Here is a 288,358-nt window from a genome sequence, read left to right on the forward strand (position 1 = left end):
ACTTCAGATTTCAAACCCTACACAAATATCTGCAATACAGTGACAAGGTGTGTGAAATTACCTGTGAAATTACCTTTACCTATGGCAGTGGGGCTAATGGAAGGCAGAAAATAATTATGATGGCACACGAGATCAATGATGGCAAATAGTCATATTGATCTTAGAATTGGGGACAAATGAACCATAGAAGCATATAATTACCCAGCTCTCTTGTGAAAATGCTTATGTTTCTCTGGCCAACCATGATACAAAACTGTGATGCTGAGTAAGTGGGATTAGGAAGGAACTGAGTTAGAAAACAGGGTACTGTGGAGTTGGGCAGAAGGGGAAGGGTAGATTTAATGAGCATGTTTTTCCACTCTGCTTTGATGTCTCTGCTTTCATCAAACTAGGCTAACATGATGAACTAGTTACCATGTTACCTTTCAGTCTCCATTCCTCAGTTACTTCCCTACCAAGCACACAAATTAGGCCTGACAACACATGATAAATCTGCAGCCAGAGCAGGAGAGAGGGAGATGGAGAGAACATTTTCATCTGTTGTTTATAACATGCTGATGAGCTATTTCATGTTTCTTCTTGACACATTTTTGCTTTTTTCGTTGTTTGTTTGTTGTTTGTAATGCCATCAGCAGTTATGAAAAGATATGATTGTTTTGATTATTTTCTTAAAAAAAAAAAAAAAAAAAGAAAGAAAAAAGTTGCCAAACTTGTAAAGGCCTTCTAGGAATTGATTTTTCATTCCATAAACAAAAAAATACAATTATTAACGATCTTCTTTACAAGGGCAAATTGAAAAAATCACGAGCTTCAAATTTAGGATACTGTTATGAGGTTTATTGCCAGCTCTATTATTTTTTGCTAACTCTCATTAAAAGGCTAAATAACCTAAAGTAATACAAATTCAAACTATCCATCCAACCATTAACTACACTCTTCCACTGCCTGGGTGAAAAATTACAAGCATTTTGCACTGGTGGGGTCTGTAACCCTAACCCTCCAATCTGTTCTTAAGATCTTAAGTAATGTCTTAAGATCTAAATTAAAAAGTTCATAAGAAAGTTCTTAAGTGCAATTCCTCAATATTTTCTTAAGAACAGTCTCAAATCTTACAATTTCTTTTTCCTACTTAAAATATGTCACAAAGTAATATGTTGCAGTGTACGAGCCAATAAACATATAAAAGGACGTTGTAATATAATTGAGGAAATTAATGTAAGAAACAAATTGCTACTTGGGAAAATAGACAATATGGGAATAACAGCTGAAATAAGTCTAGAGGGTGGGCAAAAGAGACAGAGGCTGTCTCAGTGGTGGAAGGGACTCTGAGAGACAGTGCAGGTGTCAAGAAAAAGTGGGCAGATTTCAAGTCGGAAGGGAGCTGAGAGGAAATGACTGAAGAATGAGACCGGTGGCTCTGAAAGTATTGTAGCATCACAGGGTAACTAGGTGGATGGATGAGGGACGAGGAGGCTATGTTGCAGTTTGCTAGTTTAACAGAGCCCAGATTTATTTCCTTGCTGCTGCACATCCAACCCAAGGTTTGAGGTGTGCCCGGGAAAAAAACGAATCTTTGTGGTGCAAAGAAATTATTTTCTGACCCTTGTGGCATTTCTCTTCCATGTGGTGGCATTGCTGACAAAATGAAATGGGAAGGGGTTTTCTCGCAGTAAGACCCTTTTATAACTCCCTTTTGCATACTAATATGAGTAAAACTTGAAATGTTGTTCTCTAAGTTATATTATTAACATTACTTTCATGTTACAGTTAAACAGATGTTATATAAAACTTATTCCTTCCAACATTTTGGAAATTGTTTTTGTGTTCATTGAGATATTGCTTAAAATATTACTTTTCAAAGGGGGTGTACTCATTCACACTATTGGGCCTGAGATGGACTGGCGACCTGTCCATAGTGTCCCCTGCCCTCGCCCAGAGAGAGCTGGGATTGGCTCCAGCATCCCCTCATGATCTAGAAATGGAAAAGCCGTAGGAGATGGATGGCTCACTGCGGACTCACCAGAAACAGTACCGAATCAGGTGATTTGTCTGAATTGGCTCATTGACAAAGGTCAGTGGACTCACCAGAAACACAGAGGACTCATATGATTTGAGTCACTAATTTCACTCAGTAAATCTCACTCACTCACTCACCTTCAGCTGCTTTATCCGTATCTGGGTCGCAAGGCTGCTGGAGCCAATCCCAGCTCACATTGGGCGAGGGGCGGGTTACACCCTGGACAGGTCATCAGTCCATCACAGGGCCAACACACAAGGACAAACAGAGACAAACAACCACTCACACTCGCATTCACACCTATCGTGAAGTTATAACGTCGCCAGTTAACCTATACGTGCATGTCTTTGGGAGGTGCGAGGAAACCCACGCAGACACAGGGAGAACATGCAACTCCGCACAGAAAGGCCTCAGGCCTCAACCTGCAACCCTCTTATTGTGGGGTGACAGCACTAACCACTACGCCGCCGTGCTGCTCCTCAGTAAATCTAGTAAAATAAATATTGCATAAACAAATGATGAAACACACTCATGATTGTTTTTTGATTTATATGATTGATTTTATGCATATGATGATGATTATTATTATTATCGTCATCAACAGTAGTGGTACAGACTAGTAATGCAGCATATTTTAAGCAAAACAACAACATACAAACTGTGAGGTGGGGGGGTGGGTTGCCAACAACTCTCACTCCAGAGTACCCGGACGATGGTGCTGCCACTATGATAACTAATGCTGGTGAATTTGCCTGATCCTAGGCAGGTTAACTGTTGGCTTAGTTTAGCTGTGCATCGAAGAATGTCCGATGGGCAGAAAAACTCTGAAACAAAGGTTCTGATCGCTGAGTCACTTCAATTGCATCGAAAATATATAATTGAGACAGATTCATCCACCAATACCACAGCTTTTCCTTATTCCAGTTTTGTGGAATATGCCTCAGCAGTTGCAATAAAAACATCCACAACAATAAAAGAAATATAAAATATTCAATTGATGAAACCTTGATGTCACAGTGAAGCTGCCGCAAGGAGTGCCGATTTCAAACAAAAAACAGAACATTCATCCCAAAAATCTAATTCAAATTAAAAATAATAATAATTAATTTTATTTTTCAGGGCTGTATGTATACATGCTGTGTACTCTTGCTTTCTAAACCTCATGAAAACACAGATAGACAAAAGACATGATCATCTGCAACATCAAGGAAGAATACAAAACAAAAAGCAGTGTTGGTCCAATGGTCTACTTCTGGGCGCTCACACTCAAGCCAGAATATTTGGTTCAAGTGTGACACATTTCTGCTGTGTGTTTCTTTGTAATGACATTTGTGTTTTATAGATATAATTACAATATTGATTCAGAAAACCACAGAAAATAAAACAGAAGTTTATATTTGAAGTGATTATTAACTGGCCTCACTAATAAAGAACAAGCTTGGCCGTCATGGAAAATATCCCTACTAATGTAGCCTATGGACTTTTTCAGCATGGGCATTCCATTATGACAAAACTACAACTAGGGGCAGGCGACAGATTAAAATAGTTGGGACTTTGAGGGTGTAACCCTCTTGTTAAAGCTCAGTCTGTGCTTAGGTTGTCAATTCCTCTGCATTTCTGCAACACCATCCAGGAGCAGTTGACGTAGTTCCTGGGGGTCAGTCACAGGGAGAGAACAAGCAAAGTCCCGACAGACATAGGCTGTGGCAACACCATCCTCCTGTGACATGGATGACAGGACTGGAAGACGCTGGCAAAGGTAGCTCTCGTTTCTGTCAACAAGCATCAAAACCTGCAAGTAAAAGGGGGACAGCTTAATTTTTTTTTTATTATAATTCCTATTATGTAAAGCAAAAATGTATCAAATAGAAAATGTAACTCACTACATTACTAAATATTTCATGGCTTCAAAAAATAAACTTTAGTTACTACAGTTAACATTGACAGTCTTACAAGTGAAATGGAAATGTAATGCAATTTGCAAGTTGAATTAAATGTTTCTATGTTGGCAGAGATGGTGAGTTTGTCTCAGTTTATTGGTCTTACAGCAGTATATAGCTTTAAGACCAACAGCAGTAAGGACAGTAGCCAGATCACTTTTTTATTCATAGCGTTTGGTCATAACAGTTATGGTTAGGGTAGGGGCTAATGACTGTGTTATCCTCACTACCCCAGAAAGACCACTGTGCATAGATTTGTTGATATGTTTTTGTCATCTTGGAGCAGTAAAGTTGATGAGGGAAGCTATGTCCACCCCTAAGCAGGCTTTGTGCCAAACATATGTCATTTCTCCGAGGCCCCACGGCACCTCTGGTTCACAGAGGACCAAGGAAATGCATGTGCAAGTTATATATAATATGTTTGCCAGGATGTAATGATACTGACAGGTCACTTGAACACTTTTATTCAAAGGAAATATACTGTGGTTAAAACATTACTCCTGAACTTGGCATTATAACAGGCAGACATAAAAAGAATGGGAATGTTAGAATATAAATGTTCAAAGTACAGGGTTAGGCAAATACACAAATTCATATACATATCAGAATTTTTCATCCCTTACTAAACCAAGTAAATTCAGGAGAGGAATTTATCTATTTGTAGATATATAATATTGCATTCAGAATTCAGAAAAAATATTGTAATTATAAAAAAAAATACCTTTAAGGTTAAAAGAGATAGCAGCTTCCAAAAAGTAATTTCATTCAATTTCATTATACTTCAGACTCAAATATGAAAGGAGTTAGGAAAATGAATAATGAATGTTTATTGAAATTAGTGAAAATAGGATTTCTGTCTTTTTGGAACCACTAAGAAAAAAAATAAGGCCTCATTTCTGTTGTTCTGGAGAATCTTTTAAGGTAAAAATGAATAGATTTTCTAAGGAGTTAAGGGGACTTGTCCTGATCGATATAAATTGATAGATGATGGATGGATGGATGGATGGACGAATGGATGGCTGGACAAAATAAGAAACCCAGTATGACTGCACCCAACCAACTTTTAGCTCATGTAAACACAGCAAGAGATCTTAGGTACATCTTATTCTGCATATTCCTTCAAAGATGATGAGGCGACACCAAGTAACACAAAAGTTGGCTAATGACTAACTTTTTCCTATTCACAGAAAGTAATAATATAAAATATTAAATATAAAGTAACTAGAAATATCTATGTCAAATTTTGGAACCTGCTTATTTGTGGATGCATATAGGTAGCACCACCCCATCACAATGGTCACCTAGGATGCATGTGGAGACATAAGTGTGAACTGACATTCATCAATTATGACTGGATAACATAAGATACATTTTAGTGCCTGCAGTTAGGAAGACAGCTACATGAGGATTCCCTGCTAAGCTGAATGTTCTGTCTGTCTTGATTCTTCTTTTTTCTTGTGAGCATCATACAGTCCCTCCTGGGAGCTAATCCATTTTCCAGTCTTCTACATCATTTTATTACTGTGCAAGAGCCCACCTGTTTTTAACTAATTAATTTTTATAATTTTTTATTGTATATTTTTTGACAGCATGCAGAGGAAAGTCTGGATCCCGGCACAGTGGTTCTTTGATTTGGCTACATTTGACTATACTGCACAGGTAAATGACAAATGAAAAGAAAAACTGAATAAATAGAGAAACTCAACAAATGTTTCTATAGTGTACTTATTGCAGCACAAAAGCTGAGTTTGTTCAAAATAATGCAGCACTTTAGCTGCATCTCTAGGCGCTCACACACCTCTTTCTACCAGGTTAAAGTAAGTTAGGTTGAACATCATAATTTGCATCAAATTGGAAGCTCTAGCAAACAGGATATGGAAGTTAAATTTTACAGTTTAGTAAACTTGAAGACATTAGGTACATCTACTGGGCAGCCTCTGTAGGACTCATAGTAAAATCAGATGATAACGGTCTTAACCTTAGAGGTTGCTGGACAGATTGGTAAGAAATGCTTTACATTGTTAAGCAGTCAATGTATGCTGAATGGGGAAAAAATAACAAAAATGACTATGCAAACTTGGATTTTATATTTATTTCAAATCTAAACATTTTTGTTTCTTCAAACCTATTACATTTCTTTAAACAATATTAAATTATTACAGTGTTAAACAATATAACAATATTTTAATTCCGCTTTAGCCGTTAACTACTTTTGATTTGTCTAATGAGCTGTTTTGGAGTTGTTTGGAGTACTAAATATTTATTTTTACCATAACATAGTGTATTATTCAGAAATACATACTATAAATGTAGTAAATGTTTTTATTGTTTTTATTTTTTCAAACCCAATGAATTAAGTACATGATAAAATTAAACAAGTTCATGCAAAAACCCTAGGAAAGTCACCAGTTCACCACTCTACTGAACTCTCATTCACACCAAAAGGCAATTCAGAGTCTAATCTACATGTTCTTGCATTGCAGGAGGAAGATGGAGGGAACCCGTGTAGGTACAGGGATCAACTAAGCCATTTAGACAAACCCAGAACCTTTTTGCTGAAAGGTGACAATGCTATCCATTTATGTCTTTAATTAATTTTCCGTTTAAAGATAATGGCTGATGATGCACTTCATCAGCTCCTGTTATGTTGACGATGAAAGGGAAGTCACAATCGGTAGTTAAAAATGTCAAAGATGTCAAATCAGGCATACAAGTGTTGCCAGGAAAAAACGGTCCCAGGTATTCTGACATAAGCATCTGTGGGTATGGTTTGTCAGTGTTTTCATAAAGTAAAGAATATTAATCAGGTCACCCAGAAACCAGCTGACTTGTCGTAATGCAGTCATAACAGTACGATTTCACATGCTTGATTAGTGCTTTGCAATGTATCACTTGATCAGAAAATCCTTAGTTCAGGTTAAACACAGTATATCATACAGTTTTTTTAATCTCTTAATCTACTCAACGTGGATGCATCATTAAGTGGTGTAAAGTGAGCAACTAGCAATTATTGCTCACCTTTATCATTATAATAGCACTGCAACAGACTAAAGAATAAAGTGCCACAAGTCTAAGTAATATATATATATATATATATACACTTTGGTTTTGACCAACATAAAAAAATTTTAATTCACCGAGATTTTAGAATTATCTCAGATGACCAACACAAATAACGTGCTTGTACATTAGTGTTTACTATTAAAACATTAGTGTTTTGGCATTCTTATCATGTCTGCAAAATTTTGGGCAGATTTGACAGGAAATGCTGAAGTTGTTAAGAATTTCCTCTTTTATAGCGACTTATTGAAATTGAAGCCATTGCCAGGGCCAACAGGTGTAGTGGATAAAAAAAGATTTTGATTACTTTTAATTTTCAGTGTCTTAAAATAAAAGTGAGTGCATGTGAACTCATTTGGCTAAATGCTGCAGGAGTTGTTTTAGTTGTGTTACTTGCTGACTTCTTGTGTCCAGTAGATGGTGTTCTACGTGTCACTCAGTAATACTAGATATATGTGTTCAGGGTGCATCCCAGATTATGTGTGGTGAATGTGGGGCCAATTGGATATTGTATGTTGGATTTATAAGCACTTTGTCTCTTATGGCAAAATACTGAAATTGGCACAATGCCACACCCTGCGGAAATAATGGACAAAAAACATTTTGATAGTTCTTCATCTTCTAGGTCTAGTGGCGGTCCTTGAAAGTAACCTCCTGTGTCCAGTAGACGACGCTTTAAGTCTGACTCAATATTGATACATATACGTGTTCAGGGCGGGATTCTAATTTTGTGTGGTGAATTGAACCTCACTTGCCTCAGGTGTCTATTTCCTGAATGTGCAAGTAGTTGCAGGCTGCCTCTTTCACTGGGTTTATAATGATCTGCAGATGAACCAGGTTGAGATTTCACCTGCCTATTGGAAGTATATGCAGTAGCTTTGTAGGCTTCTTTGACAATGACAAAAAGCAACTAAAATTTTTATTTTCTCTGGTAGGACAGTTAACAACTTTGAAAATTCAGTTTGGTGGGAAGTAAGGGAAACATGATTTAAAGCTCCAGATGAGTATTTCAGGATGTTTGTTTTGTATCTTGGTGACAGCTTCATTGATGACGTCACATGGAACATCAGCATTTGGCTTGGGTTGGATTTAAACCAGGATTGTTATGATATGACTAAATTCCTGTTTAAAGTAGTCTGGTCTCAGCCCAACTGCCAATATTGAATTGTCTGGACAGCGTATCTTGTACTTGACAGAAATACAAGCAGGGTTACACTATTTTAAGTTCACAATTAAAGCCAGACCTTTTATATTGATGCTAGCTTGAGCCTCTCTGTCTGAACAAATCAGAGTGATTTTGAGTAATCCCACACAGTAGTCTGAGATATTTTAATTCAACAAGGTTTCAGAAAAGCACATTAAACTCTCATGAATAGATGTGCAAAGTGGATATCATGTCCTTATATAGAGGTATATACATTTTTTTTCCTTTTCAATGGTAGTGGTTGTAGAATGTAGGGGATGAGAGGAAGTCAGTGGATGGGTTTGGTTGTTTTATGAACACCAATCGAATGAGGCATGTGGGCATTTTCTACACTGTGTGTGTGTGTGTGTGTGTGTGCGTGTAAATGCATGCGCACATACTGATCTGTTCAGTGTGGCTTTATTAATTGTGGCATTATATATAAATGTGGCATTTACTAAGCTGAGAAATTATTAAGTATGCAGTGTCTAACATGACTGCAGCAGATATAGACAGGACACAGCTCCTGTAAGAGAATTCCATTTACGAGAATACCATTTAAACTGTGAACGCTGCTCGATCCTGATTGTACAATGCAACTGGGAAGTACAAAATGGAAGAATAGTGTAAAAAATAATAAAGATATATATATATAACAATCAATAGCACTCTCACGCAAAATGCAAAATCATCTGGTTCCTTCCAGGGTTATCTATCTACTTCTGCTTGCTGTCTGGTTATAAGGCTTACAGCAGTAGCAGCATAATCAATACTTCTTGTGACTACTTGTGACAGAGGGAGAAAGTAGCTGAGGGGTTAAAACATGTTGAAACTGTGTTTATGTCATCACTTTCACTGAATTTTGTTTCTTCCATTTACTCCAGGATCAAATCAGATTTATTTAAATTACATCAAGGCACTTTACATATAGAGCAGGTCTACACCAAATGCTTTATAAATTATTTAAAGAGATCCAAAAGATCCCCCCATGAGCAAGCACTTGGCGGCAGTGGCAAGGAAAAACTTCCTTTAAGAGGCAGAAATCTTGGGCAGAACCAGGCTCAGGGAGGTGGCCATCTGTCTTGACTGGTTGGGGGGAGAGAGAGAGACGGGGAGGGGGTGTGGCAAAGTTGGGCAGAGTAGGGAGAGAATGAGAGCAGGAGGATATGGAGTCAGAACAGTCTCATAATGAATTAATTCTTGCAGGGCTTTTCACAAATGCACATGCTTTGCTTCGTAGTTGTATTTCGGACTTCACAGATGTAATTTTGAGGCACACATGTTATATAAATTCACAGACCATACGAATTACTGAATGTGCATTTACAAAATCTGTACGTTGAATTTTGAGAATGACCTGATGTCACAGATCAACATCACCACTGGCTGATAAAGCTGTCAATCAAATGTATGTTTCTGATTGACAGATTCATCAGCCAATCGGGTGTGTTTGCTTTCAGTTAATCACTGTATTGGCCCTTTTGGAAAAAGCAGCAGCTCTGGCTTGTTGTCCACTTTTTCCCTCCCCACTAGGAGCTGCCAGGCGTACACCGACACCGTACTCACATCAAGAACTGCGTCGACACTGTCACCATTGACAAAAGGGTCAGGGTTTTTCCAAACCAGAAACCCTGGATGAACAGCGAAGTCAAGTCCCTGTTAAAAAGCTGCAACATCGCCTTTAAGACAGGGGACAGGGCCCTGTACAGTGCAGCCAGGTCCGACCTGAATTAGGGAGGCAAAGGCGGCCTATGGACCAATTCGCTGTGAATGATCCCAGAAAGATGTGGCATGGGAAAAATTATATCGCAAATTACAGAAGCAACAACCTGGAAAACACCATGACTGATGCCTCGCTGGCAGGCTTCATTGCCTGCTTTGAGGCACAGACCAGCAGCCACTCAACACACACAACCCTCCAGCACTAGCACACTAACACTTCAGGAGCACGAAGTGAGACGTGTGCTAAAGTTGGTGAACCCCAGAACCCAATGGAGTACCTGGTAAGGTATTCAGAGCGTGTGCCAACCAACTGGCTGGAGTTTTCACCAGCATCTACAGCCTGTCCCTGTCGCAGGCTTTCATCCCACCCTGCCTCAAAGCTTCCACCATCATCCCCGTCCCCAAGAATTCAGCAGTGGAAAGCGTCAATGACTGCAGGCCTGTTGCACTTATGCCTGTGGTCATGAAGTGCTTTGAAAGACTGGTCTCTCAACACATCAGAGCCTGTCTGCCTCCCATTCTGGACCCCCACCATTCCATGGAAGACACTATAACCATAGCATAGCGCTCCACACCGCGCTGAGCCACCTGGAGCATTTGGGGAGCTACGTGAGGTTGCTCTTCTTAGACTTCAGCTCAGCCTTCAACCACATCATCCCGGAGATCATGGTCCAGAAACTGTCCCACCTGGGCATCTCCACCCACAACTGCCAGTGGATCAAGGACTTCATCACAGAATGCCCACAGTCTGTGAAACTTGGCCCCCACCTCTCCTCCACCATCACACTCAGCACTGGTTCACCCCAAGGATGTGTATTGAGCCCCCTCCTGTTCACGCTCTCTCTCATCTCTCATCTCTCCAACACCATCATCAAGTTTGCAGATGACACCACCGTGGTCGGGCTCATCTCAGGGGGGAATGAGTCTGACTACAGAGATGAGGTCAACCGACTGACAAAGTGGTGTTCAGCCAACAACCTGCCGTTGAACACCACAAAAACAAAATAAATTATACTGGACTTCAGGAAGGGCAGGGCTGACCCAGCTCCACTGTACATCCATAGGGGCAGCATGGAACGAGTCAGCTCCATCAGATTCCTGGGAGTGCAGCTGTCTGGCAACCTCTCCAGGACTGCTAACACCACAGGGGTGGTGAAGAAAGCCCAGCAGCGACTCCACTTCCTGAGGGTGCACAGGAGGAACAATCTAGAGGAGAAGGTGCTGGTGATGTTCTACAGAGCCACGATCAAGAGTATCCTGGTGTACTGTATCACAGCATGGTACGCGGGGTGCTCAGCAGCAGACTGGAGAGCGCTGCAGAGGGTGATCAACATGGCCCAGAAGATCACTGGTTGCTCTCTGCCCAGCCTGAAGGGCAGCTGTCGCTACGTCAGCAGAGCTGCCAGCATAATTAAGGACACTTACCGCCCCAGCAGCCACCACTACCCTCGGGCCAACGGTATAGGTCTCACATAACTCTGACAAACAGGCTCAGGGACAGCTTTGTCCCCGTAGCCATCACTGCACTGAATAATAATAAATGTTAACACTCTGCGCTTTTAACACGGCTCATGCAATATCCAGTGCAATATTTTCCTCGTGAAATACTCCTGTGCAATATCAGCCGATGGCACATTCCACAGCTATGAATATAATTCTGGCTTACATCTATGTTTCTTTTCTTTATTTTTGCACATTTTTTATAGTTCTTCCTACAGTACTTAGTTGTTGATTTTTGATTATTTATCTTTTACATATATTTCTTATTTCTCATTTCTCATTTCTACCTTGTAAAAGCACCTTTGGAGCTGCACTCATCTCGTTGTAATGTAAATTACAATGGAAATTCCTAAGGAAATTCTGATACTGATTCTGATTCTGAGTTACAAATTTCTCTAAAGCCTTCTTCTGGTTCTGGAAGCCTTCAGTCACAAAAGCAGCATCCACCTTTTTGCCAAAAGAGTACCTGTTGTCAGTAATCACTTAGTTACAATAAAAGCACAAGACCCCCTTTGACCTGCAGATTGCATTGTAGCCAGGTGTACTCTTGAAACCATTTTTCTAGAAAAGATAAGTGATTTTATGTGTTTTGGGTGTGCAGCTCCCTGGGTCTGCAGCTTGAACCTGAACTCTGAGTCTGACACTCCACCATGCCCCTCTCCCCAATGTTCTCTTCTGCCTCTCCCCCTGACTGACAAGATTCTGTCCAAAGAAATAAAATAAATACCAACTTCATTTCTAGAGGAAATCTACTCCTTTTCCCTCTTCAAATTTTTTTTTACTCAAAAAGACAGGGCTTCTCTTACTGTAACTGTGAAAGCTTACCTGAGACTCCCTCTCTACATCCTCTCGACTGCTGCAGCTGGAACCTGAACTCTGTGCTTGACAATCCACCACGCCGCTCTCCCTTATTCTCAATTCTAAGTAAATAATCATCATACTATGAAGCCTTACCTGAGAATCCCTTTCCCTATCATTTTATCTGGTAATGTTATTTAAGCTGCTCACCACCTCTTCAGCTGTCTTCCTAGGGAACAGTGACCTGGACCACATGTACAAACAGGACAGACGCTGGTTAATTACGGAATGAACTTAACTTCACAGTAATATAGCTAACTAATATAAACACCTGATCAATATGCACTAGCAAGCAGGCAAGCCACCTAGCATGTAGAAGTATTAGGGCTAGTGCTAACACGCAACCAACGTCATCTAGCTAGCTAGATAGCTATTGCTGCTAAACCACCACGAGTGGTGGCAACCAGAGTCTGATTAAGTTTTTTTAAATCATTTATGGGCATACTACTGTTCTAGTAGTAATATTCTACTTTTGATCAAAATAACTCACAGAAAGACATCTGCCTCTGCTGCAAATTACCAGAGCCCCAGCCTGGAGCTACTTTCCAGAGCTGAGAGAAAGATTGAGGGGGTTGTTTTCTTCAAGCCTGCTGATGTCATCAGCGTCTGTATAAGAAACTGCCAGTTCAATTGTATTGTAGTAGAGGAGCACAAGTCAGAAATATATTTGCCAGACATTATTTGTTTCACCATTTCCATCATTTCTTTTTAGATGTGAATAATGTGAAGTCTAAAAATAAATTTCTTAAATTTGTAATAATTTAGGGTATTTTTACTGGGGGGGATAATTCATGTTTGTCCTCCCCGTCCCCCCCTGGGATCTGCTCTGTAATTCAGGTATATTCACAAAGTTGTTGATTTCTCTGTGGATTTTTTCATTCGAATAAATCCCTAAACTTTGCTGTTTCAGAGTCACCACATTCATGTTGTTTTGGTTCCTGAATGTTATTAAGTAAATACTTTGTAGACAAACTGCTAATGAAAATGATTATTCCTCATAACACAATTAATACTGGTCATACAGCACTGGCTATTTTCACTGCAGATATTTGTATTTGCCAAAGTAAACCCACAGACATTATAGTGAGAGAAAGTGACATTGACATATGTAAAAACGATGGTCAAATCACTGGTTTCAGAAATACAGCAGATAAATCAATCCTGCAATCTTGCCCCATGTTAGCTGCTCTCCAATCATACCCCTGTTTTCATAAGCTACAAATAGCCCTCCCAGATTGGCTGCCACAGCATCACTGGGTGACGCAAGCAGGTATTAGACCTGTTATATCTTTGACAAATTTTTCAATATTAATTTTGACTAAAGGAACAAACATTCAGAGTTGGAGTTACATAATTAATATTTTTAGAATTAATATAGACCTAAAGACAATTTAGAGTCACAAATCAACCGAAACATGCACGTTTTTGAACTGTGGGATGAAACTGGGGTACCCGGAGCAAAGCCATGCAGGCTTGGGGAACCAAACCCTCAACCAACAGGGCTATATATTACGCAAGACTGCTTTTAGGGCTTTATACCAAAGCGGGCAAACCTTTTTGGTATAAAAGCCAAAGCAGTTGCCAGTTTCCCCCGACAGGACAAGGGGGGACAGGAGAGGAGAGCAGACTGACCTTTAAGAACCACACTTAAACAAGCCAACACCCCAGGCACTGTTCTAGGTTGACCCCACAGTACATCTGTGTGTGAATGTTTGTGTGTAAACTTTTCAAAGGTTACGATGAATCTGCTCCCGCTATGGTAGTGCTTCAGTTGAAGTAAATTGATGGATATCTATGTGGAAGTTCACCTTCATTGTCTTCAGGTTTGCATTAAGGACCAATGAAATGTTTGTAATGAGGGAAAATTTAAGAAATTGGTGTATCATTCTTTCAAGCAAACACACCAACACAGAATCTTGTAACACTTACCTTATGTGGTAGGAAGATAGAGTTGACTGCTGCTAAAAGACTTGTGGTATCTGGAGCATCCTGCTGGCCACAAATCACAATCTAAAGAGAGTAAAAGCAAAGAAAAAAGCATCTTAAGGAAAGTCAATAAAGAAGAGAGAGATAACAAGACAGAGGCGTATGAATAGAGTGTAATAACAGGGGAAAGGTGATACATAAAGGCATGGAAGAGGGGGAGGAAAAGATCAAGGTTAGCAAAGTATTTGTAGCACTAACAAGGGAGGCAGGTGTCTCATCTTGTGACTGCCTTGTCCCTGAGCTTGTTACCCGCGCCACACTACCTCAACTCATCTTCAGGTCATTGATGACAAACAGAAAAAGGAACACTCTGTTTCTATGCTTGTTTTCTTCTTTATTCTTTGATTATATAGCACATGATTTTCAGTAGAAGTATAGACTGCATACTGGTACACAAACTGCAGTAAATGCTCGCATTAAGGTTAACACAGCCGACTAGGGGATGTCTGCATAATTAGCTGCATGGTTTTAATGGACACAAAAAACTAACAAAAAAATGTGTAATAAGTAAATAGGGGCATGAGGTGTTGACAAAGTAAGTTGCTGTGGTACTTGAATTTGCATATAGAGTTCCACATCAATTCATGTGTTCTTGTTGGTGAATGTGAGAATAACCTGTTGAAGTGCGTAGTGGTGGGCCATAAGAGCCCGGACCATTTCAGGCAGAGCTATGGGAATTTTGGTCAGACGATCAGAAAAGGCTGTCAATAGTTGTTGGGATCTCTGACGCCATTCCTCTCTTCCAGTGTAATGAGACAGACGGATGAGATTGGATGCCGACACTGAGTTAGCACTGGGCTCTGCTCCATCCTGATCTGAGACAGAAAGATACACAACACTTTGATCAAGTTTCAACAGTTTGCACGGTTGGATACTCAAAGTTACACTTTTTGTACTGAACCTAGTCACAGGGCTGGTACTTGTCGTGCTTCGTGCTTCTCTGCTCAGTGTTTCCTGTTTATTGCACGAGTATGTCAGCTTATTAGTATTCCTTTTTCAGTCTCCGTTTTTGTGTTGGTAGTGCCAGCAGGTAATGCATGTGCATCTGAAGCAGTTTTCTGATAACCGTTGCTTTTAGCAACTGGACATAGAAAATGCAACCAAAACAAAACAAAGCAACAAAAAAAAAAAAAAAAAAAAAAAAAAAAAAAACTATTTGCAACACATTTTGGCATGACAGAAAATCAGAATGCATTGTTAAATCAAATCAGATTTATTTGTATCACAACAAATTATAATAAAATTACATCAAGCCACTTTAGAGCAGGTCTAGACCAGGATTAGGGTTAAAAGACCTGCTTGACAGTACATACCATACTGTGAGAGAAATATTAAGATTAAATTGAGATGACAATATGACAATGATAATAATGAAAATGGTTTGTTTCTCACAAGAGAGAGAAATAAGCCATGAAAAGGGATGTCACTATCAACTAGAAACTTAAGTGTAAAAACAAAGAAACACACAATGAAGTCTTCCTTCTTCATTCTTCAATGAAGAAGAAACATACAATGCCTTGTGCACCTCAGGAACATGTTGTGCTGTTCGCAGTTGTACTAGCAAATAGACAAAGTTGAATCTGTGGCTAAAAGAGTAATGTTTTGAACATGCACCCCGGACTAAGAGAGAATGTTGTTGCAAGACCACCGCCTATCCACGGATGAGGAACCCAGAAGGATGTGGCTGAAAAACCTGAAGTTGAAAAAACCACCTAAAACGTTATATGTGTGCTCTTTTAACTTTGTTGGAAGAAAAAAAAAAAAAAAAAAAGCCCATGGAGGAACGCCCGCACCCTACTTTGTGGTTGGGATATGACAGACCATTGAAGAAGAGACACAGGGTGCTAAAGAGGATTGACAGCAATGTCACAAGAGCACCAGGTACAATTTCATGTGTATGGAGGACGCAGCACTGTAGTGTTAGTCAGGCAATATAATCAGTAATACATCACATGTATTACCCTTTCTGAACAGTTAAAATATAGCATGCGTTTGGACTGCTGGTCATTATTAATTTAAAAATACCATAATTTCAGTACAGACATTACAAAAATGTTCAACGATGCAGTAGCCTATTTTAATCCTAATTTGAATATAATATTGTAGCTGTTATTATGTAACACTTTTTCCCTTGGTTTCTGGAGTGCATAGGTAATGTAATAACAGTATTAGTGGAATTCACAGAAGTTTAATGGGGTGGGGTGGGTGTAATTAAAAAAAAACAAAACAAAACAAATGCATCATGTATTGCTAATCTCAGGTGAACAAAATGAGATGGACCAGGCCGAGGAGCTGTGCACAGAGCAAAGGTCATCCTGTAATGTCCTAACACAGTGATCACACAGTGACCAGGAGGCAGAGCCGCAGTTTAACACGCTCCTCTGCACCTCAGTCAGAGTTGTCACCTGCCGAGAATAGAATAGAGTCTCTGTCTATGTTTAGGTCTATAGAAACTGTGTCTGTCCCCCGACCACCCACATTTAGAAAAGTTAATAAACCCAAATTAAACAGAAGAGGAGCTAAAAAAAAAAAACCTAACTGAAATTAAAACAGCCACAAATTCAGTTTCAAATAACACTCCGATCAAATGTGGACTGTTGAACATTCGATCATTATCATCAAAATCTCTACTAGTCTTTAACGATCTCTTTGCTGATCACCATACTTCTTCTACATACTTTATGACTTCCACAATCATATACTTGATCTTGCTCTAACATATGGCATTGAAATTGACAAGCGAACAATTCTTCCCCAAAATTCTCTCCTGTCTGATCATTACCTTATTACAGGGTTAGGGTTAGTATTAGTATTAGTTAGTATTCAATCTGAGGAGGCTGGCTCCCTGGTATAATTCCCAAAATTAGAAAGAAATTGGCATTCCAGTAAGTCAGAAGAGTCTCACAGAGACTGGAAAGATAGCCTAAAAACAAGCTCGCCGCAGTGCTAGAAGTTCATATTACTCAGCACTCATAGAAAAAAACAAGAACAACCCCAGGTTTCTCTTCAGCACTGCAGCCAGGCTGACAGAGAGCCATAGCTCAGTTGAACCAGTGATCCCCTTAGCTCTAAGCAGTGATGATTTTATTAACTTTTTTAAAATTCTCCCGATCAGAGAAAGAGTTTATCAGCTCTTGCCTACGTTAGATAAAATCTCCTACTGAATACAGCAACTCCTGAATCAGCTGCGACGCCTCTTTTACATCTAGAATCATTCTCACCTCTGAATCTCTCAGAGCTAGCTTCTATAGTTTCATCATCCAGACCATCAACCTGTCTATTAGACCCAGTACCAACTAGCCTCTTTAAAGAGATCTTTTATTTAATTGAGCCGTTCATTCTAGATTTGATTAATCTGACTTTATTTCTGGGTTATGTACTTCAGGCACTTAAGACCGCGGTCATCAAACCCCATCTTAAAAAGCCTAATCTTGATCCAGATGTTTTGGCAAACTATAGACCCATATCGAACCTTCCATTTATTTCTAAAATCATTGAGAAAGCTGTAGCAAAACAACTACACGACCATCTGGATGGGAACAGTTTGTTTGAAGAGTTTCAGTCAGGATTTAGAGCCCATCATAGCACAGAAACAGCGCTGGTTAAAGTCTCCAATGACATTCTAATGGCCTCAGACAATGGATCAGCCTCCATACTTCTCCTTCTAGATCTTAGTGCTGCATTCGACACCATAGATCATAATATTTTACTACAGAGACTGGAACATGAAATTGGAATTAAAGGAACTGCACTAAGGTGGTTCAAATCCTACTTATCAGACAGACATCAGTTTGTTCATGTTAACAACAGCTGCTCCTCACGTACTATAGTCAGTCATGGAGTCCTGCAGGGTTCGGCAGTTGGACCAATCCTCTTTACGCTTCATCTGCTTCCTCTAGGCAACATTATCAGGAAACACAGCATCAACTTCCACTGCTACGCAGACGATACTCAGCTGTACCTATCAATGAAGCCAAATGAAGTCAGTCAGATAGTCAGACTGCAGGCATGTCTTGAAGACATAAAAGTCTGGATGACTGGAAATGTTTTACTTCTCAACTCTGACAAAACAGAAGTTATTGTACTCAGCACCTCAGAAAAATACTATCTAATCATCTCATCAGTCTGGACAGCATTACTTTGGCTTCCAGCTCCACTGTAAGAAACCTTGGAGTAATTTTTGATGAGGACATGTCCTTTGTCCCTCACATAAAACAAGTTAGTCGGGCAGCTTTCTTCCACCTGAGAAACATTAGGAAAATCAGAAACATCCTTTCTCAGGATGATGCCGAAAAACTAGTCCATGCATTTGTAACTTCTAGGCTGGACTACTGTAACTCATTACTATCTGGATGTCCAAACAAATCTCTAAAAGGCCTTCAGTTCATTCAGAACGCTGCTGCACGAATATTAACAGGAACTAGGAAAAGAGATCATATCTCTCCTGTGTTAGTTGCTCTTCATTGACTGCCAGTAAAATATAGAGTAGAATTCAAAATCCTTCTTTTAACATATAAAGCTCTTAATGGCCAAGCTCCATCATATCTCAGAGAGCTCATAGTTCCTTACGGTCCTAGTAGGCCACTCCGCTCTCTAGATGGAGGTTTACTTGTGGTTCCTAGAGTCTCCAAGAGTAAATCTGGAGGCAGATTGTTCAGTTATCAGGCTCCTCTTCTATGGAACCAACTTCCAGTATCAGTCCGGGGGTCGGACTTTTTAGCAATTTTCAAGACCAGGCTTAAAACCTTCCTGTATGACAAAGCTTATAGTTAAAAAGTTAAAGTCCTCTACTCTTTAGCTATGCTGCTGTAGGCCTAGGCTGCTGGGGGAAGGACTGAGCTTCTCTCTCTCTGTCTCTCTCCCTGTCACCCTCTCTCCCCCTCTCCCTCTTTCTCTCTCCCTCCGTCTCGCTCGCTCTCCTTTCCTCCCCCCTTGCATGCGTTGATAAGAACCATCCTTCTTAAAAAACACAGTTTCATCCAGTTCTAAGCATTTATACTGCATTTACTAACCATGTTCTGCCAAAGTCTCTGTCTCTCCCAGTTCCTCTCCTCTCTCTCCCTGTCCTCATCCTGCAGGTGGTGACTCATCGCCATCCCATGTTCCTGCAACACCTGCTGGTCCCATATTTCATGAATTCTGTATTACAGCTCATGTTCCTGCCTACACCCCCCCTCCCCCCAATACCTATCTCACTCTCTCTCTCTCCCACTCTCAACCCAACCAGTCGAGGCAGATGGCCGCCCCCCCCCCCGAGCCTGGTTCTGCTCGAGGTTTCTGCCTCTTAAAGGAAGATTTTCCTTGCCACTGTTGCCAAGTGCTTGCTCATCGGGGGATCTGTTGGGTCTCTTTAAATAAATTTATAAAGAGTTTGGTCTAGACCTGCTCTATATGTAAAGTGCCTTGATGTAACTTTGTTATGATTTGGCGCTATACAAATAAATCTGATTTGATTTGATTTGATATTGATCAGACCCAGGGATAGAGGATTACACCTATTCAAAAGGGCCTACCATAGCACTGTTGAAAGGGGCCATTAGTCTACCGCTGATATAGTGGGGCCTCCAATACCTATCTCACTCTCTCTCTCCCCCACTCTCAACCCAACCAGTCGAGGCAGATGGCCGCCCCCCCCCCCCGAGCCTGGTTCTGCTCGAGGTTTCTGCCTCTTAAAGGAAGATTTTCCTTGCCACTGTTGCCAAGTGCTTGCTCATCGGGGGATCTGTTGGGTCTCTTTAAATAAATTTATAAAGAGTTTGGTCTAGACCTGCTCTATATGTAAAGTGCCTTGATGTAACTTTGTTATGATTTGGCGCTATATGAATAAATCTGATTTGATTTTGATCAGACCCAGGGATAGAGGATTACACCTATTCAAAAGGGTCTACCATAGCACTGTTGAAAGGGGCCATTAGTCTACCGCTGATATAGTGGGGCCATCACAGAAGAACTTATATAAGTTTTAAATTCTTTGTGATCCTTGAAAGGTTTGGGGCACACTCTGCTGATGATTTGATGTTGATGCTGATGAGCCTTCATGAATGTGGTGTGCTTTATGGCGTTTTAAATGTATGTGCTTCACCCTTTTCAACTCAGCATTCTTTCTTGTGCCTGCATTTCACTTTCTCTGTACATCAGTGCATGATGTCCCTGTCTTTCCCTGTCTGATCGCATTCTCAACCTGAATTGAAAATAAAATGAAGATATATATAAAATACATACTTTTTTTTGTTATAGCTCTTTTGGAATCCTTACCCTCAGTGTCTCTCACTCAAAATGGAAAATTTAAAAAACTGTTCTGCTAGTAACAGTATACTGTCCACCTGGTCCTTACTAAGAGTTTCTGTCAGAGTTCTCTGAGTTCCTATCAGAATTAATACTTAAAACAAATAAAATCATGATAGTATGTGATTTCAATATTCATGTAGATGCTGTCAGCGGCAGCCTTAGTTCTGCATTCATGTCATTAATTGACTCAATTGGAATTTTCTAGTGTGTAAATGAACCTACTCACGGTTTCAGTCAGACCCTTGAGCTGGTGTTAACATAAGCCATTGAATCTGACCAATTAATATTTCCTGCAAACCCTCTTCTCTCTGAACACTACTTAATAATTTGAGTTTTCAATAAATGGCTGCAAAACATCTGGGAATAAATTCAGCTATAGCAGATGTTTATCTGGAAATGCTGTGGGCAAATTTAAGGAGAATATGTAGACATAATTTGCGAAATTGTCATGTCTAAAGTCAACAGAGGCAGATGCAGATGGCACTCAATAAATTAAACTAATCAGCCAATCAGACATAAAGAACCTTATGACCAGCACTCAGACAAAACCAATGTCATTGTTCTTGGTCCTAAAGTACTTAGAGAAGCAATATCTGGTCATGTAACCACTCTAGATGGCATTACTTTGACCATATTAAGATCAGGTCATTCACCCCAAAGAAAGGACGAAATATGTTATGCTATGCTAAAACATGGTGCAGTCGCAAGCAGAAAACTACTTGGATTGTACAACAAAGTATGGGATAAAGGGATATTACCATCTGGGTGGAAAGAAGCAGTTATTATTCCTATTAAGAAACCTGGTAAAGATGGATCTATCCCAGGGAATGATAGGCCGATAGCCTTGACTTTGTCATGCCCTCTGCCTCCTAGTCTTCTCCCACTCCCTGCAGGTTGCAGCTAATTACTGATGCCGGTCTGCTGTGCTGAAGTTCCCAGGTGTCACTGATTGGTGATCAGCGCCAGCCTACTTAACCTCCTTGCTCCAGTCAGTCAGTGCTGGATTGTTGACTCTGCAACAGTTAGTTCTGTCTCCAGCTCTTGAAAACATTGTTATAGTTCTGTTCAGTCTACCAAGTTGCCTGTTGTTCCTAACCTGTTTCTCCACTGCCCAGGATCACCTGCAACCTTCACCCAGACTCCAGCCATCTGCACTCCAGCTCGGTTCTGCCCTACTGCCTGCCACACTCCTCCACTCAAGCAGAGTGCTTTTGGAGTGCATTTGGAACACCACGACAAAGCCCTCCAGGAGGTGACAGACTCAGTCACCGCTGCCCTGACTACACTCAGCATCGACTCAACACTGCCTCTGCCCCCACTGAGCCAATACCTGCTGCACAACAAGCCCCTCCAGCGGCCCCGTCCGGACCAATTAACCTCATATTCCCCCTCCAGCAAAATACTCAGGTAAACCCAACACATGTTGACAATTCCTCACACAATGCCAGTTAACATTCAACGCCCAGCCTAGTCGTTATGCCAGTGAAGCAGCTAAATTAGCTTATCTTGTTAACTTGTCGCCTGTTAACCTGTCTTAACTTCTATAATTCCCTCTTTGAGCAACATTCTCCCTTCGCCATGTCCGTGGATGCCTTTTGTCACGGAGCTAAGACATGTATGACCATCCCATACAGGGCCAGCAGCTGTCCAGGATCCTCCAAGGACGGGTTAGAGTTATGAGAGCCTTATTGACAGTGCTGTTTGCCTGCAGCTGAGCATCAAGACTATGCCCCTTGATGTCCCACTGGAAACCAAAACCCTTAATAGTATGCTCCTGGCCACCATCTACCAAAGAACCACTCCTGTAACTGTGCACCTGTCCAAAAATCACCTGGAAGTAATATGGTTCTATGTGCTTGACAGCCCTCATGTTCATCTGATCCTGGGGTTGCCACTTCATAACCCTCATATTGATTGGTCCTTAGGAGAAGTCCTGTCCTGGAGTTCATATTGTCATTCCTACTGTCTCCGCTCTGCTCTAACCTCCACATTAGTCCCTGTGCCTGCTACAGAACCCCTTGATCTGTCTTCCGTTCCAGAGGTGTATCATGACCTAGCCCTGGTCTCTAGCAAGGAGCAGGCTCTTTCTCTCCCCCCCACCGGCCATATGACTATGCTATTGAGCTCCTGCTCGGGCCCCGCTTCCCACTAGCAAGCTGTACAACCTCTCCCATCCTGAGCGGCAAACCATGGAAAAGTATATACAGGAGTCTCTAGCAGTTGGCATCATCTGTCCTTCATCCTATCCGGTAGGGGCTGGATTCTAGTGTGTGGAAGAAAGACTTTGAGGCCGTGCATAGACAGCAGTCTTCCAGGCCCTGGTGAATGATTGTGGAGGTGGACGCATCTGACACCAGGGTAGGTGCTATCCTCTCACAACGCTCACCCTGTGATAATAAGCTGCATCCCTGGGCCTTTTTCTCCCATAAACTGGAACCCCCTGAGCAGAACTATGACGTTGGTAACCGGGAGCTGCTGGCTGTGGTTCTGGCGTTTGAGGAATGGCTGGAGGGCACGGAGCATCCCTTCATAGTGTGGACAGACCATTAAAAACCTCTCGTACATCCAGACGGCCAAGCGTCTCAATGCTCGGCAAGCAAGGTGGGCCCTCTACTTAGGGAGATTTAATTTCACCATTACCTACCATCCAGGTTCTCGTAATGGGAAGCCAGATGCCCTGTCTCGCCAGTTTTCAGCAGAGGAGGCCCCTGCTGATCCAGCAGGGACCTAATTGTCGCTTTGTCCCAGACTCTGTTCATTCTCAGGTCCTGCATGGGCCCATCAGACCATCTCATATCTCAACCGATGCTTCTGGTCTATACCGGGTCTATAAAAGCGCACCTGATATCCTAAAGTTCTTGTGGAGGCAATTAAGAATAGTTTGGAAGAAACAGTCTATTCCAAGAGAATGGCGTATGGCAGGAGGTGTTCTAACTAAGGAGAAGGAGTCTTCAGAGCTGAGTCAGTTCCGTATGATCTCTCACCTGAATGTAGAGGGGAAGATTTTCTTTAGTGTAGTTGCACGGAGACTAGCTAGTTATTTAGAAAGGAATAGCTTAATAGATACTTCAGTACAGAAGGCAGGAATACCAGGTTTCGCAGGGTGTTTACAGCACACTAGCATGATTTGGACACCAAATTCAGGCAGCCAAGAGTGAGAAAAGAGATTTGCATGTGATATTCTTGGACTTAGCAAATGCATTTGGGTCAGTGCCACATAGTCGAAAGTTTGTAATAGATGAAGAGGCAACTCCAATAATTAGGGAAAAACCAGTAAAGAGCTTAGGTAGGTGGTACAAGGCAGATTTGCATGACAGAACAGGTAGTGCAGTTTAGGAAGGATGCTGCTGAGGGACTGGATAGAATAGATAAATCAGGACTTCCAGGAAAGTTGAAGCTGTGGTGTTTGCAGTTTGGATTATTTCCTAGGTTGATGTGGCCACTGTCAGTATATGAGATTCCAATATCAGCTGCAGAGAAAATGGAAAGACTAGTAAGCTTTTACATTAGGAAGTGGCTTGGGGTTCCGAGATGTTTAAGCACTGTGTCACTGTATGGGAAAGGCATACTTCAGCTCCCAGTGTCTAGTTTAGTGGAGGAGTTTAAATGTACTAAGGTTAGGACAGAGCTCTAACCTCGAAGCTCTAACAGCTCTTAGGCATACACAGATTGTGGGTAAGGTACAGATAGGCCAGGGAGGCTTGGGGCTTGGCTCAGGCAAACCGGTGTGGAGTAGAGCAGATCCCAAAGAGAAGAGGAAGCTAATTGTAGAGCAGGTTTGTAGACAGGAGGAAATATTAAGAGGTGCAAGGGCAGTGGCTCAGGCTAAGCAGGGACAGTGGTTGAACTGGGAAGGTGTAGAGAAGAAAAAGTTTAGTTGGAAAGAGCTGTGGAGTATGGAGGAAAGTAGTATTAGATTTTTGCAACATATGATGTCTTGCCAACTCCCCAGAACCTAAAACTCTGGGTAAAGGGAGACCCGTTATGTTCGTTGTGTTCAGGTGCTGCAAGTCTAAAGCACATCTTGTCCGGTTATAAAATTAGTCTCTCACAAGGCCGATATACGTGGTGACATAACCAGGTTTTAAAAAGCTTAGCTGCAGGCATTGAAGATATACGGAGGCAGGCAGTTTTAGGAGGGTCTAAGACAAAGACAGTTGCAATACAGTTTGTGCAAGAAGGAGGGAAAGTTAATAAGATAAGGAAGCAAGGCAGCTTAGAGGATGCTAGTGACTGGGAGATGCAGGTAGATTTAGGAGGAAAGCTTGTTGTTCCCCAGGAAATGGCCTGCACAAAGCTAAGGCCTGATATAGTTTTGTGGTCTAGGAGTAGAAAGAAAGTATATTTCATAGAGCTGACTGTGCCTTGGGAGGATTTAGTTGAAGAAGCATATGAAAGGAAAAAGCTCAGGTATGCAGCTCTAGGTAAGGATGCTGAACCTGCTGATGCTGCAGCGAGGATGGAAGGTTAGGATTTGTCCAGTAGAAGTAGGATGTAGAGGGTTTGTAGCAAGATCTGCTGTTGCTTTGTTGAAGGAGTTAGGAGGAAGCGGACAGAGGGTCAGGAAAATAGCAAAGGAAATGTCAGATGAGGCAGTGAGATCCAGTCAGTGGATTTGGGTTAGAAGAAGTAATAGTAGCTGGGGGCCCAGCAGGGGGAGCTCTTAAGATAGACAGACGCTAGGGAGAAGCAGAGGAAGAAATCCAGGAAGGGGAAGTGTATTTAAGTGGAGGGTGTGGCCTGTTTGAGCCTCTTTGCCACCATGCGGTTAGTCCAGGTGAGTTGGCCTGTGTTGGTGTGTTGATTTTATTTGAATATAGGATTGTTCAGGTGAGTTTAGTTGCTGAATCTGCTAGTCTAGCTTGTATTGCCTCCACCTCCTGCACCCTCTATACTTTCATGCCTACCCAACTACCCAAACCAGGGTCTGTATCCCCACCCCGCTTTCACTGGTACAATTGGTGAGAGGTTAGATTAGTTGACAGTGGTGCTGCTTGAAATAGTTCTTTGTTTGTGCCTCTTTGACACCATGCGGTTAGCCCAGGGGAATTGGCCTGTGTTGGTTTTGGCCGTTCAGGTGAATTTGGTTGCTGAAATCTGCTAGTGTAGCTTGTATTGCCTCCACCTCCTGCACGCTCTATACTTTCATGCCCCCTACCCAAACCAGGGTCTGTATCCCATCCCTACTTTTCTCTCCACCTCTTCTATTTCTGGTGATGGCTGGCATTAGGGGGTGACTCTGGGACGCCAGTGTTCACGGTCTAGCCTTCTGGAGGTGTTGTGGGCCTAACTAGACGAAACACCAGTGAAAGGAGGTTCCCACCTGATGACCCCAAAGACATGGTAGCTATCACCGCTCACTGGCCTAGTTGGATATTATCTGTAGGGAACATAGAGCAGGGTGAAGGTTTGTTGCTAGGAAGGTGATCACTGAGTCTGCTTTTTTTTTTTTTTTTTCCTTTCTTCTTTGGGGGTCGCACAAGTTTCATGTTTTTTTTCTAAATAGCAGTGGTCAGGTCAGTGATAGACTATGGATGTCTTGCTTATGGATCACCAGCAAAAACAACACTGGGGAAATTAGATGTAGTGCAAAGTCAGGCTTTAAGATTGTGCTGTGGTGCTTTTAAAACAACTCCATTGGCTGCATTACAGGTAGAAGTGGGAGTGATGCTGCTGTCTCAAAGATGTAAGCAGTTGAATTTGAATTACTGGGTTAACCTCCAAGGGCAGTCTGAGCAGCACCCGACCACTAAGGTACTCCTTCCATGGTGGGAAAAGGAGAGAATGAAATGATAGAGAGATAGATAGATAGATATGTTTTTGTTTTTTGCTTGCATGGAGTAGTGAAAGGCCAGCAAGAGAAATTGGGCTAAACCAAATTATGTATTCTGTAAGTTGTAGATCATTTGTCAGTGTTTACAGTGAAGATGCTAGCTATTTTTACAGCAATGCAAAAGATAGAAGATTGTTGTATTAAAAAGGCTCTTATTTGTACAGACTTTAGTCTTGTTAGCACTACAGTCATTTTAATCAAAGTGTAGACAAGACATTATTCAGATTTAAGAACATAGGTATAGACCTAAGACTGATGTGGATACCAGCTCATAGAGGCATTAAGGACAATGAAATGGCTGACTCACTTGCAAAGCAGGCTCTGAAGCATGATGAAGTATTGATAAGATAAGATAAGATAAGATAGACTTTATTAATCCCTTGGGAGGTCTCCGTCAGGGAAATTGTTGTTCCAGCAGGTACAGCACCGACAATATATAATATTGAATATCCCGATCAGTAAAAATATACATACAGGTTTAAACAAGACACTCCACTTGATTAATAAACATCCAACAGGACGTTGAACATTGTAGCATCAAGGAGTCAGTCGAACATTATTCATTATTCCATTGTCACAATTATGAAGATAAACAACTAGTACTGAAAAGGGAAATTAGGAAATTGGGGGCTGAGATGACACTGAAAGATGTGGTCAAGGTTGGACAAAAATGGTTATTCAAATACCTTGCTGAGACAGGTTTAATCCAAAGAATCTAGGTTTATTGTTGAATTTATAAGTGTATTTTCAGGTATAAGGGATAATGCGGGTAATTACTCTGGTCCACACTCCAACACAGTAGGTGGCAGTAATGCACCTTAAAGCTGGTGCCACCCGGCATAAAACAAAACTGAAGAAGAAAAAAGAAGGAGATGGACTGGTTGCGGTAAGTGTGTTCTGTCATTTCCAGTCACTGGTAGTTGTGCTCTGTCACCTCATGTGTTGTCTCTGCTATTCTTTCCTATTCACCCAATTAATCCAACAGCAAAATGTTATCACACTTACACTGGTATAGAACTCAATCTCTCTCCCCTTTCCTAAGCTTATAAAAGTCTGTCGCTCTGCTAATCAAACTTCACGATTAGCAATGGCCTGTGGCTCTCTCCACTCTCTCTCCTTCCTTCTCCACCTCTCCTGTGTGCCTCAAGTCTAGCTATTCTTCTGCTTCCTTTTATCATAGCACCTCTTGTCATTGATACACGATGATGGTAGAAATGGAGGTGAAAATTAACGAGTTAGTCGCTGCGCCGCACCTTAGGTAGTGTAGCTAGCCGCCCCCTGTAGACCCTAGCCAATCTAGACCAGCTTCTGTGGCACCCAAGAAGGTTACACCCCCCCCAGTGGCTCCCGAGCAGATGGGTGACTGTCCAAGACAAAAGGCATCGTCATAGGCAGCAGCCCTTGGTTCACCACCAACCAGCTCATGTTTCCAACAGGTTCTCCCCACTCGACACACCTGACTGAAATGTCTTTTCTGAGGAGCATGAAGTTAGCGTGTATCCAGGGGGGGCAGAGCAGGGGACATTCAGTCTTATCTGAAACTGCTGGCTAAGGCGAACGTAAATATAGTGAAATTGTTATTCACGTCAACAGTAATGACACCTGAATCACCAGTCGGAAGTCACAAAAATTTATCTGGAATTGTTGTGCTACTTTGCCAAAACAATGTTGAGGGGAAAAAAAGTAATCCAACAGAGGAGATTGGCTCCATGGTATAATTCCCACATTCGTGCCTTAAACCAGAAGTCAAGGAAATTAGAAAGATGTCAGCATTCCTGTAACTCGGAAGAGGCTCACTGAGCCTGGAAAGATAGCTTAAAAATATAAAAAAGATCTCCACAGTGCTAGAAGTTCATATTATTCAGTACTAATAGAAAAAAAACAAACAACCCCATAACTATAGCCAGGCTGACAGAGAGCCATAGCTCAGTTGAACCAGTGAACCCCTTAGCTCAAAGCAGCAGTAACGATTTTATGGAATTTTTTTTACAGATAAAATTCTGACAATCAGAGAAAGAATTCATCAGCTTTTACCTACATTAGACAATCTTGCCTATTGTACATCTGGAATCATTCTCACCTCTGAATTTCTGAGCTAGCTTCTAGACCCAGTACCAACTAGCCTCTTTAAAGAGATTTCTTACTTAATTGAGCTGTTCATTTTATATCTGATGAATTTGACCTTATCGTTGGGTTATGTAACTCAGACTCTTAAAACCGCAGTCATCAAACCCCAGCTGAAAAAGCTGAATCTTGATCCAGATGTTTTGGCCCCCTGTAGACCCATATCAAACCTTCCATTTATTTCTAAAATCATTGAGAAAGCAAAAGCAAACCAATTATGGGAACAGTTTGCTTGAAGAGATTCAGTCAGGATTTAGAGCCTATCATAGCACAGAAACAGCGCTGGTTAAAGTCTCCAATGATATTCTAATGGCTTCAGACAATGGATCAGCCTCCATACTTCTCCTTCTAGATCTTAGTGCTGCATTCGACACCATAGATCATAACATTTTACTACAGAGACTGGAACATGAAATTGACATTAAAGGAACTGCATTAAGTTGGTTCAAATCCTACTTATCAGATAGACATCAGTTTGTTCACATTAACAACAGTTCCTTCTCATGCACTGTAGTCAGTCATGGAGTCCCACAGGGTTTGGTACTTGGACCAATCCTCTTCACTCTTTCTCTGCTTCCTCTAGGCAACATTATCAGGAAACACAGCATCAACTTTCACTGTTATGCAGACGACACTCAGCTGTACTTATCACTGCAGCCAAATGAAGTTAGCCAGATAGTCAAACTGTAGACATATCTTGAAGACATAAAAGTCTGGATGACCCAAACTTTTTACTCCTTAACTCTGACAAAACTGAAGTTATTGTACTCGGCCCTAAGCACCCCCAGAGAAACGCTATATAATCATCTAATCAGTCTGGATGGCATTACTTTGTCTTCCAGCTCCATTGTAAGAAACCTTGGAGTAACTTTTGACCAGGACCCGTAAAACAAGTTAGTAAGGCAGTTTTCTTCCACCTGAGAAACATTAGGAAAATCAGAAACATCCTCTGTCAAGATGATGCTGAAAAACTAGTCCATGCATTCGTAACTTCTGGGCTGGACTGCTGCAATTCATTGCTATCTGAATGTCCAAACAAATCTCTGAAAGACCTTCAGTTGATTCAGAAGGCTGCTTCACGAATATTAACAGGAACTAGGAAAAGAGATCACATCTCTTCCGTGTTAGCTGCTCTTCATTGGCTGCTGCTAAAATGCAGAAATAAAATTCTTTTGCTCCTCTTCTATGGAACTAACTTTCAGTATCAGTCTTGGGGGCAGACTCCTTAGCAATTTTAAGACCAGGCTTAAAACTTCTCTGTATGACACAGCTAATAGTTAAAAAGTTAGTCTATCTACTCTTTAGCTATGCAATAGGCTGCTGGGGAAGGATGGAGCGCCTCTCTCTCTCTCTCTCTCTCCCTCCCCCGACAATAACCATGCTTGTGCTGCTCCCTTATCCTCATGAATTCCATAGTACGGCATCATCTCTATGAACTTAATGCAGCATCATATTCCTGCCTACACTTATTTGGAATATCCCCCTTTCCTGCTCTCATTCTTTCTCTACGCTAGCCCCCAAATGTGTCTCTCTTCACATTTCAAGGCACAGGGCTGTTTGTCACAACTGGTGGAGGAAACACTACTTTTCCCAGTAAGGTTGAATGAAGCTTTAATGAAGCTGATCCCCTCAATTGGAATGTAAGGATGCAAATCCACCAGCACAAGCCCTGTAACCAAACTGCACTTCAAATACACAGTATGCCTTGTTCAGCCACACCATTTGTGATTTTTGTACGAAGTTCCTTTTTTCTTACATTGCCCTGAACACCAATACCATAATGGTCTGCTACAGAGCAAAGATCTTTCTTTGTAAAGCCTGGCGATTAGGAGTTGGCTAATAGTTGCTGAGTATCAGGATCTTTAACAAACCTAACCAACTCAAATGCCATAATAGCTAACAACAAAAATGAACACGACTCTATGAGCAACCAGATAGTAGCATACACTGAAGTTGAATACACTAGCCTGCTAACCCACACAGTTTCAGTTAGTGCAACAATATTTCATCCACTACAAACAACAAATGTCCACTGAGACTCCAAGCTTGCAAAAATGGGTTACAAAAGCTGTATAATTGGTAGCTATAAGCCAAAAACAAATCACAGCTCACAAGCAGAAATTAGCATTCAAGGAACTATCACTTCAACTAAAGTACCCTCAGTACAAAATATCCCTTGAAGTACCGCAATGTGCATACTGCAAAAACAGAGTTACACAGTGTGGCTTGGTTCTGCTGAAGTAGTATGGAGGGAGCTGAAAAAAAGAGGACCTGCCTATATAGACTCAGCCCACTAATCAGCACAGGTGCCTGCCAAACAGATGATCAACCAAAAGGGATCAACAGGAAACACCAAAATAAATCAGGAATTAACACCTTCCATGACCTGATGGAGCAATAGTAAGACAATAGTAATAGCAATAGAAGACAAACAAGATAAACATTTGCAATCATGATTGCAACTCAAATACAAGCCTAACACATATTGAATTACCGTTTCTAAGAACTAATAGAGGCTACTTGATTAAAAGTGTGTTTAAGTATGTTCAAATTGTTTAAGCTACTTAATAGTATATCATAATACATTCATTACACATTAATAGATGAATGAGGCAAAATAGCCTTACCTTCATAATAAAATAATTAATCTCATCAGCACTTGTTTTAAGAGTGACAGTGTGATCACTGATGATAGAGTCACTCTATTCTCCCTCACCCTCTTTCAGTTGCAGCACCACAGCGCTGTCGCCGGGATCACTGCAGAAATAGCCTCCTCCATCATCATCCCAGAAGAGCATGTCCTGCCGCAACTGCAGCTCTTCGGCCCATTGCAACCACTCTGTCTGAAATGTGGCCTCATACAGGTCCAACAAGCCACAAATGATGAAGGCATAATCATCCAAGAAGCCAGATATAGGTGGTGCTCTGGAGAACAGTGTGATAATGGAAATGAGAGTAAGGGAAGTGAGAAAAGCAAGCATGAAGACATTTTTCATTAAGAATTGACTCACTGATAGGTGAATGTTCAAACTACTGAGATTGGACATTGTTTAGTTTAATTTGTTATGTATTCATCATTTATCATATGCTTGTACCAGAGAAGGTTGATATAGACAGTATAAAGATGCTTAAGGAATAATAGGGCTTTCATTTGGCACACAAGTTTTATCTCTGCCAAGTCCCACCATGAACATGTCTATGAATCAATACTGAGTAAGACTGCATGAGCTAAGATTGTGCTCCAATTTTTTCCCTTGTCAGCTCGTCAGCTGACTCTTACTGGCTCAGTTCTGCTCACATGAAGACAGGGGCAGAACTTTATTTCTATTGGCATGCCATGCTGCCAATCACACTTGAGGTTATATGATCATACGATTATGTGAAAGCAGTGAGGAGGACAGCAGGGTGGAGCATCTCACTCATGTGACAGCAGACAATAGACCTCTGCTAAGTGTCATCCTGAACTCTTATCTGACTCTGGCATCGAAAGACCCTGCTATCTAAGACAATAAATTGGAATTCATGCCACAAATCAGCAAAACTTACCTAACCCTCCCCAGAGTGGTACCATTTTGCGACATTACCCCAGGGTGGACCTGGCAACACCACAGAGAACAGCTGTAAATTGCTGCTATGGAATGCATCCAGGCCGACAAGGACACAAGGACTGATATAATAAAAAATTGACTATTCCGATCAAATAAGAGACTGCAAACATGCCGAACTGATTCCCTTGCAAAAAGAATGTTTCACAAATGTTCGAACCAACAAACAGAACAAGTTTGGTTGCCCGTCACTCAGCCTGCAGTTTCTCAAGTTGTGCAGTCTGTTGTCCAGTCTGTTTTGATCAGGAAAGAGAAGAATCATTTGGACTTACTAACTTAATAACCAAGCCAATCGCCCGAAGGACAACAGTGCCGGTGAAGAGGGACGAGACAGGCCCGGGAACCAGTCTTGCTTGGAAGGTCATGACAAGGATCTTCATGCTGCCGTCTGTGGGACATCTCCATACTTTTTCTTGGCCAGTGTTCAATGGTACAAGGATCGATGAACCGGGGAACGAGTTTTCTGGTGTCCACTTGGAGGGAGAGATCTAGTGAAGGCAACCAGACTTTTTGACCAACCTTATATTCATTGGCAGGATTCCGATGACGGTTGGTGGTAAACTGATTTCGAGCTGCAGTTCTGGAGAGGTGGCACGGCCAAGATGGGCTTGTACTGAAGGTACGAGATTTCCTTCTCCTGGCTGATGAATAGGGGAGGCTGGAACTCTTGGGCGGCCATGAATGGGGACATACCTGTGGCAGAGCTGACCAGGGAGTTGTGAGCGTACTCCACCCAGGGCAGGTAGGTGGACCAGGAGGCTAGGGAGACAAATTGCAACACACTGCAGGGAGGACCCCAAGTCCTGAGTGGCACGTTCCAACTGGCTGTTGGACTGACGGTGCTATCCAGAAGACAAGCTTGCTGAGGCCTCCAGTGCCCAGCAGAACGCCTTCCACACCTGGGAGGAGAACTGGGGTTCCCGGTCTGAAACAATGTCCTGAGGAATACCATGGAGACAGAAAAACATGTACAAGGAGATTGGCCGTTTCTACTGCAGAGGGAAGTTTTACCAGGGGGATGAAGTGAACTACTTTCGAGAAACAATCAATAATGGTAAGGATTATATTGTTACCATCTGATGGGGGTAGCTGACAAAATCCACTGAGATATGAGACCAAAGGAGATGAGGTATGAGCAAAGGGTGAAGGAGGCCAGCAGGGGCTTGATGCGAGGACTTGCTGCGGGCGCAGATGGAGCAGGAGGCGATAAACTTTCTGGTGTTAGCAGCCATAGATGGCCACCAAGAGCGCTGCTGGTAGAGAGAAGGTTCGATGGATGCCTGGATGGCAGGCCACCTTGGAGGAATGCCAACCACTAGAGCACTGAGGACCTCGTCGGATGATGAACAAAGAGATGACCCCGAGGAAACAAAGCGGAGATGAGCAGGATGAGCTTGCTGGGCCTCCTGAGACCAACTGTTCAACCTCCCACTGGGCTGCCCCAACCACGCAGGAGGACGGTAGGATGGTCTCCACAGGGATGTCTTCCACCGATTGTGCAAACTGGCGAGAAAGGGCATCCGATTTGGTGTTCTGGGAGCCAGGTAGGTAGGTAGCCAGTAGGTGAGGGTGAAGTAGATCCTTCCAAGGAACAAGGCCCACTGAGCCTGGTGAGAATGGAGCCTGCATGCTGACAGAGGTAAGAGAGGTTTTTATGGTCCAAACAATAAAAGGGTCTACAGTTCCTTCAAGCCAGTGTCTCCACTCTTGGAGGGCGAGAATGACCGCAAGGCATTCCCTGTTCCCCACATCGTAATTTCTCTCTGTAGTGGTGAGGTACCAGGAGAAGAAGGCACAGGGATGGAGCTTCTGGTCTACCGGTGAGCATTGCGAGAGGACACCCCCAACCCCAGAATCTGAATTATCTACGGCAACCAAAAACTTGATCTGCTGGGTCTCTTTAAATAATTTTATAAAGAGTTTGGTCTAGACCTGCTCTATATGTAAAGTGCATTGATGCAACTTTGTTATGATTTGGCAATCTGATTTGATTTGATAAGGAGCTGGCCAAAATGACTGGCACTGAATTCCAGCCTTTTCCATTGTGGAGGACAAAGGTTTTGATATTTGTCATTTGCCACTTCATTGGAAACAACAAGAAGCAACAGATAATACTCGCCGTGGGGAGTGAACCATAATTTCACCAGTTAGGTGACGTGCGCTTGCTCACTGAGTCTGCATCTAGTGCGGCATGGTGAAATGGAGCGGGTCCATATCTCCAAGTGCTGCCAAGGGTCTCGATTCCACTGGGGCCATGTTCCTTTTGTTTCCATCTTCTTTACTGCTCTCCCCTTTTTACTTCACTAATTATCCAAAGGTCCCTACATACGCACACACATCTACATACATTTGCATTCATTGCCACTTGCTTCTTTAATTTAAATTATGATCAAAGTGTACCAGAAGCAGACTTCAGAATTCTTCTAACAAAATCACTTGAGCAGACCAGTTGGATTTTATTCCACGAAAACAGCTCTGCTTGTCCGTCTTCTTATCTTATTGGACCGATCAGCAGTTTTTGATAATGTAATTTTCCAAAGTTCACAACCTGCTGTCCCTCACACTTTATGACCAAATCATCTATATAAAAATAACCAAGATAGGTGTCTTGGGCAAATGCTGAACGCTGTATGAAAAAAACAAAAAACAAAACAAAACAAAAAAAAAAAAAAACACCAACCTGTTGACAAATCAATAGATCAACATGCAAAAATTACTCAATTACCTGTGTTTCTTCTGCTGACCAGACTCACACAGGCCAGGAGATGGCTGCAGACAGTCTATGAAATCAGGCCCTCAACAATTCAAGACCTTATTAACCCAGATAGTCTGTGCACCATACATTACTCCTTGGAAATTAGCTCACAGCCCAGATGTATCCAGCATGAGTGATTGCTATGTATAACCATGTATAGAAATTAAACAGGACTCGGGAAATGAGGAGTTAGTTAGCTTCCTCTGTGCTGATAACATACTGAATTGGACAGTTACGAATGAGGCAGAAGCTGTGTAAAGAGGCCAATGTTTCAGTATAAGTGTACTTATGTTCCTGCACATTGTTGAGATTGTGCATCTGTCATTATGAATAATGTCCGACCACTTTCATAGTTTTCTGTAGATCCTGTGAATTTTCACCCTCACTCATTCACAGTAAACAAGGGCACGGGGCTAGCCAACTGAACAAGAACACCAAGACAGTAAACATAAGACTATATGTGCTTAAGTCTCTATGTTGTGATGCACATTCTCAGTCTGACATATGGTTTCTGACAATAGTTGGTCAGTAAATGTACATACACAAAGAGTTACTTGGTTATTAACTGGAGCAGTGACTGACGGAGTGATGGACAGACTGAGAAACTGGGTCAGTGACTGAGTTAAAGCCTTCCCATCAGCTATTGCTCTTTCAAAATGAATTTGTGCAGTTTCTATGAGGAAGGCAGTGTTGCCAAAATTAGCTAGTCTATTGCACCAACTCTAGTGACATTTCGCTTACTTAGAAGCCTCTCTGAAGGATAATTTATAAATTTAGTACAACTGAAACACTATAGGACAGAGAGAAGGAGAGAAGCAAATTCATGAAGGGCTGACACAAGGCAGAATACCAAAAAAAAAAAAATCTGCGAAATCACAAGATCAGTGTTGTTTCTCCATCTTGTGTTTTTGTGTGTCTAATGTAAATTTGATACTTTTCATTTTGGCTGACTAAACAAATTAAATGTTTTGTTGAGGCAGTTAAATATAGTATCTACTGTAGAAACCTTATTTCTTGATCATCTTAAGTTTGGCCAAGATTTAAAGTAAATTAGATGAATGTGTCCAAATAAGAAATTTAGCTCAAAAGCTTTAGCCAGTAAACAAAAAACTATTCAGCATTATGTCAGTCAACAGGCATCTATAATATACTTAATATATAATTACAGTTCAAATATGTGCTAATGGGTAGAGGAAATCTGATTACTGAAATGCAGCTTTACTGTAAACAAGTTACTGCAATGCATGTCTACATATTTGGATTGCCTACTGTAACCTAATTTAATCCAATATCAATTTCATGATTACATATAGTCAATTTAGCACAGCACAGCAGCCCTTACTGGTCCTGTACTTTAAGTCACAGTCTTCATAGTAGAATTTGTCACATTAATAAATCCCAAGTTAAGCAGATATTTAAGCTTTACTCTCACAAAAGGAGAGAAAATTGACTGGTTTGTCTGATTTTAAAAGGGATTTGACATGACATATTAAAGGGATCCTGCTAAGTTTTCATTCTTATTGCCACAACAGATGCATTCATGAGTGATTTCACCCTCCAGAAAAGCCATTGCTCTGGGTTAAATTGTAATAGGAAGCCAAATCTAGATGGCAACTATGAACAGGGGACACAATAATAGGAAGTTCTGCCACAGAGTCGGGTAGAACTTTCTGAAAAATATTTGATTTCCGTTGTAGAAAGAATATCACGAGTGCGTTCAGCTGTTATACCTACCAACGATGGCTACTTTAATGAGTCAAAAGTTATAATGCATTTTGGTCTTTAACTGATTCAATAATTTCTCTTTTTTAACTCCAATTGTTAAGATTTCATTTCAGATTAAAATTACATATTAAATTGTATAATTTAAAATTAATGACTGGAAAAATTGGGTGGCTTTTAAACTGTAGTGAACACGAGGAAAAGTATTATAAATTAATGGTGAGACACAACCATACAATGTTTCCAACAAATGTAAAACACTGAACTAACTCAACTCAACAAAAAAGGACCCAGAATACAAAGTGCACCATACAGCATGACACAGATGTAAAATCTGATCACAGGGCCAACATGCAGAGACAGACAAACAGCCAATCGCACACACACACATACCTTCAAACAATTTAGAGTCAGCAATTAACCCAAAAATGCACGTCTTTGGATGGTGGGAGGAAATCGGAGTACCTGGAGGAAACCCACACAGGCATCGGGAGAACATGTAAACTCTGCACAGAAATGCCCCAGGCCTGGGACCTAAACCAGCAACCTTCTTGTTGTGGGCCAACAGTGCTAAATAATGGTTGAATAATATAAATAAGTGACAGTGCCAATCGGAGGTCATTCTCACCATATTTATCTTCCCTATATACTGTTCAAATACACAGTAGCCATAAAACCTAATTAGTTCTACCTCTGCTGTACTTCCATCTGTTCTCCACAGTAAGAGGATCGGAAGAGGGTCTGTTGTTCCACATCCCAAAGGTGCTCCTTCAAGAAGTTGCCAGCCTGCACAGCTCTCTCTAGGAGGGCCTTGTCCCTCAGTACAGCTCCAACCCGAGCATATGCCGAAAGCATCAGACCTGAAGAGGAAGTAGTAGAGATGTTGGTGGTTGTGGTGGGGAGATTATGTAAACCTAAAAAACTCAGTCCTACCTTAGTTTTGTTTTTTTTTTTTACTCTCAACTTTCCTTGTTCTTGGCTGTTCCTTTTCTCCTCTGAATGCAAACCTACATTCCTCTTTTTCTCTTATTTCATGCATTGTATCAAAGCCTTATGACTGCAGTCGGTTCTTCAAAGGTTTGCACCCAATGACAGGTGATTAATCTGGGTGTTTCTTCTCTAGAGATAAGAAGAGAACTATGTTTAATTGGAAAGTCCTTGAACCAGATTATCTTACCAACATCAACTTGAGAGTGAAACTTTTGAGTACATGGGCATGTTTACACATGATAATGTGTTTTCTGTATTTGGGGGACAAACAATGCTGATGAGTGTTCGAAGTGGTATCAAACTAATGCAAAGTGAGAGCCAGTGTGTTTATAATAAACGTACACATGTAGTCCCTGCTGATAATATATGTTTGCATCAATGTTTGTTAGTCAAAAATATGATTTTACCATAGATTAAAGTATCCCTGCGTAGGGCTGGGCAATATTGAACAAAATCCTTTCGTTTCATATCAGTTGATATCGATTGTTGATGTATCACGATATAAATCAAATAACTATATATGTCAAGTTTAAAGGTTCCTTTTTACACCTATGTGAGATGTAAAGATACCACATTAATATTGGTTTAAACATTATTTATTTTCTGTCAGATGTCTGTCTGCCTAGATTTGTGTATAGTATTGCCTCTTATCAAGTCTCAACCTGGAAGGGATGTCCTTTACTATGTATTGACTTTAGAACAATTACTGAAGGAAGGAGTGTAACAATGGCCTAATTTATGGGGTTTTATATTAATTAAAACGGGGTAAATAAAAACGTGCTCATTATATACAGGTGCAAATCAAAGCATAAACTAGGTGAAACAGGTGAGCTTGGATATGTAAATGGAGTGGCATGATATGACAGTGGTAATTAAGCAGATGGTGATTCTTGAGGATTTGGGCGAATGAATGGCAGTGTTTATCAAAATACAAAGAGTCGTCTGTCTGAGGAAGGAGAGCTCTAAAACTAAAACACAGTGCCCGTTGGGGTGTCTTCTTCAGGAACGCTGTCGCTCGTGTTCACATTTTCCGCAATTTTCACATATTTTGCTCCCACTCCTAACATACTGGTGGCCAAAACATAAGCATGTGTGCTTACATTTAAGCGTGAGTGAGTGTGGACACACTTTCTTTTAAATTTGAATGATAAAGTGTGTCCAAACTTGACTGGTAGTGTGTGTTTTTAGAAGTCACGTTTTTATGTTGGCTTCCGAATTGTAGCTAGGGTTAGCTAACACCAACACCAGTCAACACCAACCCTAACACCATGGCCAAGACTAGCTTCCCTGCAAGCAGAGTGCTAGCAAGCTCTTCACTGTCTCTAGATTGAGAAATTAGAGCACATAATTTAGGTAAATAACAGATATAAAACATAGTAGTCTTTACTTACCTAGTTGGCTGAGCTCCAAATGAAGAACAGTGCTTATCTGGTATAACTAATGATTTTAATATGGCTGTATGAGATATTATTCAGCCTAAAAATCAAAAAGATCTTCCACATCTCTAGAAAACCAGGACACATACAAAGAGACCCTGGTCTTTTAAAATTGACACAGAACTAAAGGCACCAAAGTGTTTTGAGTGCATGAAAGTCAAAGAATGTAAACACATTTAATCACTCTTTTGTATTCAAGCAACCTGGAGTCCACACAGTGAACTGGAATAATATACACCTATCAGGCATGAAATAATAACCCCCTCGCTAATTATTGTGTTGGGCCTCCTTTTGTTACCAAAACAGCCCTCACCTGGTAAGGCATGGACTCAACTAGACCTCTGAAGGTGTACAGTATCTGGTACCAAAAGGTTAGCAGCAGATCCTTTCAAGTCCTTCAAGTTGTGAGCATGTGCCTTCGTGGATCAGAATTATTTATTAATTATTACTGCAGACAACGAACATCCAACAAGAGCTGCAGTTTTAGGGATGCTCTGACCCAGTCGTCTAGCCATAACTATTTTGCTCATCAAACTCGCTCAAATCCTTAAGTTTGCCCATTTATTCTGCTTTATCACATCAAATTTCAGGACAAAAAAGTTTCACATGCTGCTTAATATATCCAACCTACTAACAGGTGCCATGAAGAGGAGAGAATCACCTGTCAATGGTCATTAAGTTATGCCTGAGCGGTGTAGATAACGCATTTATAATCAATGGTAGGCATTAGCAAGATGGGCACTGATGTTTTCTTAAATGCAGTCTGAACTGGACAGCCCACCATTTATCTCAACAGTTTTGCTTCTGTCTCAGGTTATACTGCCTCCACCTACTTGCCCTCAGCCAATAATGCATCCTAGTGCCATTTTTTCCACTGGTAAGAAGCACAGGCACCCACATGATGTTACTGAAATTTAAAGTCATCAGACCTGTGGCAAAATTAACTAAACTTTGTGTAATTGTGTGTAGAAATCTGTGTACACATGAAAGAGCAAAAATGCACATGCAAAGTATCCAACAGATTTGTAAATCCCCCTACGTCTGTTCCCATGTGTTTTTTCCCTCTACGCATTGGTCACTCAAACGAACAGGGTTGTTGCCTGTTCACCTGTTTTTACTCCTTAGACCACTTATGGCAGGTTCTGACCACTGCATATTGAGGACTAGACATTTAAATCAAATCAAAATCAGATTTATTTATAGAGCACCAAATCATAACAAAGTAACATCATTAACACATAGAGCAGGTCTAGACCAAACTCTTTATTAAATTATTTAAAGAGACAAAACAGATCCCCATGATGAGCATTTACCATTCCAGGAGGCTAACATCTTGGTGTCCAAATGTGGGCGTGGTCGACTCTTCCTCACTTCTGCCGCTTTGGCTCTGGCAAAAACCAGGAGCTCATTGACTTTGTCAACACTAATGCCAAAGCGAGCAGCCGTTAACGCCACAGAATAACGCACAATCAGTACATTCTGGCCATGCAGCTCCCCATGGGGGTCCTGACAACATACAATGTGGGAAATTAAAGAAATTAACTGACTGCAAAAGCTCTTATTTTATTGCCTTTAATATCTCAAAAAGCCTTTTGAATAAAACAAGAGCAAGCATTTTTCTAAGACAAAACATTTTAATTCATCTGATCATGTAAAAACATATCTTGATGAGCAATAATAATAATAATGTACCTGTTCTGGGGCAACATTGCCCTGCTCCTTGACCCCATAGTAGTGACTGAAGATATCTGCCAGAGTGGATGTTCCAGTGGTTCCCTCTACCACATCTGGCAAAAGCTCCCGAACATCACCGGCTGTCCAGACATAGAAAGCCCCCTCTCGCTTTTCTCGTCCCCCCAGTGCTGGAAGAGAGTCTGCATCTTCGGCACTGAAGAAGCCTCCAGACTATTTCAGGCAACAGATTGAAAAGGAAAGGGTGTAAAGACAATGACTACCAAAATAACCCCTTCCATTTCAAGCAGCTAAAGCAAGTTAAAATGTAAATACATGGGGCCTTTTACAAATTAAATCAGAAAAGTAAAAAAATAATGCAGGTGTTGTGGACCACACATAATTACGAGTGCTCTTGCAAAACTTTTTAATTAAAGATACACAATGATTGGGTGCTTGGAAGAGAAAGGTTATAACAGTGGGCTTAATGAGTGTAGCAGATGCCAAAATATATTAACTTTTAGTCCACAGAATCGGAAAAGTTCCAAAGATACAAGATTTTCTATCACAACCTGCCTCCATAAGAAACACATGCATTGTTTCGACTTCACACATTGAAAAATGCACTAAAAATAATTCAGCATTTTTCTAGTTCTAATTATGTACTAACATATTATTTGTTCATTCATGTTATGAAAGGGAAGTTTAGCATTTTTCATATTTTGATTACACAATCCCTATTTTTCCTCTTCCTGTTAAAAGTCAAAACATGCAGATTAAATTTGAATTTGTGTAAAGTTACATAAATCAATATTGGATGAACCTGTCTTTTACATAAAGCTGAACATTAGTGGCTTTAATTAGCTTAATTACAGGGTAGCTCTCAGAGCAATTTCATATCAAAGTGTCTTCTTTGATTTCAGCAGGTAAAACTGCAAAAGCAAAGGATGTTGTGTGAATTATTAACTATAACTTGTCATTCTTCATTTGTCTCACTAACTGCTCCACTGAATTAATTAACTCTTTGACACTGAAGATTCCCGTTCTCCACCTGGACTTTTTGTTTATTTTAACCATAAAAGATTAAAATAAACCTAACCAACCAGTAGGTGTAGTCAGGTTGTCTATTGGGAACACCTGGGCCTGGTGTTCCTGGTAGTGTAAGAGCCTTCCTCCACCTGTGCTGATATTGGAGAGGGACAAGGGGAAACACTGTTTCCTACTCTTCCCCAGCTTTCCTTCTTTTGTTTTTCCATCTTCCATGCAACGCCACACACGCTACTCCATCACTCACCCATACATGCCGACATTACTGACTTGTCAGCACCTCAGTTTTTTTCCTTTGTGATGTTCGAAAATAAATTGATGCTTTTGCTTTAACTTCTTGTGTCACCTCCCGTTAGTTGTCATGGCTTTTGAACCAGTCATGACATAACTATTTGAAATATTTCAATGTTCTTACTTTCACGATGCAAACTAGATGACTTCCTCCCTGAGAGGTGATACCAGCTGTAGCACAAGAAAATGTGGAGTCTAATGTGAATGTCATTTGCAGCATTTAGTTTATAATTACATAATAATTCTTAAGGAATATAATGATTAGAACTATTTAAATTTCACCTGTGTACACTGTTTGATGGTATCGATTCAAAAGGGGAAAAGGCTTAGGGGAAAACCCTAGAGCAGAGCAAGGGTTTAAGAGTCCCAAACATTCCCTTGATGGATCAATGAACAATGCACACAAACACATTGTGGTGACTATTCAAAAAACAAAACTTGTCACCTGCGGTGGTTTGGGATGGTTGTTCTTGACTCGACTCCAGAGAAAAAAAAAAAAAAAAAAGGAAAAGGGAAAAAGTTGCAAAAGTAATATCTTTGGGTGAGATTCGCGTTTATTTGAACCAAAAAAGGATAAGGTAAATTGACAGAACAAAAAGGGATTCTACTGTTTCTCTGGCTGCCGTGTAAAAACTGTGTGTGTCCCACCACCACTCAACTCAAACTAATCAACACTTCTGATCAACAGCAGCTGGGGCATGGCTTGAGGTAAAAGAAAATAACTGAAATATACTGCACCCTAGTGGAAAAGCAAATACCTGCACAACACAAAAAAAATGGCTACTACACACCGGCCCCATAATTGTGTTGGTGTGCACTTACAATTATATAAACATATTTTCAAAAGGAGCCAAAAAGGATGTGTATGTGAAGTCAATCCATATTTCAGTCTTTAATAACAATCTTTATGTCTCCAACAGCATGCAGAGCTTTGTGACAGGTCTCTCCAGAAAGCCTGTCTTGGTATTCAGCTGAACTGACTGAACACCTCTCCTGTCTGGAAAGGTTTTGGTCACTTTACCCATTAGCCATGAATTTCTTGGAGCAGAAGGGTCCATGATAATAACAATGTCATCCACAGAAAAATTCCTTTGTGGCTTTGTCCACTTTTGTCTTTCTTGGAGCAGTGGAAGGTATTCTCTTACCCACCGTTTCCAAAATAAATCTGACAGGTACTGTACCTGTCTCCATCTTCATTTGATGTATACATCACTATCATCAAACAGTCCAGGAGGAAGAAGAGGTTTGGCCTTCAGCAGATGAATGTGGTTGGGTGTAAGTGTTTCCAGGTCATTAGGGTCATCGGATAGTTTGGTTATTGGGCGACTGTTGAGAATGGCTTCAATTTCACAAAGGATAGTGCAAAAGCTTTCATCATCCATAGTTTGCTGTTTGACAATGGAATACAGCACCTTTCTTATGAGGCGAATAATCTGCTCCCATGTTCCGCCATAGTGAGATCCAGCAGGAGGGTTGAATATCCATGCTATTCCTCCTTTTGCCAAGGCACTTTGAATTTTGTTGTGATCCAGGGCTTTAAGAGCTTCCCTTAACTCTCTTTCAGCTCCAACAAAATTGGTGCCATTGTCTGACCTGAGGTTGGAGACTTGCCCACGTCGACACATGAACTGTCGGATGGCATTTATGCATGAATCTGTTGTTAGTGAGTGGGCTACTTCAAGGTGTACTGCCCGACTAGTCATGCATGTGAAGATTACACCATACCTTTTGACCATGCTGCGACCTCTTTTGATGTCAATAGGGCCGAAATAATCCACACCTGCATTAGTAAATGGTGGTAAATCTGGCAGGAGTCTTTCAGCTGGAAGGTCAGACATTTTTTGTTCTCCAACTCTCCCTTGAAGATGACGACAGGTAACACAATCAGCAATGATTTTTCTGCAGGCTGAGTTTGCATTTGTTATCCAGTAGGTTTTTCAAAGTGTAGATATCATGTGATTGCGTCCAGCGTGACCCACTTGCTTGTGAATGTGTTGTAAGATAAGTTTGGATATGTGTTGATCTTTAGACAGAATTATTGGATGTTTTACTGTCTCAGGCATGGATGCTTTTCTCAGACGACCTCCTACTCTCAACAGCCCATCTTGGAGTATGGGATCCAACCTGTAGATGTCACTGTTGGTTGGCACAGATGATGCTCCTTTCTCCAAGAGAGAGATTTCCCTGTGAAATCTTTGCTGTTGGCAGAGGCGTGCAATTTCCAGTTCTGTAGTATGTAAGTCATCCCGTGTCAATGATTGAACATTCATTTTTGCTTTGTGTTGCTGATGTCCTTTATTGCATGTTTTACCTTTTTTCCTTAGCTGTTGAAGCAGATCTTTAAACTTCAAAAACCAGGCGACTGAAGTTTTGAGTTTTTCCCAGTCTGAAAAGTTGGTCAAGAGCTTGTTCATCGTATTGGATGCATCATCAACAACACAAGCATTAACTGTGAGGTCTTGTTTAACCTCAGGGTCATCCAAGGTGACGGTGGGTTTGTTTACCTCCTGCTTTGGCCATGTTCTTTCCTCAGTCAGCAGAAACTCTGGTCCTTTGAGCCATCGTTCACATTTCAGAAAATCATCAGCTGACAGTCCTCTTGAAGCCTCATCAGCGGGGTTCTGCTTAGAGCCAACGTACCTCCACTGGGCCACCTCTGTGGCTTCTCTTATGACAGCCACTCTGTTCGCCACAAATGTGTGGAATCTCTTTGTTTCACTTGAAATGTAATTAAGCACAGTCGTGCTATCGGTCCAGAACACTGACTGGTCCAATTCCAGTTGAAGCTCCTTTATAATCATCTTGTCCAGTCTGACAGCTAATACAGCAGCAGTGAGTTCAAGCCTTGGTATTGTGGTTTGTTTCATGGGAGTGACTCTGGCTTTTCCAATCATGAAAGCAATGTTAACTTCATCAGAGATGTCTTTCAATCTCAGATAAGAAACAGCACCATATCCATGTTCACTAGCATCTGAGAAGTGATGCAGCTGTGCATTGTTTACCTTTCCAAAGTTCTTTGGCTTGATGCACCGTTCCACCTTTAACAGTGACAATTTATACATATTTGTCAGCCACTGTGTCCACTTCTGCAGAAAGTTTGTGGTATTGTGTCATCCCAACCAATTTTTCTTTTGCACAGCTCTTGCAGCATCAGCTTGGGAGGCAGTGTGAACGGTGACAAGAAACCAAGAGGGTCATAGATAGAATTAACCACTGACAAGATTCCACGGCGGGTACATGGACGACTTTCCAGTGCAATCTTGAACATGAACATTTCTGATTCCGCACACCAGTGCAATCCAAGAGCTCTTTCAACAGGTAAGTTGTCTTTATCCAAATTGAGCTCTTTGGTTGCTTTGGAACGATTTTCTTCAGGGATGCTTGCAATAACTGCTCGACTGTTGCTCATCCACTTTGAGAGCCGAAAGCCTCCTTTGGCACATGCAGCAGTGAGATCCTGTACCATTTGCAAAGCTTCCTCTTCTGATGACACAGATTTTAAACAATCGTCCACGTAAAAGTTTTGCTTGATGGTCTTTAACACTTCGTCACTGTACTGAGCCATGTTGTCGTCAGCAACTCTTTTCAAGGCATAATTGGCGCAGCTCGGTGATGAAGTTGCTCCAAAAATGTGAACCTTCATTCTGAAGTCCACCACAGGTTGTGTCACATCTCCATTATGCCACCACAAAAATCGAAGGAAATCAACGTGTTTCTGAGAAACATGAACCTGGTGAAACATAGCCTGCACATCGGTCATGATGGCAACTGCTTCTTGTCTAAATCTCAGAAGAACGCCAAAAAGGGAATTTGTGAGATCAGGACCTTGCAACAGCTGGCTGTTCAAAGATGTGCCCTTGAAACTTGCTCCACAGTCAAATACAACTCTCAAGGTTTTCTTTTTGGGATGATAGACCCCATGATGTGGTATGTACCAAATTTTACCTTCAGTTCCATTCAGTTGCTGTTGAGGCACCTGCTCCGCATAACCATTTTTGATGACATCATTTAGGAAGTGCACATACTCTTGATGATACTGTCTTCCTCTGAAACTTCCTTTTCAAACTCATAACACGTTGTTCAGCAATGCAACAATTGTTTGGCATTATGACGTATCAACTTTAAAGGGTAAATCAACACAGCAGTGGTTGTTTTCAAGACGAATAGTTTCCATTATGTGAAGAAATCTCATGTCTTCTCTTGACATTAAAGTGTCATCACATGACCTTTCATTGAAGTCCTGGTTGTATTGCGTGATTAACAACTGTTCCACTTTGTCAATGGAGATCCTATTGACAGTGACAGTAGGGCAGCCCTTCTTCCCTGCATCACTTCCACTTCCTTTAAGTGGGCCGTTCACTACCCACCCCAATAGGGTCCGAACAGCATAGGGTCCATCGTTACAGCTGTTAATAATTTCCCACGGTTCCAAAAGCTTTGAGGCATTTGTGCCAATCAACAAATCCACTCCAACCTCAAACTCGGGAACTTTAATCTTTTCCAGGTAAGGCCATTGTCTCAGATCCTTTTCTGTTACAATATTGTGTCTTGTAACCGGCATGGTTTGCTGAGTGTAAACCTCAGGTAGGTCTAGAAACCTGTTCTCATCATAACCAGCTACTTCCAGTCCAGTCAGAACATGAGTCTTTACAGTATGTGCTTGTCCCATTGTTCGCAGGAAGATGTGTGTTTGGATGCTATCCATGTGCAGCTGTCTCATCAGGCGTTCTGTACAAAAGGTAGCTGAGCTTCCTGGGTCAAGAAAAGCATAAGTGGTCAAAATTTTGTTTCCATTCTTAGCCTTTACTTGTACAGGTACAATTGAGAGAACACATTTCTGCGTACCAGCCCCAGTGTGAGCACAGGTCTGCTGAGGGACAACAGTGTTGCTTTATTGCTCAAATGTTCTGAATTTAGCTGGGTTGTGAAGCATTGTGGGATGTCTGAAGTTACATACATCACACGTTAGACGTTTCTTGCAGTTTTTGCTGATATGACCTGGTTTTAGACAACCAAAACAAACACCACTTTGTCTTAAAAGATCAAGTTTCTCACGATGCACTTTGTTCTTAAGATGTACACAATCTTCTATTGCGTGATCCTCTTTACATATGCAACATGATGTGGTCTTGCTTTTTGATAGAGACAAGGCATTGAAGAACGGTGTTTGTGCAGACTTTATACCTGCTGAAGTGCTTACAGCTGCCACACTTGCTGGATTTTTATTCCTGAGTGAAAATCTTGTGGGAGCTTTTCCTTTAAATGTAGCAGTTTGCGTGTCTTGCAATTTACCAAAGACAGGATCAGAGAGAATTTTGATCTGATGTTCCAGAAAGTTGACCAAATCAGAGAACAAAACTCTACTTCCATGTCTCTCCTGTAGGTCACAAACAGCTGCTCTCCATCTTTCTCTTAATTTGTAGGGCAGTTTCATCACAAGCTGTTTCAGGTTTGATGGTACATTCATTTCTGCCATATACTGTAGACTTTCCATCATGTTACAACATCCTCTCAAAAACATGTATGTTTGAAGAGAACCAACATCTTCAGCTTTTATTGGTGGCCAACTTAAAGCTTTTTCCATGTAAGCAGCCCCAATCTTCATTTCATTGCCAAAGTGTTCCTTTAACAAGTATTTGGCTCTATGATAGCAGCTTCTGATCAGTTCTCTAGGTTGCCCCCTGGTGTGTTGTTCTAGGTAGTACAAGCAGTCCTGGAGATTGACCTTTCTTTCAACTCCCTGTTCAAATGCCATGATAAAAGATCCATACTGTAGAGGGTCACCATCAAATATGGGTATTACTCGAGGTGGAAGAGATACTGTATGTTGTTGAACCAGTTGAGCAGTGATTTCTGTTTGTCGCTGCATAATGTTGCCAATGTCCTGTATTTTATTTTCATTTGTGGTGTGGTACAAACATTGCTTGACCTGTGACCTTGCAGTGAGTTGAAGACAGTTGTGTTGCCTCCTGGTGGTCTTAGTAGGGATTGCATGGGTTGTATTGAAGTGAAGGTTTCTGTAGGCTGTGTTTGTACATACTTTCTTTCTTTAGGGCGTGCATCCTGAAGGTGTGAAGGTGGTTGCTAAGAGAGTGGTTGTTGCACTGTTTCAAACTTTGACCTATGTGACATTTCCATTTTTGATTTTGTGGCTTTATCGAAATATGAATTCATTCCATCAGATGGTGTAGAGCCACTTCCCACCATACTGCTTTCCAGTATGGCTATTTTAGCTGTAGCAGCAGCTAGTTGGGTTTCCATTTCCAGTTGTTCCTTTTGTCTTTTTAATCGTTCCTGTTCTGCATGCAGTTTCTCCTCCTGACCCTCCAGTGCATGTTTTTTCTCCAAAGCAGCAATGTGTTGGATCAATGCTGCCTTTTCAGCCTTTGCTCGTAAGCATGCAGAACTTGTGATGGAAGATTTGGAAGAAGATTTAGACTTTGATGAGACCCGTGTTTTTCCAGGGGGGAGAACATTTGAAACACTGTCATTGGGTTGAATCTCATTCTCCTGGTCAGCATTTAGTTGAATCTCATCGTCCTGCATTACAGACTGTTTGTCACAATATTCTGTTGCATCCTTCAACCATTTATGCACATCACACGAGAATTTTTCATTTGCTTTAAACTTTTATTCAAACCACATTTGCTGCCTTTTGTATTCTTCTTCAGGCAGCGGCATTTCCATCAATGCACCATGTGTTTCAGCAGCAGCTTCACACAATTTGTTAAACTCATTTAAAAGGGTTTCAACACTGCACAAGGTATCACTTATTTTGTCACGTAAAAGATTATCGATCTGCAACTTGATTTTGGATGCTTGATTCAAGGTTAACTTCCGGTTCCTTTGCAGGTTTTCAATGAGAAGTGAAACACCTTTTGCAGTTAATTTTCTTTCTCTTTTTTCAATATCACTTTTTACAGCACGCTCCTCAATTTTTGCAACATCACCTTTAGCAGTTGGAATATCACTTTTTGCAACACGCTCCTCAAGAACATTTTCCACATCAGCATTTTCATCCATTTCCACACTGTAAATATGTCAACTTGTGACGTCAGCAGCAGAACAATTGCAGTCACTCACAGGTGCTGATTATTTCCTCCTTTTTCCAATTAACTTTCGTTTCATCAACATCCATGACATCCAGTTCCACAATCCAATGCATCAAAACTGTCCAGTTCCATTAAATCACTCTAACAGGCTCAGTTTCTTCAATCATGCAGTTTTATTGTCTGCTGCGTCCTTTACCTCTCTCATCTGGCTCTGTCTGATGAACAGGGGGGAGGGATTGCAGGCTCCATGGCCTCCTCTTGATCCAAGAAGCCTCTTTCCAACAATGCTGTTTCCTCCACCCAGGGCAAAGCTCACTTGTCCTCCATCCAGGAAACACAGTTTTTACTTGTGTGGTGACTATTCAAAAAACAAAACTTGTCACCTGCGGTGGTTTGGGATGGTTGTTCTTGACTCGACTCCAGAGAGAAAAAAAAGGGGGGAAAAGTTGCAAAAGTAATATCTTTGGGTGAGATTCCCGTTTATTTGAACCAAAAAAGGATAAGGTAAATTGACAGAACAAAAAGGGATTCTACTGTTTCTCTGGCTGCCGTGTAAAAACTGTGTGTGTCCCACCACCACTCAACTCAAACTAATCAACACTTCTGATCAACAGCAGCTGGGGCACGGCTTGAGGTAAAAGAAAATAACTGAAATATACTGCACCCTAGTGGAAAAGCAAATACCTGCACAACACAAAAAAATGGCTCCTACACACATAATATACACACTGACCATTTCCTTATGGTAACATTCTTTCAAAAATGTGCAAAACATTAGCCATCAGGGACCCCCGCTTTAGATTATTTCCATTAACTTGGTGAAAGAAAACATAATGAAATATATAAATAAATATTTAAATAATTACTTAAATGTTTCATGAATTCATTAAAATACCAGTTCATATATATATATATATATATATATATATATATACACACATATATACACTATTTATTTCATGATCCTGATGCAGTGCTTCATGAATTAATTTTATCTGTCAAACTCACCCATCAAAGTCAGTGGGCAGGGCTAACACGAATCGAGTCTAATCGATTGCTTTAGATTGAAGCCTGGAAGACATTGTGGCTACGCATAATGTGTTTCTCGGGAGTTGGTGATAGACATTTTAGACCTCTTAGAGTATGTGGAAGCAGGCTGCTGCCACAGAGCATGTAGCATGTAAAGCAGAGGACTTTATTGAGGTTGTGGCGTTACTTCCGCACCTTCCAACCAAGATATTGAGCACAAATTTTGTAGTTCTCCACCAAGTCGCTGGTACTAGGACTCAAGAGACACAGCAACAGACACATGCACAGGGACGTTTGGCGTTTAACATATCGACTACAGTTCTGAAGCACTGACTTTTTTTCTGGTAAACCAGCTTGTTCAGAGTGTCAACGAAGACTATCAGGAGGCGCATGCGATAAAGTGGTCTAAGGTATTTACTCTAAATTTGTGAGTTTTCCGTTTATGAATTGCTGGTCTTGTACGGATATTGGGTGTAGTCTAACATAACTCGTAAAAAAATTCCACACACACATTAAAGTTGCCGTCAGGTATCGTAGCATGATCTCTAGTCCGTTACACAGAGGTTACCTTGGTAAAACATACACTCAAGGCCCCCCCCCCCCCCGTTCACGCACACCACATCTCGCAACAGGTCCCCAATTTTGGCTGCTAGAGTCACATCACCCACCCAACCCTACCGCTATTTTCTCTCTCTCTTTCCCACTAACTGCTCCCTGCACACTCACCCAACCCTACCGCTATTTTCTCTCTCTCTTTCCCACTAATTGCTCCCTGCACACTCACCCACATCACATTTGTGACTGTTGTTGCTATCGCTAGTGATGTAGCTACTACTGCTGCTACCGCTAATGCCATTACATCTGTATTGCCTGTCCAAGTTGGTAACTAGTGTTAAGCTTCTTATAACTGAATTATAATAGCCTTTATCCCAAGTAATGTTATGTGTAATAATTATTCCTGTGAATAAATCATATTATAATTTAATTGGTTGTTGTTTGCGATTGTTGTGTTTATACAATTGTGACAGTTGCTGGATTCAGCAACTGTCACAATTCAGCAGTTCACCCTTTACCAACCTTATGAGAATGTATTCCAGTATTGTACATTTGGTTACTGGTCTCTGATGGGTGGTGCCCTGAGACTGACGATTTGTAGTAGATATTTCTGATTATTAATAATTATTCCCCTAAATTATGAATATTAATTGCCAATAACCAAATTTCCCCAACTAGGGCACACCATATGTAATGAAAACAGCCACATTGTAGATGACTAACCTTATCACTCAAGTCCCTGGAGACATAGCGTAGTATGTCCTCAGCCACCTCTGCAAAATGCTTCTCACCAGATACCTGGAAAGGTAAAAATAAATTTTAAACCCTGTTAAACCTGAAAATAACCCTAAAGATACAGCCACATGATTTATATGCAGCACATACAGTGCTCTGCGTACATGAGTACAGCCCCTTTGAAAAGTAAACATTTAAAAAAATATCTCAATGAACACAAAAACTATTTCCAAATTGTTGACAAGAAGTTTTCTAAAATATCTGTTTAACTTATAAGGTTAACAAATATAACTTAAGAGGACAAAAATTTCAGTTTTACTCAACTTTCACCCCACTGAAAGTCTCTGGAACAAAGCTAAACTTTAGACTGCAAATGTCTTAACAAGAATCAACCACAGGTGAGTCTAATCATTCATCAAAAAGTTGACTATAAAAGGGTGTTACTTAAAGAAAACCCCTCCCCATTTCATGTTGTCAGCAATGGCACCACATTAACGAGAAATTCCACAAGACCTGCGAAAGAAAATAATTTCTTTATACTGTAGCAAAAGTGGTACAAACATAAAAAAGATGGAACTGCAACCATCTCGCACAGACGCCCAGGTCATCCATGGAAGTTAACACCTCGACAGGAGTGTCTTCTGATAAGCGGGTTGAAGAAAATTGGCATGCAAGTTCACTGCAGTTATCTAAAGTAGAAAGCCAAACTGGGGTGACTATTTCCCGCGACAAAGTATGGTATACATTGCAGAGGAATTGCATGACACAAAAAAAGTTTGCTAAGGCCCATGCTGACAAAGATGAAGACTACTGGGACTCTATACTCCTGAGTGATGAATCAAATCAAATCAGATTTATTTGTATAGCGCCAAATCATAACAAAGTTACATCAAGGCACTTTACATATAGAGCAGGTCTAGACCAAACTCTTTTCAATTTATTTAAAGAGACCCAACAGATCCCCCGATGAGCAAGCACTTGGCAACAGTGGCAAGGAAAAACTTCCTTTAAGAGGCAGAAACCTTGAGCAGAACCAGGCTCAGGGGGGGGCGGCCATCTGCCTCGACCGGTTGGGTTGAGAGTGGGAGAGAGAGAGAGAGAGAGAGAGACAGGCATTGGAGGAGGGGGGGGGGGGTGTAGGCAGGAACATGTTGTTGCATGAAGTTCATGGAGTTGAGCTGTAGTACAGAATTCATGAAATATGGGACCAGCAGGTGTTGCAGGAACATGGGATGGAGATGAGTCCCCACCTGCAGGATGAGGACAGGGAGAGAGAGGAGAGGAACTGGGAGAGACAGAGACTTTGGCAGAACATGGTTAGTAAATGCAGTATAAATGCTTAGAACTGGGTGAAACTGTTGTTTTTTGTTTTTTTTTAAGAAAGATGGTTTTTATCAGCGCATGCAAGGAGGGAGTTAGAGAGAAAGAGGGAGAGGGGGAGAGAGGGTGACAGGGAGAGACAGAGACAGAGAGAGAGAGAGAAGCTCAGTCCTTCCCCCAGCAGCCTAGGCCTATAGCAGCATACCTAAAGAGTAGAGGACTTTTTAACTGTACGCTCTGTCATACAGGACATTTTTAAGCCTGGTCTTGAAAGTTACTAAAGAGTCCGCCCCCCGGACCGATGCTGGGAGTTGGTTCCATAGAAGAGGAGCCTGATAACTGAACGATCTGCCTCCAGATTTACTCTTGGAGACTCTAGGAACCACAAGTAAACCTCCATCTAGAGAGTGGAGTGGCCTGCTAGGACAGTAAGGAACTATGAGCTCTCTGAGATACGATGGAGCTTGGCCATTAAGAGCTTTATACGTTTTTCAAGGATTTTGAATTCTACTCTATATTTTTCTGGCAGCCAATGAAGAGCAGCTAACACGGGAGAGATGTGATCTCTTTTCCTAGTTCCTGTTAATATTCGTGCAGCAGCGTTCTGAATTAACTGAAGGCCTTTTAGAGATTTGTTTGGACATCCACATAGTAATGAGTTACAGTAGTCCAGCCTAGAAGTTACAAATGCATGGACTAGTTTTTCTGCATCATCCTGAGAAAGGATATTTCTGATTTTCCTAATGTTTCTCAGGTGGAAGAAAGCTGCCCAACTAACTTGTTTTATGTGAGGGACAAAGGACATGTCCTGGTCAAAAATTACTCCAAGGTTTCTTACAGTGGAGCTGGAAGCCAAAGTAATGCCGTCCAAACTGATGAGATGATTAGATAGTATTTTTCTGAGGTGCTTAGGACCAAGTACAATAACTTCTGTTTTGTCAGAGTTGAGAAGTAAAAAATTTCCAGTCATCCAGACTTTTATGTCTTCAAGACATGCCTGCAGTCTGACTATCTGACTGACTTCATTTGGCTTCATTGATAGGTACAGCTGAGTATCGTCCGCGTAGCAGTGGAAATTGATGCTGTGTTTCCTGATAATGTTGCCTAGAGGAAGCAGATAAAGCGTAAAGAGGATTGGTCCAAGTACCGAACCCTGCGGGACTCCATGACTGACTACAGTACATGAGGAGGAGCTGTTGTTTACATGAACAAACTGATGTCTATCTGATAAGTAGGATTTGAACCACTTTTGTGCAGTTCCTTTAATTCCAATTTCATGTTCCAGTCTCTGTAGTAAAATATTATGATCTATGGTGTCGAATTCAGCACTAAGATCTAGAAGGAGAAGTATGGAGGCTGATCCATTGTCTGAGGCCATTAGAATTTCATTGGAGACTTTAACCAGCGCTGTTTCTGTGCTATGATGGGCTCTAAATCCTGACTGAAACTCTTCAAACAAACTGTTCCCATCCAGATGCTCGTGTAGTTGTTTTGCTACAGCTTTCTCAATGATTTTAGAAATAAATGGAAGGTTCGATATGGGTCTATAGTTTGCCAAAACATCTGGATCAAGATTAGGCTTTTTAAGCTGGGGTTTGATGACCGCAGTCTTAAGTGCCTGTGGTACATAACCCAGAAATAAAGTCAGATTAAGGGGGGGGGGGCTAGCTACACTAGCATAGGTTGGGCTAGCTAAAGTGCGGAGCCGGGATTCTAACTCATTAATCTTCGCCTCCATTTCTACCATCATCCTACATCTATGACAAGAGGTGCTATCATAAAAGGAGGCAGAAGAATAACTACACATGAGGCACAGAGAACAGGAGAGGAGAGGAGGAGGAGAAGGAGGAACAGAGAGTGGAGACAGAGAGCTAGAGGACATTGGTAATCGCGTAGTTTGATTAGCAGAGGAGCAGAAACGGTTATAACCTTTGGAGAAAGGGGAGATATTGACTTCTAAAACCTAGTGTTGGTGTGAAAATAATTTTCTGCCTGATTACTCGAGTGAATTAGAAAATAATAGCAGAAGAACAGTGGAAACAACACAGAGATGACAAAGCACAAGAGAGAGCACAACCGTCAGTGACCGGAAATGACGCTGCCACCATGAGAGTGATGTTTTCGGAACAGATGGCTTTAAAACTGTATTGTCGAAAAAGTGAGGAATACAGAGAAAAATGCATGGTGCCTACAGTGAAACATGGTGGTGGCCGTGTCCTTATGTGGGGTTGCGTGAGTGCTGCTGGTGTTGGGGAGCTGTATGTCATTGATGGCATCATAAAGTCACTGATTTTTTGTGCTATACTGAAAGAAAAGATGCTACCATCACTCCGTGCCCTTGGTTGTGTTGCACTTTTCCAACATTACAATGATCCTAAACATACATCTAAAGCCACTGTTAGATTTCTGAAGAAAAGGGTGAAAGTGATTCAGTGGCCAAGTAAGTCTCCTCATCTGAACCCAATCAAACACCTATGGGGAATTCTGAAGAGACAAGTTGATCATCGCTCTCCATCCAGCATTCAGTCTCTAAGAGGTCATTCTTGAAGAATGGAAAAAGATTGATGGTGCAAATTGTCACCAGCTTGCTCATTACATGCCGAGAAGACCCTAACTTGAGTAAAACTGGAAAAATGTGTCAACATTTTGGAAATAGTTTTTGTGTTGAGATATTGTTTAAAATTCTACTTTTAGAAGGGGGTCTACTCTATTTACGCTGAGCACTGTAAGCTACATTATTCAATGAGAATGACAAGATAGCCTCAATACCCTCATTAAACAAGAATATACAACATGACAGCATAGCGCTTCACACTAAGAAAATAGTGGGTTCAATTTGTGGGTTGTCTACATGGATTGGTGACTCTAAATTGCTTCTAGGTACAAATGTAATTGTGAGTAGCTGTTCGTCCCTGTCTCCATGTGTTGGCCATATGACGGACTAGTGACTTGTCCAGGGTGTACCCCACCCTCACACAATGTGAGCTGGGATTGCCTCCAGCACCCCCTGCAACCTAGTAACAGATAAGCAATAGAAGATGAATAAATGAACAGCATGCATGTCTGTGTATCTGAACTTTTTTTCATGCCTATTTCCTGTTGTATCTCAGTCGTTGTCCAGTCTGAAAAAGGGGCCTAGCAAGCCTACACTTCTAACAAAGCAAAAACCAAAAAAAAAAAAAAGAAAGAAAAAGAAAATGGCATTGGGATGATTGCTTATTGCCGCATCTTCATTCATGTCCAATGACATACAACATTATTCAAGTGACAGATTTTAAGATTGTCAGAATTTTTTGATGAAGTTTTGGTAGAAATGGAAATCAAAGGCCCACAAATTACTGAACTCTATTTGAGCAGCCAATACAAGAGTGTCATTCAGAGAAATTGGATTTCAAAACCTTTATGTAATACAACTAAAAAACAGCTTAAGAGAGGCAGAAGAATAATTCGTTTGTCAGCTATGTTGAAAATCACTCAGGCTGCAACTATCGAATATTTTAGTAATCAAGTATTCTAATGAAAATTCCATCAATTACTCAAGTAATTGGATAAAACATAATTTTGTTTGGTTAAAGAACAATTATAAATATACATGAGAAACTAAGACATTTCACTTAGTAATAAACAACTGGTTTCCCTTTTATAGACAATCAACATTTGTCTTTATCTTCGCTTTCATCGTTGTCAAGTCTTTCCTCCATCTTCCCGCTGCTACAACCAAACACGTCTGCCCCATCCTTCTTCCTTTGCATGCTTGATGTCATTGGGTTGTTCCACATAGAGACAGAGCGCATCACGTCATGCTCCTAAAGCCACACCCACAGAGGGCAAAACAATCAAGAGCTCTCCATTGACTTTGTATTGTGTGAAGGTGTTGCTTGTCACTCTCCATGTGCCAGTGCAAACACAAACAAATGCCCAAAAGCGGCTGTGTGGTAGAGTGCACTACTAACAGGGTAAAGAACCCTGATCTAAGTTTTTGTAAGCTGCCGAACAGAAAAAATTTGACTTTAGGACGAGAGAAGTGGATACAGGCAGTAAGACGAGAGGTGCCATCGTCATCGTATATATCAGCCTTGAAGACTGGGCAGTCAATTCCTCGAATTATTCGAGGAATCGTTTCAGCCTTAAAGAGGGAAAAAAAAAAAAAAAGCAACAAAAAAACCACATACATACACACCTGGGAGGCAGTTATGTAAGCTACAGCCAGCTGAGCTTGATCATACAACATCTTTTCAAAGTGTGGTACGTGCCAGGAGGAATCTGTAGAGTAACGATGAAAACCCTGAGAGAGAGAGAGAGAGAGAGAGAGAGAGAGAATGAGAGAGTGAGGGACATTGTGTGAGTGAGAGGAAAAAACGAGAACCAATGTTTATCTTCTATTAGTTGTGTTTAGCAAGCAAGTACAATGTTGCTCCAAAACTAATTTCTTTGGTGTTATCTATTTCCAATTCCAAGTTATGTTTGTTATATGTTTATATCATATTTTATGCCAAAAATGACAATGTAATCAGTGAAATTGATGAAAATTACTTTTTTTTTTTTTATTAGAGAAAACCTAGCATGTGGCATGCCCTATAGTTGATTCCAGACATCTGACTGTCTGTTCAAGATATAAATTTTAGACAAAGACTGTACTGTGCTTTCAGCCATATCTGCTATGAAATTATCAGTAATAGTGAATATTTGAAGCAATAGAATGTCTCTCGTTTGTCTCACAACATCTGTCTGAATTCACACATCGACTCCAGAATCATCCTGTGATAGGTTTACTTCATTATACAAACACTTAGCTTCGATGGATCTGTTGTCACCTGACTGAGACTCCATCACCAGAGGCCAAACTCTTTGTAAAATTATTTAAAGAGACCCAACAGACCCCGATGAGCAAGCACTTGGCAACAGTGGCAAGGAAAAACTTCCTTTAAGAGGCAGAACCCTCTTAAAGGAAGAGAGAGAGAGAGAGAGAGAGAGAGAGAGAGAGAGAGAGAGAGAGAGAGGAAGGGAGAGCGAGAGAGGCATGGGAGGGGGAGTAGTGTAGGGTGAGAATGAGAGCAGGAGACGGGGACATTCAAAACAGGTGTAGGTAGGAACATGATGGTGCATGAAGTTCATAGAGATGAGCTGTAGTATGGAATTCATGGAGATATGGGAGCAGCAGGCGTTGCAGGAACATAGAATGGCAATGAGTCACCACCTGCAGGATGTGGACAGGGAGAGAGAGGAGAGGAGCTGGGAGAGACAGAGAGTTCAGGAAAACATGGTTAGTAAATGCAGTACACATGCCTGAAACTGGGAGGAACAGTAATTTTTAAGAAGCATGGTTATTGTCAGCGCAAGGGGGAGGGAGGGAGAACGGGAGGGGGAGAGAGAGAAAGAGAGAGAGATGCTCAGCCCTTCATCCAGTAGCCTAGGCCTACAGCAGCATAGCTAAAGAGTAGAGGACTTTAACTTTTTAACTATAAGCTGTGTCATACAAAAATGTTTTAAGCCTGGTCTTAAATTGCTAAAGAGTCCGCCCCCAGGAACAACACTAGAAGTTGGTTCCATAGAAAAGGAGCCTGATAACTGAAAGATCTGCCTCCAGATTTACTCTTGGACATTCTAGCAACCACAAGTAAACCACCATCTAGAGAGCAGACTGGCCTACTAGGTGAGTAAGGGAATATGAGCTCTCTGAGATATGATGGAGCTTGGCCATTAAGAGCTTTATATGTTAACACAAGGATTTTAAAGTCTACTCTGTATTTTACTGGAAGCCAAAGAAGAGCAACTAACACAGGAGAGACATGATCTCTTTTCCTAGTTCCTGTTAATATTCGTGCAGCAGCGTTCTGAATCAACTGAAGGCCTTTCAGAGATTTGTTCGGACATCCAGATAATGAGTTACAGTAGTCCAGCCTAGAAGTTACAAATGCATGGACTAGTTTTTCTGCATCATCCTGAGAGAGAATGTTTCTGATTTTCCTAATGTTTCTCAGGTGGAAGAAAGCTGCCCTATTGACTTGTTTTATGTGAGGGACAAAGGACATGTCCTGGTCAAAGGTTACTCCAAGGTTTCTTACAGTGGAGCTAGAAGCCAAAGTAATGCCGTCCAGACTGATTAGATGATTATATAGTGTTTCTCTGAGGTGCTTAGGGCCAAATACAATAACTTCAGTTTTGTCAAGAGTTAAGGAGTAAAAAAATTTGGGTCATCCAGATTTTTGTGTCTTCAAGACATGTCTGCAGTTTGACTATCTGGCTGACTTCATTTGGCTTCACTGATAGCGTGAACAAACTGATGTCTATCTGATAAATGGGATTTGAACCACCTTAATGCAGTTCCTTTTATCCCAATTTCACGTTCCAGTCTCTGTAGTGAAACATTGTGATATATGGTGTTGAATGCAGCACTAAGATCTAGAAGGAGAAGTATGGAGGCTGATCCATTGTCTGAAGCCATTAGAATATCATTAGAGACAACCAGCCCTGTTTCTGTGCGATGATGGACTCTAAATCCTGACTGAAACTCTTCAAGCAAAACGTTCCCATCCAGGTGGTCATGTAATTGGTTTGCTTATTTATTTTAGAAATGAAGGGAAAGTTCGATATGGGTCTATAGTTTGCCAAAACATCTCGATCAGGCTTAGCTTTTTAAGATTGGGTTTGATTACCGCGGTCTTAAGAGTCTGAGGTACATAACCCAAAGATGAGGTCAAAATAAATCAGATCTAGAATGAACGGCTCAATTAAGTAAGAAATCTCTTTAATGAGGCTAGTTGGTAATAGACAGGGTGATCTGGATGATGAAACTCTTGAAGCTAGCTCTGTGAGATTCAGAGGTGAGAATGATTCCAGATGTACAATGGGTGTTGCAGTTGATTCAGAAGTTGCTGTATTCAATAGAAGATTATTGTCTAATGTAGGGCTTAGAGCTAAGGGGATCACTGGTTCAACTGAGCTATAGCTCTCTGTCAGCCTGGCTACAGTGCTGAAGAGATACCTGGGGTTGTTCTTGTTTTCTTCCATGAGTGCTGAGTAATATGATCTTCTAGCACTGCGGTGAACTTTTTTTTATATGTTTTTAAGCTATCTTTCCAGGCATGTAAATGCCCGAAAGCGATATTTTACACTACAATCACTCAATTGCTTTCACCAAATCAAACTACCAATCTGGCTTGTCATTTCTAATGAAGGAAACGCCAACACTGATCTTGCTCCTCAACAAAATCTTCCAGCCACTAATTTCCTGACCCACCACCTGCACTCAACTGAGACATGTGAATCTTGAGAAAATTTTAAAATTCTGAGAAAATGCACAATATTCACAAGGATTAAGTTCAAACTCACTGCTTCTCTCCCAATCTGAATCTCTCCCACATTGCCAGCCATTTACCAATTTTCAACTCCCTGATGCCTCCTACATGACCTGACCTTGAACTTCCATAAATCCAAGCCCTCTGCATGTCAGCTTGATGCCCTCACCACAACGTTGGTCAAATATTTCCTCTCCTCTGTGCTTTCCAAATATCTGCATATCTTTAAAATATAGTCACCACTCAACTACACTCACATTTACCTCAAACAGCCTCTTTAAGCATTTCTACCTCAGTTTCTGCCCCCGTCACGGCACAGAAACTGCCATGATAAAACTCACCGATGATCTCCTCCCTGCAACTGACTCCAGCTTACTCTCCATCCTCATCTTCTTTGACATGCAGTGTGGCCTTCGACACCATCTTACATTCCACCCTTCTCCGCTGACTCTTCTCCTTTGGCATTCACACCCCCAAGATTGGTTTCTTTGATAATGGAAGCACTCCACTGCTTGCCCAAGCAGCAAAGAAACGAGAATCTCTAATCAAACTGCGTGCAACAAGAGGTGTAACTTTGTGTCTGGACACGCACAAATTTTTATTTTTATTTTTTTATTTTTTTTTTTTTTTTGGGGGGGGGGGGGGTTGGGGGCTTTTTCTTCCATCGTTCCTTCCCAACCAATCAGTCAGAGGCAATTCAAATTTAGAGGCTGGGTCAATATTTGCAGTCCAGTCAAGAAATTATGTATCTATTCACATAATTGAATAGATACAGAATTTTTGAAAGAGTTTTGAAACATTAGCCATTTATCCTGAGTGTCCAATCAGTTAACCAACTATTGGTCTGAACTCTAGAGTAAGCAATTATAAACCTGAGCCACATGGTCACGGATGCCTCCCAGTGCCATCATACGGAGTGTGTGCAAGGCCATCTGAAGAGCTTTGACTCCCTCAGAGGTGGAGCGATTCACAGACCAGTAAGACATGAGGAACAACAGATTTACTACAGCATTAGAAAGAGAAAAAAAAGACAAATAAAACAAGATCAACCAATGGTGGGGTGGGACATGTTGAACATTTAGGTTTTGTTGTTTCTACCTGGTGTAGGGAACTTGGGGGCATGTCTGAAGCCTCCATACTCCTCTACATAAGAATGGGCCAACTGCTGGAAGCAACGATTAGCAACATCTGTTGCTAAAGGAGGACTCTCTCCTGTGTCTGCAGTGACAGTTATGCCTTTCTTCAGAGTTTCAAGCATCCTTTCCCCACTGGATTCCAAGGCAGGGCGATTATTCTGCCACTGAAGAATATTAATGTAATGTAATATTTAATATACAGCTTATTGCTTGTTTAAAAATAAATTTAAAAAACACCAAAAAAAGTGCAAAGATGGTATAATCTTAGTATGAATTACTACACATTCTGGGACATTTTGTGCTGGTTGAAAGGCAGCCTCAAAACTGGTTTGGCTGAGATAGCCACACCTAAAACAATTTTTTCACCTGGTCCATAATTCTGGTGAGGACTGTCTTGAGTCCAAGTCTTCCTCCATGATCTCTAGGAGGGAAATAGGTACCACCAATGAAAGGTCTAAGGTCAGGGGTCAACCAAACACTCATGGGCCATCCTCCACCCCCACTTGTTGCCTATGAACATGCGCAATCAAAAGTCAGAGACCTGCATAAGAAAAGGTAAATCTAAACACATATCTACACACACCTGTACAAAGGTCATGTAGACCTTGTCCACATCAGGTCTCTCCTCTCTGTCTACTTTGATGCAGACAAAGTTTTTGCTCAGGATACTGCCAATTTCTTCATCCTCAAAAGACTCCCTTTCCATAACATGGCACCAATGACATGTTGAATAGCCCACTAGTGGGCAGGGAGAAACAGAGGAAATACATGATTCACTTCCAATACAAACACAATTTGAGTACATCAGTATGCAATCATCAGAAAACTAAGTGTCATTTCATACCAGATGCATGTCTAGGTATGATTTACATGGAATAAATTCTATTTTCTGATACTGAAACACAATTAGGTTTGAGTGAAGTTGGCCAAAATGAAATTCATGTTCCAACCAGGTATTAAAAAAAATCTTTTTTGCCTGACAAAAAGATTGGTTTGTCTTCATTCTTGGCTTTGTCAAAAGCATCTTGTCCCCATGGATACCTAGTAAAAGAGATTGCATTAGTCTGTGTAATATTTGCTTTCAAAGTGTGTGCATATCTGTGGTTATTTCACTAACCAGTCAACGGGGTTGTGAGCATGTTGCAACAGGTAGGGAGACTTCTCCTTGCTTAACCTGTTGGTGTAACTGTGAGCAGTGGAAGATGGGCCTTCATTCCCTGATGCCATACTCATGAAGACAGCTAAACTGGGTACACAAACATATTCACAATTTCTGTTAATGTTAACAAAGTAACCCTTTATTTAAAGGAAGTTTTTCCTGCCACTGTCACCAGGTGCTTGCTCATTAATGAATGAGTGAGTGAATCAAGTTGCGCAGACATGCTTATAGTGAACGGCACAAGGAGCAACATACAATAAAATAATTGCATTGCCCTTGTGTGTCCCTCAGCTTTAATGGTCGCCATGCAAATATTCACTGGTGGCTATACTATTGACCTATATTGACTGTAACACTGATGCACTACTGATATGTATGTAAAAACACAAGCACAATGACTAACCTTATCAATTTTGCACATCCATTATGTTATGAATGTTTGCGTACTGGAATGTCACTGCCATTAAATGTGATGCAGATTTTGGTTCAAACTGTACCTCGGTTATCTTAATGATACCACGATGACAGGCGTATTAAGCAAATCTGTTGTAAATCTAGTCGAAAAGTAGAGAAAATACCTTTTAAGTTATCTATTATAATACATTAATGCACAGACCTCGGTAAATGTTTTAATTGACAACGTTCACAGCACTGAGGGAGAAACATTATGCTAAACGTGTCCTGGCTCTTGTTGCCTAACTATGCTAAACTACACATCTTACAGTAGTTTTCTAAGTGACACGCGGTTATCGATTTGTTAAACAATCCTCTCCACAAAAGGTTTTTCCTTGCCTGGCAGGCCGACTGGACACGGCGCAGCAGTGGTTTGTCGCTTGGAATTTGGCAGGAACACTCTTTTGCTCTACGACTTCTGTTGCTTACTGTCGACTCCCGAAACAGCTCCAGTTACACGGCGCACAAATTCTGTCTGTTTATTTTTGGGCACCGAGCAGCGCTATGCTAGCCTAAGCATCCTAATCCAGCAAGTGTAGTGATTACAGTAGCTAGGCTAGCAAGCGGAAGCGCCGCGGAACGGCTGCGCCTGGATCACCGGTGCAAATAGCCGCCATTACAATCAATGATACAGTTTCCACCGAGAGCGCCGCGGACCGGATCAGCAATGTTCCAGTCGCAACACTGTGAATCCGCACCAAGTAAATTTTTCACATAGCCCGCTTCTAAATCGCGTCAATCTTTGTTCATCGGATGGCACCAAACAAGAAGGAAGATACAGTTTCAACATAGAACTTCCGTCACCTTTCAAAATAAAACAGCCTACTTACCTACCTAAAAGCTGTCATAACTAAAGAGGGTAATACACAGTTGGTTATGCAGGCAGCTGGCTTGCATATCAACATATTGAAATGAAAACACAACTCATTCTAGCAGACATCAAATGAAGTATGTTATTATAAATCCTTTTTTTTTTTTGAGAACAGATTGAAACACTAATCAGTTTTCAACAAAAACAATGTTTATGTGGGTGTCCACAGCACGATCACTACTGTATAGAGAACTTGAACCACTGTCATAGAACCCATGTTATCATTAAAATGTTTCAACATAATCCCAAACATTCACACTAAGTCAAGCATGTCAGTATGATATGGATTAGGCCACCTACTGTCAGTCCATCCAGAGGTCACTCTAGGGTTCTGTGTGGGTCTCAAGTTGTAGGGCCCTGTAGGGCCAGCGGACAGGTGAATCAGACCCGTCAATGTCATGAGACTCTCCATCAGCTTCCCTGACAGCGGTCTGGGAAGGGTGGCTGGAATCAGAGTCAGTGTAAAGGTCATCTATAGGGACAGGATTGTTTTCGGGCAAGTCAGGGGTGAGAGTATTTTTTTCGGACGAAGCCGTGGCCCATGTGTGGAACAGCTCCAGGTTCGCCACATGAAAAACTCTTTCCCAGTGTCGACTCTAGCTGGGCTATAGTTTACATCAGATAGTCTCCGGGAGATGTGATAAGGGCCAGTGAATAGTGGAGCCAGCTTAGCTGTGAAGTTGGTTAGAGCATCTGACCGTGTGTGAGTCTTTACCCTGACGAGAGCTCCAATCCTGTAGAAGACTTGATGCCATCGTAGGTCATAACGTTTCTGGTGATCATGACTCTCAGAAAGCACTGCAGGAGCATGGCCATGTGCTTCCTGAAGTGAAGCTTTCAAGCACTCGAGATAGGGGATTCCTGGCTCTGTATTTTTGAAGCGCGGTGATGTGAGATGGCCAAACCCACTCCATGCGGCGTCTATGGGCACTACCTTCCTACCTACAGTGGCCTCAGGTGCTGATTGGCTAATGAGCTGGAGAGCAAGGCGGCACACTCACTTGCCAAAAGAGCAGGAATGATGCTTCTCATCCTGCTACGCTTAAACAAAATCTTTGGAGTATTGCCTACGTACAGTTACAAAGTTTGTTGTGGTGTGAGGTGGCTCCACCAGGCAAACAGTGTTTGAACCTGTTTGAACAACGTTTTTACATTTTGTCTTTTGCAGCTGCAGTGGTGTTGCACTTCTTTCTAAAAACATGTTCAAACGTATGATGCATTAAGATGTCCAATTCTATCAAAGTGAAAAACTCTGCCTTCCTCTTCCCGTTGCCATGGTGACTCGTCGAATCGGGGCTCCATTCATGCTGTCTTTTTTAAATTGTGGTGCACGTCCTTAACTCTAGATGAAACTACTCCGAGTTGATCAAACTAACTTAAATCTGCTGCTCTGGAACCGAGAACTCAGAGTTTCCTATCTCAGAGTAGATCACCTCAGAGTTCAGGGTCAGACTCAGAGTCAGGGTTATAAATTAACACCCGCCAGCCCGCCAAACGCGGGTTAAAATTCATTTTGGTTGGTGTTGATAAAAACCTACTGGCCAGTTTGGCCGGTGATGCATGAGGCAATAGTGTCGGTCAGATATACTGTACGCTGTTTTGTTCTCAGTCATTTGTACCCCTGGCAGTGATTCCTAAATTTCCAATAAATACTGAGCCGTAATGCTACGTAATGGCGTTTAATACGCCCATTGACTGCGCGAATGCCGGTATTTCCCACTGCAGTCTAGAGTGCAACCAGCCCGAGAAACGAACAGAGATAGATAGTGTGAGGGAGGTAGATAAAACAGCAGAGCTAAAGTTGAATGTAAGACGAAGTTTAACATCTAAAGTAAAACTAAATTAAACGCGGCGGTGGTTGAACATGGGACAGACGAGGTTGGGCGATAATAGAAAGAATCGAGGGGATACGGATATCGGCGACAGAGCGACAGAGCAAACGAAAAAAAGAAAGTTTAATGTCAAATGGCTAGTGGAAATTCTGACTGGCTGGTAACTTTAGAGAGTCGCCAGCCACATTGACTGGTGATCAAAAAAGTTAATTTAGAACCCTGCTCAGAGTTTGTTGAACCTGCTTTGTGAAACGGTTTCTGCCTCTTAAAGGAAGGTTTTCCTCGTCACTGTCGGCAAGTGGGGGATCGATCTGTTGCGTCTCTTTAAATAATTAAATAATGAGTTTGGTCTAGACCTGCTATTGAGTTCCCAAAATGAACTCGTGCATTCGTTTGATGAAGGATGCAGGAGAAGTCCAAATCAATTTCATATATTTTAGTATCACTTCTAACAGCAAAATATACTATAGAAAAGGAGATTGTTTACAGAGCTCTGGACCAGACTATGTTTCCCTGACCAGCATACTACTCCAGCATCAGTTCATGAAGTCTGATGCTCTGTCTTTCCCCGGTCCTGCTTATGTTATGGTTACACAAAGGAAATGAGGTATGTGGGTGTTGTCTTCTCCGGGTCACACACTTCCTCCTCGTGATATCTGGCTCCATTCTCGCGATCAGCCCATAGCGGCTGTTGGTGGTTCCTGTTTTCTGTGGAAGAGAAAAAAATAGTAGATACAAACCACAAAGTCCACAACTCAAGTGTATCTCCTTCATTAAGTAATTAGAATTATGATTTTTATGATTATATAACATAACGTATATAGATATTTCATAAACGTGTTTTTCAGTCATGTCTATACGCTATCCTTTTTACATTGAGCCGTAGCTACTTCATTCGTGTGGGTGTCACTCTCTACTCTATCATAAGTAGTTCATTAAATCCAAACAATAAAAGTATAAAAACATGTAATAGGTATAAAATCAGATATTAAAACAATAAGTGGTCCATTAGGTTAAAACAGCATGATTAGCCGTACAAAAGTGTGTGAGTAGCATAAGGTCAGACATCCCAACACTGCTCTATATGTAAAGTGCCTTGATGTAACTTTGTTATGATTTGGCACCATATAAATACATATGATGTGATTTGAATGGATAATAATACCAAAATTATTATTATTGTTATTATTATTGTTATTATTATTATCATCATCATTACCTTTGAGGGGAATAATAGTCATGTCTGAATTCTGGTCCACATTCCATACCTATTGGTGGCGGTAATGTATCAATTCGATGTATGCCAACCGCCTGTAACCATTACAAGAAGAAGAAGAAGAAGAAGAGGAAGAAGAAGAAGAAGAAGAAGAAGAAGAAGAAGTAGAAGAAAAAGAAGAAGAAAAAGAAAAAGAGGGGGACTGAGGAGGAGGAGGAGGAGGAGGAGGAGGAGGAAGAATGAGCAGAAAACAAAAAGATAAGGGCAACCGCTATTAGAGAGACGTCGTTAAGTAAGGTAACTTTAAATGAAGAATATTTTGTTTTTAGTTTCAAGACGAACACCCGATTAGCATTTTAGCATGCAGGTAGCTGCTGAATATGATCCAAACCCTCCGTGTTGTTTAAATTGGATGTCAATACATCACGTCATACAGTCAGCGCTGTTCTGTCACCAGACCAAAACAACACAGTTGTACAATTATTCTTTGTATTTGATGTTTATTTCCTCTGCCTTTACTTGCATGTTTCAGCAGGTTCTGCTCCGATGCTCCGTTTAAGGACCAAAGAGGAAGAAGAAGACAGTCGTGAAATTTCTCATCTGAGACAAACAGTGTTACAGAACAATGTCAAACTCCTTGATGAAATGCTCTGTCAAGAAATCTATAAGAAGGTCATTAACTGCAGAGGTGGTTGGGGGATTGCAGGCACCCCCGTGCATGCTGCAGTATCTAAAGGCCATCTCAGCTGTCTACAGGTCCTGGTAGCACATGGAGCCCTGGTAGATTGTGTGGATGTCAAAGCTCAGACACCTCTTTTTGCGGCTGTTTGTGGGAAATACCTGGACTGTGTCTTAACACTCCTAGAGGCAGGTGCCAACCCCAATGGGAACGTCTCCAACAACTGCTCCCCTATACTTACAGCTGCTCGGGAGGGTGATGTGGCGATATTAAAGGAACTTCTTAAACATGGTGCAGAGGTGAACTCTCGCTCCAAAGTCTCACTGTGGACTTCCAGTGCCAAGGTGTCAAGCGGACCACTGTACTTAGCTGCTGTGTATGGACACATGGAGTGTTTCAAGCTGCTTCTTCTGTATGGAGCAGACCCAGATTACAACTCAGCGGATGCAAAGATGCTGAGTTCAATCAAGCAGCCCAAAACTGTGCTGGAGATGTGCCTCAGACATGGCTGTGGCGTGGAGTATATCCAGCTTCTGATTGACTTTGGTGCAAATGTCTACCTTCCTACACTGATCATTGAGAAGTCTACAAAGCAGAACAAGGCCGTAGAGCTGCTTCTCCAGGAAAGAGGTGTTGAATGAAAAGAAGATTTATCCATGCTTCTTTTCTGTACTATATTCTATATTCTGTACTGTATTCTCAGTGAATGGTACCCTGCTTGCAAGTTGAAAGATAACAAAGAAAGAAACTAAAGGCTATAGCATACAGTTGAGTAGTCGCATATAATCTTGGATTTAGAAATTGTTGACTGTTTTGGTACCACTTCATGCTAAGGTTCTATCTCTTTTTGGATATCTTAATTAGGGAGCTGTAATGTATTCAATATTAATCAGATAAACTGCTTGTGTAACCTAATGTACTTGTCTAACAATAAGAAAATTCCGCATTCTACAAAAAGAATGTTTGAGTTTTAAATCAAAGTTTTCTTCTGGGAAAAGTGCTGCTTTTTCTAATTTTTTTTTTTTTTTTTTGGGGGGGGCATCACAAACAGCAAAATATAGTATCCATTACAAGACTAACAAGGCCTTGTTAAGTAAAGTGTAATAACCTTTTTTCTGCTTTACTTTTCTGTCTAGGCAATCCAAAAGCCTTGAGCTCACAGTGCCGCCTCACTGTCAGAAGATACCTCAAAAAGATCAACAAGATCCACTGTATTGACCAGCTGGAGATACCAGCAAGTCTCGTCAACTTCTTGCAATACAAATCTGTCCCAGACAGTTTCTTAGCTAAGTGAGTAAGAAGCATTTTGTGTTAATTCATTTTCGCTAATTAGCTAATGCTTTTGGCAAGTTATTGGCAACTTTGTCCTTTAAAAAAATTATTAAAATTACTGCTGTCAAGACTGATTAGTCAAATTAATAAATGTGTGAACAAATGGTGATATCTACTGTTTCATTATTTGTAAATTGCCCACAGCCACTGGTTGCTACTGAAGTTCTGAAGTAAGTTGTTTTTTGGAGTTGCATTTTTTGTCACATGTTCATCACATGGGAGAAAGTGTTTTGGAGGAGCTATCCTCTGTTATGAAAACAAAATGCTATGCCCAGCCCAGATTTCTTCTAGTGCTTGAACTAGATCGCATTCATTATGTATAATGCCATTGAAATGTTGGTCTTCATTGTGACAAATTACGAGAAACGCAATTTTGCCATTATTTTTGTAAATAAGAGAAGTATAAATGTGGAAATTTTTTACTTCTCAACTCTGACAAAACGTTATTGTACTCGGTCCTAAGCACCTCAGAAAAATACTATCTAATCATCTCATCAGCATTACTTTGGCTTCCAACTCCAGTGTAAGAAACCTTGGAGTAATTTTTGACCAGGACATGTCCTTTGTCCCTCACAAAAAACAAGTTAGTCGGGCAGCTTTCTTCCACCTGAGAAACATTAGGAAAATCAGAAACATCCTTTCTCAGGATGATGCAGAAAAACGAATCCATGCATTTGTAACTTCTAGGCTGGACTACTGTAACTCATTACTATCTGGATGTCCAAACAAATCTCTGAAAGGCCTTCAGTTCATTCAGAACACTGCTGCACGAATATTAACAGGAACTAGGAAAAGAGATCATATCTCTCCTGTGTTAGCTGCTCTTCATTGGCTGCCAGTAAAATATAGAGTAGAATTCAAAATCCTTCTTTTAACATATAAAGCTCTTAATGGCCAAGCTCCATCGTATCTCAGAGAGCTCATAGTTCCTTACTGTCCTAGCAGGCCACTCCGCTCTCTAGATGGAGGTTTACTTGTGGTTCCTAGAGTCTCCAAGAGTAAATCTGGAGGCAGATCGTTCAGTTATCAGGCTCCTCTTCTCTGGAACCAACTTCCAGCATCGGTCCGGAGGGTGGACTCTTTAGTAATTTTCAAGACCAGGCTTAAAACTTTCCTGTATGACAGAGCTTATAGTTAAAAAGTTAAAGTCCTCTACTCTTTAGCTATGCTACTGAAGGCCTAGGCTGCTGGGGGAAGGACTGAGCCTCTCTCTCTCTCTCTCTCTCTCTGTCTGTCTGTCTCTCCCTATCACCTTCTCTCCCCCTCTCCCTCTTTCTCTCTCCCTCTGTCTCGCTCACTCTCCTTTCCTCCCCCCTTGCATGCGTTGATAAGAAACACAGTTTCACCCAGTTCTAAGCATTTATACTGCATTTACTAACCATGTTCTGCCAAAGTCTCTGTCTCTCCCAATTCCTCTCCTCTCTCTCCCTGTCCTCATCCTGCAGCTGGTGACTCATCTCCATCCCATGTTCCTGCAACACCTGCTGGTCCCATACCATGAATTCTGTACTACAGCTCAACTCCATGAACTTCATGCAGCAACATGTTCCTGCCTATACCCCCCCCCCCCAATGCCTATGTCACTCTCTCTCTCTCTCCCTCCCTCCCTCCCTCCCTCTCTCCCTCTCTCTCTCTCTCTCTCCCTCCCTCCCTCCCTCTCTCCCTCTCTCTCTCTCTCTCTCTCTCTCTCTCAACCCAACCGGTCGAGGCAGATGGCCGCCCCCCCTGAGCCTGGTTCTGCTTGAGGTTTCTGCCTCTTAAAGGAAGTTTTTCCTTGCCACTGTTGCCAAGTGCTTGCTCATCGGGGGATCTGTTGGGTCTCTTTAAATAAATCTATAAAGAGTTTGGTCTAGACCTGCTCTATATGTAAAGTGCCTTGATGTAACTTTGTTATGATTTGGCGCTATATGAATAAATCTGATTTGATTTGATTTGATTTGATAAAAACCTTCTCTCACCTCCTCACAAGCAGGAAGGCAGCAGCTATGCACTTTACATAACGGCGTGTTTGTACACTTTATGTTAATGTATCATAAGATATTATATAGAAAACAAGTCTCCCAACTAGTTAAAGCAGGAACCTCTTATTACAGTAGAGTGAGTGAGTCTCTCTGTGTGTGTATATCTTTAATATATTCTGTTATTGACACAACTACAAACAAGTTTTTCTTTGTTGTTGTTTTTTTGCATTTGAACAGAAAGTGGCATATCCAAAATTATTCATACACATTGCAAACAGTCACAGTCTATGGGAAAATGCAAGGCTCTGTACCAGGGGTATTCAACTAAAATTTAAAGAGGTCCAGTTAAACAAAATATTTTGAAGCAAACCAGAAGATCATAATGACTAGCTATTTAGTGTGATATATATTTAAGTAGCCTAATAGTGGTATTATTAACATCCGCATTTAATCAATACCTGACTATCCATTAAATTCAGTACAATTCAAAAACCTTTTGACAGTATTTATTGTCACGTAACAAAGAACTGAACATATACATATGACTGCAGAAATGGATGTTTTTCTCTCATTTACTACATAAAAGTAGGGCCCCATTTAAAATACCTATAGTGTCTCAAGGCAAACAGTCCAACTGACTGCACACTGCTTGGTTCCATGCAGATCTAGGAGGACACCACCTCTCCAGATAAGGTACACAAAAGCCTGCTTGGCCTTTGCAAAAGATCATCTTTACAAAGAAGAAACTTTTGGTCTTCTGTTTAATGGTCAGATGAAACAAAAATTTAATTGTTTGGCCACGATTATGTAGCTTCCATTGGGCATAAAACAGGAGAAGCCTTTAACCCCAAGAACATTGGGCGGTCTGCAGGGAAACTTGGCCTTAGAGAACAACCCAAACCATACAGCAAAAGTTATGAAGAGTTAGTGGACAAAAACATTAATATTTTGGAGTGGGCCAGCCAGAGTCCTGACTTCAGTCCCATTGAAAATCTGTGGAGGGAGCTAAAGATCAGGGTGATGGCAAGGAGACCATCCTGCCTGAAAGAGTTGGAGCGCATTGCAAAACGGGTTAAAAAAGGTAAAATACCAGTGGAGACATGCAAAAAGCTGGTCAGCTATTATAAGAAGCGTTTGATTGTTCTAATAGCCAATAAAGGCTTTTCTATTTATTATTGAGAAGGGTATGAATAATTTTGAACATGCCGCTTTTTTTTTTTTTTTCAAATGTAAATTGAAGCTGAGAATTAATTTTTTCCACAGTGAGGGTATATGTGTACAATACAGGCCAAAAGTTTCCTATTCATTTGAATGAGAAGATATATATATATATATATATATATATAAAGCCTATTTATTTCTCTTTTAAATGGTGCCTGTACAAAAGGTTCCATTGGTGTGTGTTATTTCCAACCTGGTTTTTGTATCTTAAATACCTTGTTACCATGTAGTCCTGATTTGACCTACACTTGTTGGGAACCTTGAACGCCTCACTTGCCCGCAGATCCATACATTGAGAGATGCAGATGAGTGATCACAAGCAGTGTGTGCTTCTATGAGACAAAACCACACACGCACACACAGAAAGTTGTTATGCAGTGAAGAGATGATAAACATCCTGAAACGAAAAGCCAGACTCTGCCTCTTTATCCTGCATGGACAAACATTATTACTGCCCCGACCCAACACCCTGAAGCGATTGCTATTATCCAAGATTCATCCATACAGGCTTTCATACAATTTTTGGTTCTTCGAGCCAGATACCGCAACTGCTTAAGTCTAATATGTTTGACCAACAAGAAAAAGAGCTGAACCATGAGGTGGACTGCCCACACAGACGTAGCCAACTACCATCATATCTCCGTGACTATGAAGTGGACTACCCTATGAAACACCGCCTCACACCTGATCAGCAGGCTCAACAGGCTACTTCTCCTGAAGTTCTTCACTTCAGGAGATGTTCAACACCTTACAGAGGTGATCTCCAGCCCTCAGGTTCTAGCCTCAGAGCACACCATGTCACAGTTTAGACTGCGTGAGGGCAAGATGTCATCCTCACCTGCTCCATCTTCTATGCTGATGCCATTGAGAGGTCACAAGGACCCACACCAGTATGATAGTGCCCCACAGGTGACAGCCAGTGATGAATCTCCATATCCTACTGAGAACAGGCATGGTTATGGTTATGGATATGCACAAACACCTGGAGCTACCCTTACTAACCACTTCAGGTGAGTCATCTCTATCCCACGATCTCCTCCCTCTAATAACAGGAAGTGAGAAGTCCCTTCCACCTCGAGGCCCAATCGCAGGAGAGCAGTTAGTGCCGCAGCTCTACAATGAACAGCTCGTCCGCCACTCTGTACTGCCTATGATCAACCTGAAGAAAGTAACTGCCCCCGTCATAGTGCAACAATCTGCCAATCTGCTAGCAGATATCGTTCTCGGCAGATATTGCTCTCTTGATGATGCTTACTATCCCCAAGACAGCAGTTACACTCAGCCTGCACCTCGTCACAGACTACCTAGTCCGAGAGCCCACTGCCACCAGCCCAGCCACCTGACCACTTGCATCCAGATGAGCGGCTGCGGGTCCTGCGCTACCCAAGTAGACCTCCACCAGCAGAGGTTTACCATGGACCTCAGCCGTCTATTGCCGATTTTGTACATGAGGATCCACGTGAGTTTTCCAGATTGAAGCTTGCTTTGGCCAACATCAGCTGCTACGGAACACTTCAAGTTTCAGATACTGACGGATCACCTGAAGTGTGAGGAGGCACTGCTCATTCCTGACTTGTGCATCAACAGTCCATTCCCATTCAGTGACACCATGAGAGTACTTAATGAGATGTATGGTCAAGCCCAACATCTGGCCCTGAAGACGATCACCAAATTGATGGACAGACCTACCATCAGGAGTGGCGACATTAGAGCCTTCAAGTCACTTGCACTCCAGATCCGTGCACTCGTCAGCATGCTACACCAGTTGGGAGAGCAGGATCGGACAGAGTTGAAGTGTGGCTCACATGTATCTTGCCTCTTAGCTAAGTTGCCATCCAACCTGAGAGCCAACTTTCAGAGATTTATGAACCCTATTTACACTCCTATACCAACACTGCTTGATTTATCTCATTGGCTTGAATATGAGATCCGTGTACAGGAGATTGGGGACCAATACTGGGACAATTCCGCCCGAGAGAAGCAAGGCCCACGGAGAGAGATGTGCCAAGAGTACAACTACAGAAGACCACTACTATTCTCCATGGCAGTGAATGGAAGGGAAGGTCTGAGAAATCCACGACTGTAGCGCAGACTAAGCCAAAGAAGTACTGTCCATTCTGTGACTCTGTGAAGCATTACATGAATCAATGCAGTAACTTTGAAATCTTGACAAAGGCACAGAAGACAGAGTGGATCAAAGCAAATAAGAAGTGCTGGAGATGCGGCCATGAGCATCAAAGTGTGACCTCAAGGCCAAGTGCAAACAGTGTGAAAAACAGCACCTTGACATTCTTCACAAAGTCAATACCAGTCAAACTGCTACCGCATCTGGCAAGTCTAGCACACCTGAAGAAAGCACCTGCTTGGTAAATTCCACCTTGGAGACACTTTATATATATTGACCAACCAGCAACAGCCAGGTGTTACTGAAATCGGGTTGTCCTCCAGAGTGGTAACAAAATGATTGTGTTGGACGATGGTTCAGAGTGCACCATACCCCTTCATGAGGCAGTGGCTAGCCTGAGGCAACAAGGAGAACCTGAAGACCTAGCACTCCTTACTGTTCAGCAAGAAGTTTGCACTATCCATGGTGCCTCTGTGTCATTTTCGGTGGCTCCAGTTTCACAGTCTGGAAGGTCTTTCCAGATCCACAGGGCTTTTACTGCAAAGGAACTTGGCCTGGCCTGTCACACATACACAATCAAAGCCCTACAGAAGAGGTTCAGACACCTGAAGGACCTGATGTTAAGAACACACAGCCCTTGCTGCTTATTGGGTCGGATAATCCACATCTCATCACTCCAGTGAAACCAGTACGTCTTGGCCCCCCTGGCGGACCTGCAGCTGTGTTCACCAGACAGTTTCACTGGACTCTACAAGATCCCTCAAGATTCCTGCGTCATCGGCTGAGTCCACAGCAGTGCCTGTTCACTTCTAGTGTCAATCCAGAAGCCAAGCTCTTCAGCCATGTTCAGAAATTGTGACAGATGGATACCTTACCATATCACAGTAAACAGCTTTTTACCAGGTCCAGGCAAGATGCCACTGCTATCAGACAGCTGGAAGAGGAGACAATAAGAGTTCCAGTGGATGGAGTGAGACAGTATGGCACCCCACTATTGCGGAAGGAACATCTTCCTCCGCTCCATGCCACTCCGGAGACCGTCATGGCTCAGTTACACAGGACAGAAAGATGGCTGGCCAGACAACCAGACAGAGCAGAAGCCTATTCTAAAGAGAGAGAATAGAGAGAAACTTCTCAATGCTGGCTATGTCACACCTGCGCCGCTGAAAGAGGTGGCGAAGAGCAGTAATTTGTGGTTCATCCCACACCACATGGTACAACACATTGGTAAAGACAGGATTGTCTTCAACTGCTCCTTCACCTTCAAAGGACAGAGCCTGAATGACACCTACTGCCGGGGCCCAGTCTGGGAGCCAGCTTGTTGGGAATCCTTCTCAGGTTCAGGGAACACCCAGTCGCCATCAGTAGTGATGTCAAAGGGATGTTCCACCACGTCCACCTACGGGAAGAAGACAAACCCTTCTTGTGTTTCTTATGGCGCGACATAAAGGTCGATGCTCGTCTGTCCATAGAACGGAATTTCTATGTTGACAACTGGTTGCAGAGCCTTCCCTCTGAAGCTGAAGTTGGTGGACCAGTTGCAGTCCCTCCTCAAGGATGGGGGTTTTGAATTGCGGCAATGGACAATTAATGCTCCTGCAGTAATTGACCACCTGCCACTCGAGTCTTGATCAAAAAGCAGTGTGATCTGGTTCACACGGGAGGCCACTGATCCTCAAAGAACGCACCCTAGGACTCACGAAGCATTGTAAGTCTGATACATTGCAGTACAAGCATCACCAGTTTAAGTTAGAGTTTAAGTCCAGAGCCAACCATCCGCAACATCTACTGACTCCTAGCTCAGCAATATGATCCCCTTGGATTCATTATCTCATATACTACCAGAGCCAAAGTCATTGTGCAACAACTCTGGGACAAGAGGAGAGAATGGGACAGTCCCAACTTACCAGAAGATCTGCTCAAAGCCTGGCACTCGTGGGAAAGTGAACTGCCCCATCTGTCATTAATGCTGCTGCGATGCTAGACCGAACAAAATTCAGATTGATGCAACAGCACCAGAAGTATTCATGTGTTCTGTGATGCCTCTGATCAGGCCTATGGGTCTGTAGTAGTGATGGGAATTCCAGCTCTGTATAGAAAGCTGGTTCTTGTGGCACGGCTCAGAACCCTTGGCCACACATTCTGCCTTTGCTTGATCAATAAAACTGAAATGCAGGCAAAATTTTGCTTCTTTTCCTGCCATTCATTTTCAATTCCCACCTGTTTCCAGCGTTACTGTGTGGGTGTGCTAGTGACCGTTCTCTCTCTGTACTGTTTAGCAACCGCCCCTCCCCCTTATGATCAGTGCTCATGTAGCTGACCAATCACGTGCGGCTTGAACAGAAGAAAAAAAAAAAAAGAAAAAAGGAGCGAGTCCGAGCCAGGATTGATTCAGTTACCGTCATTCATTTGAAAGAGCCGCATTGTTTGCGACCGACACATCACTAGTCTGTAGCATACCTGCGCACTGACAACGGGTAAGAACAAGTTAATGTGGCTTTTTTGGCATCAATTCTGAGACTCTTTCGACCCATCTTCTACTCCACTGAGATGGACGGCTTTGGCCCAATGCTGATCAAGGTGGGGCGACGCAGTGAGAAGAGGTGCGGCATTTTTAGTGTCTCACCACTCGAGCAGTCCATCTCGATCTCGTGGCGAGCATGGATGCTGATTCCTTCTTGATGTCACTCCAAGGATTCATAGCTCGGAGAGAAAAGCCCGTTGAGCTCCTCTCAGATCAAGGCACCAACGTCAAGGGCAGGAGTAAAGAACTGCATGAAGCATTCACTGCTCTGGTACCAGATCTTTAAGAACAACTGGCGAAGGAACAAATCCGGTTCCGATTTATCCCACCTAGTGCTTCGCACTTCGGGGAGTCTTGGGAGAGAGAGGTGCGATCCGTAAAGGCAGCCCTCTTCACAACGTTGGGATCCCAGGTCGCGTCAGAGTGTTGGGTGTTGAGGACAGTTTTGCTTGAAGTGGAGAGCATCCTCAATGCCTGACCTCTGGGTTACGTCTCCACAGATGACGCCGACCCACATCCCATCACACCTAAGGAGACCTGGAGACATTCCCAAGTCTTAGCTGACCACTTCTGGAAGAACTTCATCCGGCACTTCCTGCCCACCTTTCAAGCCCAGCAGAAGTGGCAAACCGAGAGAGAAGATATCGTCGTTGGAACTGTGTTCCTCATCGCTGATCAACAGACTCCAAGATCTCTTTGGCAAGTACGTACAGTGACGGCTGTCATACCAGGAGTTGATGGACGGGTCAGGACTGCAGTAGTTCAAGTCAAGGATCGGGTCTATACTCGCCCGGTGGTATGACTAATCAAACTCCCGGCACTGCCCCCTGAACCTACCAAGCAGTAGTGGAACTCTGCTTGATGTCTGTTTGTTATTGCTAACCCGGTTTTTGTACCTTAAATACCTCGTTGCCATGTATTTCTGATTTTACCTACACTTGTTGGGAACCTTGAACGCCTCACTTGCCCCGCAGATCCATCCATTGAGAAACGCAGATGAGCGATCACAAGCAGTGTGTGCGTCTATGAGACAAAACCACGCACACGCAGAAAGTTGTTATGCCGTGAAGAGATGATAAACATCCTGAAACCAGCAACCTGACTTTCCCTCTATATCCTGCATGGATGAACATCATTACTGCCCTGACCCGACACGCTGAAGCGATTGCTGTCCAAGATTCATCCATTAAGTCTTTCATACAGTAAACATTTGCATTTGCCGCATTTGTAAGGAACATGCATTTGTGGGATGAGCAGCAGAGCTGAGTATGTGGGCTGCGCCCATGAAAACTTTTCCAAATCTTCTCTGCCAATGACAGCTTATTCTGCCATTGACTCTTGTTTGGTGTTTGGTGGATTGGATGAGTGAAGTTTGAAGAAACAAGACATATTGGCAATTTAACAGTTGAGTGTGGAATATACAGATCACTGGTCATATAATTACAATATCATGAAAAAGCTGATTTATTTCAGTGATTTAATTCAAAAGGTGAAACTTGTATAATGTATACATTCATTCCACACAGACTTATGTATTAAGTGTTTATTTTTCTGAGATACTGAATTTGGGGTTTTCATTAGTTGTCAGTTATGATCATCAAAATTAAAAGAAATAAACACTAGAAATATATAAGTCTGTGTGTAATGAATGAATACAATATAAAAGTTTCACTTTTTGAATGGAATTAATTAAATAAATCAACTTTTTGATGATATTCTAACTATATGACCAGCACCTGTATATGTGTGTGTGTATACATACAAATGCATACCTATATAAAGAACTGAATGAAACTGAATCAATTTCAGGCAATGTTTAAATTCTTAGGTGAAGAAAAGTGTGAACAGCTTTAGATTGACCTGATGAGAGGAGACTAATTGTAATCCCCCATTTACTGCATTGTGTTGGTAACATTACACATTGGTGTAAACACCAATGTGTAATGTTTAAATGTTTAAATTCTTAGGTGAAGAAAAGTGTGAACAGCTTTAGATTGACCTGATGAGAGGAGACTAATTGTGAAAGACTAATTGTAATCCCCCATTTACTGCATTGTGTTGGTAACATTACACATTGGTGTAAACACCAATGTGTAAACACCAATGTGTAATGTTTAAAAGTTTAAATTCTTAGGTGAAGAAAAGTGTGAACAGCTTTAGATTGACCTGATGAGAGGAGACTAATTGTGAAAGACTAATTGTAATCCCCCATTTACTGCATTGTGTTGGTAACATTACACATTGGTGTAAACACCAGTGTAAACACCAATGTGTAATGTTGAAAGAAAATATTTTCTTTCCATTACATTCACTCCACAGACACTCCACTCTTTCTTCCTGACTAATTCAAAAGACTAAATAAAAAAACTGGATTGTGATTTGAGTTGAAACCTTGTTTCAAGCTTTACTTTTGTATTGTGTTTGTATAAACATTCTGATTAGTGAACAGCATCAAGGCGACTGTGAATGACTGGAAGAGGGACATGAAATGTTTCAATTCCTTACAGAAGTGCATAAAATTAAGAATTACATATTATTCAGTCAAAGACATACTAATTCAATGTAATTTAGACAGTGCCATTTTTAATTTCAAAATTCATTCCAATGTAATCTTACTGTGCCTTTCAGAATTAAATGAAGTAGTCTTTCATTGCATGGTCCACTTTATGAACAAATTAAGCAACATACTTCAAGTATTGTCATTTCAAAAACTGGAAGAATTTAATTAAAAAAACTACATTCATTTAACTTGTCAGTTGACAGTTTTTATTTTTAAACAATGTTTCTGAAAAAGCAAAACTCAAAAGCTTCATCTTCTCAACATTCAAAACATTCACAAGTTCTGCAACCAAGATAATGGTCATTAAAAATTCAAAAGAAAAACCTCTGCCACACATAATTGTTCAGAAAAAAACACATAAAAGTACAACCATCCTTATGTTTTACAAAAAAAGTTCTGTTTCCTTTATTGATTCAATATATTTCAAGTAGCAACAATTCATAAACAGTGTTTCAGAAGAAAACTCTTCATGTCGTCCCCTCAAATAGCATTGCTGTCATGACACCATGACCACCCAGGGTTTTGTTAACATGATACTAATTGTTCTATTGTCCTCAGCCTAGACCCACATCTAGTGACATCATCACTACAAAGCCCAAAATGGAGGTCCAGGACGCCAGCTTCCCATTTCCACTGATGACACAAAGAAAAAAAAAAAAAAAAAAGGAAAAAATTTTGGGATGTTGAATTGGTAGAGAAAATGTATTTTCCCTTATCTCTCTTTCTTTACCCATCTTCCTTCTTACCTGACTTGAGCCTCTGGTATGATGTCATCTACTACCACGTAAACCATTGCCCCAGCAGCAAATGCCAGTGCATATGGCAACACAGGTTCTGCCAGAACCACAGCGATGGCACCCAGTAACCCAGCAAAAGGCTCTACCATGCCACTTAACTGCCCATACCTGAGTAGGAGACAAGAACAAACAACTTAAAGTATTGGAAGTGAAATGATTTATGGCAGTATCTGAACTAAAAGGACAAGTGTCTTTCCCTACCAGAAGGCTGTCCACGTTGAGACCCCTGAACCTCGAAGTGGTAGACTCACTGCCAAACCTTCTGGAAAATTCTGGATGCCAATGCCAATAGCCAGATTTCTAAGGAAATTCACAAATAATGAATACTTCATTTCTGTTTACAAGAAACAGCAACCTTAAAGATATTTTTACTGATGAAAAGACAACCAAGAAAGGGTTTTATTTAGATTTTTTGCTACATTGTCTTGAATATCCAACACAAGCGCAGTAGGCAGAAACTTTGTAAAGAATTCATGTTTCGAAAGTGGACAATTCTGTGGCATTGTGATACATGTGTCCCTGATGATGGCCACAGGCCAAACACATTATATCAGATTTGATTAGATTTTTTGTCAAGCATAGAAAAATATCACTATCCCTATTAAGTTTACAATACAAGCTCCCAACAGTCAACATTTTCGTGTGCGACAAAAAATGGACCAGACCAGGCTCTGTCCTTTGAAGGTGAAGGACCAGACCCAACTAGGCCAGTGAGCGGTGATAACTATCATGTCTTTGGGATTATCAGGTGGGAACCTACTTTCATCTGTGTTTCGTCTAGTAAGGCCCACGACACCTCCAGGAGGCTAGACCGTGAACACTGGCGTCCCAGAGTCACCCCCTAATGCCAGCCATTACCACTCCTCACACAAAGACGCAACAGCAGATCTTGCTACAAACCCTCTACATCCTCCTTCCACTGGACAAATCCTAACCTTAAAATTTAGTTATGTTGCCACGTATATCGGCCTTGTGAGAGACTAATTTTATAACCGGACAAGATGTGCTTTAGACTTGCAGCACCTGAACACAACGAACATAACGGGTCTCCCTTTACCCAGAGTTTTAGGTTCTGGGGAGTTGGCAAGACATCATATGTTGCCCCTATCAAAAATCTAATACTACTTTCCTCCATACTCCACAGCTCTTTCCAACTAAGCTTTTTCTTCTCTACACCTTCCCAGTTCAACCACTGTCCCTGCTTAGCCTGAGCCACTGCCTTTGCACTCCTTAATATTTCCTCCTGTCTACAAACCTACTCTACAACTAGCTTCCTCTTCTCTTTGGGACCTGCTCTACTCCACACCGGTTTGCCTGGGCCAAGCCCCAAGCCTCCCTGGCCTATCTGTACATTACCCACAATCTGTGTATGCCTAATATGCTTTTGCTTCCTGCACTGCCATTCTTGGATTCCATTTTCTTCCCTTGGTTGGGCTTGGAACTTCTCACAGTACTATTTTTTCTAAAATGAATAACCTGAGTTTTACTCAGTTTTATTGATAAACTCCATTTGGGATGGGCAATGATTTCCGATTAATCTATATCTTTTAGAAAATTGTTAATGTATTAATGTAACAATAATTTTGTCTTTTCAAAGAGGTATGTTATTTCCCTTATTCTCAGCAGCACTGAGAAATATCATGTGTGGGATGTCATGAAATATCACTTCATATGAGAAATTAAGCTCTTATTTCCATACTTATGCTTCGGCACACTTTTTTTTTCCTTCGTGAAGCTTCAAGTCAGAGCCAAGTAGTGTTAATAGGAATTGTTCATGGATCATCCTATAGAAGAGAATTAACCCATATCTGTACACAGTGTTGTTTTTTTTTTTTTTTTGGATACAATGCTAAGTAGACTACTACCCTCATTTAAAAAAACAACTGAACCGCCTCCTGCTTTCTCTATATGTTTGGTGTTCAGTGTGTGTTGAGAGGGTGGTCGAATAGCTGGAGTACTGGAAATGCACATATTTAAACTCCATCCGCAACACAAAATCTTTATATATTTAACATATTTTGTCAATAATCTCAGATTCAGTGAGCAAAGTATCATAATTTATGTAAAACATCAGCAAATCAACACATTAACAAATTTAATTATTGAAGTAAAGTCAGATTATTTATATATCCTCCTAAATAACAAACTCTTGCATGGCATGCATTTTTAATTTCTCTTTCGTGTGTTGTTGGTCATCTTGAATCTAACCTGTACTGTTTTATACTCTTCTGCCACCACAAAGTGGAAGTATAATGGGCCCAGGGCCTTGGAGAGAAAAATTTAGTATTGTGGTCTAGATGACCCAAAATGTGATGGCCAGGTCCTCGATGATTAAAGAGAAAACAAGGTTAGGGACAGGACATCACTTTGTTTAACAGTGTTGCCCCACAATAAGAAGGTTGCAGCTTCAATTCCTGGGTCGGGGCGCCTTTCTGTGCTGTTCCTCCTGCTTGCATGGACTTCCTCCCACCATCCAAAGATATGCATTTTTAGGTTGATTAGGTAAATTGTCAGTAGTTCTGAGTGTGAGTGTGAGTGGTTGTTCATCTCTGTCTGTCTCTGTGTGTTAGCCCTGTGATGGACTGGCGATCTGTCCAGGGTGTACCCCACTCTCGCTCAGTGTGAGCTGGGATTGGCTCCAGCAGCCCCGACAACCCCAAAATAGATAAGTGGTAGAAGATGAATGAATGAATGAACTACAAATATTACAATGTACTATACACTGATTTCAGAGCATCACAGACATTATCACCCACACCTCCTGTTAAAGATTTGAAAGAAAGAAAATTTTAAACAAATCCAAAAAAATGTACAAAAGTAGATTTATTTTTTACAATTCTTGCGTGGGCAGTCTCCAAATACTGGATCAGCCTATCATTCAAAATACTAGAATAGAATTAATTATGCTAAGAAGGCAGTTTTCTCTATAATAAAGTGGTATTCTTTTTTTGATGATTTTTGAATAGGTTTAATAATAGATGTATACCACTCAGAGGGAAGAAGGGTATGGCGAAGAGAGTGTGACTGTAATGATACCAATAAATCTGAGGTGTGTTACAATCATTTTAAATATCTTTACAACAGATAAGTTGGTCATTATACTGTAAGGCTTGCAAACACATTTTTTTACATACAGAACAAATTCATCCCACACTGGCCGCTGCATTTTGTATTCTACAATTTAATATAAGTAACTAAAAGCAGGAATGAATCTCCTACTTCATTAATTTGATAAAATATTCATACAGCTCGTCTTTTAGCTTGTTCATACGCAAAAACACAGATACATGCACATGTGCCCACACAGGCACAAAGGCATGCACAAGCAGGAAAAGTTATTTATAGTAGATGTTGGGCATCTGTCATCTATCTCAAATCCTAGAAAAAACATTAAAATGCTTTTATGGTTTTCACTTAGTTATGTAGTCACTGATGATAACCCTAACCCTAACCCTAACCCACCACCAACACATGCCAGCTTAACAACAGCAGCTTCTCCTTCAAATTCAAATAGGTGTGCCTGAGTACCCCTCAAGAGGGACTAGATTTGCCTGTGGCCTGAATATAAATTCATAAAGTAAAGTCCTGCTTCCGCTTTTTTAAGTGCACACTCTCTTCTGCATTCCTAACCCTAACCCTAACCCTATCCATCAGATGTCAGATGCACACCACAAAGCTTCACTAAAACAGTTTTTCTCAGTCATACCTATTAGCATGTTACATGGATGAATCCTGATGATGTTGTTGACTATCAACCAACATAAAATGTGTTTTGGCATGGACCCCAGCAATAGGTGTTATCCATGTTAACAGGATTGTAAGAATTTCTGTGTCATGGTCTGGGTTTTTGTGTTTGTATTTTAATTTCCTGTGCTCCATCTTCCCCCTCTGTATTAGTTTTGAAGGGTGTGTGGCAGAAGGTGTGGCTGGCCAAACACCACCTTCCCGGGCTTCCACGAGGCACACCTGTTTCCCTTCTCACCTTCATCAGGCTCTCCATAAAAGACTGGTTAAGCACTGACTATGCTGCCAGATAGTTCTGTCTTGTTGGGACAGTCAACTCGTGTACTCTTCGTCTCGCAGTGAAATTTGTCAGTGCCCAGGTGCCTGTGTGATTTTCATTACCTTTTGGAATTTCTAATTTTGGTTTTCTCTTTTTGTTTTTCTCTTCTCTAGTGTGGTGTGCCTCGAGCCCGAGTTTTTTCCGTTCTTCATTGTTCCTGTGGCCAGCCTGCCTTCTGGCGCTGCCCCCTGGATTTATATTTTCCTTTTTTAGAGTGGCTAATGTTTTTGTGTTTTTTACTATTGTGAATGGATTACCATTAAATACCGGAATGTTTCCTTTTTAAGTTCTACTCTCAATGTCTCTTTTATACAATCAGTATAAAAAGAGTAACCTGAGAGACTAAATCAAAATGTATAGATACAAAGGTTACTATGTGCTGCAGAATACATAAATTTTGAGCAGTAAAAACAGATCAGTCAAAACGCCTGGGGCACGTGCACATGAGAATGGCCAGGGTTGATCATTGTAAAAAAGTATTTTTTGCTGACTTGAGGAACATTATGCAGAAGCTTCAAATGATTTCATAAAGAACCTCTCATAATATTGGCAAGTATAAAATGAGATGAGGACAGAGAATATGAGAATAAGAATTTCCCTGCTTGGGATCAAGAGAGTAAATCAATCATTCAATCAATTAATAAATTATCAAACCAACCAAACACATTGTCACATTTTAACTGTAGATGTCAGGAGCACAAAGTAAAACTCCAATTCTGGCCATTTGCTTAAGGTTTCCAAAATTAAACCAGAGCATGTTTTTCAGGGTCTATATCATATGGCATGATAAATTATTCCCCAGGATAACTAATCTAGTTTAGTAGTAGTAATAGTGGTATTTATGGATAAATAGAGATGCGTAATGAGTGTAATGTGTAATTGATACTTGTCTTACCGGGCACTTTCAAAGGTAGCAGATGAAGTCTTTCCAACGGCTCCAAATGCAACTCCCACAGCTAAGCCCTCTGCAGATAAAAAAAATACAGGGACAAACACACGTCTCAGAAGTCTATGACTCTTTTGAAGGAGGAGAAATTAATAAAGTTGGGGATGAGTTTTTGTACAAATGGACAAAAATGTATCAAAATGTTTATAGATGATTTGTTGTTGGGAGAGAACTGTGATTTCCTTTTTCTTTTACTTCCAATGATAGAATGGAAAAACAAAATAAGGTTAAGTTGCAAAATGAATAATGAGAGGAAAAACATTTCAAAGTACATAAAACCAAGTCAACTCAATTGAGCTTTCCATGGATAAATATGAAGTGGATAACAGAAAACCATATAGGCATGTGAACACGCACTGGTTTCCTCACCCTCTTCTGAAATCTTATGATCTCATACATGAAATTGCAACATTGAAAGTACTTTGTCCATCAAAGAAAGGTTTTTGTTCACTGTGGTGGCCTTTTTGTTCATGCTATCTTGCTAGCATGTGAACAGAAGATATAAAATGTTATCTCTGTCTCTGGTGACATTATCTTATGGTGCAACTTTCAGACCACACACAGAGTGGCTCCAGCTGTTACTAATGTCACATGGCAAGCTGAAAAAGCTGAAAACAAATTAAATCATACATACTTCATGTATACATTAATTGTCAAACATTTGTTTAAATGTCTTGCTGATTTATTATTTTTTTTAATTTTTTTTTTATTATTAGCTGAAAGAAACAAGGATCTATGAGCAATCATCAAAAATGCTTCTCTTCTGTCTCAGAGGGCTAGCTGAACATGTTGGAAAGAGAATCATATGCTGTGACCTTTGCAACCACCAGATCTTCAACCAATACAGTAGAACACAGATGGTAGACTTCTGACTTTTTGAGATGTTGGAAAGCACTGTTTATAATCATCAAAAGACTAAATTGAGTCATTTTTTAACAAGACATTTCCCTAGTCCCTCGTACAAAACAAGTCTCTAAAACACAACCTTCTTTCACCTACACAATATTGCAAAGATCAGAAACATCCTTTCTCAAGTGGATGCATAAAAAAAAAAGATCACATTTCTCCTGTGCTGGCTTCTCTTCATTGGCTCCCAGTAAAAATGAGAATAGTATTCAAAGTCCTTATCCTAATGTACAAAGCTCTTAATGACAAAGTTCCATCATATCACAGAGAGCTCATAGTTCCTAATTGTTCCAGTAGGCCACTTCGCTCTCTGGATGTAGGTTTACTTGTGGTTCCTCTTTGCTCCTATAGCCCTAGACTAGTGGGGCATTGACTAGTGGTTGCATTGAGCACCTCTCTCTTTTTCTTTTTCCCTCCTTGTCTTCCTCTTTCTGTCTCTCTGTGACTCTCACTGTCTCTCCACCTTGCATATATATTGCAATATTACATTTAATATAATGTAACTTTAGATGATATAACTGCAGATGTTATTTAACTTTGTTTCTTCCCATGGTATGTGTTTTGTCCCTCCTGTCCCTGTTTGTACAGGTGCTGAATCATCTCTGTCCAATTTTCCCGCTCAGTACCTGCTGATGCAATAGTTACATTTAGTTATCATTAAACTATTGTATTCCTACTATTCACTTCCCAATAAACTTCTTTTTGTCCCATATTGCGCATTTAGTGTTACCAGTTTGCAATCACTGCATGTTTTCTTTGTATTTTCCAGGGCATCTTCTCTCCTGTTCTCTCTGTCGTTCTACATCAGCACAACAAAATTGTGTTTCATACCCATTGCCTTCATACAACTACATGGCACACATCAGAATTATACAACAGCACATATACATTTGATTGTGTATGTACATTAAAACTTTAAACAGTCCACTGTCTGAATAGAGGCATTGTGGGTGTGGGGTCGCACCACCGAGCTTGAGGAGGTTGGCTGCAGCCTCTGTCAGGTGCTGCCACCCAGTGGTGAGGGCAGAGGCAGGATGGGGGTGGTGGGGGGAGAGAATGGATGCAGGCCTCTCCAACATGGATGGAATTCTCTGGGAGGATAAACTATGGGGCAGATGTCCTTCAGAACTGATAAAATTGCTGTGTTTGGGTTTAGCAGAAGAGCATAGATTCCAATACGTCTCCTCTTACAGTACATTCCAAATTGATATAACATTTCATGTTTCCTGCTCCTCAGCATCAACTTCTTCACAAAGCAGACAACTTCTTCGAGATGGTTTCCGTTTCAGTTTAAGAATCAAAACAGTCTGTTGTGGTGGCAGCCGGCATCTTACCATTTTTGCAGTATGCGAGGGCACCCTCTATTCCGAGAAGAAGGAGTCCTCCAACCATGAATCCAAATCAGTAGAGGTCCTCAATATCCTCTATGGAGAGTGGCGCCAAGCACGTTACATGCCAGTTTCCCCAGGAACTGAAGATATAGCCCGCTGGATGGGTTCCATCTGGGCAAGCAGGCTACCCCGATCCTGATTTTCTTGTCGAAATAATGGTGTCAATAGCGCTGAGAGACCAGCTGATCAATTCCATGTTTGGAGTTTGGAGAATTCACAGATGAGTTGAGATAGGGCTCGTCGAAGCTGAGACTGAGACAGAGACAAGACAAGAGGAGAGAGGAGTGCGACTGCTCTCGCCAAGTCCCACAAGCTCCTTCCTTCAGTAATTTTTTTTAAGTCAATACACGGTAAAGTACATCCCTTCCAGACCTAGATTTGATATGAGGTAATAAATTACACAATCCTATCCACAACATGTCAGTGCTCTCCAAATTCTTCGTCAGCCACCCTCCAGCAGCTGCTGCCAGTTACAGGTTCCAGTGTTTCTGTGTTTTTGGTGTCTACAGAAAGATGTGCTGTGGTATCTGGTTCCAAGGCATTCATAGCAGATCCTTTAAGGGCTGTAAATTGCGAGATTATTCTCAGTCTCTCACACTAGAAAATTCAAAAACCAGTTCTACAACTAACAGTATATCTTCCACCTCATAGGAAGTTAGTCATCACTACAGACAAAATCATTATATTGATTGGGTGATTTAAATGTTCATTTTGATGTTGCTAGTGGCAGCCTTAATTATACATTCAATTCATTAGTAGGCTGAATTAGCTTTTTCCAGCATGTGAATGAACCTACTATGCTTCATACCCTTGAGCTTGTCTTAACATATGGCATTGAAATTGACCAGATTATAATAGTTCCTTGATATCTTCTTATCTCCGACCATTACCTGTTAGGATCCTGTGTGTTCTCTGTTTGTTTGTTTGTTTTTTTGTTTCCTGTCTATGTCTAGCTGGGCGTGGCTGACATACTTCTCTGCTGCATCTACTCCTTCACCACCTCAACTGTATCATAACCACTGTCCAGTGCCACGCTCTGCAAGCCTCCTGTTTACCTCCTTGTAAGTTCCCCAGCCCTGTTGTTCACTCCTCTCCTCTCCCCCTCTTTGTTACTAAATTCACTTTTGTTAAAATCTGGATTGTGGATTCAGCTTTGTTATTAAGCCTTGGTTTAACAGAAAGCACTGGCCACACTCATAGATCCTGCATATTAAGTTTGTCAGGCTGTGTCCGCTCAAGGAGCCTTGTTAAGACAGCGCAATGAGTTTCTCCAGGCCCTGTATGGAAACAGCCAGCGCCATGTCTCAAGTCTCAGAGCTAACCTATCAAGTCTCTGCGCTTGCAACCGCCGTTCCCACCACTTCTCTCACTGGCTTCAGGTTGCTGAAAGGCAGTGCATTGGCGTGGACTGAGGCTCCTAGTTCCTGTGTGAGGTTGAGTATGCAAACTTATCCCGATTTTGAGACCAGGTTTAAGTTTTTGACCAGCCCAGCTACCATGGTAATGCTGCTACTTGTTTGCTCAACCTACATAAAGTCACGAGGACTGTAGCAGACTACTCCATTGACTTTTGCACACTGGCCACTGATTCTCAGTCGAACAAAGCTGTTCTCCACCAGGTTTTTATTAAGGGGCTAAATGAGCAACTTAAGGGTGAGCTAGCCGCTTGGGATGACCCTAAAGACCTGCAGGACGTGGTTTATCTTGCCACCAAGATGTCCAATCGCCTATGTGAGCGACGCAGGGAGAAGGCATCTGTTTACCTCTTCGCCTTTTCCAGAAGCCGTCCCAGTTCCCCTCTGACAGTGCCATCAGCACAGCACTCGGCCCCCAAGCTCACCCAGCGGAGGAAGAGGTGACGCAGCTGGGCAGAGTTAAGCTAACAACTGAAGAGCGCTGTTAAGTTACTTCAGGGTTTTCTGTGCTATTTCTCCACTTGAAAGAGATGGGGTTCTTCTATCCAGAGCTGGACGCCTCTCAATGAACCAAATCGACTTTTTCCTTTTCTTCCTTTTATATTTATCCAGTTGAAGTGCAGAAACAATGGTATGGAATTTCATAAGATGAAAAACCAGCTGCTTCTCTGGTTTTGGTAGATGTCCCCGCTTTGCACGGATCCCTCAACAGTGCGATTGATCACTTCTATGAAAGTATTTTTTTGTTTCTTCTTTTTTATGTTTCCATCCCGGACTGCTCTTACCGGAACATGGTGTCTGTAAAGGCCTGTACAGCGCGGTGGGATTTATTGGTTCCGGTGCCTTAATTGTTCCAGCGCAAACTCAGCAGTTTGACTTCACAAGCATCTTCACAGGCATTGAGTGTGAGTGAGTGTCTATACCGTGCTCAAGGAGGTCATTTTCTGGCCAGTTGCCCTTTTTGCCCCAAAAGACAAGGCTCATCAACAAGGATGGGGGCACTGGCGAGCCACCATTCTGGACTATAAGCCTAACCCTAACCCTAACCCACTATTTTTTTCACACGCTTTGAACCCTCCGGCTTAAACAACGCAACTAATTTATGTTTTTTTTCCGGTAACAAGCTTCATGCTGCCAATACATGTCACATCAGACCGATGAAAATAACCAAACAGGTCCCAGTGGACCAAGGAAATAGTTTGAATTAAATCAAATGGACCCACACTGGATTTTTCAGATCAGTAATTCATTTTGCGCTTAATGCACACACCCTTATCATGGAAAACACACGAAGCAATGCATATGATGCAGTTTTCAAGTTAAAGTTGATCAATCTGGGAAAAAGGCAAAATCTTTCTGTGTAACATATTTCCTGCCGTTTCCTCCCATATTTCACACCTGCGGCTAAACAAGTGTGGCCTACATATGTACAAAACTGTTTTTCTCTTTAAATTTAGCAGGTGCGGCTTATATTCAGGTGCTCTCTGTATTCCGGAAATTAAGGTAATAACATTTGAGTTTACAATGACTGACTGCATAGCATCAAAGAAAAGATTCAGATGTAGCAGGTGATTATCTGAAAAGACTGTGGCTACATTTAGGGAGAATATTCAGTCATCATTTGCTACAATGCCACGTGTAAAAAAAAAAAAAAAAAAAATTCATCCCTACATAGGTTGATAATCTTGTGAATAACACTATGGCCTTCCTGTGTTAAAATCTTGATACTGCTGCCCCTTTGAAAAATAAAGTAATGAAACAGAAGAGGCTAGCACTTTGGTATAACTTTCAAATTTGTGCCTTAAAGCAGACGTCACAGAAACTTGTAAAGAAAATGGTGGTCCAGTGATGTAGGTGAATCCTACCTAGCCTGGAAAGAAAGTTTAAAACCATATAAAACACTCTTTGCAATGCCAGAAGTTTGTACTATTTAGTGTTAATAAATAATTAATAATAAATTGACAGAGAACAACCCGAGGTTAGGTTCTCTTCATTACTGTAGCCAAGCTGACAGAAAGTTCCAGCTCAATCACTGAAACACTGATTCCTATAGCTCTCAGCAGTAATGATTTAATAGGCTTTTTTACAAATAAAATTGTAAGTTACGTTCTGACCTACATTTGGGAATGATCTACTATCAAAAGTGTCTTTCAACTTGTTTTATTTGGCCCTAAGAATCTCAGAGAAGCATTATCTCATCATCTAACCACTCTGGACAGCTCTACCTTGGCTTCCAGCTACATTGTAAGGAACCTCTGAGTCATTTTGGACCACTTGTATAGGAAAAATACATCTATTCCTTACAACAGCTGCTTGAGAGTCATAAAGTTCTATTTAGGATGCTGACTGTCGACACTGAGGAGGCTCTGTGGCCATTTCTGCTTAATACTTTACTTGGCTGATCTCCCAGTAAGGTAACTGCTAAAAGATAGGATGATGTATGAGCCACGGGTACATGGTATTATTGTAACTGTATAAAGTAGCAGTTCAGAGACTGTTCGATGCTATTTTCTGTTTGTAGTATATTCTGTGTTACTTGGTGAAAATCGCCCTCTTTGAAGAGTACCTGAATAAACTGGGAAGACCATCTTTTGCATGCGTTCTCTGTTTCCAGAAGAGTTCCCACAACACACACAAACACACTTTCTTTCACGGTTGCAAAATTGTGAAAATCAGAAACATCCTGTCTCATGCGAATGCAGGAAACCTAGTGCGTGCATTTGTTGCATCTAGACTCGACTACTGTAATTCATTACTATCCAAATGATGTCCGAATGATTCTCTGATCCTGTTGACCCTTCAGTTGATCCAGGAAGCTGCTGCATGAGCATTGACAGGAAATAGACAACAAAATCACATTTCTCCTGTCGTAGCTTCTCTTCATTGGCTTCTGGTAAAATTCACAATAGTATTTAAAATCCTTCTCCTACCATGCAAAGCTCTTAATGACCAATCCATAATTTCTCAAAGAGCTCATACTTTCCTGTTGTCACAATAGGTGACTTTGCTCTCTCAATAGAGCTTTACTTGTATTCCTAGAGTCTTCAAGAGTAAATCAAGAGGCAGATCTTTCAGCTATCAGGCTCCTCTTCAATGGAACCAACTCCCAGCATCGGTGGACTTGCTTGCTTGAAACTTTCAAACTCAGGTTTAAAACCTTCTTCTATGACAAAGCCCAGAATTAAAAAGTTAAAATGTTATTATTCTTACTTTATTTAAACTGCTATAGGCCTGACCGGTCTGCAGTTATTCAGCCCAATACGCAACAAACTGTAATGCACTGTGTATTCTGACAACTTTCTATTAGGACCAACATGAACTTTTTTAGATATTCTGCAACAGTAGCCTGTCTGTTGGATCAGGTCAAAGGGTTCAACCTTTGTTCCCCATGAACATCAATGAGCATTGGCCACCCATGAATCTGTTGCCAATTCCAGTTATTTAGTTAAGTTACAGTTATCACCATTATTAAGTTTCAGAACTGATATAGCATTTTTATTCTCAAGATCAGTCCAAAAATGGATACAACTTAAAATAACCCTCATATGATTTAAACAGATATTTGTTTAAATCTGTTAATTTCTGTACACTACAGGATACAGGTTTGGAAGCAAGATCAAATTTCTACAAAATAAGAGCACAAAGCCATTGGTATAATTTGCAACATTATTATTATATAAAGAGTCACAGAGGTTACTTTGAAGACTTTACTTTCTTCAAAGTAACCTCCACTGGACAAAGTATATGCTCCAAGTTTTTTATGGTATTTCATCAGGAATTGCATTCCTAACTTCATCAATGCAAGAATGCTAATTTGTGGGATGCAAATTTCGGACTGATTGGTCTGATTCGCTTCACACAATCTTAGCTGGACAGATCTGTTTACTGACCATCTTTTGAACCACCTTCCTCTTCTTTTCTGTCTAGGTAACTGCAACAGATCTTTTGACCCACAAGTCCAAATAGAACTGCACAATGCTGGAGTATGAAGTGGTACTGTTCCTTCTTTATTATGCCCTTTACGACAAACAAATCTCCTCCTCAATCACCCGCAGAACATTCCTATACCATGGCACTACAAACTCCAGGCCTTATTGTGGGTGTTATGCATGGTGCTTTAAGATGTTCACCAGTTTGTCTGCGGACACTGTCCTGAATCTTCCTATAGAGTGTTCCTATAACTTAGCGTACAGAAAATTGCACAGAAAATCTATATCAGCATGCACCCAATCATCATCAATGAACATGCACCAGTGTAATTAGATTATAATTCTCAAATTCGTGCCTTAGAGCAGACGTCAAGGAAATTAGAAAGAAATTGGCGTTCCAGTAACTTGGAAGAGTCTCACCAAGCCCTGAAAGAAAGCTTAAAAATGTATAAAAAGCACTTTGCAGTGCTAGAAGCTTATTACTCAGCACTAATAGAAGAAAACAAGAACACCCCCAGGTTTCTCTTCAGCACTGTAGCCAGACTGACAGAGCTGACATAGTCAGTTGAACCAGCGACCCCCTTAGCTCTCAGCAGGGATGATTTTATGGGCTTTTTTACAGATAAAATTCTAACAATCAGAGAAAGAATTCATCAGCACTTACATAGACAGTAATCTTCTACTGAATAGAGCAACTCCTGAATCAAACATCATGCAAACATCAACCTGTCTTTTAGACCCAGTACCAACGAGCCTCTTCAAAGAGATTTTTTATTTAATTGAACCATTCATCTTATATCTGATTAATTTGACCTTATCTTTGTGTTATGTACCTCAGACTCTTAGGACCACAGTTGACAAACCCAGGCTTAAAAAGCCAAATCTTGAGCCAGATGTTTTGGCCACCTACAGACCCATATTGAACCTTCCATTCATGTCTAAAATCATTGAAAAAGCAGTAGCAAACCAATTAAACAACCATCTGCATAGGAATGGTTTGCTGAAGTTTCATAAACGGTTTCATTAAGGATTTAGAGCTTATCACAGCACAGAAACAGCGCTGATTAAAGTCTCCAATGATATTCTAATGGCTTCAGACAATGGATCAGTCTCCATATTTCTCCTCTTAGATCTCAGTGCTTTATTCAATACCATAGATCATAACATTTAACTACAGAGACTGGAACATGAAATTGGGATTAAAGGAACTGCACTAAGGTGGTTCAAATCCTATTTATCAGATAGACATGTATTCATGTTGACAATATCTCCTCCTCAAGCACTATTGCCAATTATGTCCCACAGGGTTTGGTACTTGGACCAATCCTCATTTTATATCTGCTTCCTTTAGGCAACATTATCAGGAAACACAGCATCAATTTTCACTGTTATGCAGATAACACTCAGTTGTATTTATCAATCAAGCCAAATGAAGTTAGTCAGATCGCCAGACTGCAGACTTGTTTCTCCCAGTTCTAAGCATGTGTACTGCATTCACTAACTATGTTTTCCCAAAGTCTCTATCTCTCTGGTCCTCTCCTCTCCCTCCCTGTCCTCATCCTGCAGGTGGTAACTCATTGCCTACCCCCTGTGCCTCTCTTGCTCTCTCTCTCAACCCAATCGGTCGAGGCAGATGGCTGCCCCCCTGAGCCTGGTTCTGCCCGAGATTTCTGCCTCTTCAAGGAAGTTTTTCCTTGCCACTGACGCCAAGTGCTTGCTCATAGGGGTATCTGTTGGTTTTTTTTTAATTATTTTATAAAGAGTTTGGTCTAGACCTGCTGTATATGTAAAGTGCCTTGATGTAACTTGTAATTTGTCGCTATACAAATAAATCTGATTTGATTTGATTTGTCCCTTGACCTTCAACAGAATCCACTGTGAAACTAATCCCACTTGGTGCTTTAATGCCTCATTACCTAAGATTCCCCCAAATTTACAACTGGACAATATCCTATTAAAAAAAAAAAAAAAAAAAAGAGTTTATACAACAGCTCAGATACCAAAATGCTCAGTGCTCATGTAGCTGACCGATCGTGCGGCTTGAACATATGCACACAGAGCTTCACAGTCACTATGGTTGAAGTTCAAGATAAGGGTGAAGGCTATCCACAGAACACACGCATGTAACCTGTCTTAGGTATAAGAAGCAGGTTGGTTCTGTCTCTGACTACATCGTTTGTAGGGCTGATGTGAACAAAGAGATTCCTCACCTGACACCTGTGTCCGGACAAACTGATTTCCTCTTTTCCACCTCTTTCAGCCACAAAATTACCTCTATATTGGGCGACTTTATATCAATGAAATCTAGTTATTAATCTCAGGGATATAAAATATGTGATTTTTTTATTTACATTTTTCTATTATCAGAAGTGATAACTTTCAAAAGTTGATACTATACACACACATTATATCTGTTCTAACCTGGAATGTTGTGGATGGTGATGGCAAGGATGAGGAGTAGAATTCGTCTCCAGCTGCTTGCAGTCTTCCCAACCCCTTCCTGTTGTGTACTTTCTTTTTCCTGTCCATCTGAGGTGCCTGAATGAAGTCCTCTCTTTCTCTGGTGAACATCCCCATTTTCTATTTTATCTGTGAGACAGAGAAGAATAAAATTTAAATCACTACAAATAATGCAACAGCCCCACAGCTTTACAGCACATTTGATGTTGTTGATTATGATGTTGTTTAAAGCAGTTCTTTTTGAGTATAGTCCAGCTTTAAGTGAACTGCCTAACAATTCTGAAAACCCCATTCACAGTAATGCTGTAACAACTGGATCAAATAGTAGGTGGTGAAGTGTACCACCATTTGTAGGTTGGAAGGGTTTCAGCCTCCCCCTTGGTCTTCAGATTCTCATTTTTAATTTTTGTCCATTCACCGTGGTAGGATGGCCCACGCTGTCTTCCATTCACTGGAAACTTTAAATGGATGTATGTCTGTCCTGAATAGAATTAGAATTAGAATGGGTATTAAAACCTTTGTATGTAGATACAGACATGGTAGTGGCAGACAGAAGACAAGTGACGTCTTTCAGAAAGGACAATTTTTTTTGTCACTTCAAGCAATGACTGATATTCTCCTGGAAAAACCTGATTAGATTTTTTATCAGACCCAAGGTCAAGAGTAAATGTCTGAATGTAAATTTACCATGTTGGAGAGAATGTGAAATATTAAACACAGATCATGTGCATATATTTTGGAAATGCCCTAAGATACAGATGTTTTGGAAGACTGTACATAACTCTGCAAGAGATACTAAGGTATGACATTCCGATGAACTGTATGGTACTCTATCTATGTAATTTCACGGAACACAATATACATGCTGGGGATAGGTACCTTGATAAAATATTGTTAAAAGCTGGGAAAAAGGCTATAAACAAGCAAATGGTGTACAGTAGATCCTAGATCCTCTGACCAGGGAAAAATGGATAGAGATAAAAGAAGAAATTTATATAATGGAAAAACTAACACATAGCTTGAAAATACAAGAATCACAGCTACAAGATAAGTGGCTAATATGGACAATTTTCAGCACCTTGAATGGAGACAGACAATTGAAAGACTGCAGAACAAAAAATAAAGTAATGTCGTGTTGGGAGCTACAAATTTTTTTTCTTTTTTCATGGTTTCATGGTTTCATGGGTGTTGTTTGTATTGATGTAAGTGAGTAAAATCAATAAAAACTACAGTGGAAAAAAAAAAAAACAATGACTGATGACAGATGCTAACTTGCTAACCACTGGTGCTCTTTGTATAGTAATAAATTTGTTTGACAGGTGAAAAATGTTTCAAAGCAGAACTTAAACTGATACTAGTTCTTTTTATTTCTTTTTTTTTTTTTTTTTGAAAAATACAATAAGATAGTTCCAATTACAGGGATACAATTAACCTTTTCTCTTTTTTTATACATATATGTAAACAGTCACATATACACATATATAACGAAAATGAAACTGATACTAGTTCTATTTCCTTTGTGCACGCTGTCTCAAGTCGTTTCTCTAGACTGGCATATCTGAATCTGCTACCTTCAACACATTGACTAATAATCAATACTGATAATAACCTGATACAAGCCTATGTCAAGTAACACAAACTTTCACTTTAATATCCCGTTAAAGTATTAACTGAGAATAATTTCCAGTTGAATGTATCAAAAAGGAGCTTCAAAAACAAATCAGTTTCTTACATATGAAATAATATATCTCTGCCAGTTTCTTCAAGTTCGATTAACGCATCTGTTCTTATCTTTACAGCCTGTATGACATAGACACAGCGGGTAAAATAGGTATTGAACACGTCATCACTTTTCTCAATAAATATATTTCTAAACATGCTACGGACATGACATTTTTACCAGATATTGGTAACAACCCATGCAATTGTTGTTTTAGAGTATAAGCCAGTCAGTCAGTGTGTTCATGGTAAGTTGAGATGGTATATTCAAACGAGTTTCATTTCCGGTCATTCGTTAAACGAGCATGGTCACGCCATTTTCCTAAAAGGTTAAGTGCAAGTGCAAATGAGTGTTATACTAATGTTGCAGAGAGGTTCTGTGTATATTAAATCAGTGTAAGTTAAGTGTAACTGTGGTGTAGGTGTTAAAATAGGAGTGATTGTAGTAATATGAGTTAAGTCAATGTGTTTTGTGTAATATAATTTTTGTATTGTTGTGTTGAATTCAATATTAAATGAGCATCAGTTTGAGCAAGACACTAATTTTGGCTCTCTCTTATTAATTCACAGACAATGTTTTTATTGGCTACGCAGTGCACCCTTGCCTGTATAACCTTTGCTGCCAATCCAGATTTCACCGGTACCAGTAACAGGAGCATATACGAATCGAACAGAAGGGATCCAAGAACTGACCTCTGTGGGATCCCACAAGTCATAGCCACTTGTTCCGATTCATAGTTGCTAATCATAACAAAGTAACTCTAGCCCTAGCTTCTAAATAAGATCTGAACCAATCAAGGACCACTTCAGAAAGTCCAACCAAATTTTCCAACCTGTGCAGAAAGTTTCTGTGATCTGTGAGTGACAAATGTAGTGCTGAGATCTAGTAGGACAGATGTGTGACCAGAATCAGTATTCAAAAATACAAGAAAAGAACAAGGAATAGTACAACAAATTCAAATGAAAAAAAGAAATAGTGCAGAGTGCAGATTTTATTGCTGCAATAAAGTAGTGTTGTACAGTCTGACAGCTGCGGTAGTGCTCCTTCTTGCATTGCAGATTCAGCAGTCTGTTGCTTTGTTCTCCCACTGTGTCATGGGATGGGAGGGGTTGTCCATGATTATTACAGTTTGGTCAACATCCTCCTCTAACCCACCTCTTCAATGGAGTCCAGAAAGCTGTCCAGGATAGATCTGGTTATTCTGGCCATCTTGTTGAGTCTTTTCCTGTCCCTCTCTTAACTACCACTGCTCCAGAAGACCACTGCATAAAAGATGGCAGAGGCCACCACAGAATCGTAGAAAGTCTTTAGCAGAGGCCTGCACACTCCAAAGGACCTCAGTCTTCTCAGTAGGTGGAGACGACTGGCCCTTTTTGTACAGTGCATCAGTGCTTAGTGACCCATCCAGTTTATTGTTTAGGTGAACACCCGGGTATTTGTACTCCTCCACGATCTCTATGTCCAGACCCCAGATGTTCACTGGCATAGTACGGATTGGCTTCCTGCTGATTTCAATCACCATCTCCTTTGTCTTACTGGCACTGATGTGCAGGTGGTTCCATTTACACAGTCGACAAAGTTGGTGATGACCCCCCTGTACTAAGCCACCAATTGAATCGAAAGCATCTGGACTTAAGAGTTGTCTAAGAAGATGTTTAAAGGGGCCTCATCAGTTCTCGATGCAAGCGAACTCAACTGCATTGAGAACTGATGAAGACCGTTGGCTTGATACACAGACGTACTGTAGATCGCTCCCCTGAGATACACGCCCAACAATGGCTGTATCATCAGACAGTTCTAGAGGTTGCAGATGTCAGTGTTGTGTCTGAGGTGTATAGGGTGAAGAGGAAGGGCAATAGCACTGTCCCCTGGGGAGCCCCCGTGCTGCAGACTAGCGCATCAGACACACAGTCACAAAGCCTCACATAGTGTGATCTGTTAGTGGGGGAGTTGGTGGTTCATGCAGCCAGGTTACAGCCCACTCCAGCTCTTTCCAGCTTTCCCTGAGCAGTGATGGTGTTGAAAGCACTGGTCAAAGTCAAAGCACTGGCCAAGTCAAAAAATATGACCCTCACCATTCTCCCAGTGGTCTCCAGGTGTGACTGAATCTGAGGTGGTTCAGGACGATCCTCTCCATGGTCTTCATCAGGTGAGAGGTTAGGACTACTGGCCTGAAGTGTTTTGGCTCCTTGGGATGCTTGGTCTTTGGAACTGGGACCACACAGCATGTCTTCCACAGTAATGGAACTCTCTCCAGACAGAGGCTCAAGTTGGATTTGAAGGCTTATATCATTTAACACTTGGAGGTTGGAAGCCTGATTGAAATTTATCAAGATTACTGCTTTTATTATAAATGATTTTGAGCTTATTAAATTCAACTTTTTCAATAACCTTGGATATAAAAAAGGTTTAAGACTGGTCTATAGTTGTTTATTATAGAGGCTTCTAGAGTCCCAATTTCTAAGAGTAGCTCAATGGCAGCTATCTTTAGTGACTTGGGAGAAATGCCTGATACCAGTGAGGTGTTTACTATTTTCTAATTCCTACTGAGCTAAACATAGTTTTAAATAGTGAGATGGAATTATGTCCAGAGTGCACGTTGTTGAGTTCAAATGCTGAATTGTTTCTTGTAGGATTTTTAAATCAAACATTACATTGTGATTTGAGTTATTCCCAGGTTGCAGACAAAGCTTAGTTTTATTTGGCTGTGTGGCAATAACGTTTAGTCTAATGGCTTTGATTTTTTAAAAAAAAAGTTGACAAATTCATTGCATTTCTTAGTGGACAGGAGTTCTCTGCTTATCTGTTTTGGAGGGTTTGTAAGTTTATCAATAACAGAAAACAAGACAATTGTTGACGTTCTTGTTAATCATGTTAGATACCAAGTGAAATCTCTTTACAGTGGAATGTATCTTAAAATAAGGCAGCTTCTCCTCGGACTTTCTTGCCATTTGCCAACTTGTTCTTACAGTGTTTCCTCTACATTCATTTTGGAGTGGTGAGGGGGGTTGTCCTATTGGAGTTAGTATGTTTATTGTTAGTGAGAGCATGGCCTTGAAGGTGACATCATGTCAGACACGCAGGCACCAGGTCAGAGAGTCAGAGGAGTGTCATCTAAAATAGGGCAGCGCCTTTCCGGAGAAAAGGTAGACTTATTATCTTAAGACAACTCATCATAGATTTTAAAAGTTAAATAGACATTCACATGTATTAACTGCTGACTGCTGGGCCTCTGGACCTCTGGGAGAAAATTTTCCCTACAACAGAGCATTAGAGCTCTTATATAAAAAGCCAGTGTTCTGAGCCTGGGTGCTAACTTTGCCAGTAACTCTACAGCCCAATCTAGGTGTTAAACAAATTATTAGTTATTATTTTTATTTATTTAATATTATTGTTTTATTTTTTTTTTTTTTTACTTTTTACATTCAGCCTTTATCACCCTTGCATGTGCCGACATATCAATAACCATGTTTCTCTGAAGTCCCTGCTTCTCCCAGTTCCTCTTCTCTCTCTCCCTGTCCTCATCCTGCTGGTGGTGAATCATCGCCATCCCATGTTCCTGCAATGCCTGCTGCTCCAATATTTCCATACAGCATCATTTCTATGAACTTCATGGAGCATCATGTTCCTGCCTACACCTGTTTTGAATATCCCCTCCACCTGCTCTCATTCTCTCTCTACTCTCCCCAACTTTTGCCAACTTTGATTTTAAAAGTTAAATCTGCACTGGTGACCTGTCCAGGGTGTACCTGCCCTCGCCCTGAATATTGGCTGGGATTGGCTCCAGCACCCCAGTGGCCACGGAAATGGAAAAGTGGTAGAAGATGGATGGATGGATGGAAGTTAAATCTGCAGTCAAATGCCCCTGCTGCTGAAAAAAATCCTAGATGAAACACTGTCTTAAAACTAAAATTTGGGGGTGCTGCTGCAGTAGGAGTTGTGGCTTCTGTTTACCATATTTCTTCCAGAAAAAGGAGATGTACATTGTCCGAAATTTTTACCTCATTAACTAACAGTGATTTGTTGGAGAGAGATCTAATATTAAGTAAAACAAACTTTGTAGAGATAACAGAAGCCTCTGTGACATTCTGAGCTGTAAATGTTACAGTTAACAGATTAGAATAGTTCATACCATAAACTGAATGCATTTGATTCCTTCTTTTAACTAACACAGGGATTGCCCTGGGTCCCAACTTGTTCTCAAGCTGCTAGTACTAACACTACTGGCTGGGACCCTGAACATATGGCATGTAATATTTATGAGTGTGTAAAGAGTGTGTAAATTAAATGGATTTAGTTGTGATAAGGGCTAATTGATTAAGGCATGAGGATAGAGTGTTATAGTAGTTGACAAGGTCTTTGAGACTGTCAGATAATGGGGCAAGGAATGAGGCCAGGGTGACAGACAGAGAAGCTGAGATGTTTTGTGGCAAGATGGGTTTTAGGTTTCTGAAGAATATTGTCGTTTTTCTTCAGGGAAGGTGGTGGGGAGGTGGATAATATAATAGCCAGGTGATCGGAGATGTGGAGGTTGATGCTGGAGAGTTTTTCAATGGTAAGACCAGTGAAGCAGACTAAATCCAAGGTGTGGCCACAGGTGTGGGTGGCGAAATTCACATGCTGAGTGAGAATGAAGCAGTTGAGGAGATCCAGAAAATCAGAGGCATGTTTACAATGAGTATTGTCGATATGGAGATTGAAATTGCCAAGAAGAAACTGAAGGAGGGATTGCTGAGAGATGTGTGACAAATTCAGTCAGAAAGAGCCAGCTTGAGATGATGCTGATCTGTGAGAGACTGAGAAGAGTGGGGTAACGGGCAAGTGCACAGGGGTTGTTGAAGGGTGATGGAGGAGATCACTGTGTTAGCAAATCTTAGCAAAATTGTACCTTGTTTTATAATGTACTGCATCATTAAAACATGACATATGGACTTTTTTGATGCATCCTGCTTATATCTGGCCATGAATGCAATTTTCATCATCATCAATTCCTGTGGCATTTTGAAACTAAGAGATCAATTACTCAAATAAATGAATAAATATGTTTGATCCATTTTGTGGGGAAAAAATGCATCAAAATATGATAAAGAAAAAGGAAAATCAGTCAATACTTTCAAACAGATTTCTTCCTTGGCAATGAAAGTCAATGTCATTAAGATTAAAATCTTAATATTCCCTTTAAGAGATTAGAATGAAGTAAACATGGCAATGCATTCCATCCACATTCATATACCACACAATGAAATGGCCAAATGGGATGATTGGTTTATTATACCTCTGTATTGGCTAAAGATGTTTGGACTGTTGCTTTACTGCTCTGTGAAAGCAACAAGTTATTTAAAAGAATACAGGATTTGTATTTAAATTAAGCTGAAGAGAAAAGGAAACAGCCCACAACCAGCGAGACTGACAAGAGGCCAACCACCAAAAATCTTGAATAATTTAAAGACAGAAATCTAGAGCAGTGGTTCACAACTTTTTTCTGTATGGACCCAAAATTTTACTAATGCAGTCTCATTTTGAAATGTCAGACCAGAAGCATCGCAGCTGCTATGGTGTGACAGACCAGTTCATCTTCTAGGGTTCCATTCATGCAGAACTGCAATATGTGTCAAGCCAATGAACCCTCTTGCATATTCATATACATATTCATACATATTGTAAGGCACACTGACTGACAAAAAAAAAAAAAAAAGACTGCTGGACTTTGAGCTTTTCAGTTGATTGAGAAATCTTTGACATATGATTCAACTCAACTTTCAGGAGGCAGCCAACTAATTTATTTTTTAACAAATCAATTGTTTTTGGTACAAATTAATAACATTTTGACACAAGCAAAAATCATTTAAAACCTCTCAAATCAAGTGGACTTTGCAACCCCCATGCCTCTTTGCCCCCCATTTGGAACCACTGGACTAGAGGACAGAGATGGAAAACCATTGATTTCAGATTTCAGATGAATTTAGCATCTATTTAATGAGATGTAATGTTTGTTAAAGACTAACAGATGCAAAGCATCAGATGCAAGCTTAATCTTAAACCTGGAAATCCTTCAATTTACCTTAATCGTGGTTGCTTGTGCATGCCTGTTCAGCTTTCAACAGGATGTCTGTGTGTGTGTGTGTGTGTGTGTGTGTGTGTGAATACAAAATTTCATCATTTTGCCATCTCTTGTAATGGCTACTGGTAAAACTGCAGATAAAATTTAGCACAACTGGCAAAAGATCAAATAGACTCAAAACTCCAGATAGTGGCCTCAAACAACCCCACTTGGCCTCATGCATATTACAGGTGTAAATCAGAGCAATTATAACATTCTCTAGTGAGTATTAACCTCAAGATGATGCAATGTTATCCTATCATATTTTTCTTCTGTCTCCATGGGATGAGGTAACAGAAATTCTGCCTTTCGATATAATAGGAACAACAGAGACTAAAATCAGTTTCCCCTCTGTTGGTATTGTGAAAAAAAAACAACAAAATAAACCAAACAAACAGCAAATTGGGTTAACCGACTTACCGCCTACAGCAGCAACTTAGTTATGTCTAAGGCAAAAGATCAAATAGACTCAAAACTCCAGATAGTGGCCTCAAACAACCCCACTTGGCCTCATGCATATTACATATTAAGAGCAGTGGAATTTCATACATTCTGTGTGGGCTCGATTCCCGGGTCTGGGGCTTGAGTTGGGATGCTTTCCCCATGCTGATGTGGGTTTCCTTACACAGCACAAAGACATGCATGTGTAGGTTGGTTGGTGACTCTAAATTTCCCATAGGTATGGGTGTGAGTCTGTCAGTCTCTATGTGTTTGCTTTGCAATGGATTGAGTGAACTGTCCAGGGTGTACCCTGCCCTCGCCCAGAACCTTTGCTGGGATTGGCTCTAGCACCCCCTTTGACCAAGAAACAGAATATATCAACTGCTTTAGTCTAATTTTGTGACCTGGAAATGGATAAGCGGTAGAAAATTTGTGAGTAAGAAGTAATAATTCAATCTGCAAGCAAAGGATTTAGTCATGGCACTGATTTAAGTCGACCAACCTCAAATGTTGTTGTTTTCTCATTTAAAAACAAAAAATAAATCCAGTAAGATTGTAAGCCACATCTGCAAAAATGTAAAAACAGATAGTATTGGGCTTGCAATTATGATACACAATATTCAAAAATTTTAAATAATTCAAACTAATGACTTCTTACTAACTTAACTGAAATAGTGATGCCTCTTAGAAAGTAACTGCTATAGTCTAATTACTTGGCCTTTGTTTATTAATATTACCTTGCTGTGATCTGAAAAACCAGCCTTCTGAGAAAAATTATTCATTCTGTTTGACATATGTGAGATTTGGTTTGCAGATCTGTTTGCCTACCAGCTACTGCATATATATAAAGTATATTTGTAAACATTTTTGGTGAACTGTGGAAGCTAATAGATAAGCCAGAGGATTTTTTTTTACTTCAGGGCTGCAGGTAATGACAAGATGTAGACAATAAGTGAAGCTGGGCTTCATGGCCATTTTAACGGATTGATTTAAAGGTTAATGACTTAAAAGGGTTTAGATATAAATACTTATCAGAACAATGTCTGCTCTTGAATATGCGCCTTATTTATTTTGTCAGGATAGAAATAAAGTTTTCAAGACTTATTTTTTCCTCTCTTTGTCTTTATAGTACTAATCAGGCTCTAACCTGCATAGCTTCCATGAATGGACAAAATTGGGCATGTTCTCTGTGTTATGGCCCTGAACTGTGTTATCAGGAGCCATGTATAACCATGTAATTCCTTCAAAACATTTCTTTAAATATTTACAGTTAAAATACTATATGTTGCCCAGATTCAAACAGATTATGCATATTCCACCGTCATCAAAAAACAAGACGTTTCTCTTAACCCTCCTGTCGTGTTCGGGTCAAATCTGACCCATTTACAACTTAAAACACTTATAAATATTGTGTTTTACATCTGATTGCCCCAAGGCCTTATGATATCCTCCACACTATGCACTTGAACATATAAAAGTGATGATCATCACTTTCGTTGAATTTTGAGTGTTTTAATCAACCTTGTTACACCTGTGGTGTTCTCGGTCAAAAGTGACCGCCATAGGAAATGAATGGGTATCCAGACTATATTCATCCATCAGACAGAAAACCTCCCCATACACACCACCCCAACTCACTCACTCACTCACACACACATTTCAGACTGAACAATGTCTTTTACGGGTACACATCTCTTTCCCGCGCTTATGTGCCGATCCCCCCATGTGAACCAACTTCCTGATGAAACCATGCATCATATCTTCACACAGACTAAACAGGTGTCTGTTATGTGAACCCATCTCTTGAGGAAATTATACTCGAGATGACAAACCTGGAGGGGAAGCGTGTGTTTGGGGACACCTAGAGAGAAATTGACCTGGTAGACCTCTAAGCCTACATAGGTCTGTTGATTTTAGCTGGAGTATATCACTCAAACAATGAGGCTACAAAAAGTCTGTAGGATGCAGAGTCTGGGAGGCCTATATTCCGGGCAACTATCTCCTTACAACAGTTTCATGTCCTTTCAAGAATTATTCAATTTGATAACAGAAGTCAGATGAAGACATAAAAGTCTGGGTGACTGAAAACTTTTTTACTTCTCAACTCTGACAAAACAGAAGTTATTGTACTCGGCCCTAAGCACCTCAGAAAAATACTATCTAATCATCTCATCAGTCTGGACGGTATCACTTTGGCTTCCAGCTCCACTGTAAGAAACCTTACCAGGAGTAACCTTTGACCAGGACATGTCCTTTGTCCCTCACATAAAACAAGTTCGTCGGGCAGCTTTCTTACACCTGAGAAACATTAGGAAAATAAGAAACATCCTTTCTCAGGATGATGCAGAAAAACTAATCCATGCATTTGTAACTTCTAGGCTGGACTACTGTAACTCATTACTATCTGGATGTCCAAGCAAATCTCTAAAAGGCCTTCAGTTCATTCAGAACGCTGCTGCACCAATATTAAAAGGAACTAGGAAAAGAGATCATATCTCTCCTGTGTTAGCTGCTCTTCATTGGCTGCCAGTAAAATATAGAGTAAAATTCAAAATCCTTCTTTTAACATATAAAGCTCTTAATGGCCAAGCTCCATCATATCTCAGAGAGCTCATAGTTCCTTACTGTCTGAGCAGGCCACTCCGCTCTCTGGATGGAGGTTTACTTGTGGTTCATAGAGTCTCGAAGAGTAAATCTGGAGGCAGATCGTTCAGTTATCAGGCTCCTCTTCTCTGGAACCAACTTCCAGTATCGGTCCCGGGGGGAAGACTCTTAAGCAATTTTCAAGACCAGGCTTAAAACTTTCCTGTATGACAGAGCTTATAGTTAAAAAGTTAAAGTCTACTACTCTTTAGCTATGCTGCTGTAGGCCTAGGCTACTGGGGGAAGGACTGAGCTTCTCTCTCTCTCTCTCTCTCTCTCTCTGTCTGTCTCTCCCTATCACCCTCTCTCCCCCTCTCCCTCCCTCTCGCTCACTGTCCCTTCCTCCCCCCTTGCATGCACTGATAAGAACCATCCTTCTTAAAAAACACAGTTTTACCCAGTTCTAAGCATTTATACTGCATTTCCTAACCATGTTCTGCCAAAGTCTCTGTCTCTCCCAGTTCCTCTCCTCTCTCTCTCTCTGACCTCATCCTGCAAGTGGTGGCTCATCACAATCCCATGTTCCTGCAACACCTGCTGGCCCCATATCTTCATGAATTCTGTACTACATTCTGAACTTCATGTAGCAACATGTTCCTGCCTATACCCCCCCCCCCCACAGTGCCTATCTCATTCTCCCTCTCCCACTCTCAACCCAACCGGTCGAGGCAGATGGCCGCCCCCCTGAGCCTGGTTCTGCCTGAGGTGTCTGCCTCTTAAAGGAAGTTTTTTCTTGCCACTGTCACCAAGTGCTTGCTCATTGGGGGATCTGTTGGGTCTCTTTAAATAATTTTATAAAGAGTTTGGTCTAGACCTGCTCTATATGTGCCTTGATGTAACTTGATGATTTGGCGCTATACAAATAAATCTTATTTGATTTGATTTGTGTTGTGCTGGACATGACAACCGGTCTCCAAGGGCAGGGTTAGGGTTAGGGTTAGGGTTCTCCACATCATATGCTCTTGGCCAGGAGCTGCTGAAAAGAAAGCTCACCATGGTAGGGACAGTGAGGAAGAACAAGCCTGAACTGGTATCGACCAGAGGAAGAGAGACACTCTCATCAAAATTTGCTTTCACTGTCACACACATGACACTCTTGTGTGAATGACGATGAAGAATAGAAATGTCATCCTGATGAGCTCACTACACAAAGACGCCGCTGTCAGCACCACAGAGGACAGGAAGCCCCTTATGATCCAGCACTACAAGAAGAACAAAGGAGGCGTTGACTGCCTTGATAAGGTAAAGTAAAGTTTGTGATGATGTAACCCATACATCATGCATTTTATTTTATTTTTATTTATGTGAATCATAGCATTTTGTGTACGACAGATTCAATATTGTTCCCAATCTCTTATTTATTGTTCCTTTTATTGCAGCTTACTGGTACATACACCTGCAAGCAAATGACAGCCCGCTGGCCTGTGGCACTGTTCCACAACATCCTTGATGTGTCTGCTTTCAACGCATATGTGGTGTGGACAGCCATCGACCCAACCTGGAATCAGGTCGATTGTTCAAAGGCGCCAGCACATTCCCCGCTCACCAGCCTCTGGCAGTCTGGTTAGGAGTGTGCAAGCCCCAGCCCCAGCCCTGGCTGCTCTCCCCCATCAAGGACATGGGCAGAAAAGGAAGCACTGTGAGCTCTGTGCCCCTAGAGACAACAAAACAAGCCTGAGATGCTGTAAATGTGTTGCCTATGTTTGCAAGGCCCACTCTGACCCGAGTGTGACATGCCACTCATGTGCACGAATTCACATGCACACACACACACACGAATTAATGTTGAGTTTGGTCTTTGGTTTTTCATTTAGTTTTTAGATTACATGTTCATTTTGTAATACATTTTCAGTGCCTATTTGTATTTTCACTGCAATAATTTTATGTCTAATTCTATAAATTCATGTTAAATACTACTTTGAGACATTGATCACAGCTAAAGAATGTTGAATAATGGTTTTTGTTCTAATGTAAGAGCAGTTAAAACAGACTGGTCAATTTTGACCGGGAACACTAAAGTAAGGGGCGGGAGGTGAACACGACCGGAGGGTTAAACATCCAGAAGGACAAGATTTACTTTCTGTGCATTATAATTTACCAATGTCTACTTCTAAAAACTCAGCAATAGACAGGTTAAATGCCTGGAGAGGAGACATCCAAGAGGACATAGAGGAAAATGACTGGAATGAAGCTTGCATAAAGGCACAAAACAAACAATAAATACAAGATTTAAGTTACATCAATACAAGTGGCTGATGAGGATGTATATAACCCCTGTCAAGCTTCACCACGTTTCTGGCAATATTCCTGATACATGTATGAAATGTTAAAATGAAAAGGGAACCCTTATTCACTGTTTATGGGAATGTTCAAAGATCAATAAATTCTGGAAAAACGTTATTAAATGTTTGTCAGAGGTGTTTAACGCCAACATCCCTTTGAATGTTAAGATGTGTGTACTTGGAATATATCCAGTGTACTTTATACAGACACAGAAACAGACCGAATTGTTGGACTTTGGACTTTTGCAACGGCCTCTCTGATATGAATCTGAGAGATGTTATTAGCCCGTAACCTAACCCTAACCCTATTATTAGACTGCTGTGCTAGCAGCAGTTTGTCAATAATGATCACCATGTTCGAATACAAGGATGCTCATAACTGTACTTGGTACCAGAGCACCCTAGGCTGAAGGTGAATGATCAATTTTGCAATCGTATCGTGACAGCTGAACTGAGACCACATGTTTGGACACTCGGGCAAAGAGTGAGGCAAAGCTGTTAACTGATTGCCATTTGGTGGTGAGTTGGGTCAAGTGGCAGGGAAAACACCTTGACAGACCAGGCAAGCCAAAACGAGTAGTGCAGGTAAACTGGGAACATCTGGGAGAGGCCCCTGTCTACAACCACCTCCAAAGGAGTTTTTCCTGCATCCCTGTGGAGGCTGGTGCCATTGAACCTGAATGGTTGATGTTCAAAAGTTCTGTTGTTGAAGCTGCAGAGGCGTCTGGCAGTCTTAAGGTCTTGGGTGCCTCAAGGGGAGGTAGCCCTCGGACACAATGGAAGACACCAGTAGTGAGTTAAGCTGTACGGCTGAAGAAGGAGTCCTTTTGGGACATGTTGCAGAAGCAAAGCAGGGGGTGTGGGAGAAACCCAATGTGCTTGTGACCTGATGCCGATGGACTCAAAGATCATGCCCATAATTGGCGTCATTCTAGAACGCGAGTGGTTGGGTGCGCAACGATACAGTCCTGCAGCTACAAAAGGAGACAATACAAGCAATCAACAACCTGATAGAGCAGTTGAGACGGATGAACTGGTCTGCTTCCTAACATGGTGGTTGGGCTGGGGTAGGCCGTGGGCCTTGCCTTTGTGCAGTGGGCCCCTGGCTGGTGGTCTTACTGGGCCTGGATTACCCTGGAGTTTGAGTGTAGGAGGATAAGCGTACACGCGCATACATACAAGGTGCACAACTCACCTTGCAAGGTAATCCTGCAACCACTGCTCTCACTGTTTATGTTGATATTGTTGTTGCTGTTGTTGTCGTTTCTGTGTGCTCCCCGTCTCCCCTATGTTAATATTGTCATATTGTTGCTGCTGCATATTGTTGTTTTTGTACCTCTCCCATCTTCCCTATCCCATCTCTGTTCTCTCTTTCTATTCAGTCCTGAGCCTCAGTTCAGTAGCTTTACCAATAGACCAATACCATTGCCAATGAAGTTAAACACAGATGGCGACAGGAGGAGTAAGTCAGACTCCTTCGCAGAATGAAACTGTTTTAGCACAACAAGGCACCATTCATACTGCCTGCCCAAGCTGATGAACAGGACAGGTAAAAAAAATTAAATAAAAAATTGCAGAAATAAAAGGAAAATAAAAGGAAATGTGCAAGAATTAACCTTTAGTTGTCTTTATAAATGCCGCATGACAGCATGACAGTCTTGCACCCTGTTAATATCCCACCTCAGCTTTGAGGTGCTTGAGGGATTGATCCTATTTATTCACTCTGTTACTATTATCTTTACTATTACTGTTACTATTATTACTTTTGACTCCCTCCTCTTCGTGCCTGCACTGTGATGCGTGTGTGTCTATAGCTCCTCCCCTTCCCTTTCTGCTCAGCATGGACAGACAAGCGCCACCACACAGCTTGACCAAACATTCATGGCTTTAACAGAAGGAAGAGGTGCTCACTATCAACAGCCAACTCCCGTCATTCACTTGAAAAAAGCTGGCTCAGAGCCAGATTGTTTACAAACAACACATCAATAACTCCCAGTATTGGTCCGGGGGTAAACTCTGTCACAACTTTCAAGATCAGGCTAAAATCCTATCGCCTTTTTTCCTTGAGAAATGAAAATGACAAACCCTATAGTAAAAATGTTAATGCAGCTATAAGAATAGACTGGATGTACTACTCTCTCTCTCTCTCTCTCACACTCACTTATATGTATTTCACACCATTACATGTGAGTAACTTTGTTTCTTCTTGGAGCTTGTGTTTCTCCCTTTTGCCCTCTATTCCTGACTTCATCCTACAGGAGGTGAATCATCACTACTCCATTTAGCTAGGTATCGCTTCTTCAAGAAAGACTTTCTTGGAGAAATTTGTTGTGTCTCTTTGAATAGTTCTATAAAGAGTCTACATCGGCTCCATGTAAAGTATTTTGACATAACTCTTATGATTTTGTGCTTGTCACTACCCCACTTCTCTGATCTCTCTGCACTAATTGTTTTTATGTTCCAGGAGATGTGGCCAGGGTTCATTGGAGGCACCTGGGCCCAGTGCATCCATAGATGTATAAGCCCCAGGCACTTGTGCCTCGGGTTGAGACGTTTGGAATGGGGGAAATATCCATCCATAACCATTTTCCACTTTCCCTGGCTCTGCTCTTTGTTTCCACACCCACATAAACTACCCATCAGAAGTTTGGACACACTTTCTCATTCAAATGAATAGGAAAGTGTGGCCTAACATTGGACTGGTAGTGTATACTACACTCATGCCCCATTACCCACATGCAATCACAGCTTTCACCACTGAATCGCTGACAGATATACTCCATAACCATTTTTTTGCCTTGTTCATTTAATAAATGACTTGTTATTTGATTGAACCACTTTGTGTCACCTTCTGTTTTTGTCAGGGCTTGTTAAAGCCTTCTCTTGTGGTAAATTGGCTTGCATCATATCAGTTTGAGGGTACCATTATAGGAGGAGAAGGCAGGATTAGTGGCGGACCTGACCTGCTTTGTGCTTTCTCTGGGTTAGATGTACAGGGTGCAGTTTTATGGTTGTATTCTGCTGTCCAATAACTAAATGAATCCAGTGTCAGTTATGATTGAATTAACCATAGTGTCAGCAAACCCACCAGGGATCATTATTAAAGAGATATCAGCATTCAGAGAACACAGAGGAGGGACAGTTGTCAAAGAAGCGCACCACAAAAAACCAAGACAGTGAAATGATAGGAGAAAATAAGCAAGAGTTCTTGGTGAAATTTTAAAATCATGGAGACAGTTCCTTTTTTCATACATTAGTCCCCATCAGTGTGGCACCATCATTTTTGGTTTCTGGTGGTTGAAACCTAATTTGTTCAATAAAGAAAAAAAGTGGAGCTAGTCAGTGTACATTTGGTAATTTGGAACAATTGAGGTGGGTATATGAAGGGAAGCTTGCCTGAGAGAGGTCCAACTCTACCTATCCTGATGGTCATTTCATCAGAGTCCTGGGGCTGGATCGAGTGTTGCTCTGCTTTCTCTTTGGACAACATTGATTTGGTGGGCAGGGCCAAGGCAATCTGAGGGCCAGTACCTACACCCTGTGGAAAAAAGAAAATCACAAAGACAGAAAAGATTGAAATTCTTAACCTACGCTGTTAATTCCAGTGACTTCCTTCATAATGGGGAAAAAAGAATAAGACAAGACCCTAATCATGTTTCTTCAATCAATTTTTTCATTCATTACATGCTGTCCTTAGTTCTATGACGGCTATTAGGATGTTAGATGTTAATTTAACTTATTATTATATATATATTATTTAATCCTATTACCCTATTAAGCAGAGTGTGCCACCAGCGAAACATCCATACAACGGCACTTAAAATTACTATTAGTTTGCGACTGTTCTGAAAGCTGAGAAGTTGCGTGTCACAGCCAATATAGAGTCATTACAGTAATTCCACAAACACTGTTGCTGCAATTTGGCGAATCCGCTCCTTCGTTGTTCACTGTTTCGACATACAGTAACCTGCTGGATATTGAAGGTTTTAAGTGTTCTGGAAAAATTTAAAAAAACGCTTACTCACAGGACACTTTCTGGTGCTTTTATTGTCAAAATAAGCAAAATGTTCAGGTGGAAAGTAGGAATCTTCGGTGTAGAAGGGTTAACATCAGCTCACAACATGAGCTTCCTCATGAGGTCATTTTTAAAAAGTTTAGGAAAACATGGTGCACAAAAAAAAAAAACCTTATATAAGGTTTAATACACATTTTCACAACATTATAACATACAGACATATAACAACATAATATATTGACATTATAACGATGTAATGTGATCACAATTTTGTTAGGGTTCTCACTTCAAACTCATGTTTGAAAGAGGAAGGGTTATTATTACAGTTATTGTTTCTCCAGCTGGCATGGAGATACGATATTGATTATTTTTCTGTTAATAAAAAAACATAACTATATACTTCTGTATTAATGTCTGTAAATGGATATAAAAATTTCCAGCATCCACATTTGGACACAAGTTGTAAGCAGCAAATGGGCCTTTGCACATGTGCAAATAGGAGGCCACTGGACCTGCTTCGACCCACTCTCCCCAAAACTTAAGATGTTTTGCTGCAGGTGTCTGTGAAGCTTCTCATTCACCCAGGTCATATCAAAAGAAAGGGTCCTTTGCAATGTAAGGTTTCACAAGGGTCCACTGATTGGTGCTAGAGAGCACCCACCCATTGAAGGTCTAAGAATAAGTATAGGATGTGGTGATTTTTAAATAGGACAATGTTTGTGTTATGAGGCTTACTTCCTGTTTCCAATAGGTGCTTTCATTTGACTCTGTATTGACACATGTAGCTGGGATGGGAGTCTTATCATGTGTGCAAAAGTTGAGGTAGATCTAACAATTTGTTTGTTATTAGCAACCACTACGTGACACTTGAGAGAAGCCTGCCATTATACAGGGTTTCCATAAAGTTACTTTACAATAAAAAAATATATATATATTACAAAGGCAATTGATGAGAATCTTAATCAGATGTGATGTATGTATGTCCCCAGTGAATATTGCATCTGTGTATTTCAGGTACCCTGTTGATGAAATAGGTAGTGGTAAATGCCCTAACCTTAACCCTTGGAAGGGACTGCCCGATTCCCTGGCCAACCTTGTTCACCAGATATCACTTCCCGGTAACTTCTTTCTGTGGGGTTATGTTAATGATATTGTGTATCGAACAAAGATATGGGACAACACTGACCTAAAGCAAAATATCACTGATGCCATTGCGCCCATTGATGAGGCTATGCTACAGCGAACATGGCAAATCAAGAAATCAAGTACAGCCTTGATGTGCAACTAATGGTTCCCATGTAGAGGTGTATAAAATGAGGCAAAAAAACTTTAATATCTACTCCTCATTTTTTAATAATTTCCACATATTAGTTTGTTCATTTGCTTTTGTAATACATTTTTGAAGTTCTAAAGAGACTTTATAGACACCCTGTAGGTCATGTTGCAGTGAAAGATTTGGAGAACACGCCATGGAAATATCATGTAAAGTCTGATAATATTTTTGTTATTATATATAATTAGTGCCTCGGGGCCTGCACAGTCACTATTGTTATCGCTCGTGGTTCTTATTCTCACTTATTTAGTGCCAATGGCTGAAGCTCCGAGGCTCTACTTAATATTCACCATACTTATTTAATGCCACGGAGGTGAAGCTCCAAGGCACTCATGCTGGGCCTGCCCTGGCTGGAGAAAAACAATCTCGTTATTAACTGGGTCTCTGGGGCTATTATGTGCTGGGAGTCCTTGGTGCCATCAGAACTGCCTGAGTGCGGCAATTAATCCTCCTCCTGTCCTGTCAGTCCCCAGCACCCCTAGTCTCCGGATCTGTCCTCTGTTACCCTGGTCTACCTGGAGTTTTTCAAGGAGGTTCTGCAAACAGCACGCCTCTGCCCTCCCCCCCGCATTGCATTTATGACTGCGCCATCTGCGCCTGTTAAGAACAGGTACTGAGGAGACTGCGGGCGTCCCAGAAACCATACTACCTTGCTCCTAAGTGGTGGCCACAGTCTCCTGGTCGGTGGAGAACATGGAGTACATGGATTCTACACCATCCTTGTCTTGGATCTTTTTCTGCCCTCTGCACTCCTGGGTCCATCTGGTCCAAAGACAGGCATGTTTAGATTAACTGGTGACTTAACTGGCAACTCTAAATTGCCCGTAGGTCTGTGTGTGTGTGAGTGGTTATGTGTCTCTATCTCTCTCTGTATGTTGGCCCAGCAATGGACTGGTGACCTGTCCAGGGTGTAGCCTGCCCTCACCCAATGTGAGCTGGGATTGGCTCCAGCAGCCCAGAACCTCAAGCCTGCCATGAATTGGAGACTGCTGGAACACCAGCGTCACTGCCCATAGTGAAGCAAGTTTTACATCGCCATGGACTGAGAGGGTGCTGACCAAGAAAGAAGCTCTGCTCTGAAATCAACACCTTCAAGCTCACCTGAAAATTGCAGCTGCCCACATGGACAAACCAAATGCCTTCTGAAGAAAAGTTTTATCAGACAAAACGAAGATTGATCTATTTGGCCACAATTACATGAAGCATGTTCTGAGGAGTCAAAGTGAGGCTGTCAAAACTAAGAACAATGTACCAACTGTCATGTTGGTGGTACCATCATGCTTTGGGGCTGTTTTGCTGCCAGTGGTACTGGTGCACTACAAAAACTGGATGAGTGGATGAAACAGACACACAATTGTAACTCTAACCCTAACCCTACCTGCAAATTCTTAAAGTTCACCTCAAATCAACAGCTGGAATTTGGACACAATTGGGTGTTCCAGCAGGACAATGATCTCAAACACAGATCAAAACTGGTTTTGGAATGGATAAAGCAGGCAAACATTAAGTTTCTGGAATTACTTTACCAAAGCCCTGACCTAAAACCTATTGAACATTTGTCAACTGCTGTTAAAAGCCTGGTCTGTGCAGGGAAAACAAGCAATTTAATGAACTTTACCAACTCTGTCCAGAAGAGCGGTCAAATCTCCAGCCAGATTTAGGCCAGAAGCTTGTTGATGGCAACAAAAGCGTCTGGTCGAGGTGAAACTTGATAAAGGACATTTAACCAGTGGACCATTGGGGGCATATGTATATATTTGAGACTGTATGCATAATTTTGACCCTGTGTGGATTAAAGAGAATCCCCCAAAAATTATAAATTGAGCACCCAATTCTTGTTTTTACGAAATATTGAAAATGTATGTTATATAATCTACCCAGGGAAAAGTATGATGATCCCACAATAGCATTGTCAGACACTGAGAACTTGGGAATTAAGGTGCCTTAATTCTGAATTTAATACTGAGTTGTCTCAGTAAAACATAGTTTGAACAAGTCTGACAATGATGACACTAACACCATATATTTTATTTACTAACATACTGTTCAAGGACACTATAAAAACTGTATGTTTTGAAGGCTCGATGTTCTTTCACTGACTGACTGTTCATAGAGTCATGTGTGTGAGTCCATTCACTGAATGCTATTATACTCAAGATAGACAGCGGACGTGTGCACCATAGTTTTGGTGACCATGAAAGGGCCCCATCTGTGAGCAGATTTTGGGATTCTGGACCGAAAGTGCTACCACTGGACACAACAACCTCGAACTCCCCCACAATGGAAGGTTGAGAAGAGGGCCTGATGTCTGGAGCACTGTGATTGCTGTCTTTCCTGGTGAGTTTTGAAAACTATGGAAGGGAAATTCTTCTCCAATGACTGAGATAGGTTGGCAGACGTGCCAGGCAGAAATGACGAGCTCAGGCTAGGTCTGGGAACTGGTGTGACACCTGATTATTCAAAACGCGAAAGGTGGGAGCATTAGTGGGTAGAGACTGTCTGGTATTTGAAAAAAAAAAAAAAAAAAATTGAGAAATTTCAGAGTGGAACTTCAATTCAACTGCAATTTACTTTAATTTTGTCAGGTGGACAGTTCTGCTAATTTGTTTCAAAAACAGAAAGGTTCTATATTAATAAAATACTAATCTTCAAATAATTAATCTAATTAATTAATATATTGCGACTGCTGAAGTACCTGAGAGTGATAAATATGGGGTCTGGAGAAAGCAAGAGTTCTGGTGAAGACTGATTACAGCACTCCCAATGTGACATTCATGTTAGTCAATTGTGGAAAGGAGAGTGTAGCTCAGTTAGATCTGTGGGTCAAGGAGTGTATGTTCCCGAGAGCAGGCAGTTACAACTGGAGGCTCTGGAGGTGAGACTGTTGTATTTAGAGAAAAAAGGAGTCACAAATTGGCAAATTGGCCAACTTTTAACAGCTGGATGACAGGCGAAGCATAGACACGGCCCTAAAATTACCCTGGTGCAGTGCCTGAAGCTGGATTTGGACCTCGACTTAGCTCTACCCCAATCAACTGAAATCCATGACATGCCCCTACTGTATCCTGACCAAGCTGAAGAAGCCACTGCCCCCAACACATCAACGCCACCGGTAGAACAGGTAACCACCAAACCAACCACCTATTGATGAACAGACAATTGCTGTCATTACACATGAGGAATGACTGGCACAAAGTCTCTGGTGTGCTTCAACTGCTGGAGGATCTCAGGATGCATCACTTGGATATGGACATGAGAGCAAAGCAGAATACAGAAGGGCTATTCAACAGCTCATAGGGAGGCTGAAAGAGGAATTCTCTATCCGCCCGGACTGGGAGAAGGTCATGTCCACCACACAGGAAAAAAATTAGACCATCACTGCTTATCTGTATCACCTGAGACAAACAGTGGTGCGGTTTGGTGGCATGTCTGAGATAGACGCTGTGGGCAGATGTGATGATAAATACGTAGCCCGACTGCACGTGTTTTTCATAAATGAACTAAGACAATAGGTTATCAGCTGGTTATCAGATTTCTTAGATGGTTTGCAAAGGGTTTCTCACATAGAGAAATGCTGATCTATAAGACATTGAACTTCATGCCATGGGTGCGGACCTTGGCAACAAAAAGAAAGGGAAGCTGCAAAGCAAGTGGAGATAAAAGACCGCCTTGCTAATAAACTGCACTTGGCCCAAGTTTTGGAGACCAGGTGCACTTATTTGTTAATTTTCTCATTTAACCCTGCAAAAAGAGCACTTCAGCATCTTAATGGTTCATTAGTCTACCATGAACATTGACAGTTATTTCCTGAGACAGTCCGACGCCATGCTACATAAGAAAATACAAGCTGTTGACAATGCTGAGCATAATCAATAGATGGGTGATGGCCATGCTGGACTGTAGACTGTAGCTGATACCGGAGCAGATGTTAGCTAGTTGGCCTTTTATGAAGCTGTTAGTGAAATTACAGCCAACATCTCCAGAGTTATACATACAACGGAAGAAGCTTGACAGTCACGATAAGCGCATAACTGAAGTGCAGAGGATTTCTGCGCTGGAGGACTCCACAGACCCAGACGATGGAAAAATGAAAGCGTTAGAATAGATGGTGTATGAATTCAGATAAACAGCGTGTAATGAATGCGGTGTGGGAGATGGGACAGCAAAAATCAAGCGCTGAAATATGAAGACGCAACGGTGATGATATTTCAGGACTTCTCCACATCAGTTCTACACATGAGAAAAGAATATAGAATACAGTTCGTCTTTGTATCTCTCTTGCAAGCATTCCAGCATTTTTTGTGATTACTCTCTAGCGTTACTGACCCCGGACTTCTCTCACTCCTCTCACTCCTTTTGTACCTTTGCCTTCGCTGACTGCCTTCCTGTGTACCGAACCTTATTATTAAACCTAACTCTTGGAAATCCCTCTGTTGGAGTTATGCTCTTGGGTCCACCCTAATTTACTGATTCCCTTGTCACACTGTTTCTCTGAGAGCCACCACTCTCCCACAAGGTGTTCCATGACCCAGCCCCGGTGGAGAAGTACGTCCAGTCCATGGAGAGAGTCCTTCCATGACGATGTGTGAGTATTACTCTTTAAATTTTTCATGTTGAGCGTTGAGCCTTTTACTATTTGCTACAGTTGGATACACATAGCACTTTATGTGGAGCACTGAGACTGTCTTCTTCTTTTGCAGGCCCACTATAAGCAATGCCTCCCAGCCTCCTGGATATACATCTTTCTTTTGCCGCTAGAGAACCCTCAACCTTCTCTAAGTTTAATGCCAATTTTAGGCAAGGTGTGCTTTTAGATGTACTGTTTTCTGTGATGACTGTTATAGTGTTATGTTCTGCTTCCATTTGGTTCACTCACTGTTGAAGATTACTTTATGGGCGATATGTATTCAGGCATTATTTTATTTTATAGCCAGTAATTATTTCAGCTTTGAAGCTGTGTTCCTGGAATGTGAATGGTGTCTGAAAAAATATACTACTATCTTATCTTGAAAGAGAATGTGTTGACATTGCACTGTTGCAAAAAACTCAGGTGAATGACAGTGAACATTTGAAATTACAACAGGGAAGTTTTGGACAGGGTTACTTTTCAACTTTTACTTCAAGGAGTAGAGGTGTGGCCATGGGAGAATAGGGAGAGGAATTTCAGTCTTTTATATCTTTCAATTCAGCTTCCACCACTGACCCATCGTTGCTGTGGGAAACATCTAAAGCTTTTTCAAGAGGTCTTATTATATCTTCTATGTCCACTAAGAGGTGAGGACAAAACGAAAAAAGGAAAATATTAAGAGTCCAAACTGAAGCATACTTAAAAAGAATGTTTAAAAACTCATCTGCACAGAAACCTAGAGATTTCTGCACTCAGATGCACTGAGTGCTTGCTAAACAAAAAATGTACGGACATGGAGATAAACGAGGGGGTTATTTATCATATCTGAGGAAGAAAAAAGCAGATTTCCAAATCATTTCCTCAGTTCTAGACAGCTGGGGTAATCAGGCTTTCGACACCATAACCATCAATACATTTAAAACTTTCTATGAAAATATGTATAAATCTTAACTACTGACTGATAAAACTGGAAAAATCGTTCCCCCCCCCCCTCCCCTCAACTTTCCTACTATATCTGCGTACCAGAAAAAAAGCTCCTATATCTAAGAAGTAAATCATTGATTCTATTAAAGGGTTACATCTGGTAAAGCCTCAAGTTTGGTAGCGAAATCTACAAAGAATTCCATGACTGATCGACCCTCTTCTAAATATGTTTAATGACTCTTTTAAGAAAATCTCTAATTAAAAAAAAGGTAAAATCCCAGAGGACCCGAGCCCTTACTGAGACTATCAATATGTTAAGTACCTTTTCTGGCTTGTAGGGGAGTGACAGGGCCCAGAGGTATTGTCCCTGTTCATATGGTCTAAGAAAAAGCCACGCCTCAAAATACCTATATTATGTCTGTCCTCCACAGAAGGAGGTGTTGATCTCCCATTTGCAGTCTCTGAGAGCAGTGCACATCTCTCTAATTTAAAAACTGTAAAATCCCAGAGGACCCGAGCCCTTACTGAGACTATCAATATGTTTAGTACCTTTTCTGGCTTATAGGGGAGTGATAGGGCCCAGAGGTATTGTCCCTGTTTATATGGTCTAAGAAAAAGCCACGCCTCAAAATACCTATATTATGTCTGTTCTCCACAGAAGGAGGTGTTGATCTCCCATTCAACAACAGGATTTATTTTGTTACCTGCAAGTAAGAATCTTAATCACAAAGGATACCACACTCCTTCAGTGTCAAAATACTTCACATTTAGACAGACAGTTGTTTATACAGAAATCTGGCAGGTCTATTAGCTTATTCTATAATTCCTTAAATATTCCTTAAGGAATATAGTACCACAAACACCTATTTTCCAAAAGCTTTATGGGAAAAAAACTCAATGTTAGTATAACAGACGATGATAGCTGGAGTAATGCTTGGAAGAGTGCAAAAATGTTGAGTGTTTGTAACTGAGTGAGAGCCATGCAAGTGAAGATCCTACACATGGCCCATATATCTCCCTCTCCATTTCATAAATTCAACCCTAATTCATCTCCAATGTGCCCCAAGTGTAAAATAGAAACCGGTAGTCTCACACACTGCTTGTGGTATTGTAGAAAAATACAGCAGTTTTGGCAGGCTACTTGATATGTCTGATTTGTCCATCAGTTACAGATAAAAAAAAAAAAAAAAAAACACTTAATCACACTTACTGTCTGTGCTAGAAAGCATATTCTCTTGAACTGGATAACAGATAATGTTCTATCCAAGGTTCAAAGGCAAAGGGTGACACTTGAATATGTTGCTTTGGACTATCTGATGTGTCAACGACAAAGCAAAGATGATGTTTTTCGTAAAACATGGGAACCCTTTTTGTCATACATTGGTTTAGAATGCTCTGCCTCGTAAATAACGCCCTACTGTTTAACTGATATGCTTTGTTTCTGTCATGTATTTGTCATGTATTCCCTTTTTTATCCCTTGAAAATTTAATAAACGTGTATATATATATATACACACATATGTATATATATATATATATATATATATATATAGGAAGGGATTAGGATGATGTTCAATGCACTGGCTCTGTGAAACTGCCTGATCTGTTGCAAGAGTTTGTTGTGAATGATCCACGCATCTCACTGGCCAACACCACATGCAGAGACCTGGGCCTGTCCAGCGTCAAGACAAGTTCCTCGTCATTTCTGGGCAAAAGATAAAAATGTGAGCCAGTGATTATCACTGCCAAATTAGACTAAAGAACCTGTTGTAATCAAAATCCTCTCAGACATGAAGCAGTTGAAGGCGTCAAAGCCAGTGTTTGACGCTTAAGTTCACCGGTGAGAACAATTATATTTCCAGTGCGTAAGATCCACCCTGCAGGTGAACCGGTTGAATGGAGATTTGTGCCAGATCTGCAAGCTGCAAATGCTGCTGTGCAGACCAGGGCGTCTACTGTTACTACTGTACTGTTTGTTAAATACTTCAATTTGGCTGCTTTGTTTCTTTTTGTGTTTTAATATTCTGTTTTGATTGCCTTGTTTCCTTGTTAAGTATTTTGCTTTGATTGCTTTTTCCTTTTCTTTAGGTCCACCACGAAGCATTGGCTGATCAGTATCTGTGGTTAAAGTGTTCTTGGGGGCAAAATTCCCCCAGGTGGCTTTGTTGTGCAACGCTAAAAATATCTTAAGCCCAACTAATTAATTTTTATTAGCCCCCCCCCCCCCCTTACGCCACACTAGGTCACATGATCTCCACTGAGGGAAAGTCCCTCATCAAAACGTGTTGAAGCTATTCAAAAGATTCCCAAACCAGTGACAAAGAAACAAGCGATGTCATTTTCGAGGATGACTGGCGGTGGGTTTCGCATTATGCGGAAATTGATAGCACAATAGCACAAAAGCTCATTGCTGACTTTGATTTCTTTATAGACAACTGATAGCAGATATGCCTGGGGGGGTGGTTCAAGTTTTTGGACAAATTTGTAGGAATAGGGATAATAAGAATAGAAATAAGTTCAACCGGAAAACCTAGTACTCATCATTTGTTGCTGACCTGCAGATAAGGGTCTCCATCTGAGATGGCCATTTGGGTGAAAAGCAGGGTACACGGTTGTGAATAAAGTTTTGTAAAAGTGTGTGGTTTGTGCCACAAACAATGTGGGGAAGGGCATTAAAATACCACAGGCTGCTCATCCACCTCCAGAGAGTCCATTTGACCACTTACAAATGAATTTCATTGAGCTAATACCAAGTGAAGGGAAAAAGTTTGTTTTGGTTATTGTGAGCATGTTTTCAAAATGGGTTGAAACTTTCCCCACAGCCAAACAGGCAGCAGTGGTGAAGACTTTGCTGACACCGATAATTCCAAGATGGGTAATTCCTGCAAAAATCAGCTCAGACAATGGCACACCTTTTGCAAATGCAGCTTTGAAGACTGTTGATGAGTATATGGGTATTGACTTGAAATAAAATTGCGCTTATCATCCAGCCTCTGGTGGAGCTTGTTAAAGAGAAAATACAACTTTGAAAAAAACAAACTTGTGAAACTGTGTGAAGAGGTGCTACACCTTGTAGATGTCTAGGGAAAAGGGAAGCAACACAAAGCCGGTGTGATCAGGCAAGCACTGCCATTTACTGTTCAGCAGGTCAAATAAGAGTATAACCAACAGAATTGTAAGATTGTCCGTCACCAGCCTGAAGCTGGTCTGCAGCTGGAATGCCAAATACACAAACAATATACAGAGAAATCAAGTGAGGCAGAGAACAAAGGGGAATGGCTGTGGATAGTACCAAATCATAAAACAAACAAAACCAGACCCTGCTTTCTTGAAACACATTCTAGCAGCCACCCATAAATCCATAATAGTGTGATGTAGACAAGCAAGTTGCCTGTGTGTGGTGAGTGGATGGGAGTATGAAAATCAACCCTAACTAAACCTAATGCTCACATCCCCTGAAAACCCAGAACTAGTGCCTTGTAGAAGTTAACATAAATAAGTATGCTCACGCACTGAAACTAAGTTAACCTAGAGTTAACTAAGCATAGAGACATACACCGTGGTGGATTGCTCAGGTTAAATCACAGCCACCCCTGGTACTTTCACAAAGAGGGTTTTATCAGTTTGGGAGAATGACCCAGCAAGTTTGTGATCAGCAGGTGGGACCAGTGATGACAAAAAGGGAAGGCCAGCCGCAGACAGGAAACACTGGGAACCAACATTGATGGGCGGTCTGGAGGTGTGGCCTGGGGAAGAGACTCCCCCTTGAAGGGTGGATGACAGGTTGATCAGAATGAATTGACAGAGCCAACAGAATAACTGGCCGCACCACAAAATAAAGGAGGCCATAACAAGAGACTAAGTTGTCTTGAATGAAAGCTCTTACTATTGTGCTAATGCATATGAGAGCTAGGAGGAGAAGCAGAAATGGATTGAGCCCACTTGAAATTCTGACTGGGCCTGTTAAGACAGTTGCCAGACACTGGCCAATGTGGGGATGAAATGTTATGATATTGTGCAACCTTGTCATCTGCTTTGTCTAATATCAACCAACAGGTGAAGGCTGCTTTGCCTGGACCAGCTGTGACTAAACTGCACGACCTTAATCCAGGCGACTACATAGTCGTGAGAGACCTCACACGAAAGAATTGGAGAGCTTGCAGGTGGAACGGACCGTTCCAGGTCCTCTTGGTGACGGAGATAGCAGATAAGATTGCAGAGAGCTACGTGGATACACGCCAGTCACTGCTTTAAATTTTTATTCCATATTTGTTGGGTGGTATAAAGTTGATTCTTTACAGGGTTCTTGCACAATTTTAAGAGGAACATTTTATGCTTTGCGAGACATTTTTAAGATCTCAACAAATAAAATTTGATTAATGATACATTTTTTTTTTTTTTGGGGGGGGGGGGTTACTTTAAGACAATTTAAACCTGGCCCCACTGTGGCTAGTTGCGGCCACGGACCACTGGTGCTGTCTTCCTTTCATATGGGACTCAACAGCTTCGACACCCATCTCAGGTTCATGCTGATTTGTGGCGTTGACTGCAATTTATGATCTTGGGAAAGCGGTGTCTCTAGATGCCCGGTTTGGATAAGGGTCCAGGATAGCACTTAATAGAGACCTGAGAAATCTCGGTTGGAGGCAATAGTCTCTTTGAAGTTTGAGGGATGTGGGGGACTGGAAATCCACACCCCCCCTTTTCTTCGGACCTCACAACAACTGTACCTCATTAATATCTGGATGTCCAAACAAATCTCTGAAAGGCCTTCAGTTCATTCAGAACGCTGCTACACAAATATTAACAGGAACTAGGATATAAGATCACATCTCTCCTGTGTTAGCTGCTCTTCATTGGCTGCCAGTAAAATATAGAGTAGAATTCAAAATCCTTCTGTTAAAATATAAAGCTCTTAATGGCCAAGCTCCATCATATGTCAGAGAGCTCATAGTTCCTTACTCTCCTAGTAGGCCACTCCGCTCTCTAGATGGAGGTTTACTTGTGATTCCTAGAGTCTCCAAGAGTAAATCTAGAGGCAGATCCTTCAGTTATCAGGCTCCTCTTCTATGAAACCAAGTTCCAGTATCAGTCCGGGGGCGGACTCTTTCAATTTTCAAGACAAGGCTTATAGCTAAAAAGTTAAAGTCCATCTACTCTTTAGCTATGCTGCTATACCCTCCCCCTTGCATGCGCTGACAATAACCACACTTCTTAAAAATTACCTGTTTCTCCCACTAACCATGTTTTCCCGAAGTCTCTGTCTCTCCCAGTTCCTTACCTCTCTCTCCCTCTTCTCAGCCTGCAGGTGGTGACTCATCACCATTCCATGTTCCTGCAAGGTCTGCTGCTCCCATATCCTCATGAATTCCATACTACAGCTGATCTCCATGAACTTCATGCAGCATCATATTCCTGCCTACACCTGTTTTGAAAATCCCCCTCTCCTGCTCGCATTCTCACCCTACACTACACCCCCCCTCATGCCTCTCTCACTCTCACACTCTCTCTACCACTCTCAACCCAACCAGTCGAGGCAGATGGCCGCCCCCCCAAGCCTGGTTCTTCCCTAGGTTTCTGCCTCTTAAAGAAAAGTTTTCCTTGCCACTGTTGCCAAGTGTTTGCATGTCCGGGGATCTGTTGGGTCTCTAAATAATTTTACAGAGTTTGGTCTAGACCTGCTCAAGTGCCTTGATGTAACTTTGTTATTATGTGGTGCGATACAAATAAATCTGTTTTGACTTGATTTGATTTTGATTTATCTAAATAATCCATGGAAATTGCTCTTTGTCCTAGATATGCATTGCAATATCATGGAAATCTAATTCCCCTATTTCTGTTGTTGTTTTTGCTGCATCCCCCTGAAATGGATCACCTATAGTCTCAGAAACTAATATTTAAAACTTTTTTGAAAATTTGGAAGTCATATTTAAACTACAAAGGTTAAACCGTGTAATCTTGTGTATTACATTTTTGCACTGACATTGTAATTAGCAGCGAGAGTAGGGAGAAGGTAGAGGAGAAGCTATAGAGGTGGAAGTTTGAGCTGGAGAGAAGAGGAATGAAAGTCAGTCGAAGTAAGACAAAAAGCATGTGTGGAAATCAGAGGGAGGCAGGTGGAATAGTGAAGATGTCTAGATTAGAAGTGGGGAAGGTGGAGAATTTTAAGTACCTGGGGTCAACTATTCAGAGTAATGGTCAGTGCATGGGAGCGGTGAAGAAAGTGCAGGCAGGATTGGGGGAGTGGCAGTGTCACAGGTGATCTGTGACAATGGGATCGCAGCTTTCAGCTTTCAAAAGGGAAAGGGGAAATTTATAAGATTCTAGTGAGACCAAAGTTCGAAAGGATAGACTTACGTGGTTTGGACAAGTGCAGAGAAGATATAGGGCATATGTTAGACAGAGAATGTTAGAGATGGAGATGCCAGGAAAGAGGAGAAGAGGAAGGCCACAAAGAAGGTTTATAGATGTATTGATGGAGGACATGGAAAGGGCTGGAGTGATAGAAGAGGATGCTGGAGATAGGGCAGGTGGAGGAAGATGACTTGCTTTGGCAACCCCAATTAGGGAGAAGCCGAAAGAAGAGGAAGAAGAAACGTGAATAATTAGCATTATGCATCATTTGGATTACCAGAGACAAAACATGCTTTTTTGACTTGATAATGGGTGTTTCTGGGATGGAATGTTCACAGCTAGAGAGAATGACACCATTGCTGGTGTGGAGAGGAGTCAAAAAAGTCCTCAACAAAAATTTGTCTTGAACTTGCTCTAACACCCACAAATTTGACTCCTTATCCATAATTTTTACATCAAAATGAAAGAAAATGTGTAATTGTTTTGCTATTCTGGATAATACAACAAGCGACCTATAAATTCCACAGCAACAGCAGCCAACCCCCAAAGAATTATGGAGAGAAGTAGATATTATGTGTTTTCTCTCGATCTGGCTAGGCAGCACAGCAGCAGAGTAATTAGCATTGTTGCTTCACCGCAAGAAAGTTGTGGGTTCTGTGGGTCCTGGTGTGGAGTTTGCATGTTCTCCCCGTGCCTCCCTTGGTTTCCTCTAGTTAGTCCTGTTTCCTCCTATTATTCAAAGACATGCACATCTAGGTCACCGCTCGTCTCTGTATCCCTCTCTGTGTTTTGGATCTCCGATGGACTAGTAACCTGTTAGGCGTGTACCCTGACCTCACCTGGAGCCTTGGCTGGCTGGCTCCTGCCCCATCCCACAACTTGGAAATGGCTAAGCAGTAGAAGATGAGTGTGTGTGAGTGATCTCCTGGCTGTGTTTTGTCTTTATTATCTACACTGTGCTACCTGAAGGTAGCAGTGAGAGTTAAACATAGCTGCAGCTCATCAACTATTTAATAGTGTTGTGACTGACACTTTAATTAATTACCCCTCCCAAAAAAAATAAAAACCCAATAAAAAAAAAGTAACCAAGTATTTTAATGGCACTTTCATTTGCACTTCTGAGCATTGCTCAGTGGTTGAGTTACAGGCATACAGGTTACACCGATGCTCAATGTGATAGCATGATGAAAAAACACTGGCTGAAAGGAAATTTAAATATAAAAAAACTTTCAGATGGAAGTATAAACAAAAATGCTGTTCTTTGGACTTTATGCTGAAAGCAGTTGGCGTGTCACAGGAGCACTTCCACCATTCACTATCACCTCACACCACCAAGTTGGAGTTAGTGCACAGGTCAATTTTTATATACCATTTTAGATGGTAGACATTGCACTTTATGCTGAACTGTTAGTTTGTTTAGTTTTAGCATTTCTAAGTTTACCACACAAAAATGCATTTCTACTGGGGGGGGTCTGGTGTCAAGCACAGGAATACCATGGTCCTTTAAACAAGGTATTGGCACTTTTGACAATGTGCAGTAAGTGTAATAAATTAAAGTGTAAATAAATTAGCTGTGTAATAGTTGCTGCTATCCTGCAGCTTTCAATAGTTGTGAAAGCTGCAGGGTTCAAAGCGTGTGAAAAAAGTAGTGGTTCATAATCCGGAAATTACAGTATACAGGCAAAAGTTTGGGCATCCGACTTAAAATGTCTGTTACAGTAAATTGTTAAGCAGATGAACTGGTTATCAGAAGGCATAGATGGCAATTTCTCTACAATTTTCAGGAAAAGACATTTTTATTTCCATCCAGCACAGGCATCTGACATGGTCAGTACTCAATTCTCTTCTGCAAGTATCCCAACTTGTTAACCCAACTTGCATTTTCTAACCAGCTTAGAGTCTCCTTGCCAATTTTTCCTTGGAACAGCCATCTAAGACTCCAAAGATACTTAGACTGTCCACCATGCGCTGCTCTTTTGAGATCTATCCTCAGATTTCCATTGATATTTAGGTAGGTGCACCATTACAAAACCTTCCACTTGCACATCTTAGGCATGCAATGTACAGTACAAGCCAAAAATGTGGACACACCTTCTCATTCAAATGGAAATAGGAAAGTGTGTCCAAACATGTGGCCTGTACTGTAGATGCTGAGATGTGAGATGAATCACATCATATATCATTATTTTGTTGTAGGGCCAATTCACTTTTTAACTTCAGCATTTTTTCAGACAGACAATGTTTGTTTCCAAAACTTGCTGGCTGCAACAAAAGCCCAAAGCAATGTCAATCCAAAACCATGCATATTAGTTAGAGAGGTGTGCTTTTTGTGGAATTTGGCACCCTTTTTTCTCCAAACATACGTTTGAACATTGTGGTGTTGGCATTGTGGACGTATTTGTTCAGGTGCTGCACAATACAGCAGTGCAAGGTCTTTTGCAGCCAAACACGGATCTTTATTTATCATTCTAGAAAGTAAACAAGCAATTCCTTAAGTGAGTTTGCTTGATCCACCAATCGTTCTCACCAAGGCCTGCCCATCTGATTCCATTTTTTTATTTTCAACTCAGGGAAGTAAAAGAGGAAGTGGTATTGCTTCGATATGCAAAGACTCATTTAAACCAAATGTAGTTAATTTTAACAGTTTCTCATCATTCAAATATCATGCCTTTGTTTTTAGGGTTAGGGTTATCCTTAGTATCACAGTTTAATGGCCCCCCCACCATTCCACTGTTTTTATCAGTGAATTCTCTGAACTATTATCCACCATACACATTATTTATAATTGAATTTTAAAAACTGGTGATTTTAATTTGCATGTTGATATGATACCTCGAATCCATTGTACAGAGTTTTTAAATATTTTAAGCTGCATGGTTTTTAAACAGCACGTCACACAGAGGACACACCCTGGACCTGGTCATAACCTAAGACCTGTCCACTGGTGTGTCCTCTGTTGTTGACTTGGCTGTGTCTGACCACAACTGCGTGTTTTTAACCATCAGGAGGCCTCGCTGAGAACAGTGAGGAAACGCTACCTTACTTCTGAGGTGGCTGCAAATTTTATCCAGATTTTATAGAGCAGGTTTTACCTGCAATGTGTGGTTTTATTGTTGATCATTTTAATAGTAAAGTAACAAAATGCAGAGTGCAGAGAGGAGATGGAGAAATGAAATTGACAGTTAACTATGAAATACTATGTGAACTCAAAATCTGCAATAACACGGTCAAACAGGCACGGATATGTCACTTTAAAAACTCATTACAGATAATAAAAACAACCCCAAATTCCTTTTCTCCACCATCGATCTTTTAACTAAAACCAATTTTAATAAATCTTTGAAGACCAAGCCAACAAACACCCTCTGTGAGGACTTTGCAGACCACTTCAGAAGTAAAACTGATGATATCAGATCCTTTTATCTCTTCTTTTATCTCACCAGAATGTGATTCTTGACACACCTGGACAATTGCTTTCAACTGAGGAAACACTAGAGAGTTTTACCCTGGTTGACCCAAGGACACTTAGTCGAATTTTTTCCCAAATGAACACAACAACCTGCCTTTTAGATCCAATTCCCACATCACTTTTAAAATTGTTTTATGGATTCTTTGAGGAACAGATTTTAGATATAGCGAATTGCTCTCTTCAGACAGTTTTCTTCCCCACTGCCCCTTCTCAAGAAGAGCAATTTAGATCCCAATATCTTCAATAATCACGGACCTGTATCCAACTTACCATTTTGAAGCAAAATTTTTGAAAAGCTGGTTTTTAACCAAGTAAATTATTTCTGAAATAAAAACAATGTTTTAGAGAAATATCAATCTGGTTTTAGGACGAACCACAACACACAGACAGCCCTTTTAAAGATTTTAGTGTAAGTGTAAAGCTGGTCCACATAAAGTTACAGTCTTGATGTTACTAGATCTCTTGTTTTGATGTTTTTTTAAACCCTTTTTTGCTGCTGTAATACTGTGAATTTCCCCACGCATATGGGACGCATAAAGGAATGTCTTAGCTCTGCCTTTGACACAGTAGATGACCAAATTTTATTAAATAGACTCAAACACATAGTCAGCCTCTTTGGTACGGTTTTTAACTGGTTCAGCTCTTATCTCATTGATCGACATATCTTTGTAAGTTTGGATGCATGCTCCTCCAGAACACATGAAACCAAATGTGGGGTGCCCCGAGGGTCAATTTTAGGTCCAGTTCTTTTTAATTTATATATGCTTCCCCTTGGGGACTTCACCAGGAGACATAGCACCACCTTTAACCATTATGCAGATGACACATTGCTGTGTCTCCTGATGACACTGGGCCAATTGATGTCCTTTTGAATTGTATTTTAGATATAAAGTCATGGATATCCCAATGTGTTTCAGGATAGATTTTAAGATGCTCTTATTAATTTTTAAATGTCTTAATGGTTTTGGGCCTTATTATTTATCTGACCTGCTTTTATCATATCAACCCTTGCAGATCCTGAAGTTCTCTGTCACCAGCCTTTTAATCCTTCCAAAAGTTAGAACTAAAACCCATGGGGAGGCTCCATTCAGCCATTACATCCCTAACCTACAGTATAGAACAGCTTGCCAGAGAACATCAGGACCACAGAGACTCTTGGTTCTTTTAAAAGGAGGCTCAAGACTCACCTTTTTAGCTTGGCTTTTAATTGATTTCTTTTACTCCTTAATTCTTTTAGCATACTTTGTTTTTAGTCTCTAAGTCTTTTACTCCAGTGTTTCCTAATAGGAGCCATCCACACTGAGAGGTGTGTCTGGTCTGCCCGTGGGGACATCGCCCTGGAGGTCATCCAGGCATGGAGGACTAGGGGGATCTGCACCTTGTGTGAAGTCTACCTTGGTCCATTGGGGTCTGAGGGCGTGGCACCCCCTGGGACCATATGCTGTGACGCCTCTCGGGGCGCATGGCTCCCTCAGGTGGCCTTTCTTCACCTCGATCCTCAGGGTGCTGCCATGTCTCTATACAGACAGCTAGTATCTACTGTGTGTGTGTGTGTGCGTGTGTGCGCGCATTCGTGGGGTGGGGTAGCATGGGGGAGTGTGGGTGCCTGTATGCAGGTGTATGAAAAGTGCTTTACAAATAAAGACTGATTGATTGATTGATCTTCCAGACCTTACCTTGGCCTCCACTTTAAACTGTCTCTTATATGCTATTTCTTAATGATATTATAAACTGAGGAAACAGAAACCTGCAAAAAGGTTTCTTATCTTTGTTATCTAATTGCCTCCTCCTATTTTGTGATGATTGATTATTTCTATTTGTCAGAATACTAGGGCATTGCTTTAAAGAGCACATGGCTGTTCATTTTAGGGACAAGTTTGAGGAGTCAGAGAATTTATAGAGTTTTGAAAAACCATTCACTTTTCCTATTATGATGTTCATTCATGGATAGGGTAAGGAAAACAGAGGAAGACAGACAGAAAGGCATTTGGTGTTCCCAGAACATGACTGATGCAGACTACTATCCATTTTGTGAACTTACTACTATTGTATGTTAAGTGTACCTCAAATTTCTCAGTATTGCTCTTGGAAGATTTCTGTATTAAGAGTAAACTAGTTGCCAGTCGTTTCTTCTGTTTTGGCGTTATTACTCCTTATTTTGCAGGAGCTTCAATGTCCGCTTTATGTGAGATTCTGGTCATTATTATTACTGTCACAGTATATCTGTATCTGTCACAATGCTTTGAAAGCAAAATGGTTCCCTGTTTTTCTAGCTCTCTGGATCAATTCTGCATATCCACCCCCCCACCTTCCTCTATTTTTCCTAGCAACCACATTAATCCATAAACAATCAACACTTGTCTTAATAATGTAATAATTCTCCAAAAACTGACGTATGTTCATTATTCAAAATGTAGATATATTACACGAAATACTATTCAGGCAAATATATAGTGTGCAAGAAATTCTTACCAGCAGGGTCATGGCAACGTCAGCAAAATAGACAAAGGCTGCTCCCAGTGTGAATCCTATACTGACAGGTGCAAATGCAAATGAGCCGTACTTCCCAGAATCTTCTGCCATGTCAATCGCCGGTGCAAGTAATGACCAATAGGAGGCAGCCAGCATTACCTGAGAGAAACAAAATTAAGGGGAAAGAGGAAAATTAGAAAAAATACCACAATATCACAGTGAAGTTCAAATAAGAAAGATAGCTCTATGATGTTAATTTGCAGTTGAGGGGTGTAAATGATTCATAGAGACTTTTATTTTGTACACATAACAGTGCTTGTGTATGGTGGCCCTGAGTGCAAAACAAAACAGCAAACAGTTGAATAAAACCGTATATAACTAAATGCAACAGCAAATCAGAGCACTACGACATTAAAAACAACGGTAGATGCCCTCGAGCAACATAAATTGTCACTGAGTGGAAAAGTCATAAAAAAGAAGCTATAATGCTACTGATTTCCAACAAATTCCATTGACAAAAAATGGAATTTTAAGCCACAGATTTCAACATTCTGCAGAGCCCAAAACATTTCAAATTTCACTTATATCATGTTGGGTTACAGTGCTGTGAAAAAGTATTTGCCACCTTCCTGATTTATTACTTTTTTGCATGTGTCACACTCAACTGTTTCAGCTCATCAAAAAAAATTAAAAATGACACAAACATAACCCAAGTAAACATAAAATGCAGTGTTTATGTGATGATTTTAATTGTTAAGAGAAAAATACAATCCAAACATGATCGTCTGTTAAAAAGTTATTTGCCCCCCTTGTTAAATGATGAGGTAACTGTGATTAGAGGCATAGTCGTTTAGGTCTATAGAAAAAGTGTCAGTCGACCGACAACCTAAATTTAGAGTTAATAAACTTAATAAAATAATAAACCCAAACTAAAAAGAAGAGGAGCTAAAAACAATCACCTATTGCAATTTCCCAGTCTGGGATAAATAAAGTATCTATCTATCTATCTAACTGAAAGTCAGTCTTAAATAACACTGCGATCAAATGTGGACTGTTGAACATTCGATCATTATCATCAAAATGTCTACTAGTAAATGATCTCATTGCTGATCATCATATTGATTTATTTTGTATAACTGAAACGTGGCTGCAGCAGGATGAGTATGTTAGCATTAATAAAGCCACACCCCCAACTCATGTTAATTTTCATATCCCTCGTACCACAGGTCGAGGAGGGGGGTGGCTGCAATATTTCAGTCAAGCCTATTAATCAACCCCAGACAAAAATCTGGCTGCAGGTCTTTTGAAAGCCTCACTCTTAGTCTTTCCCACTCAGACTGGAAAGGTGAAAAACCAGTTGTTAGTTACAGTACACCGTCCACCTGGTCCGTACTCAGAATTCCTATTGGGTGATTTCAATATACATGTTGATGTAGAAAGCGACAGCCTTAGTTCTTGGTTTCTTTCCCTACTAGACTCAATCGGCTTTTCCCAGCATGTGAATGAACCCACTCACTTCTACAGTCATATCCGTGATTGTTCTAACATATAGAATTGAAATTGACAAGTTAACAATTCTTCCCCAAAACTCTCTCCTGACTGACCATTACCTTATTACATTTGAGTTTACTTAATGGGCTCCACAGCATTGAGGAATAAATTCAGCTATGGAAGATGTTTATCTGAAGCTCCTGTGGCTAAATTTAAAGAGAACATTCGGTCACCATTCCCAACAATATCTAAATTCAAATTAGGATTTCTCCCATACGCAGGTTGATAACCTTGTGACTAGCACTATGGCCACACTGTGTTCAAATCTCGACAATGCCGCCCCTCTCAAAAAGAAAGTATTCAAATTGAGCAGGCTGGCTCCCTGGTATAATTCCCAAATTTGTGCCTTAAAGCAGACATCAAGGAAATTAGAAAGAAATTGACGTTCCAGTAAGTCAGAAGAGTCTCACAGAGCCTGGAAAGATAGCCTAAAAACATATAAAAAAGCTCTCAGCAGCGCAAGAAGAAAATATTACTCAGCACTCATAGAAGAAAACAAGAACAACCCCAGGTTTCTCTTCAGCACTGTAGCCAGGCTGACAGAGAGCCATAGCTCAGTTGAACCAGTGATCCCCTTAACTCTAAGCAGTGATGATTTTATTAACTTTTTTACAGATAACATTGTCACTATCAGAGAAAGAATTTATCAGCTCTTGCCTACGTTAGATAAAAATATCCTACTGAATACAGCAACTCCTGAATCAGCTGCAATGCCTCTTTCAGATCAGGAATCATTCTCACCTCTTAATCTCTCAGAGCTAGCTTCTATAGTTTCATCATCCAGACCATCAACCTCTCTATTAGACCCAGTACCAACTAGCCTCTTTAAAGAGATCTTTTATTTAAGCCGTTCATTCTAGATTTGATTAATCTGACTTTATTTCTGGGTTATGTATGTTATTATGACCGCGGTCATCAAACCCCAGCTTAAAAAGCCTAATCTTGATCCAGATGTTTTGGCAAACTATAGACCTATATCGAACCTTCCATTCATGTCAAAAATCATTGAGAAAGCAGAAGCAAACCACTTATGTGACCATCTGGATGGGAACAGTTTGCTTGAAGAGATTCAGTCAGGATTTAGAGCCCATCATAGCACAGAAACAGCACTGGTTAAAGTCTCCAATGACATTCTAATCTCTTCAGACAATGGATCAGCCTCCATACTTCTCCTTCTAGATCTCAGTGCTGCTTTCGACTCCATAATATTTTACTACAGAGACTGGAACATGAAATTGGGATTAAAGGAACTGCACTAAGGTGGTTCAAATCCTACTTATCAGATAGACATCAGTTTGTTCATGTTAACAACAGCTCCTCCTCATGTACTGTAGTCAGTCAAGGAGTCCTGCAGGGTTCGGTACTTGGACCAATCCTCTTTACGCTTTATCTGCTTCCTCTAGGCAACATTATCAGGAAACACAGCAATGCTATGCAGACGACACTCAGCTGTACTTATCAATGAAGCCAAATGAAGTCACTCAGATAGTCAGACTGCAGACATGTCTTGAAGACATAAAAGTCTGGATGACTGAAAATGTTTTACTTCTTAACTCTGACAAAACAGAAGTTATTGTACTCGGCCCTAAGCACCTCAGAAAAATAATATCTAATCATCTCATCAGTCTGGACGGCATCACTTCGGCTTCCAGCTCCACTGTAAGAAACCTTGGAGTAATTTTTGACTAGGACTTTATCACTCACATAAAACAAGTTAGTTGGACTACTGTAACTCATTACTATCTGGATGTCCAAACAAATCTCTAAAAGGCCTTCAGTTAATTCAGAACGCTGCTGCACGAATATTAACAGGAACTAGGAAAAGAGATCATATCTCTCTGTGTTAGCTGCTCTTCATTGGCTGCCAGTAAAATATAGAGTAGAATTCAAAATCCTTCTTTTAACATATAAAGCTCCATCATATCACAGAGAGATCATAGTTCCTTACTTTCCTAGTAGGCCACTCCGCTCTCTAGATGGAGGTTTACTTGTGATTCCTAGAGTCTCCAAGAGTAAATCTGGAGGCAGATCTTTCAATTATCAGGCTCCTCTTCTATGGAACCAACTTCCAGTATCGGTCATGGGGGCGGACTCTTTAACTTTTTAACTATAAGCTCTGCTATACAGGAAAGTTTTAAGCCTGGTCTTGAAAATTGCTAAAGTCCTCTACTCTTTAAATTATTATATTATTGATTATATATTATTATTATATTATAATATTACTTTAAATTTAACTGGATATTGCAGCCAGTTGCATATGACGGATGAGAAGTGATACTTAAAGCCCATTCTTTTCAATTTAACATGCTCTGTATCCATCCAGTCACCACCTCGACTTTGAAAAGAAAAAAGGAAAACCCTCTCGCACCAACCCAAATACTGCAAAGCTCCAGCACAGATTCTGGGTGTTTAATAATAGAGACCGAGAACCCCCTCTTTGCCATGTCCCTGGTCGCCCCCTCCGCTGATTCATACAGCATTGTCCTATCCAGGGAGAAGACTCTAAACTAGGCCGGGAACTGAGTTTGAAATCTGATTTTCTTCTCCTTCAGTACTGATTTCACTTAGGCATATTCCTTTTGCTTTTTCAACACATCAGGCAGGTAGTCATGATCCAAATTAACACTTTTTCCATGAAGTTGAAATCCCTGCTTTTGCCAAGCCAACTTTTTCATCCTGTAGCTTGACAATTTTGCCAAAATGGACCTCGGTGGAGCTCCCAGTGGTGGCTTCGATGTCAAGGCGCGTTGAGCTCTCTCCACTCGCAACTCAAAAGAGGCCTGGAGATCCAGTCCTTCCTGCAGCAAATGCTCAACATAACCCACCATCGGAGAGTTCTCCTCCACTCCCTCTTTGACTGCGTGGATTCTGACATTCTCTCTTCTGGAGCATCCCTCTAAATCTGCATCCAGGTGTAAACCAAATTAACTTCCTTAGTTCTTTCAGGATAAGGCCCAGACCTGCTTCTTCCATCTACTCCTGGCCGTGGTCCAATTCCGTATCCTCCATTTCACTCCGACATAGCGAGGGGTTACTGTATTCAAATTTCTTACATACTCAAGCTGTTGCAGGCAATTTTTACTTCAAAATATCGGGAGCAACTTTCCTACGCTGCCATCACCTAGCTCGTCAAACCAGAAGCCTGTAAGAATAGTTTTAATACGATACACGTCTTACTTATACTTGAGTATATTTACGAAAAAGAAATGCTACTTTCACTCCGTTACCATGGCGTACATTCCGCTCGCTACTTTTTTGGCCATTTGTCAATCAATGCACGAACCATTTTTTTTGTTTTGTCAGGAAGACTTCCAAAGACTCATATGACCGTGTTTCACCAATCAAATGTAGCCACTAACTACGTTTGTGGATCGTGCACACACTGGAACACAAACGCCAGACTGGATGTTAGCAATGGCAATTCAGATTTACACAAGGAAGAAGATGCCTGTCTGCCCAAAACGTGACATTTCAGCCTACAAGAACTCAACTTCAAACTTCAGAGAACACATTAAAGTAAGTAGTTTAGGTTTGGCTGTGGAGCCTAGCACTGTTTGTAAAGCTATTTCTTTGACGATAGTTAAAAATATTCAACAGAAGGAGAAGATATGATCAAAGATATCTAGGCCAACAGCAAAAAATCCTGCCCACTCTTTATGGCGAAGCATTTCATTCAGAACTAGCTTCTTCAGGGCGTAATAAGATTTTGGTTCGTGAGTGGTGGCACGAGTCGTCACGTGATGGTGCTAGACCAATAGAGTAGCTGATTTATGACAACAGACCGGCAACATGGCAGTCTCCATGGTTTCATTACCGATATAGAGGAATTCTCCCAAAATCCTTCTAAAGACGGCTACATGGATTCTAAACAGTGCTTTATAAATAGCCACCACCACGAAGAACAATGAGGCAATTAGATGATAAGGTGAACTTTTTATGTAATAATTTTGATCAATAAAAGGAAATAAATGTTGTTATAAATGACGACCATTCATTTATTCACTCATAACTAAATACAACATTGATCAACGGGGTATGATTGGGGACTGGAGAGCATGTTTGTTGCGTGGATAATTAGTGTGTAGTGTTGTTGTCTTTTTGTTTTGTGTGTCAAAAAAAAATTAGAGGCCCGTGGAGACCCTCGAAAAGTCCCTCTGTCTTATGGCAGACAGGAACTGTTTGGAGTGGCACAAATTATTTCTGTGGCAGTATTGTGTCCAGGCTGGGCTGGAAAGTAGACTGTTCTAAACTGCGGTCTAGTGGGGAAGCAACATAAAACAAAAGAATGCAAGGTGGCTGGACAAACTGGTGGAAAGAGCTGGCTATGTGATTGGAACCAGATTAGATTCACTGGGGGCATGGTTGAGTGATGCACACAGAGAAATGCAGACACCATCTTAAAATACTCGGACTATTCTCTTCATAACACTATAGTGGATCAGAGAAAACCACAACAGTGGACTGCTAATACCTTACAATGCAGCAGGGAAAGGTACAGAAAATCATTCATTCCCAGTACCATGAGGCTTTTCAACTTAAATCAAATATATTTACAGTGGTGCAAGAAAGTGTTTGCCCCCTTCCCGGGGCCAGATTCTCCAATCTTTTCTTATGAAAGATTTTAAGTAATGCCTTAAGATCTAAATTAAGAAGTTAAGAGAGTTCTGAAATGCAATTCCTCAAAATTTTCTTAAGAACAGTCTCAAATCTTACAAATCTTTATTTTCCTACTTAGGAACTTCTTAAAATACATCACAAATCAATATGTTGCATCATAGAAAATAATAAACATTTAAAAAGATGTTAGTTATAAATTAACGGTCAAACTTGTCAAAGCAGGATCTTGAGATTATTATTGAGGTAATTAATGGAAGAAACAAATTACTACTTGGGAAAATAGTCAATATATGAATAACAACTGAAAATAAGTCTAGAGGGTGGGAAAAAGTGGCCAAGGCTGTCTCCGCGGTGGGACAGACACAGAAATGGCGCAAGTGTCAAGAAAAAGTGGGTGAATTTCAAGCCTCAGCTGAGAGGAAACAACTGATGAACAAGACCGGTGGAGTTCATAGTATTGTATCTTTGAGGGATAACTAGGTGGATGGAGGAAGGACGAGAAGGAGGCGATGTCGCATTTTGCTAGCTTAACAGAGCCCAGATTTATTTCCTTGCCCCAGTACAGCTAACTTCTACTGGGGAAGTTGAGTTGTCCCCCGGAAAACAACAAGCACGGTCTCTAACTTTTTCAACTGTTGTGAAATGTTGCAACTTACCCACAACAACCCCCACTCCTCCCCAGAACAACCCATCGGCAAATACCGAACAAGATAGCGGCGCGCGTTGGTGCAGTGTCTTCTCAAGCTCCCGGTGAAAGGCCTATTTTTAGTCGTGCTCGTGCAAACAAGCGCTTAATGTATAGTTTTGCAGAACTTATTGACATCAAGAACAGGTTTGCAACACAGGTCGCCCCTGTGCACAAGTCTATGAAAGGAAGACTATGACTAGTGAGGACAGCAGACTGGTGCAGAAGAGCGCAGCAGCTTGGAAGATAGAGGTAGCGGAATGCTCTGAAACAGAAGAGGGGGAAGAGGATCACTCTTTCTGGCAAATGTCCGCACTTGTCCGGACAACAAAGTGGATTTACTCCGTCTAAGGCTGGGTTTTTCCCAGGAGATGAGAAACTGTGCAGTATTCTGCTTTACAGAAAAATGGCTCAACAACAACATGCCGGACTCTGCGTTCCAGCTGGATGGACTGCTACTCTTCTGAGTGGATCGCAACCATCTGTCAGGAAAGACTCGCGGGGGTGGAATCTTGGCAAACATAAACAAAGGTTGGTGCACAAACTGTACTTTTTGCAATTTTTTAATGAAGATTTTTATTAAGGGCGAAAAAAATCCAAACCTACATGGTCCTGTGTGAAAAAGTGTTTGCCCCCTAAACCAAATAACATCCTTAGCAGCAACAACTGTAATAGTGCCAAATCATAACAGAACTACATCAAGGCACTTTACATAGAACATATCTCAGCCAAACTCTTTATAGAGTTATTTAACAACTCACTTGTTTGGACCTGGAGGAAACCCATGCAGATACGCTGAGAAATTGAAGGGTTAGGGTTAGGGTTAGGGTTAGATACACGTTTCTGTATCTATACTGTAACTGTACGTGTGTAAACTCACCCCAGCTGCAAAGCCTAAGCTTCCATCCATGATGCGCTTCTAAAAATGCCAGACAAGACAGATAATATGCAACTTCGTCAGATTAATTGTACCAAACACTGACAATGTAACATATAATCTTTCATTGAACCATTTACTGTTGACTTAAAAGAAAAAAAATGCAACATGTCCTGTGAGGCAGCAGTTCAAAGAAAGCAAAAGGGCACAAGTTTGATCCAACACAAACTGACAATCAGTACCTGACGGCTGGAGAAGACAAATACCAGGGCTGCTCCAGCAGCAGTCAGACCCCAGGTGAACAGAGTCCCCAGCAGAGCCTGGATTACAGTTCTGTAGCCTTCAAGCATGGCCCCAGACCTAGTCATAGCACACATACAGGTTATCATTCCAAAGAAACTTTGAAAGCTACAGGAAAGCAATCTCCCAGTAAATACCCTGCATTTGATTACTCCTACATGCCCAAAGCAAACATTGTCTCCATCTTGAACACAGTATTTATAATAAAAGTGACACGTGAAAGCAAGACGATCACTACTCTTTACCTAAGCTTGTCACAGATGTATAGTATAAACAATGACAAGCGAACAAACAGATGAATAAAAAGGGGTACATTCATTTTCAATCAACATGCATATCTAAGCCTTTGTAGAACTAGTGTGATATGTTTGCTTCAGAACACAAGAAAGCAAATAAGTCTTGAGTAAATCCTGTTTGCTTAGGATTTCATTATCATCAACTTCTTTATTTACTTCTCATCTGAAGAGTACATGACATAAATGTTGTCATGTTGTGAATACAAGAACGGTCCCCTGCAATACTGTAAAAGACAGTTTATATTTTTACTGCCTAAATGGCTAATATGGTTATATGGATGATGCTTATATTTTCTTCAAAGCAATCATGTAGACTTTGCTGTCAGGTAGCCACTGTGACTCTAAACTTGGCTAATTAAATGAGCAAGAGTCATTTCTTTTGCTCACATTAGACTAATATGTGCTAACAATTTCACAATAAATTAAAAAGATGCAAGAAAAGAATACACAGAACACAGTACCACGATGTTCAGACTACTGACAGTGACTGTTGATGTCATTAACGTACCACCATTATGAAATGAGAACTTCCATGCTTATTCTTTTACAGAATATATTTCATGTGTTATGAGGACCTAGCTTTAGCATCTTTGCTGTTCCAAGTTGAGCTTGAACTAGCATCAAGTAATTGTCTTCAACAAATGAGTGTTATTCCGAAAACAGTTTCGATTTGGGTTAATTACTGCCGTTTACCCGTGTGAAGTACAGTGTCCACGTCTATCTGCGTTCCAAACGGACACACACACGCAGTTCGCAAACTATTCCAGTAAATGACGTAACTAACGTGGAGACAAAAGCCAACAACCCGAATACGTACTCATTCGTGTTGTAAAAAAAATCCTCACACGCCGTTTGTGACATCTTCATAAAACATGCATTCATTCTCCTCCCCGCTTGTGTTATCGGGGTTTTGTGCCATTAGTTTCGAATATACTTACTTGTTCCCACGAGTGTCTCGACTCCTTTACATTTACTTCCTACTTCCCGTTTGGCGTATCTATGACATTGCATGCCCCGCCTATTGCTAGTATCATTAACAGCTACTGTCAGCTAAATACAATACGCATGTTTCGAATTTTGTGTGTGTGTGTGTTTCTGCATGTTTGTTTGCCGCACTGTTATTCTTTCTAGATTGCAATTTTCAAAACTTGGATCCTGTTTTCTTAGCGGAAATGCTCTTTTCAAATTATGCACTTCCACTGGATATCTGGAAGTTTGGTAGCTGTCAAGATTACTCTTGGGATACTTACATCGGGGGACTTCACTCAACAATCAAGCTTCGGGCTACTAATATATGGAGGACCAAAAGGGGCAGAATTAAATATATAAATAAATCTGTAAATAATCTCTCAAATGTGTCATTAATTAATTAAAATGGGAAATAAATAATAAAAATTTTCATTAATTCATTAAAATACCAGTTCATTTAATGTAAACATGTATAATCTATTATATATATTCATTATTTCACTATGCAAACACATCTAACGCGAATCGAGTCTAATTGATTACTTTTGATTGAAGCCTTGAAGTCTTTCAAAACATTGTGGCTATTGTGTTTCAACTTTTTTCAGGAGTTGGTGAAAGACATATTAGACCTTGCCGAGTATGTGGAAGTGACCCAGAGCATGTAACGTGTAAAGCAGAGGAATTTATGCCAATGCCAAGTTGTGTGGCATTATTTCTGCACTTTCCGACCAAGATATTGATCACAAATTTAGAAGTAGTACTCTACCATTTCAGACACAAACACACACACAAGGACCGGGATGTTTGGCATTTAACATACCGACTGCAGTTCTGGAGCACTGACTTCTTTTTGGTAAACCAGTTTGTTTGGAGTATCAATGAAGTCTATCAGGAGGAGCATGTGATAAAGTGGTCAGAGGTATTTACACTAAATTCATGAGTTTTCAGCTTTTGAATTGCTGGTCTCGTCCAGATATTATGCCTAGTCTAACATTATTCATTATTGTTTGGGTATGTGTTTTTGTGCAGAAAGACAGACCTGCAGTCAGCTGTGAGTGATGAGGAGTCGGACCATGTTGTAAGTTCAAACACATCCTACGTAGCTGCAATGTTTGAAAGACTTCCGGGCTTCAAACTAAAGCAATCAATTAGACTCGATTCGCATTAGCCCTGCCCACTGACTTTGATGGGTGACAGATAGGGCAACATGGCAGCGTGTGAGTTGCTGGTTGTCTTTGTGTGTTGGCCCTACAATGGACCAGCGACCTATCCAGGGTGTACCGCATCCAATGGTGTGTGCTAGGATTGCAGCAGCCCCAGAAATGAATAAAGCAGATGAAGATGAGTGAGTGAGACTTTGACAGATAAAATTAATTAATGAAGCACTGCAACAGGTAAATAAATAAATAGTGAAATAATTCATTTGTATATATTATGTATATGTATATTTACATTAAATGAACTGGAATGTTAATGAATTAAAGAAAAATTTAATTATTTATTTCCCATTTTAATTAATTAACCCTCCGTTCACATGGGAGGATTGGCACATAAGCGCAGAAAAGAGATGTGTACCCACAAAAGACATTGTTCAGTCTGAAATGTGTGTGTGAGTGAGTCAGTGAGTTGGGGTGGTGTGTATGGGGATGTTTTCTGTCTGATAGATGAATATAGTCTGGATACCCATGGAAACCCTGGATACTCATTTCCTATGGTGGTCACTTTTGACCGGGAACACCACAGGTGTAACAAGGTTGATTAAAACACTCAAAATTCAATGAAAGTGATGATCATCACTTTTATATGTTTAAGTGCATAGTGTGGAGGATATCATAAGGCTTTGAGGCAATCAGATGTAAAACAATATTTATTGTAAATTGGTCAGGTTTGGCCCGAACACGACAGGAGGGTTAATGACATGTTTAAGTAATTATTTAAAGATTTATTTATATTTCATTCTGTCCCTTTTGGTCCTCCACACTAATCAGGGATCGGATTCTCCATTCTGTTCTCAAGAAAGATCTTGAGGATTGTCCTAAATTCTAAATTAAGAAATTCATAAGAAAATTCTTAAGTGCAATTGCTCAATATTTTCTGGAGAACAGTCTGAAATTTAATTTCTTATATAAATAATTTCTTTATTTTTCCTATTTATGAACTTCTTAAAATACGTCACAAATTAATATGTTGCAACGTACGAGCCAATAAACAAAAAAAAAGAAGACTCTGAGAGTTATATATACTATACAACTATATGGCATTTGTGTGAGGTTAATGTGATGCGAGATGTAGAGGGCTGTAATCACCAATCAATGGCCAGTTAAACATTGTGGTGAGATCGGTGCCATGCAGCTTTCCAGCAACCCTGTGCTGCGTCACGGCGTTTGTACTATGGACTTTCCCCCGAGGAACATCTTACCGTTATGGACATGCTGATCTGAGAATGAGGTTTACTGTTTTAAGGTAAGTAATGTTAACTAAAATTAGTTCAGATTCATATGGTGCACAAGGCTTTATATGTCATTATTTGAACAAAACCTTTACTTCTTCATAGCAGCACATGAAATTTACCTTTGGCTATCACCTACTTGTCTTCTGTTGTCCCCCTTGTTATTGCTGATCGCAACTTTTAATTAAGTCTCGCTCTCTCTCAGACACAGACACACATCTGAAAACACAGTTTTCTCTTTAGTGGCTCCAAAAACAATTCTTCCCAAAAGCCACTAAGCCACTACTTCAGAATTTTGCTTTTGAAATAGGCAAATCTTCACGAAATTAGAGCGAATTTTTGATAGTACTTGAGTATTTAGTAATGGGTTAAGAATGAGATTTTTCATTGTTATTGGTGGGATATACTATTAATTGTTGCCATGAATAGATACATGCATTGCCAAAGCTATTAGCTGCTCAGTAAATCAGTTAGAGACATACTTCAGGTCACATTTTATCAGTCAAATGTGTCATATCATAATGGATTAATCTCCATTGCTAGACAAAAGAGACAAATGGTCACTAGAAGAGTGGTCTTACCAATGTCAATCTCTCTCGACAATATGGTAATTCACTGAGATATTTATCTGTTTTTTATTGTGTAAACCCTCACTGAACACATTTGGGGTTTTTCACTTATGTGCACATAAAATCAAAGCTTTGAGGATACATCCTTTCTATTTCGCACTTAATAAAACAAATTGCTGTTTATTTACATTACATACATTTACAATTGAAAAATACTTTTATAGATATCAACCCACTGATAACAGCTACATTTACCCCCATATGTGCCAACCATAAATTTGGATAAATTATAAAAGCAAAAACTAGTCTGGTTGTCCATGTTGAGTTGGCTTCTGTCACTACAGAAGAAAAATGAGTGAACCTTCCACAGTGTCAGAGCTGTTTGTTCCCATGATCAATTGAATAAACATTTGTCTTCAGCAGCGCAGCTATACCTTTTTGCATGCAAACATACATTGGGCATCCATAGACACATATACACACACGTGACCTTGACTACGTGTGCTTTATCAAATCAGATTCAAATCAAATCAAATCAGATTTATTTGTATAGCGCCAAATCATAACAAAGTTACATCAAGGCACTTTACATATAGAGCAGGTCTAGACCAAACTCTTTATACATTTATTTAAAGAAAAACTTCCTTTAAGAGGCAGAAACCTCGAGCAGAACCAGGCTCAGGGGGGGCGGCCATCTGCCTCAACCGATTGGGTTGAGAGTGGGAGAGAGAGAGCGAGTGAGAGAGAGAGAGTGAGACAGGCATTGGAGGGGGGGGGGGGGTGTATGCAGGAACATGTTGCTACATGAAGTTCATGGAGTTGAGCTGTAGCACAGAATTCATGAAATATGGGACCAGTAGGTGTTGCAGGAACATGGGATGGCGATGAGTCAACACCTGCAGGATGAGGACAGGGAGAGAGAGGAGAGCAACTGGGAGAGACAGAGACTTAGGCAGAACATGGTTAATAAATGCAGTATAAATAAACTGTGTTTTTTTTAAGAAGGATGGTTTTTATCAACGCATGCAAGAGGGGAGGAAAGGAGAGCGAGCGAGACGGAGGGAGAGAGAAAGAGGGAGAGGGGGAGAGAGGGTGACAGGGAGAGACAGAGAGAGAGAGAAGCTCAGTCCTTCCCCCGGCAGCCTAGGCCTACAGCAGCATAGCTAAAGAGTAGAGGACTTTAACTTTTTAACTATAAGCTCTGTCATACAGGAAAGTTTTAAGCCTGGTCTTGAAAGTTACTAAAGAGTCCGCCCCCCGGACCGATGCTGGAAGTTGGTTCCATAGAAGAGGAGCCTGATAACTGAACGATCTGCCTCCAGATTTACTCTTGGAGACTCTAGGAACCACAAGTAAACCTCCATCTAGAGAGCGGAGTGGCCTGCTAGGACAGTAAGCAAATATGAGCTCTCTGAGATATGATGGAGTTTGGCCATTAAGAGCTTTATATGTTAAAAGAAGGATTTTGAATTCTTATCTATATTTTACTGGCAGCCAATGAAGAGCAGCTAACACAGGAGAGATATGATCTCTTTTCCTAGTTCCTGTTAATATTCGTGCAGCAGTGTTCTGAATGAACTGAAGCCCTTTTAGAGATTTGTTTGGACATCCAGATAGTAATGAGTTACAGTAGTCCAGCCTAGAAGTTACAAATGCATAGACTATTTTTTCTGCATCATCCTGAGAAAGGATGTTTCTGATTTTCCTAATGTTTCTCAGGTGGAAGAAAGCTGCCCGACTAACTTGTTATATGTTTATCTAGACTTCATCATTCATTTTGACAATGAATGCTTGTGAATATCATGATATAGATGTGTGTTTGCTATGATGCTCATGAACAAAACTAAAGTTTCCACTGTATTTATGGTATGAGTTTAAAATATGACTGCCAGATTTTTTTCCCATCTGCTTTTTCTCAAATGAAGCATAAGCTGCTCAGTTTTCTTCAGAGAAATAATCATTGTGTCAAAAATTTGACATATTTTCTATATGCTTGTCTGAAAAATGCTTGCTATAATCACAAAAATACAGCACAGAAGAAAGTAGAGCAGCGGAAGAAGTAAACATGTCTGTCTTGGTAACAGTTGCAATTATTGTTTTACATTGCTGCTATCACATCTTACATGTAACATGTAAATCTGAAGACTTAAAGAGAAATCTAAAAATATTTTCAAGAATCATACACGACTAATATTATTTATTTTATGATATACTCTATATATTCTCAGCCAAAGCTGTTATTGTTTTGTCTGTCTCTCCATAGATCCATCTTGCTTTTTCCCCCATCTCTATATTGCTGGGATGTGATGCTTGTGCATCTTCATGTACAATCCTCAATCATCCCAATACCAAGAGCCCTCAGGCACCAACTTTTCAAACTCCAAGCACCCCAGGCTTGTCCCAGAGCTCTTGTTTCCACCCCCCAGTGCATAAAAATCTATATTTTTATGAATGTATCTTTCACACAAAACCAATTAGAATCTACCATTGCTGAGCATCTCACCATTTTTGGAGGTTTAGAATCTTTTGATTCTCTAGAACCCAACATGGCTTTGGATCCGTGGCCATCCCTCTCAACCACTCCTAACACCTTCATCTCTGAGCCCCTCCTGTATGACAGCTATATCCAAAGGAATGAGTCTGACCTGGATTTGAATATCTCCAAGACCAGAGAACCTCACCAGGACAAGACCAGCTCTATTGTCATCACCTTCATCTACTTTGTGGTATGCGCTGTGGGGCTTTGTGGCAACACCTTGGTCATCTATGTCATCCTGCGTTATGCCAAAATGAAGACAGTGACCAACATCTACATCCTCAATCTGGCAGTGGCAGATGTTCTGTGCATGATGAGCCTGCCGTTCATAGCACTGCAGTTGGCACTGGTGTACTGGCCATTTGGGGAGGCTCTGTGCAGGGTGATCATGACTGTAGGTGGGTTTCAAGCAGAGGCTTGTGGTGACCTTAAGAAAAGGTCAGCTGTTGCTACAAAGATTTTGGGCAAATAATGCAATTTATAGACCGATTTAGAGACTGTTCTCTTAACACACAGAAAGCGAGGGAACACCATGCCTGCCCAGACTTCTGAACCTATACACCTAAAAGCACTGAGTTGTTTTAAAAATTACGACAAAAAATATGACCACATAGTATTACTATTACCTCATCTGCTATGGTGACTTGTCATTTCAATATTTCTGTATTCATTAAACAAAATAGATACAGGTGTATTGTTGAACTTTAGATGTTCAGACTCATTATTACGAGGCAGGATAGTTGTTCCCCATAACCCCAGTCTTCATATCCACTGAAGATTGCTATGTCATATTAAGAGTCAAATATAGAAAAATTGATTCATGGGCAACTGGATTTGTATTTGTCTATGAAAATGTTTCGCCTCTTATCCAAGGGGCTTCATCAGTTCATGCTTGTTGGTCTACTAGTCCACACTAGTCTGACTTTTCATAGACAAATACAAGTCCAGTTGTCCACGAATCAATTTTGAGAGAAGGAACAATGACCTGGATGAATGAAAATATTGATAGACAAATATAGGAACAATCTTTTCATCTAATTTGCAAAGAGGTTTCCACTACTAACCAACAAAGTATTTGAAGTGGCTTCTTGTAACATTTGAGATTTGTGATTACTGTTCACTGATCAAATATAGGTTCAGCTAATCCTGTTATTTTCTCCACTCATCTGCTTCCTCTTCTCCTCTACCCTCTCCCAGACTCTCTGAATCAGTTCACCAGCATCTTTTGTCTCATGGTGATGAGCATCGATCGATACCTGGCTGTGGTCCATCCTATTACGTCAACAAAATGGCGGAGGCCACATGTAGCCAAGCTAATTAATCTGACTGTCTGGATTGTGTCACTGTTAGTCATCCTACCAACTATGATCTTTAGTGGCCTGGATAAGGTGCCAGTATGTGGCATTATTTGGCCAGAGCTACAGGACTTCTATTACACAGCCTTCATATTCTACACCTTTTTCGTTGGATTCTTCCTGCCCCTTGCAGTCATATGTCTGTGCTACCTCCTTATAATAGTCAAGGTGAGAGCATACCACTGCACGTGTCATTGTAATGTAACTATGTTTCTGTTTGTCTCCTCTATCATCCTAGAAATAAAAAACTAATAATTTACATAACTGGTTATGCCACTAAAATGTTCACATTCAGGAGAAAAATAAGTTATTTTGGCTACAGAAAGTAAGTTGTTTATTTTGATACAGTAGTGTGTAGTGTGTATAGTCAAATCTGAAAGGAACAAGTTTTCCAAAATGTTTAGTTGGACAAGGAGCTGCTACCAGTGCTTTTTATATTCAGTGTATGTATTTAAACATTTTTTTCTGAAGCTGGTATGCTATATGTTACATATTAATGTTTGAGAAATATGTTAGGGTGGGATTCAATTTCTCATCTAAGGGCATTTGGGCCAATGAAAATCAAAGACGAATTCAGTTCTAGTATTTTCAATACTAAATCCGCTACCACAAAGAAAAGCAGACACTGGTACTTGTACAGTGTGGTAATACACATGCAATTGTGCACACACATACACAATAAATTGACGAAGAAGGAAAAACCAGTATTGTCTATTTAAAACGCACCATTAAGTTTAGTTTTTTTTTTTTACTTATTTTCACCATGAAGTTTTGACAGACCTAGCTACTAACCTTACCCTAACGCAGGCAGCCTGCTGATATTGTGAGTACTCATGAACAGACTAACATCTTGTAACATGAACTGTCAGGACATTACTTTAATAACATGTCTAAAAAATGTTAAAGTGAACAACTGGTATGCCCTGAAGTCTTTGTACAGATCCAGAAGCTTGTCTTTGTTTAAGCTGCAAAATTTAAGGTGTTTTGTCCTTTTAGTTAAAATGCTCGATGGATTGTTTGTATACTGGCCTTGATTGTCTGTAACATCCCCTTGCTGATGCATCTCAAAGAAAAAAATTGTATACTCTCTGGTATACGATATATTTACAGCAGTTGACATCTGCAGTACCTTTTCTGACCTTATCCAACTTTGGTGGAAAAAAATATGCATGCATTTTGTCGTGTCAAATTGTTCCTTGAAGCTGTTTTGTTGTTTCACTATTTAAACACTGTTAGTTTTTAAGCCACTGAATGTCCTTCCCTTTCTTAGGTGAAGTCTTCTGGCATTAGAGCTGGTTCCTCCAAACGCACACATTCAGAGCGTAAAGTGACACGGATGGTATCCATCGTGGTGGCAGTGTTTGTCCTCTGCTGGCTCCCTTTCTACATTTTCAACGTCACATCAGTCACTGGGTCCATCAACCCCACCTCTGCAGTGAAAAGCGCATTTGACTTTGTAGTGGTCCTTGGCTATGCAAATAGCTGTGCCAACCCAATACTATACGCCTTCCTGTCTGACAACTTCAAGAAAAGCTTTCAGAATGTTCTTTGCCTGAAAAAGGTCTCAGGCCTGGATGAGAGTGAGCGCAGTGACAGCAGAATCAACAGGATCAACAGGAGCAGGATAGTAAATGATGCTGTCATCAGTGCTAGGTTGGAGACTCACAGTGATGCACTGCTCAATAATGAGCTACAGAGCAGCATCTGAGGGTAAATAATGAACCCTCACATACAGGAAAACCAGTGCACTGCTAATGACCCATGCTCAAAGATATGGGGGCAATAAGCTGATGTAATAGTTGCGGCTCATGGATAGTAACACACGAACAAAGTCTAACCAAACAGTAAACATATTCCATCAAAGGTCAGGGAAAGTACATTGATTCGAGGCACAGGCCAGAGGACATTGGCCTTGCCCTTCGTGAATCAAATTAAAACTGACTCTGATTTGGTTTTTCACAACTGTAGCGGAAAACTAATGGTGAAATCAAGCATGTTTGTTTTCTCAAACTGGATGCTTCACACCCAGACTTTTGGGACTGGGTCAGAGAGTGGAGTACTGCGCAGCCACTTTTTAAGCCAGTAATGTTATTTGTCCGTGAAACATACAATTGAGCAACCACAGCCAAAGATGAATAATTCATAGTCATGTTATTTGTAGCAGCTGATGAGTCTTATCTTGTGCATCAACATGCAACAAAATGGAAAGCCCCTACAAACATAAATATCCCTAAATGAAAGCTTGTTGGATCTAGTTGAAAACTAGAACTGGAACCAACTGGAACCAACTGAAGCTACTCCGAACTTCCCTTGTTCAAACATGATTTTTTAGACAGAATAATTTTTTCTCATATAGATTATTTCCCAACCAAAATACATTTATAAGACAAGCCCTGCTGAAATTTTCTGTATTTATTGATATGTATCAAAGATATCTTTGAAACTATGTTTATGAAACTCATCACGTTAAGATATTCTACATACTATACTGTGAGTGAGAGAGGGGAATATAATAACTAACTGGCAAACTGACTAAGAACTGCTTGCACCTCTGAAATTTGGAAATGAGCTCACACCAAAATGCATCAGGGTTAGGGCTAGAACTGTGCAGGCATTGTTTTGACGTAACTGATCATTTGGTTAGCTTCAAGTTATAATACACTGAATCCATACTAATTGTCTAGTCTTGGATGTTTAGCATTTGTGATGTACAAATCCATGCTTTTAACCCCAAATTTTTTTCATGTTTGATGGAAGTTTGCTACGACCATCGAACCAGTGTCATTGATGAGGAACTTGCAGACAAAAAAAAATATATTCAAAACAATTTTTTAATAGGGAGTGTTTGTATAAGATTGAGAGATAAGATTAGCTAATTGGGCAGGACATTTATCTGTACAATTTACAAACTGTATTTTAGTGACATTTCTTTCGAAAGTAGTTCTCCTACTTCTCACTTTGTCCAGTTGATCCATCCTTATCTTTGCTATTTGTTATTAACTATCATTCCAAATGAACTTGATCTCCCTGTAAAAAGGACTAAAGTAAACTAATGCATATGATTTACAAAATTGTTGATTAAATGTTAATAGTAAGAAAATGATTACTTAAATTCTTGCATAGTCCACTCATAAATTACAGGACACTGCTTAAATATGAATAATCATATATGTAAAATAGTCATGTCATGTGATGTTACTAGAAAAATGTTTTAATTCCCACATGCTTAACTGTTTACCATCTTACCCAACCAGTTCACAGTCAGTGGTACAGGTAAAGTAAATCAAAAAACATGACATTAACTTACTGCAAATCATGACCCTGAGTGGCATTCAATACAGTTAATGAGTAGTTAAAGCAATAAGTGGGTGGGCACCAGGAGCAGGGCACCTGCCACCCTGTCCTCTGATTAGCCCCTTATGTGCCCCCTGAGTTGTCATTGGCTTACAGCGCTGTCAGTTTTGAAAGACCACTGCTTTTATTTTGAAACACATGTAGGAAGTTACCCTGCAAACTCAATTCTGTAATTCACCACTTGTGAGTCTTGAAATAGACTCTTCCTGCAGCACCTGCAACAAGTATTCACTGGGGTTCAGGTAAGAACTCTAACCCTGTATTTCTTTAAGAGAAGCTCGACAAGCAAACAGAGCAAAACTTAAGTTAGTTATGTTCTTAGGATGGAAAGACTGACTTAGTTAGCTACATTAGCATGGAAAGACACTCACTGCTGCAGTTATGGCCTCAATTTGCAAGTTGAACTGGGGGCAAAATAATCAGCTGTTTTTTATTATGTTTATTGATAATTTTTGAGGTAGACAAAAGGGAGATATCTTCTTTAGAAGCAACAGAGCAATAGGTCAGTGTAGGTCAGCAGAGAGAAGTCCTGGGAGTCAGAGTCGTTCTGAATTTCCAGGCCAGACCAGCAATCCTGGACCACCATGTGAAAATACATATAGAAATATAAGAAATTGATGAGACATTTAATTTGTAACCCTAACAAATAGTTAATGTGTTAATGTAAATCAAAACTTTTAGACACACCAGGGATTGATAAGGACCCTGATGAAGACATAATCGAATCTGACAACAGCAAAAGCAGGTCCCTCTCTTTTGCTGTGCCTTTAGGTCCCCAGTGGAGAATATTAAATAAATAAAAATGTAATTAACCGATCATCTAGCAAATATTTGAATTGCCCTTTTGTTTTTTGCTTTTTTGTTTTTTTGCTTTGTACATTTTTGATTAGCAGTGTGGCAGCATAGTGGTTAATGCTTTTGTCCAACAATAAGAAAGTCACGGGTTTGGTTTCTGGGCAGAGTTTGCATCTGAGTCCTGCCTTGAGTCCCTGTCTGACAAAACTGGTGTACCTGGAGTAAGCCCACAGAGGCATTGGAAGAACATGCAGAGATCTTATGATTCTCAGATTCTATTGGAACACTGATGACCTCAAAACAGGGCTGTGAAAATTCCATATATACATATTGCATAAGTTTTGAGCCTGGTCTTGAAAATTGCTAAAGAGTCCGCCCCCCGACTGATACTGGAAGTTGGTTCCATGGAAGAGGAGCCTGATAACTGAACGATCTGCCTCCAGATTTACTCTTGGAGACTCTAGGAACCACAAGTAAACCTCCATCTAGAGAGCAGAGTGGCCTACTGCGACAGTAGGGGACTATGAGCTCTCTGAGATATGATGGAGCTTGGCCATTAAGAGTTTTATATGTTAACACAAAGATTTTAATTTCTATTCTGGATTTTACCGGCAGCCAATGAAGAGCAGCTAACACAGGAGAGACATGATCTCTTTTCCTAGTTCTTGTTGATATTCGTACAGCGGTGTTCTGAATGAAGGCCTTTTAGAAATTTGTTTGAATTTGTTTGGATGTTTCTGATTTTCCTAATGTTTCTCAGGTGGAAGAAAGCTGCCCTAATGACTTGTTTAATATGAGGAACAAAGGACATGTCCTGGTCAAAAGTTACTCCAAGGTTTCTTTCAGTGGAGCTGGAAGACAAAGTGATGCCGTTCAGACTGATGAAAGTTCATCGACAGAGGATCCTGTGCTGTCATCGCTGTGGACAAACTATATGTCAACGGCCAGCTGTTCCACGATCCAGAGATCACCCCTTGGCTCTATTAAAGCACACGCTTCTCTCCACCCGAGGTTCATCGGATTCACCTGGGTATGGTAATCGTATGGTTAAGGTAACGGATGAAGGTAACATCAATTACTCTCATTGATTCTTTCTTTCAAGCCTGTGTTAATCATGGAAAAATATACAAATGCACATTGCATGTGGTATACCATGTTGTTCTCAGCCATGGAAAATGTGTATTTATTTCACTCCGTTCTTTTGTGGTATACTTTGTTTATGAATGTTATGTTCATATGGGGTTCGCAGTGCAATTATATGTAGTTACATTGCAGTCACATTGGCCACACACAGGATCTCACTTCACCTCTGGCACTACCACGCATTCACACACGCACACACACGCACGTGCACACACCCATTTATGTCAATTTACACTCTGGGTTGTCACTTGGAATTTGCACGGCATCAGCTCACGTTAAAAATGGCTTAAAATTTTAACACACCTACACAATTTACAAGCAGATATTGTCCTTCTACAGAAAACCCATCCACCGAAGGCAGGAAACCGTATATTTAGCTCATCATAGTTTCCGCACACATACACAGCTAGTAATAACACCAAACACAGAGACTTAGCCATACTAATCAAAGCAAACATTAGGTTTGCTTGTAAGATCACCATTGTAGATCCAGAAGCTAGGTTTATAATAATCAGCATATCCACACACATCACTGAAGTATGTATTGCCAATATATATGGTCCAAATGTTGATGGCCCCTCCTTCTTCACAGCACTTTCGGCCCACTCAGACACAGCATTTGTAGTAGGAGGGGACTTCAACCTGGTATTCAACCCACAAATGGACAGAATCAGTAGGGCAGCTAGTCAATGCAACTACCAATCATCCAAGATAATAAAGCAGTATATGAGTGATTTTGGACTTTGCAACGCTTGGTGCTCACATCACCTCACGCTTACTACTCACCAGCCCACCACTCTTGTTCTAGACCACTTCAATTGTGACGCCTTTGACAACAAGATCCACCCCATTACCATCAGCGACCATGCACCAGTCACTGACACTCAAAAAAAAACAAACAAAAAAAAAAACACCACCTTCTAAACAAACTTTGAGGAATGGACAATATTCTGTGAACTAAATGACCAGCTTGATGTCTCAGCCTGCGTGCTATGGCAGACAGCAAAAGCAGGCAAAAAAATATCTTATTCTTCATATAAGAAAGAAAAACAAGAGAAAGCTCTCAAAACTGAATTAAACAAAAAAATTTTAACTTTGGAGACAGCTCATGCCACCTCCCAAGAGGAACATCTACTGAGAATTAAGGGAATTAAAACAAAAAATTAAATGAAATTACTCATCAAAATGCAATTTCAACCGCAGAGATTACACTTGGAGAACTTTGTACCTTGCAATAAATCGAGCAGATTTCTAGCAAACCAACTAAAACAGCGCAAAGAACTCCACTGGGACAATAACCTGTAGCCCAGAAAAAAATAAATCACATTTTTAGGGAATTCTATAAAAAAAAAAAAAAAAAAAAAACTTTACTCATCTGAGATTAATCCCTTCAAATCCAGCATTGAAACTTTTCTGAGCACAGTTGACTCGCCAAAATTAAATCAAGAACAAATAAACGGCTCTGGAGTCACCTATTTCAACCGCGGAACTTCAAGAAGCCCTCAAACATATGCCAAATAAGACAGAACTGGGACCAGATGGTTTCCCTATAGAATTCTACAAAGAGTTCTGGCCAGAGCTTGCACCAATATTTTACAGAATGTTCCCTGAAATGCAGGAAACCTCGACCCTTCCACCCAACATGAACTGTGCAAATATTAGCCTTATCTTTAAACTAAATAAACCCTGCATGCCATAATAGTCTCCCTAGACATGGAAAAAGTATTTGATAGGGTGAATTGGAGTTTTCCCCTCACCACATTACAATAGTTTGGGTTTTGAGATAACTTTGCAAGCTGTATCAAAATATTTTTTTGCTCTTCCAGTGCTTGTGTCAGAACAAATGATCAAACTTCTCCAAGCTACAGAGGCTTACCAGACAGGGTTGTCCGTTTTCCCCTTTGTCATGGGTGTAGAGTGGACCCAATTGCAGCACAAATAAACCAGATCTTTGGAATTTACAGTCTTTATTCAATAGGTTTAGCTGGAACACAGCAACCAGAAGAAGCAGAACAGATGAGAAAGCAGCACTTAAACCCAGGTCTCCCAGATGCTAGGTAAGCAGGTTAGTGTAGAACCACAGGACAGGCTTGACTGAACAGGAACAGGCTGAATGCCACCTAGCCACAGGCAGACGAGTAGTAGAAAACAGGCAGGAAATACTCGAGACAGAAGGTTGGTGGATTTACCAGGGCAGAGACGTGAAGCAAAGGTGGGAGGCAGGTTGGTTCGATACCAGGTAAGCAGTACGGGAATAAACACTGGAGAGTTAGGCATGAGAACAAGAACAATCTGGCAAGGAATGAGAGGAGTGAACCTGCATATATACTGACTTGATTGGAGATGGTGAGCAGGTGACAGCAGCAGGTGGAAGCAGCTAGCTAATGAGGGGTGTGGCTGAGCAGGAGAGGTGCAGAGCAGAACTGGGGCACCCTTCCCTTTTTGCTATATTTATAAAGTGACTTGCAGCTGCATTTCAGCAGAACAAAAATATTAAGGGAATTGATACAGCAAATGTGAACCATTTGATAAGTCTTTATGCTGATGATGTATTAGTTTTCCTACAAAATGCACAAAAGTCTCTCCCTGAAACAATAGCACTCACTGAAAAATTCCCAACCATCTCTGACTACTCTATTAATTTGAACAAATTGACTGCACTACTCATAAACTCAGATTTCCAGAGTATGTCAGCCACCCCACTATGGCCACGAAAACATTAGACACCTAAGTATCAACATTGCCGCCAAACATTCCGACCTGACATGGCTAAATCGCACCATCCTATCGCACCTCACCTGGTGGAGGACACTACTCATATCACTTATGGAAAATAAAATTTTCAGCATGGGTTGATAAAGTCATAAAACATTCATACAATTTAATGAAATCACAGCAAAATTTGGTATTAACAAATACACACTTCTGGAATATCTTCAGCTCCAATCTATAATTAAAGGGCATATTGCAGGTTATTTTTTTTTTTCAAAATTTATATATAATCTTGTCTCAAAAATACCATTTAAAAAGTTAATGGAGGTTTAATTTTTTTAAAAAGATAAGAGAGCACACATTTAGTCCAAAAAGTGACAGTTTTGAGCTAAGCCTCTGAAAACACTCTTTTTTTCAACACCGTGTCATATGACGTAGGCAGAGGGAGTCGTATGGTAGGCTCTGCCATCACTCCATGTGGGTGCAGGTAGTTCAGTCAGAGCGGTCGTGTTATAGAGAGTCAGTGTGTTTTCAGGAGTGTTGTGTTGGATTAATTTTTCATTATCATGGCAAATTGTTGCGTTTGTTGAGGTTGCACAAACTCCAGCCTGTCATGACATCGAGTCCACAGGTTTCCTAACAGGAAAAAAAACTTCTGTCTAAAGAGATGGCAGTTCACGGCATCAGCTACGACAAACAACCATTTAGACTGGAGGATTATCAACCAAACGATCTGATGGAGTTCAACATGGGATGCCGAAGCAAGACCCAGGTGTGACTGACACCGGGTGCAGTGCCTTCAGCGCACACAACCTCCTCAGTTCAATTGTCTGAAGCAGGCTCCGGTTGTGCCGCCGGCGCACAATAAAGTAATAAAAGTAATAGCACTGCACTTGGAACCTGGGGGTGACATTCTCCACTAAGGCCAAGTAGACATCTACCTCCCTGCAGCACATGCTCTCCTCGGCTGTGTTCTTGGTCAGGGCTGTGAAAGTGTTTCTCTCCCACAGCGGTAGTACAGTGCTATACCTCGCAGTGTTGATCGATATTACAAGTAACGGACACTTCATCAAGATCATTAATTTAGATTTTTTATGAGTATCAATACTCCTGCCTGTAATAGATGGCCATTAATAATTTTTCTATTGCCTGAAATATGATGGTAATCTGTGCAATATTATGACATGAACACAATATAACACATATCCTTAGCTGACATGTATAAGCTAACACCACCTTCCTTGCTCTCCACTGATTTTCCTGACACCACAGCTCTATTTCTCTCTTCTGACCATTTACTCTCCCCCTGGACGTTTATCTGAACTACGTGACTGGCTCACCAGATTGCTATCTGCATGCTCTTTGGGTTTTTACACCTGTCAACACCTTCTGGCAGAGGGTTAGCAAAGATAGCGAAGATTTATCATGGTGGCTAGGGTACCACACTAATGACGTCACTAATGTCAATATCCTGCATGCTCCTTACTGACCTAAGAAATACCGAAGGACTACTGGTCCCTATTAATTAAATCCATATTTTCAATGGGGGGCAAAGCTGGCCTGCTTTGGATCTTGCCTGTGTGGTGCAGGGTCGGGGGCATGGGGGGTGCCTCCCCTAGCATTGTGGCGCCCTGTGAGACTCAGGGGCCCTTGGGCTGGATTGGAGTTTCCCTGCGGCATGGGCGGCCCATCACCTGGGCCCTGGCGGCTAGGGTCTGTGCGGGTCCCTCGGTGGGGGGTTGCCCGCAGTGGGGGAGGGCCAGGGGATGCTGTGATGGCCTGGGGCATGGCTGCCTGAGGAGAGCTTAGCCCCTGTTTCACTTTCTTTTTTCTTTTTTGTGGGGGGTTGGGAGGATGGATGGGTGAGTGGAAGGGAAACTCTATCTGGGATTGGTGGGCCTGGTCGCTGTGGTGGGCCGCGGCTAGACCCATCCGAGTGTAGGGGGGCCTTGCTGGGGGCCTGGTTGGGTTTCTTTCTCTCTGTGGGCTGCCTCTGGGTGGGAGTCGTTGCTCTCTTGTTTTCCTACATATCCTTGCATGGGTTGGACCTGAGGCCATCACCTGGGGAGCAGGGGGGGTGGGTGGCATGGGGCAGCCTGCGCTCTGGGGGTTGCTGGTTTCCCTGGTGGCTTGGTGGCTTGGTCTTGACCTGCCTGCTAACCCAGAGTGTGTTGTTTCGGCCCCACAGATCAACGACAGTCAGCCACCCACAGCATCCAATGACAAACTAGAGCATACACATACAAAAACCTGTTTAAGATGGCGGCGCATGTACACGCAGCGGCCTCATGCTCTCCTGACAATGCGTTGTTTTGTTCGTCAAACAAGTGTTTGTCTGAAAGTTTTTCTCGTCAGTCTACATCGGAATATCTGTACAGTCGACAGGCTTTCTTACACATTCGAAGAAACAAGATCTGCCGAGTTTTGAACACGGAATTAGTGAACTCGCTAAAGGAACTGGGACTGATACGTTGGCCTGCTAACTCACCGGACTCGCCTGCTACCCCTCCCCCGGAAAGAAGGCATCGGAAGTGGTGTGCTAGGACGAGGAAGCGGGGCAAGCGCGGAGGTGTCCGAGCTAGGCTAGAGGCTAAGCCAACTCGCCCAGCCATACCATCTATCCTTCTGGCGAATGTACGATCACTGGACAACAAAATGGATAACATTAGACTTCTGAGATCAGTGAATCGAAAAGTGAGTGAGTGTGCTAGTTTTCACTGAAACATGGCTAAATGACAACATTCCGGACTCGGCGATACAACTGGAGCAGCTAACATGCTACAGATCCGACAGGGCTCACGCAGACGGAGGGAAGACACGTGGTGGCGGCGTTTGTGTTTACATCTGCGAAGCGTGGTGTCGAGATGCCACTGTAGTATACAAACACTGCTCACCTCTGGCAGAGTTCATGATCGTGAAATGTCGCCCTTTTTACCTGCCAAGGGAGATAAGTTTGATCCTGCTGGTTGCTACTTATATTCCCCCAACTAATAACAACAGCAACAGAAGTGCGGCGCTGAATGAACTGTACCAGGCTATCAGCGAACAACAAACAGCACAACCAGACGGTTTCATCATCCTTGCTGGAGATTTCAACCATGCTGATCAAAACTGTTCTCCCAGAGTTTTATCAGCATATCCACTTTCCTACAAGAGGAGACAGCATTCTGGACTTTGTTTATACTCAGTACAAAGGAGGATACAAAGCCACCCCCCTCCCCCACATTGGCGCCTCTGATCACCTCACCATTATGCTAATGCCTGCATACAGACCGAGAGTGAAAGTCATCAAACCTGTTCGGAAAGAAATGAGAGTGTGGCCACAGGAGGCGATCTCTGCTCTACAGGACTGTTTTGGGACAACAGACTGGGAAATGTTCAAGGAGGCAGCCACCTACAACAGCATCACAGATGTTGAAGAGTACACAGACACTGTGACCTCCTACATCACCAAGTGCATAGACGATGTGACCCACATCAAGAGCATCACCACTCAAGCTAACCGGAAGCCATGGCTAACAGGAGACATCCACGGGCTGCTGAAGGCCAGAAACAAGGCCTTCAAAGCTGGGGATGATTCAGCGATTCAGCCCTAAGGACAGCGAGAGCCAACCTGTCCCGTGGCATCAGGAAAGCGAAACAAGATTACTCAAACAAGATAACCTCCCACTTCAAGGACAGCAAGAATGCACAGAGCCTATGGCAGGGCATTCAGGCCATCACAGATTACAAACCTGCATCACGAAGCTGTGAGAGCGACATCACTCTGCTCAACAACCTGAACAGACAGACAGACACTTTGCACGCTTTGAGGAACAGAACACCACTCGCCCACAGAAAACACCACCACCTTTGCACGACCAGCCTCTGTGCCTGTCTGCTGCCAGCGTGAAGAGGACACTCTCCGCCATCAACACCCGGAAAGCAGCAGATCCAGACAGCATCCCTGGTAGTGTGCTAAAGGATTGTGCAGAGGAGCTGAAAGACGTCTTCACAGACATCGTTAACACCTCCCTGAGGCAAGCCATTGTGCCTTCAGGGTTCAAAGCTGCCACTATCATACCTGTGCCAAAGAAATCATCCCCATCCTGCTTCAATGACTACCGTCCTGTGACACTGACACCCATTATCATGAAGTGCTTTGAACGACTCGTCTTGTCACACATCAAATCCACCCTGCCCCCCAGCCTGGACCCTTACCAGTTCGCATACAGAGCAAAACGATCCACAGACGATGCAATTTGCTCTGCCCTCCACCCAGCGCTCACCCACCTGGAAAAGAAAGACTCATATGTGAGAATGCTGTTCATAAACTTCAGCTCAGCGTTCAACACCATAGTACCACAACAACTCATCTGCAAACTGGACAAACTGGGCCTCAGCACCTCCCTCTCAACACTGGTGGGCCTCATCACCAACGGCGACGAGGCCCACTACAGGAAAGAGGTGGAGCTTCTTACCAACTGGTGCAAAGACAACAACCTCCTGCTAAACGTCAGCAAGACCAAAGAGATTGCTATCAGCTTCCAGAGAGGCCACACCCAACACCCCCCACTGACCATCGACAGTGCTGCAGTGGAGAGGGTGAGCAGCACCAAGTTCCTGGGGGTGCACATCAGCGATGACCTCTCCTGGACCACCAACACTGCATCACTGGCCAAGAAAGCACAGCAGCGTCTCTACTTCCTGCGCAAACTGAAGCGGGCAAGTGCTCCACCACCCATCATGACCACATTCTACAGAGGAACCATTGAGAGCATCCTTACCAGCTGCATCACTGTGTGGGGCAGGAGCTGCACTGACTACAACAGGAAGGCTCTACAACACATCGTGAGAACAGCTGAGAGGATAATTGGTGTACCACTCCTCTCCCTGCAAGACCTATACACCACCCGCCTCACCCGCAAAGCCATCACAATCGTCAATGATGCAAGTCACCCTGCACACAGTCTGTTCAGCCTCCTGCCCTCTAGAAAGAGGTGCAGAAGTCTCCACTCCCGCACCACCAGACTCACTAACAGCTTCATCCACCAGGCCGTGAGGCTGCTGAACTCTCTCCCCTGTCCACTCTCAGTCCCAGCCAGAAGAAACAACACCAGGCTGGCAGGCTGGCAGGAGGAGTCTAGGAACATTGGACTCTCACCCCCCCTGCATATGCAATTTGCACACACCTGCTGCTAACTGTTATTTCTATATTTGCACTACCCATTATTATTATCACTACTACTATCTAAGTACTTGCACTAAAACCCTACAACTACCTCAATGCACACAGCTGGAACACTCAGTGTTGTCTTGTCTTGTCATACCCTGCTATGTTAGAAGTGCACCCTGTACTTTATGTCTTGTCTTGTCATACCTGGTTAGATTAGCAGCACTAGGCAAAGTAGCCTTCAGCTACTGCACTTTATTTATTTTAACTTAGTTTAGGATCTGTCTTGTTGTGCAGCTGCACTTTACTATTGCCCATGTAAACGCATAGGATAGTGTGAAACACAATTTCGATTCCTTTGCATGTCAAGTACATGTGAAGAAATTGACAATAAAACTGACTTTGACTTTGACTTGACTTGACAAATATACACACACGCACACACACATACACTACACTACACAAAGGTGCACAACTCAGATTGCATGAAAAATCCTGCCGCCATTGCTCTCACTGCTTATGTTGATATTGTCGTTTCTGTGTGCCCCTCATCTCCTCCATGTTAATATTCTTGTTGCTTTTGTTGTTCTTGTTGTTTTTGTACCTCCCCTGTCTTCCCTATCCTGTCTCTGTTTTCTCTTTCTATCCACTCCTGAACCTCAGTCCGGTAGCTTCACCAATAAACGAATAGCATTACCAACACAGATGGCGACAGCAGGCGTATATCAGACTCTTTCTTCGCAGAGTGAAACTGTTTCAGCACAACAGCCCCAGCTGATGAACAGAACATGCTAAAAAAATACAGCAAGTAGCTATTATTCCTGGAGCATTTTTGGGTTAATTGGTTACTCTAAATTGTCTGGTGTGAGTGTGAGTGTAAGTGGCTGTTTGTCTCTGTCTGTCTCTGTGTGTTGGCCCTGCGATAGAGAGGCGACCTGTCCATGGTGTACCCTGCTCTCATCCAGTTTGAGCTGGAATTGGCTCCAGCACCCCCGCAACCCAGAAACTCATAAGCAGTTGAAGATGAATGAATGATTAAAAACTAGTACACTGGCCAGCTCAGTGTGTTATTTTTAACTTCACCTTCCTTTAGACATGATTTAAAATTATATTCATTCATTCAGAGTCACCAATTAACCCAAACATGCATGTCTTCGGACGGTGGGAGGAAACCGGAGTACCCGGAGGTAACCCATGCAGGCATGGGGAGAGCATGCAAACTCCACACAGAAAGGCCCCAGGCCCACGAACCGAACCCTATTGTGGGGCAACAGCGCTAACCACTATGCAGCCACACTGTGCAACAATTATATTCTGTAAATAAAATATGTGCATTGCAAAGGTTGATTTGACTCGGCCTTGGATTGAACTCTCAAACCCGCCAGGTGATGGGAGAATTCTGGACGAAGGGAAATGCTAATCATAATATTAATGTTTACAGTGGAAAGGAAAAACCTATTCACCTTTGGTACGAGGCAAATTGGGAAATGTAACCAATAACAATAAGATGGAGACAGAAAAAGACTGTTTAACAGTATATAAAAAAAAAAAAAAAGTTTTAAAATTCTTTAGACTTCCAGGTAGCCCACCCAGTTTAACTGATGGTACTCCTTGTGCCAGCCATATTAAAATAATTTGGCCTCACCCTTGGTAGGCACAGTATAATCAAGCACAAGACAGCAGCATATACTGTGTTGATTGGCTTGTGGCGAGGGACAGGGACATGAAGAGGCTAGTTGGACTAATGGTGTGTGTGTTTCCTTTACTTTACTTGGTGCATAGCTCTCAAGGCAGAGCAATAGTGGTTTGTCTGTTCGCCACACTGTCTATATATATATATATATATATATATATTATTTATTTATTTATTTTTACTTTTTTTTTTTTTTGCTTCCTTTAAGCGGCAGAAACCTCGGGCAGAACCCGGCTCAGGGGGGACAGTCATCTGCCTCGACAGATTGGCGGGGGGCAAAGTTGGGTACAGTAGGGAGAGAATTAGAGCAGGAGGAGGCTCTAAAGTGTAAGCAGGAACATATGATACTGTATGAGGTTCATTAAAAATATGGGAGCAGCAGGCATTGCAGGAACATGAGGTAGCGATGATTCATCAACTGCAGGATGATGACAGGAAGAGAAAGGAGAAGACCTGGGAGAGACAGAGACTTCAGGAAACGGAATTATTTTATTGTCCGATGAAGGGAAATTTGAGTTGCAGCAGGACACACAAGACAAGGTACACAATGATAAGTATATAACAATATAAGAAACGCCATTCACATATATAAAATCACTTACAAATGTCCAGTAAGGAGCTCATATCCAAAATAGAAGGATTTTAACCTGATATTTGGGAAAAGTGCAATGTGTGGATATGCAAATAAGCAAGACTTGTGAAAACATGAGCAATGTGAGGGCTACTTGCTATTGAGTAAATAAATGGCAGTCGGGATAAATGAGACCTGAAATCTTTCTGTCCTCCACTTAAGGGCCTTAAAACAAGGGCCTGAGGGCAAGAGCTCAAATTAATTTATGAGAGGGTGATCAGGACCATCCATAATAGCATTAGCCTTCCTCAGGACCTGTCTGTTATAGACTTCCTGAAACTTTGCAGCAGTATTACCAAGTCTACCAAGGCAATTTTTGTTGGACATGTTTAGGTTTCCAAACAATACAAAAGTTTAAAAAAAATCAATAAAACTTCTATAAGAGTCATCATCTCAGAGGAGACATGGAAGGTCCAACTTCCTAAAATCAGTTACCATGTCTTTGGTTTTTGACACGTTCATCTCAAGAGAAGACACATCACACCCAGCTAAGTTACCAAGTCGCCAACAACAGGCCCGTGGTCTTGCTCGTCCCCCTGAAGATGACTAACAAAAACCTTATCACCAGCAAACTTTAAAATGTGTCTATTACTGCATCTGCTTCGGCACCCATTTGTGTACATAGTCCATAAATAAGAGCCTGGCATGTGTCATCTTTCCCTCAAGATGCTGGAACAAAAAGTATAATAAAGTCACAACTGCATCCTCATCCTCAACACTTCTGCCACTTCCGTATGCAAACTGCAGTGGATCCAGGTGTTGTTGAACATGCAACAGAATTTCAGTTTTGATGATCTTTTCAAAAGTCTTCATAAGTAGAGAAGTCAGAGCAACAGGCCTGAAATCATTAAGTATGGCAGCCACTCTTTGCCATTGGAACAATGACTGAATGTTTCCAAAATATGCAGCTCAAGCGAAAGTGAGAAAAGGTAAAATGCCACTCAGCTGATCTGCACAGGTTTTGAGTACTCTGTCACAGATGCTGTCAGGTCCAGGGCTCTTAGCCTTGGTTTTCTTAAAACGATTTGCCACAACATCCACATCAATAGAGAAAGCTGGAGACAATGTATCATTAAAAACACCTGTTTGTGCAGTAAAACCCTGATTTCCAAATCGGAGGAAAAAACAGCTCAAGTCATCTGCAAAATTTTTGTCCAAGGTAAAACCATCCAATAAAATTTTGTTATTCCCCTTCCTCTGTGCTCCCGTCATTGTTTTCATTCCTTTCCAGGCTTTCTGTAGATTGTTACTGCCAAGGCCAAGGCTTGTAATTGGGAAAAACCTTTTTTTGATTTGATTTTTACATCCTTGGATGGAATCAGAGTCTCTGCAGCATGAGATATAGCTACACACAACATCCGCAAGTTCATCAATATTAGAGCAGTCCTCCTCAAATAAAGACCAGTCTATGCAATCACTTTCAAACACCTTTGAAGGGCAAGTGAACTGTCATTTTTCCAGACTTGTATCTGCTTTGTGCACGCCTTTTCCCTCCTCAGCACAGATATATATGTGGGAAGGAGGTGAACATAGCCCAATGTTGAGGAGCCCAATGCAGGACCTGATTTATAGGCTCCTTTAACAAATTCATAACATAGATCTAAAGTTTTGTTACGCCTTGCAGGACAGGTGACGTACTGAAAAGTTTTTCGCAGTGATTTCTTTAGTGACCGCGGTCATCAAACCCCATCTTAAAAAGCCTAATCTTGATCCAGATGTTTTGGCAAACTATAGACCCGTATCGAACCTTCCATTTATTTCTAAAATCATTGTAATGGCCTCAGACAATGGATCAGCCTCCATACTTCTCCTTTTAGAGCTTAGTGCTGCATTCGACACCATAGATCATAATATTTTACTACAGAGATTGGAACATGAAATTGGAATTAAAGGAACTGCACTAAGGTGGTTCAAATCCTACTTATCAGATAGACATCAGTTTGTTCATGTTAACAACAGCTCCTCCTCATGTACTGTAGTCAGTCATGGAGTCCCGCAGGGTTCGGTACTTGGACCAATCCTCTTTACGCCTTACCTGCTTCCTCTAGGCAACATTATCAGGAAACACAGCATCAACTTCCACTGCTATGCAGACGACACTCAGCTGTACCTATCAATGAAGCCAAATGAAGTCACACAGATAGTCAGACTGCAGGCATGTCTTGAAGACATAAAAGTCTGGATGACTGGAAATTTTTTACTTCTCAACTCTGACAAAACAGCAGTTATTGTACTCGGCCCTAAGCACCTCAGAAAAATACTATCTAATCATCTCATCAGTCTGGACAGCATCACTTCGGCTTCCAGCTCCACTGTAAGAAATCTTGGAGTAATTTTTGACCAGGACATGTTCTTTGTCCCTCACATAAAACAAGTTAGTAGGGCAGCTTTCTTCCACCTGAGAAACATTAGGAAAATCAGAAACATCCTTTCTCAGGATAATGCAGAAAAACTAGTCCATGCATTTGTAACTTCTAGGCTGGACTACTGTAACTCATTACTATCTGGATGTCCAAACAAATCTCTAAAAGGCCCTCAGTTCATTCAGAACGCTGCTGCACGAATATTAACAGGAACTAGGAAAAGAGATCATATCTCTCCTGTGTTAGCTGCTCTTCATTGGCTGCCAGTAAAATATAGTAAAATTCAAAGTAAATATAAATATAATATACATATAAATAATAATAAAATATAGTAAAATTCAAAATCCTTCTTTTAACGTATAAAGCTCTTAATGGCCAAGCTCCATCATATCCCGGAGAGCTCATAGTTCCTTACTGTCCTAGTAGGCCACTCCGCTCTCTAGATGGAGGTTTACTTGTGGTTCCTAGAGTCTCCAAGAGTAAATCTGGAGGCAGATTGTTCAGTTATCAGGCTCCTCTTCTATGGAACCAACTTCCAGTATCGGTCCGGGGGGCGGACTCTTTAGTAATTTTCAAGACCAGGCTTCCTTTATGACAGAGTTTATAGTTAAAAGTTAAAGTCTACTACTCTACTCTTTAGCTATGCTTCTGTCGGCCTGGGCTGTTGGGGGAAGGACTAAGCTTCTCTCTCTCTCTCTGTCTGTCTCTCCCTGTCACCCTCTCTCCCCCTCCCTCTCGCTCGCTCTCCCTTCCTCCCTCCTTGGATGCGCTGATAAGAACCATCCTTCTTAAAAAAAACACAGTTTCACCCAGTTCTAAGCATTTATACTGCATTTACTAACCATGTTCTGCCAAAGTCTCTGTCTCTCCCAGTTCCTCTCCTCCCTCTCCCTGTCCTCATCCTGCAGGTGGTGACTCATCGCCATCCCATGGTGCTGCAACACCTGCTAGTCCCATATTTCATGAATTCTGTATTACAGCTCAACTCCATGAACTTCATGCAGCAACATGTTCCTACCTATACCCTCCCCCAATGCCTATCTCTCTCTCTCTCTCTCTCTCTCTCTCTCTCTCTCTCTCTCTCTCTCTCTCCAACTCTCAACCCAACCGGTCGAGGCCGCCCCCCCTGAGCCTGGTTCTGCTCGAGGTTTCTGCCTCTTAAAGGAAGTTTTTCCTTGCCAATGTTGCCAAGTGCTTGCTCATCGGGGGATCTGTTGGGTCTCTTTAAATAATTTTAGAAAGAGTTTGGTCTAGACCTGCTCTATATATAAAGTGCCTTGATGTAACTTTGTTATGATTTGGCGCTATACAAATAAATCTGATTTGAAGATTGCAGTGATTGATATCACCTAAAATAAAATTAGGAGCATCGGGAGAAATAGATTGCAGATCGTGCGTCACTTTAACCCTCCTGTTATGTTCAACTCTCAGGAACAGCAAAAATGTTGCGGGTCAAATTGACCCGGTGCATGTTTAGCCATCCGGAAGTAGTTTTAATTTTTTTTTCTCCATAAACATTATCTTTAGCTTAATTAATATCAATTTAATCAATATTTAGTGTAATCAATCCTGTTTCACTCCTTCCAGATGATGGTTTATTTATAATTCACAAATTTTTCATTTTTCAACAGCTTTTTCTACCGCTTTATTGGGAAAAAATTAGACATTCAACACATTTATTTCATTCATTCATATTTTACTTTTTTAACAATTAACAATTTTTAATATTTTTTTTTTTTTTTTTACAATTTTTACGTGTAACTCACGTTTTACAAGTCACTCAACAAGCTCAAGGGATATTAAAGCATACAAAACTGTACTCTCCCTCTGTGTGTGTGTGTGTGTCTATGATGTACATGAGTGGCAGAATGCCACCACATGTTTTGTGCAAATAAATTTTTTTTGTAATAAACATTTGTTCTAAGCTTGCTGTCTTCTTTGGGCTTGCAGACTTGACACCTCTTTTTCTTTTTACTCCCAGCAGGAACCTAGGAAGATGAAGACGATGATTACTTTATTAGTTTGATAATAATAGAGGCAATTTTGTGCATCCTGATCACCTTACATACACATGTACACACAAACTTAACTCGGGCACTGGTAGGGTAGGTGGCACGTGTTCTTCACCACGGCCACAGTGGCTAGCCTTCTGGGCAGGTGCTGCCTTCTTGCAATGTGTTTAGTCAAGAGCGCTCTCCTAAGTTCCTCAAGAAAGAGCCGTCTCTTGAATAGCTTGGAAGCATTCCAATCTGGGAAGATCTCAGTCCAGATAGCAAACACATTGTAGGCTGACACATCCACAATGTTCTCAAAGATGACCAAAGACAATGTGCTTTCGTTGAAAAGATGAAAAGTATCTGCATGTGCGTGTAGGATTAGGCATCCACATTTAGTCAAGTTTTGGTCTAAATTTGATATTTTTACCTGTCATAGCCCTCATTCTCCCTGCCGAGTCAAATTGACCCGAATAGTATGTTTAATACAAACATGCGGGGGGGTTGCAAACACATTAAAATAGTAATTTTCCATTTACATGTTCATTACACTAATTAAGCCCAGGAGAAAAGGTTTCATGCTCCAAAAATTATTTCAAATATTTTTCCTGAATTTTTAAACATTGAAACCGGTCAATTTGACCGGCAACATAACAGGAGGGTTAAGGATTATGTTGGTAGCAGATCTGACATCAGCTTTGAGGTGGATATTACTAGATATTACACAGATACAACTGTGTCGAAGATTTGAGGGAATTGCCTCGGGAGGTAGATCGGCCTCAGAGACACGGAAAAAAGCTCTATGTCAGGTAGGCACAGCCACTCATGCACAATTAAGTTTGTTAACAGAGTTTAGTTCACTTTAAACAGTCCAAGTCTACATAAACCAGTACCGTCTACTCTTCATGTCAACAAAACAGTCAATGACTTGACTATGACTGATTTTATCTAGTTGATCCCTCTCAACAGCCAAGTGAGGTGTTGCAGCCTGTCTTGGGTCATTGCGGACCTAAGCCACGTATGCAGCCACCTCAAAACGCTGAATGATCTCTCACAGCTACAGTTACTGATTGGTATTGTGAGAGCGACCTGAAGGATGTGAGTAAGGGGTGGAAACATCACTGGATTGAGTAATGTGTCCACAAACAGTGACAGCATAGCAATAGCAGTGTTTGCACTTGAATTTTGCGCGCTAGGTGTCACCCGTTCCATTCAGTGATTATGCAGCATAGACGCACCCAGTGCCTGTGTGTGCAACGCAAACTCTCTACTCTTTGAAGTGATTTTTCTGCAGTCCTATTAGGCTGGGCACAGGAGCTGTCCACTACTCCTAGATGCGTAGGGGTATGGATATTATTCTGTGATGAAAAAAATGAAATTTCATTGAGAATTTTACAAGAGGGTACAATGCATGTTTACAAAAAAAGTGTCTGGCAACGCACATGCCTGAGGTCATAAACATGACCACAGGATGGGAAAGCTCTGACCCCCCCTCGGAAAAAGAACTGACAAAAGAATATCAACACCATTTGTTCTCCCCAGAGGTTACATGGTTATGAAACTGAACTCAAGTCACTTGGTAATGATCAGACTTCTCTAACCCATCTCGGGCAAAGAATTCTGTCCCTACTGTTGGGATCGCCTCCCACATGCTCTGAAAAGAACACTATGGAGGCCTATATGTCCCTCCTGAAGCCTGGGCCAGAGTTGTCTGCCTGTTTGAAAAGGGCGCCACGACCCACAGGATCCACCTCTAAGGTGTGGTTCTGAGTTTGAACAGGAGGGCATTGGCTGGACGCCAGCGCCCTCAGCAGGGGTCCCCAGTGACGTCACTGGAGATGTCACTGGGGACCTCTTTGGCGGCCATTCTTCCTCGCTTTTTCCCATGCCCCAGTTCCAGTAGAGAGCTGTCCCAGCTTTCGTCTCAATCAGATCGCCGAAGGGAGCAACACCAAACATTTGGATCCTGCCACCACAAAATCCTGGGTCACAGATTTCAGACAAAAAAGCATCAGGCCTCAGGTGAAAAGGCATCAGAGTAAGCTAAAAGTCGTCAAGTCAGAGAAAGACCTCTGTCATTGTCAGACAAAAATGCATTAGGCATTCAGGAAAACGGCCTCCAACCAAAAGTATTCAGTTGCAGAAAAACCTATGTCAAGTTTAGGAAATACCAAGTCAGGTCTCAGACAAAACAACATCAGACCAAATGGCCTCAGACCAAACGGCCTCAGACAAAATGGCGTCCGACAAAACGGACTCAGACCAAAAGGCATCAGACAAAACATTGTCAGGGAAAAAACAGGCAGATATTGCCAAGCAGAGGGGGCTCGTGTGGCAGAGGCAAAGGCTCTAGCAGAAGGCCTATTTTACGTCTTCAACATGCGGCAAAGGATCAAGCGTGTTCGGAAGAACTTCAAGGACAATCAGCAGGTAATGTGTAAATTCAAACTTTTTCTTACTTTAATAAGCAGTTTGATTTGAATGGGAGAGAAAAAGTCTCCAGTTTTCACGGTAGCCAGTTAAACTAACGTTGTAACGTCACATAGCAGTATCCAGAAAAAGAATGCATAACAGAATTGTTTACTTTGGTCGCTGAGGCAACTGAGGATGAGGAACAGGCTATAGGACCTGCTGAATGAGCAGCACTATGTGGATTCAGTTAGCCAAGAGGTTAGAATGCAGGCCCCTCATGTTGTAGATCCTGGTTTGAATCCAGATTGGAGGTCTTTTGTTGGAAGTCTCCTCTCTCCCTATTTGTCTTTTAACTTTCAAATGAAGGTGTCTTGGTCTGAATGGAACTGCTCGACCGAGCTGAAGAACGCGTTTCGGACACTCAGAGCAGATCTCTCTCTCTCTCTTTAACTCCCTCACTCCAGAGGGGCGAAGCAACCAAAGTAAGAGGCTTTAGGTCTGGGCAGAGACAATTAGAATAGCGTGCATCGCAATTTGTTTTCAGAAATACAAATTATCCAATAAAAATAGCCCCACTGTGAAAAAAATAGTCCCGTTTTTTTTTTTTGGGAGAAATCACAGTTCAATCCACTCTACTGTTGTCAACCCTTCCCAGAGGTGAAAGTTAACCTTGAACATGTGAATTCAACTAATTTAGTCTATTTGTTAATTTTGTCAAAACACCGCCGCTAAGTGTTGGTTGTTGTCATGGAAACATACATGTTTCTCTGATAATAATGACAATACTGAAGAGGAATACAGAATGCAGTTTTTATTCAATGAGAAATACATAGCCTATTATAAATAAGCCACTAAAAAACTGTATAGCATCAGGTAGACCACTTGTACTTTCAGGTCAAGCGGGAATAAATTCTCTGGAGTCTGAGCTCCTTTTTTCTATTTCTCAGTGATGCCTGGAACCCTCACCCAGAAAAATTTGTATTCTTGGACACACAAGAGACACAATGAACACATTGAATATCTACAATTTTAATACTCAGGTTACAATATATTGCAATTAGATGACTGAAATACGAAAAATTATTTTGTTATTACTATTTTACTAATGTGTTATAAACTTTCCTTGTAAGCACTTAAATTGAATAAATGAAAAATAACATAAATTGACATTATGAAGAAAAAATTGCATAAATCATATAGGCTTCTTTCAATGGCAGCCAGTAGAAATCGATTTGAAATCCGCATTAATTTAGCAGACTATCTTTTCATATACAGACGGCTGTCTCCATCTACTGGTATAACTTTGGGATAGCTCACTCACTTTCTTTCTTGCTGATCAACGTCTGGGACATGGGGGGTGCTGGAGACAATCCCAAACAGATCACCAGTCTATCACAGTGCCAACGCATAGAGAGATGAGCAACCATTCACAGTCACACTTTACAGTGCTATAGGATGTGAAAGGCCTACCTTCTTGCTGTGAGGCAACAATGCTAACTACTGTTCCACTGTGTCAGCAACTTTGGTATGTTTAATATAGAATTATGTGTGATGATGCTGGAAAAAGTATATAGTAAAAATCTATTTGTATATGAAGCTCGCACTCAAGCTTGACTTTAAATTGGGCCAGTGTGTCATTTGGTTAGAACTTGGGGCATCTCGACTCTCAATTACCTTTTCAAAACCAACAAAAATAATGGTGATTGTTTATGTACATTTACCATTTATTGTTAAAACAACGAATAATGCTTTCTGTTGGTGCTCTGCTTGAACATTTTTAAAATCAAGACTTTTAAAAATGAAGTCTCTCACTCATATTTGCATTGGATGCTAAATGATAAATATAGTCTTTTTGTTGTTGTTGTTCTGTTCTTTACATGTGTGAACTGGCTTCCTTTTTGAAAATTTGACTAACCATCTGCAGATTCTCTTTTAGGTGGGCTTGTGTTTCTGGTGATGGTTTTTGGTTTGAGGTGTGACAAAAAAAAAAAAAAACAATGCAAGCATGCAATAGTCCAGGTTTGACATGCAGTTTTGACAAGTTGATTATTTTGAGGCTTTTTTTAATGAACTCTAAATTATGCTCAGAAATTCTAGACTATAAACTCTTTTGCAAACTGTTTGCATTTCTGTGTTCTGATAGAAGTTATGAGAACATACATATTCTCCCTCCCATTGTAAAATTTTGCTTTGTTTAACTCTTACTTGTAAATGTATGTATGACCATAATGCTGATGACTTTTTTAGTTAACAATAAAAGTCCAGGAGGTGTGTAATACGTTTTCTGCTCTGCACATGTGTTTTTAGTGCTTGTGATTATCAAATGTTTTTATGACCAGGGCTCCATAATGTGTCTTCAATGACACTGTTTCCCATGACTCAATGACCATTTATCTCTTTCTCATATTCATACTTTCACACTCTAACCAAGATGCACCTGTTCTTTTCAGTTGGCAGTAGATCCCCTTTCTGCTGCTTCCAGCCATTTTCTTTAAATTCCATGAAGCGGAACTGAATTTGTATTTTGTAAAACAAAACACCTTCTAAAGGTTTTTCACCACACAATTTCCGTTGTCATCTAACAGCTGCACTGCAAAGCTTCTCAGGTTGAAACTCACACCTCTCTGTTCAAAAACTTTTTTGTTAGATTTTTTTATAACCATTACCCATTTTTCTAATTTTTTCATTTGGATTTATATAAATACAGCATTAATATTTACAATACATATTAACTGAATAACTAAATCTAAACTTATTAGTGCAGGGCTTATAGCCAAAATATAAACCCTAACCCTTCTAAAATAATGCACTCTTTTTATTTTCTTTCATTTACAGAACTGATGTACAGTTGTAAAACAGAAATTATGTTTTGAGTTCAGTCACACACGTGTGGAATGGTGTTTATTATTTTAACACGTGACTTGAAATAATTTAGCTCAAATCTGTTTTTTTTTTTATTAGGTTTTAGACAGCACAACACAGGGCTATAAATGTACCATATCTGCCAAAAATTGAACAGGGGATGTGAACGAATAATAACAAAAGTGCTGTTTCATTTGGATGCAAATCTAACAACTTTCCATTAACTGTCCTACTAAGCAATTCCTGAGGAGTACTTAATGCTATGCAAAGACTTAATGGTGAAAGAAATCACCGGTTTCACACGGAGTCCATTGAAGTCAGCATCTTTTTATACAAGCTTATATTACAAGGCCTCCTTTCTCTAAACAGAGGCCTGAAGAATTACGTTTTATCTCTGGAGGGAGCCATCAACCGTTATCTGTAGAGGGAGATGTCTGCTCACATTCCTGCACACAAGGCCAAAGTTAAGAATATTGTGGTCAAAAGCCAATACTAGGTACAAAGTTATCCATCCATCCATCCATCTTCTACCACTTTTTCTATTTCTGGGTCACGGGGCTGCTGAAGCCACTCCCAGCTGAAATTGGGCGATCGAGGGGTGGTTAGAGTCACCAGTTAACCTAGACATGCATGTCTTTGGATGGTGGGAGGAAACCGGAGTACCCAGTGGAAACCCACGCAGGCACAGGGAGAACATGCAAACGGCACACAGAAAGGACCCAAGCCAGGACCACAACCCATGACCTTTTTATTTTGGGGTGACAGTGTTAACCACTACGCGCCACGCTGCCTGGTACAAAATTATATTGGAATAAATTGTAGCTGTATAACATGGGCAATATAATCTTCAATCATAAATCCAAGACCCAAAGCCACAAAGCAAAAAAAATATTTTGTACTTTTTCAGTTGCTAAAGCTCACTGTCCTCATTAATTTACTTTTTAATTATGGAATGTTTTTATAGATAGAATGAATGATAAGGATAAATAAAATCCTATAAATAGAATTATCTATTATGTTTACTGTTAACTAATGAGTCAGCCTGTGCGTTCGGGTGGGGAAAGTCCCAGCCTGGCAGTGAGTTCATACTCAAATGAGTTTCCATGCTGCAATACAGGCTGGTCTCAGTTCATCTTCAAACCAAGAGTTTCCCACTCCTTCGTCTCATCAGGTGAGTGATCCCTTCAATCATCCTTTTCAATCTTTTTGTGGGACATATAAGCAAACTTAAGGTTGTGTTGTGTGAGTGTTGGTCAGTATCTGTCAGGTGGGACAGGTTGTGTGAACTAGCGTAATAGTCGTGAAATCAAGAATGCCCCTTTGTTCTAAATGTAGCTTTCTCTCCATTTACGTTTACACACACCCACATATAAAGAAAATAAAGGTTGGACCAAAACTGAGAAGCATAAGAATTATCTCAAAGTGGAAAATGTAATATGATAAATAGTATATTAAGAAAAAATTTTAATCACTGAGTAGAGACAGGAGGAGAAAATGGAAAACCTTGAGTTTGGTTCGTTTCGAAATAAGCACTTTTCCATAGTTGTACTAACTTGTTAACCAAGTGTGTCTCTATGTTGATTATATATTGCACTGTACATGTAAGTGGCAAGAGTAAGATATTGAGTTCTGATAATCAGTGTGTGACAAATATACTGAAAATGAAATCTGCTTTGACCTTCTGTGTGTGAAAACAGTTTGAGGATGGAGGAGTTGGATAAATGTCTTTCACAGTCCACTGACTCAGTGTTCACTAGAGCAAGAAGGACTTTTTGAGAATGAAGACATGGTTTCTGGTATGATGAAGTTAATAAGTTTCTGAAAGGAGGTTCATTGCTGATGACCAGGTTGCTTTTGAGTTGGCTTTGGATCTTTTTGGATCCAAGTTATACACCAAATTGGAACACCCAACTGACTGAAACAGGAACACCATAATATAATACTCAAGTCTCAAGTCTACTCAAGTGTCATAGTTAACTTTTGTTTCAATACATTTGAAATTAGGTTTGGCTTGTCACTATTAGATATTGAGTGTATATTAATGATATAAATATACTTAATTATATATTAATTATATTATAAATATACTTAAATATATATTCTTAAATATAAAATTACAGCTGCAACATGCTGAGAATAAAAAAATGAAGGGCTCTAAAAATTTCAAAATATTTTTTTTCCAACTCAATACACTGTAGGTGTTATGTATTGGAAGCTTCAATGCCACAGCAAATCTCGTGTGACCCACCATTGATTACACAACTTGAATGTACAAAATAATAAAGCAGGTCACATACCCAACATTTTCAACAAACACATTTTTGCTTTCTCAGAGTGCAAGCAACCTTTTTTTTAGCAAACAAGTGCATCTTCCTCCTTGATGCATCTCATTGTTACCCAACTAAATTAATGGAATGCTATTATCTGTACATTTTTTGTAGAATTTCAAATAAGCTAATCAGTAAATTCAACGCAAATTGAACCATTAACAACAATAAAATAGAGTGCAGCATAGTGTAGTTGAGATATAGGGCATGTGTATACCTGTATCTAATCAAGTAAGTACCACAACGTAGTTTCAAGATACACCTAAAACTAAGTTCATCAATGAAACACTAAACATGCAATCAAGAATGTACAATGTAATTGTAATTATAGCACAAGGACTATAAAAAATTTAATAATAATATAAATGTAATACCATAAGATTCATCCAAAATGTGTTGCAAAGTATCTAAAAGCAGTATTCCGTACATCCACAGAAAATGTCCAGGACCTGTGATGTCAGCCAATGTCAATCAGCCCTTTTCTAATTGTTTTGAATATTTTGGTCGCTTATGGTTTCTTTATTTTAATCTTTGTTTAATTTTATATATTATTAAGAAAGTAATTCACTTGTGTGTCACATGCTTGATTTATTTCTTGTCTTTGGCCAATATTTCTTCTCTCGGATTGTGTGTCCTGCCCGTACATGTTACACCTACCTTCAATAACCCGAGCATATTTGACTCACTGTTTTCCCCTTTGTTTTTTTCTGTTTTGCTTTAACTGTCTTCTTTTTGTGTTTCAACCAGCTGCTTAAGTTGCATGTCTGCATTTTGGACTTTAATATCTTACACCTGACAGAATGAACTGACCTAAATGGAGCCTGCAGATGCCAAGAACTCACTGCTCACTTATGTGTTTTCATGTTTAAGGGATATTTGTGGCAATAGAGCAGCAGCACTAAGAATGTTACACATGGACATGTCTATGTGATGTTCCACCAGTTCTGTCAGTTCTGTCAGCAGTCAGCATTGGCCCTGATGCTCTTCAGGACGTTTCCGGACTAGTCATAGAATTGTAAATATAAATTGTCACTACCTCTCACTTCGCCATACGTCAATAAGTGCTTTCCTAATGAGCTCATGTTTGCAATCATTACTTTTAAATCCTCTTCACTCACTCACTCATCTTCATCCGCTTTTATCCGTATCACGGGGCTGCTGGAGACAATCCCAGCTCACATCGGACGAGGGGCGGGGTACACATCGCCTGGCCAACACTCAACAAGAAAGAGAGACAAGCAACCACTCACGCTCGCATTCACACCTACGGTCAATTTATCAAATCAGATTTATTTGTATAGCGCCAAATCATAACAAAGTTACATCAAGGCACTTTACATGTAGAGCAGGTCTAGACCAAACTCTTTATAAATTTATTTAAAGAGACCCAACAGATCCCCCGATGAGCAAGCACTTGGTGACAGTGGCAGAGGGGGCGGCCATCTGCCTTGACTGGTTGCTTTGAGAGTGGGAGAGAGAGAGAGAAAGAGAAAGAGATGGGGGGGGGGTGTAGGCAGGAACATGTTGCTGCATGAAGTTCATGGAGTTGAGCTGTAGTACAGAATGCATTTTCTAGCTTGCAGAACATAGTAAATGCAGTATAAATGCTTAGAACTGGGTGAAACTGTTGTTTTTTTTTTTTAAGAAGGATGGTTCTTATCAGCGCATGCAAGGGGGGAGGAATGTAGAGCGAGCGAGCGAGAGGGAGGGAGAGGGGGAGAAAGGGTGACAGGGAGAAACAGACAGAGGGAGAGAGAGAGAGAGAGAGAGAGAGAAGCTTAGTACTTCCCCCAGTAGCCTAGGCCTACAGCAGCATAGGTAAAGAGTAGACAACTTTTTGACTATAAGCTCTGTCATACAGAAAGCTAGAGTCCGCCCCCTGCACCAGTACTGGAAGTTGGTTCCATAGAAGAGGAGCCTGATAACTGAACGATCTGCCTCCAGATTTACTCTTGGAGACTCTAGGAACCACAAGTAAACCTCCATCTGGATAGCGAAGTGGCCTACTAGGACAAAAAGGAACTATGAGCTCTCTGAGATAGAAACAAAACATTATCCAGTCAGCAGGGGTTGAAATCTTCATATATTAATACAAGTAGCTCAGAATGTTTAGTCTGTATCCTGACAACAGTTTCATGGAGAACTTCACATGGAACTTCAGCAGTTTACTTGATTGGAATGCACACAAGTATTCTCTTGTTACATAGTGTGGTCTCAGACCAACTGCCAATAATTTAATATCTGGACACCTTTGCACCAGCACGGCAACCATGAAAACACCCATTTGTCTCAGTTGGAATCAGGTGGTATCCTCCAGATTTGCCCAGTTTCAATGAAAAAAGCTCTTCTCTTGAGTAAACTCTTCTCCCCACAGAAATATCCATCAGCAATTGATGACAAATAATAAAAATACAACAAAAAAAAAATAAAAGTCAAAATTGAGACTTTGCTGCTTCTCGTTGAAGCGCATGTTCTATAATGATGCACGTCTTTGGACAGTGGAAGGAAACCCACGCAGACAACATGCAAACTCTGAACAGAAAGGAACCAGGCCGCGACCTTCTTATTGTGGGGTGACAGGGCTAACCACTACGCCTTAGTATATCATAATTTTTTGGCTGGACTGTCCAATGACCTGGAAGATCCCCCTGCCAATAGTCAGCTGAAGGGAATTTTGTAGGTCTGTCTTTTTTAGGCTGTGTTAATATTTTGCATGGTCATTGGATTGATCCTGTTTTAGGTGTATGGGTGTGTATGTGTTCATTTATGATTCTTTTGAACATGGCAGGGTTGACACCAATGTCTTCTCTCTCACTTTCTTTCAATCACCAAACCTCTATAGTGAGCTTACACTTAATGAACAGTGTTATTTTACTTGCATATTTATCAACAACATAAACATTACATATGCATAAAATAGAGAATATCACTCACATATTCATAGTAACTCACATGCCCTAGCTGTTTCCTCCGCACTTATCTTTGTATGTGTGTTGTCATGTGTGTGTTTGCTTTGTCAGTGAAGGGTTATCAGGGCTGATGGGTGAAAGCTGCCCTGAGGGTCACTTCTGGGATCCTTTGGTCAAATTGTGTGTGACCTGTCAATTGGCTTGCCAGCAACAACAAGTCATTCGCAGATGCATCAGTTACTGTGGTAAGTAATCAAAGGCATAGAGACTCATAGAGATGGAGGTGTGAAAATTGAAATCAAATGAAAAGCTCACAGGACCTTGGATCACTTTAGTCAGGTCTCACTGTGGTCCAGTCTCAACAAGTTTGAAATTACCTGAGCCTGTTAAAGATATTCAACTTCTTGTCCTGAAAATTTCTTTGGTTGCACTGGTCATGTGTTCAAAAATGTTGTTTTGAACACATGGAACTTTTGATGAATGAATTTTGGATGTATTTTACTGAATATGACCACCAGAGCACTCATGTAGGCCTCTGAATTTGTCCAATTGCATCTTTCAACAGTAGAATCATTAATAAATGTTAGTTTGCCACTTGCCTTGAACTCTATGTACTATATGGTACTACATGGCATATGAGGTGGTGGCGTTAAGTCACTAGTAGATTTTTCTCCACACATTCCTCTTTTCATTATTTTGACAGAGGGGGTCCTGCTGTTTTTGAGGTCTGCTGGAGGCTTGCATCTAGTGGTTAATATTGTGATGTAATGATCATGAGAGTTTACCTTCAATGTGGGATGAATGGACACTTTCACCTGCATTTTTTATCATGAATTCCACAGTTCATTTTTTAATGCCAATTATGTCAGATAACCTTTTGATAATTTGTTTTAGATCATCAATATGAAGAAAATAGTACTGAGTCTAAGGAAAAGCAAGTCAACTCAAAAAATATTTTGAGTACAAAATCTTAAATCTTAAAAAGCTTTTCACACAAATCCCATAACCCCTTGTTAACTATGAGCAATCATTCTTCCCATCTCTGCCTTATGCTATGCCACTTCCTCCTTTTGTGCTCTCAGCGCCAATAGCCCTGGAAGACTCAACAGTTTTGCTCTATTTCCTGCTGGTACTGTGCATAGTGCTGCTTTTTTCTAGCTTGTCTCTAACCCTGGCAGTCTTTCTGAGGGGATCCAGGGCCAGAACCTCCATCCAAGAAGCCAAAAAGGCTAACCACAACAATGAGCACGGAATCCAACTAGGCAAAGAGATTGGCTTACCAGGTGGCCAGCTGAGGCAATCTCCCAAAGGTTAGTATGATGTAGATACAATCAAAGGCCCCAGTCAGTGCTACCAATGACCAGTAGGGTTCAAATAAGACATTTATTAGTGAAGCAGTAATTGTAGTTTTGCCAAAAGATGTTTTGTGTTTAATTTTTTTGTTTGCCTCAATGTGTGCCCCAACTCTTGTCTACAGACTGTGAAACAAATTTAAGATCAGATGACTCCAGCCCTACAGAGACTTGTGTGTGTGTCCACTGCTTCCCTGATCTGAAACAACAAAGCCAGGGTAATGACAGGCTATTGAGAGCCCCTGTCCTAACTAGAACCCAAATCCATAAGGGAGGGCCTCTCTGGACTGAGGAAAGCCCTCACTTCTCTGGACGGGACGCACAGGAGGGGGCAGTGAGATGAGTCCTTTTGTGCTCTCTCAAACATGACTTAACAGGAAAATTGGGATGAATAAAAATGTCCCCAACACACAGAAGAGGGTTTTGCTGGATTTTTTATGAAATTAATTGTGAAATCACAAAAACAGGGTGTTAAAATGGCACCATGTACATTAACAACACCTGCCAACCTCTAAAAAAGTTGGAACAGCTGGAACATCAGAAACTATTAGTGCTAAAACATTACAGAAAATGCATTGAAGAGATCTATACATTAAAATCTCAATTGTGATTTATTCATTCTCATCATGAATAAAAGTCTACAATATTTTGATGATTGCTCCAGCTCATGAAACATGGAAGTTGAGCCATACTGCTGCTAATCTTTGCTGCAGCATACTATGTACTGCACTGCAGTAAAACTTGTTCAAAATAAATGTTAAGCTGATATCTCTTGTTAAAACAATCAAATGAAGAACTCAGAAAGGCTACAACTCTCTACTGACATACACATACAGTGGTCTGGTCTTGTGGTATTACTCCAAAGATCAAGGAAATAATCATGTCGTGGAACCATACATGTTAGGCAAAAATTCTCATGACACTTATCAATGGTCATATTCATCTAATCCAATGCTGAAAACATATCAATTAAGTTTGCTACTGGCCATGTCAGAGTTTTTTTCCACAATAATTTCACTATGAGAGACAAGATGGAATTTGCATGTTCTCCCAGTGGTTGCGTGGGTTTCCTCTGGGTACTCCAGCTTCCTCCCACCATCCAAAGACATACGTTTCGGTTAACTGGTGACTCTAAATTGCCCATATGTCTAAGTGTGAGTGGTTATTCATTTGTCTGTCTGTATGTTGGCCCTGCGATGGACTGGCAACATGTCCAGGTTGTACCCTGCCCTCACCCAATGTCAGCTGGGATTGGCTCCAGCACCCCCCACACCCCGGAAATGGATAAGCGATAGAAGATGAATCAATGAAAAGAAGGTGGAGTCATTGCACCACATAGACTGAGCAGGAGCAGCTCCCTCATCGCCAAACTCTAGCACACACGAAAATCCACGTATATATGAAGATTTTGCCTTCATGTGCATTGTCAATATAAAAAAATTTCATCCTACATTATCATTATAAATAATCAGCAGCAAAAAGAGTTTACAGATATAGATTTTTCTTTATTTGAATGTGTCTTTACATCACTGTGTCCAAGGTAAGTTTGTGATGAGTATGACTGTGGCTGAATCCAGCAATATGGAAACAAAACAAAACAAAACAAAACAAAAAAAAAAAAAAAAAAAAAAAAAAAAAAACATACGTACATAAGACATTGAAGAAAAGCCTCTCAAACTGATCCTCAGCTCCGACAACATGCTGAAAGCAAGTATTGATTCAGTACACTGCATACGGTAAATATGCACGCACTAAACACATGTGCATATAAACAGAAACATACACAGACAACTTTTTTTGTTAAATACCAAAATTTAAAAGAAACTTTTTTCACTCCCTACTTGTGAGGACATACACACATATACACACAAACATACTTAATTAGAGCAACATGCAACTCATGGTTTACACTGCAATGATGAGCTTTGACTCTTTATAAAGACTCAATACTGAGAATAACATCCTGTGCTTTTGTTTCATTCCTTTTTCTTCATTAACCTGAAACACCATCCCATCATACACTATATGGACAAAAGTAATGGATGGCGCCTTATACCTTAGTCATTGAAATTGGTCCCATTTCCAAAGGTGCATAGATTAAGCACCTAGCCATGCAGACTGCCCCTACAAACATTTGCAAAAGAAGGGATCATTCTAAAGAGCCACAATTTTGACAAACCAGTTTGTGAATTTTCTTCCCTCTTAGATATTCTAACCAATCAAATGGAAGTGTTATTACTGGAAACTGTAAGCAGTTTAAGAACTACAGCAACTTAGTCATGAAGTGGTAAAAAAATAAAAAAAATATGTATAATTTCAGAGTTGCTGGGTTGCTGACTGTTGATGTTCATAGTTTGTTAAAGTCTCCAGCACTCTGCGAACGCAGTTGCTTTAATGTCAGAGGAGATTTAGAACTGTAGTCAGCAGCTTACATCACCAAGCACAATGCCATGTGTTCGATGGAGTAGTGTATCTGGCAGTCACCAAGATATTTTGGACAATAATGTGCTTCTATGCCCTTTTTATCCCAGCATGACTGGTTAACTCTCACACCTTGTATAGGACAAATTATTATATTTTATATAATAGTTATTATATTATTATATTATATTTTGAATTATTGTATTGTTATAGTTTCCTGACATGATTGCAAATTTAGTTTCATGTGTGAACATATAAATGACAATAAATCAACTTTGAACCTTGAAAAGTTCCACAGTTCCCAAAGCAGGCTCCATAAAGGCTGGTTGAGTGAGTTTGGTGAGGAAGAACTTGACTGCTTCACACAGAGCCCTGACCTCAACCCCATCAAACACCTAATATTGGGCCTTTAGAATGGTCTTCTGGATGAATTGGTATAAGTTTGTAAAGATACAATCTTGTTGAAAGCTTTCCAAGAAACTGTTAGAGCTATGAATTTAGAAATGGCTGCCAGAAAAGGTGTAGGAGGGTAGGTGGTCGAAAAACTTTGTCCATATAATGTATCTGGAAAACTTAGGATTTGCTCAGTGATGCCATAAATAGAGCAAAATAAAATAAGAATAGCATTGTTAAAGAAACAAATTAATTGCTTTAGCAGCAGTTTCATAGAATTGCGCAGTGCTGCTTTTGTGTACAAAAACAAGAGTAACAGCACCATGTAATAATGCCAGAGTTTAGGGAGGTTGAAAATGTAAACAGAAGTATATGAAAATATGTTACCTGTGCAATCTAAACCCTCATGACTTTTGAAAGCAGCAAGGCAGAATATAACATCTCCCTCATAGTTGTCCTTGTTGAAGAAAACGTTTCCTTACAAGCATCAACTAAATATATTATTTCACTTTTTTCCCCACACGATTCTGAATGTGTAACTTGCATCTTTTAAATATTGGGCACTTTGGAAGCATGTGGGTGTATCAGGAGCGTGTACTTAGGTTTGCCGGTTAAAATCCTTTGGAAAAATTGGGAAAATTTTAAAATAAATAAATAAATCACTTCACTTCTTCAGCTAACCCCAGTAGAAGGTTTCTGTTCTGTTTCCTAGCAATTTGGTGTGTAAATATGCAGAGCTGTGTGAGCATGGAGCAGGGTGAAGAACAGCATTTGTGATCGTGTACAGTGACCTTTTCCAGAAACACAAGGTTTATTGTCTATTGGTCTATTGGTGTGTTATCTGAAGCAAATACAGACTGATTTTACAGTTAATTGTTTCTCATTGGAGACTCTGTTTTCTTCTTTATCCCCTGAACTCTAGTGAAAGATTTTTGCAATATTTTTCAGTAATTAAAAAAAAAAAAAAAAAACAACTCCCTTCCAATTTGTTAGGTTGTTGTGTGTTGTCTCAGTACTGCTCAACAGACTGTTAATTCTTGATTGTTGTACATAGGAAATAGATTAATATGGAATGAAAGAGGTTCCATCCAGAGTAGGATGGACGTTACTACAGTTATGTGAAAATAATAAGACACTATAAAGGCCTGTGAGCCTTTTGTAACATATATGAACATATGGATATAAGTATCAATTTTAACAATACTCTGAGATTCAAATAATTTAACTAAATTAAAACTGAATAAACTTTTGGAATATTCTGTAAAATGCAGTAATTTATCGGGAAGACTAAATTAGGACACCCCACAAATGGCTAAAACTACACAGTCAAAACTACACAACAATCCTATGAATTGCTCACCCTTCACTATCCAGAACGTCTTTGATGCTTGCCTTAGTGATAATGGCATCATCACATTTAAACCACTGATCCTTGTGCTGCCGGACAAAGGTGGTATAATGGCTGCTCTCTAGTGTCCCTAGTGTGGAAAACCAAGAGGTGTATCATAAAGTAGCCAGTGGAGTACTATCATCCCACACTGATTTTGAGTCAGATGATCACATGCCCTGGAAAATATTGAGCTAAAATACTAAAATTTACAATAAAGAAATTATCCAAAATATTTACACTATTACTACACATCTAAGATGGAAAAGCAAGAGGCGTATCTCAAGCAGCTAAGCTGTCCAACCACAGAACGGAGCCAGAGATGCTTGAGCTGTGTGCTGTGGAAATAAGAGTTTTGTGAAGCGCTGTATGATAAGTGAAGAGCCGGCACCAGGAGCCCCCTGGTTTGTTTGCGTGTGATAACCGTAGGCTGAGGATTTAAATGAGATGGGAAGCACACCGTGAGCTATGCTGTAAATCGGTGGGGCTATGGTGAAGTCTTTGGGCGGCAATACTCTTAACCAGGGAAACCCAACCCAAATTGTACACACTTATTAATAAATATATATGTGGAGGGGTATCATACCTCACCCACTAGTTAATGAATGAAGCCGAACTTAACAGATGCATTTCAGTAGCAATACAAAAGAAAAGAAGCAGTTAAGCTGCGACCTATAAGTTCAATTTCGTCCAAGAAAATCAGTCAGATCCTCAGCCCTGTATTGGAGCAATTTATAAACTATAATTATAATACCTGTGTATAACTCCTAGCTGAGAGTGAATTTCAGACCTCTCTAATTTCCAACTTACCAAAGTTCAAACAGGAGAAACATTTAAGGTCACAACAGGGGGAAGCTGGTCTGACCAGCCCGTTCTCCCACTCTCCCACTCTTTAACCAAACAATAAATTGTTTGGTTAAAGATAAAATCAAGTCCCATAAATCTCCTGAACAACCAAGCAGGTTAAAAAAATCAAAACAAAACAGAGAATTAGGACATAAAATAAATAAACAAACTAATCCATGTAGATAATATCCCCTGACAAAGACAACTAACCAGACGTGACTTGGACTGACATTGTGTGTGTGTGTGTGTGTATATGGAGTGAAGAAAAGTAATTGCTTCTGAAAAGGAAAAAAGAAAAAGGGAAAGAGAGTGAATGAAGTGTGGGAGAGAGAAGTGCTGGGTGAAAGTATTACATTGAGTGCTGCTCAAATCTTGATGGGTCCAGTGGATCTTTCAAAATTAAAACAAAAAACAAAGCAAAGCTGTTTGTGCTGATACACTGTGTGACTGAATATACTGTAGCAACTCTAAAATTCTGAAAGTATTTTGCATGAGAAAAACTCCATTCTATAAACATAAGGTTTGTTATAATGCAAGCTGTCTTATTTTGGTAAATCTGCAATGAGTGGTTGTTTTGAAGAAAGGCATAAATGTATGTTGATCTGCAAAGCTGGGTGTAGGTGAATGGATGAGAGAGAAGTGTTTTATGGTTTTTATGGAAGTGAATAAACAGAGTGAGGTGTTTAGGCCAGGTTGTGGCGCAGAGAGGAAATTGTGAAGTCAGAATCGAAGGGGTTAAAGTAAAGTTAAAGTCAAAGGAAAATGGTGAATGAGCAAAGAGGAACGCCTCCAGGCTCCTCCTAGGCAAGTGTGATCGGTGTGAGTGGCCAGTGGGAGTGAGTAACTGGTGTGTGTGTGGGCTTGGTAGTACAGTCTACTCAGTTGGCAACTGGCCGAGGAAAGTACGCAGACGCAAAAAGCTAAAAATAGTTCCCCCTCCCTTGTGCTTTCCCCAAGTCCTGCACAGAAACTTAGAACTTTTTTTCTTTCTTCCCCTCTCACATCACATCAGTCCACACCAGTTTGCTAATAGCTAATAGCTAATAGCAAAATGAGTATTGTACCAATGGCTCTGATCGGGGCTAAGTATCCAGAATACTTGAAACACATTATGAAATGAGTGTGCAGGGGGGTCGTTGTACTGGCTCGAACTTGACCAAACAGAAATGGACTTGCAAAGAGAGGAAAATCACACAGTGATTCAAGAAATTGAAAAAGAAAGGCAGATTACATAAAAAGAAATGTAACCTGGAGGAAGCACAAGTAGCCAGTAAGGTGAACAAACCTGCTAAAAAAAAAAAACCAACAGAAGGACAGCATGGGGGTCAAACGTATGACTTTAGGCTAAGACCAAATCTGAAAAAACCTGACCGCTACAGACGGCCAATATCCAATATTAATTAAAGGAACTGAAGGACATTATGTACCGTGGCAAACACTCGACCTCGCAGGGTTGGTCAGCCGGCTGCCAGATATCCATGAAGGTGCAAACAAATGGATCAAAGCTTTTTAGGAAGAAACTGTTGGCAAATTGCTGGCCCTGGGGGACATTAAAGCCATATGGGTACAGTGTTGTGGAGCCCCTGTTACGGAAAACATACTAAAAGAACCCCAGAGCAGATAGAACTGAGATCAATGCATATCGATCCATACTCTGGAAGGCACTGCGTGGTGAATATCCAACAAAAGTAGATCCAAAAGTTTTAAAGGGGGAGCCCCAATCAGAGACTGGTATGCAGCCTACATAACACGTCAAATGAGGAGATGGAAACAAGAGACAGAGGAAGAAATAGAAAAGAGATTGGTGTTGACCACACTGTTTCGCAATGCCATAGTGGAAGCAATGCCAGCCCCTGTCCAAGGAAGGTTGGAGGATGTTGTGGGTTTGACATCCATGCCACACGAGCAGTGTCGTGATCAGGTGGTGCACGCTGTTGACAAACGCAGGACAGATGAAAAACGAATGAATGAACAGGACAAAAACATGCAAAGGAAAATTGCACATTTGCAACTGGATGAGTTGCAAGGAAAGAGCAAGCCGAGTGAACCCACTACACCTGTTCTGGTGGTGGGTGGACAGAATGTCATGCCACCCCAGCCACTGACACAACCACCAGCTTTTGGAGCTCCCCAAACTCGAACCACCACCAGTGGTCAATGTCTATCAGCAACCACCTGACATGCAATATACTGGCAATTATTATCAGGGGTCATATCAACCTCGGAGGATGTATAGAGGAGGTGGACGTGGTCATACAAAGGGGTATTGGAATTGTGGTGAATATGGACATATTGCTGATTGGTGCCAACACCCTTGAACTGATGGGGACTTTCAGTACAGCTATGGCCGGCCTCAGCGAGGTGGAGCTGGAGGCCCGGTAAACCCATGGGCAGGGCCCAGTCATGGCTACTAGCGTTGCCCGGAGAATCCCAAAGGGGAGGGTCAGTTCGAAAATTTTACTATAGGGACTGATGAAGAACCAATGCTGCAGGTTCAAATAGAAGGCAAGCAGACACCCATGTTGGTAGACACTGGAGCAACTTACACCTGTGTAAGTCCAAAGTATGCCACTCACCTCCCCATGTCTGAAAAATTTTATGAGACAGTAGGATTCTTGGGAATAAGGCAGCTAATTCCAATGACCGCTCCAGTGAAAATTGCCACTAATAATTCTGAAATCAAAATTCCAATATTAGTGTCGAGTCAAACCCCAATCAATTTACTAGGGAGAGATGCATTGTGTGAATTAAGAATTAAAATTTGGTGCTCTCCCTTGGGAGTTTATGTTGACAAAGATGGCCTGGACTATCAGATGTTGATGAGAAAACAAATTGAAAGAGCTAAAGTTTATTGGCTGGGTGAAATCTCTACACCAGTAGAGAGAAGGTGTTAGAGAAGTGGGAAAAATACATCCAGGCCCAAATCCCAACAGCCTCTAAGCCATCGTTTGACTACCATTGCACAATGTTCTATGATGAGACATAAGGGACCATCGCTTGAGCAATTGACGAGCTAAAAGCATACATGAAACAACTAACTGCTGTCCATAGAGCTACATACTTGCAGGAAAAAACCCGTGAGGTCAACCAGGACCAGGATCCAGCCCAACCAGTGGTGCCAGGAGATCAGGTGTATGTGAAAGTCTTCCGTCGAAAGTGGCATGAGCCGAGGCATGAAGGACCTTACAAGGTTGTAAGAGCAACACTGACAGCTGTCCAGGTGGAAGGAAGCAAGACTTGGTATCACATAAATCACTGCACCAAAAAGGCAATCTGGGACAGATGAAGCCAGCGCCAACCAGCCCCTGCAAGGCCCAAGGAGATCCCGGCGATTGCAGGACGTCGAAACGAGAGCACCAGACCATGAAGGGAGCAACTCCCAATGATTCAGATCTTCAGATCAGAGTAGGATGCAAAAAACACATCCATCCAGACATTGTTAGGGCCCACACCAGATTTCGCGCACCAGATTCACAGCACACCAGCTGTTACAAGTAAAACACATGTTGAGACACTAGTTAGATCGGACAAGTAAACTATATGGGAATGGGTGACCATACCAAATGATGCTAAGTTAGATGAAACAACTACAGTTACGACTACAGTAAAAGCCAATAAGATAGCAACCCCTGTAACCATAGTAACGACAGTACCAATAGTTAAGATTAGTTATGATTGAGAAAATAGTAACTACGGTCCATACAGATTACCATTAAACCAACAGTTAAAAATATTAAGGTTGAAGAAATCACTCCAACCCCAGATAAGACAGAGGAGAGTGAGCAAGATGTATATGTTGACTATAACCAGGACTACGAGCTGATGGATTATTCACAAAGGCCATGACTAATTTGCAAAAGATAAAAGACGAATTAAAGGGAAATGCTGGTGGGGTAGGTAGCCTGTCTTTGGATTGGCTGGAAAACCAAGAGGTGTATCTCAAGCAGCGAGTGGAATGCTGTCTTCCCACACTGATTGTCAATCAGTTGATAACATGACCTGGAAGCTATTGAGATAAAATGCTAACATTTACAAGAAAAAAAAATTATCCAAATTATTTACACAACTGAAATGGAAAACCTAGGGGCATATGATAAATAGCCAGTTGAGTGCTACCATCCGACACTGATTTTGCCTAAATTGATCACATGATCTGGAAGCTATTGCACTAAAATGCTAATGATGAGAGTAAAAAAGAAATCAAAAAATATTTACACATCTGAAATGGAAAACCAAGAGGCGTATCTCATGCAGCCAGTGGAGTGCTATCATCCCACACTGATTTCATGTCAATTGATCACATGACCTGGAAGCTATTGTGCTAAATGCTCATATTTACAGTCAAAAAAAATAAAACATTTACACAACTGAAATGGAAATCCAAGAGGTGTATCATACATAGCCAGCGCTGTGCTATCATCCCACACTGATTTTGCGTCAATTGGGTGATCACAGGACCTGGAAGCTAATAAGCTAAAGTACTCATATTTACGTAAAAAAAATTATAAAACATATTTACACAAATGAAATGGAAAACCAAAAAGCAGGTTTTTCTTTTCTCCCAGGGCTGGGCGTGGCCTTCTGGGACCAACTGCATTCTCCCTCCTTTACACAACTGCTGCTTATCAACTTGATCCCCTGCTAAATGATAAGCTAAATAACAAGGTCACGCAAACTGCAAAAGTGAGTTTGGCTGGCAAAACACTCTGCCTCTGAAGACCAGGTAGAAATACAGCCAAATGACACTTAAAATATGAGGAGTGTTTTGGGATAGGGTATGTCATTTCAGAATGAAATTTACCATTCTGTCATTGAATTCAACCACCTCCATGTCTGGAGGTGCAGTCAAACAAACATTATTGGCAGTATCAGCTGCTCATATCATAACAATAGATAAGAGGCATTTTGTGCCAGTTAATACAAACTACACAATTTTCTTTGCAAATCTGGACACCAGGTGGAAATAAAGATCAGATCTCCAAATTGTACTGCAAAGCTATTTTACTGTTGCTACAGTGGAGCAGTTCAGTGTGATGTGTAATGTAGGATATATGGAAGTGAAGAGAGGCAGGAAGGTCATTTCAGAGCAGTGGAGTGGCAAGCGTAATAATCAATAAGGCATGGTTTTGCCCTATTTAACTTTAACTTTATTTAACTTTAAATTCTTTATACATTCTCTGGTAAGGCTTAAGAGTCTTGTGTGCTTTCCTTGAGAGGACAGAACATACACACTTACTGGCGGACTTGACAGGTGACAGACTGCAGGCCCCCTGTGAAGAATACAAGGATGCAGTTACAGTGGTTTGGGTTGTTTACTTTCTTCCCATTGTCATCTGTTGATGCAGACAGACACAGTCACTAAAGTCAATGCTGTGTAACACAGACATGCCTTAATGCACATTTAGGAGAGTAGTCTCCCTTACAATATCTCTGCCAATCAGTGAATCTCTCACTTAATTCTCAGAACTCCTCATCTTGTCATCCCTCCTCTCCTTATGTCTTGTCTATTTAAGGTGAAAACATTCTGCCTGTTCCCTTTGCTTCTCAGAATTTTGGTGTATTGTAGTTGCATTTATATAGCAAATATCACAAGCAGCTGGATGTATCTCAGTATAAATGTGCATTAGACCTCTGCAGTGCCTGTGAAGGACATCCAGTGCTGCGATGAGGAACTCATGGGCATCTTGCTGCTCATAACCAACCAGATGATGGGCATGAGTCCACACAAGGTGGAGGAGGCGGAATGGGATGTGCGGTGAGAAATACAAACACCACATAAGAAAATGAAAACTAAGATCAACACATGCAGTCAAAACCTAACAAGAATTAATTACTTAATTACTTTATTAATCTTGTAAATAACATCCAGTCCAATATTTTAAGTAAAAGCAAATACAATAAATACAATTTTAAAGTAAAATTTTGTTTTTTTGATTTTAACTATGCAGTGAACCAACAGTTGTTCAAGATAAAGCGTCCAAGCACATCACACCCTTGATTATCCAAAAACCATGACATAATTTCAACACTATTTATTTAGCATGATTCCAACCCCAAGCATTCACAAACAATGGGCCCCAGCAATATGCTACAAACAAAGCTCAATTACAACCAAGAAAGCAGAAAAGAAAATGTATGGAAGCTCACCAGCTGCTTCTCCCTTGTTTGAAATAATCTATATTCTGCACAAAATAGTCCTGATGTTTCAGTCACTACTCATGCTGGCTCCCACTGCTGCTCTGCAGTGATTCTGTGAGTGTGTGACTCGGAGGCCAGTTCATTAGCTGATCACCCTCACCTGGTGCACTCAGCTGGAGGGGCGTGACTGAAAGTTCAACTCAACACCTATTTCTTCTGCTTCTCACACTAATATCTCATATGTGATGCCTACATGCCTCATTGCTAGGTCTTATCTTTTGCTTGTTTTATTTCTCCTGTGGCCAAATTAGCTGAAAGAACTGTGACAAATGGAATACTGTTGTTTGACACTGTCAAAGTTGACTCTTTGACAGCTGTCATGCGTCTGCATAATACCTTTGACTTTGAGCACAGCTTTTTTCTTGTGCCTGGTTTGATAAGCTTGGCTTTAAGGACCGGCTGCAGCAAATTCTTGTATGCTGTCTCCGTCAAATTCGTCAGTCAAATCTCCCAGGTAGTTACCCAGAGGCAGTGTGTTTTGGCCCTTTCTAGTGGTGTAAATGAGGCTGACTGTGTCAAAGTAAAGAACTCTGTCCTGCATCCGGCCGTCATGACGACCACCGTGCTCCGAACACAACCTCTCTAGTCTCCTCACTGTGCTAGAGTGGAGCTCCTCAAATGTGGTCCCTGTGAGAGGAGAGCGTTCTTGAGGCTGAAAACACACAGGGCAACCGTGAAAAAAACATCCCAGATATCCCCAGACGTACTTAACACCTCCTGCTTTTGCGTAACCGTCTACAAAGTAGTTACCCAGCTTTTTTTCACCAGCGTTCAAAGCATGCTGTATAAAAATGCCGCGGGTGTTAGAAACCCATTCTAACCACTGTATGCTGTCGTGCGAATAACAGTTCAACTGACGTTTGTAATGATCGGGCGGAGGAATGGCTAAGGTTCTGGGCCTGAGAAAATTAGTGAGAAATACTTTCATGCAGGCCGAGGCTATGGTCGACCTGCTGAAAGGATCCACACCCGTTTCCTGGATGTAACCGTTTCTGAAAACGGTACAAGTCTCAGAGAGAATGTTCACGTCGTTTTGACATTAAAACAGTGCTTCTTTTTCAAAGTTAAAGACTCCGCCCCTGATCGTACCACGCCTCAAGCTCATTCTTACAAGCGGCTGTCATGCGCTCTGTGCAGTAGTCCTCAGCTCGGGGGTAAGGGCCTTCGTACTTCAAACGCTGCTCAGAGCTAAAACCGTGAGGAAAATAGCCTTTGGTTTTATCAGCAAAACCTAAAGCTTTGGGCATGGCGGAGAGAGGCATGGCCAGAAAACTCAGGGAATCTATGTATTTATGACTGTAATCGCTTTCTGAAAAACAAATCACTTTGCTACCCTGCATGACCAAGGACGGCTTTATGCCCAACTCTATCATGGCGTTGAGGACCAAGTAGCTGTCAAAACCTTTAGAATTATGTGCTATAAAGACGGTTTTCTGATAAGAGGCTGTTCTGAAATGTCTGACAAACTCTAACGCGCATGTCACGCCGTGGGTGTTCCATCTAACGCCGTCTAAGGTTTTTGTGCACACCAGATATGGCACATGCACGCCCTGCTCGTTCGTGAAGGTTTCAAAATCATAAAAGACTATTTTCTGGTTATGATCCGTGTCTGCCTGTAAAGGCTGCATTTAACACAGATGCTTCTCACTCCCTGACTCCTCCTCCTCCTCCTCACCGGTGACCTCCCCGAATATTCTGCATTTCAATTTTTGACACATGTGAGGTTTGCTCTTGCCGTTCATAGCGACGTACCACAGTTCACACTGTTTGTACATCTCACATTGACTAGCGTACGACCCAAACCCTACTCTCTCAACGGGCTCCTTGTGTTTACTCAGACAGTAAGCAGACCGACACGTTCTGTTACAATCTACACAAAGGATGGGCTTGAACCTGACTTTACAACACAAGCCGTCAAGACACACCGCCCTGGACAGCGGTGGCTGCAAACGCTATCGAACCCCGCGTAACAGTACTCACACACGTGACAGGCTCCTAGAAAAGATTGCACATTTTTTATACCATAATAGTGATTCTGGTGTAAAAACATAAACACAGTTTTGTCTTTTTCCAAATTAATAGCAAAGCACATTTTGTTGTGGAGATTTTCCACCACGTACAAAAATCTTCTCCTCTTTTTCAAAACCTCCTTGTCCAACATTTTATCTTCTTTTCCCTCCGCTGCAAGGATTGCGGATCAACTGCACCACTAATTCAAGACCGGCATCCGTCATGACAGACATGTTGGACTGAACCAGTTCGTCCAGGAGATGCTGAAAGGCGGAGAGACCCCCGTCAGCATTCACAGCTCTGACTATTGAGGACACGCATTTACTCAGTCTGTCCCCTCTCAGCTCCATCTGTACAACGTCACGAGGCTGTGCTTGCGAGAAGACTCTTTCAGACACCTCGTGAGCGGCTCCCATCACAGAACCGTAAAACTCTCCATAATCGGCTATGCCTAATTTCTATATTACTGAATCTATCTCTAATCACATCCCCCTCTGCCCCCCTCCCACTCATCCTCCACAAGCTCTGCCCCTCTGCCCCCCTCCCACTCATCCTCCACAAGCTCTCCCCCTCTGCCCCCCTCCCACTCATCCTCCGCTAGCTCTACCCCTCTGCCCCCCTCCCTCTTCTCAGGCCCTGAAACTACACCCACGTTTCCCCCCTCCTGAATCTCTAACAGGTGTATGGCCCTGTCTATGGCATTCAAACATTCTGTGTGTGAAAGTCGTCATTCCCTTTTTGCTCCATGTCACACATGTTTTTTTTTTTTTTTAACTCAAACCACATAAGCCAGTGTATACAACCTGTCAAAGAATCTATTGAGGTGTCTGCACGGAATCCTCCTGCAGTTTGGTGATCTCGTGTAGGATGGCGATCTAATTCTTCTTCTGCAGGATGGGGACCTGTTTCTTCTATAGTGCGAATTCCTCCTCTTCTCCTTCCTATAGTCTGAAAAAAATAAATAAATAATTTCCCACAGAGCTATACACGGTTGAAACAGCTTTGCTTTGTTTCACTGTTCATGCAGGTACATAATTTGAAGTACAGGCTGATGTTTTAGAAAAAAAAAACAACAACCAGGGTTTAAAATAAAAATAAATAAAAACTTACAATCTCTTCTGCTGGCGGCAGAGGAAGAAGATGAAGAAGAAGAGCTGGTCGAAGACTCCTTGGATCTTTTCATTGATTCTCCACGAGCTTCCTCCCTTCTTGAGACCTCCGGCTCCTGGAACTGTCTCTGGTACGGGCCCGGTCATGGCTGTAGCGATTGCTGGTGCGGGAGAACTTTCTCTGGAAACTCTCGATTTCGTCCAGATCTTGCGTACAAACTACCGTAAAAAATAAAAATAAAATTAATATAATCTCGATAAAGACGCAACACTTACCTTCAGGAAAATCATCAAAAGTGAGACACTGCAACTCACCCTCTAGAAGACCACCTGTAAAAACAAGTCTTGAAGAAAGTATATATATATATAAATATACATATCACAAAAAAACTTTTCAGAAACAATCAATTAACTGCGTTATCTTAAAATGACTTACCGTGGTTAATTTCTTTCTTCTGCCGCTTCGAGTGGTCAACTAATCACAACTTGTCAATGATCGTTTTGTCAATACACAGGCTGTGCTCGCTGTGCCCCTTTGTGTGCTTCTTGGGTTTTTAAACCTCACCCTATCACGTCGGCGTAACTCATCTGTGATTGATGGTCAATTGAGTGTTTTCTGGTAAACACAGAGTCCGAAATTTTGTCCGTCCAGACTCACACTGACAGTTTTTTTACCCTTCATAGATAAACAAAACTTTTTACCATATGTAATAAACACATCAGAGTCAGGGTCTTGTCCTTCCTTGGAATGAGAAGATGGACTAGTTCTTTTTAAGTTTTGCATAGAGAGAAACACAAATTTCAGGTTTCAGATTAGTCTGAAATGACTCTTATTAAACAAAGTTTTTTTATGGGTGTCTGTTTTTTTTTTTTGTTGTTTTTTTTACGAGATGTAATAAACACAATAGAGTCCATCCAGACTCACCCTGATAGTTTTTTTTACCCTTCATAGATAAACAAAACTTTTTACCAAGTGTAATAAACACCTTAGAATCAGGATCTCGTTGAAATGAGAAGAAAGACTCACTGGTTCTTTGTAAGTTTTGCATAGAGAGAGAAACACTCTGTGTCATGTGAATATCGTCCTCTGCTTTCAATACAACAGAGGTTTGAATAACAACAAACGAAAACCTTTAAACCGAAAATTACAGACCCTAGTGAGTAGCCCTTCATAGAGAGAAAACACAACTTTCAGATTATGTAAAAATCAATATATTGTGAATATCCTCCCTCTTCGTAGAGAGAGAGAAAGAGAAACACTGTGTACCATCTCATGTGAATATCATCAATTTTTTAAAATATATATACTCAATCTGCTCTCAACACTTTAAGTTTTTTCCTTTCACCGTCAACCTCTACATGAATTTACTGCCATTCTGCTCATACCTGCCCTCGAACGATCTCATTGGTTCTCGCCTTATTGCTAGGGCTGGATCAGTGGGTGAAACCTACCTCCTCTCCAGTCAACCCTGATTTGCAAAGTAGAGAGAAACACTCTAACGTGAAAATCTTCCTCTCCTTTCATTACAACAGAGGTTTTAACAACGGACGAAACCGAAAATTACAAAAGACCCTAGTGAGTAGCCCCTTCATAGGGACAAAACACAACTTTCAGATGATTTAAAACTTTTTTCTATCTTGTTGTGTGAATACCATTGTATTGTCGATATACTCCCTCTTCATAGAGAGAGAGAGAAACACTCTGTGAATATCATCCATTTTTTGAATACATACTCAATCTGCTCCTTTCACTCTAGCAAAACACGTCCTCCTTCTTTGCCTGTCAACCTGGAAATGAATTTGCCGCCATTCTGCTCGTGCCCACCCTCGAATGATCTGATTGGTTGTGACCTCATCGCCAGGGGCGTGGACACACTAGGGGAGTGGTTAGGGGTGGGGAAACGCTCTCATTGGTCGAGAGGGGAGGAAAAGGTCAACTAAGATCAAAGGACCTGTCAAGTTTGACGAGAAGGTATACATATTACTCTCTGAGGTCTACCAGGTCGATTTCTCTCCAGGTGTCCCCAAACACACGCTTCCCCTCCAGGTTTGTCATCTCGAGTATAATTCCCTCAATAAACTCTGGTAAAAAGAGGGCATCTTTATGATGTTTTCCACTCTTGCTCTACTTCCTCTATCCTGGGGGGATGAAGACCAGAGCAAGTGTCCACTCTTGGACTGGAATGTCTCCTCAGGTGCCTGTTCTTCAGGTGCCTCTCCATCTGTTGACTGGTCAGTCTCCTCAAAGTCTGGATCAAAATCTTGCTTGTCTTCCACTTCCGAGACATCCTCCTCTATCTCTGGTTCAATTTCAGTGCCCTCTTCATCATGTCCAAAAAGCTGGACCAGAACCTCTTGACAGAGAACTGCTTGGTCAGTGGCCTACTCATTGTGCTCAGAGTAAAAGGAGTGCAAAGCAAACATCATGCTATATATTTGGGGTCTGTGTGAAGATGATACATTGATTAGTGTGGAAGGTGTGGTTCACGTGGGGGATCGGCACAAAAGCATGGGAAAGAGATGTGTTCACATAACAGACACCTGTCTATCTGTGTGAAGATATGATACATTGTTTCATCGGGAAGTTGGTTCACATGGGAGGATCGGCACATAAGCACGGGAAAGAGATGTGTACCCGCAAAAGACATTGTTCAGTCTGAAATGTGTGAGTGAGTGAGTGAGTTGGGGTGGTGTGCATGGGGAAGTTTTCTGTCTGATGGATGAATATAGTCTGGATACCCATTCATTTCCTATGGCGGTCACTTTTGACCGGGAACAGCACAGGTGTAACAAGGTTGATTAAAACACTCAAAATTCAATGAAAGAGGTGATCATCACTTTTATATGTTCAAGTACCTAGTGTGGAGAATATCATAAGGCCTTGAGGCAATCAGATGTAAATCACAATAATTATGAGTGTTTTAAGTTGTAAATCGGTCAGATTTGACCCGAACACGACAGGAGGGTTAAATATACACATTAACATGAATCCAACACATTGTAGCAAACAAAAAAAAAAAAAAAATTAAAAAGAAGACGTCAGCAGTGCACATATTCAGTGACATTCTGGAGCTCTTTCAAGCTGGGCACTGGTTCATTCACAACACCTGTCCCTCCAACCAGGAGGACCCGCTCCTATCACTGCTGTGCCAATCACAAGGCTGTAAGTGATTCAGTGACTCTGTCAGGTTCCCTGTGAATGGACGAGAGCCATTTTTATCATGCTAGCAGCTAGATTATCCTAGTATTGAATGCACAATAACAAGGTGCATTTATAGTAGGGGGTACCCACACCATCGCTCCATCAGTTTGGGGGTCCTTGGCCTGAAAAATGTTGAAGATCCCTGGGATAGAGCATCAGGAGACAGTGGGCTCAAGCTCTCAGCGTTACATTCTGACTTAAAGTTTTCTACACACAGACCAAACTATCCTTTGACAACAAAGCTCCTACACTCAAGTAATCATTAATAGCTCACATATAGCCTAAATGAAAATAACATTAGATAAGTGAATGATATTCAAATATAACCTGGAACCAAAGTGTGAAAAGTGTGAAAACAAAGATTAATGTTAGCATGTTAACTGCCACAATAAACAAACTTTCATACAGAGGTAGGCTACTGTGGGCTATAATGTCACAAAATTGATAAATTCTGAGTCCATGCCACATTGGATAAAGGCTGCTTTGGTGACCAAAGGGGGACATACAAACCAGGGAGGTGGTCATAATGTTATGGCACAAAGTGTAAAGTTTTACAAAGTGTTTCTGCTAAATTTATTTTAGAGTGGGGTTCTGTCACTCTTAAATGAATGTTGCCGCTAATTACTATTAGTTTTGCAAATGCACCACAACATCTCTGCAACCTCACAGCACAGCCTATAGAACAGAGTGAGGAGAGCAGCAGTAGGGGTAGGGGGTAAGTGTGGAATGACTCAGATAGGAATTGATACAATATTAATTACTCACATGAATGGGCTCTCTACACCAACAGCATCGCCAACGTACCTGGTCAGAGTCTGACCAAGTTTCATTGTGAAGAATAGGACAGTTATTCATTGAAAAAAAAAAGGTAAATATTAGCTGAATGCACAGGTTTTTCATTTTCCTTGTATAGATGTGGGTGTGTGTAACACAGCACTCAATTCTACACACCTGCAGCCGATCATCGATTACCCTCAGCTGTATTTAGATTGGCTTTTCCCTCCAACCCAAACCCAGATCCTTGCTAACCCAATGTGGTAAAGGCCCTTGCATTTCCATTGTATATTCTTATTTGTTTTATGTGGACAGTTCTTAGTGCGGCTTCCTTTGCCTCTAGTGAACCATTTCCAGTCCGGCTGCTGCCATCCTGGTTCACCTACTTTCCTCTTTCGTGCCTTGGTCAAGCCACATGTGGCCTTCCCTTTCAATGTCTTCCTCAGTACGCTGCAATTACTGGAACTTGGATCACTCCTGCCTGTTTTGGGTCAGCTTCACTCTTTCACCCTGTTCGCCCACTCACCTGCTCTTGCACCTCTGCACTACTTTGTTGCTTGAGTGGCTTTAACCCTGAAAACTCTGGTTCAAATCTCACTCAGAGGTCTGTTCAATTTTGTGGAATAAACCTCTGAACTGACCTGTTGAACTGTTGTAAATTTAAAATGACCTATGATAGAATTTACAAGTTAAGAAAATGGGTCGCAAAATATTGATGGTCAATTAATGTTTCATAATGTAGCATAAGTTAAGCGGTTTAGCATGTCAGCATTTGTGTTGTGTTGGGCATGCAGGACGTCGAAACAAACAGGTGAAAAATATTACTGTTGTTACTGATGGTAAATTATATTGTATCGTAATTATTTAACATTACATTATTTATGCTATATGGTCTTGGTGCAAACTTTTTCACTAACTATGGATTGTTATTTAGCTGTTATGGCTATATCTATTTATTATTATTATTCATGTTTTTATTTAGTTTTTACTTATATATCCAGCTTTCTTTTATCAATGGGACAAATGTTATAGTGTTCCTTTAAGTTTTTTCACAAACCAAAGATATTTATTTTACTATGAAGAAGGACGAAAGGTAAGAGAAAACTGTTTGAATTTTTTTGTATAAAACAGCCAAAAAGTAACATTTCAAATTGTTGGCTTTGAGTATGTTTTTCAATCTGTGCTTGTGTAAGTCGTACCAAAGTTATGCCTTTTGCTCTTGGCATGTTCATGGATGTGTTCTTTGGCAAAACAGGCACAAAAAAAAAGACACAGTAGAGGCAGGAATGGAGTCTGTTCAGGTGGGCGCCACACATATGGCAGATGCATGACTTGGCCTGGTGAGGGAGAGAAAGGTGTTAGCTCAAAGACAGAGGAAATATTTACACGCATTACCAGGTCTGCTTGCACCACACTAATTTTAGGATATGGAACTGTTGAAAGTTGAAATAACAACAATTACAAAAAAAACAAAAAACAAACAAAAAAAAAACACTAAAAGACAACTAGGGTGCAAGGCTGCAATGGATAAAATATTAACAGTTAAAAAGTTTGAAAAATCAAATAAACGCATGCCTTTATGAAAGACAAAAGAAATAATACAAATGAAAGGTAAAATTGCTTATTGGTTTTACATGAGGGGGTTTACAATAGTATTCTGTCAGCAAAGGCATTTGCTTCAGTGCCACATAGCTTCATTTTGGAGGCATTTGATTATTTTAGAGGGCCTGAAGTAGTTGTTAATTTAGTAAGAGCATATTTCCAGGATATCGGACTATGTTTAAGTACGGCAGGCTTTACAGCAAGTTGGCAGAGGCTAGAAATAAGTATTATGGCAGGGTGCACGATTACTCCATTAGCATTCACATTGGCGATGGAGGTAATTATTAGAGCTTCTAGGTGGGCTGTTGGTGGAGAGAGGCGGCATTTAGGGCATACATGGATGATATGGCATTGCTAACTACAACAATACCATGTATGAAAAGAGTACTTGAGAGACTTAACAAAAATGTAAAGTGGGCTAGCATGAAAATCAAGCCTAGTAAGTCTAGAAGTATCTTAATAATAATTATTAGAGCCTCTAGGTGGGTTGTAGGTGGAGAGAGGCGGCAGGATGGGATGCGCCTTACACCAATTAGGGCATATATGGACGACATGACGTTGATAACTACAACGGTGCCATGTATGAAAAGAATACTTGAGAGGCTTAATAAAAACTTAAAGTGGGCTAGTATGAGAATCAAGCCTAGTAAGTCTAGAAGTATCTCAATAAGTAGATAGATAGATAGATACTTTATTTATCCCAGACTGGGAAATTGCAGTGTAACAGCAGCATTACACATAGGGAATAAAATATATAACATGAATGCATCTGGGTGTTCAGTCAGTAGTTTGGCAGCGGTGGAGCTGATGACTTCACAGGCTACCGCTGCATCAGCTGACGGGGGGACGTAAACAGTGATAACAATGGTCTACATGAACTCCCTTGGTAAATAATACGGGCGCACTCCTACAGCCAGCAGTTTGATGTCTGGGTTATAGAGACATTCCTTCATGACATTTGGAAAAGTCTCTGTCTCCCCGTACCAAACTGTAACCTGGGACCTCAACGCTGCTGTCCGGAATGGGCGAGTGCAGGCATGTTTCACTGAAGCAAAATATGCTACAGTCACGGTATTCCCTCTGGGTCTTCACAAGCGCTGCCAGTTCGTCCGTCTTGTTCCCCAAAGACCTCACGTTCCCCGTTATGATGGCTGGGACCGCTGGTTTGTGTCCTCTCCTTTTTTCCCTCCGTTTCGCTCTGGACCTGCAGCCCCGGCGTCTCCTCCGTAGCTCCTGCGGGACCACAGGCCTGTCTCCAGGCAACAGCGCAGGTTTACACAGCGCAATCAACTGCCACAACTGCCGGCGGCGATCTTCCAAGTTACAAAAAGTAGGAAAAGTAGGAGAAAAACCAAACCAACCAAACCAACTAAAGCCATTTCGCAACTTTAACAGAAAGGTTGTGATTGAACAGAAAAAAAAAAAACAACAAAAGAGCGAAGCAACAAATTAACAAGTTTACACGAAACATGACGAGGAGCTGTGGCTGCAGGCTGCCGCTAGAACGGCGCCCCCCCCCCCCACCCCACCCCAAAAAAAAAAACAAAAAAAAAAAAAAGTAGAGGAAGATTAAGTGATCGAAAGTTTGTAATAGATGAAGAAGCAATTCCAATAATTAGGGAAAAACCAGTAAAGAGCTTAGGTAGGTGGTACAAGGCAGCTTTGCATGACGGAGAACAGGTAGTGCAGTTTAGGTAGGATGTTGCTGAGGGACTGGATAGAATAAATAAATCAGGACTTCCAGGAAAGTTGAAGCTGTGGTGTTTGCAGTTTGGATTATTTCCTAGGTTGATGTGGCCACTGTCAGTATATGAGATTCCAATATCGGCTGCAGAGAAAATGGAAAGACTAGTAAGCTTTTACATTAGGAAGTGGCTCGGGGTTCCGAGATGTTTAAGCACTGTGGCACTGTATGGGAAAGGCGTACTTCAGCTCCCAGTATCTAGTCTAATGGAGGAGTTTAAATGTACTAAGGTTAGGACAGAGCTCCTGTTATCTGGGAGTAAAGATGTGGTTGTTAGTAAAGTGGTTCCAAACCCAACCAAGGGGAGAAAATGGAATCCAAGAATGGCAGGGCAGGAAGCAGAAACAGCTCTTAGGCATACAGAGATTGTGGGTAATGTACAGATAGGCCGGGGAGGCTTGGGGCTTGGCTCAGGCAAACCGGTGTGGAGTAGAGCAGAGCCCAAAGAGAAGAGGAAGCTAATTGTAGAGCAGGTTTGTAGACAGGAGGAAATAATAAGAGGTGCAAGGGCAGTGGCTCAGGCTAAGCAAGGACAGTGGTTGGACTGGGAAGGTGTAGAGAAGAAAAAGCTTAGTTGGAAAGAGCTGTGGAGTATGGAGGAAAGTAGGATTAGATTTTTGATAGGGGCAACATATGATGTCTTGCCAACTCCCCAGAACCTAAAACTCTGGGTAAATGGAGACCCGGTATGTTCGTTGTGTTCAGGTACTGCAACTTTAAAACACATCTTGTCCGGTTGTAAGGTTAGTCTCTCACAAGGCTGATATACGTGGCGACATAACCAGGTTTTAAAAAGCTTAGCTGCAGGCATTGAAGGTATACGGAGGCAGGCAATTTTAGGAGGGTCTAAGACAAAGAGAGTTGCTATACAGTTTGTGCAGGAAGGAGGGAAAGTTAATAAGATAATAAGGAAGCAAGGCAGTTTAGAGGATGCTAGTGACTGGGAGATGTAGATAGATTTAGGAGGAAAGCTTGTTGTTCCCCAGGAAATAGCCTGCACAAAGCTAAGGCCTGATATAGTTTTGTGGTCTAGGAGTAGAAAGAAAGTATATTTCATAGAGCTGATTGTGCCTTGGGAGGATTTAGTTGAAGAAGCATATGAAAGGAAAAAGCTCAGGTATGCAGATTTAGGTAAGGATGCTGAGCAGCGAGGGCGGAAGGTTAGGATTTGTCCAGTAGAAGTAGGATGTAGAGGGTTTGTAGCAAGATCTGCTGTTGCTTTGTTGAGGGAGTTAGGAGGAAGCCGACAGAGGGTCAGGAAAATAGCAAAGGAAATGTCAGATGAGGCAGTGAGATCCAGTCAGTGGATTTGGGTTAGAAGAAGTAATAGTAGCTGGGGGCCCAGCAGGGGAAGCTCTTAAGATAGACAGACTTTAGGGAGAAGCAGAGGAAGAAATCCAGGAAGGGGAAGTGTATTTAAGTGCAGGGTGTGGCCTGTTTGAGTCTCTTTGCCACCATGTGGTTAGTCCAGGTGAGTTGGCCTGCGTTGGTGTTTTGATTTTACTTGAATATAGGATTGTTTAGTTTAGTTGCTGAATCTGCTAGTGTAGCTTGTATTGAATTTAATCATAAGTTTTAAAATAAGACTCAACTGTTCTAAAAACCTCTATAAACAAATGGGATGGAATGCTGTTAGATGTGCAGTTAGGACGTAAGTGTTTAAATATTTCACGGAGTTGGGAGAGTGAAACAGTTTTAAATGATGAAAGACAGCTGAGTTTGCCGAAGGAGGGGAAGGGAAGGGGAGGACACCTCATCAGCCAGCTGAGTACCCTGGCACCATCTTGTCTATGTTACAAATCAAAGACCAGTTATTGATTGTCTCTGTCACTCTCTGTCATTATATTTGACACAAGAAAAAGAAATTTAGGTTTGTTTGATGAATGAATCAAAATAGACTAGCTTAAAACTTGTTTAAAAACTTGTTTAATTTCCCATCTACTATACAGACCAATAGATGCGTGCAGAAACAGAGCAAACAGTTTTCAGAACAGTGGAAATTCTGCCCAAAATCACCAAAGCACTGAACATCACGTACGAAAAACAGTAAAACTAACTCCCTCAAATATCCATGGCCAAAACTAACCAACAGCTCAATATAAAGTGCTATGTCTATCATCTAAAATGGCAAAGAAAAGCATTTTAGTTTATACCTCCTCAGAATGCAGTAGTTCATGCTGATTGTTGTATTCATTCATTCATCCATTCATTTTCGGCCAATTATCCATTTCAGGGTCGTGGGGGGTGCTGGAGCCAGTCCCAGCTCACACTGGGCAAGGGAGGGGTCACCCTAGACAGGTCAGTCCATCACAGGGCCAACACACAGAGACAGAGATGAATAACCAGTCACCCTCACATTTGGACCTATGGACAATTGAGTCACCAATTAAGCTAAACGTGCATGTCTTTAGATGGTGGGAGGAAACGGGAATACCTGGAGCAAACCTACGCAGGCATGGCGAGAACATGCAAACTCCACAGATAAAGGCCCTGTGAACTAACCTGCGACCTACTTGTTGTGGGCTAACAGTGCAAAACACCATGCCGCCAAATTGCCCATGGCAAAAAACTACATGGAGCTTGTGATTTAAAGCCTTTGTCATATGGAGTGAGCTGAACCTGACCTGGAAGGTAAACAATAGGAACAGGAGGAGGTCCTTTTTTGGAGGAGCTTGGCCCTTGTGACTCCCTGCATGAAAAAAAATGACACCACCTTCAATGCACTGCAATTTCAGCAGCACTGGTAAGGGCAATGCAGTGATCTGCACCTGGCACTGATCAACAAGTCATACAGGAACCCAACACAAGGGGGCATAGTATAAGGAGATGCAACTTCTGCCCTGCAAAAAAACCACTGCAAAATAGTGACACACAGCTCCCAATGCGGGAAGCACATGTGGAAGTTCCACATATGCAAGTTGCATAACCCCGCTTTTAACAGAACCTACACTGATCAGGCTGAAACAGGCCAAAGCTGTCAGGACATACCATTTCCATGTAAGACTCTACATGTGCTGCAACAATGTCTGATACTGTCTCCGCTGGCTTGCCTTCCTCACATAGTGCATCCTGGTGCAATGTTCCCCAGTATAGCGATGCACACACACATGGTCATCCACACGATATAAAAGAAAATGTGACGAATCAGACCAGGCAACCTTCTTCCACTGCTCCGTAAATAATTCGGAGATGGTTTGGTTTTAAAGTGTCAGCTGACCAGCAGCAAAATGTTTTCTGTAAAGAAGGTAACGTAAACGTAACACAACTAAAGGTTAGAGCACGACAAATCTCTTCCACCACTTACAACACTGCAGTATGAGGAGTGTGTCAAAATATGATCCACCCCAGCCTCCTGCACTGAAACAAACCTTGCTGCAGGCTTCATTCATCTGCCTTAGGAAAGGACGAGTGACAAGTGGCGTGATATTACCCAAGCTGTGGCTTTCCATATCACTAAAGACATGGTCCCCGTATCAACAGTGTTGGCTGACTGGCTTTGTTACAGTTGCTAAAAATACTAGATCCAAGATATCAATTGCCCAGTTGCAATTACCTCGCAAGACAGGCACTACCCAAAATGTACACAGATGTCAGAGCCAGTCTTGCTGGCTGGCTTGCAAAAGTGTCTCACTACCCTCTGACCACTGACATATGGTCCAGCTGGACCTGCAAACCTTACAATAGTGTGATGGTGCACTTCATGGAGGACTGGGAGATGAAAGCGCCTGTCTTCAGACCAGCTACTTTTTGCAAGATCGTACACGGGAACACCTTGCTGAAGCCCTGCAGGACACCCTCAAAAGCTGGAATCTCAACCCAACTGAGACTAGTTACTGTGACAATAGATACCAGGAGTAATGTCAAAGTGCTGCAACTGACTAAGTGGCCAAGGATGCAATGTTTTGGTTACAGACTTCATCTGGCCCTTGGTAAGTGCAATATTGAATTCCATTCATCCATCCATCCTCTACCCCTTTTTCCATTTCTGGGTCGCCTTCAGGGTTGGTCAATTTAGAGTCACCAGCTAAGCTAGACAGGCATGTCTGGGAGGGTGGGAGGAAACCAGAGTAGCCGGAGGAAACCCGCGTAGACACGGGGAGAACATGCAAACTCCGCACAGAAAGGATCCAGGCCGGGAACTGTACCCGTGACCTTCTTTTTGTGGGGCGACAACGCTAACTACGCCACTGTGCTACCCCCAATATTTAATTAAATTACTGAAATAAGAAAATATATGAATGCTCAGTAAAACTCTGTGTGTGCATGTGTGTCAGTTATAGTCATGGTAACAATGTTACAATGTACAATGTATTCTGTATGTCACTGTGGTTAATAGTATCTAATAAATTCCATAACTGTCTGTAATTATAAACAAATAATCCATTATTAATGTTTATAATTAATAGCATTACAGCACTTTGATTGGTTTTGTTGACTGTTTTTAAGATGTGCTTTAAAACTAAACTTTGACCTGACTTGTGTTTTTCATCTGCATGTGTTAAATAGGACATAGTATGGATGATGCCCACATCACATGAGCCATTTCCTTCTGTAAGAGAGTTTTCAGCAACTTCTCTTGCAGCTGGAAGAAGAGAAGAGAACTGGGTGAAGTGCAAATACAGCTGGGTCTACCAGGCCACCAGCTAATCACTGAGTCAGCCACGCGCTGGGGATCAAGACTACAGATGATTTGAGAGGGTCCTGGAGCAGGAAAGGGTGCTTTCTAAAGCCTTGTCTTATGACAAGAAAACCAGACCACTTGTCCCCACCTGGCAGGACATAGAGGTCCTGGAGGCAATTAAGAAAGCTCTGAAACCCCTTCAAGACTTCACAGACGCTCACTCAGGAGAGGAGTATGTCACCCTGTCATACGTCAGACTTGTGCTCCACCAGTTCCAACAACAATCTCCTGGCATCTGAAGAGGGAGATACTGAGCTGTGCAAGTACATCAAGTCCTGTATTGTGGATTATTTCAACAGCAAATATGCTGACCCATCCATCACTGACCTCTTGGACATCGTCTCTTTACTGTATCCCCACTTCAAGGCCAGGTACATTGAAACTTGATGCACTGAAGCATGAAGTCATCCCAGAGGGTGAGACTTTGCCCAGTGACCAGGCTAGATGTTTGTCTGAGATGCCTGACCCAGCTGTGACTGAGCCTGCAGACCAAGGGCAGGCAGCAGTGGCAGTGCCACCCAGAGCTAAAAAGAAGAAATCTCTGGTGATCTTCTTTGAGCACAGCACACCTACTACAACAAGTACTACACGCATACAGAAGGACACAGTAGAAACTGAGCTTTCAAGCTTTACTTGTTGTCAGTTTGTGAAGTTAGTGATGCCGACCCCCTGAAAAGGTGGAGGAATCATTAAGTTAACTTTTCAGTATTGAGTGTTTAGTTGCAGTGCCACAGGGCATCCACAGGGCATCCCTAAAAACTGACAGTGTTGACAGGTTGGTTTTCCTGGCACAAAATCTGTAAATTGAAAAGAAGTTGGAAAGTTATTTTTAGTTTTCATGTGTTTTTGCTCTTTCGTTATTTGAGATCTGCACAGAGATACCCTGTCTATTTAAGTTTGAAAGAGATGTGCTTAAGTTTAAGTTTATATATTTTATTTGAAATTTGTACAAAGAATTGCACTTAAGGTTCTGTTGACATCTGTTGACATATTATTTATGGAACTGTCAACTTCAGTGGAAAAGTATTTATTGTTGCTGTTAAAATTTTAACAGTATTGTATTTTTTAATTAATTGCTGTATATTTTTGTCATGCAGGAAAGGGATCAGTTTTATTTTATTCAAGGAGCATTTTTATTTCATATGTGAGAGTTTTTTTGTTCAATTTGTTTTATACATTTTCATATTGTGCAGAGTGACCTCTGTTAATAAGGGTGCCTTTGTGACATTTGGCATGTGGCTTAAACGTATAACTGACTGTTTGCTTGTTTGTTTGTATTTTAAAGGTTTTACCTCCAGAAAAAGTGAATCTAATATGCTACAATGCTTTGATGGAAACCCCAATTATGTCACAAAAAATATTGATGTGTATTGAGTATCGCCATTCAGATAAAAAAATTGAGATCTGACTTTTAGTCCATATATCGCCCAGCCCTAATTCTCACGTACCCATTGTTGTTGTTTTTGGTCATGTACAGGGGTCAGCATGGGCTGACTGGTCTGAAGCTATCCAGACCCATACACAACAAACTATGCCGCACTGTGTATTCTGACCCCTTTCTATCAGAAGCAGCATTGATTTCTGGAGAAACTGAAGCAAAAGTAGCTCATCTGTTGGATCTGACCACACTGGACAGCCTACGTTGCTAATGAACCTTGGCTGTCCATGACCCTGTCACTGTTTCACCACTGTTCCTTCCTTGAACCACTTTTGAAAGATCTGCAGACCTGCAGTTTTGGATATGCTTTGAGCCAGTCGTTTAGCTGCTGGACATCACCAGAGCACTGGGGTCTCCATGGATCACCTCCCCCAACAACCACCAAAGAAAACAGTGGGACCATAAATGGAAGCATAAGCACAGAGTTAGTGTGCTAATTCGGCTAAGGAGGGACCCACACAGACTACCACTCTCTAGCCTGTTTGTATCCAATGTCAGGTCCGTTAAGAAGAAGATAAACAAAATTAGATGAAATGTTTATCACAACAAGCCATTGATCAGAGTTGAGTTAGATAACCAGTGAGACCTGGTTTCACCCTGTAATTGGTGATGGTGTTAATAAGATAGGAGGCTGCATTTGCAGCGACAGGATGGAGGCTTCAAGTAAACAATGTGGGGGAGGCTTGGTTATTTTTACAAGTAACCAGTGGACTATGGATGTTGCTGTGACAGAGAGACATTGTTCACCAAGAGAGTTTTCTCTGGTGTTCATTCCTGCACTGTATTTGGTCCAGTGGCTAATGCTAATACAGCACCAGGCTACTTGCTAATTGCTATCAGCAAGCAACAGAACTCACATCCTGATGGGGTTTTTATCGTGGCTGGTGACTTTAATAGCATCAATGTAAAATCATTACTTCCAAGGTTTGTGCAAAATGTGAAATGCACAACTTGAAGCGAAAATACTCTAGTGTGTTTATTCAAACATTCCCAAAGGAAAGCCTAGCCCCTCCTGCCCCTTGATCTGTCTGATCACAAGTTATCACAACTCCAGCTTATATCCCGACCTGCCAGAAACTGAAACCCAACTCCAGAATGATTAAACTTAGTTAAAAGGTGCTGATTCACAACTGGAGACTGGAATGTTTTGTGACCTTTAAAGGGAAACCATGGATGTTCAAGGTGGTCCTGCATCTTCTGAAAAAATTGGTTACAGCCCACAGATCTGGCAGCAAATAAATATACAGCACTGCCAAACACAATCTTAAACAGGGGATTAAATCTGCCAAAATGTCTTATAAGGAGAATGAAGAGGGCCGCATCACCTCTGTAGACAGGCAGGGAATACGCCACCTAACTTCAAGGGCATCAGGGACCCACCGTCATCTGCTAACACAATCGCTGGTAGAATAGTTGAACAGATTCAAGAGGGGACACAACAAAAGAACCTCTCTCCAACTGGACCCTTGTTTCAGCCACCGCTCTGCCCACTTGTGTGAGAATGTTTTTCTGTTTGTCAAGTTGCCTGCCCAGATGGCTTGACCCTCTTCGCTCCGATTGGTGTGGATTAGTGCACTCCTCTACATTCAGTATATACATGACTGTTTACCACGCAACCCTGCAAACATGATTATAAAGTTTCAGATGATACAACTGTGATGGGAGGTTGCTTATACAGATGATAGCTCAATTGAACCAGTGATGATTTTATGGACTTGGATTTATTTTTATTTTATTTTATTTTATTTATTTATCAAATAAATTCAAATCAGATTTTATTTGTATAGCACCAAATCATAACAAATTTACATCAAAGCACTTCACATACAGAGCAGGTCTAGACCAAACTCTTTATAAAATTATTTAAAGAGACCCAACAGATCCCCCGATGAGCAAGCACTTGGCGACAGTGGCAGAAACCTCGGGCAAAACCAGGCTTGGCCGGGGGAGGGGGGTGTAGCAAGAGAATGAGAGGAGAAGGGGATATTCAAAACAGGTGTAGGCAGGAACATGATAAAGTTCATAGAGGTGATGCTGTATGGAGTTCATGAGGATAAGGGAGCAGCAGGCATTGCAGAAACATGGGATGGTGATGAGTCATCACTTCAGGATAAGGACAGGGAGACAGAGGAGAGGGACTGGGAGAGACAGAGACTTTGGGAAAACATGGTTAGTAAATGCAGAACACATGCTGAGAACTGTGAGAAACAGGGATTTAGGAGAAGCATAGTTATTGTCACCGCATGCAGGGGGGGGGATTCTCAGTCCTTGCCCCAGCAGCCTAAGCCTGTCGCAGCATAGCTAAAGAGTAGACTTTTAGAACTTTTTAACTTTTTAACTATAAGCTGTCACACAGAAAGGTTTTAATGCTGGTCTTGAAAATTGTTAAAGAGTGTTCCCCGGACTGATACTAGAAGTTGGTTCCATCGAAGAGGAGCCTGATAACTGAAAAATCCGCCTCCCGATTTACTCTTGGAGACTCTAGGAACCACAAGTAAACCCTCATTTAGAGCGGTGTATCCTACTAGGACAGTAAAGAACTATGAGCTCTCTGAGATATGATGGAGCTTATTCATTAAGAACTTCATATTTTAGCAGGATTTTTTACAGCTAAAATTCTAACAATCAGAGAAAGAATTCATCAGCTCTTATAATCAGTATTATTAAACCCAAAAAATACATGCTCCCTGCTTGTCAAAACGTTTATGAAGAATTACTGTCACATAGGATATTTATATTTTTTTAAAAAGAAGAGCACCAAGCATTTACTCACTAATATTGGATTGGATTGTTCATTACAAATGCCAGTCATGAAAAAAAAAAAAAAAAAAGTCCCCTTCAGCCAAGCTCATCAGCATAGAGTACAGGCTGCCATTGCTAGCTGCAGTGCGTTACGTGAATATTTAAAGGGAATCATAGGAAGAAATACTGGTGATTAATTACAAAGTTACAAATACAGTCACATTTTAATTTGCTGTAACAACTAGCTGTTTTGGATTGATGTCAAGGTCACAGGAAACATTTCATGAACCTTGTGTCTTTTTCCCACCATGTCTTTCACAATGATTCTATTTTGTGTTACTTAATGAGTAGATGCGGGAGCAGAGGAAGAACAAAGGAAGAAAAGTCTGATTGATCAGTACAGGTTGATCAATTATAATTGACGTATTTGACCCACAAAGTGTTTGGGGAGGATCAAACTGTTCTTAAACAAGGCTTCATAATGGTATCTTTGGAGATCGTGGTGGACTGTGAAAGCAACAGTAATACAAATGTAATATGACAGTTATGAATAATTTTGCAGATTACCAAAAGTGTCTTTAATTTCAATTAAAATACTTTTAATTTTCAAAGTGAAGAAATACCTAAAATTCTGTCTCTGGTTGACAGAAGATTTGTCGTTTTTAGCAGCAGCACTAGTGAAGGCAGTCAAATTTATTACAGATATAATCATAAACAAATCGATTGATATGCCAGGTATGAATTTAGGTAGGAAAATAAATAAATTACATCAATCTGATAAAAAAAATACAATTAATCCCGTTCTGAAATTATTATGAAATTATCTATAACTACAATCTTGTGGTATTTCAAAACTGTTTTGTCTAACTGTTGTGCAACTTAAACAGACATCCTCATATCTTAATGGAAAACTGAGTTTTGAGCAATAAAATATCTAAGGCCACAGGGAAGTGACACACAGCAGAACTGTAAACTATCCATCCAGCCTTATCTCCTCTTCAAAATAGGATGGGGGCAAGAGTGAAGATTCAGACAAGCAGATCTTGCAAAGATTCCAACCAATCGTATTATTTCAGTATCCAAACTGCCTGCACTACCAGATCCCATATGGTGCATGTACACATGCATGTACTAAGCAAGCAGCCACTCATTGTAGATGTAAACAAACACTGATGTTATTGACACACGTTTTTTGAGTCGTTACAAATGAAAACACCCAATAGCAGATTGGGTTAATCTCTTTACAGACATGAGCACTGTGCCACCTAAGAGGCTGACAATGATATACATGCTGTATTTTACAATCTCAACCTATTTGTTGCTGTCGTGTACTGTAACTACATCTTCAGTAGGTAAAGAGGTTAGCAGGATAAGTGCAAAAGAGTGCCTTGTGGATTTTAGTTTGTCAGGATGTACATCTGTAAGGTAACATGTGCTTTCTTATCAACGTATCTGTATCCCGCTGTGAAATGTATTCATGTTAACTTGTTGAGCTGATGTTGAAGCTGCCATTTAGGGCAAACTAACCTGAGCGAGGGAAGATCCTGAGTACAGAGTGTGGGTGTTCGGGGCGGGGAATTACAGTTCTCACGCACATATACACGTGTCTGAGCACTACATTTTATGCCACTGTCACCTTGTGCCTTCTGGTCTCGAATGAACCGCTCCGCACGAAACACTGATAAATTACCCTTAGGTTCTGCTTCCAGTTTTCCACTTTGAAGCGGATGATATGGGGGCATCCCGTGGGACCATAGAGGCGACAGCATCCGTCTATACCGTTGTCCGGGCGATGAAACCCCTTTCGATCCTCCAGCGCAGACCGAGACGGGGCGGCCTGGCTTGCTCGCAGTCCAGCGATTGCTGCGTTTCTGTCTAAGTGGACATGTCCTGCTTGCAGTCAGTCAGAGACAGGCGCAGTGTCAAAAGTTAAGGCTTATTTTAATCTTCAATAGGAGGTCAGATATTATGCATTGGAATTCATAACATCTTACCTATAGTTCTTTGAATTAACATGTTTGCAAGCTAGTTGAAGTTCGTTAGCATTGGAATTTCAACTGCAGTTTACGTCCCATCAACAAATCCCACCTCAAACACAAGTGGACCAATGAGCGACACGAGCTACGCACAATTGGCATGTGCTCACGTCTATGCTACCAACTTTTTCTCGTCGATTTAGTCCCGCGCCTAAGAAGCAGAGCTTGCATGCGTGATTACTACCAGTTTCCTGCGAACTGCTGTTTTAAACTTCCCTTGGTCGTAAAACACGTCTTCATCGATGTCAGTACAACAGTTTCACTGTGACATCGGGAGTGAATAAAATTTTAAATCCACACAAGAATTCATTCCAAACGTAAATAAAGAATGTTTTAACAAAATATCAAGCCCAGAACTATATTCTTAAACAATTTATTATTAACAGATCCACAATGTCAAAGCTCAAGCTCCCAAATAGCATGAAAGTTTGGTTTCATCGGTTGACTTCGCCCCTTGTTTGAACAAGGGGCAAAACGGTTTTCTGTACAATGTTGTAGCGACCTCTAGTGGACCGACCTAAAAAGGAAAAAAAACAAACAAACAAACAAAAAAAAACAAAACAAAAAACAGTAGACCAGATTGTGAACTACTCTTCAGTTGCACCAAGTTTAGTCAAGGGCATGTATATGTGTACAGATTCGCTATCAATGATATCTACATTCCAACCAAAAGCAGTGAAAGGGAAACCATCAGTCTTTACAAATGAAGAATGTGTCAGATTTATTCCTCAGCTATTGATGTTTTGCCTCATATAATGCCCTTGTGTTACAGCAATCATGCACCAGAGCCAAAACAAATCGTGAGATTATTCACACATACGTTTGGAACAAATAAGTCCAGTTTTTATTAATGTGGTTTCTGTTAATGTAGCAGTGGAGCTCCAACCTGAACATTGATAAATAAAACACTCACAAAATTGTAATGTTTTTTCCTTTTCTGTAGGGATCTTTCATTATCTTCAAGACACTGTGAAGAAAGAATAACCAAATTTATCATCAATCCATACAACTAGATATTCCTTAACCAATGTCCTTATCGAATAGAATGTTTGTTTATTTTCCTCTTTAAAAAAATCCAACTCCCCCTAGAGAAATCTGTTGAGTGGCAGCAGCGTTCTCTCCATTTTAAAGGATCCTCAGGAATAACTTGATGTTTTGCTACCAACATCGTCCTCCTGTGATCCCATACTCTGGAGGGGAGAGAGGAGAAAAAAAAAAAAAAAAAAAAAAAAAACACATAATGAACATATAGTCACATATTGAAAATGTTTCCTGTTTAAAGACTGACAACTATAAATAAATCCCTTTAAATGAAGACTTCTTTTCTTTAATTCTTGATAGCCTTTTATCCGCTGTTAGATTGTCCAAGTGGCAATGCTTTTGTAACATCTACTTACCAAAATATGCTTTTTTTTTTTTAAATTACATGTTTTTTGTTTTTTTTGTTTTTTTTTTGTATGTACTGCAATGTATAGCTTTTATTCATTGAAATTCCCTCAAATGATTTACCCACATATAGTGATTTCATTAATCACACTACCAAATATGGATACATCCTTGTACAATAAACTGCAAAAATATAAATTGGACACTGATAAATAAAAAAAAGACAGCATTCACATTTGGATCACTCCCAAATCCCGCCCATACAAAATTGGAAATATTATATGGATGTTAAATATTGTCTCACCTTCTGCACAAACTGTGGGTTTACTGTGATTTCTTGATCCATAGACTTTAGTTTCTCATCCAGCTCTATACATTTCAACATCTGAAATGGGAAAAGTCATGTAGTAGTAGTAGTAGTAGTTTCACCTCAAAAGTAGTTAGCGAAAATAAGACAAAGGCATTACAATATAAGATAGTGGTAAGTGTTGGAAGACAAAAATGAAAAAAACATTTTCACCTCTTGGTCAATTTTGTGGAGCATTGCTGGGTTGTTGTATTTTTCAGGGTTATCATGGAAGCAAACCATACCATCTTTTTGGTTAATGCTAGCGTAGATCTCACCATCTTCAATCTACAGAGAAAGAACAAGAAGGGCAGTAGTGAAATCTGACTGAAAGATACATTTAAAAACCATTACATTTATCTGGAAATTGTTTCGTACAATAAATACATGAAACAAGATATAAAGGTAAAAACATCAAAGCCATCTTTAGATATGAAGCTAATGACAGTGGAATTAGGCAATATTCCCTTCAGAGGTTGAGGTGGGGACTTGTATTACATATCCAACGGACCTTCTTTCTGCTATCCCTCAGTTTACTATTTAAGGGAGCGAAACATTGCACTAGTTATACGTATGTAAAATACATATAGGGCTACTGTACAGATATTTCGATGCAACTGGCTGACTTTTTATTGCTTTCGCCCCTCAAGACCAACTCACCATGTGCAAGACATATTTCTCTGCTTCCTGTGGGCCTGACAGCTGAACTCGACTCGCCATGTCTTGCAGAGACAGTGTCAGGAAGGTCTGCAGAGATGTGTATTTAAACAGAATTAGAACAGAAGAAACACTACCCCTGTGAAACATACAATACATAATGATGTGCTGCATTTGGTTAACTAAAGTCAATCTATTATAGCTGCAACTCATTGATTCCATGCCTTAGTGAGAGAATAACTTTGCTAATATATATATATTTTCTCATGAAGATAATGTGTGTGTAAATATGCAAGTCAAAGGCCAATGCTCATATAACAAACATACATGTAGACACAGACCTTTGTTAACCTCTGGATATTCTTCTTGTAGAGGGAGGAGAGGCACTGCTTGACCAGGCCGATATTGTTGTCTCGTGAAAAGGTCTCATTGTGTTTGTTGACCAGGCTTCGCAGCTCGGCTGGGTTGTTGGTGGTATAAACCTGAGCTAACTCATGGTATGCATTACTCAGGGGCTAATGTTAGTAACAGATACAAAGAAAAGAAGAAAAATACAAAAAGAATAAAAGTTGAGCTGCATGCATACGTAGGTCATAAGAGGCTTTCACAAGTACACACACACACACACACACACACACACACACACACACACACACACACACACACACACACACACACACACACACACACACACACACACACACACACACACACACACACACACACACACACACACACACACACACACACACACACACACACACACACTTACCTTGATGAACCTCCCTACAATCTGTGAAGTGTATTTGGGAAGCTGCTGCACTTTGCCATGGAGAATGAGTGATACCAGGATGTATTTCTTATAGGCTTCCAGCATTATATGGCTCACTGCCATGGCTGGAGTGGTTATTGCCTGACAGAAGAAAATGAGAAACTTGATAATTTTCCAAGGACCGAGAGAAGTAAAGAGAGGGACTCTCTCTTCAAGCAATACACATGCATAGAAGTGACAAATTCCAAGGACACATTTTTAAAATTGCCATTTCTTAACATCACAGTCATCCATAAAACTAAACTAAATCAGACCCAATATCAATTAAGAAAGTACCTGCTCATAAAAATACAGTGCTCTTTCGAAGTTTTTGAGGCCTGTGTAGATCATGCCACCGTAGTAGTAGTAACATAAAAAGTGCTTTGCGTCATAGGCTCCATTCTCCTTACAGATGTCCATCATGTCCAGCTCCAAGAAGGGCAGGACAGGCTTGAAGCACTTTGCTAACAAGCACAGCTGTAGGGAGAAAGATATGTAATCAGACTGGTATCTGTGACACTGGATATGGTTAAACTATGAGGGATGAAGTTAATTAATAGTACTGTGAGATAGCATTTAAATTGTTTGATTAAATGTCTACAAAAAAAAAAAAAAAGTTAAACCATTTTGTGATTACAGACATGGCAATGATGCAGCAGGGTCATTGACTCACCTGACACAGGTCTGCATGAACTGAGGTAAGTTGGTTTGTGTTCATCTGCATTTTGTCTATTGCCTGTTTTAGGACAACGACACCCCGTAATGGCTGCAAAAGGGATAATGAGTTATTCAGCTTTAGCTTAGTTGAGACATCCCAGGTTTAGGCTTGCTCTATTCAATCCATTTAAATATTTAGATAGTCATAGGGAAAGATCGATTAACAGTTTCTGAAATACATAAACCAGTCCTTCTGGAACAATGGTACATGACTGGGTAACATGATAGTTGCATGAATCAGGAGATAAAAATGTGCATTATTCATTAATAAGTAGCCCACAAGATATAAGTTAAACCTTCCATTCAATCCTCAGTCAGAATTAACAGTCTTACCTGTTTCCGCTCTACAAGGGCGTTTGTCAGCTGGTGGCAAAGACCAGCAACTACAATGGAAGAAAAGTGTTGGCTGTTAATAAATTAACAGTTATAGACAGATAAGCAGTTTTATCTGATGGTTATACATTTAGATGACATACTAAACGTATAATTAAATGCAATCTGTCTAATACAAAGTTGCTCATCTATACCATGAAAACATTTTCTACAATTTCTAAGTGTAAGAATGCCACTATTTACATTTATCTGTCAGAAGTATATACAATATATAAATTTTGGTGCAAGTATTAAGAACTACATTCATTGACTAACTGCAAGAGATAATATAAGAAAGTGCAACAAAAAAACACATTAAGTGCTATTTAGGAATGCTGGGGTTTTATTGAGAGGAGGTGCTCTCAAAAGAGTTGAGTTTCAAGACGTTTCTTGAGGACTGAGAGGATTTCCCCTGTTTTGATAGGATTCAGAAGCTTTTTACACTATGTGAGAGCCACAGATGAGAATACCCTGAATGAATACCCCGGAATGCTAAGTCAGAAATAGAATGATTTTTCCGGATATGTATCGAGCAAAGCATGTTCTAAAATGGACATACAATCGCATAACAGTACCCTAGGTGGGAGTCTATATTGCAAATAGGAGGGGGCCTGAACCAAGTCAGGGTTTTTCAGTAGGGAGGAGGTGGACTAAAGAAATTTGCCTTTGCATTGACATAATGGAGAAGTGAAGGAATACCCAGTGTGTAGGCAGCAACTCAACAAAGAGAGGGCTTTGTCAAATGTTGTAGAATATAGATAGCAGGATGCAGAGGTTCACTGTTTCAAAGGCTGCTCAGAGGTCAAGCAAAATAGGGACTTATGATTGATATGCAGCTCTTAGTCCTCAGTCCTTAGGGCTTTTGTCACAGACAGTGCCATTTCTGGGGAAGGCCTGCCCATAAAGCAAACCAATTTGGATCAACGAGAATGTTCAGTGATAAGAATTCCAACTTAAAACCCATTATTTCAGTAGGTCAATATTTCTCCGCTTGAGCAGGGTCAAGTGAAAACTTTTTGAGGGTTAGTTATCTAATGAGGTAATTTGCAGAAATAGAAGGTGGGTTAAACGTAACGATATGATTACAGACCACCAACTCACTATAATTACATTATGCACAATAATTTTCTCTGTATGTTCTCTATATGTAAGTAAAGCACATTGAACTGCCTTTGTGTATGAAATGCGCTATATAAATAAATTTGCCTACACTAATTAAGCACACATACAGCCTTCCACATCCTCATTAACTTGCCATAAACCATAAACTTTGCAACACAATGCAATGTATACTTATTTGTAGTTGATATTGAAAACAGCTTTTTATAGTGCTTGAGAGTGCACAGTGACTAATATTCTCTTATTCACTGTATTAAAATGAATAATGCTCCCTTTTCACATGCAAATGCATTTATTCTGCAGATTATTTTCAGAGTCGAAAGTTGTTCTAAAATAACTGAGATCTGTGCACATAAAACAACTATAAGGAGAAAAAGAACATTTTGTTACTTGAGACTTACAAGTGTCTGTTGCATATCTAATGTGCTCCCCATTGCAGGTACTGATGAAGAGTTGGACTTGGGAGAAGAGCGTCTCAAAGTCAGGGATGTTTGGCATGGAGAACTTCACAAACCTGAACAAATTGTTGGATATCAGAAAAATAAATAAAACTTTCATAAATGTAGAATACCTTTTTTTTTTTTTTTTAAGTAATGTCCGCATGTTGTGTTTCTCCAGGTAATAAACTGTACATGCCTCTGTTAAATCCTAGCCACAGAACAGCTTCGGTGAAAACCTTGAAGTATTATGGTTTTGGATTAAATTGCAAAATAAACTGTAAATACTAAATGCAGCAAAGTTATTTCTTCACAGTGTACACAACAGGATAAAACTATTTTCACATCTTCGGTCGAGGCAGATGGCTGCCCCCCCTGAGCCTGGTTCTGCTCGAGGTTTCTACCTCTTAAAGGAAGTTTTTCCTTGCCACTGTTGCCAAGTGCTTGCTCACTGGGGGATCTGTTGGGTCTCTTTAAATAAATTTATAAAGAGTTTGGTCTAGACCTGCTCTATATGTGAAGTGCCTTGATGTAACTTTGTTATGATTTGGCGCTATACAAATAAATCTGATTTGATTTGACATCTTAAGTGTTCAGCTGTTTCATAATTCATTATTAGACGTACATGCAACAGGTACCCTTTAACTGTTTCATCACCAAATCAAATTTTCTGGGTTACAGACATCAGGTTATATTGTTAAATAAATAATAAGATATCACAATACAGAGAACATTAAAAAAGGAAAATGTCCCCTGTTGAATAGCATGCAAACTACATTTATTTTTATTATTATTATTATTATTATTATTATTATCATCATCATCATCATTTAATCTGTACTGCAATCATTCTGTTTAAATGAAGAAAATTCTTTGAAATAAGATACCAACTTGTGTGTCAGAGAAATGAGAATAGTGAAAAGTAGAGGTGTGTACAGAAAGCCCAGGCTAAGACATAAACTAACACATCAACTTAAGTGAATTCCATAAGAGACTAATAAAGAGTACTTGACTTGAGAAAACCGCAGTGTTGGTGGCAAATCAGGGAAGCAAGCTACTTACAGCACAGCCAGAACACCAAGTGAGTGCTCCTGGATGTCCAAGGCCCCCAGCACCGTGTCCAGGTGGGACAGATTTTTAGCCAGCAGCTCCCCACTCTTATTGATCAACTCACACAGCTGAGTCATTTGGCCTAGGGGCAGAATGGGGCAATGGGGTGGAGGACAGGAAAAAAGCAATTAAATCTCTTTGAAGCTTTCCCAAGCTCATTTGATCACAAGAGGCATATCTCAAAATATTTATATAAGTTCACACCAGAATGAAAACCTTGAAAAACAAAATTTCAGAAATAACAGAAGTAACCCTGCTGTATTTTTCATTGATGCATGCTAAATTTCTACAACACTGGCTTATACTGTGGTATTTTTCAAGACAGAAAAATTGGTAACTGCAATGATTACCAAAATTACTAAACACAAACATTTAAGTAAAGTAATAAAATGCATAAAAGGAGTGGAAGGCATTCCATTCTTTCGAAGTATACTAAGGCATTTTATGTATCGTTTTGGGTAGGCAAATGTTTTGGGGTTTTTCGCCAATATTTTAACCATTTACATAACAAACTGAAGTGGGAATTTGTTTATGAACATCGTTAAGCAGCCGAATGCTTCTATATAAATCGGCCGCTCAAGCGTCCTGTAAAGGCCTTGCAACAGCGGTAACGCAAAGGGGATTGACAGGTGACTTTAGACCAATAATATTTGCCAATTCAGTTTGCCAGCCAATCGTGTGGACCAGGGGCGGGACAGCCGGTAGGTAGCCTGAGAAATTATTTTCTAGATCAAAAACAAAAAGTATGCTTTTGACATTTTGTTTGAAAAGCTTTCCAGTTCATTAGGTATCCATTAAATCATTATGCACTGACGCATTTCTGGCTATACTTTACGGGACTCTCACAGGCAGAGAAAGTAATTTTGGCGGCGTGTTTACATGATAAAGCAAAAAGAGAGCTCACCAGTTTGGCTGCCAAGCTATCGGCAAGGCATTGAATAGCGTATGCTAGCTAAACAGCTAATACTCCCCACTCGAATGATTTTAGATAGCCTACCTTGAGCGGACAGTTGCCGCACATTGTTCACAAATTGCTCCAAGGCTGAAGCCATTATTTCCCGGGTCCAAAGTGGAGGTAATTTGCACTGTTTTTCATTCAAACGTCAGAAACAACTCTGTCCGGACTGAGATAGGGGGCCACACAGGCGCCACTAATGTGAAACTATCGCGAGACCATAAAAGCAGCCCTGACTGCACGATATTTATGAACTGACAGTGGATTCTTAAAGTGCCACGTACGTTATTTGTCGATAGTGTTCACAACACGATTGTCATAATGGTATTTTTATTTGTAAAGGTTAGCCTTTGTACTTATTTTAGTTAAGTTATAAGAGTTAAGGGGTCAACTTTTTTTTTTATTATAGATTGCACGGTCAGTTCTCCTCTTCACAAACAGAAACGCAGGAAGCGGCGTACAATTGATTGTGTTTCGAACAAAGATGTGATGAGACTTAAGATATCTCATCTATCTGAATTTAAGACATCCGACGAATGTAAACTGTATGTCAAAGGTTTCCGGAACTCTTAAAAAAATCGAGATCATCATTACAGAGTTACGTCAAGGTTCTTTACATATCGAGCAGTTAAACCAATTCTTTATAGAATAGAACCCATAATTCACGTCTTCGGTGCAGTTTTATATATGTGTATACGTATTGCTCTTAATTTATTTGTTACAGAATAACACGGATAATTCCGATAATTCCGAAAACCTAAAAAATTGGTTACATATAATATTTTTCAAACACAAGCTTTATACCTCAGACGTTTCAGTCTTGAGGGGTATACGCCTTCGACAACCCCTCTATTTTATTTTTTTTTTTTAGAACTGTACTTGCACTAATTGGTGAGGGTTCGATCTTAACACAGATGTTCCTTATACCACGCTTGCATATTATATATAGTTAATTGAGCCGGAAATGTAATGTCAGTGTACGTCAATGTAAAATGCAGTATGTTGATGCTTGATTCAATGCTCCAGTCAAATCAGTAATTTTAGGAAATACCCTTATCCTGATAGGATTTACAAGTGATGCTTAACATGCCCTGGATGTAACTACTACCTGTGTACTTGTAACTATTTCTTTCTGTAGCCTGTGATTTACTAAAACAATAAAGCATGACTGTACATTAAACCACACAAACGGCAGTAGAGGAGTGAGTTATCATATTAATTGCATCTTTGCTGCGAATAAAACTAGAGCTAATTTGCGGTTTTGTCGCTATATTTAGCGAGTTTACCCATTGAGCCCCTCCAGCGACAAATCTAGAGATATTTCCAGTTCTAATTGGCGATTTTTGGCGACTGTTGAAGACGTTCTTACATAATTCTTCTCAATGAGCAGCAGCTGGAGCCATGGGCCCCGCCCCCGGCCCAAAGCACTAAAACTTTGGGCAGCCCCTGGCTGTAGTCAGATTAGGAGATAATCACTCTTCCGTGAGTATCTTCGCGTGTGTGTAGGGTCCGTCTCTCCTCAACCTTAAACACAACATGCAGACTGGACATCCAGCTCCCTCTGCTGAACTGAGCTCTCAGTTGATTTAAGTTGTTTATTGGATCCATTCACGTTTCTGCTCGTGTGTATCCATCTCAGAAGCTGTGAAACACGCTACAAGTCTGACCGAACTTCTTTCACGGCGGATTTACTAATATGAAAGTGTCGCGGGCCAGCGGTCCATGATACATTATTGTATAAAGCTATAAACTTTGAAAAAAGAAATAGTTGTATAAAAATACATTAGTAAGAATAGTCGTTTTTAAGACGTTTGAGAAATAATTAAACAAACAAATAGCACAAATAAAATGAACCAAATACACTATGCAAATAAGGCAATGACGTCATCCAGCGACTTTTAGGACAGCCAATCGCGACTTTCCATACTGAGGCAGTCGCAACAGTGGCTGTACCATTGTTGTTCCCGCTGCTGAGCCTTTCTCCCTGGCTTGCAACGGGACTGGTTGATCTTCTCCGTTGTAGAATTAAATACTGACAGAGATGCAGTGGGGAGTTGTGGCCAGTTAAAAACAAACGGAACAAACAACTTACAGTTAATTGTAAACATATTACATTCGACTTACCGCTGCTGTACAGCTAGCCTACCAGCTAACATTGGCTACCGACTGTTAGCTAAGCTGCAGCTGACTGACAACGAGCCATTCAATAAAGTTAAACCAGCAGCTAGAACGAAACAGAGCACAAACAAGAGACATTGTTTAAAACAACAGCTTTTCACAGTATCTGGAAATATTTGCACTTCTTCAGTTTACACTTCATTCTTGGACCGGATCAACAATAGGAACGGTTGCCGGTGCCGTAGCAGGCACCGAGGTAACAGCTATGTTCCTGTCAGGCGCTACACGCCTGTTAGAAGGAGGAAGATCTGTGTTTCTTGATACGATGAAGAGAACTTGCTACGATGTTTCGTCTTTCTCTAATTCCGGTAACAGACTGCGGGTTTTAGTTGACATGGACGGAGTCTTGGCGGACTTTGAGGGGGGGTTCTTGAAGAAATACCGAATCAGGTACCCGGAAGAGCCATGCATTACTCTGGATGAAAGGAGAGGCTTTTTAGTGTCATCGCAGTATGGACAGCTGAGGAGTGACCTGTGTGTAAGTGTCCTGTGTTTATATCTAGCTACTGTAAAGTAGCGGAAATATTGTTTGTCTGAGACAGAAACATTCTCCAAGACCTATGTACTTGTGATTCATTGATTGGAACAGTGTATATGCAACAAATACATATTTTGTTGTTTAATATGATTCAGTGCACAAGTGGGCAGAAACTCAGCCTATGCAGACATAGATTTAATAACCACTTGTGTCCTTTGCATCTGGAGTTTGTTCCTCACTCACTGAGCGTTTTTCAAGACTAGATACAGTGCTGATTTTTATGAAAATTCAAATATTGTGTTAGAACAGTAGTGAATCAATGAAAATCTCTAAAAAAAAAAAAGAAAAATGTATTGATGCATTTTATCCCCACATTTCACTGTGGAAGCACTCTCAAAATGTATAGCAAAGATCAGTGGACCCAAGTAAGTGACAAGCTGCATGTGTGTGCTTAAACTCCAGAAAAAAGCCATCAGTATATGGGAGTCCAAAGACTTCTTTATTGAGCTGGAGCCCCTGCCAGGAGGAGTGGAGGCAGTCAAAGACATGGCCAAGATGGATAAGTATGTTCCAAAGATGCAGTTATTATGCTACATCTCTGCTGTTTGCTGAACATTTGCTGCTAATTTAATGAAGCACATGTTCAATGTCTAGTATATAATTGTATGTATTTCATATTGTATTTCATTCTTTGTAGGTAAGTACTAATAATTTAAAAACCTTTTGATTTATAATGTTTCAAAAATGTCTTCTTGCAGCACAGATGTCTTTATTTGTACCAGCCCTATAAATTACTACAAACACTGCCCATATGAGAAGGTAGGCTTTTTGTAATCACTGTATGTTTTATTTGCATTTTCTTTGGCATCATCTCTCTTCCTCCTCCTCTGGTTCCCTCTACCCCCACCCCCCCTCAGATGGCTCCCTCCCTGAGCCTGGTTCTGCCCAACGTTCCTGCCTCTTAAAGATAGCTTTTCTTGCCACTGTCACCAAGTGCTGCTCTTGGAAGCATATGTTAGGTCTCTTTAACAATTCCATAAAAAAATTGGTGTAGACTTGCTCAATGTGTAAAGTGCCTTGATGTAACTTTATTATTTTGCTCTATATAAATTAATTTGAATTGATGTGATTCTGATAATAAACGTAGAAATTTGTATTCTATTTCATTTTTATAATGAAATGTAATCGTGTGTGTGTGTGTGTGTGTGTGTGTGTGTGTGTGTGTGTGTGTGTGTGTGTGTGTGCGCGCGTGCCCGTGCCCCCTGTCCAGTATGCTTGGGTAGAGAAGCATTTGGGCAATGACTTTCTGGAGAAGGTCATCCTGACCAGAGACAAAACATTAATCTCTGGAGACATCCTCATAGATGACAAGCCTGACATTCAAGGTAAGAATTTTCTACATTGTGGTGTCTGTGCAATATATATATATATATATATATATATATATATATGTGTATGTATCCACATTATGGATTGTAAAAATGAATATAGAATGTGATCTGGAAAGACATCAAGGATTGTCTAAGTGCTTTGAACAGACAAGATCTGAGGCACAAGATGTGCTCCCCACAAGGAGGAAGTGGAAAATAGACATTGAAAGATGCAAAACCAAGACAATTATTTACATAAATGTGTGTTTGTGGTGATCTCCTTGACTTATGAAAGCAGTGGCATACACAGATTAATATGTGTGGATGTAAGTTAAAATGTGTGTACTTAACATGTGCCCTGATCAGGCGTGGAGCCCAAACCATCATGGGAGCACATCTTGTTCACTGCCTGCCACAACAAACATCTTCCCATCAGTCCCTTCCAGAGAAGACTCCTTTCTTGGTCGGATGACTGGAGGACCATCTTGGACAGCAAGAGGCAATGCAGGCCTCTTCCACTTGAGAGCTCAGTGACCTGGGTTCCTGATTAGGTGACATTTCTAGGTATATGGGAAATATATTCACCTCAGCATTGGGTGTCAAGGCTTACAGGGGTCGTCTCAGAAGCATTGTCAGAATTCTGAAAGAAGTAAGGTAAATAGAAATCAGTTGTTAGACACAAAGCAAACACTCATCGTACTGCAGTGTGAAATACTAACTCAGTAGGCCACAAGAGGACATTATGAGACTGCACATAGGATAATCTTCAGTTCTAAGTACTGTTCTCCATTAATTTCACATTCTTCTCAAATCAAAGAAAAGGGCACATGTGCAATATATAGAAAGGAAAATGACATACAAACACTGAAATGGTTTTTCAATCTCATTATTTTTAACAAGTACTTTTTGTTACTTCACCACAGCTGTCAGCAATGTAAATGCAAATACACACAAAGAAATATGTTATCGGTTCTGATGAGCTGAGTATGGGTATTGTACACAGTTCAGTATATGGTGCGTTTTTGTTTTAAATTGATTATGCATTTTTATTAATTGCTTATTGAAAAAAAAATTGCAGTTAAAGCCTGAGAACTGCACACATGTATTGCAAAATCATCAGTGGTGTAGAATTTACAAGAATAACAGTCACTAAAAGTTATTGATAAAGTTAATAATAAAGTGACCTGGGTTCCTGATTAGGTGACATTTCTAGGTATATGGGAAATATATTCACCTCAGCATTGGGTGTCAAGGCTTACAGGGGTCGTCTCAGAAGCATTGTCAGAATTCTGAAAGAAGTAAGGTAAATAGAAATCAGTTGTTAGACACAAAGCAAACACTCATCGTACTGCAGTGTGAAATACTAACTCAGTAGGCCACAAGAGGACATTATGAGACTGCACATAGGATAATCTTCAGTTCTAAGTACTGTTCTCCATTAATTTCACATTCTTCTCAAATCAAAGAAAAGGGCACATGTGCAATATATAGAAAGGAAAATGACATACAAACACTGAAATGGTTTTTCAATCTCATTATTTTTAACAAGTACTTTTTGTTACTTCACCACAGCTGTCAGCAATGTAAATGCAAATACACACAAAGAAATATGTTATCGGTTCTGATGAGCTGAGTATGGGTATTGTACACAGTTCAGTATATGGTGCGTTTTTGTTTTAAATTGATTATGCATTTTTATTAATTGCTTATTGAAAAAAAATTGCAGTTAAAGCCTGAGAACTGCACACATGTATTGCAAAATCATCAGTGGTGTAGAATTTACAAGAATAACAGTCACTAAAAGTTATCGATAAAGTTATCAATATCGATACCGATATCGATAAGAATTGTGTTAAATCTTAAGCAACTGCTGAATGTTAAAATTAAAAGCACACATAATAAAATTAGAAAAAGTTTGTAATTACACAGTATATTTCAAAAGCCACAGCAGGGGGGTAAAAGGACAGACAGTGGTGCAATACACAATGATGGAGAATGTATTGCTAAAATGGGCATTAGGTGATTTCTGAATCGCCCTGCAGGGTCTCACCTCCTACAGATGCAAACAAAGGGCCTCAAATACAAAGTAAGTCCAAAGAGCAATACTTTTTTTAAGGTCGTTTTGGTTCGCATAAGATGACGCATTGGTGATTACCAATATCAGCTTGTGAAGCAAAATATACAAACGTGACATCAAAGAGCCACAAAGCAGCAGAAAACATAGTGAACACAAAAACACAATAGATGTTTCCATACAAAAACAAGTGGCAGGGGGAGTAGCGAAGACAGCTCCACTGTTTCGAACTACATATTTCACGGCAAAGAACAACAGGCCATATACAGACTACCAGGAACTTGGGGTGCTCCAACAAGAAAATGGCCTTGACATGGGTATCACTCTTCATTCCAGATATACTGCAAAAACATGATAAATCACAACGCCAACAAAAAGAGGAAGAAAATACTGGACAGCATAATAACTAAAGAGCAGAGGTTTAGCGTTTTAATTGACAAAATTGACATTGACTCTTGCCAGTGATAGGGTTAGGGTTAGAGAGCAAGAGCAAGTGCCATGCAGAGCAGGAGGTCAGGTGTAGCTGTCCGACTACAGCTCCTCATTTTATTGTGTGGCACTGACTAAACCATACACTAGAATTGATCTGTGGGAAATACAGTGAAAAAACGAAACAATGTAAATCATTTAATGTCTTTTTTTAGAGAAACTTCACAGGCAGAGACAATTTACACCGGACAATGAGCTATTCCAATCATGCAACCACAGAGCCACTGAATGGTGCACAACTGGAAGCAATGTCGTATTGCCTGAGCACCGTAATCTATGTCCTTGGTTATTGCTTATAACTGTTCTGTAAAAGAAAAAGAAACTTCATACACAGTCTGTAATCATGCAATTCTGATTTTCCACAGCCAGTCAAGACATGCATGAAAATGTTCTTTTCTTGGTTCATTTGTTTGTGTGTTCTGTGATGTTGTGAGTAAATAATTACCATTTAATTTTACTGTGTTTTTACAGTGGAGAAGATAACCCATGTCCACTGAATTAACCATAGCGAATAGAGATAAACCATACTTATCAAAACGATACATTTCTTTGTTTTATATGTGACTTTAAACTTGGGTGAATGAAAAGCATGGCTTCAAATCCAAACACCGCCCTCATTATGCCCTGAAGCTAGAGGCAGAAATTCGATTGGACCAAATTCACGCAGATAACCAGACCACGCCCATTGGTTGACCCCCAAATCAAAGTAGTCAAAATGAAATTTTATGGAGTCGTTAAGTTGTGGAGATCTTGGGAAGTTATGAAGAGCAGAGCTTCACCAGGAGACCCGATGGAGCAACAGCAACAAAAAAAGAAACTCAGAAATCAGAACTCAGCCGCTAAACTCCAAGGGCAAAGTTTCAACTAGAAGCCAAGGCTGCTTGTGACCGGAACAAGTTTGGATGCACTTCACTCTGCCTCCAGCGTCTCGAGTTGCCGTGGTAACCAGGGCCGCTTGTGCTGCACGCGCCGCTCCAGTCTGTTTGCATCAGAAAAGAAAATAATTCGGACATTAACTTAATAACCAAGCCAATTGCACGAAAGACAACACTGCTGCTGAAGAGAAACAAGCCAGACTGACAGCCACTTCAGCAGGAACCAGTCTAGCTTGAGAGGTCACGATGAAGCCAACCCACAGTATATGGAGGACTCCTGTTGTGTTTTCGGCTTTGGGAAGGCAAAAAACACGACTCCCCCAGCCAAACTCTTGGGGTACCTACTGTCAGACTTACATACGCCATAGGCACATCGCTTCACCACTTTCCTTTTTGGAGATCTGCAGATCCGACAGACCTTGTTTACACAGTAAATTTACATGAGAGAGAGTGGAGCTAAGTAGCAGTAAAAGTTATAAATCAGCGGAAGAAGTGTCGGGTTCATTTAAAAATAAATATTCAGCATCATAAGCCCGAGTAGTCTTTGTGTTGCTTTCCACGGCCGTGGGACGGACTCAGGTAATTGAACCTGGAGGAGACGTGACTCCTTCAGCCCTGGAAGATAGCAGCGCCTTTCCCTATGCTTTTGACCACAGTTAGCGAGCGAAATAGGAAAGTTCAACACTGGCGACCACGAAGGGAGTTTCATATCTGAACACAACGGCAGTGGTGAGCATTAAACAGTGAAGTGGACATGGACAGTAATTGCTAACTAGAAAATTCCAAGAAATTTTGAAGTGCCACGGCGTCCCCTCGCCCGTCGTCCCCTCGCCCGTCGCCCCTCGCCTGGAAGAGAAACCCGCGTACCGTCCATCTTTCCAAAGCCTTCCTGATGAAATTTCCGTTCGGAGAACCGATTGACCTTGATTCAGTGAGTGTGTCTGTATATCTGTCTCTTTGTATGTTTGTGTATATGTGTGAGTGCATCTGTATATCTGTCTCTGTGTATGTCTGTGTAAATGTGTGAGTGCGTCTGTATATACGACTCTATTTGTGTCTGTGTATATGTGTGAGTGCGTGTCTCTGTGTGTGTCTGTGTATATGTGTGAGTGCGTCTGTATATATGTTTCTGTGTCTGTCTGTGTATATGTGTGAGTGCGTGTCTCGTTGTGTGTCTGTGTATATGTGTGAGTGCGTCTGTATATCTGTCTCTGTGTGTATGTCTGTGTACATGTGTGAGCGTGTGTCTATATCTCTCTATTTCTGTCTGTGTATATGTGTGAGTGTGTGTCTCGTTGTGTGTCTGTGTATATGTGTGACTGCGTCTGTACATCTGTCTCTGTGTGTATGTCTGTGTATATGTGTGAGCGTGTGTCTATATCTCTCTATTTCACATCCAGAAGTTTGCAGATGACACAGTTATCATGGGGTGTATTAGGGATGATAGAGAAGAAGAGTACAGGAGTCTGGTGAATGACTTTGTTGTCTGGAGCCAAAGGAACCACCTGCACCTCAACACCTCAAAGACTAAAGAGCTAGTCATGGACTTTGGGAAGTCCAGACCGTGTCCACGTCCAGTGCTGGTCAGGGGTGATGAGGTGGAGGTTGTAGGTAACTACAAATACCTTGGGGTTTGGCTGGATAACAAGCTGGACTGGTCATGTAACTCAGAACACCTGTACAAGAGGGGCCAGTGTAGACTGTACTTCCTGAGGAGACTGCGATCTTTTAACATCTGCAGGAAACTGCTGCAGATGTTTTACCAGTCTGTGGTTGCCAGTGCCCTCTTCTATGCTGTGGTGTGTTGGGGTGGCAGTACATCCACAAAGCACTCAAACAGGTTGGACAAGCTGATCAGGCGAGCTAGCTCTGTGGTTGGCACAAAGCTGGACTCTCTGGTGACAGTTGCAGAGAGGAGATCCAGAAACAAACTGCTGGCTATTATGGACAACGCCAGTCACCCTCTGCAGCCTGTCATCAGTGCACAGAAAAGCCTGTTGAGTGACAGACTGCTTCTCCCCAGGTGCAGAACCAACAGATTCAAAGACTCCTTTGTCCCCCGAGCAATAAAACTGTATAACTCTGCACTAGGTGGGAGGGGGAGGAGTAGCAGGAAGAAAGAGGGATTGGAGAAGATGGGACACTAAAAAAAAAAACTGAATATTTATGGTTGTACATTTGTTGTTTATATATTTCAAACTGTGTGCTTTCTTTTACTGTTCTTGTCGGTGCTGTACCTGCTGGAACAACAATTTCCCTGACGGAGACCTCCCAAGGGATTAATAAAGTCTATCTTATCTTATCTTATCTTATCTTATCTTATCTTTCTGTCTGTGTATATGTGTGATTGTGTCTCTGTGTGTGTCTGTTTATATGTGTGAGTGCTCAAGGTCAGAGGTCAAGGTCTTCTGAGCCGTTTAAACTTTGAACGGCGTTTCTGTGACAAAGTATGACGAAGCAGTGAGGCTCCAAAGTGAGGTGGGTTTAATCTACAGCAACAGCTGCACACAGACCTGAGCTGAGGGACCTGCGGTTGCCACGGTGATTTGAGAATTCAGTCTGGTCAGAGCTCAGACTCCCTCCAAAACTCTCCGAAAATTGGCTTTTGACCACCTCCCGAACTACTTCGAATTGCGAGCAAACCGTAGCTCCGGTCCGAAAATCAAAAACACCGTGAGAGACAGAAGAGTCTGGGGATTCCAGCAGTCTTTATTTGATTTGAAAAGTCCTTAAAATGAGCGTGTAGGGACAGTGCGAAGTCAGAGTGAAATTGTTTTTAGTGAAACCTTGATTTGCATTGCAGTCAATTGGGGCAAAAGCAGGTGTTGCTGGCGCTCTGAGCACTCCTGTGTAAATTTGGTGAGGAGTAGAGCTCTCAAACCTAGATTTTCTGAATCCCAAGACCTGTGTCTACGTTTTGCCAAAAAATCATTTGTCTCCCTTTCACGGTTTGGCCGTGAGCTCGAGTTAAACATGAAAATGTCGGTTACTTTTTCACAGTGCTCTCACTCTACTTAACGAGCGGCTCCACTCTAACTTTGAGGAAAAAGTGATTCGGACTGCTCCTTTGAGAGGTCGTAGTTCGAAAACCGTACCATTTAGGAGACAAAGGTTTGATATTCTGGAAAGAGCATAGGATTTCCTCCGTTTTAAAGCTAGAATGACATTTCTAGGTGCACGTATGACTGAGCTACGCGACTGAGAAAATAGGTGAAATTTTGAGGCGATTTTTCGTCGGCTCCCATGCATTCTCTATGGAAAATTTCGGCTGGTTTTTTGGGAATAACTTTGGGAAAAATGGGAATATCGACTACCCAGAACTTAGCACACTTGTCCCGATCGAGCTGCACGTTTTGATATATATATTGTTGGGCTCCGTCCAGTGGTACGACCCGCATTAGCTGCCGAAAATGTGACGGAATAATAATAATAAGTATGGACAATATTAAGTAGTGCCTCGTGCTATGCACAGAGGCCACTTACTTCTACTGTGTAGAAGTAGTGGCCCCTGTGCTTATAGCCCGTGGCACTAAAATAATAAGTATGGACAATATTAAGTAGTGCCTCGTGCTATGCACAGAGGCCACTTACTTCTACTGTGTAGAAGTAGTGGCCCCTGTGCTTATAGCCCGTGGCACTAAACTAATTGCAAGTTTACCGGGCTTAGATGCTAAGTAAAATGGCGACCGCCAGCCGACCTCTGGCCAACGCTAATACAAGTTAACCTTTGAGGGAATATAACCAGCTACTCCAACCCTTTCATGATGCTGACCACAGATAAACAGCAACAGCAGCAGGACTACATGAGTGGAGGGCAACATGTATGCTGTCGGAGTGAACTGAATGAACGGTATGGAAACATGAACCCTTTTCTTTGCAAAGAGGAGCTATCTGAAATGAGGCATGGGGGTATAAAAGCACTGCATGAGCCCAAGTTTTCAAGCACAAACCCCTTTGTCAATAAAAACTGTTGCTTCAATGACTGTAATGCACAAAATAAAGCTCCATGCCATAAAGGGTGTAACCACCAAGCACAGACCCAGCCATTAAAGCTGCAGCATGCAGCTACAAACCCCTTCTCCTCTGCACACATGGGAAGTTTCATCCAGAGCTCACCAGTCCCACATCACCCCCAATGCCCTGGGCCAGGAACCCCCTGCTGTAGCTCATTACTGGACAGTTGCTGTGAGTACTCACCTGAGCAAAAACCTGGTCAAACTGTGCCATTAAAGAGCCTCTTCCCTCAATCTGTGTGGCCTAAATCACATGAATGCCCTACCCACCAGGCCCAGTACCAGGCTTCGTCGGAAAGTGAGGATGACTGTGATCACAGAGAAAGAGTCCCGATTTTGTGCCCTGGTCAATATGATGCCACCGCTCCATGGAAAGAGTTCCTGCACAGGTTTGAAAGTTGTGTTGAAGCTAATTGCTGGTTGGAAAAGACTAAGGTCATCCAGTTAAAGTTCTGCCTGGTGGGTGCAGCAGGAGCAATCGTCTTCAGAAATCACCGCTCTGCACAGTGGGATTACTGCCGCATGGTGGATGAGTTGGAGAGCGCATATGGTCCCTCTTCAGAGCATGCAGTCGCATTAGCTGTTGAACTAAGGCAGCAGATTAGTAAACCAGGTGAGGCTCCTCATGTGCTGAGGGATGACATTTATGGGAAAGTGTCAGTGGCCTATAGCAACAGAAGTGATACTGAACAGGAGCCATAGGGGTCAAAGTTTTCACTAGTGCTGTAGGGGATGCAGAAATGGTAAAAAAAACTGTTAGAAAAACGGCCTAAGACACTAGCCCAAGCCTATGACATAGCACATCGTCATGAGTCCACCAAGTGGGCAGCATCATATGTTGTTGGCTTCATGCAATCAGGGGCACACAACATGAACGAAAGGAGGACCCGCACAGCTGTCATCAAGGAAGGTACAGAGGAAGAGTGTCCAGAGGCTTGTTGCCCCACAAGCAGTTAAGTGGGAGCCCCGGCCTCTTAACCCCAGCTCACACCTCTGACCAACCTCCCCTGATTCGAGATATAAGCCAGATTAAGGGGGAAGCCGTAAAAGCATAAACTGGGAGGAGATTCGCTGTCACAACTGCTCAGGCCTGGGTCACCTGAAATTGCCCCTTACCAAAGAACTCTAACAAATTCTCAAGTCTCAGTGGCTTCACCTAAATCCCCAAACCCCGCTGTGCTTCACCTTAAGACACCAACTCAAGTGATGAGCATTCACACTAGGGTACTCAACCTGGACGTGTGCTGTGTTGGACAGTGCGGCTCAAAAGAGTGTGTTGCCACTGTGTTATTACATTGCATTTCACCCAGCTCAGCAGCCTCCAGCCTTCAATCACAAAGACACTGCTTGGTATCAGGCCGGGTGATGGCTTATGCTCGGTGAGCATGCACGTCCTAGTGGCTGATGTAGCTACCCATGAGGCTCTCCTTGGCCATCCAGCAAGTTAGGAGTAAGTTAAATGGGAGGTAATGCTGAACCCCACTAGAGGTTTTGTTGAAAAACACAAACTGTTAGTCACCTGCGTCCTGGTGAACGCTCAACCCTCCAAGGCAGTGCCCCTCTGCCTCTTTAACCCTGGAAACGCTGCTATCACTATCAGGAAGGGAGCAATTGCAGGGTTTCTCCATCCTACTGCAGGCGTCCAGCCTGCAGCAACCCCAGCCCAAAATGAGCAGCCTGTCAGTGGTAACCCTGCTGTCGCCCCTCACCTCCAAGAGCTCCACTGATCTAAAACCAGGAGAGCACCACCAGCTAGCCCAGCTCCTGCACACCTCTGAGAGCGTCTTCTCCACCAGCCCCAATGGCCGCACTGGCCTAGTACAGCATGACATTGCAACCTGGCCAGGAACTCCAGTTAAGCAGCCCCTATGCCGGATGGCAGCTGAAAAACAACAAAGCGCTGATCAGCAAATTCAGGAAGGCCTGGAGGCAGGGGTTGCCACCACAGTCACAGCAGCTGGACACCCCCCATAGTGATGGTGCGCAAGAAGGATGGGATGTACTGTCTCTGTATAGACTATGGGGCCCGAAACGACACTACCATCAATGACGCATACCCACTGCATCCAAGACACGCTTGACACCCACTCCACTGCCAAATGGTTCAGTATCCTGGACCTTGTCTCTGGTTACTGGCAGGTCGAGCTGACCCCCAGGGCCCGCAAAGCAGCTGCTTTCTGATATAATTTTGGATACTGATGCAAGTGATGCAGGCATTGACGTAGTGCTCTCACAAATCCAACAAGGTGAAGAGCGTGTGCTGGCCTATGGTAGTCGCAAGTTGTCAAAAGCCAAGCAGAATTACTGCCCCATACGGTGTGAACTGCTCGCTGTAGTGGAATTCACAAGACATTTTCGGCAGTACCTCCTTGGGCGGCCCTTTATCGTACGCACAGACCACAGCAGCCTGTGGTGGCTCACAAAACTCAAAGAGCCTGAAGGACAGCTCGCTAGGTGGCTGGAGAGGCTAGCCGAGTACGACTTGGAAATTGTCCATCGCCCTGGCCGGTTGCATACCAATGCTGATAGTCTTTCTAGGAAACAATGCCGCCAGTACTGTTCATGTAAACTCCCGCACCCCTCTCTTCACACAGAGAACACCAGTCATCAAGCTGTGCAGTGTGACTTAGACGCTGACATAATCCATGTAATGTTGAGCCCAGTCCCTGCTAGCATGGACAGTATGGAGCTCGCTGAAAGAACCTACCGCGCCAAGACAAACAACTCTGGGCTGTTCAGTGGCTGGTCTCCGGGGGACCTGCAGCAGGCCCAGAATGCTGATCCAGATATTGCACCTATCAGAGCGTGGATAGAGGTCTGTGAAGAACGACCACCGAACTTGGCGGATTCGAGAGTCAAGCTGACCAGAGCCAGCAACGCCTTCAGCCTAATGTGTTCCAGCAACACCACCTACCACTTAAAAGTACTGGGAGCTTCTCTGTTTGTGAAAAAAGCCAGTTGGCCCCCACATTATGTTTAGGACACACGGTCTTAACAAAGAGCAACAGTCTCTACCCTTTGGTCCGGGTGAACGTGAAAACTTATTCCATCCCGGAGAATACTTGAATATGTAACCTAGAGAATCTATTTCTGTGGACCAAATACGTTGTTTTGGCTATGGTGCACCACACAGTTTTCACAGGTAGAAGAGACTTGTCTCCTTTCAATTTTATCCACAACGACGTGGAATACCCGGCCCTGTGTCGCAACGGGAGACAGATTCTGGCCAAAGCTTTTCAACCTCAATTTAACCGAGGTGTGTCCGTCAGAGAGTTTTACATGTTTATCACCACATGAAGACACTTGAAAGCTTTACCTCTGAGCATCAACAGGGTAGAATTTGAGCAGGGCTACTCTCTGTTTGTCTCTAACCTCAATGCCGCTGAAGACGCCAACGCCTACTCCTCAAATGGAAATTTAAGGCTGGAAATGAGATTCAGGGTGCCGTTACCTCATACCACCACCCTGATCGTTTACACTTGCTACAAATCCATTTTGGAAATCAACTCCAAATGACAAGTACTGGTGGACTACTACTAAAGGCACACACACACTTAAAAATGAATAACCTTCAACTGGAAAGTCTCCTGCATCGTTTACTGGGAAATGTTTTCTGCTGAGTTTGGGCCTCGGACCAGTTGTCTTTACTGACGTCATCTTTCACGCTTCTGGCCTACATGATTGTGACCACGCATTCAGGACACGAGCCCGGAGAACACTGGCTGGCTCTTACTCTGGAAGAAGACGGAAGAGGGACTTTTTTCGACTCTTTTGGATTGCATCCCAATTTTATATCCTACCCTAAATAAATTTTAACATTTTTAGAAAAACATTGCAAAACCGTGTTATATCACAGCAGACAGCTGCAAGACTGCAAGACTCTCACCACACTGTCTGTTTTTTACAAATGTTTGAAGAATGTTACAAGTTGGATAAGAGATAGAAAGATGTACACAAAAAAAAAAAAAAAAACGGTCTCAAGCATGCTTTTTTTTTCATCTATAAACTTAATTGTTTAGCAAGAAAATTTTTACCACAGAGGTTTCTCCCTCTTCTTTTTATACCCCCCCCCCCACCGAGGGTGTTTCTTCATCATCATCATCTCTTCTCTCTTCGGGGGGCGTGCTCCATCGCGGGGATAGGATGTTTTTGTCTGCCAGCAGTCTGATAATTTTCTTCCGGCTTTTGAGTTTTTTATATTGACAAGCGTTCAAGCATTTTACTTTTTTAAAATATATAATGATTTCACTTCGTTTTGCTGAGACAATGTATTGATTTGCAATTTATTCCGTGGGTTTTTAAACAGCATCAGGTAATTACTGTTTAAACGACTTAATTTACCTTTGTAAAATACATTTTGGGTCAGCAGCATCACATTCATATTTTTATGGTATCTGTATTGTGTGAAAATTCTTACCACTTCCAGATGATTCGCTGCTTGTAATAACACGTCATCTAATATAATGAGATGGCTTTGGAGAGGGGGAAATAATTAAACGTCTTCAAAAGAATCCAGCAGTCCCTCGACAAATTTAATATTTTTATTTTTATTTTGCAGTTCGTCATACATGCTTTGAAAAGAAGTATAATTCCATACAATAGTCTCAGGTACACGTTTCATAACATGATGACAATTTTCTAATACATTTTTTACAAAAAAAGTTTTTCCACATCCGCTGGGTCCCACAATCTGGCATGAAAAAGGTAAGACCAATCATGGATCAAAATCAATTTCTTCAACAAGGTGTGAGAATTTTTAAAAACCAAAAGGTAAAGTAGGCAGCAACCTAAGAGAAATCCCCTTTTATCCCTTACAATATTCTGTTGAGGGGTTTCAATGAACACCTACCTCTCCTTCTCCTCCTCATCCTCATCCCCTCTCTCAGCACGCTGTCTCACATAGCCCTCCACCAACCGCTTGACACTGTCAAAGTTGACTCTTTGTCAGCTGTCGTGCATCTGCGTAATACCTTTGACCTTAAGGACCGCTTTTTTCTTGTTTCTGGTCTGATAACCATAACTTTTAGGACTGGCGGCCGCAATGTCTTGTATGCTGTCGCCGTCTGATTCATCCATCAAATCTCCCAGGTAATTATCCAGAGGCAGCATGTTTTGTCCCTTTCTAGTGGCGTAAATGAGGCTGGCTGTGTCAAAGTAAAGAACAAAGCAAATAACTGTACAATTTTAAACGACAGTAGCCCGTGGTGAAAGCTGGCACAAACACGTCTACAGTGTTGGGAGGGGCAATGTAGCGATCTCCGTGCACCCACTGCATCAGAGCCACTCTGTTGTTGATAATGTATTTCACCTTGTGTTTCTCTGAAAACATAAAAGAGAAAAACTCTTTGGGTTCTGTGATGAGTGCTGTCTGACAGAGGTTATTTCTCTGAGCAAACTTTCCCCAGAAGCTGTTGAGACACAATTTAGAGATTTGTCTTTTTGCCAGATTCTGATTAATTTTGAGAGGCGTCCAGCAAAATGCCCTGATGAGTCTGGTAGTCCCTGACGTATCTTTCCCTGCTCTCCTCGTCTACGGCCTCGGGAGGGTAGCCTGAAGCTTCCTGTTTACCTTTCAAAAATGTCTGCATGTACTTCAGAAAGACTGTCATCCCTGCGATCAAAATGCCACACTTCTGTGATCTTGGCCAAACGATAATCCATCTCCAAAGCCTCATTAAACTAGGGCGTGACCCAGACCCCCTTTAAAGCTCTGGCCTCGTCACCGTGAGGGCACGACCCCTGCTGAAAATTCATCTCGGCGCAGGTGCGGCATAGAGTAAACACCAGTTTACCGGAGAGCGTTCTGTAAGGTAAAACAGGGAAAAACAAACTTCTGGGCGGATACACTATGGCTCTGATTAACCCAAAGTATCTGTTCAAAATCTTTAAGGATTATTTTAGGGTGACCCAGAGGATAAGGGTAACTGCAATTTACATAGGGATACAACGGATGGTCTCATCAGGCTCCGCAGTGTCCCTGAGCTTCACGCACACGTCCTGCCTCCGTACAAAGCCTCGCGGGGTGACAGAGACTGAGGAGCGTTGTAACGTCTGAGGAAATCTTTCACCCCCTCGTGTGTTTTTTTCATCTCCCCCCACCTGTGCTCCCACCATGACGACTGATACGCCATGCACCGAACATACCCTCTCCATTCTCCTCATGATGCTAGAGTGGAGCTCCTCAAACGTCATCCCCGTCAGAGGAGTGCGTTCCTGAGGCTGAAAACACGTGTCAACTGTGATAAAAACAACCCAGATACTCCCAGGCGTACTTCATGTCACCTGCTTCAGCATAACCATCTACAAAGTAGTTTCCCAGCTGTTCACCAGCGTTCAAAGCATGCTGTATAAAGATGCTGCGGGTGTTAGAAACCCATTCTAACCACTGTATGCTGTCGTGCGCATAAGATTTAAACTGATGTTTGTAATGGTCGGGAGGAGGAATGATTAAGGTTTTGGGCCTGAGAAAATTGGTGAGAAGTACTTTCATGCAGGCCGAGGCTTTGGTTGAGCGGCTGAAAGGATCCGCGCCCGTTTTCTGAATGTAACCATTTCTGAAAACAGTACAAGCCTCAGAATGTCCACATTGTTTTGACAGTAAAAAAGAGCTTCTTTTTCAAAGACTCCATCCCTCACCGTTTTGTACTGCGCCTCAAACTTAAACTTGCCAGCAGCAGTCATGTACTCTGTGCAGTAGGCTTCGGGGCAAGAGTAAGGACCTACATAGTTCAAACACTGTTCAGTGCTAAAACCATGAGGAAAATAGCCTTTGCTTTTATCTGCAAAACCTAAAGCTTTGGGCATTGCGGAAAAGGCCATGGTCAGAAAACTCAGGGAATCTATGTATTTATGGCCATAATCCCTTCCTGAAAAACAAATCACTTTGTTGCCCTGCATGACCAGGGACGGCTTTATGCCCAGCTCTATCATGGCGTTGAGGACCAAGTAGCTGTCAAAACCTTTAGAATTGTGAGCTATAAAGACTGTTTTCCTATAAGAGGCTGTCCTGAAATACCTGACAAACTCTAAGGCTCATGTCACGCCGCTCGCGCTCCATCTGACGCTGTCTAAGGTTTTTGTACACACTCGTTCTCGTTCGCGAAGGTTTCCAAATCATGAAAGACTATTTTTTGGTTATGCTCTGTGTCTGCCTGTAAAGGCTGCATGTAACACAGATGCTTCTTGCTCCCTGACTCCCCCTCCTCCTCTCCACCGGTGACATGCCCACATATATTACATTTCAACTTTTGACACACGCGAGGCTTGCAACGTTGCTTGTACAGCTCGCATTGACTGGCGTATGACCCCAACCCTACTCTCTCTACGGGCTCTTTGTTTTTACGCAGACAGTAAGCCAACCGACACGTTCTGTTACAATCTACACAAAGGACGGGCTTGAACCTGACTTTACAGCACAAGCTGTCCAGACACACAAAGCACCGCCCTCGATAGCGGTGGCCGCAAACGTTGTCGTACCCCTTGTAACAGTACTCACACACGTGACAGGCCCTTAGGAAGGATTTCAGATTTTTTTATACCATAATAGTGATTTTGTTTTAAAAACATAAACACGGTTTTGTCTCTTCTAGGATTAGGGGTGAGGAATTTGAAGAGGGCTTGTGTGCCTTCATTTCTGTAAAACACCACAATTCTACAATGCAAGGCCTTCTCAAATTTCGACAAATCGTCAAAAGTCACCTCCGTCTGATCATCAAAACCTACCGCCGTCTGAAGCTCTCTGGCCTTCCTCTCAGCCTCTCTATCGAGACGGGGATGCAGCAGTTGTGCCAAATTAATACCAAAACACATTTTGTCGTGGGGATTTTCCACCAGGTACAAAAATCTTCTCCTCTTTTTCAAAACCTCCTCGTCCAACATTTTATCTGCACTTTTCCCTCCGCCGTAAGGATTGCAAATCAACTGCACCACGAATTCAAGACCGCCGTCCATCATTACAGGCATGTTGGACTGCACCAGTTTGTCTAGGAGATTCTGAAAGACGGAGAGACCCCCGTCAGAGCTCTCTGCTCTGACTACAAAGGACACATTCTTACTCAGCCTGTCCCCTCTCAGCTCCATCTGCATCTCCATCTGTTCTCTAGCTCTCCCCCTCTCTTCCCTTCCCTCTCCTCCTCTAGCTCTCGCCTTCTCTCCCCCTTCCTCTCCTCTGCCCCTGAAACTTCACCAGCATTTCCACCATCCTGAGTCTGAACATCCAACAGTTATACGGCCTTGTCTATGGCATTAAAACATTCTGTGTCGGAAACAACCAGAGGAGAAGGAGAATCAAGCTGAGAAACGTGAGGAGAGAGTGAAGGCTCAGAAGACTCAGAATCATTTTCTAGGATTAATTCATTTGACAGATTGTAATTGATTTAGAGCAGGGATCTCAAACTCAATTCACCTGGGGGGCCGCTGGAGGCAGAGTCTGGGTGAGGGTGGGCCGCATAAGGGATTCCACAAAAAAAAAAAGTAAAAAAAAAGTCCTCAAATGTCATTAACAGCTTTAATGATTTCTTCTGAACATGAAGTGTCCTAAACATGAATGGAACATTGAGTGAAAATCATGAACGCTTCTTCTGAACATGGCTTCTCTTGCCTATTCCTTGCTGCCAGAGACTTGACAGCGCTTCTTCTCACAAATCTCAACCACATTTGAGCGCTGTCGAGCTGCCCCTGGCCTTGTAACTTCTTGTTCAGTACATTCAGCTCATGTGTGATGTCAACAAGAAAAGCTAAGTCCATGAGCCATTTGTGATCACTTAACTCAGGAACAGCCTTCCCATCCTTCTCCGTGAAGGCTTTCACTTCTTCTCTCAACTCAAAAAATCTTTTCAAGACATTTCCCCGACTGAGCCAATGTACCTCGGTGAAATAGAGCACATCTTCATATTCTGACTCCATTTCCTCTAAAAAAGCACTGAACCTCCTGTGCTTTAAGCCCCTGGATCTGATTTGGTTAACGCAATTCACAACAACAGACATCACATTGTCACACCGCGCCGTGTCTGTCATGTCACGCGTCGCCACAGGGGAGCGTAACAGGCCGGTCCCACCGCGGCCAGAAGACAAAGAAGACAAAGAAGAACATATATCTCTGCTATTTATTTAACTGACTTTATTCTGCTTGTTTAAAGTCCTATTTTATTCTATCTCATCATTAGAAAGGACACTTTGCGACAACAGGCTTTTCTCCTTTATCAGGGACCGTAGTCAAGATGGCGGCGCAGCATACCGGCGCCGCGGATACGCTATTCATTCATTCATTCATCTTCTAAATATATATCTCTTCACCTGCTTCGTACCAACTGGCATCGCGGGGTGTTTTTGTTGCTTATCCTCAGCTCACACAGGGTGAAAGGCAGTGATTACACCCTGAACAGTCTCCATCCATCAGTGTTTACCTGTGCACGCTATGTATATACAAACAGCTCATTGAACAGTGAAACGCTGCAGTTTGTTGTTTTTATTAATAGACAAGATTAAATACTACATACTGGTGCGCTACAGATACAGGCTTTGATTGGAACATAGACATAGACTTTATTATTCTTCCAGCACCGACGACAGGTTTATTTCTACAACATCCATAGCGTCCATGATAACTACCGTTAGTGCACTGAATGTAAACAAGCTCTTCTTCTTCGTCCCCAAAGCAGTTCTTCCTCGTTCTCCACAGGGTTATGAATGTTTCTCCACTTACTGGTGGAAGTTTGGCGCATGCGCTGTCACGCACCTAGCCCCGACACTTTCTCCGCAGGCCACACTAATGTTATACTTTCATATTAAGGTGTGGGCCACTAAATATTGTACTGCGGGCCGCGAGTCTGAGACCCCTGATTTAGAGTATTCACCATTCCCTTCATAAATAAAAAAAAAATAAGAATCAAATCAAATCAGATTTATTTGTATAGTGCCAAATTATAACAAAGTTACATCAAGGCACTTTACATATAGAGCAGGTCTAGACCAAACTCTCAAACTCTGTTTATTACACTTGGTAAAAAGTTTTGTTTATCTATGAAGAGCAAAAAAACTGTCAGGGACTCAGGGTGCTCGAGGTTTCTGCCTCTTAAAGGAAGTTTTTCCTTGCCACTGTTGCCAAGTGCTTGCTCATCGGTAGATCTGTTGGGTCTCTTTAAATAATTTTACAAGGAGTTTGGTCTAGACCTGCTCTATATGTAAAGTGCCTTGATGTAAGGAGCAAAATATTTGACCAGATTTTCACCACTATAAACACAAACTGCAGCATGAGTATGTGGAGGTATGTATTGTTCACTTTAGCTTTGTGATGTTAGATACTGCACACATAACCGTTTATACATGTAAATTTACTGTATACTAGACCTATGCTGAACAAAAAAATCTTGTTGTCTTGGGGATCCCAAGGTGCTCCCAGGTCAATGTGGCGATATAATCTCCCCACTTGTTCTTTGTCCTGCCCCATGGCCTCCTCGCAGCTGGACATGCACCTCCCTTGGGAGGCGTCCCAGTGGCATCCTTATCAGATGCCTGAAACACCTCAACTGGCTCCTTTCCTACTTGAAGGAGCAGCGGTTCTACTCCGAGTCCCTCCCGGATGGCCAAACTTCTCACCCTATCTCTCAGGGAGACTCCAGCCACCCTAGGGGAAACCCATTTTGGCCGCTTGTACCCGCGACCTTGTTCTTTCAGTCATGACCCATCACTCATGACCATAGGTGAGGGTAGGAACAAAGACTGACCAGTACATAGAGAGCTTTGCCTTCTGGCCCAGCTCCCTCTTCATCACAACAGTGCGGTAGAGCGAACGCAACACCGCCCCTGCTGCTCCGATTCTCTGGCCAATCTCATGCTCCATCTTACTCTTGCTTGTGAACAAGATACAGATACGTGAACTCCTTCACTTGGTGTAAGGACTCATTTCCTACCCGGAGGACACATGCCACCGGTTTCCTACTAAGAACCGTGACCTCCGATTTAGAAGTGTTGATCCTCATCTCAGCCGCTTCACACTTGGCTGTGAACTTGTCCAGTGAGCACTGGAGGTCACAGACCGATGGAGCCAATAGGACCATATCATCCACAGAAAGCAGGGAACTGCAGCCCTCCTCCCCCATGACTACGTCTTGATATCCTCCATGTCCATGAAAATCACAAGATCTAGTCCGTTGTTCCACGACCAGGACGGAATCGGCATTGCTCCTCTTCAAATTGAGGTTCAACAATCGGACGGACCCTCCTTTCCAGCACCTTGGAGTTGACTTTCCCAGAGAGGCTGAGGAGTGTGATGCCCCAGTAATTGGCACAGAGAAGAGATGTGTAGTATTTATTTACATTTATTTTATGTAGATTTCTTTTTGTTTTCTTCTTTTACTTAACAGTACTTTTAACCTGTACTGGTAGTACAGTATTTTTATTTGTCTATTTTCTGGGATTGTAGTGTTGGGACATGTTTTGTTGTGATTGTCTATGTTAACTGATTTTGGTTGTGTGAAGAGGAATAAATCATATTTTCAATAGTCTGCAGCATTGAACTTGTGTTGTGTTCCATGTTGTATATTTGCACTCTCTCTGTGCACTTCATTTACAGTAATCTAATCACTGAGATGTAGAATTGCTAAAAATGTTTTAAGTTCAATAGAGCAGTGTGTAACAAATGAAATGTGTGTGTTTCATATGGTAACATAATATGGTTTTTATAAATGTGTATGTCATTTTTACAAGAGTCTTTCATCTTGGACAGGATCTGAGTTGTTCTGCATATTGCGTGTGTGGTTGTGCTAATTGTGTGCAGTTTTGAAATTCGGAGCCCTGTAAGCATATGGCAGTTCTGATTTGAAGGACTCTTGAAGGTGGTAACCTCAGTAAACAGATTCAGATTATTAAAATCCTGACACAGACATGCTTGCATGCATATACATGCTTTTATCATGTAAGTCAAGACATTCATCTGGGTAAAATTGTAGCATGAATGCCCCATTTTGGTCACTTATCTTCCTATCCCGATTCATTCTGCCTAGTGACATTACTAAATCACTGCAGCAGTGACTGAAGATTTGAACGTCTAAATTAGTGAAAGATTCTTTGTATTACTTTGTAAATAAATAAATCAATAAATAAATAAATGAATGAATGAATGAATGAATAAAGGCCCAATACTGCCTAGTTCAGCCTAAACCTCAAGTCTTGCGATAAAATTCCAATTTGTGATTCAGGATTTGTTAGGACAAAGTCAGCCAGTCGTTAGTTAGCCAGTAACGACACCCGACTTCACCAGACGGACGTCACAAAGATTGATGAATAGGTGCGTACCTTTGCTAAAACAATTTCAGACACAGCCGCATCGTCATTTACAGATTTTTCTGATGGCTTAAGCACATTTTTTGTAACTATTGGCTATTTTTGCAAAACTCTACACACAAATAAGAAAACCTTTCACCAAATCAGCTAAACATTGTAGTTCTCTTGCAAAAGCTAATAACCTTGCTTAACTCTTCAAACCTTAGTAAAAATTTTATTTTTGTACAGTTAACACAAGCCATCACATTAATAAGCACACAATGTGCCAACTAGACACTGATGGTATAAATAAATATCACACCTGGCTTTTGCTCTCTTTCTGTGCACAAGGTAGGTTTATGTCAGTTTGAGGTCATACTTTTGTCATAGTTCTGTAAACATATAGGGATGCAAACTTTAAGTATTGGTGTTTATTTACACTCATCAAAACAACATTTCAGTATTTTTACATGTATGGTATTGTTGTGTTTCTTATTTGAGTATGGCAGTGCTACAAAACTTAGTGCAAAGTGACTAACCAATTCTCATTTCAAAATTATGATGCCTACAGTGTAGTCGCTCAAGTTAGGCTGAACCCGTTGGCCACCTTCCCTCAGGGTCATTCCTTGGTTAATTACATGGTCCATTATTGCAGCTCTGATGTCATCAGTAATTCTATTTTTCACTCTTCTTACTCTTCCTCTTCCCACTCCTCATCCTCCTCTTACTCCTCTTTGTCCTCTTCCACTAACTTCATGTCCTTGTCCTTGTCATCCTCTCCCTCTTGCTTCTTCACCTCCAAGTCCTGTTCCTTGGCTTCCTCTAATTCTCACTCTTCCTACTCCCTCCATTGTACTCCACACAGACAGCTTACATGTGGCTTATTTATAGTGCTTAGGCTGACTGAAAATGTAACTAATTATCTAAAATCAAATCAAATCAAATCAAATCAGATTTATTTGTATAGCGCCAAATCATAACAAAGTTACATCAAGGCACTTTACATATAGAGCAGGTCTAGACCAAACTCTTTATAAATTTATTTAAAGAGACCCAACAGATCCCCCGATGAGCAAGCACTTGGCAACAGTGGCAAGGAAAAACTTCCTTTAAGAGGCAGAAACCTCGAGCAGAACCAGGCTCAGGGGGGGCGGCCATCTGCCTCGACCGGTTGGGTTGAGAGAGAGAGAGAGAGAGAGAGAGAGAGAGAGAGAGACAGGCAGGCAGGCATTGGAGGGGGGGGTGTAGGCAGGAACATGTTGTTGCATGAAGTTCATGGAGTTGAGCTGTAATACAGAATTCATGCTATATGGGACCAGCAGGTGTTGCAGGAACATGGGATGGAGATGAGTCAGTTTTCACATCTTAAAAGAGTTTTCACATCTGACAGTGTGCCAGACAGTTGGCAAAATAGTATAAATAATAGCCATACATGTGCATAGTTCTACTAGGAGTTTGTTGATCATTTGGAAATTGAGTGTAAAACAGTAAGTTGTGTTTACAGTTCTGCAAAAAGAGTGCTGTGCAGTGGACTGTATCTACAGTTTTGCAAAGTGTGTGTTACAAAATTGCACACTGAGCGCAAAGCAGTGTTTGTGCTTTCAGTTTTGCAAACTCAGTAAGTGGTTTTGCTATAAGTATTAATAATTTTAGAAATAGTGCTATAAGAAGCACGGTTAGGGTTTAAGCGTTCAGAAAAAACTGTAAGAAGCTCAGACTTTCATGATACAGAAGTAACACACTCTTTGCATTTCCACATTCATTGGAAGACTAGGAATGAAAGAAAAAGACCAATTTTCCAATTTGTCACTTAATTCAGTTTACAAAATGCTGAACTTTACGTTGTCATTTCATTTAAATAAACTGTTGTTTGTTGTCAGTTACGTCTTCAGCAGGAAAAAGAATGCCTTTTAAAGAGACTAGTTATTACAGTTTTTCTCAATTGTCTACACATTTTCTGAAAGCATGCCTCATATTCTCAAAACTCTATACATAAATCAAAAAACACACACAATGGGCAAAAACCTTCGATTCCCCTGCCTCATTAAACTTTATATATTCAAAACCATGTTATTTCTTCTCAAAGTGGTATTTTGTTTTCAAATGACATATACACAAACCATAAAATGAATAGACATTTATAAAACCCAGTTGACCAAGACCAAGTGTTCAATGTAAAACACTATGTTGAATGGAAAACATTTCTCTATTCATCAGTGTCTTTTTCTGTTCAGTATTACACTTAATACAGACAGTACATACATAAATGTTTTGTAAAATATTTTAAAATATTGGTTTTATACTCAGAACACACAAATACATGATAACAAATATATCTCATTTTCCCCACAAAAACTATGTACACAGTTTACCTCCCAACCAACACAAAGTTGCACATACAGTGGTCTACATACAAAACAGCAAAATAACTGTATAGAGTTACAGTAAAAAAAACAAACAAACATGCTACATCCTCTACTCTGTTTCATCCACATCACAAGCTATGTTTTCCCTGGCCAAACAGCAGGGGGAATATCTCCGAGCATGGCCAATCCAGCCATGAAAAGCATCAACCACTATATTGCCACTTATGCTGTCCCGGATGACAACGTACGTGAGCTGCTCTGGTGGAATGAGAATGTTGTGTAGGGTGTCCAGGAATGTGATCAGATGGGCAGTGTTGTAGGGGCCAAGGGTGGCATGGTGATGGATGACGCTGTGGTGCTTAATCACTGCACACATTGTGATGTTCCCTGGCCAGGGACTTCAACGATGGCACACTGGCCGATGTATAGTAAAATACTGTAAATACTGTGTAGGAATACTAAGTAGGAATACATTTTCCAAATACTTGATACATACTTTATTTTTACAGTCCTACAGAACTGTCCACAGGCAATACCGTATTACTGTACTCATTGAGTACTACGATTGATATGTAGTACTGCACTTTTCTACTGAGAGAGGATTTCTTTCCTATTCGCATTTCAGAAAGTTCTGAAAGTTGCTCCAGAGCAGAAGAGCTCACCTATTGCCCTTTTATGATAAAGCTCGTACTGTAATGCTAATTGTAAAACTGTGTGACAGGTATTTGACCATGTGATGAGTCCGTGCGCATCGTAGGGCAGTGACTTCAGAATTTTGAGTCATTTCCTGTTTTATTTTGAAATGCCTAACTCTCCTCTCGTTTCAGAACACTTGCCCTTCCTCATGTCTCCTGTGTGTCCTCCTGATTACCAATTGTCTCCACCTGTTCCCCATTTTCCCCCACAGCTCAAATAGTCTGTCTTCCCCTTGTCTTGTGCCAGTGTGTCGTCGTTTCATGTCCCACACCAGCGCTACGTCCATGCCACAGCCCTCGTTTCTTGTGTAAGCTTTTGGTCCTCGACTGAGTGAATTTTTGTTTGTAATTTCTATACCAGAGTTAGCCCTTTTTCCCCATAGCCTTTTATTCTTTCCTCTGCATGAGTGACTTTTTCTTTGTAAATTCTTTGGATAGATTAATGTTCATAGCTTTTGTGTTTTCCTCGTTAAGAGTGATTTTGAGTTCATAACATTTTCATAGAATTACCTTGATCCTCCACTTAGTAGCGTGAGTGAGTTTCTCTTGTTTTATTAGTCAGGTTTTTCCTCCCTACGGAGTGTTTTTTGTTTTCCCCCTCTTTTCCTTGTGACATCCCTTTAAGTTAATGTTTCATAGCCCTGTTTCCTTTTTTCACTTCACGTCTGAGATCATTGCTGCCAAGAATAAAGTCTGTGTCTTACAAAGCCTCTGCATCTGAGTCCTGGCCTGACAAAAAGCAGGAATTGTGCTTGTCGTTTCGCAGAATTGGTTCAGTGTCAGGGGGTTGGTGCACAAGTTACATGTTGTGGTCATCGTGTCTCAGGTACCAGAAAATGTGTGTAGACAATTGAGAAAAACTGTAAATACATGAACTGGCCATTGCCATGGTAATGTGTGTGTATAGTAAAAAGGGACAGTAATCACAGGAAAAAAATGGTGCATGTACAAAGATGCTTTTTTTGGTTTGACTTCAGAAAACTGAATGTAGCATGTGTAGTGTAATTGAAGTGGAAGCAGGAGACCGTTCCTTTTTAGCTTGATTCATATATGTGCTGCTTTAATGTGGTTATCTAGTCAGGTGTGAACAAAGAAATATAGACTATGTTTGCAGTTATATAAATGTAGGCCTACTTAGTTTTTAATAAAGTAACAATTACTCATTGTATTACTATAAATAAAGGAGTTGGTAGTGATTTTTGCCCCACAATAATAAGAATAAACAATAAGAAGGTTGCAGGTTTGCTTCCAGGCTGGGGGCCTTTCTGTGCATAGTTTGCATGTTTCCCCGTGCCTGATTTCCTCCCACTGTCCAAAGACATACATGTTTAGGTTAATTCGTGTCTCTAAATTGTCCGTAGGTCTGAATGTGAGTGTGAATGGTTCCGGTCTTTGTCTGTCTCTGTATGTTGGCCCTGAGATGGACTGACAACTTGTCCAGGGTGTACACTGCCCTAACCCAATGTGAGCTTGGATTGGCTCCAGCGCCCATTACAACTTGGAAAGGAATAAGCGGTAGAAGATAAATTAATTAATTATTAATGAATAAACAATAAGACTCACATCAAGGCACTTGAGCTAAAATAACACAAATCAACTAGCGCTTGGGTCGAGGGTTGGGTACTCCACATAAAGATGTACAGAGACGTACAAACACACACACACACTCATACATATGGGCAATTTAGAGTCACTAATAAACCTAGACGTGCATGTCTTTGAAGTGTAGGAGTAAACTCTAGAACCTGGAGGAAACCCATACAAGCACAGGGAGAACATATAAACTCCACACAGAAAGACCTCAGACCTGGTGATTGAACATGCAACCTTTTTGCTGTGAGGCAACGGCACTAACCACTATGCAGCCATGCTGCCTATAACAAATTACACTATTTGGCATTCTCAGATTTATTTAAGTTAGACATTTTAGGAAATTAAATTTTTTGTCAGTTACTTTGGCTTATCACTCAACAAAGAGTGGCATACCGGAGATATGGCACTGTCCAAATGTAACAAACTCCACCTAACACCAACTCTGTAGCTCACTGATGTACATGTGGTCACAAGTGTCACATTTTATAATCAGTGCTGGTATCACAATTTCAAAGACATTAAAATGTTTGTTCTTAGATGTGAAGAGAAACTTCTTACTCTGCAATGCCAAAATGCAGCCTGAGGGGGGAAGAAGAATTTCTAACTTCTGTCTCTATGCTGTAGCGAGCATTTTTCTGATTCTATAGATATGCTATCAGAGACTCTATGCAGTTAACATTGGAATGTCTTTTTTCTTCCAAACTCAGACAAAACTTGATAAACTTAGCAGTCCAGCATCCTGGAGTGATGTATGATACGAATGACATGAAAGGAATATACAGAGGAATTACGCTCCGATATTCTTTAGTATAAGAAATCAAAAAAGTCCTTGTATAAAATTTTGATTTATTGCTTGAAGTGACATTTGAAAAACATTTATATTAAACAATCTTGAGATTGTTTAATATAACAATAGACTTCTGAGAAACTCACAGGACTCTGACAGTTTTATGCATCATCTGAAAACCTCAATGTGGGGTTTATAGATTATCTTTTGCAGGGACAAACTACAAAGTTTACTCAATTTCAAAGAAATGTTTAATTCAACAGTAAAATAGACCAAATATTCTGGATTATGTATTTATGGATATGTATGAAGTAAATATTAGCTATAATTTCAAATAAATAAAGCAGTTTGGATTGTTTCCTAGATTGATGTGGCCACTGTCAGTATATGAGATTCCAATATCGGCTGCAGAGAAAATGGAAAGACTAGTAAGCTTTTACATTAGGAAGTGGCTCAGGGTTCCAAGATGTTTAAGCACTGTGGCACTGTATGGGAAAGGCATACTTCAGCTCCCAGTATCTAGTCTAGTGGAGGAGTTTAAATGTACTAAGGTTAGGACAGAGCTCCTGTTATCTGGGAGTAAAGATGTGGTTGTTAGTAAAGTGGTTCCAAACCCAACCAAGGGGAGAAAATGGAATCCAAGAATGGCAGTGCAGGAAGCAGAAGCAGCTCTTAGGCATACAGAGATTGTGGGTAATGTACAGATAGGCCAGGGAGGCTTGGGGCTTGGCTCAGGCAAACCGGTGTGGAGTGGAGCAGAGCCCAAAGAGAAGAGGAAACTAATTGTAGAGCAGGTTCGTAGACAGGAGGAAATAATAAGAGGTGCGAGGGCAGTGGCTCAGGCTAAGCAAGGACAGTGGTTGAACTGGGAAGGTGTTGAGAAGAAAAAGCTTAGTTGGAAAGAGCTGTGGAGTATGGAGGAAAGTAAGATTAGATTTTTGATAGGGGTAACATATGATGTCTTGCCAACTCCCCAGAACCTAAAACTCTGGGTAAAGGGAGACCCGGTATGTTCGTTGTGTTCAGGTACTGCAACTTCACATCTTGTCCGGTTGTAAGGTTAGTCTCTCACAAGGCCGATATACGTGGTGACATAACCAGGTTTTAAAAAGCTTAGCTGCAGGCATTGAAGGTATACGGAGGCAGGCAGTTTTAGGAGGGTCGAAGACAAAGAGAGTTGCAATACAGTTTGTTCAGGAAGGAGGAAAAGTTAATAAGATAATAAGGAAGCAAGGCAGCTTAGAGTATGCTAGTGACTGGGAAATGCAGGTAGATTTAGGAGGAAAGCTTGTTGTTCCCCAGGAAATAGCCTGCACAAAGCTAAGGCCTGATATAGTTTTGTGGTCTAGGAGTACAAAGGAAGTATATTTCATAGAGCTGACTGTGCCTTGGGAGGATTTAGTTGAAGAAGCATATGAAAGGAAAAAGCTCAGGTATGCAGATTTAGGTAAGGATGCTGAGCAGCGAGGATGGAAGGTTAGGATTTTTCCAGTAGAAGTAGGATGTAGAGGGTTTGTAGCAAGATCTGCTGTTGCTTTGTTGAGGGAGTTAGGAGGAAGGGGACAGAGGGTGAGGAAAATAGTGAAGGAAATGTCAGATGAGGCAGTAAGATCTAGTCAGATATAGTAGCTGGGGGCCCAGCAGGGGGAGCTCTTAAGATAGCCAGACTCTAGGGAGAAGCAGAGGAAGAAATCCAGGAAGGGGAAGTGTATTTAAGTGGAGGGTGTGGCCTGTTTGAGCCTCTTTGCCACCATGCGGTTAGTCCAGGTGAGTTGGCCTGTGTTGGTGTGTCGATTTTACTTGAATATAGGATTGTTTAGGTGAGTTTAGTTGCTGAATCTGCTAGTGTAGCTTGTATTGCCTCCACCTCCTGCACCCTCTATACTTCCATGCCCCCTACCCGAACCAGGGTCTTTATCCCATCCCTACTTTTATCTCCACCTCTTCTATTTCTCCCCCCTACCCGAACCAGGGTCTGTATCCCCACCCCGCTTTCACTGGTGCAATTGGTGAGAGGTTAGAGTAGTTGACAGTGGTGTTGCTTGAAATAGTTCTTTGTGTTTGTGCCTTTTCGACACCATGCGGTTAGCCTAGGAGAATTGGCCTGTGTTGGAGTGTTGGCTTTGGCTGTTCAGGTGAATTTAGTTGCTGAATCTGCTAGTGTAGCTTGTATTGCCTCCACCTCCTGCACGCTCTATACTTTCAATGCCCCTACCTGAACCAGGGTCTGTATCCCCACCCCGCTTTCACTGGTGCAATTGGTGAGAGGTTAGAGTACTGCTGCTTGAGATAGTTCCTTTTGTGTTTGTGCCTCTTTGACACCATGCGGTTAGTACAGGTGAGCTGGCCTGTGTTGGAGGGTTGGTTTTGTTTGAGTATAGGACTGTTTAGGTGAGTTTAGTTGCTGAATCTACTAATGCAGCTTGTATTGCCTCCACCTCCTGCACCCTCTATACTTTCATGTCCCCTACCCTAACCAGGGTCTGTATCCCATCCCTACTTTTATCTCCACCTCTTCTATTTCTCTCCCCTACCCGAACCAGGGTCTGTATCCCCACCCCGCTTTCACTGGTGCAGTTGGTGAGAGGTCAGAGTAGTTGATATTCGTGCTGTTTGAGATGGTTGTCTTTGTGTGAGGAGTGGTGATGGCTGGCATTAGGGGGTGACTCTGGGACGCCAGTGTTCAGTCTAGCCTTCTGGAGGTGTTGTGGGCCTAACTAGACGAAACACCGGTGAAAGGAGGTTCCCACCTGATGACCCCAAAGACATGGTAGCTATCACCGCTCACTGGCCTAGTTGGATATTATCTGTAGGGAACATAGAGCAGGGTGAAAGTTTGTTGCTAGGAAGGTGATCACTGAGTCTGGTCCATTTTTTGTCGCACAAGTTTCTTGTGTTTTCTCTAAATATGGATATGTATGAAGTAAATATTAGCTATAATTTCAAATAAATTGTGTGTTTTAACAGGAGATACATTAGTGATGCACCTATTGAGTCCACTGATGCTTGCTCTAATCTGGGAAGTCAGGGAATCATCTTCATGCTTTGATTCAATCAAGACAAGAAGAATCATGCATCACAATGTAATGTATCACAACTCTCACTAAACTAGAAGAAGAACACAGAGTGGCAGGTTCCTTTGTTGTCACAATGGAGGTCAGTCAGTGATCAACTTTCCTGAGAAATCTTTCTGTTGATACACCTGTCCATTTGTCTACAAAGGAATCCTTGGTCACACCAGGAGCAGGAAGAGTTTCAGAAGCCATTATTTGAGGTACTGACTCTTTTCCCAATCTGTTCAGTGAATGGTCAATAAATTCAGCAGAACAAACATAATGGGACAATAAATCTGAAAGTGGAGCACCGCACCACTCTATGCCAGGGGCAAGCATGTGTGTTTGTGTCTGTGTTGCTATTGATTACCCAGGACATTCTTGTACTCAGATCCCCAAATTACTTTGCAAGCTAAATGCTTCTATATTATATATTTTATATATATTTGTTTGCAGCAGGTTGAATGATAATAAAGAACAAAAACAATGTCAACATCAGTGAGTAACATTTCCGTAAAATCAAAATTTAAATCTTGCATAATTGCGTCTACAGATTCAAGCTTCATCATATTTAATATACAAAACACTATATCGTTGTACTAAATAATATATGAAGACATAAAGAGCACAAAAGCAGATTACAAGTTCTCAGTCCTGAAGCAGTCCAATTTCTGCTTTTAGCTGTAAGGTTTGTCATCCGTTTAACCTGCAGAAAATAAATTCATTCACTGCAGACAAGTTTAAGGTGAACAATTGATCACCATTTGCTCCAATACTGATATGTATAAGCTCAATAGAGGACTTCACCTCTACACAATTTGATGACTTTGTGACTATGGACACTATGGCCTCAGTGTTCAAATATAGTAATGCTGTCCCTCTAAAAAGGAAAGTTGTGAACCAGAGGAAGCTGGTTCTGTGGTATAATCCTCAAATTCATTCTTTAAATCAAATGTAATGGAAACTGAAAACGTAGTAGTGTTCCAGGTTCAAGTGTGCAAGGCAACCTAGAGATCCTCACCTCTTTTCAGAGTTTTCTTTACAGTTGATTTAATGTATCTCACATGCCTCTCAATGAATCCATTACTTTTGGGGTAATGGGGTGAGCTTGTAACATGTTTGATCCCCCATTCTGTTATAAATTTTCGGAAAGACTGCCCTGTGTACTGTGGTCCATTGTCTGTCATTAACTCATCAGGGCGTCCAAACAGAGACATGCACTTCCGCATCTTTTGTGCCACTGCATGGCTAGATACAGGCACAGGCATTTCCTCTACCACTGGGAATTTAGAATATCTGTCCACAATTAATAAAAACTGACGTCCATCAATCTCAAACAGATCAGAAGCCAAAACCTGCCAGAGTTTTGATGGTACAGTATGTGGGTGAAGAAGTTCTTTTGGGTTTGCATCTTGGTACTCCACACATACACTGCAAGACCTACACACTCTCTCAATGTCATTATTCATTTGAGGCTGTTGAAGAAAAAAACAATCTGAGTCTAGTTCCAGGTTGGCTGAGGTGGTGTGAGTTTATTGAAGTTCCAGGTCATGGTGAGCCTACCGACATAGAGTGGGTCCGGTAACAGAGATTGACCGACACTGGCCGACCGACTGACCGACAGAGACTGACAGAGACTCACAGAGAGACTGCCCCAATGTAGGGCCAGCTAACAGATATACCCTGTCCCCGGGTGTGGTCACAGACAGTTCATGCATGGATCGTATAGTGGGATGTGTATTACCGATTACCACAGGAGGGTGAACTCAGTAGGGGGCAGGGATGGTTCCCAGACAAGGCCACAGACAAAGGAACAAAAGGACAAAGGAATGACACTCAGGTAGACACTGATCAGCACGGGAGCGAAGACAGGAGGAAATATCATTTGGTTGGGTTTGCCCCAGACGTGTAATGGCAAGTCCCTTTTCAAAGGAAATGTATCTAAGTTTGTAAATTCTTCTTCAAGGCCAACACACTTTCTCTTGCAAGGCGCCGTGTTTTCTCTATGTCCTGATGGCCAACATGTAGCTGCTTTAATATATCATCAGTCATAGTGTCTGGGATGAGTACCTGCCTCCCTTTGAATACAACTCCTGCCTCCATTGCCAGTTCATCTCGAAAAGACCAATAAGCACAGAGATCTTTTGGCAGGTCCTTAATGTTGTCCGGCCATCCATGTATGATCAGCTCCTTCACTGCACTGAGCTTGAGATCTTTGGCAGTTTCTTTTCAGAGCACATCCCGTTTTTCAGAAGAGAAATTTATTAGTGCAACAGTGTACAACTCTGAATCCTCAATTTCCACCTCTATTCCATCGATGCGCTCATCTAACTCAATTTCACCATGATTTTCAGGATTTGGTAATCTGCTGAGAGCATCTGCTAGGACCATTTGGGTTCCTGGCCTGCACATGATTTCATAGTTGTAGCCTTGCATCTTTAACAGCATACGCTGGAGTCAAGGTGGTGCAGCATGCAGTGGTTTTGCACATATAGTAACCAGCGGCTTGTGGTCTGTTATCACAAGGAATGACTTCCCATACAGGTAGGTGTGATAACGTTGCATTCCATACAAAATAGCAAGCATTTCCCACTCGATGTTGCTGTATCTGGACTGGCAGTCAGCTAGTGTTTTGGAGCCAAAAGCGATGGGTCTATTGTTTTGGACTAAAGCTATGCCCAGCCCCTTCTGTGATGCATCGACCTCAAGGGTTAGGGGTACACTTGCATCATAGTACTTCAGACAAGCATGCTCTGTGATTGTTGACTTCAGATCTTCAAAGCACCTTTGGTGATCAGTGTCCCATGTCCATGGTGCATCATTTTTTAACAATCCCCTCAACGTGTGTACTTTGTCTGCAAACTTGGGTATGTAGGGCGATAAATAATTTATCATTCCCATAAACCTATGCAGTTCAACTTTGTTTTGAGGGGTCGGCATTTTTTGTATGTCCCTGACCTTCACCGGATCTGGTCTGATGCCTCTGTCTGTGTACATATTACCAAAGAATGAGATGCTTTTCTGCTTTATTGTGCATTTGTCACTGTTGAACACAATACCTGTTTCAACTGCACGTTCCATCAGATTGATCAGGTTCCTGTCATGCTCCTCCTCGCTCTCTCCAAAGACTGCGATGTCATCTGCTATGCTGACAACACCTTTGAGCCCCTCCAGAATCTGGTCCATCTTGGCCTGGAAGAGGTCTTGATGTGAACTGATGTATAAGGAAGAGGAGAGGAAAAGAAAAAAAATCTCTGTACAGGACATGGGAAAAGCACAAAGGAGGGGGAACTATTTTTAGCTTTCTGCGTCTGTGTACTTTATCTGGCCAGTTGCCAACTGAGTAGACTGTACTACCATGCCCACATACACACCAGTTACTCACTCCCACTGGCCACTCACACAAATCACACTTGACTAAGTGAGCCTGGAGGCACTCGTCTTCACTCTATCACCATTTTCCTTTAACTCTTTAACTTTACTTTAACTCCTTTGATTCTGACTTCACAATTTCCTCTCTGCGCCAAAACCTGGCCTATAACACCTCACTCTGTTTGTTCACTTCCAACGGTCTCCCCTCAACCATAAAACACTTCTTTCTCATCCATTCACTTATGCCCAGCTTTGCAGATCAACATACATTTATGCATTTTTCAAAACAACCACACATTGCAGATTTACCAAAATAAGATTATATTCATGCTGGCAGAACCTCCACGTGCAGGTTTCACCTGGGACCTGTGTCCGGTTTGGGGGGGGGGGAGAGAGAGAGAGAGAGAGAGAGAGAGAGAGAGAGAGAGAGAGAGAGAGAGAGAGAGACGCACGCACGCACGCACTGGAGGGGGGTGTAGGCAGGAACATGTTGCTGCATGAAGTTCATGGAGTTGAGCTGTAGTACAGAATTCATGAAAATATGGGACCAGTAGGTGTTGTAGGAACATGGGATGGAGATGAGTCACCACCTGCAGGATGAGGACAGGGAGAGAGAGGAGAGGAACTGGGAGAGACAGAGACTTTGGCAGAGCATGATTAGTAAATGCAGTATAAACGCTTAGAACTGGGTGCAACTGTGGTTTTTTGTTTTTTTTTTTTTTTGTTTTTTTTTTAAGAAGGATGGTTCTTATCAACGCATGCAAGGGGGGAGGAAAGGAGAGTGAGTGAGATGGAGAGAGAGAGAGAAGTTCAGTCCTTCCCCCAGCAGCCTAGGCCTACAGCAGCATAGCTAAAGAGTAGAGGACTTTAACTTTTTAACTATAAGCTCTGTCATACAGGAAAGTTTTAAGCCTGGTCTTGAAAATGACTAAAGAGTCCGCCCCCCGGACCGATGCTGGAAGTTGGTTCCAGAGAAGAGGAGCCTGATAACTGAACGATCTGCCTCCAGATTTCCTCTTGGAGACTCTAGGAACCACAAGTAAACCTCCATCTAGAGAGCGGAGTGGCCTGCTAGGACAGTAAAGAACTATGAGCTCTCTGAGATATGATGGAGCTTGGCCATTAAGAGCTTTATATGTTAAAAGAAGGATTTTGAATTTTACTCTATATTTTACTGGCAGCCAATGAAGAGCAGCTAACACAGGAGAGATAGGAGAGATATGATCTCTTTTCCTAGTTCCTGTTAATATTCGTGCAGCAGTGTTCTGAATGAACTGCCTTTTAGAGATTTGTTTGGACATCCAGATAGTAATGAGTTACAGTAGTCCAGCCTAGAAGTTACAAATGCATGGACTAGTTTTTCTGCATCATCCTGAGAAAGGATGTTTCTGATTTTCCTAATGTTTCTCAGGTGGAAGAAAGCTGCCCGACTAACTTGTTTTATGTGAGGGACAAAGGACATGTCCTGGTCAAAAATTACTCCATTTTTACAGTGGAGCTGGAAGCCAAAGTAATGCCGTCCAGACTGATGAGATGATTAGATAGTATTTTTCTGAGGTGCTTAGGACTGAGTACAATAACTTCTGTTTTGTCAGAGTTGAGAAGTAAAAAATTTCCAGTCATCCAGACTTTTATGTCTTCAAGACATGCCTGCAGTCTGACTATCTGAGTGACTTCATTTGGCTTCATTGATAGGTACAGCTGGGTATCGTCTGCGTAGCAGTGGAAGTTGATGCTGTGTTTCCTGATAATGTTGCCTAGAGGAAGCAGATAAAGCGTAAAGAGGATTGGTCCAAGTACCGAACCCTGCGGGACTCCATGACTGACTACAGTACATGAGGAGGAGCTGTTGTTAACATGAACAAACTGATGTCTATCTGATCAGTAGGATTTGAAACACCTTAGTGCAGTTCCTTTAATTCCAATTTCATGTTCATGTCTGAAGCCATTAGAATGTCATTGGAGACTTTAACCAGCGCTGTTTCTATGCTATGATGGGCTCTAAATCCTGACTGAAACTGTTCCCATCCAGATGCTTGTGTAGTTGTTTTGCTACAGCTTTCTCAATGATTTTAGAAATAAATGGAAGGTTCGATATGGGTCTATAGTTTGCCAAAACATCTGGATCAAGATTAGGCTTTTTAAGATGGGGTTTGATGACCGCAGTCTTAAGTGCCTGAGGTACATAACCCAGAAATAAAGTCAGATTAATCAAATCTAGAATGAACGGCTCAATTACATAAAAGATCTCTTTAAAGAGGCTAGTTGGTACTGGGTCTAATAGACAGGTTGACGGTCTGGATGATGAAACTATAGAAGCTAGCTCTGAGAGATTTAGAGGTGAGAATGATTCCAGATGTAAAAGAGGCGTTGCAGCTGATTCAGGAGTTGCTGTATTCAGTAGGAGATTTTTATTTAACGTAGGCAAGAGCTAATAAATTCTTTCTCTGATCATGAGAATTTTATCTGTAAAAAAGTTAATAAAATCATCACTGCTTAGAGTTAAGGGGATCACTGGTTCAACTGAGCTATGGCTCTCTGTCAGCCTGGCTACAGTGCTGAAGAGAAACCTGGGGTTGTTCTTGTTTTCCTCTGAGTGCTGAGTAATATGAACTTCTCGCACTGCAGGGAGCTTTTTTATATGTTTTTAGGCTATCTTTCCAGGCTCTGTGAGACTCTTCTGACTTACTGGAACGCCAGTTTCTTTCTAATTTCCTTGATGTCTGCTCTAAGGCATGGATTTGGTAATTATACCAGGGAGCCAGCCTCCTCAGATTGAATACTTTCTTTTTGAGAGGGGCGGCATTGTTGAGATTCGAACATAGTGTGGCCATAGTGCTAGTCACAAGGCTATCAAGATAAAGTGATCCGCCCTCTGTGTCAGCATTGGAAGAGGACAACTAATTAAACCGTTTTTCTGCTGCTCTAGAGGCTGTGAAGAAGAGTTCTAAAGTCACTTTTGGTCAGGTCAAATTGACGACGAGCCGTGTCGTTGGAGCCGATGTGGACAACGATGCGGTGGATGGAAGGAGGAAGTGACTGGAGAAGACCAGTCTCCAGCTTGTGGATCCTGGGCCTGGCTGAGCCTGGGCTGCTGGTGGAGCTGTGTATATGAGTGTACGTGTGTTGTGCCTAGGATTGTGTATAGTATTGCCTCTTATCAAGTCTAAATCTGGAAGGGATGTTCTTTACTGTGGATTGACTTAAGAATAATTTACTGAAGGAAGGAGTGTAACAATGGCAACATTTATGGGGGGTTTTATTAATTAAAAAGGGGTAAATAAAAACGTGCTCATTACATACAGGTGCAACTCAAAGCATAAACTAGGTGAAACAGGTGAGCTTGGACATGTAAATGGAATGGCATGATATAACAATGGTAATTAAGCAGCTGGTGATTCTTGAGGATTTGGGTGAATGAATGGCAGATTGTTTATCAAAATACAAGTGGGAGTCTGTCTGAGAAAGGAGAGCTCTAAAACTAAAATTTGATTCACTGTTGTCAGCCATGTCTCACACCACTCAGAACAACCTGCTGGGGAAGCAGATAAACGCCACCTTACTTTGATAGAGGACTCAACTGGCCACGCAGAGCAGGAGATGTCCGACGAGAGTGGCTGCATCGAGGTCCTTCGTCGTGGCCTCCCAAGCTAGACTGGTCCTTTTGCTGAAGTAGCTGTCGGTCTGGCTCGTCCCTCTTCAGTGGCAGTGTTGTCTTTCTTGTGATTGGCTTGGTTATTAAGTTAATTATTCTTCTCTTTCCTGATGAAAATAGACTGGTGCCACAGGCAGCACAAGCGGCCCTGGTTACCACGGCAACTGGAGATGCTGGAGGCTGAGTGAAGTGCAGCCAAACTTGTTCCAGTCTCCAGCAGCCTGGCTTCAAGTTGGAACTTAGCCCCTGTAGCTTAGCAGATAAATTCTGACTTCTGAGTTTCTTTTTCTGTTATGGTTGTTCGTCAGGTCTCCTGGGGAAGCTCTCCTCTTCAGAACTTCCCCAGAACTCCACCAGGACTTCATAAAATTTATTTTTGACTACTTTTATTTGGGGGCTGAGCCACAGGTGTGGTCTGGTTATCGGTGCAAATTTGGTCCAATGGAATTTCTCCCCTTAGCTTAGGGTATAGCAAGTATAGCAAGGGTATAGCAAGTGCGGTGTTTCTGATTTGAAGCTATGCTTTTCATTCAGTTATATATAAAATAACTTTATATATATATATATATATATATATATATATATATATATATATACAAAGAAAAATGTATTGTAAAAGTACAGTTTACTCTGCTTGTTGTGGTTACTTCAGTGGATGTGGTTTTATCTTATCCTCTAAAACACAATTAAATTGTTATTAGTTAGTCACAACATCACAGAGCACACAACCAAATAAACTAAGAAAAGAACATTTTCATGCATATCTTGAATAGCTGTGGAAAATCAGAAATGTATGTCTATGGACAGTGTATGAATTGTCTTTTCTTTCTCTTTCTCAGACATTTATAAGTGGAATCCAAGAACATAGGTTATGGTGTTGTGGCAACACGCCATTGGTTCCAGTGGTTGGCCATCAGGTGGTGCTCTGGCTGCATGATTGGAATAGTTCATTGTCTGGTGTAAGTTCTAACTGCAAAAACACAGAACTGACTTCCCTGCAAAAAGAGGACTTCATAGCTGTTTGAATCTAAACTAATTTGGCAGTCTCTTACTTGATCAGAATATCCTATTTTTTATTATATCAACCCTTATGTCCTTGTGGGTATGGATGCATTCCAGATCGGCAATTTACGTCTGTTGCCTGATAATGTTATATGAGTGGAGGGTCAGAGAAGGGGTACCTCTCTGCGGGCTTAGGCAGGTTTATGCTGATTTGTGGCTGCTGACTGCAATCTATTGTTTTGGGAAAGCAGGGTTTTTAGATGACAGGTTTAGATAATGGTCCAGGATGGCACTTACCAGAGATTTGAGAAATCTCTGTTGGAGGCAATAGTCTTTTTGAAGTTTGAGGGGTGTGGGGGATTGGAATCCCTCCCCCTCTTCTTCAGATGTCACAACATGTGCATATATGTAGCCATCTTTTATTGTACACCTATCTGTGGTTTGAAGTATATATATGTCTGCGCGCGTGTGTGAATATCTTTGTGTGTATAGGTATCTGTCATTTATTGTATGTTTATCTGTGTGTCTCTGTCCCACAGTAATGTATGAACAAAGTGAGCATCATTGTCTTTAACGCTTTCTGTGTTTCTCAATATTAGCATCTGTCTCTGTGTCAGAATTATGCATGAATAAAGTGAACAACATTGAATTCAACCTCGTGTGTGTGTCGGTGTTTTGTGTGTGTCCATGAGGTTGTCTGTTTCTGTGTGTCACTGTGTGCACAAATTACTATATGTATCTTTTATTTATTGTGTGTGTGTGAATGTCTGTATATGTGTTGAAGTGTGTGTCTGTATCTCTGTACCAAAATAATTAAAAACAAAGTCAACAAAACCTTGACTTTAATGCTTTCTGTGCTTGGGTGTTTGTGTTTGTGTATGTGTCACCTCTGTCCCAGTCGTGTATGAACAAACTGAACAACACTGACTTTAATTGTCTGTCTTTGTGTGGAAAATTAAAAGTCACCCGTTCTACTACTAGTGAAAGTCTTAACCCTTTAGGTGCTGCAATTATTTTAAGAAAATATTAAATTCTGATATCAAGAATTAAAAAAAGCTATGGATTGGAAGTGGTTAGAGATAAATGCATACTGTAAATGAAATAAAATATTGAATATGACCTTAAGTTTATGGTGTAAGTACATTTGCATATTGTGAAATCAAAAGGCAGTGGCTATATTGAATTATGTAACTTTCAGTAAAACTGACCTTTGAACAATTGTACATATATTTTTTTTTCTCATCCTATCCTCAAAATAAATGAACCAGAAAATCTGTAGAAATTAAACTAACAAGGGTAAAATGTATTAGATTACTAGCTCTTTACTGAAGTAGCAGAGTAGCCAAATCTGTCCTCATTTAAACAAGATGGCATTGTTTATAGTGTTGCAGAATGGGTGTCTCTCATTTCAAGGCACAGCACAACTCTAACCCTAACCCTCACTGTTATGCTAATACCAGGATAAAGGCCACTGGTGAAAGTCGCCAAACCAGTTCGGAAGAGGGTACTTGTGTGGCTGGAGTGGTCCTGAGAGGCACTTCAAGACTGCTTCTCCACCTCAGACTGGGACATGTTCAGACAGGCTGGCACCTACCTACCTAACACCATTGACCTCTGTTGAGTTTCAAATGTTTTATTATCACATCAAACAGTAAAGTAGACTATAGAAAAAGAGATTGTTTACAGAGCTCTGGACCAGACTATATTTCCCTGACCAGCTGACAACTCCAGCATCAGTTCACAAAGTCTGATGCTCTGTCTTTCCCTGGTCCAGCTTATGCTATGGTTACACAAAGGAAATGAGGTATGTGGGTGTGACTTCTTCGGGTTACACACTTCCTCATCATGTTATCTGACTCCATTCTTGCGATCAGCCCCTAGCAGCTGTTGATGGTCCCTGGTTCCTGTGCAAAAAGAACAGACAAACGACAACTCCCACAACCCCAGTGTATCTTCAGCATTCAGTCAGCAATCAAATCAAATCAAATCAAATCAGATTTATTTGTATAGCGCCAAATCATAACAAAGTTACATCAAGGCACTTTACATATAGAGCAGGTCTAGACCAAACTCTTTATAAATTTATTTAAAGAGACCCAACAGATCCCCCGATGAGCAAGCACTTGGCAACAGTGGCAAGGAAAAACTTCCTTTAAGAGGCAGAAACCTCGAGCAGAACCAGGCTCAGGGGGGGCGGCCATCTGCCTCGACCGGTTGGGTTGAGAGAGAGAGAGAGAGAGAGAGAGAGAGAGAGACAGGCAGGCAGGCAGGCATTGGAGGGGGGGGTGTAGGCAGGAACATGTTGTTGCATGAAGTTCATGGAGTTGAGCTGTAATACAGAATTCATGCTATATGGGACCAGCAGGTGTTGCAGGAACATGGGATGGAGATGAGTCACCACCTGCAGGATGAGGACAGGGAGAGAGAGGAGAGGAACTGGGAGAGACAGACCCTAACCCAAACCAATCACTAGAAGGTCACAGTTGCATCATATACCATATATGGATATTTTATAAAAGATGTTTTTCACTCATGTCTGTCCATTCTATCCTCATTACATTGTGCAGTTGTTACTTTCTTTATTCATGTAAACGTCACTTTTTCCTTCATCATAAGCAGTTCATTAAATTTAGACAATATAATCATCAAAGAGTATGAAAGCATGTAAGAAGCATAAAATCAGATATTCCAACAATCCCCCTTTTGATCTCAGACATTTCTGAGATCAATCAAACCTGTTACATTGCACAAAGCCTTGTGTCACCTTTACTGTTTCATCCTCCGCCTCTTTTGCAAGGGGCATCTGGTATGGAGGAGGCTGATTCTGAGGCTCCTTTATCTCAATGGTGGCAGTGATGAGACGCACACACAGAGAACAAATACAAGGTAAACAACAACAACTACACAATAGTAGCATTCATGTAAAAGCAATGAGAGAGGAGATAACGGAAATCACCAGGTTTGGCCATTTTCCAAACCATGTATCAAAAACATCAGTGAATGGATCACAAATTCCAGTATGTGCGGCAATTTCATCATTCAAAGCTCTAATAGCCTGCAAGGTTCTGGTTACTGAGCCATCAGGTGCTGTGTTATTAGGTGTCACTGTGCAACACTGATCTCCAAACATGTGACAAACACCCCCATTTTCAGCTAAGAGCATGTCCAAGGCCATCCTGTTTTGAACTGTCATCAAAGAGTCAGCTGCTAGTTGTTCCGAAAGGCCAGCAATAGCACCTCCTGTGGTGTTTCCAAGACTTTGCACATTGTAAAAAACATAATTGATTCTGTCCACATTTTTATTAACGGTACACCATCAACAGAGTGAAGATTCGAAACCTGCAGCAATTTGATTAGCCAGTTTGTGTTCATTCGAGACAACTCTGGGAACTCCTATGGCATCTATGTAAGTTGGAGAGGATGACATCCAGTCAAATTTTTCAGCCTCTCTCTTTTTGTGTGTGTTCATCTATTTATGTAATTGGCATTCTAACACGTTCACAGGAACGGCTAAACGAGTCAATGTGCATGTACCTGTCCAGTCAGGCGGTAAAATATTACACGGAGTTGACTTGCCACAATACCAGAAGAGGTCAGCCCTGGCCCAGACTAAATTTGACATATTGGTCCAGGTGAAGACATCTACGACTTCACTACACCATGTGTGTGTGACATTCCCCATCATATTAGGCGTGGTTACATTAAAGGGTTTCAATCTCTGCAAACAGGTGTAATTGCCTTCCTTAAGTGGAAATACTAAAGAAATTGTGGTGTTTTAGCTACAGGGGACAAAAGAGATGGAGTGGTGGTGCAATCCTCTGGTTTAGGTGTCATTTGCATCTGCAGCATGCAATGAAAACCTGCTCCTAGTTCTAATGCTGTGATCACTGCTCTAAGTTCTGCTAGTTGAGCTAATACTTTACCCTCTAGTTTCTTGGTCTTCACTACTTATGTACTGCCATCTGCAGCCTGTCTGATCACTGCATCGGCTGCCTGTTGACCTTTGTCTGGGTGCCTGAAACAACAACCATCTGTTTGCAGTTCTGCCTGAGCGTCTGACAATGGTTTGCATAATAAATCTGCTCTTATTCTGTTGTCTTTTTCTAACCTTTCCTCACAGCGGTGTGGTTTTCCCCCTGTCATGTTGTCTGCCATATTGATGCCTTCCTGTGTGTATGTGATGTGAGCTGCTCCTGAGCTGGATTTTTCTACTCTGTTGCCGAGAGATGTCATGGTGAATGATGCTGAGTTCACATAAGCCACTATGCTGTGCCTTGTTAAAACTGTCATTGTATGTCCAATTATAATGTGAGTGGTCTTTTGAAGCGGTTTTGCTATTCCTGCTGCATGTCACGTGCACGGTGGGTGTCTTGCTTCTGTGGGGTCGAGTGTAATACTAATATATGTCAGCACCTATCTAACTCTCCCTTTTCTTCTGGGAAAGCACTCCATCTGCTATCTGTGCTTTCACAGAAACATCCAAATAAAACAGTTCTTTGTAATCTGGGACAGCCAGATCTGCGGCATGGGCAAGTGTTTGTCTGAGGTGTATGAACGATGCTTCTGCTTCAGTTGTAAAATTTTGTGACACATTCAAATTATGCATGCCTTAATCATTTACCAGTGCACGCAGGGGGGAGGTAAGTTCACAAAATTGAGGCACAAAATGTCTGCTGAAACCTGCTAAACCAAGAAATTATAACATATCTTTCACTGTGAGAGGTTTAGGGTGGTGCAGAATAGAGGAACGATGAGAGCCAGAGACAGAAGTACCAGAGGCGGACACTATCCTACCTAGAAAAGTAACAGACCTGCGAGAGCACTGCAACTTTTTACAGGGGACCTTAAAACCGAAATCATAAAGAAGTTGGAGCGGAGACTGTGTAGCCTGCAAACAGGATTGTGGGGAGAGGGCTGCTTGCAATAAATCATCGACATACTGAATTAACAAAACACCAGGCAGCAAAGATAAGCTTTGCAGCTTTTGCTTCAAAACCTGATTGAAAATGCCTGGAGATAAAATAAAGCCTTGTGGGAGCTGTGTGTATCTGAGCTTCTGACCCTGATAAGTGAAGGAGAAGACATCCCTCAGTTCCTCTGCTAGTGAGAGACAAAAGAAAGCATTAGCAAAGTCAATGCATGAGAACCACTGATGACATGGAGTAAGGGAGGACATGGCTGTGTATGGATTAGGAACAAGAACCGTGAGAGTAGTGGTGTCAGCATTTACGGTCCTAAGGTCATGTGCCATCCAGTCCCTCCCTGTGTCTGTCTTTTCGACAGGCAAAATGGGAATATTCCAGCTGGAATGAGACCTCTGTAAAACTCCTACTTTCAAAAGACCTTTAACTGTGTCCTGTATGCCCAGTGCAGCCTCAGGTTTATGCTGATATTGAGTCTGCCAAATAGGTTGAAGTGCACTGTGTTGAAATGTGATGGGTGAGACTGATGAACAGAAACCAACATCTGTAGAGCCCTGTCACCACAGGCCAGACGGCAGTGAAGACAACATGCGCTCGGCAGACTCATGATCAATTTTCTTTTGGCCATGAAATCTCTCAATTTGTTTATGTTCAAGCAGAGCAACATCATGTGCGGCATGGACTAGTTCATACGACCTATCAGATGGGGAGTAAAGCAGACCGGGAATTTGTGTAGGAGACCAATCAGAAATCTGACATGAGACTTTTACACATGGGGCCCAAATCTTTAGCTTGATGATCCGCATGCACAAGAAGAGTGACATGAGGAACTAACTCAGCACTCATTTCGTACCATATATTTTGATCAGGTGTCAGTTGTACAGCAGAAGCCACACCCTGAGGCACAACCAGAATGGAGTCAGCTTGAATATGCCAACTCGTGCCTTCCACTTCACTATAGAAGGCGTGCTGGTAAACATATTTGCTATCTCTGTCGTAAAACAATGTGACACGGTAGGGGTCAGCGGGAGGAGAGTGGGGATGCAGAGCCTGTAACCAGGGACGCCACTGAGTAAACAAAGGGATCATGCCATTGTGTGTGGGGTCCTCAGCAGTGATCAAACCCCAATAAATGTCAGTCCAGGTAGTTGCTGGAGGAGTGTTGTCCATCATCATGTGTGAGGTGATGGACGGGGATGGAATAGAACAGTTCGTTTTGAGACCGTTTGGAAATGTCACCATCAGTCCATCCGGGGTACAGAGCACAGAATCACCACTTTTCACCAACAAGTCCTTGCCCATTAAATAATCGGGACAGTTCTCTGAGTTCACAAACTGGTGATAGGAAAGGCATGTCTTCATCATCAACTGTCATAGTCACGTAAGGATCTGCCAAGCCTGCGTGATCAGGTGTTCTTGGACCCCCGTCAATACTGATGTGGAGGGTGCATGGTGGGAAACTGCCCTCCAGGAGCTGCACTGGCATTTAGTGGTGGACCTGACACATGACCACACACCTGACGAGTGGCGTGATAGCCTCTAGCCCAATGTCCAGGTTGACCACACAGAAAGCAAACATCCTGAGTAATAGCAGCGCGGCGTGGCCATTGATTACCCCTTGACCCCCCGTAACCCCCCTGGAAACTAGCCCGACCTCCCATGAACCCCCTCCCGGTAACCTCTTGCCATACCTGTCATTTGAGAATATTGATGTTGAGTTGACCAATCAGGAATAGGATAGAAATCTAGTGAATCATTAGACGTGACTTGCTGCTGCACCATATTTGGTCTGCTTTGTCTCAACATTGAGTTGCTTATGTGCTGAATCTAATTGCAATTTCAACAATTGAGCCTGCTGTGCTTGGATTTCTGTATTTTCTGCTGCAACATTAAGACCAAGTCTTAAGTGGTGAGCCAGATACTTCTCCCACTTCTCATAGTCACAACCAGGTATCTCAGGATTATCTTCCATGGCCATCTTGTCTGATCTGGGCATACCGTCCATAACAGATTTTCTAAACATGGACTCCTGCAGTGGATGTGAACCAGGATAAGAGCCTGTACCATCAGACCACTGAGATTTGCAATCAAAAAGAGGGGACATCTTCTTTCTTATCTATGTTGAACACCGGAGAGTGTACTGCACCCTGTGGGACTAGATATTTCTGACACATGGCATTTCATATTTGTGTGGCATGTTGAACGAATGGCTCTTCTTGCTTATAGTGGACAATTTTAGATATATTTTCAACTCAATACACCTCATCTTCACCAACTTGTCTGCCTAGCAGTGCTCTCCAATCTCCTGTGGCTAATATGTGCCCCGTTGTTAACAGACAAAATGTATTCATTCACGGCCCCCCTCCTTCAGTGTGAGGCGGCATTTAGTCAAGCAGGCAATTCATATCTGTGGATGTGAAAGGTTGATAACCTTTGCCCCCGTTGCCTCCCTCCATCAGTGGTATCTGCATGTATGCCATATATCCTTGGAACAGCTCTCTCCTGTTCCTGAGAGAATAAGTGTGTGTTCGGGGGCGGGGGGGGGGGGTTACACAATTCCTTGGTCTGAATTGTACCTTTTAAACTTATTCTTTTAGTTTCATCAGAGCCTGATTCACTCTGAAGTGGGCTTACATGTATATTGGACCCCTCATTTCGTGTAGGTGGTCCATTTGTGATTTGATAGTTATTTCTTTTATGAGTAACAGCTCCTTAAACTGGGCTTTGGTTAATTCTTGGAGATATTTTTCTTTTAAATCCTCATTCATTTCCTCCATAGGTTTTTAAACAGGTGTCTTGTGGTTTCTTACCCTTCAGGTTGGTGTACTGTCTTTTGGGATGAGCCTGTGCCTGTTTTCCGTGATCTTCCCCTTTTCCCTGTGCATTCCTTATTAGTGTCTGTTTCTCCTGCTTCAACCAGAGCTTCTTTCGTCTCTCTCAGGGAGCGAGTGGGAGGCTCTGCCATTTCTTTGAAGACTTTCAGATACAGATGGTGTGCTGTCTTCAGAAGTCACACCTTGTGCCTGTAGAGAACACTGAGATAAGAGCTGTTAGTTGTTCACATATTCTGCACATCAGACTGCATTCCTCCTGCACTTGGACCCGGAAATTGATGCCCCCTGGTTAGTTCAAATGGTGTGAACCCTGTCATTCTATTCGCAATGTTTCTGATGCCCATCAATGCAATAAGTAGAGTGTCTATCCACGACAACTGAGTTTGCGCACACGCTTTTGCCAATTTCTTCTTCAAATTTCTGTTCATTCTTTCTACTTTACCTTGTGATTGGGGGTGATATACTGTGGCCTTTTCTACTTCTCGTAAATCTCTGTTTTTAAAGTGTGTGCCATTATCTGATCTGATTCTTGCTGGAGATTCGAGACAAGGTAAATAATGATTAATAAAAACTTGATCACAAACTTTGCATCTTCATTCTTTGTAGGTACAGCTTCAGGCCAGCCTGTGTATGCATCCACGGCGACCAACAAGTATCTGTAACCTCTTACTACCACATCAGTGTAATCGATCACTATTTCCTGACCTGGCGATTTAGGTAAAGGGAATTTCACCTTAATGGGGTTTCACAGTGCTTTTTACATTATATACATTACACACTGAACACTCTCACATGATTATCTATCATTGCTGGTAGATAAGGATGCCATCAATGTGAAAGATTCCTTTCCATTTGTTATGTTCCACGGTGTGTGAGACCATCTGCCTCCTCTAGGACTGTCTGTCTAGGACTGTCTGAAATACCGAGGTTTTAAACCTCTGGACTTTTAGGCTCCAGCCAGGGTCTCCAACCCTCAGTCTCTCGAATCACTCTTGGATACCTCCAATATGGAAATTTTGACAAGAGCTTAAGGCTACAAACTGATCCCTCTCTCTCAAATACACTCTGCAGTAAAACTATCCTGGATTTACTGACACATTTGCGCCTCTGATCCTTGAAAATGACCTACAAACTTCACTACTCTTTGCCATTAATAAGTTACGGGACATTTAGGGCTTACATCAGCGCTCACATCAGGTCTGCGACTCCGGACTACCACAAAGCAAATTAGCGGTCAATTTACCTTCAAATGTGTATGTCGAACTCACCTAGGGAGGTTCCCTTCAGACGGACTATCTAGTCCTGGCAGCGACTACCTTCTGGGGCCAGCTATTTGTAAGACTCTAGCAGTCCCAATCGGCTTGCAACCCCAACGATCTCCTTTCCCAGTAACTTAACTGTTTTGCAGACAATGTAGACACATGGCTCAACGTTGGTTTTAGAAATCCCAATGTAGCAGATATTTGGCCAAACAGGGATCTGCTTCCCCTTCAGTTGAGGCCTCGTTCGTTGTCCTTATGTCTGAGTTGTCTGTTCAAGCACATAGGTTTCAAAGTTAAAATCAATTCTATCCTTTTATAAAAGTCCTGCCTTCATCACATCGGGGTCACCAAATTGTTGAGTTCTAAAAGTGAACTTGCGCATTCGTTTGATGGAGGATGCAGGAGACATCCAAATCAGTTTCACATGTTTTATTATCACATCTAACAGTAAAGTACACTATAGGAAAAGAGATTGTTTACAGAGCTCTGGACCAGACTATGTTTCCCTGACCAGTATACAACTTCAGTGTCAGTTCACGAAGTCTGATGCTCTATCTTTCACTGGTCCAGCTTATGTGGGAAATGAGGTATGTGGGTGTGTCTTCTTCGGGTTACACACTTCCTCATCGTGTTATCTGTCTCCATTCTTGCGATCAGCCCCTAGCGGCTGTTGATGGTCCCTGGTTCCTGTGCACAACACCACCCCAGCACAGAAGACCCCTCTCCCTCCTGGCAACCAGGTGTTGACACCGGTTAGTGTGAGGAGATCCATCAGCAGGATCAACGCACAAAAAGCTCCAGGTCCTGACAACCCATCCCTGGTCTCATACTAAAAGACTGTGCTGAAGAACTCATAGAAGTCTTCACAGCCACCTTCAACAACTCACTCAGCCAGGCTATTGTTCCCTCATGCCTCAAAGCCTCCACCATCATTCCAGTTGTCTCCCTCTTGCTTCAATGACTACCATCCAGTGGTACTCACTCCCATCCTCATAAAGCGCTTCAAACAGCTAGTCATGCAACATATCAAGTCTCAAGATTGTGGTTGCTGTGCTATTGTGATTGTCATTGCTATCACTATTTATTAGTGTTGCTGCATATATTACTATTATTACATGTGTGTTGCCTGTTGTAGATTAGTAGCTGAGGTGTGTCATTGGATAATCAAAGTATAATAGCCATTTCTCCAGAGTGATTCTATTTTGAATAATTATTGCTGTGAATAAATTCTGTTCTAATTTAAACCGTCGTTGTTTGTGATTATTGTGGCTATAATTGTGACAATTGCTGGATTCATAACAGTCAGTGCTCGATTTCACTCCTTCTGTTAACCTTCTGAGACTGTATAGTGAGTTTGCTAATTTGGACATTGGCCCCTGTTAACAGGGTGGTGCCCCGAAATTCACTACTTATAGTAAACAGTCTTAGATATCAACAATCATTTTCCATAATCATTGATATTAATAGCCGATCTCCAAATTGCTCCTACTAGTGCACAACAGTGATCTACAGTGGTTCTTACCAAATTCCAGAAGAGAGGATTGAAAATGATGGTAATCACTGCGATACAAAACCTGGAGTCATAGAAGTCGATATGTTTTAGGACTTCTTCCATCAGCTTTAAGTCCATCTAAGAGAGATTACCATTAAAAACAAAAATAAAACATTGTTTTAAGAAGCCACAACAGTAAATTTTAACAGAATCATTTTTGTGATGAATGGAATTGTTGCTGCTAATAATTATTGGTTACAAAGCAGTTTTCCTCTGTAGGCAAAAACGAATCAAGTAAAGAACTTCTTATTTTTTGTTGATTTCAATAGCTTATCACTACCTGTGCAACCTATGCAATTAGGCTATAAGGGGCTCCTCATATCGCTAGTAATGACAAAGACAGTGGCAAAGACTAGCAAAACACAAAACTAGGATGAATAACTCAGGAAAGCTAATGAGAGAGTAATTGTCTGTGGCCACCACATGCAAAACCACTTTCTTTTGGGGGTTGTCTTGTTTTTGCCTCTCGTTTGACCCTGTTTTCACTTTCATTTGCACCATATCGGGTGATTAAGTGTGGGTTAGAATTAGGGTTTTTTTTAGCAGCATATTAACCTCAAAAGTACACTGAGCTGCATGCACTAAAATGGAAAAACAGCTCAATTTGCATCACTATACGAGATCTCTTCAGAAGTAGTTTGATCACTCCGGCACAACAAGAACGCTCAGCCTTCATAAGATTTACCTTGGAGTAGTCCAGGTTGTTAAACCCAGCGCAGCAGTCCTTCGGCACGAGATTGGAATTCTCATTGTCGTCCATGCAGTGTGAGTAAATCTCTGCAAATTGCCAGCTCGCCTGTTAATGTACAAGAAAGAAAATACTGTGCAACACCAAGCGAACAATTCTTGTTTCTTTGTATGCGCATGCCGCGTTTGCTTTAGTGCGCTAGATATCCGTGTAGTCGCTAACCCTGTCCATTGCATTCTGGGAGATGTAGTTTGAGTTTCAATAAATTCGGTTAGAGTCATTTAGCAGATATGTCACAGACGCTGTCATTTTCCACCGTCTTAATGTACATTAACTACGTGTTTCTGCGCTTGTTGTTTGTGATTTGTGGGAAATATTGCTTCCTGCCTTCGTTTCCTCCTTGGTGTAATATCAATAGTGTTGTCGCTCTGCAGTGACGTCTCTTGACTGAAAAGTTTTGCAGCAACAGCCCCATGTTATCATTTAAGCACCCATTTTAATGAGTAAAGGTAAAGAAATCAATTTTTAGGAAAAATCATCTCCTGGTTATCTTTTCTTCTCCCCGTTTCCATGCTCTTTTTCTATTCCTCCCTCACTCTTATTCTTTTGAAAGCACTTTTCTCACTCCTCTTAAACAATTTTTTGCTGCATTTCCTTAATGTCACTTCCTTCTTCCTCACGTTTATGTGTTTACGTCCTCAGCCATTTACCTTTCTCTTTATTCCCCTTCTACCTTCCTTCGAACCTGTTGTCTGTTTGGATCAATCAGTTAAGTAAAAGATGCCCCATGCTGTGGGAGATAGATGTTCTGAGTGCAGGGCCATAGAGAATGCCAAACATATAATCATGCATTGTAATAAGTGCATTGAAGAGAGGGAGGAACTCAAGCGAACAATTAGGGAGGCAATAAGGGGATGGAGTCTGGAGCGCATATTGGGAGCATCTGGAGAAGGGTTGTAGGGGCCGTATTATGTCACGGGTGGATTCATCTTTTGATTTGTTTAGCCTGTGGTTGCCACGGTGATTCACTGTGTTTTGGCCACTTGGGTACTGGGTATGAATGCCATAGGTGATATAGGAGGCTCTGTCACCGGCACACGAGGAGGAGAGAGGTGTGCGCGATAGCCGTATTTTTTTGTTGACCGCTTTCACTTTGTTACTTTGTTACATTTCGCAGACAGTGCGCACGTTCCCATCTTTATTGCATTTTTAACTAAAAGCCGTCTGATGAGCTGTATTGTTTTATAAAATATTTCAAAACTCTACCTGGACTCAGCCTGCTGATGTAAGCAGCAGCGTGTCATACAAGCATACAGGACCGCATACCCTCACAGCGATTTTGGAGGACAGGCAAGTCGGTACAAGGGGTAATTTATGCTCAGAAAGCCATTGTACAGTTCTTAAAGAAAATGCTAATATATACAGTACAGGCCAAAAGTTTGGACGCACTTACCTATTCATTTGAATGAGAAGGTGTGTCCAAACTTTTGGCCTGTACTGTAGCAGGATCTATATTTTAGTGTCTTTTATCCTCTTTCCTTTCCCCTTACCTTATTTTTTATTTATTTACTGTTTTGCTTGTTTTTTTGTCTGCTTGATTGGTTGTTTATTCGCCCCATACAAATATAGTAACAAATAGAGAATACAGTGTCTATGTCAGGTTTTGAGTTAATTCTGGTGTTTAGTGAATGTTTAATGCTTTAACATTTTTGTTTTAACATTTATTTTTATTTTATTGTTATTATATTATATATATATATATATATATATATATATATATATATATATATATATATATATATAATTATTATTATAATATTATTTTATTAATTTTAACATTTAATGTTTTAAATGTGTTTAGTGAATGAATTTAGTCCATGTAATTTCCTGTTTTATTTTGTAGTCCTGGTTCCTTCGTGTTCCCCGTTATGTTACTTCCTGGTTGTGTCCCATGTTGATTGCCTTCCCTGCCCTAATGTGGATCACCTGTGTCTTGTTTAGCACTGTGTATTTAAGTCCTGTTTTCAGCCTAGTCCTTGTTGGATCATTGTCATCTTGTCGTTTGCGCTGTCATTTCGTCCTAGCCTTGTCCATGCCCTGTCATTTTGTTCCTGCTTTGTCTGTTCGTTATTAAAGTGTTCTCATCATCACCTACCTGGTTTCCATGAATGTTTCTCTGGCTTTCACTTCGACTACATTTGCCCCTTTTTGGACTGTTTAAGAATTGGAATTACTGATCTTTATATTTGAGTCCTTGTCTTTGTGACCTCACTTCTTGTAAATAAAGAAAAGGAAAAGAATTGAACAGATGATCAAAAAAGTAATTAAAATAAGACACATTTGATTTGATTTAAATTTCTGTCTGATTTTTGTCTTTTGCGGTTCTGCTGTGTGGACTGTGTGGATAGCAGGAGTAGCGAGGACTCACGCGATCTCGCGAATTCACACATAATCACGCAATATATAGCCAGTTGTTTCTATGATGAGAACCACAAAACAATTTAAACAGGTTATTGTGTCAATCCAGAGGAGTAGAAGGAAGTAGACTCGGTTCTGTCCTGTAGATCAGCCTTTTTTAATGGCGCTTACTGCGATTCAACCATGGGTAAGTCTTCATATTTATAAACCAAACATTTCTTTTGAGTTTATTTGTCTTTTTGATGCATTTGGAAAGTACTACGCCATGCAAATTTAATTGTTGTTGGAAATTGAAAATGTACAAAAAAGCTGTAGTTCACATTGTACTCCTGAGTGACATTACATTCAATATAATTATAGTAACTAAATTATTCTGTGTATTTCAGTGCCGGTTCCTAGGAGGAGTGCAATTGCTTTCTGACCTTTGTGACCTCCAGAATCAGCATCTCCTGGTCCATGATGTCAACGGGTTGAAATGACGACTGAAAACCTCTGACCTGTTGACTTCAGGTCTGTCCCCACCCATTACGGTGTCTCTAACGTGTGGAATACGATCCACAGTGAACACTGAGTATTTTATCTTGAAAACAAACTGGATGTTTTATTTTGTCTGTGCACTATTTCCCACGTGATCTGCTCCGTGATCCGGCAAAAACAGAAGCGCTGCGTATGTTTTTTTTGTTTGGTTTTTTTTATTTTATTTACATCATACCATTTACAAAATAATCATCATTATAACCAGGGGATTAAATAATATTTACACAACAAAAATACAAGGACAAAACGAGGATGTACATAGATAGATAAATAACTGAATAAGACAAAAGATAATAATAAAATAAATAAATATATAAGTAAATAAACAATAAAACAAAGTCCAGAGTCATTGATCTTTGAAGTATTTGTCCAAAACAGAAACAGTTTTTTGACCTTTTTTGCTGTTGAGTCCAATGATGGTGATGAAGTATTGTTTCAGTTCATTTAGATAGTGGTTGAAGCAGGATTTGTAGTTTAGTGGATTACCTGGCCAGTTTTCCTGCTGAGGTAGTTCTACACATCCCTCCAGAATATTTTAGTATACACACATTCATAGAAGAGATGGCAAATAGTTTTGTCCTCAGCTCCACAAAATGTTCAAGAATACTCAATATCGAGGTTAAACTGCTCAAGGGTATTTTTTTTGCTGTGTGTATTTTGTGCATTATTTTAAATGATACCTCTTTAATTTTATTATTCAGGCAGAATTTGTCCCCAATTAACCAGATTTTCATCCAGTTCATTTCCCCATACAATGAAGTCCAAAATAGTTTTGCTGGGGGCACAGTTACATTCAACAGGAGGCTCCTAATACATTTATTGGAGCAATTATTTTTAGTGATATCCTTACCATTGAGGAACAAAGCACTACTGAGTGTGTCTGTCAGAGTAGTTGATCCTCTGATCAGCTGCAGTACACTCCTCGGTATGGCATCAAAGACCACTGCATATTCTTTTGGGGTAACTGGGAACCTGAATTTATTAAGAAATTCTCCATATCTCAGTAAACGGCCCTTAGCATTTGCCAGTTGTTGAACTAATACAATATTGTTCTCCACCCATTTTTAAGTGCAATGATTTGTTTTTATATTGAATATTCTTGTTGTTCCAGATGTAATATCTTGTTGGAGAGAAGTTGTGCTTGTACACCATTTTCCATGCTAGCAGTGATTGTTTGTGAAAATTAGCTAACTTCACAGGTAATTTCTCAATTTTAAAATCATGCTTTAACAGAAATTTTAGACCTCCAATAGAACTAAAAATATGTCTTGGGAAAGTATATGTTTCTCCAAATGAAGTTGAATAAAACTTTATCAAATTTTTTGTATATTGCAGCAGGCATTTCCAGTGATAGACACATACAGCTCGAGATATCCCCTCTGCTTTAGAGAGTAAAACTCTGCCATTCAATGAGAGATCTCTCATCAACCACATGTTAAATTTTTTAGTTATTTGTTCCACTATAGGGTCACAGTTTAAATCAATGCAAGCTTTTTCATTTTTATCAATAGCAACACCTAAATATGTAACAGCTTTCTTCACAGGGATAGCTCTACGTATGTGTTGCAGAGGGCTGCTTTTGTATAAAAGCAATATCACAAGGTCATGCTGTTGTGATTATCTGCGACCGAATTATCTGCAACACCAGTGCTGATATTCAGCACAACAGCATTCCCTCTCATGTGATATTGCTAAAGTGTCCTACTCATTGTTACCATTTCCTCCTCTGTATCTCTCAATATCCAATACAATACAATACATCCAATACAAAATAGAGTTATTTTGTATTGTAAAAAGTGCACATGTTCCTATCGAAAGGAAAATGTAAATAAAGTAAAAAAACAACGATGGAGTGCATGGATAGCGATCAACTAATGTTTTGCCGATTTTGTGGCAAACACTTGAGCAGATTAACACACTTTTGTTTTTCGTGTGGCCGGTCTTCAGAGTTTTTAAATGGCGCATACCAGACAGAATGTGTTTGCCACTAAACGGGCAAAACATCACTCGATTGGGATACATACAAATGGTGACTGTATGACAATGAGCTTGATTGGCCAGCCCAACACTAACATGCAGAAAAACACTCCCTCAAAAGGCTATTTTGAACTTTTGAATGTTTCAAATGTGCAATAAAATTATGCATTGATATAAAGTGTAAAGTGTGGTTCTCCCTTGAGATGACCAGGGGTCCGTTTCACAAAGCAGGTTTGACAAACTCGTGTCTAACCCTGAACTCTGAGTTGATCTACTCTGAGATAGGAAGCACAGAGTTTTCTGTTCTAGAGCAGCAGATTTGAGTTAGTTTGATCAACTCAGAGCAGTTTCACCTGGAGGTAAGCACGTGCACCACAACTTAAAAAAAAGACAGTGTCAATGGAGCCCCAATTCAACGAGTCACCATGGCAACGGGGAAGAGGAGAGTTTATCAACCCGTTAGAATTGAACATTTTAATGCACTCATACATGAACATGTATGAGTGCATGTATGAACATGTTTTTAGAGAGAAGTGCAACACCGCTGCCACACACCTTGTGAACACCCTTGGGCAGAGGGAGAGCCCGAAGGGCAGCACCCTGAACTGCCAGTGGCGGCCTCAGTAGGCAAAGCAAAGGAACTGCTGATGTTGCTGAGCAATGGGGACATGGAGGTAGGTGTCCTTGAGGTCGATGGATGTGAACCATTCTCCGTGTGCCACAGTTCGCAGGACATCTGCTGTGGTCAGCATGTGGAAGGGTATGACCTTCATAAATCTGTTTAGCCCTCTGAGGTCTAAAATCAGGCGAAATCCACCAGTCTTTTTTGTCACGAGGAAATAGGTTGAGTAGAACCCTCTGAGACGTGACAAAGGATCCACAGCCTCGATGGCGCCTTTGGCAAGAAGGGCGGATAACTCCTTTGCCAGGTCGCTGATGGAGGTCAATCTGACCTGACTGGATGTGGGGGGCCGGTGGTGAAATTGAAGTTTGTACCTGTGGGTCAATGTGGCAACTACCCATGGGTCTGAAGCATGAACAGCTAACTGACAGAGCTGCTGATGGGAAAAATACCTAACCACAGGCCCCAAGGCCTCAGTGCCCCTTCCTCCCCCTGTCAGGAGGAGATGTTCGGCAAGCTGCTGTCTGGTCTGTCCGGCCTGGATGGTACGTTCCAGTGCTTCCTGCGATGCCAGACCAAATAACTCCCCTGGTTCCACCGGGGAGGCTGCGCAGGGTTCCTCTCTCAAGTGTCAAGTTTGACTGTGAAAGCCAAACCTGGCGATTAGCCTGAATCAGGATGGACAGCATTTGTCCAATATCTCTGGACAGAAGGCCAAATTCCTCCAATAAAGGTGATGGAATCAGCAGTCACAATGCCCTTCTGCAGTGAAGCTGAGAGGGCCAACATAAAATGCAACATCGAGTTCCCTATGTGACCAGCACATGCTCCAGCATCATAAGCCCCTGTGAGGAGATCATGTGTGATCCGACACTGGGGTCGAGAGCACCTAGCATCCCTTTGCAAAGCTTCATCTGGGGACATTATGAGTGAGGCGATGGTGGGCTCAACAGTTGGCATGCAATCCAAGCCAACTCTTGCTGCCTCGTGTGTGGCTGCCAGGGTCCGCCCATCTGCAGAGGCAGGAGCAGGTTTTAGTGGTTCTTCCAACAGGCCTGCAACTCCTTCAGGCAGTCCTCTGAGTGGGAAATAGCAAGGCACTTGCTGGTGCTGCTTCTACCTGCTGCGATACATCCATGTGCATCCACTCCAGGACCATGCGCTTGATAGCACACATGGAACTGTCCTCCATTTCGGCCACTGAACTCCAAGCAGAGGAGTGGGAACCTTGATCAGATACTTGGAACCCCCATCTCTTGGATCTTGAGCGTGTCCTCCTCAGCTATAAGCACTGGCATTCAAGGAGGGGTGTTACATCGACTTCCAAGGGGGCATCGGGCAAACCTGGACCTCATCTGGGCCAACTCAGCAGACAGCTGCTCCACCTTAGACGAAAGCCTGCTGTGATCAGACTTTTTCATCTTCGTTGAGGGTGTGACTGCTGCAGTCACTGCTCAACGCTTAGAACATCTCCGAGAGTCCGGAGGTGACTGGCCCGATGGGGGAAGTCACCTCCATCTTCTGGATATTCCACCTCTGCCAGTCTTGCAGCCCTCACTGCCCGAGGTAAGTAGCTGCAGTTCATGCAGGGATTGCCTGACAGTGCATCCAGCTGGTGGTCAGGACCAAGGCACGTGGGGCAGAGGTCGTGGCTGTCCTTCGGTTGTAGAGGAACCTCACAAAATGTGCAGAAATAGGAGTCCTCCATTGTGGTGGCTCCAAGACTGCTTAGATGCTCCTGCTTGCTGTTCTATAGGGGCCTTTTGCTGGGGGAAGGGGGCGCGTACGCTTCCGAAACCAGGCAATCAACCCACAAAGATCAGCGACCACTCCTTGGACAGCCTGAGCGAGAACACTATGGACAGACCAAGTGTGGGAACCGTATGCTGGAGGGATAGAGCACATACGTTTCCTATACCAGCAGAAGCCCAAACACAAAAATTAATCAGCAGCACAAGCTGATACAAAAAGAAAAGCAACCACTGCACTATGGCCCTGACCCAAATCAGGGTTTTCAAGTTTAATTAACAGATTAACTTAACTAACTGGAGCGCTGACAAAAAGCAAACCATATGGTGGGGGAAGGCAGCGCACACACAGCCTGTACCAACAGAGACTGACAGACCACACTCACCCATGGATGAAATTATAAGCTACTGCTAACAGAGAATCCATCTTGGGCACCAGGACGCACTCACGCAACCCGCCAACAAAAGTAAGCAAGTGAAAAACGTCAGCTCAAGCGACTAAATTATATGTCGGGAGAAGGATGTGCGAACACAATCGTCACCAACAAGGAGTTAATAAGTAAAACAAAGTAAACTGCAAAAAACTAAGAATATAATCACCTTGTCCTGGGAGGGAAGTGATGACACTGGCTTACCAGTGAGAGAGCGTTGCGGCATCCCCGCGAGCCCAACACAAACTAATTTAACAGAGAGAGAGAGATTTCGCCGTCGCAGAACTACTCGCAACGGAATGAGGTACCTGTAGCGAAGCAGGCCGAATGCTTCCCAGTGCTTCCCAGAGCAAACTTCGCGGGAGGAAACGATCCTCAGGTGACACCGGAAGATATAGTCTCCTCTGGGTCATCCATAGGTCACAAGTGAAATTGTTGGTATACATACACAACATGACCCTGGTCCGGTAGGTCCTCGTGGGTATTTAGGTCATATAACCAGTTCTGACTAGTTGTGGAAATCAGGGTGTTTTTCCCCAAGCATAATGTGAGTGTCGTTGCTCCAAGCAGTACAATGTGTGCATGCATCGCAGGGTTGCATTATGTGCATGCATGTCATGTGTGTTCAAAGTTGCACATTGCATGGGTGTTGAGTGTGGGTCATGTCTGTTCAAAGGCGCATATTGCATGGGTGTTGAGTGTGGGTCAGGAAGTGATGGTGTATGTAGATTATGGTAGGTTTTCTCGCTTCTGAGCGACTATACCCTACATTCTCCTAAAAAACACCATGATATCTCGAGCTTCTTCTTTTCCAGTTAAGACCAACTGGAAGTTTTGGTGGTTCACTCAACCAGTCACCCACTAAAAAGGCCTCTCTTAGTAGAGGATAGCAATCCAAAGTCCACAGTTATTTTGTTCAGGGTGTCTATGTCTTTCTGATCTTTGAGGATCACCACCAAATGATCAGCATATGCTGACAACCTTAGGACAGTGTTACTGTTTGTCAAAGAAACACCAGAAATCTCAGCCCTCAATCTGTGTAGCAGAGGTTCAATTGATAAAGAAAACAACACTCCTGATAAGGAGCAACCTTGTCGTATACCTATATGCACCTTAAAAAGTGCGCACAAGCCTCCATTAATCTTACGTAAACTCTCAATGTCATAATATAGAACTTTTATCATTGTAATAAAACCAGAATTTAATCCAAAAGATTCTAAAACTTTCCATAAATACTGATGTTCAACACAATCCAATGCCTTCTCTTGATCCAATAGGAGAAGACCTAGTTTTTCCCTAGCAGCAAGAGTTTTAGAAAAGATTCGGCTGTCTATACACAGTATGGATAATGGGCGCCACTGTTTTAGGTTTTTCAGGTCACCCCTCTTGGGCACCAGGGTCAGGACTGCTCTTCTACAACTTTGAGGAAGTTTATCCTCTGGCACAATGGCATTCAACATCTCCAGAAAGTCCTCCCCTGTGACTGACCAAAACCCCTTGTAGAATTCAGTTGGGAAGCCATCAGTTCCAGGCGTCTGTCCATTCTGCATTCCCATCACAGCTGCATGCAGCTCCTCAAGAGTCAAAGCTTTAACAAGCTCATCAGCTCATCTTTTTTTAAGTTTGGGCAAATTATTAAGGAAGACATTATCCAAATCAGTATTTCCACCATTCTCACTTAAATAAATTGGAATAAAAATCTGTAGCAAGTTATTTTGATTTCAGATGGTCCTGTACATAATGCCCCTGACTCTGACTTTAGAGCATTTAAGTAGTATCCAAGTCAGAGATATTTTGAAAGCGTGATTGGACCAAAGCACCCTATACCTTTTTTTCCTGGAGATCTTTTAATTCTATTTTTTCGAAATATTGCTGATGGTTAGTAGAATCAGCCAAAGTCTGAAGTTTTAAAATTTCAGTTTCTAAGATATTTTGAGACATGGTTTGGTATCTAGTGACATTGAAAGTGTACTACTGACATAACGGTTTAATTTAAAATTTTCCAATGTCACAGCATTGTTGTAAGGAAGGAAAGTGTTTTTTCTCCATTCTAAAATTATACCAAAATTAAGACAAAACTTCCTTAAAGTGCTTTTCTTTTAAGACGGCAGTATTATAATGCCAAAAAGCATGTACCTCTTCTTTATGTTCATTTAAACCCCAATGGTCAGAAAAGCCTACTGGTAAAATTGAACAATTCTTTTAGCCACTGAAATAATGTTTGGGACTATAGAATCTATCAACTCTGGCTCGAGACAAGCAATTGTCATGGGAATGAGCCCATGTATATTGACTTTGATCACAATGAAAATTACGCCAAATGTCACTGAGATCAAATGTAGATATTAACTCAATAATTCGTCTTCTTGAAGGCATATGTGGTTCTAAATGATTCCCATCTAAATTTTGTTCAGTGCAATTAAAATCACCTCCAATAAGAAGGAATTCATTAGAATCACAATTCTTTAAGACATTACAGAAAGCATCCAAAAAAATCATTCTATCTACAGCCATTGTAGGCACATAAATACATATAAAAACATTGCAGTTATCCTCAAACTGTACTTCAAGAATTCTGTCCTTTAAAATATCTTCTACTTCATAAGAAATAGGTGGGCAATTGGGTATAATTGGGCGAATAATAAAGCAACTCCACCACTATTCGTGGTATTATGACTTAAAAATAGGTCTCTTAAATGCTTTTGCCCAGTCAGCAGCATTCATAACATCACTGTGTGTTTCTTGTAAGAAAATAACATCCATATTCTTCTGCCTCATTAGTTCAAACAATTCAGCCTTTTTCAAACTTTGTCTGGCGCCATTCATATTTAAAGATGGAACATGAATATCAGGCATAACGAAAAAAGAAAGAAAGATATACATGTGTGTCAAGTTATATTTGTCTTAGCTTCAATGCTTGCCTAAACTTGAGTAGGTACAGATGGCAACAGAGGACGTAGGTCAACTCCACACAATGTCTTTATTACTTTCAAACATGATGTACCTTAGCTTGAAAACCTTTAAAACAGAATAAACTAAATTCAGTCAAGAAACCCATAGTATGATGAACGCAAAACCATCTAAAATTTACTAAATTTACCTAAATTTACACATCAAACCCAGGTGCCACATAAATATTACATAAATTACCAAAATAATGTTGCTTAAACAAAAGTAACCTACCAGCAGCGTCTCTGTCGTCAACTGGGCAATGAGCGCTCATGCACTCTTTACAGCAGCAGCCTCATGCAGCTCATGAAGAAAGAAGCCACCTCCTTGACCTGGCTTAAATAACTTCCCCTCTCCTTCTCTACCTGCAGGATCTCTAACTGACTGCTCACCCTACTACCCTCTCCTGCTTCTGCACATATAACAAATAATAAACAGTTTTGACTTAACAATGTGCATCACAATAAGGAGAGGCTTAAGCATAATCATTATCAGCATTTAGTTTGGTCAGGAATTTACTGAGACGGAACCATTCTGTAGCAGCATAAAGGCCTTGCTTTTTGCATAACTTGGTCTTTTCAATGAATTGTTCAATGTCGGAGAAATACTGCTCTATACAAACTTTGGGTTTGTGTTTAGTTTTTTTGAGGAATGACTTAATGTCATCCACAGTGTATTCCTGATTTGAATAGCCACTTTTAGGAAGGCTACATGTTATGCTGCAATCAGAGGAATAATCATTTTTGCTCCCAGCATCATCAGTTTCGTTTGCGTCAGTGCACTCAGATTTTTTGGCAAATGTTTTACTAGGACTAGACCCCTTTCTCTTTTTCCCAGTAGGTTTTTTAAAAAGTATTTCATCAGCTTCCATCAGAGAATTTTCATCATCATCTTTAACTGTGTCACCCACAGAATCAGCTCCGCTCTGCGTATTTCACAAATCAGCTCTGTTCTGCATATTTTCAGAGTCAGTGGTGAATTGCGATTCTTGCGAATCACCGCTATTCTCCGTACCTTGTGAGCTCTCGCCAATCTCGATCGGCTTGTCACCCATTATTGTCTTGAACACTGCTGGAAGTCCCTGCTCCTCTTAATTCCTCTCTGCTTCAGCTTCTCCTGCACACGCCCCTCTGCTCAGTCCAGTTTTCCTGGACAAGATCTTAACAGATGTCCCACCTGGCCACATCCAAAACATTTCATTGACTTTGTGGTCACATAAATGGCATAATTAAAACCATCTGATTTTATGTTCAGAGTCATGTCAATTTTAGGATCTTTTAGACAGAACGTACGAAGTATATAGACAGAACACCTAAAAGACACATGTCTTAGAAGTGGCGAGGTAGTCGCAATGGAGATTTTCCTGATAGGTGATACTAACTTGCCATATCTACCTAGACTCTTAGCCAAAATGCCATCAGATATAAAGGGGGGTACATTGGACAAGATAACTTTTTTGGCCGGTGATCATAATGGTAAAACAGAAACAAAATCATCGTCAATTGTGACTCCATGCTCAATAAGGTAATGAGCCAGGGGCTCTGATCGCAGAAACAGAACAACCGCATTAGTCATGCGGGAGGCAGACAAAATATGCTCATGACCAATTATATCACCAACAGCTAAACTACACTTTTCAATGCTAGCTCTGGTGGGCATTTTAACTGCATGCTCCCGAGTTAGAAATTTTAAGTCCTCCATACCTGGGCTAGCCATGTTTCCATAGGTGGAAACAGACATCCAGGTAGATCAACAGAAACCACTATGTTCTTATCACAAGATGTAGCTATGATAGACTAACAGAATGAACACTAAGTATAACAAAACATGTAAAGGTAGAGAAAAAATAGAAAAACAGAATAGAGAAAACAATCGCTCATGGCACAGCGACCACATCCTCACTCACTCAGAACTTCTGTCCACTCACTCCACGCATGCATTCCAGAGAGAGAGCGAGACAGGCATGGGGTGGGGTGTAGTGTGGGGTGAGAATGGGAGCAGGAGAGGGGGACATCAGAAACAGGTGCAGGCAGGAACATGATGCTGCATGGAGTTCATGGAGATGAGCTGTAGTATGGAATTCATGAAGACATGGAAGCAGCAGGCGTTGCAGGAACATGGGGTGGCAATGAGTCAACACCTGCAGGCTGAGGACAGGGAGAGAGAGGAGAGGAGCTGCGAGAGACAGAGACTTCGGTCTCATGGTCAGTAAATGCAGTGCACATGCTTAGAACTGGGAGGAACAGGGATTTTTAAGAAGCGTGGTTATTGTCAGCGCATTCAAGGGGTGGGTGGGAGAGGGGTGCTCAGTCTTTCCCCCAGTAGCCTAGGCCTATAGCAGCATAGGCAAAGAGTAGAGGACTTTAACTTTTTAACTATAAGCTCTGTCATACAGGAAAGTTTTAAGCCTGGTCTTGAAAATTGCTAAAGAGTCCGCCCCCGGGAACAATACTAGAATTTGGTTCCATAGAAGAGGAGCCTGATAACTGAACGATCTGCCTCCAGATTTACTCTTGGAGACTCTAGGAACCACAAGTAAACCTCCATCTGGATAGCGAAGTGGCCTACTAGAGTAAGGATCTATGAGCTCTCTGAGATATGATGGAGCTTGGCCATTCAGAGCTTTATATGTTAAAAGACGGAATTTAAATTCTATTCAGAATTTTACCGGCAGCCAATGAAGAGCACCTAACACAGAGAGATTTTCTGATTTTCCTAATGTTTCTCAGGTGGAAGAAAGCTGCCCTACTGACTTGTTTTATGTGAGGGACAAAGGACATGTCCTGGTCAAAGGTTACTCCAAGGTTTCTTACAGTGGAGCTGGAAGCCAAAGTAATGCCATCCAGCTGATTAGATGTTTAGATAGCGTTGCTCTGAGGTGCTTAGGGATGAGTACAATAACCTCAGTTTTGTCAGACGTATTTGGTTTGCTACTGCTTTCTCAATGATTTTAGAAATGAATGGAAGGTTTGATATGGGCCTATAGTTTGCCAAAACATGTGGATCAAGATTAGGTATTTTAAGATGGGGTTTGATGATTGTGGTCTTAAGAGCCTGAGGTACATAACCCAAAGATAAGGTTGAATTAATCAGATCTAGAATGAACGGCTCAATTAAATAAAAGATCTCTTTAAAGAGTTGGTACTGGGTTTAATAGACAGGTTGATTATCTGGAAGATGAGATTATAGTAGCTAGCTCTGAGAGATTCAGAGGTGAGAATGATTCCAGATGTACAATATTCAGTAGAAGATTATTGTCTAATGTAGGTAAAAGCTGATGAATTCTCTGATTGTGAGAATTTTATCTGTAAAAAAGTCCTTAAAATCATCACTGCGGAGAGCTCTCTGTCAGTCTGACTACAGTGCTGAAGAGAAACCTGGGGTTGTTCTTGTTTTCTTCTATTAGTGCTGAGTAATATGAACTTCTAGCACTGCAGAGAGCTTTTTATATGTTAAGCTAACTTTCAGGGCTCAGCGAGACTCTTCCGACTTAATAGAACGCCAATTTCGTTCTAATTTCCTTGACGTCTGCTTTAAGGCACGAATTTGGGAATAATACCAGGGAGCCAGCGTCCTCTGTTTGATTGATTTTCTTTTTGATAGGGGCGGCATCGTCAAGATTTGAATGCAATGTGGCCATAGTGCTAATCACAAGGTCATCAACCTGTGTATGGGAGAAATCCTCATTTGAATTTAGACAGCCACAGTGTCTTCAGATAAACATCTTCTATAGCTGAATTATATGAATTATATTTTACACAATATTAATTTTTAAGGCGTAAATAATATAAAAGGTTTTCTGGGTGTGATGTTTTTCTGTAAACACTGTCACACAGGATATCAGTGTCAGTACAAGTACTTCTGTGAGAAAAACTGCAATGTCTATTGCAGCAACTGTAAACAGGCCCTGATTCAAAAAACCTACTGTGTCGATTGCAACAAATTCTGTGCAAATAGTCTATGTTATGAACGGCATTGCGAGTTAGGCATCCCAAAGCCGGAAGAGCAGTCAGCAATTGTCAGATCAATAAAAAATGCCCTAGATGTAAAATAATTTACTACATTTCGATCAAAGATCCTAAAATGCATAGTTGTGTTGTCAAGCTGTGTCGGATTTGTAAACAACTTAAAACCACTTGACCGCCGTGGGATAAGTTTAGAGCTCAGAGCTCTGTTCAGAGTTCAGTTCAGAGCTGTGACGTTGCTGCAGGAGAGGAAGATAAACGTGTTTGTTATATGCGTCAAAAACCACTCAAACCTGAACAAAAGATATATAAAAAAAAGTTGGTATTTTATGATTTTGAGACCACTCAAACCTGTGGAACTCATCTTCCCATGCTTGTAGCAGCTCAATCACCGGACAGGGAGCAACAGATCTGGAAAGGGCAAGATTGTGCCGTAATTTTCCTTCTCCATTACAAACTAAAACATCAGAAACGTACGACTTTCATTTCACACAATGGGAAAGGGTTTGATCATCACATCATTTTGAATGCCTGTGAGTCAAGGCAAGTCACCATTTGTCATAGCCCAGGGAAGTAAAATAAATCTGATTATTGACAATGACTTTGACCTTAAATTTATTGGCTCATTCTCATTCATTCCTATTCCACTCAGAGAATTCCTAAGGCGCTGGGTTGTAAAACTCAGCTTATAAAATGTTACTTCCTCCATAAATTCACTGATTATTCAAAAATTGGGTTTAAAGGGAGATACCCCCCACCCCAGATGCATGGGGTTGATGAAATTCCCCCTAAACAGAGAGACAATTTCTTTCAGTGGTATCAGACTATAAAAGATCAGGAATTTGACTATGATGCAGATTTAATAGCTTATAAACAATTTTCAAATGGCATGATGTTGAAGGCTGAGGGTGTGGACAAATTTCTTTTGAATTCATACAGACATGTTGTGACCCGTTTGATCACTTCAGCAGCACGGGCTGTTTTTCAGGCCAAATTCTTAAAACCTGAAACAATTGCAATTCCTTGCCCTAACAATTACAAAACAGACTTCAAGGCTTTCTCACATGCATCTATACAGTGGCTAGAGTTTGAGGCTTTCTTGCGTGGAATTTGAGACATGCTTTGAATGGCGATGAAGTAAAATTTGGTCGCTATTCTGATGATGCATATTCAGAGTTAGATGGAAATATAATTATCTTTGAGTATTTTGGCTGTTATTTTCATGGCTGCCCTGAATGTTTTAGCCCACATGATCAATCTCCTCTCACGGGCACTTGTTTTGGTGAACTGTACTCAGACACTATGAAGATGTTACAAATGGAATACAAGGTCCGATCCGTTGTGCTGACGTGGGAACATTATTGGAATTTTATGAAAAAAACGGACCCAATTGTTAAATCTTTCTTAGAGAGGTTTCAAGAACCAATTCCGATAGATCCTAGAGCCGCCTTATATGGAGCGTACAGCCGCTATCCGGAGTTGTTGGAGCAGATGAGCGTATAAATTACGTAGATTTTACCTCCTTGTATCCTTTTGTAAATGCACATCGCCATCACCCCTTAGGATATCCAATAATAATTCAAGGACATTGAAACTTTGGGTTGATGCATGCTAAAGTTTATCCTTTAGCATGCATTCTTTACCTTTACCTCCTTTACCTTCCCACGTAAGCTGTTTTTCCCTTTACTTCCTACAAGAAACGACAGAGGGAAATTGATTTTCACACAATGCTGTTCATGTGCATTCATGAACAATCATACTACAGCATGTACACATGATGTTGAAGAGAGGGCGCTTTGCGGTGTGTGGGTAACGGTCCAGCTAACTGAAGCATTGAGAAAAGGTTATGTTATGTTTCAAGACAAGTCAGACAAACTGTTGAAAGAATACATCTACACTTTCCTTAAACAGAAGCAAGAAGCCTGAGGCTGGAGTTGAAGACCTTTCAAGTCAACGGGCTTAGATCAGTGATTATAAAGAGAAACAGGATATTAAGCTTGATCCTCAGAAAATCGTGTACAATCCGGCAAAGTGAAGTGTACTCCAAGAACGTGTTCTGTACTGCGACACCAATTCTGTCATTTACACGTCCAGTCCCAGTGATAAATATAATCCCCCACTCGGTAATTATCTGGGAGATTTGACATCTGAATTAGAGCCTGGTGATTATATTTGTAACTGCTCAGCTGCGGGTCCAGAATCATACGCCTATCTAACAGAACGTGGCAAGGTGACTTTACGTGCTTAAGGGATTACACAAAATTATGAAAATTGTAAAAAAATTTACTTTGACACACTAACAGACCTGGTAGAGGGCGATCAAAGACTGTTACACCCGTCGTGAAATCCCTGCCTGATACAATAAAATTACATGTAACATGAAAACGTTTGAGCTCACTAATAAACTGTGTGTGATCAACTTT

The 288,358-nt window shown here is 41.2% G+C and overlaps 6 protein-coding genes across 22 annotated transcripts; 3 read left to right on the top strand and 3 right to left on the bottom strand.

Moving 5' to 3' along the window:
• Positions 1-2,559: 2,559 nt before the first annotated feature.
• On the bottom strand, positions 2,560-63,554 carry spata20 (spermatogenesis associated 20). Of its 5 annotated transcripts, none has more exons than XM_029528327.1 (16): positions 63,105-63,554; positions 62,271-62,394; positions 62,130-62,194; positions 61,737-61,891; positions 61,520-61,663; positions 61,116-61,317; positions 60,890-61,020; positions 56,900-57,004; positions 51,388-51,462; positions 40,712-40,924; positions 40,333-40,525; positions 37,285-37,453; positions 31,228-31,436; positions 14,882-15,081; positions 14,210-14,290; positions 2,560-3,809 (listed from the first exon to the last, which is right to left on the bottom strand). In XM_029528327.1, the coding sequence occupies exons 2-16, from the start codon at positions 62,384-62,386 to the stop codon at positions 3,618-3,620; spliced, it is 2,250 nt and encodes a 749-aa protein (XP_029384187.1). In that variant the 5' UTR covers positions 62,387-62,394; positions 63,105-63,554; the 3' UTR covers positions 2,560-3,617. The 5 variants fall into 5 exon arrangements, with proteins under 5 accessions (XP_029384187.1, XP_029384185.1, XP_029384186.1 ...); XM_029528325.1 differs by having other exon boundaries at positions 62,271-62,399; XM_029528326.1 differs by lacking the exon at positions 63,105-63,554 and adding an exon at positions 62,716-62,862 and having other exon boundaries at positions 62,271-62,399.
• Positions 63,555-66,853: 3,299 nt separating this feature from the next.
• LOC115060058 (ankyrin repeat and SOCS box protein 12-like) lies at positions 66,854-70,095 on the top strand. 5 transcript variants are annotated; one of them, XM_029527876.1, is made up of 4 exons: positions 66,854-66,981; positions 67,217-67,993; positions 68,500-68,653; positions 70,036-70,095. In XM_029527876.1, the coding sequence occupies exons 2-4, from the start codon at positions 67,231-67,233 to the stop codon at positions 70,049-70,051; spliced, it is 933 nt and encodes a 310-aa protein (XP_029383736.1). In that variant the 5' UTR covers positions 66,854-66,981; positions 67,217-67,230; the 3' UTR covers positions 70,052-70,095. The 5 variants fall into 5 exon arrangements, with proteins under 5 accessions (XP_029383736.1, XP_029383732.1, XP_029383733.1 ...); XM_029527872.1 differs by lacking the exon at positions 70,036-70,095 and adding an exon at positions 68,840-69,199; XM_029527873.1 differs by lacking the exon at positions 70,036-70,095 and adding an exon at positions 68,840-69,199 and having other exon boundaries at positions 66,881-66,981; positions 67,220-67,993.
• Positions 70,096-79,269: 9,174 nt separating this feature from the next.
• slc39a11 (solute carrier family 39, member 11) lies at positions 79,270-140,686 on the bottom strand. 3 transcript variants are annotated; one of them, XM_029528284.1, is made up of 10 exons: positions 140,638-140,686; positions 139,346-139,463; positions 139,107-139,145; positions 131,374-131,532; positions 111,576-111,717; positions 94,955-95,122; positions 84,842-84,911; positions 80,085-80,183; positions 79,833-79,991; positions 79,270-79,719 (listed from the first exon to the last, which is right to left on the bottom strand). In XM_029528284.1, exons 2-10 carry the CDS (start codon positions 139,451-139,453, stop codon positions 79,641-79,643), a joined length of 1,023 nt encoding a protein of 340 aa, XP_029384144.1. In that variant the 5' UTR covers positions 139,454-139,463; positions 140,638-140,686; the 3' UTR covers positions 79,270-79,640. The 3 variants fall into 3 exon arrangements, with proteins under 3 accessions (XP_029384144.1, XP_029384143.1, XP_029384142.1); XM_029528283.1 differs by lacking the exon at positions 140,638-140,686 and adding an exon at positions 140,517-140,628 and having other exon boundaries at positions 111,597-111,717; XM_029528282.1 differs by lacking the exon at positions 140,638-140,686 and adding an exon at positions 140,517-140,628.
• A 5,546-nt stretch (positions 140,687-146,232) lies between these two features.
• Positions 146,233-149,285, top strand: LOC115059841 (somatostatin receptor type 2-like). Its single transcript, XM_029527559.1, has 3 exons — positions 146,233-146,620; positions 147,420-147,745; positions 148,848-149,285. Exons 1-3 carry the CDS (start codon positions 146,233-146,235, stop codon positions 149,283-149,285), a joined length of 1,152 nt encoding a protein of 383 aa, XP_029383419.1.
• Positions 149,286-212,212: 62,927 nt separating this feature from the next.
• cops3 (COP9 signalosome subunit 3) lies at positions 212,213-219,959 on the bottom strand. 5 transcript variants are annotated; one of them, XR_003842223.1, is made up of 14 exons: positions 219,812-219,959; positions 218,767-218,896; positions 217,669-217,781; positions 216,110-216,159; positions 215,733-215,825; positions 215,357-215,536; positions 215,021-215,161; positions 214,590-214,763; positions 214,252-214,338; positions 213,766-213,879; positions 213,550-213,630; positions 212,944-213,049; positions 212,773-212,826; positions 212,213-212,376 (listed from the first exon to the last, which is right to left on the bottom strand). XR_003842223.1 is itself a non-coding variant. In XM_029527444.1 (12 exons), exons 1-12 carry the CDS (start codon positions 219,864-219,866, stop codon positions 212,996-212,998), a joined length of 1,272 nt encoding a protein of 423 aa, XP_029383304.1. In that variant the 5' UTR covers positions 219,867-219,959; the 3' UTR covers positions 212,556-212,995. The 5 variants fall into 5 exon arrangements, 2 of the variants coding, with proteins under 2 accessions (XP_029383304.1, XP_029383305.1); XR_003842221.1 differs by having other exon boundaries at positions 212,773-213,049; XR_003842222.1 differs by lacking the exon at positions 212,213-212,376 and having other exon boundaries at positions 212,556-212,826.
• Positions 219,960-221,674: 1,715 nt separating this feature from the next.
• Positions 221,675-226,907, top strand: nt5m (5',3'-nucleotidase, mitochondrial). 3 transcript variants are annotated; one of them, XM_029527690.1, is made up of 6 exons: positions 221,680-222,425; positions 222,888-222,988; positions 223,184-223,244; positions 223,696-223,810; positions 224,162-224,334; positions 224,984-226,907. In XM_029527690.1, exons 1-6 carry the CDS (start codon positions 222,153-222,155, stop codon positions 224,993-224,995), a joined length of 735 nt encoding a protein of 244 aa, XP_029383550.1. In that variant the 5' UTR covers positions 221,680-222,152; the 3' UTR covers positions 224,996-226,907. The 3 variants fall into 3 exon arrangements, with proteins under 3 accessions (XP_029383551.1, XP_029383550.1, XP_029383549.1); XM_029527689.1 differs by having other exon boundaries at positions 221,682-222,425; positions 224,162-226,906; XM_029527691.1 differs by lacking the exon at positions 223,696-223,810 and having other exon boundaries at positions 221,675-222,425; positions 224,170-226,907.
• The last annotated feature ends 61,451 nt before the right edge of the window (positions 226,908-288,358 follow it).

This window comes from Echeneis naucrates, chromosome 19, assembly GCF_900963305.1.
Source record: "Echeneis naucrates chromosome 19, fEcheNa1.1, whole genome shotgun sequence".
Taxonomy (NCBI): Eukaryota; Metazoa; Chordata; class Actinopteri; order Carangiformes; family Echeneidae; genus Echeneis; species Echeneis naucrates.

Coding starts and splice junctions, on each gene's coding strand:
- cops3 (XM_029527444.1), bottom strand. CDS start 219,866: ATGGCTTCAGCCTTGGAGCAATTTGTGAACAATGTGCGGCAACTGTCC. Junction 215,537..215,732: donor TTCATGCAGACCTGTGTCAG/GTGAGTCAATGA, acceptor TTCTCCCTACAG/CTGTGCTTGTTAGCAAAGTG. Junction 214,339..214,589: donor ATATCCAGAGGTTAACAAAG/GTCTGTGTCTAC, acceptor ACATCTCTGCAG/ACCTTCCTGACACTGTCTCT.
- nt5m (XM_029527690.1), top strand. CDS start 222,153: ATGTTCCTGTCAGGCGCTACACGCCTGTTAGAAGGAGGAAGATCTGTG. Junction 222,426..222,887: donor AGCTGAGGAGTGACCTGTGT/GTAAGTGTCCTG, acceptor CTTAAACTCCAG/AAAAAAGCCATCAGTATATG. Junction 223,245..223,695: donor AACACTGCCCATATGAGAAG/GTAGGCTTTTTG, acceptor CCCCCTGTCCAG/TATGCTTGGGTAGAGAAGCA.
- LOC115059841 (XM_029527559.1), top strand. CDS start 146,233: ATGGCTTTGGATCCGTGGCCATCCCTCTCAACCACTCCTAACACCTTC. Junction 146,621..147,419: donor CAGGGTGATCATGACTGTAG/GTGGGTTTCAAG, acceptor ACCCTCTCCCAG/ACTCTCTGAATCAGTTCACC. Junction 147,746..148,847: donor ACCTCCTTATAATAGTCAAG/GTGAGAGCATAC, acceptor TCCCTTTCTTAG/GTGAAGTCTTCTGGCATTAG.
- LOC115060058 (XM_029527872.1), top strand. CDS start 67,231: ATGCTCCGTTTAAGGACCAAAGAGGAAGAAGAAGACAGTCGTGAAATT. Junction 67,994..68,499: donor GCTGCTTCTCCAGGAAAGAG/GTGTTGAATGAA, acceptor TTTTCTGTCTAG/GCAATCCAAAAGCCTTGAGC. Junction 68,654..68,839: donor CCAGACAGTTTCTTAGCTAA/GTGAGTAAGAAG, acceptor AATTGCCCACAG/CCACTGGTTGCTACTGAAGT.
- slc39a11 (XM_029528282.1), bottom strand. CDS start 140,581: ATGAATGCATGTTTTATGAAGATGTCACAAACGGCGTGTGAGGATTTT. Junction 139,464..140,516: donor TTTTTTTACAACACGAATGA/GTACGTATTCGG, acceptor TGCTATGACTAG/GTCTGGGGCCATGCTTGAAG. Junction 80,184..84,841: donor GCTACCTTTGAAAGTGCCCG/GTAAGACAAGTA, acceptor GAATTTCCTTAG/AAATCTGGCTATTGGCATTG.
- spata20 (XM_029528327.1), bottom strand. CDS start 62,386: ATGAGTATGGCATCAGGGAATGAAGGCCCATCTTCCACTGCTCACAGT. Junction 61,318..61,519: donor TCACCAGAATTATGGACCAG/GTGAAAAAATTG, acceptor AATATTCTTCAG/TGGCAGAATAATCGCCCTGC. Junction 14,291..14,881: donor ACCACTACGCACTTCAACAG/GTTATTCTCACA, acceptor TACTCTCTTTAG/ATTGTGATTTGTGGCCAGCA.